This window comes from Seriola aureovittata, chromosome 21, assembly GCF_021018895.1.
Source record: "Seriola aureovittata isolate HTS-2021-v1 ecotype China chromosome 21, ASM2101889v1, whole genome shotgun sequence".
NCBI lineage: Eukaryota > Metazoa > Chordata > Actinopteri > Carangiformes > Carangidae > Seriola > Seriola aureovittata.
Genome location: NC_079384.1, coordinates 10153520 through 10429911, shown reverse-complemented (window position 1 = coordinate 10429911; position 276392 = coordinate 10153520). Strand labels below are relative to the sequence as shown.

Here is a 276392-nt window from a genome sequence, read left to right as displayed (position 1 = left end):
CTGCTTTTGAGTTCTCTCTTTTTTTTTTCTCTTGTTGCTACGGTAAGGTTTAAGTAAGGTGTAAAAGTTCTATAATGTTCAATGTTCTCAAGAAAGTTTTGTTAATATAATTCCTCTGATCATAGATATGCCCTGTTAATATTCATTCTACAAATGCAAACAATACTGCTGAGTGAAAGTTTGCTCATAAAGAGTTTAAAGTCTGAATTGGCAGGCATTGTATAAAGGTAAGTAAGACAAGGTTAAATACATGAAACCATGGGCCAGAATGAGCGCGCAATCGCCTAAAACACACAGACTCCCACAGAATCAATGCAGCTAGCTAAAGATTGACAAGTATGAGGGCTGAGCAGGATATTGAGGAGGTTCGGGATATTAAAGTCAAACCCAGGATCTTCGGTCTTGCAAATTGAGAGAGTTACATTCAGCACCATGTTGGCTGCAGGGGCCCTGCTCATAAGCCTGAGTGTACTTATTGTTCATGGACATGACCCGACTGTAAGTTTCTTCATGTCTTTATGAATAAATCAATCAGGGGGATTTTTTGAATCATACAGATTATTTAACGAATGCTTACTGATTTGTTCTGTGCTGTGATTTTGTCATTTCAGCTGGACTACATGTGTAAGAATCTTTTCAATACTTGATCTATTACTATTGATTTATATTTCCAAAAAAACCTTCTTAAAATCTTGGGACGTGTAATATTTTGTTTACCTCTTTTTTAAAATAAGAAATGAATGGTTTCAATGCTTAAAAGTTGTATTTCTCTTTTTTGCCATATCTATGTTACCTATATCATGTGGTTCGTTTCATCCTGTACTGTATTATCATGCACTACATGCTTGTATAAACTCCTGTGTTTAAACAACTATTTGCATATGGCAGACATAGATTATGCAGACTACACCACAGGTGCCCCGGACATTGTTGTTGATGAAAATGACTGGTTGTTTGACCTCCTGGAGCTATCCAGTAAGTGGCCCTGGAAGACTGTGTGTAATAGTGTTTCCATCTTGTTGTTTAGATCCATCCAGAGTTTCACTTTCACACTTTTTTGCCTTTTCCAGATGTTTGTGACCCAAACCCTTGCTACAATGGTGGCTCATGCTCAACTAAATCAGATACAGAATTTGAATGCTCATGTCCTCCACCTTACAGAGGCAAGAGGTGTCAAAAAGGTAGGTAGGGATTCATGATAAGTTAATTTTGTTATTTTTTCTTTTTTTATGTATAGGTCTGGTTTAATTGGTTACAAAACATGTAATTGGATATAAAATGTTTATGTGCAAGACTAACACATATGGTGCTTATGGTTAACTGATGACTTGTTTTGCTCTTCAGTCAGAAACATTTGTGAAAATGTCAAATGTGGTCAAGGTGACTGTGTCATCAACCTAAATAAATCCCCATATTACGAGTGCAAGTGCAAACCTCCATTCCAAGGCCCAGACTGCAAGTCATGTGAGTAATCTCAAAAATCTCTTAGACTAGACTCTGCACAATAATGTATTCACCCATTATATACAACCGATATAAAACAGGAAAATAACCAATAACCACATCTATAAACAGTAATTTAACCTCAAACGCTGGATCCCACCACTTGAAGTCATCAGTGTCAAACAACTGTGCAACTGTCCAGACTTCCTTGCTACACCCCTACTATTACATATACTAATCAATTGTTTGTCTTGTCTGCATCAGTGCCAGCTTCTCCCTGTGAACCCAATCCTTGCCAGAATGGAGGTTCTTGCGTTAAAGGGAACCGTCGTTTCCGCTGTGTTTGTCCTGATGGATATACCGGGATATTCTGTAAAACTGGTAAAGACTTTATAAAGGACACAGTCAGCCATAAGTCCCACTGATATAACCCCATTCCTTTAAAGGTTCTGTTTGTAGTTACATTTAAGATAATAGAAGAATCACATTTTAACAATCTTTTTCTATAGCTACTAGTGACTGTTATGTAGAAAATGGAGAGACATACAGGGGTGATGTCAGTACAACAGAACAAGGGGTGGAGTGTCTGGACTGGCATTCCAATTTCATCATGTTACATGGGGAGGATCCTTTCAACATGTACTCAGACTTCACTGGACTGGAATATAACAACCACTGCAGGTATTCTACTTTTCACCTTTTTACCCCCCACCCCCCGGCATAAAAATGTCATAGTATAGTAAGGCATAAAAAAGGTAATAAAAATTTAATAGTATAGTAAGGCATAAAAACATCATAGTAAGGCATAAAAGAGGTAATAAAAATTTAATAGTATAGTAAGGCATAAAAACATCATAGTATGGTAAGGCATGAAAACAGCATAGTATAGTAAGGCATGAATACCTCATAGTACAGTGAGGCATCAAAAACATCATAGTATTGTAAGGCATAAAAAATGTCATAGTATAGTAAGGGATAAACACTTCATAGTATAGTAAGGCATGAAGAACGTCATTTAAATGTCATAGTATAGTAAGGCATAAAAAATTCATACTATAGTAAGGCATAAAAACATCATAAAAAGATCAAAGTATAGTAAGGCATAAAAACATCATAAAAAGGTCATAGTATAGTAAGACATAAAAAGTTCATACTATAGTAAGGCATAAAGAATGTAATAAAAATGTCATAGTATAGAAAGGCATAAAAATATCATAAAAACATCATAGTATAGTAAGGCATAAAAACATCATAAAAACGTAATAATATAGTATGGCATAAAAACCTCATAGTACAGTAAGGCATCAAATACATCATAATATTGTAAGGCATAAAAAAATGTCATAAAAACGTCATAGTATAGAAAGGCATAAAAACATCATACTATAGTAAGGAATAAAGAACGTCATAAAAATGTCATAGTATAGTAAGGCATAAAAACTTCATACTATAGTAAGGCATAAAAAAATAATTAAAATGTCATAGTATAGTAAGGCATTAAAACTTCATAGTATAGTGAGGCATAAAAACCTCATAGTACAGTAAGGCATAAAAACATCATACCTATAGTATGATGTTTTATAAATAAAAATGTCATAGTATAGAAAGGCATAAAAATATCATAAAAACATCATAGTATAGTAAGGCATAAAAACATCATAAAAACGTAATAATATAGTATGGCATATAAAACCTCATAGTACAGTAAGGCATCAAATACATCATAATATTGTAAGGCATAAAAAAATGTCATAAAAACGTCATAGTATAGAAAGGCATAAAAACTTCATACTATAGTAAGGAATAAAGAACGTCATAAAAATGTCATAGTATAGTAAGGCATAAAAACTTCATACTATAGTAAGGCATAAAAAAATAATTAAAATGTCATAGTATAGTAAGGCATTAAAACTTCATAGTATAGTGAGGCATAAAAACCTCATAGTACAGTAAGGCTGTCAGTATAGTAAGGCATAAAAACGTCATAGTATGGTAAGGCATTAAAATGTCATACTATAATAAGGGATCAAAAACATCATTAAACGTCATAGTATAGTAAGGCATAAAAACCTCATAGTACAGTAAGGCATCAAAAACATCATCGTATTGTAAGGCATCAAAAACGTATACATCGTATTGTAAGGCATAAAAAAATCATAAAAATGTCATAGTATAGTAAGGCATAAAAACATCATACTATAGTAAGACTTAAAAACATCATAAAAACATCATAGTATAGTAAGGCATAAAAACATCATAAAAACATCATAGTATAGTAAGGCATAAAAACATCATAAAAATGTCATAGTATAGTAAGGCATAAAAAATGTTATAAAAACGTCATAGTATAGTAAGGTATTAAAATGTCGTAGTATAGTAAGGCATTAAAACGTCATAGTATAGTAAGGCATAAAAATCTCATAGTACAGTAAGGCATCAAAAACATCATAATATTGTAAGGCATAAAAAAATGTCATAAAAACGTCATAGTATATAGTAAGGCATAAAAACTTCATACTATAGTAAGGAATAAAGAACGTCATAAAAATGTCATAGTATAGTATGGCATAAAAACGTCATACTATAGTAAGGCATAAAAAAATCATGAAAATGTCATAGTATAGTAAGGCATAAAAAACATCATAAAAACATCATAGAATAGTAGGGCATAAAAACTTCATACTATAGTAAGGCATAAAGAATGTCATAAAAATGCCATCGTATAGTAAGGCATAAAAACATAATAGTACAGTAAGGCATCAAACACATCATAATATTGTAAGGCATCAAAAACGTATACATCATATTGTAAGGCATAAAAAAATCATAAAAATGTCTTAGTATAGTAAGGCATAAAAACATCATAAAAATGTCATAGTATAGTAAGGCATAAAACCATCATAAGAACAGCATAGTATAGTAAGGCATAAAAAAATGTTATAAAAACGTCATAGTATAGTAAGGCATAAAAACATCATACTATAGTAAGGTATTAAAATGTCGTAGTATAGTAAGGCATTAAAACGTCATAGTATAGTAAGGCATAAAAATCTCATAGTACAGTAAGGCATCAAAAACATCATAATATTGTAAGGCATAAAAAAATGTCATAAAAACATCCTAGTATAGTAAAGCATAAAAATGTCATACTATAGTAAGGAATAAAGAACGTTATAAAAATGTCATAGTATAGTAAGACATAAAAACTTCATACTATAGTAGGGCATAAAAAATTCATAAAAATGTCATAGTATAGTAAGGCATAAAAAACATCATAAAAACATCATAGTATAGTAAGGCATAAAAAATCATAAAAATGTCACAGTATTGTAAGGCATAAAAAAATCATAAAAATGTCATAGTATAGTAAGGCATAAAAACATCATACTATAGTAAGGCATAAAAAAATGTTAAAAAAATGTCATAGTATAGTAAGGCATAAAAACATCATAAGAACATCATAGTATAGTAATTGTTATAAAAAACGTCATAGTATAGTAAGGCATAAAAACATCATACTATAGTAAGGCATAAAAACGTCATAATATAGTAAGGCATTAAAATGTCATACTATAATAAGGCATCAAAAACATAATTTAAACGTCATAGTATAGTAAGGCATAAAAATCTCATAGTACAGAAGGCATCAAAAACATCATAGTATTATAAGGCATAAAAAATGTCATAGTATAGTAAGGCATAAAAACATCATAAAAACATCATAGTATAGTAAGGCATAAAAAATCATACTATAGTAAGGTATTAAAATGTCATAATATAGTAAGGCATTAAAACTTCATAGTATAGTAAGGCATAAAAACATCATACTATAGTAAGGTATTAAAACTATCATAAAAACATCATAGTATTGTAAGGCATAATAAAAATCATAAAAATGTCATCGTAAAGTAAGGCATAAAAACGTCATAGTACATTAAGGCATAAAAACATCATACTATAGTAAGGCATAAAAACATCATAAAAACATCATAGTATAGTAAGGCATAAAAACATCATAAAAATGTCATAGTATAGTAAGGCATAAAATCGTCATACTATAGTAAGGCATAAAAAAATCATGAAAATGTCATAGTATAGTAAGGCATAAAAAATATCATAAAAACATCATAGAATAGTAGGGCATAAAAACTTCATACTATAGTAAGGCATAAAGAATGTCATAAAAATGTCATCGTATAGTAAGGCATAAAAAACATCATAGTACAGTAATGCATCAAACACATCATAATATTGTAAGGCATCAAAAACGTATACATCGTATTGTAAGGCATAAAAAAATCATAAAAATGTCATAGTATAGTAAGGCATAAAAAACATCATAAGAATGTCATAGTATAGTAAGGCATAAAACCATCATAAGAACAGCATAGTATAGTAAGGCATAAAAACATCATAGTACAGTAAGGCATAAAAAAATGTTATAAAAACGTCATAGTATAGTAAGGCATAAAAGCATCATACTATAGTAAGGTATTAAAATGTCGTAGTATAGTAAGGCATTAAAACGTCATAGTATAGTAAGGCATACAAATCTCATAGTACAGTAAGGCATCCAAAAACATCATAATATTGTAAGGCATAAAAAAATGTCATAAAAACATCCTAGTATAGTAAAGCATAAAAATGTCATACTATAGTAAGGAATAAAGAACGTTATAAAAATGTCATAGTATAGTAAGACATAAAAACTTCATACTATAGTAGGGCATAAAAAATTCATAAAAATGTCATAGTATAGTAAGGCATAAAAAACATCATAAAAACATCATAGTATAGTAAGGCATAAAAAATCATAAAAATGTCACAGTATTGTAAGGCATAAAAAAATCATAAAAATGTCATAGTATAGTAAGGCATAAAAAACATCATACTATAGTAAGGCATAAAAAAATGTTAAAAAAATGTCATAGTATAGTAAGGCATAAAAAACATCATAAGAACATCATAGTATAGTAATTGTTATAAAAACGTCATAGTATAGTAAGGCATAAAAAACATCATACTATAGTAAGGCATAAAAACGTCATAATATAGTAAGGCATTAAAATGTCATACTATAATAAGGCATCAAAAACATAATTTAAACGTCATAGTATAGTAAGGCATAAAAATCTCATAGTACAGAAGGCATCAAAAACATCATAGTATTATAAGGCATAAAAAATGTCATAGTATAGTAAGGCATAAAAAACATCATAAAAACATCATAGTATAGTAAGGCATAAAAAATCATACTATAGTAAGGTATTAAAATGTCATAATATAGTAAGGCATTAAAACTTCATAGTATAGTAAGGCATAAAAAACATCATACTATAGTAAGGTATTAAAACTATCATAAAAACATCATAGTATTGTAAGGCATAATAAAAATCATAAAAATGTCATCGTAAAGTAAGGCATAAAAACGTCATAGTACATTAAGGCATAAAAACATCATACTATAGTAAGGCATAAAAACATCATAAAAACATCATAGTATAGTAAGGCATAAAAACATCATAAAAATGTCATAGTATAGTAAGGCATAAAAACGTCATACTATAGTAAGGCATAAAAAAATCATGAAAATGTCATAGTATAGTAAGGCATAAAAAATATCATAAAAACATCATAGAATAGTAGGGCATAAAAACTTCATACTATAGTAAGGCATAAAGAATGTCATAAAAATGTCATCGTATAGTAAGGCATAAAAACATCATAGTACAGTAATGCATCAAACACATCATAATATTGTAAGGCATCAAAAACGTATACATCGTATTGTAAGGCATAAAAAAATCATAAAAATGTCATAGTATAGTAAGGCATAAAAACATCATAAGAATGTCATAGTATAGTAAGGCATAAAACCATCATAAGAACAGCATAGTATAGTAAGGCATAAAAAAATGTTATAAAAACGTCATAGTATAGTAAGGCATAAAAGCATCATACTATAGTAAGGTATTAAAATGTCGTAGTATAGTAAGGCATTAAAACGTCATAGTATAGTAAGGCATAAAAATCTCATAGTACAGTAAGGCATCCAAAAACATCATAATATTGTAAGGCATAAAAAAATGTCATAAAAACATCCTAGTATAGTAAAGCATAAAAATGTCATACTATAGTAAGGAATAAAGAACGTTATAAAAATGTCATAGTATAGTAAGGCATAAAAAACATCATAAAAACATCATAGTATAGTAAGGCATAAAAAAATCATAAAAATGTCACAGTATTGTAAGGCATAAAAAAATCATAAAAATGTCATAGGCATAAAAACATCATAATATAGTAAGGCATAAAAACATCATAAAAACATCATAATATAGTAAGGCATAAAAACATCATAAAAATGTCATAGTATAGTAAGGCATAAAAAATGTCATAAAAACGTCATAGTATATAGTAAGGCATAAAAACATCATAAAAACATCATAGTATAGTAAGGCATAAAAAACATCATAAAAATGTCATCGTATAGTAAGGCATAAAAACATCATAAAAACATCATAGTATAGTAAGGCATAAAAACATCATAAAAATGTCATAGTATAGTAAGGCATAAAACCATCATAAGAACATCATAGTATAGTAAGGCATAAAAAAATGTTATAAAAACGTCATAGTACAGTAAGGCATCAAAAACATCATAGTATTGTAAGGTATTAAAATGTCATAGTATAGTAAGGCATAAAAACATCATAAAAATGTCATAGTATAGTAAGGCATAAAAACCTCATAGTACAGTAAGGCATCAAATACATCATAATATTGTAAGACATAAAAAATGTCATAAAAACGTCATCGTCACCTTCCTAAAATAATGGCCTAAGTCATGTTTTGACAAAAATGTTTTTTTTGCCTAAATCACCCCCTCATGATGCTGGCCACCTCTGGTAAAATCGCCTGAATCCTCAGTTGAGGGGAACATGCAATTCTACCCCCGGTTGTATAATGGCCTATGTCAAAAGTGTGACTCTTTTGTTGAGTTTTTTGTGTTTCCTGAAAAACCTGAAAAAATGACTTAGGCCATTATTTTAAGAGGGTGTCGATATAGTAAGGCATAAAAACTTCATACTATAGTAAGGAATAAAGAATGTCATAAAAATGTCATAGTATAGTACGGCATAAAAACATCATAAAAACATCATAGTATAGTAAGGCATAAAAAACATCATAAAAACGTCATCGTATAGTAAGGCATAAAAACATCCTAAAAACATCATAGTATAGTAAGGCATAAAAACATCATAAAAATGTCATAGTATAGTAAGGCATAAAACCATCATAAGAACATCATAGTATAGTAAGGCATAAAAAAATGTTATAAAAATGTCATAGTATAGCAAGGCATAAAAACCTCATAGTACAGTAAGGCATCAAAAACATCATAGTATTGTAAGGTATTAAAATGTCATAGTATAGTAAGGCATAAAAACGTCAAACTATAGTGAGGCATAAAAACGTCATAGTATTGTAAGGCATAAAAAAAACATCATAAAAACATCATAGTATAGTAAAGTATAAAAATGTCATAGTATAGCAAGGCAAAAAAACGTCATAGTTTAGTAAGGCATAATAGACTCATAGTATAGTAAGGCATAGAAACATAAAAACATCATAGTATAGTAAGGCATAAAAACATCAGAAAAACGTCATAGTATAGTAAAGTATAAAAATGTCATAGTATAGTAAGGCAAAAAAAACGTCGTAGTATAGTAAGGCATAATAGAGTCATAGTATAGTAAGGCATTAAAACATCATACTATAGTAAGGCATCAAAAACGTAATTTAGACGTCATAGTATAGTAAGGCATCAAAAACATCATAGTATTGTAAAGCATTAAAAATGTCATACTATAGTAAGGCATCAAAAACGTCATAGTATAGTAAGTCATAAAAAACATCACAGTATAGAAGGGAATTAAAACATCATAGTATAGTAAGGCATAAAAATGTCATAGTATAGTAATGCATGAACACATCATAGTATACTAAGGCATGAAAACGTCATAGTATGCTATCGTAAGGCATAAAAACATCATAGTATAGTAAGGCATAAAAACATCATAGTATAGTAAGGCATAAAAATGACAAAGTATAGAAAGGCATAAAAACTTCATATTATAATAAGGCATAAAAACATAAAAATGTCATAGTATATGACATAAAAAAATGGCATAATATAGTAAGGCATAAAAACATCATAGTATAGTAAGGCATAAAAAAAATCATATATTAAATTCGATTCAAATCAACAAAATTTTTATTAGGGAGAAAGCTCATGGGGGGTCCATAGAAAGAACATAACAGCAAACACAACAAAAGGAACATAAAATCATCTCCAAACATAAGACATTCAAATAATACTCAGACAATTGCATACAGGTTGCAACCAGTGGTTCTAGAATCTAGATGCAAACCAAACAGAGCTCAGTTCAGTGTTGGTTAAGGCTGAAATAATACCATTTTCAGAATCAGATACCCTACAAATGTATCAATACATCAGACTTCTTATTACAGCATAGGTACACGTACATTAGCAAACATTAGGCTAGTATATAGTAGGGTACAGAAAGCTTTAAAAAGATGGATCTTAACAGTTGCTGAACACATGCTATAGTAAGGCATAAAAAATGTCAGAAGGCATAAAAACATCATAGTATAGTCTGGCATAAAAAGATCATAGTATAATAAGGTATAAAAAATATCATAGTATAGTAAGGCACGAAAACGTCACAGTATAGTGAGGCATAAAAAAGCCTTAGTACATTCAGTCATTAAAACAGCATGAAATAGTAAGGCATGAAAATGTCACTGTATAATAAGGTATAATAATGTCACAGTATAGTAAGGTATAAAAAAAATGTCATAGTATAGTAGGGCATAAAAATGGCATAGTATAGTAAGGCATAAAAAGTTAGAGTATAGTAAGGTACAGTATATTAAAATTTATGATATGATGATTTTTTAAAATAGCATACATTTAAAAATTCTATGTTTTTCTTATTAATTTCATGAATGAGTCTATCTTCCCATTCTGGGAAAGTGGTCTCAGACTCATGGACCCTACTGTATATAATATCAACATACATTGATGGGCTTGTATTTCTACAATATACGCATAGATACATAAACATACATATTTGTATGGGCCAAACATTTATGTCAATATATGGAATTGTTACAATTTCGAATAGGTTTTAAATATTATTTTTAACAAAGTACATACGTTTCATATATGTAATATATGTACATATATTACATTTATGTATGAGGGGAAACAATACTTTTAATAATCTAGTTGTTTCATTATTTTCGCTACAATTTAGGAACCCAGACGGAGATGACAAGCCTTGGTGTTTTATTAAAAAGCAAAACCAACTGGAGTGGGGTTACTGCAAAGTGAAGAAATGTTCTGAAGGTGATCACTCTCACACACACAGCACACAGTACTCAGTACACAGTACACACACAGTATATACTATGTTTGTCCAAGCTTTACTATTTTCTGATGTTCCTCAGTTCCAGCAACTCCACCTACACCAGTCAAACCGCAGCCAGAGCCTTCCCAGTTCTCCCAGTGCGGAATATCACAGCCTTCTCGCACTAGCAGGATTTTTGGGGGCAGCAAGTCCTTCCCGGGTGCCCACCCCTGGCAGGTGTCGGTGCAGACCAGACCCATAGGCACATCCTATGAGTTTAGGCACATGTGTGGTGGGATCCTGCTCACATCCTGCTGGGTCCTCACTGCTGCCCACTGTGTGTAGGTTCTGTGTTTTGTGTGTATGCCATTTAAAGTCTGTACAATTTTATAGTATAAGCATTTTACAGTTTTCGTTTTGTTCCAGTGAACCCACTGATGAATTTCAAGTGGTGTTGGGAGGAGTGAATATAGAGAAAGAGGAGGGGATGGACCAGACCATTCCAGTGATACAAACAATTGTTCATGAGAACTACAGGGATACTCCTAGAGCACTTTACAACGACATTGGTTTGTAACATTTTTCAAAAAAAAGTATCATTTTTATCCTAGACAGACCATAAACCATAAGAATATATAGATTGTGTAATTATTGTCTCAGTTGTCTATCATATGATAACTGATAATACAATGTACAGTATACACAATATGTAGTGTAACTTAGATTACTTCAATCCAAACCTTCAAGTCATTCATTGATTAGTTTTTATTGTTTTTATCTTATTTCACCCAGATTGTAACACTATATAATTTTAAAATGTTTTATAAAACATTGGGGTTTTATGCTTTGAGACCTGTTTCATGAAAAGTAATTTGATTACTTTAGAAATCAATGATTCATGCCACTCACTGTTTGTGTCAACTTCCGGTGTAGCTCTGCTTAAACTCAAAGTGACGGACAGTCCTTACTGTGCCAACGAAACTCGCTTTGTGAAGACAGTGTGTCTACCAGACCAACCCTTCCCAGCTGGAAAGCTGTGTGTTATCTCGGGATGGGGGGCAACTGAAAAAAGTAATGAACTATTTATTAAAAATCCTTTTTTTTCTTAATGCATTTCTTCAGAAAAAAAAAAAAATGTATTGATTTAATGCTCCTACTATCTCTGACAAACCTGAATTATTTACATTCCTTAGCCAATTTAATACTTATTCAAATTTGCTTGGACCTCCACTTTTCAGAGCCGTACAGCAGCCAGCTGTTGAATGCTCGTGTGTTGCTGATATCTGAAGAGCGATGCAAAGCTCCTCACGTCTATGGAAACCTACTGGACAACAGCATGCTCTGTGCAGGAACTATGAATGGGGGCATCGACTCCTGTCAGGTATGTATGTAATTGCATTATGTGTGGCATCTTAATGAAAATTGCTCAAATTTTTTTTTTCCCTAACTGTTTTCAAGGCTATTAAAGGTCCCATATTTTACACTTTTTTTATTTGAAGTTTTGATATCCATAAGAAATATATATTTGTGTTTTTAAGCACCAAAAACCATATTAATAATATAGCAGATTTCAGGTAAACTCTCAGAGAAACCACATCCTGCAAGGTTGGATGGTGGGTGGCATTGTTGAGAATGGTGACTGCTTTTTTGTGACATCACAAAGTTACAGAAGTCCTGACGGCTCATTTTATTTCTGAATACAGGCTGTGTGCATTTCTCTGTGGACTTATCGCTTTGATACTTAAACAGTAATAATATAGCACCTAGACCTGCTTTATAATCAAAACAGACACACTATACACATTATATAATATGGGACCTTTAAGTTCAAACCATCAGGCATCAGGCCTGTGCTGATATATTAGTCCTGTAGCAGTGACCTTCCCCACAGGAAATATTATAATCTTAACTCTCCATAATTCTGCAGGGTGACTCAGGTGGCCCGTTGGTGTGTGAGCAAAACGGCACACACTACATCACTGGTGTGGTGAGCTGGGGTCATGGCTGTGGTGTGAAGAACAAGCCTGGTGTCTACGCCAACGTCCAAACATTCCTCAACTGGATCAAGAGCAAGATCAACTGAACATTAGTCGACTGATCTGCATTACTGATACACTGGCCTGAGAAATCCTTCTGACTTTGGAAAGACAAAGAGATGACAGCTTAGTTTGCCTTGAAAAAAAGTCAAACTGTTTATTTTTTTTTATCAGCGATAAAACCAAGCATTTACTCTGAGTCCAGCTTTGAGTTAAAAGAGGCACTGTTACAAACTCACAAAGCTGAACCTGCCAGACAAAATGTAGATCACACATCATTTCAGTGGGCCTGTACTTAATTCTCACTGAGCCTAGCTCAAAGTGAACCACATTATCAGACCTCGTACGAAAATGTTTTTGCATGGCTGCGACAAGGTTTTGTCGGCACCTCCATGTGTTCTTCTCTAAAGATAAAAAAGAAAATTATGAAAAAATATTCTGAAGTGCTGGCCATATATATGCTCCGTATCTTCTGAACAGACCAATATACAAAAGTAATTGCAAACTTTCCTTCCAGCATTTCATCCAGTATCTAAAACAATCTGAATTAATTCTTGATGTTTTTGCTTGAAATTAACATTTTCATGATCTCCTGGGCTGTATAACCCAGCCTGAAGCTTTGATAAACAGTAAAAAACACTTGCATTGAATCTGAAAATAGTTTTTTTTTTCTGAATTCCCTTTTGTTCACCACATACTTCGACAATCCTTTCAACAAACATGACAATTCCTGTTCCAATTCCACATGCTTAACCACCTTCGTAATCGTTAAAACAATTATTTTACAGTTCATTCTTGCACCTACAGTAGCTCTGTTTGACATTGGTGTGGCATCTTATGTAACTAGACTACAACAGTCAATTTCATCAAAACAGATGCCAAAAACACCGCCTGGAAAGTAAACCCCTCAGTAAAAGTTCACCTCACCTTCCGAGAGTGGCCATCTTTAACAATCTCTAAACACTATCATCTATAAAACCTCCTCTGATCTATGCGTCTTCTATCGCAGCAGCTTTACTAGACATAGACGTCCTGACTGTGTTCTGGAGGGCAGCCGACGAGGAGGACGAGCTGGTGCTGGACTTCTTCTCCATGGATCTGAATGAGGTTGTGGTGCTGCTGGTTGACTTTTTCTGTACGGTCTGAATGGTCTTCTTCCTCTTGACGTGAAGGACCTCCATGGCGTCCATGTTGACACCTTGTTGAATTTCCTCGCTCGTCTCCGCCTGCTCTGACATCTGCTGCTGCTGCTGCTCCATCTGCTGCTGGTGATACACCTGAAACAAGGACAAAATGATCATTTAAAATTGATCATTTATTCCATATAGAAAAAGTCGATCTACAGGAAATTACTAGAATTCATCTTCCCAGTTCTCTCACCATCATCATGTGCTGGTACTTTGCGATAGCCTCGTCAGTGCTAACTCCCTCGGCCAGTCCCAGCTCTGCAGCCCGGCGGGCAAGCTCGGCCTTGTGGGAGCCGGGAGGGGTCCAGCCCACTCCCCTGATCCAGTTCAGGTCTGATTTGTAGTTCACCTACAACAAAATGCAGCGGCAATTGGAGTGGGACATCGACATCGTACCAATTAAATCTGTAGAAGTGGGCCTGAAGGACAAATACTAAATATTTAATCTCTCTTTAGCTCTGTTTTTGGCCTCCAACACCTCAGTGAACGCCAGTGTCAGTGTGTAAGTGGAATAATGATGCTAAATGTAGCAAAGACACTTGAAAAAAAAAAAAAAAACCTTTCACCAATATCTGCTACTTGCACCATGACGTACATCACTCTGCAGCTTGTAGGCCTGCTTGGCATGCTTGACATTGAGCTGCTCGGGGTCGCAGGTGTAGTCGTGGAGCTTGTGGCGGTAGGAGAGGTCACTGGCCTGCGCCTGACTCTTCTTGGCCTGCAGAAACTCAGGCTGGTCAGCATGGATCTTGTACTGGCCGCGCTCCTCCTTGGACTGACGTTTATACTCCAGGTTGCTCTGGAGCTTGCTGGCTGCCAGAGAGTGCACCATCTTAGGGTCGTCCTCCACACAGCGCAGCCCCACCTGTTGGCCCTTCTCTTTCAGATGGGACTCCTTGTAACGGAACTGTTGAAGGGAGAAATAGAGGGTTTTTTTTAAGTTGTTGTGATTTAGATTTAGGGGCTTAAACTTAGAACTGCATGTATCTTTTTCAGAATGCCTTTGTAAGATTAGTGAAATACTTTGTTATTTATGCCACTTTCAGAATACATGAGCAAAACTTTCCAATTGTAAATAATAAAAGTAGTAAATAAGTAAGTAAATAATAGTTGTAAATTAAATTTTAGTTGCAATAAAAAGAATGGGCAGTAAACATAAAATCTTAAAGAAGACAAATTTTTTCCGTAAATAAATTAAGCATTAGGTAGGAGTTGTTCAAGATTAACAGGCCAAGTAAAAAACAAAAGGTGCATACAAACTAAACTAAACTAAATCCTAATTTGTGTTTAATTTCTCAGGAAAGGCTGAAGGGACTTAAATCTTGTGACAAACTGAACTCACGTCACTGGCGATTTCTCTGGAGGTCTTGGCAGTTTGGAAAGGAATGGCGTCGAGCCTCAGGTCATAGCCTGATGTCTTTACCTGCTCCCCAGACGCCTTGTAAACTTTCTTCATAGGAAAAGAATGTTGAAGGCAAGAAATGTCACAAAGAGATATTGACATCTTTCCACGGTGATTTTAAGTAGTTTGTGTGTATTTGTGATGGTGAGAAGTATCTGAAGAGCGGCTTACATCACTAATCTGCTGGGCATTCATCTTGGCTCGAACAAAGTCCGGATCATCTGAGTGTAAGGTGTACTTATGCATGTCATCATTCTTTCCAGATTTGTACAGCCTCTGCAGTGGACAGAAGACAAATACATGATATCAAACAGGATATCAACAGGTTCTTACAGATACAATAACAAAAGTTCCTTAAAGTAGCATGAATGATTTCTAAAGCATATTAATTTTGTCACCCTACCTCACTGCACTGTTGATAGCTCGTCTTGGCATGGACAATATCAGGAGAGTCAGCCACTGAGGTGAACTTCAGATGGCCAGGCAGCTGACGGTACTTCTTCTGCACGAAGGAAGACCACATAAACTTTAACAGCGGGAAATAAAAATGGCTGAGACTTGCGGTAAAGTCATATTGAAAGTGGGATGTCCTCCAGGCTTAATTAAATGAACTTCCAGCTGTCAGTCACTGCATTAGAATTTACAGTAAAATTGACTCCCAAAAGTCAAATATCTCACCTGTCATAAAAATGTTTTATTAATGTCACATTGACTTTAAAAAGAGGACAATTTATAATCAACAAAAATAACAACGACTGTGACTTCATATACGATCAGGAATGTAGCTACCGGCATCTATGGTTTTATTTTATTGTATTTAATCATTTTCCAACAGGGAGCTTCATTAAAAACTTACATGTGATGGGTATTTTATGGACTGATTCCAGTATTTACAGATGTAACAACAACATCAACAACTTCCAGGCCAACGCAATAATAAATAAATAAATATTTCAGTAAGAAGGCATTGAAATAGCATTTATACCTTCATGTAAAGGAGTCAAATTTAGCCAAAGTAGAACTGAACACTTGAAGATTGAATAAATCAAATATCAAAAATCCAGATGATTAAAAAAATATATTTTTAGGTATTTTTACTTTTTGGTCCTATTATGACATAGACATGTATTTTAACCACTTAATACCATTTTTTCACATAAACTCACATCACTGATAAGTTCTCCAGCCTTTTTGGCCGACTCCAGCTGAGGTGCACCCACTCCGTCCCAGGCCACTCCCTTCATGAAACTGAGGTCTGACTTGTAGAGTTTCTAGACATAAGGCAATAACATTTGTACACAGAGTTTGCCTTATCAGTACGATCTCTCATCCTTTCTCTGTATCTCGTTCCCTCACCTCACTCTGCAGGTCGTAAGCCTTTTTGGCCCACTTGACTTTCATGTCATCAGGAAGCACTGTGTACTCATGCAGCCTCTTCCTGTAGTCCTGATCGCTGGCCAGGGCCTGGGCGTTCTTAGCCGTCACCAGATTAATCATGTCTGGGGTGAGGTGGTACTGACCGCTGGCTGTCAGTGCGTCCTTGCGGTATTCCTGGTCGCTGGCCAGCCGGCCCGCCTGCAGGCAGTGCAGGAGACGTGGGTCTTCCAAGACGCTCTTGACACCAATGTGTTTCCCCTTTTCCAGCAGGTGGTTGTGTTTGTACTGGTACTGCAGAGAGACGGAGGTTACAGCTGGAGTTAGTTTCAGTTTTAGACCGATAACAAAACACCATACAAGAGGAACACGCAAAAAGTAACATCTATAGGTTCTGATGCAGTCTACTTTGTTGTTGTGTTTTATTATACTCTTGTTCTTATGGTATTCTTATATTAATATATGCATTTGGTATTTTCATGTGGCCTCCCTTCAGGTGGATATTTTCAATGAATATTCATCTATATTTTGTGTTTTTTGTCTCTTACATCACTGGCGATGCCTGTGGAGCTCTTGGCAGCCTGGAAGGGGATGTCCTGCATGGTGAGTTTGTAGCCCTGAGCCCTCAGGGTGTGCCAGGACTCTCTGTACTTGATCTGCAGCAGAGAGACAAAGAGCAAATGGTCATTAACCTTAAAAAAAAAACAAAAAAAAAACGCACACATAGAGACAGTAGAATGAGTCATGGATGTTTACAGATGTTGTGCAGTGCTGAGGTCACAGGAACTAAGAGTACCTCGCTAAAGTTGGCTGCATTGATCTTTGCTTGTGTAATCTCTGGTCTCTCAGTTGTTATAGTGTAGTTGTGTTGGTCATTCACCCCCTTCTCTTTGTACAAACGCTGGGAGTGAGAGAGATAGAGGACATTTCATCATCATCATCATCATCATCATCATCATCATTAACTAAGAAAATCAAAAACAACAAAATAGAAAAACCTGGAGGAGGCTTATGAGAACAGAACTAAGAACAATAAGCTTATTGTCTCACTTCATTTGTGATCTGTCCACTGAGTTTGGCGTGGACGATATCTGGAGAGTCAGCGACAGAGGTGTGCTTGAAGTTGTACGGCTGCTGGCGGTAATTTTTCTGTTACAGAAGAACCATCACAAGTTAGCCCCTGTTATGTTTTTGTAGGTCAAAGTATAAATGAAATCATCGCTTTGTATTCTGAATAATGAAGTCATCATTCAAAGTGAGTATCAACACACAACTATATACTGTAGATTGGACTTTTTAAGATCTGGACCTGCATGTAGGCATGGGAAGCATATAGTGCTGTATGTGCACAAAAAAATGATAAAAGAGGAACAAAAAAACCCCAAAAACAACAAGGACATCTCACATCACTGATGAGGTCTGTGGCCCTCTTGGAGCCTTCAATCTGCAGAGCCCCAGTGGCGATCCAGGCGGCACCACGCAGGTAGTTCAGGTCAGAGCGATACACATTCTGTGACAAACACGTACATCAAAAATACATATTTTTAATGACACAAAACATTATTAAAATCTTACTTTCAAAAATCAAAGTGGCATACTTCCTATGATAAATTACTGATGATGCAACATTTAATTGCTGTAGTGAAAATCACATTTATTTCACGTTGTGATGGCTGAGTAGCCCTTGAGACTTTATATATAATTAAGATGGCACTGCTTTATAAGTGCTGATTAAATCACTTGTGTAGTATTATAAACTAACCGTTGGTTCCCTTAATCAATTTTTTAAAGATATTTTAGCCTAAAAATCCGCAGTGTTTTCTTTTCACATTTCACAATTACAACAGAAGCTGTGCCTGCAGCAGTGCACTGTCCCTCTCACCTCGCTCTGGAGGGCGTACGCTCTCTTGGCCGCCTGCACCTTCATGTCATCGGGCAGGGAGGTGTACTGATGCAGGGTGAGTCTGTAGTCCTGCTCGCTGACCAGCGACTGGGCCTTTTTAGCATGGGCGACCTCCATCATGTCCATGGACAGGTGGACCTTTGAGAGCTCCTTCGCTGAATCCTGCTTGTACTTAATCTGGAGAGAGACAAACGGATAAAAGAAAGTCTTGTATGTTTGTATGTTTTTGAACACGTTTTTTCTGCTAAATTAGAGTGAAAAAACCCCAAAAAACACTCACGTCGCTCTGTAGCTTGCTGGCGTGGACCGAGTGAGCAATGTTCAAATCATCCTGTAGTCCCTTAAGTCCGATCATCTTCCCTTTAGTCTTCTCAAACTCCTCTTTGTACTTTTGCTGAAATTGCAAATCATTGACATCAGCTGAGTAAAAATTAGATGTTTAAAGTTTGTGTAAAATTGTCTGAGATCTTGTCAGTGTGTTGAACAGTCAATTCACCATTAAACAAAACAAGTGATCTGCTACAAATTTTACAAAAATAATCACAGCTGTTGCAGATCAAGATTTTTTAAGCCATGGTGAAAATGACAAACATTAAAAAATATTTATTAATGCAATAAATAAATATTGCATGAATAAATATTTATCCAATATTAATTTGTCGTAATCTCACATCGCTGAGGATCTCTGCAGATGCTTTGGCAGACTGGAAAGGAATGGCATCCAGACGCAGCTTGTAACCACCATCACGTATCTTGGTCCAGGATTCCTTGTAATGGCTCTGAAAATACAACACAGCAGATGCACAAACTCAGTTCCCCCTGGTTACACCTCACAAACGCAGCTTTCATTGTCTGTTTGATAGATGTTTATGTGTGAGTTCTTAAAAACTCAGTTCTTTACCTCACTGATGTTCATAGCATTGAGCTTGGCCTGCACCATCTCCGGCAGCTCTCCACTGAGCGTGTAGTTGTGCTTCAAGTTTTCACCCTTCTCCCTGTACAACCTCTGTGAAGGAGAAAGCGCGCAGCATCACTGACTCAGTTTACCTCAGATATTTGATCACACTCAGGTGCTGCATGACATTATAAGCTTCCTCTTTCTGTTTACACACTTCATATTTACAGTATTTTTAATGGTCAGCTGTGGTTAAGACAAGCTTCGGTTCAACCAAAAAAGTATAAAGAAGTAAAATGGTGAAAACCAGTGAAACAAATGCGTATTTCAAATGCGTCTTCTCCATTAAATAAAGGACAAAGAGCACAAACGGCAACTCAACTTACATCAATGGCCAGTTTGTTGCTGAGTTTGGCTTGGACCATCTCCGGAGTGTTTTCAACACTGGTAAACCTCAGAGCGCTCACATCCTGGCGGTACTTTTTCTACAGATTCAACAACAAAATTCCGCATAAAGTACCAGAGTGACGAGTATCAAGACACAGCCATGAAAAACCAGGTGCACATGCATTTGATGAGCAGTAGAGGGCACAACAGTATGACAAACATTCCTACTAAAAAATATATGCCATGTGTCAAAATAAAAAACTATTTTGCTTTATTTTCTTGATAGATAGATACACACATAACTACATATACATATAGATACAAATATAGATTATAAAAACCTGTTCTGGAGGGACTCAAGGCTCTGTTCTATTTGTGTTCTGTCATTTCATGGTCTAATGTTGGTAACCATGACTGGAATGACTGTTAAAATAAGTGGCTGCTTATATAGAGGTTATGAATAGAGTCTGGTGTTGCCAGTCTGTCACAGATATGTCACAGAAATATCTTTATACACCATTTACAGGCATTTACAAAAAAGTGTTTATAAAACAATCAATGGATAAGAAGGTTGTTTCATTTTAAAATATTTAAACTAAATGATTGCTATGCCAAATGGTATTGTGATAAAGTAGGAGCAGGTTGAAAGGACAGGACAATGTTTCACTAAAGAGGTAAAATTATTTTAACAATCATGATTCATCAGTTATCCCTGATCAGGATATTTCAAACTGTTTGAGTTCTTCAGTTTTCTCTACTAAATCAGTTAAATATGAAGGTAAATCAAATGACCAAAGTTCATAATTAGAAACGATTTCAGAGTCAGGAAGTTTCTGTAACACAGCCCCCTGAGCCCCGTGTGGACATTGCGCACTAAGAAGATCTGGGGGCCGAGAAGCTTTTAGGAAACTGACACTCGACATTAATGGAGAACACGAACAGCTTTCTGTTTGAAGGTCTGGACGGCACAAATCACATACATCGATGCATCATGTATTTCCTCATCTACCTGTCTAAAAAACTATAACGCAATATATCAATGTAAGCAGTGTGGACCCATGAACCAAATCAATTTAGTAAAGATAAAGAAACCAGGAAAAACAAGCGTAAAACTGATTTCGCCTAATTGGCGAAGTGGAATCTTTGTGATACCTAATAGCTTCAGTAACTGTAATCAGCCTGGTCTCTTGTTATAGCTGGGGTGCAGTCCACGTACTTAACCCAGTTTCAAGAGAACAGGAATGATCCTGCGGCCGCAGCTCTTTAAATACAGTCTGACCTAAGCCGTAAACCTAGATATGAGCCTTCCAGTCATATGTTAAACAGTCATGCTTATCACTTTCTCATGCTCTCTGTGCCAATTTACCTACATAGTTCTCATAGCTATTAATAATAATCATACACTGCAGGATAAGTGGTTTAAATTACATTTGACTCTCTCTCTCTGTAATTACCATTAATGAGGGAAATGTTAATGAAGGTCAAGGACTGAAACACTTTTTTTTGGTCTGTTGCTGTGGGATAGTATTTAACCATATACTGTAAGTGGTGACATTTATCTTTTATTTAATATTACCAAGAATCATCACACCCCTTAACTTGCAGCTGATTTCAGCAATGCATTCTGGGTCACAGAATCAGAAGTTACCTCGCTGACGAGTTCTCCGGCTTTCTTGGCCTGCTGGACGTCCAGAGATTTTGAGGCCTCCCAGCCGACGCCCTTCATCCAGTTCAGATCTGACCTGTACTGTTTCTGAAGACACACATTCAGACACACGTTTCAATTTCAAAGGCCAAATTCTACAGTCTTGTAGTTAACAAGGCAGCTTCTCATAAAAAACAAGTTGTTATTTGAACGTCAGACGATGAGACTTACATCGCTCTGTAGTCCATAGGCCTTCTTAGCCCAGGCAACATTCATGTCAGTTGGCAGCGTGGTGTACTCATGGAGGAAAGTCCTGTAGTTGGTCTCGGTTGCCAGGTCTTGAGCCTTCTTGGCATGGCTGATGTTCATCATGTCCAGAGAAACACTGGGGACAAGATTAATTTCATTAAGTAAACGGAGGAGTTTTGTTCCAAAATGACAGAAGATTTAAGGGAAGTTTTGCTGGTAATAAACTGAATCAGAGTTCTTTGATTACTGGGGTAATTCCCCCTCACTACAGCACTTCATCTTGATTTGGACTTTATCAGAGTGATGACATGTGTGATCTTTGTAGCTTCAGCAAAGGATTCGTTTTATTTGTAAAAAGATAGCTATGATTTTCATTCATGTTGAATGTTGAAGTAAAACCATTTGCCTCTTTTAGACAACACACACAGCCTCCCCCCTCTGAGGAAAACATTTCTTTCACCAGAGGTCAGACAATGAAGCCTTAATGATCTCTCTAATTAGCAATCCATTCAACTAAGTGGATTTTATGTAAAAACCTGCTTTAAATCAGAGTTCACTGATCGAGCGCGCTGCTATTTATCTTACAGTCAAGTACCCTTAACTTTATTTACCTGGTGTGTCAGATGTGAAACTATTCCTGATCAGATGCATATGGGTGTGAGAGATGCACATTAGAGTTGTCTGTAAGTCACCTGTATTTGGTCTTTGTGTCCTCGTAGTTCTTCTTGTAGTGGCGGTCACTCTGTAGTTTGGTGGCCAGAGCAGAGTGGGCCATCTGAGAGTCGTCGCTGACTGACTTAATACCGATCACCTTGCCTTTGTTTTTCTCATACTTCTCCTTGTATTTCACCTGCAGGCAGACGAGATATCAAAGTTTCAAAGTGGAATTTAAAATACACGATTGCAATTTTTTCTCCTCAGGCTAATATTAAAGATACAGACTGTTTTTAGAATAACTCACATCACTGGCCAGGTCCCTCTTAGCTTTGGCGGTGAGTATAGCGAGAGAGTCCAAACTCAGCTCAAAGCCCTTCTCCCTCTGCTTCTCCCAGTTGCTCCTGTACACTTTCTAGAAAAAAAAAATGAACATCAGTCACCTAACATGTACAGTATGCAAACAGAAAGGTCGGAAAACATTACAGAAATACTTTTTTATCTGTTGTGTGCTTTTTGCTTCAAAAAATTATGAGGAAAAATGCAAGATGCAGAAATAAAATGAAGACAAAATGGGTAATACACATTAAGCCTGATGTGTGATGATCTGATGAGTTTTTAGTCTTCTTCTTCTCTCATAGTAATCTTTGTTTCCATTCATTTTAAGCTAAAGACTTTTAAGTCATCAGAAACCCAATGAGCACCTCAAATAAATATATCATACAATTTAACTAAAATGGATGTGTTTAAAGTAAAAGGTTTTCCAGATATTTTACCACCAAGTGCACAGATAAACTACATGCAAAGTACTCGTCTGAAAACAGAATGCAAAGATGCACAATAGCTCTTTACTGTACCTGTAAATGAACTGATTTTCTTTATGTTTTGGCCACATGCAAGGCAGATTGGCCATGAAAGACCAAACACTGTGTGTGGATCTAATGCCAGTTAAACATCTCAACAGCTAAACTGCATTATGTCAGTCAGGATTTGATTGATTTTCAGTACTAATGTAATTGTGCTAATGTCCAAATAATGGACTAAGTCCTCGGTTAATCAACTTTATTTTTTGCCTCATGGGAAAAGTAAATAATTAAGAATCCTTAGTTTAAGATTTGAATCAAGTGATTCATCCTTCTGAGGGCAGCAGCCTGATGAACCAGTAGTCAGGTCACAAAATCCGAAATGTATGATACTCTACTGTGTGAGTACATCGCCATGGAAACCTCTCACTCAGTATTAATTGTTGACCTTCTGCAATCGAAGTGAAGGGGCATGACTCCAAGAAACAAGGTTGCTACTGTACTGTGAGTTCATTATATTACCAACGTAGGCTGTAAATGGAAGGGAGCATCGCAGTCATTAAAGTGCAACTGATCAAAAACCCTGACAACATTCTCTTAATAACAAAATCTAATTTTTACAACAGTAACTCAATCTCATAGTTCAACAGATAAGCAACTCACAAATGTATTTACTAAAGTTCATTTTGCTGTAATCACAAAAGATATGATACACGATGAAGCTCTTGTATACGCCAGTGTAACGCACACACAGTAACATTCACTGAACTTACCCCGCTGAGAAGCTCAGCATTAGCCTTGGCTTGTCTGAAGAGAGGCTCGTCCTTTGTCATGGTGTACTGGTGTATGATCTGCTCTGTGTTTGCCTTGTACACCAGCTGAAAGTCAGAAGCAGACAGACATATATTGTGAGAGCGCACCGTAATTAGACGTACAAGATTACAGCTTTGAAGTGAAGACCTTACGTCGCTCTGCAGCTCCTGGCTCTTCTTGGCGTGTTTGATGGAGAGATCATCCGCCACCTGGGTGAACTTGATGCTGTCTGCCTTCTGACGGTATTTGGTCTGAAAGGGGGAGAGAGGGCAGATACAGCAGATAAACAGTGTGCCTAATACAACTAACTAAAATATGCACACACAAATCATAATCATACTGACATCACTAAGCAGATCTCCAGCTTTCTTGGCCTGGGTTATGTTCAGACATCCTTCAGCCTCCCAGCCCACTCCTTTCATCCAGTTCAGGTCTGAACGATACTGGTTCTGTGGAGCAAAGGACAAAAAATTAATCATTAACCTGGTAAAAATTCACTTGTATAGCATTAAACATATAAATGACAGCCTAGGGTTCATTCCTTTCTCCTGTCCCGTACCTCGCTTTGAAGGGAATACGCCTTTTTGGCCTGCTGGACCTTGATGTCATCCGGCATGACGGTGTACTCGTGGAGCTTCGTGCGATATTCCAGGTCACTGGCGAGGGCTTGAGCCTTTTTGGCGTGGCTCAGGTTGACCATGTCCATAGGGAGGGTGAACTGAGCCTGGCTCTCCTTGGAGCCCTTCTTGTATTCAATCTGAAGAGGCGACAATAAATATAAGTACATAGAAAGTGGCATGTGAATGTCTCGTTTGTGTCAGATAATTCTTAATGCCTGTAATCACTGATCAAAACAACTTACATCGCTGTTCATCTTGGCCACTTGAAGAGAGTGCAGAGTCTTGGAGTCGCTCATGTTGACCCCCACTGCCTTTTCCTTGTTCTTCATGTAGATCTCTTTGTATTTAATCTGAAACACATGCCCATCTGACTTAATTTCATTTTGCCACAAATTTCATTTGCCAAGTATTACACCCACTTTTTTTGCTCAGCCATTAGCTCTGTCCCCCTCCGATTATATCTCCTTGCAGTGGAGAAGAATGTGTGTTCACTTACATCACTGGCGAGGTCTCGAGAAGCTTTGGCTGCTTTGATACTCAGGTCGTCCATGCCGATGTCGCAGGCTTTAGACTTGGATTTTTCCCACTCCTCTTTATATTTAATCTGGAAAGATGAATATGGATTGTCAAATCATGACTTGATGAATGAGAAGTGATTTCCTGTGATCATGTGAATTAATTTCGACGTGTGTATGAATCCTAAAAGCGTGAACGCAGCACGCTCGTGCATGCATATATGAGAAAGTGCCTGTGTGTTAACTTACATCGCTGCACAAAGCAGCGTTGGCTTTGGCCTTTTGGATTTGGGGCAGATCCTGGGACAGTGTGTACTGGTGCTTCGTCTTTTCATAGCCTGCTTTGTAATTCAGCTAAAGGACACACGAATTACAAATTCAAATACCAGGGTCAGCTCAGTGCGCGTAAGTACAGTGTGCAGCTGGAAAGTGCTCAGAGAAGTTGGTGTTAGTCAAAGTGCTCAATATCAATCATTGGTAGCTTATGTTGTCATTATGCTGTTTACTTACATTGCTGACAAGCTGAGCGTTTTTCTTTGCTAGAATAATCTCAGGCGTGTCTGTCACTGGACTGTACTTGACCTGGTCAATATGTTGCCTGTAGTTCTTCTGCAATCACATAGGAAATATTTTTGATAAACAAGAAATCAATCATAAAAGACATCCCTCTACTTGAGAAATATATTAATATGTATTTGCATATGGCCTATACATTGATTTCAACTGTTAAAAATTACACTTTGATTTAATTTGAGAGAACTCACGTCTTTGAGTGGGTCCAGTTTCCTTTGGCTTTGGTAACCTGGTGTGAGGGTGGCTGGGTAGTTGTATTCACCCTGCTCCTGCTCACAGCCTTGTTTGTAAGAAATCTGAAATGTACAAGAGGACTATCTCAGCAAAATCATTGGCACAGCAACAAGCTCAACTTATATAGGTTTTACAAATCAGTTCTTATCAACCATATGTACGTATATGTATGTTAAAGTACACATTTATGCATATGATGAATGTAATATTTGTAATTCATCATTTGATTAGTCATTCAATATGACAAGAAAAATTCCCTTTTTTTTGCCAATGACAGAGAATACCAGGTCTAGAATAACTGTTAGGAATTAAACATTCAAAATGTCAAGGCAGCCATTTAATATGAAACCGTATTAAAGCTGAGACAATATGTGGAGTTCACAAATATATTTTTTTATATATTATGGCTAGTGAATAAAAAAACAAGACTTACATCACTCGCCAGCTTCCTGGCTTTCATGGCATGCATGGTCTTCTTATCAATTCCTGAGTCTTCATAGTGGCCCCTCATATTGCTGGTGTACTTCTCTTTGTACTTGTTCTTTTAAAGGTATAGAAAGATGAAGAAAAAATGAGTATACAGAACCCTCCAGTGTAGGTTTTGCCGAAAAGAAACATGGTGTTTTCTCTCTGCAAAAATGTAAAAAAAAAGTGTCATACTTACATCACTGGTGAACTTTGCAACTTTAGCAGCATTTTGAAACTGTGGTGTCTCACAGAAATTGATGCTGTGGCCTTTGGTGTTCTCCAAGTCCTTCTTATACTCCACCTGTTGGAGAATAATTAAATCAAAGCGGCTGTTTTGTAAAATCTTTCAGCCCTTATGTTTTTGTTGAACAGTCACAGCTCTGCGGTGCCAGCCATTCCAGTTCATGTTATGTGCTATATATACAGTAAAGTGCCTGCAACTAATCAGTCACCTCAATGAGTGACACTCCATCATAACTCAAGAGTCACTGAGACAAACAAGAGTTAAACAATGGCAGTGTGACACCATTTAATTTTTTTCCCGGCCAAACATTCAAGAAAAATTAAGATATTTTTCTTATTAAATCAAAAACTGTTGCGGTCGGATAATATCTCAGTATGGTTTTAGACACTGATAACATGTATATGTCATATTCCCTAGGCTCAGAATAGTTGCTCAAGACTGAAGCACTGTGTTCGTATGTGAGGTAACAGTAGTTTGACAGGACGTCCTGTGGCCTTGGAGGTAAGCTGTAACCCCATCGGACAGGCATGTCAGAGATGCCAAAAATGTAGGTTGAGTGGCTTCATGTCGGCTGGACACTGACACAGTATGCCCAGTATTTCCAGCTCTTGAAAACACACACACACACACACACACACACACACACACACTTACACTGAGCAGCAGGATTTCTATTTGGAAAATGCTTTGTCATAAACTTTAGCATAGATTTAATGATACTGATAAAACCAGCATCTTGGAGAAAAGCTAGAAATAAGACTAAAAGGCAGATGTGCTGAATGAAGATCTGGTCTTTGTCTTGAGAGCCCGACAATCACTGACAAACTCACCTCACTGACAAGCTTGTTGATCTTGCGGGCATTCTTCAGAGCCAGGTTGTCCTCGGATGTCAAGCTGTGGAAATGCGAGGTGCCCTTCATCTTGCTTAAGTCCTTTCTGTATTTCAGCTGCAAAAGGGATGAAAGATGACTTACAGTAGAAGGACAACATGTTGTGTTACTGTAGGATCAGGAGATTAGCAGTACACACATATACACACAAACACACAGGGTCTAATTCAGTCAGGGTGAAGAGCTTAAAGAATGACGACATGGGGAGGCCCTCTCATTGTGGTTCCTCATCTATTCTGCCCAGTGATGACAAAGCCATATGATGGATGAAGCTGAAGCTCTTACACTCTACTATTGTTTTCACAGCATTTGCAACCTGTTCACATGGTTGCACCAGTGATCCAGGCTCCATTTTTAACTGCACACACCAACCTTTGAACTTCTGCATGTTTGACTCAACAACTATTTACATCTTGTTAAGGATGTAGTTTATGTTTGCGTTGATACTCACATTACTTGCATTTTCCTGGGCCTTTTTTGCCAGATAATAACCAGGAGTGATCATTGCAGGGAAGCTTCCTTTGCCTCGTTGCTGCTCATACTCCTCAGTATATGCAATCTGCAATCAGAAGAATTGTTCGTCAGACATTGTAAACCATTTTCCTTATAGCACTTAACACTGAGGTGCAAATGCAACATTCTGAGGGTTGAGTCCCAGAAAATCTCAAAAATAAAGATGTGTCCAGGTGATGTATTGTTCTAAAGAGCACACATTAAGTATTTGAATCAGTCTGTCTGTTGCATCCTCTTCTCTCTCTCTCTCTCTCTCTCTCTCTCTCTCTCTCTCTCTCTCTCTCTCTCTCTCTCTCTCTCTCTCTCTCTCTACAGTAGATTCTCTGTAATTCTCTGTCTTCTATTGAATAAAGGCAAAGCAGCATTCCATGATGAAGTGTCCTTTGTAAGAGTAACTTCCTCACCTGGCTGAAGTTCTCTGCATTTTCTCTGGCGTGAACTGCTTCAGCTACTGCAGCCTCGGTGCTGGCTTTACCCTTCATCTCCTGTTCATACATCTGACGATACTTTATCTGGTCGGATATAAAAAACGTTATCCTCTGTAAAACAAGGATCAGGGCTCTATAACAGTGTTTGAATACATACAGTATGCGTTTTTATTTCGCTACTTACATCACTGGCCTGCTCACTGGCTTTCTTTGACATCTTGTATCCAGGTGTAAGATGTGCAGGGAAACTGCCTTTGCCTCTCTGCTGCTCATACTCTTCTGTATATGCATACTGGAGGAAGAAAGCAATGATTCAGGCACACAAGAATGTCTGCTTTTTAAGTTGACTGAGTTAACAGAAAAAGGCAGTGTTTTATCCGATCTAATGTAAAATTAAATAAAGCTTACATCGCTGACAATTTGTCCTTGTTTCTTGGCCAGAATCACCTCTGGGGGGTCAACAAATGTGGTGTACTTGGAAACTCTCTCCTCATGTCCCTTTTTATATTCCAGCTGCAGAGGAAGAAAATGAAGAACTTGATGTGGCTCATTGGTCACAACAACCATCGACAAAACTGTTTATATGAATTACATATGACAACTTTGATAGTTTTTTTTTTTTTTTGATTGCAAAAAAATTCACTTACATTACTGGCCAAGGTGTTGGCGTTCTTAGCAGCCTGGTAACCTGGTGTGATCATGGCAGGGAAGCTGCCTTTTCCTTTGGACTGCTCATACTCCTCTGTGTACTTCACCTGTCACCAAACAAAATCAGTCAAGACATTCGACCTGTACTGAGAGTTTATAGTTTTAGCGTTGACCCAGTCTTCGCCACAAAAAAAGTACATTCGTATTAAATTGTGTTTGTCATACTAATTTAGAGCGTTAAATGTGAATCAAATAAAAACAGAATTGCCTCTTTAATTAGAAAATAGATGACAATAACCGTGTATTATAAAGTTTATACCTGAAAAATTTTGTTGAGGGAACAAAAAGTGTACTCACATCACTGACGGCCCTCTGTGCCTGAGACATTGTTACTATCTCCTGGCTGGTCACCATGCCTGAATACCATGTCTGCTGCTGCTGTGAGAACTCAGACTGAGAATGAAAGGCCTGTTTGGACATTGAAAACAAAGCTGATAATTTTCATACATTCACTGTACCTTTTCATTCCTTAAATGAATTAAATCAGCCACCCAACCCTGTCTACTTCTTCTCTGGTTTACTTAGCCTCTATCAAGTGATGGTAACAACAGCAAATAAACCTTTGTCTGCACAGCAGAGTTGTGGAGTTGTTTACCAAATAGAAGAGAGAGGAGAGGAGGTTTTATGCATTAAAATCTATTGTACAGCCTATTAAAAGGCTTTACTATACCACTGTTCTCCACGATCACTGAAATCATACACTTCCAACATTTCCAAATCAAATTAAATCAAATATTACTTTTGATTATTTGTTGTAATATCTCGGAACACTGCACACATTTATTTCTAAAGATCAAGGGTTGTTTGCTTTATATATTTAAGATATGTAAAACAAACGGATGAACTACTTTTTATTATTTGAGTAAAGATCAAGATTTGGGCTTGAACTCTTTTTGACTGGGGGTAAAGGCCAGCTGCTCTGCCGGGAGCTCACCTGGCTGGCCATCTGTTTGGCTAGGAGAGCCTTCTCCAGCTCCATGGACCTCATGTCATAATGGAAGGTGGACATAAAGCGCTCGCCATCTTCGCGATACTTCAGCTACAAGTGCACATAGACGACAAGCATTAAGCCAAGGCCAGCACACAGTTGCACATGCGCGCACTAGACATGTGTTTGCAGCATCTACGTGCATGTTTTAATGCACAGAATCAACAAAAAGTAATAATCAAAACCTGACAGCCCTGACTGATATTACCCTGACTTCAGAGCCACAGCACTAAACATCACTCTATTCTTATGTAGTCAGGTTGAACCCGGACAACCTGCAACTCCCATGCTTAATAATGAAGGGATAATATTAGCGTGCTGTTATTAATAACTAAGATGTTCCAATCGAGATGAAGCTGGACCTGCCAGGAAGGATCCAGAATGGAGCACTGAGTGATGGATCTCTGAGCTGTTTGCTAATCATCCTTAAGCCGTTGAAGCGTTCGAAACTAATATTAGAACAGCTGTATTGCAGGGGATACGAGACAGCAGTGATGAGTGACTTCTCTGGAGCATCATCGCTAAAGGGCGAACAATAAACTCATTCTTGTATCAGAGCATAAACTATGTTAAATTTTTCCACCAGAGCCAAATTTTAAGAACTCAGCGAAAACAAGTCAATCTCATTAAAAAGAAAAAATAATGAAAATTGAAAATAATAAAAACAAAAGCACTGCCTGTTAACTAGAGCGTTTTTTTCAGCATGGTCTGAGGTCAGCCCTCAGATCAAATATCAACAAGTTAAATCCTATGTCTCTCTAGTGGCATATAACAGTAGCTGATGAGCTCGCTAGCCTACTGCTAATATAAGCCTAGGAGCACTGCATGAACTCGTAGACACAGGCGACAGACTCAGACAGACAGGAACAGGTGGCAGGGCAGAGGAGAGGAAGGGATGTGAGGCTGTTTTTCATGACCTATAATTTTAGCCCCCTGAAGCATAAAGTGGGCTCAGCAGAGGGGTTGTCTCGCCTCTGTCACAGTCACAGAAATAACCCGAGCCGCGCTCTCCATTCCACACCACTGCCGTCACCACGGACCCAGAGCAGCAGTCCACCTCTCTCTCTCTCTCTCTCTCTCGCTCTCTCTCTTTGCCAACTCGTAAAGTGGGAATGAGATCTTTTTGATCTGACAGAACGGGATACATGTGCTTAGGATCGGCTCTTGAGCTTTCTGACTATATGTATGTTTACAAGTCAATAGAGCTGAGTCCTCTGTGATGTCACCAGTGGCTTTGTGTGATACTGAGTGAGACACTGAAAAGAAGAATTGGCTGTTTTTCAACTACATTTTGGGATTTTAAAACAACATATCCATCAAAAAATCTTATTATTCTATTATGAATTTTATTATTATTATTATTATTATTTATTTTTATTTTTTTATTATTAATAACACTGATTTACTATGAACAAATGAGGGTCTATTTAAATGAATTTGTAATGCATGTATCAATCCCTTTTTTTAAAACATCAATGATGATCTAAACCAACACAATGACCACTCTGAATAGCAATCCCCACAGCAAATCCAGTCATGACCAACCACTGATGAATGATCATTTCTCACGTGGCATAGACAGTGACTTATGTCAGCCTGTCAGTAATACACCTTGAGTTAGACCAAGGCCAAAATACTTCATCTCATGTTGCTGCTGCTGTGTTTTTGCGTGTGACATCATCATACCTCACTGCTCGCCTTGGTTTGCTTCTTCGCATTGATGTTGATGGGCGTCTCATAGACACTTGTGAATGTGTTGTTCCTCGGATTGTGTCTGACGGAGTATAGAAATGGTCATCAATAAGTGCCATTGTAAAAAAGGAAGGGATCTATTTTCACACCAAAATGGAACTTAAAGGTTGATGTTTGATCAGATTTTGGGACTATGCTCAAATCAAAACTTAAATCATCAGGTGTTACTGGTGCCTCATACTTACACGGAGCAGTATGGCCTCTTCTTGTGGCTGACAAAGTTGTTGGCGGTGAGAACCATCTTACAGACATCGCAGTGAAAACACGCTTTGTGCCAGTTCTGACAGATGAAAAGACAAATCACATTATTCTAAGCATCCAAGCTCTTATCTCAAACTTAGGAAACGTGACCTCAATGTTGCTTATCATGCTGGGAACATAAAATGAAAAAAAAAACAATTTTTTGCACAGGTTATTTTACACAGATTAATGAGATAGCTTTAATTGAACTAGGCCCAAAATAACGACAGCAGTCACAGTGTGTTCTTCCAACTGGACTCGCTGACTCATTCTCAGATGTAGCTTTTATCTGGCTGTTAAACTGTATACCTCTTCATTTCTGTCTAACAAGTTTTTTTTTGTTTTCTTTAAAAAGACATCGCATCACAGACACCAATCAGTGCAAAAATACAAGGATGCTTTTCATGCTGAAGCAGTTACAATATTGCAAGTGGTAAAACATGTTACATCAATAATCTGTCTGTGAGAAGGAATCGCTTCGTGTTTTGGATCAAACATATGCTCAGACCCATATAGCACATTAAAAACTGTATATTAAGTGGGATGTAATTTTAGCCTTTATAACCTTTTTTGTGTATTTTTCAAGAACAGTTGCTGTATTCCATTATTGACACCTTTTTGCACACTGACACGTGCTGTATTTGACACAGAAATAGATAAATTGCTGTGTTTTTCAGTGGTAAATAATCGGGTTGGATTATTATTACAAAATATCTCCAAATGCCTCCAACCACCTAATTTTATGTGTTTTGTAAGAGGTGTATTTTTTTACATATTACATATAAAAACTAGTGCCACCATTCTCTTGTTTGGTCTCTGTTTGTACCATACTCTTACATGTGTACTGACTTTCCTGTTACTTTTACTTTAAAGTTCCTTTTGCTTTTGCTGAAAGTATTTCAGAATAGATATTTAAGACTAAATTTGTCACTCAAACATCTCTAGAAACTTGTTCTCACGATCTTTCGGTTTTACCTGGTCAATGCAGTTGATCTTCTCAGCGGGGTAGACCACAAACCCACACCTGGCACAGGACTGCATGGTGACTGCTTGTCCTTTTCCCAAAAAACCTTAAGAAAAATGAAACTTGAATGAAATACTGGCCAAGAACCAGCGTCAGGTCAGGCAGGCAGGCAGGCAGGAGTTTAGTGGAGGAACTGGCAGTGACTCCCGGACAGTGGTGATAGTCCTTCTCTGATGGCGGTAAACTTAGCTCTGTGACTGTGAAACTCTGAAACTGTCTCTTACTTGACACCATGTCCGATGCTGGACCAACCCCCTTCCATGTCTCATGCTAGAAGACTGGTCGGGCCCAGCTGTCTGTCTGCAGGAAGAGAGAGAGAGACAGAGAGTTACAGGGAGTTCAGATGTCACTGTATATGTGTAATGATCCTGAGTTGGACAGCTAGTTCAACTTTGGGCATTTTGCCACGACACTGAGAAATGAGAATATAATACATTGTATGGTAGTTAGAATAGAACAAAGAGCAGGAAGAAGTATGGACAAACTGTTACTGTCTTCTGTCTGGTTGTTGTATGGTAATGCTGGAACAAATGTTGTGTGGTTGGGACATTCACATATATGGTTTATATTGGATATTATAGTTTTTAAAATTACTTTCACTGACATGAATGAGGTGTACAAAATAATAGAGATACCTGTCAGCGTTTATGGTACAATTTCAAAACACAGCTCCCTAATGAAAGTGAGTGTACAATAACTATACAATGTTTTGGGGTGTTTCTTTACTCTCTTATGACGTCTCATGGTGTTCACGTTAATATGAACATCAAACTCACATCCATGATCAAACCTGGCAGACCTGAGTGACGCAGAGCTCTGACGTCCTTACGCACCATTGGAATTGTGGCTGAACATACTTTCGTTTTCTTTACTAACTTTTCCAAGGAACAGAAACTTGACGAAAACTGTGAGTAAGGGAAACGACTCACTGCCAACCTTTGCGCAACCTCTGACAGAGCATAATACACGAATAATAGAGTGTAAGTTAATGCTAACGTGGCCGCTGAAAGTAGGTTTGTTTTAAACTAGCGAGTCTTGGCAGTTTGTGTTTATGCTAATCGGACTGCCCAGCTAGCAAGTTGGGTTTCACTAATAACGTTAACTTACTACACTGATGATTGAACTAACGACTTAATGTAGTGGCAATTTAGTTAGAAAATAGTTTATAATGCTTTTAACCTGTTTGAACAGCCGCTTATAACCGTTGTTGACGTTAGCAGTGATTAATGGGAAATAATGCAGGGAAGTTAGCATTAAAATAATGTTAGCCATAGCACAGTTGTTTTTAAAACAATGCAAACCATAATCTAAAGGGCAATACGTGTGGTAACCGCAGATGGCTGGAGAACCTACTGAGAGACCTGAACTGGGAGATGAAGGAGAAGAAGGAGACGAGACAGATGCCAAACCTGACCGCAGGGGGAGATTTCTGCTGTTTGGGAGGTGACTTCCTTTTCAACTCATTTACTGTGTCTGCAGAGGGAAACCTATACATCCATGAGGGAGACTCACATAGTATAGGCCTTAAGGGATTTAATTCACTTAAATTCACTTCAGCAGACCATGTATATGAATATGCGTTTTTCTTTAGCTTTAGCTTTCACTTTCATTATCATTCTCTCCCTAGTTAGTGAGAATAGAACAGTACACGTGGGAAAAGGGGAACAAAAAAGACAAACCACCAATTGCTGAGCAACCCTGTCAGTGAAGAAGACAGTTAATACCGGAGGAAATGTTGAAAAAAAAAAACAGAGTGACGTAATTTAATAGAGAATAACAACCCGAAGAAAGAGGAACAGGATTGCAGCTGCAAAGCAGTCAAGTCATGCATATCTAGTTATGCACAGCCTTCTCAATGTTACACAAATGAAATTACAACAGTTAAAAATAATCACTAGGAAAATATCAACAACCGAAATACACACATATTAAGCAACAGATGATAGTTTGATAAAGCACCCATATCTTGTTGTGCCATTGAAATAACAAGTACAGTTTACTGTTTTATTCTGCAGTTTAGAAGAAACAGAAATGGGCTGTGCTTTGTTTTTGGCATATAAGTTTCATATTATAATTGCACCTCTTCTCAAGTAATGTAAAACTAAATGTGCATAGACACTTATTTGCTGAAACAGTTACCTATTACAATGAGAAAGCATAACAAAATTCACACAAAGATGCACTTTCAGTAAGATTAACAGTTCTGTACATGAAGGTGACATTGGTTCCTCTTTGCCTCAACTAATCAAAACTTTAAAAAACAAGAGATATTCCCTTGATTTGACACAGCAACCTATTTTTGAATAGTCTAATTAGTATAATGGGGCAAGGAACGTGAACACAATCTTAAAACTCAATTTTGGGACTGGGGTCAGTCCTCGAGTGGCTGCTCAGAATTAGACTGTACTACAGCAGGGTCTAAAAAAGTCATTAAATCCTAGAGTGTGGGCCTTGTTATAACGTCTTGTGTCTGACATTGTTCTGTAAAGGTGTAAACAAGGCATCATTAAGGGAGTAGCCTATGTTTATTCCAGTCTGACTCACAAGGTGGCACTGTGAGCCTTTGTATTGGAGGAACATTTGTCATCCATGTTTCTTCCAGACACGTAACCAAACACAAAGTCTGTGTCCTCTGTCAGGTATTTAGATTTTTACCCCAAACTGTCAGGATAACAATGGATGATTTTAATTTTTTTAAATCATAAAACTACAAAAAGAAGATTCTCATATTATATACTATAGAAAGTGTCTTTATTAAATCAAATTGTTTAAATACAAAATATGTCATAGTATATGAAGAAATTAACATTTAACATTTAAAAACTGTATTCCAAATCTGTTGAGTTTGTGTTTTGCATAGCCGCTAGTCATGGCTACTTTATGACAAACATGGGCGCTATATTTACAAGTATGATGTAAGACTAATGTCACCTTATTTACAGTATGAGAGTGTGTTTCAAAAGATCAAATTGTGATACCTCTTAAGTCATGCATGTCATGCTGAGTCATCTCTAAAGAAATTGCGTATAATATAATGAAGACAATGATGATAATCATGTGATAATCAAGACAATTATGATAATCATAATCATTAAGTGGTTGAATTTCAGCCAAGTCTTGTTTTAACCATCACAGAAATGATTCGTCTCAAAGACTCTTTGGTTAGTTGTAGTATGTTGAGGTGTTTAATGAGGGTTCTCAGGAATTTATGTTTTTTTAGTTGTATTCCTTATAGTCAGGCACTCACAGTATGTATGTCGGTACAGGTGGATTCTGTGCCTGTCAGCAGAGGAGCAACTTGTTGCCCTGTCTGACCTCAGCAGGGAGCGAGGTGTAGGGGCCATGTGTGAATAGGCCTTTAGAAAGCGCTGGTGTGGTGGCGAGGGTGCTGACTCAGGGGGCCACAGTGCGCCGCCCCTGTCCTCAGCACCCGCTGGACCAGTCAGGTCTCCATCCAGTACAGAGAGCATGTCAGTATCCTAGCACACAGCCAAAAATTAAGCTGCCAGGTCTGGAGAAACATACTCTTTTGGGGGAAAAAAAAGAAACGAGACAAAACCAACGCATTTCAGATGCAGAGTGGCGTAGCGCTTAATGACGAACCCAGGTAAGACCGACCGAACCGCCTCATATTCCTCTTCACCATCCTCCTACCTGCTGCTCTTTCTGCCATGCCCAGCCCACAGGAAAACAGAGTTGAAGCTCTTTGCCCACCCTCGTGCAATTGTTTGGTACGGTATGTTGGCACAATTTGGAGGCGGGAGGGGGGCTTCAAAAAGTTCTGGATCACATGTTTGTTAGAATATGGCTGTGCTGCCTGTGAGTGTATGTGCATGAGACTGTTGGTTCGCATTGCTGTGTATTGTTCCCATGCTTGAGTAACCTGATGACTAGGCTCTTCTGGAACAAGCCTGGATTTTGTGAGCCCCCAGTGGGCCACTGTTGGCTTAGCTATCTGGATGGATCTTTTAAAGAATGGAAATATGACAGGTCTGTGAGAATTGCCACTCGTGGAAGATTTCCTCTCGCTCAATCTACATTGATGTGGTTATAATTTTTTAAAATCTGCGCAGAGCGAAAATGTTCTAGTTTCTTCTTTAACCCGACGGTGGATTACTGCAACCAAATTTGGCCGTGACATTAATGCCTTATTTGAAAATGTATGTACTCTTTGGTTTCGGAGTAAGTGGTTCAGAGTGTTTTCAGTTTCATGTGAGTTTTACTTGTATTGGATGTACATTTACTTATGCTGAAGTAACTGCTATGTCAGCTTAGAAGACACTGTCATATTCTTTAAGAGCCAAAAATATTTTCTTGAAAACTTTTGATGTACAAGACGCTGTCATGTACAGTAAGAGTCAACATTATGGAAGTTCTATCTGAGCTTATGGACTTAAAGATTAGCATGTTTTTCAAGCTTGTAGCATCTAAGAATTTAGGCTTGACTGGATCATAATTATTTTTTTTTAATTGAAAGGCCAGTGTATTTGTTATTCTTATGAATATTATTGTTTTCATTCCTATTTCTAGTCTTATTTATGTTTGATCTAAAAAAAAAAAAAAAACATAGGAATATTGTTATGGATGTTATCTGTTACATTGTGTACATTTATTTTATATTCTGTCTTTTGAAAATGTAGTTGAACTTAAGAATGTCTGTGTTACTGCTCATAAGTAAATAATATTGCAGTAGTGTTAAATTTTGATAATTTAATGATGCTATTTTGGAAGTGTTAATTTGCCGTAATATATTATTTCTCTCTGATTCCTCTAGTAAGAAGAATAAGGATGGCCAGACGCGGGAGCAGGACTACTCTTCTGAAAGCCATTACAGAATTGTTTCACCAACATTCCAGTATAAGATGAGCCACCAGCGAGTGGGCAAGTGCATCATCATCAACAACAAAAACTTTGATGAAAAGACAGGTACAGCAAACATGTTTCAAAGACATCACACATCTAATTTTGCTCAATATTATTGCATAAAGAGCACGTATTCTGAGCATCTTGTTTCGACAGGGATGAATGTACGCAATGGCACGGACCGAGACGCAGGTGAGCTGTTCAAGTGCTTCAAGAGCCTGGGCTTCGATGTCTGCATTTACAATGATCAGACATGTGAGAAGATGGAGCGTCTTCTCAGAGAAGGTGAGTAGTAAAGCCCTCTGTCGCTCAGTGTTGGCACCTAAGATTTTCACCCTCGCCTCTTTCTCTCAAACTGGACAAAGTATAAAACAACCACGGTTCCCACGGTCACAGATAAGGTAATTTAAACTTTGTCTATATACAACATGGAAAACATGCTCAAGCAAATGTTTGTTTCTGCGTAGTGTCAGTCTCACAGTAGTTGCTGGCAGATCTAGTAATCTTGAAAGGAATGATGGCCCACCATAAAAATGCCTTTATTGATGCACATAAACATAAACATTTTCTCTGGCTCAATATGGGCATGCATCTAGCCTTCATTATGTAGTGATTGCTGATAATTTGAACTTGTTGATAATTTGAAATTTTCAGCTATCCTCTATAGCTCTCACTAGCGGCTGTCTACACACAAGTTCACTTTTAAGACTGTTAATCTTAATGAATGTTGTACTTTTTTTTCCTAAAATCACCATGGCAGACACCAGGTGGTGCCGTTGTGAAACTAATTGCCTAAATGCTAGTGACTAGCATGGCTTTGACCTTGAATTGTGAAGACAGTTGAAAGGTCACCTCTCATGTCATCTGCCTATAGAAACTATAGTGAACCTTTTGTTTTATATGATGTGACATTTTAATGCCTGCCATTCTTTAGAATCTGTACAGTTGCTGGTAGTTTTCCAGTCTGTCTTTATGTCTGTCGGCCAGACAACTACCGCCATTAATCTCAGTACTGATAATGTTGAGCCCTGGAGAATGAAACACAATAATTTTGTCTTGCTTTACAATCAATTCAAACCTTTATCATTATCATCACCTTTAGCAACATTTTCTCTCACAGTCTCTTGTAAAATTAATGGCTGGATTTCCATGACATTATTATTTATACTCATGGTGCCCAATGGACAGATCCTAATGATTTTGGATACGCATAACCTTTTTTCCAGTGTCAACAAAAAGCCAAAAAATTTGAGTTCTACACAAGACATGTCAAAATCTAATAGAAAGATTATAATTAATTTTCATCTACACAATAATGCTCCCCTGAGGACAAACATGGCATTTTGTACACAAGTGGTTTTAAACTCTTTAATATCATTATAAATGTAAAAGGTGAATGGCTAAAGGAATTCTAGATGAGGCCATTAGGTTCCTGAGATTGCACATTAATTTAGAGAAGTTTCACGAGGCCCGAGCTAAGCGTTGAGTATTTGTTTGTGTGTGTATGGGTCAGCCTCGGAGGAAGACCATAGTGACAGCTCGTGTTTCGCCTGTATCCTGCTAAGCCACGGTGAGGAGGGCATGATCTACGGCACAGATGGAGCCATGCCCATCAAGACCATGACCTCGCTGTTCAGGGGGGACATGTGCAAAAGCTTAGTCGGAAAGCCAAAACTCTTCTTCATCCAGGTACGCAGCTCTGAAGACTTTCATTTCTAAATGATGATGTGGTAAAAAAAAAAATCTGGTTATCTAACATTAATGCTACAGTTGTTGACAACTCATAGATTTATGTATCAAATCAACCTTTGGCCCAGATGGTCAGCCTAGAGGTTGAATGACAAAAAATTTAACTTTTGCAGTTGCTGTTTTTGAGAGGACAGATTTGAATGGCTTTCAGTAGCTCCCCATGGACAGATGATGGTTGCTGTGTAAAAAAAAAAAATTTGCCCATCCCGGCTTTTAAAAATAGTTAATGTTTTAATTGCTTCACCAGGTCATCGTTGAGAAAGCTACTCAGGATCACAATGAAATGTCATTTCATTTACTTCACCAGGCTTGTCGGGGTTCCGAATTTGATGATGGTATACAGACAGATTCGGGTCCGCCGAACGACACCCTGGAGACCGATGCTAATCCGAGACATAAGATCCCTGTAGAGGCAGATTTCCTCTTTGCCTACTCCACTGTGCCAGGTAAAGCGCTGATTTGAAGTGAAGTCTCATTTTAAAGTATATGTTTTTATTGCCCAAAGTGTTTTGGGTATGTATGGTGTTCTTGCGCTGAACGCTGGACGTATCAGCATTGCTTCAGTGGTGACTCGTGTTGATTTTTCCAGGGTATTACTCATGGAGGAACCCTGGACGCGGCTCCTGGTTTGTCCAGGCGCTCTGCAACGTCCTCAACGAGTTTGGCAAGCAGCTGGAGATAATGCAGATCCTGACACGGGTCAACTACATGGTGGCCACCAGCTTTGAGTCCTGGTCTGAAGACCCACGCTTCAGTGAGAAGAAGCAGATTCCCTGCGTGGTCTCTATGCTGACGAAAGAACTGTATTTCAACTGACCGCCAACCTAACTGACCGGACTGTATGCTATCAAAGACTGACTGACTGACTGACTGACTAGACTGACTGTTTCAGGTACTGGCTAAGCGGTCAAAGCATTCAGGGATGATTCAGGCCCAGCAGGACACTGCACATTCGGAGCACATAACATTTTGCATGTGTAGTTGGGCCCGAAAACCAGCACTTGTAAGAAAAAAAAAAAATTTACAGTGGCACTCCGCGTTCATGTGTTGATGGTGAAATTTATTCCACTTCTTCAGGTTGTTCTTCAGAAAAATGGCGTCACATTTGATCTGATCTTTGTCGACAGGCATTGTGAAATATCCATGTTATTCTACCGGCCCGGAAAATTTGCTGCCAGTTTTTGTGGGTTTGGGGAATCATATCTGAATATGTGTCTCTCTATTTTCCAGCATTTGCAGTAGATGAGTAACTGAAATAATTGTTGTTCTGAGAGTAGTCTCTCCAGAACATGATCATAAACCTGTCTAATGCAGTCCAGTGCATCTGTAGAGTGTACAATACTCTATCACTATTACACAGTAAAATAAATTATAAACTAGGTGAGAGTTGAATGTTTTAAAGCATTAATTCATCTTGTCCTTTTATATTTATACAATATGATTTTTCAGAAACATTAAGTGAAGGCTCTTTTTAGATGCACTAATAGTTGTATAGAAATTTCCTCTATGAGAGTGAATAGAGTGATTACAAATTCAAATGGGAGAGATGAGGGACCTGCCTTGATTATAAACACTGAATTGTTATTATCATCTGGAAAATGGATTAGATCATTTTCAGCTATCCGTGTTTTAATGTTTTCAGCTGTCAGTTGTCAAAAACAAAAGAGACAAAAGAAAAAGACAACACTCCTCTGAGCAGAAACATATCACGATGCTCTTGCCAAAGGCTCAGTGTCTCAGCCTTCCTAGCAAGTTTAAGTTGGTAGCAGCATGCTGGCATCCTCAGGTTCTTTAATGTCCCATGAAGTGGGTAAATGTAATGTTAAAGAATTTCATATACGTATGGCTAGGAAGGTGTGATCTTTTGCTGTGTAGTGATTAGTTCTATGAGATTTTGGGTCAAGTGCATAGTTCATAGTCCACCCCCATGAAGGCAATAATCATTTGCAATTTTGCGAGTTTTCACAGCGTGATGTTGAAGACTTCACTTGCTTGTCATTCAAGCCCGAGAAGGTGAAGTTCGTGTATTTGCATCCGATCAAAAATAATGCACTTGTCTTATTTATTGGTCAAATCAGTTTTATGAATTTCCCTTTTTGAAATCTTTGAAAATTAGACATTCCTCTTAAATACCTTTTACGGAATGATAGAATACACGCTGCTGGATTTTTACACCAGATAGAGAATTTAAGAATGTCTAAAACTGTCCTAAACTTGGGAAATATCATATTGTAAAGCTGGACTGGGGCCCAAAGCACAAATGCCACATCATTTCACTGTATATTAGTGTTGTACATTGTCATACTCTACACTGTAGTAACAGGTGCCAAGCAATGTCTTACTATTCTAACTTTAAAAATTGAGATTTGCTTCTGAGTGATTTTAAAAACCCAAACGATTAAAAAGAAAAAAAGAAATTAGATTTATATATTATTTTTAAGCACTTTGTGCACATTGCCAAGTTTTTTTCCAAAAGTTGCATAATTTAGTAAGTGAATTACTATGACAAATTATATGGTAAAATCTGAAAATATGTTGTTTAATATATAAAAGACATTTGCTGCTGGTCCTTACAATTTACACAAAGTTTGTTTATGCAGATACACTCTTATTGTTCCCAAGTCTGTCATTCACAGAGGCAGCTATTACTGGCGGTGACAAGTCTGAACATACACAATCCACATGTCTGCAATACACACACACACGCGCACACACACACACTGTTGCTGCAATGTTTTTAAATTATTCACATGATTGCATGTATCTAATTTAGGGGGAAAGGTCAGCAGTAGCTTTCATTTTCTTATTACACTTTCTCCTTTTCTCGCTTTGTATTTTTTTATCAGTCATTTTTAATTATTTTAATAACACTTACATAATATTTATAGGTGCCAGGAGTGTGATCAATACTGGCATTGCCCATTCTTGTCCAATACAGCCACAACTCTTGAGCCCTCTCGACACATGGATCTCTGATCAGTGATGTGGTGCCCAACCTGTGCTGAAAGGAGTGTTTGCTCCACTTGTTTTGGAATGGAATTGAAGGAGGGAAAAATTTATTTTTAGGGGTAAAATTTTAATGCTTTCCGGTGTTAAATGCTGTTGTCCTCAGGAATATATTTGAAAATATTTGGAAAAATGAATGAATGAATTACATTGAAATTATAATCTGGCCCGATATTTTATTCATTTGGGGCAATACCTTGTTTAAATAACTTCAAAACAGAGGAATGCTTATGTAAACAATTTATTGTATTAAACATAAAGAATTTATTGTGTAATAAGTTGTGTGTCATTTTTTCTTGCACATCTGTAAACACAGACCACATTGAAAGGCTACTATTTTTTGACACCAGGATGATGCTTGATACAATTAACACATTTATTTTAATTTACTTCACCAAATATTAAAGACTCTTAAAAGTAAGAAGTTACTCTCACTGTTAGGTTAAATTTTTTGCAGTCCATAGTTTTAATACTAGACAAACCATGTCAGCCTTCTGTTTACACTTGAAGGATAAAGCTGGAGGTATTTATATTTTCCATATGGTTTACAAATCCCATAATAAACCAAAACCAACAACGAGTTTATAATATTTGTATATTTATGTATAGAAAGACTGGTATAGCTTACTCCTCTGCCACATAGACCCTATTGCTTTTCAAAAACTATTAAAACACATCAGTGAGCCACACTGTTGAGCTGAGTGACATGTTGCTTCATTATGATAAATATGGTGGTGTTAATTTGGAGTTGAACACAGAGCATCTTGCTGTTGTAAATAGTCACTAGAGCACTAAATGTGTATCAATCCACAACTAAAAGTAGTCCCCAACAAATGCACTGTTTACTGCTGCTTGAGTACTATGATAGCCTAATTAACATGATTCACGAAACCCAGCTGTTTTAGGAAATTACGTATGGCTGTTAATATATATCTTAAAAAATATCATTTTAAAAGTTTTAATGGGAACAAATGGGCTTGTGGCTGGGTTTGAAAGTTTAAAAGTATTCAGAGGTGGACTAATGCATTGTTGCTTTTTGTATTTTCATGAGATGAATTGATAAGAAGAAAAATATAGAATAACACCAGCTTTACTCCTAAAGTTAAAGCCATGGTAGACAAGTCCAAAATCTCGATCAAGTGCTAAAAGCAGGTCTGCCTTACTAAATAAAAGGTTATTTATTATTCTTTCTTTCTTTGGCAACTCAACTTCTGTCTTCCTCAATTCTTCATCTATTTATTCTGATTCATCATGGCTTAAAAATAAACTACCCTTTGCCAAAGGTGGAGGTGAGAGGGAGCAGCTCTTACATCACATTAGCTTCGGTATGTCCACTATAAAGAAAGGCATGAATGACTGGAAATGAACCACACCTGATTTAACATTGACATAGACCTGAAAAATTCCCCTCAAAGGTATTTCGACTAACCTGACATGCACCAACTCTGATCAGGCACCTGATGAGCATGCCCCGGGCTGCAGCACATTCTTGACCACCTCTGCCCCCATTCTTCCTGCCCCTGAGGCATTCCTGCCCCAGCTCAGAGAACAGGAGGTGATCGGGAAGCATCACAGATTTTAAGGGACTTCCAGTTTGTGCCCTCATTGTCATGACCAGGACATATCGCTTGATATAAAGTGGCAGTGAAGGTCCCGGCACAGAAGCAGTGGAGGGGGGTCATGGTATCAGCTCCGACGAAGCACACCAACCCCCCGGGGAAGCTGCAGTATACCCCAATGCGTGTGAACTGTCTTCCTGCCAGCAGAGGCATCTCATGCTGCACACCACCATGCCACGCAGTGTAGTCTCCATTGAAGTATTCCACACACCAAGACTCTTTGCCTCGGCCCAGCCAGCATTCCTCCTCGCGGCCTTTGCGTGGGATGCTCGGGTAGGTGAGCCCCAGCTCCCAGTAGGTCTTCCCACTCACCTCCACCTCCCAGTACTGGCGGCCCTCGCTGAAGCCCTCCTGGCTGATTACGTTTAGGGTGTTGTTGAAGCGGGTGGGAGTCTCAGGGACATCTTGCCAGGTGTCGATGTAGGTGGCTGAGTCACCTTTGGGAGAGATAGTCAGCTTGGGGTGTGCGGTGTCAGCGTCGAGGACAACATCTGCAGCATCTGTGTGAGAGACATCAGAAAAATTGAGTGGAGTCGTAACCTTTGACATAGCTGGGAGCAAGACTCCTTCACATGTCAATCTTCCTGTGTTTTTGGGTGAACTCACAGCTCTGAAACAGCTTCTTGGTGACAGGGACCTGGGATCTGATGAACAGCAGCAGGTTGATGGTAAGACTCAGCAGTTGTTCATTCTTAAACTCATCCATCTGGATCAGGTCAGGGTCAGTCAGCTTCAGAGTCTCAGAAATTCTAAACACAAACAAAACTAAACAGTTGCTACCACTCACCGGCTGCAAACATCAATTAAGTCTTCGCTTTTGTCATTTCAATTAAACCAGTAATAACCCATGTGACGAATTTCCCAATTACCGCGCACAAATATGAACATATACTTGATGCAAACATAACTGTGAAAACAAACAATAATGAGACATTTAAAATTGACACTGACTAATACTTCTAATGATAACTTCTATTATTTAACAGTTCTAACAACAAATAATAAATATACATGAGTCATAGAATTTAATAAGCGTAGCATTTTAATTTGAAATTTGCTATATGAGCGTGATCCCGTTTAGTGTTAAATAGGAACCAGTCTGTCCTTCAAATTGACTAGGAAATGTTGTTTATAAAAATAAAGTGTTAATATTGTGTCAGTGGGAAACTTGCTGTGCCCTGTGAGTAACTGTTCTAGATAAATTACGCAACTCCAATTTTGTTTGAATTTTCCACTTTGGTGTTTCCAGTTTGTCAAAAAAAAAGGTGTGTGGTATGTTTGGTAGCTACTGATGCAGGCTGATCTACTGTAGGTGCCTAATCAAACATGAGCATGTTAACCTCACACAAGTGGATTCTGTAGCTGCTTATACTGAAGTGTAAACATACCTTTTTTCTGTTTCAGCAGTCTGTAGAAGATATAAGAGAGAAGACATAATTACTGATCTTTATACCACTGAAAGAGCCTGAGACACGCAGTAAAATGTGTTGCCTGCCCCATAAGTTGCTTGAAATCACAACTTAAATTCGTCCTTGTGTTAACCTGAAAGTCAGTTTCTTGCGTGTCCTTTATCACATGGGCGCTGAGGTTGTCCAGTTCCTGGTTCAGCTCCTGGGTGAGGTGGTAGCAGTCCTCTATCCTCTCCTCCACTAACTTCTCTGTGGCCTCGTGCTCTGTGTCAAGCTGAGTCAGAGTGATACGAAGATCCTCGTCCAAGACCCTCTTCATGTCCTCATACTTCTTCCTGATTTTCTCCTTCACTGCGTTAGTCTTTTTCTAAGATGAGAGAAATACATTTGTAACAGTGAACTATATTGGCACAATTATATCCATTGTGAGATCATGAATATAACCACCGAACACAATAGAGCTATTTTCATTCTCAGTTAATCTGACAATTATTGTCTCAATCAATCCGTTAATTGTTTGGCCTATAGAATGTCAGTCTTTACTATCACATATGATGAAGAAAAACAGCTGATCCTAACAACTGAGGATATACATTGCAGCAACTGTTGGATGTTTTCGCTTGAAAATGACTTAGATGATTGATGATGATTATCAGAATAGTTGCAGATTAATTTTCTGCCAAAAGACTTATCAATTAATTGACTAATCATTTCAGCTCAGAGCACAGTATGTTAATTTGGCACATGAGCAACATGGAAAGTAACTATAAAATGAGCTTCCAGGCAGCACAGATTCTACAGAGTGCAATAAACAGAAACAAGCCAGTCAATGGAAGAGCACAGGAAAATGGCAAAACAAAAAACAAAACAAAAAAAAAAAAAACTGGCAGAATTTATAACTCCACAATCCATAACTCATTTACCCCTGAGGTGAATGTGCTTCAGCAGCACAAAGACATATGCTCCACTGCTGTCAGCTAAAATCAAGAATATGAGGCACTGAACAAACTAAACAAATGAGAGCTTCAGGTTACACAGCATGCATCATGATTTTAGGAATGTGACGATGACTCTTGGGATGTTTTGGAACATAATGTCCACAGCAGACACTGCCTCTGATGGGACGACATTGGCCAACCTCTCCGTTGTTTTTGATTTAATACCCCAAAGAATTCAGACCCTTCTCACCAACGTTTATTACATTTTGATCTTATCTGCGGAGAAGGTACAGACACTACTGATTGCAAAGTCACAGTTTCTCCCCCCATGTGGTGTTTGTTTGATGTTAGCCTGCAATCTAATGGCAAAAAAGGTGAGAAATTACTAACTAATCCCACATGTCAGCAAGCAATTAATGTTGTATTTGCAAGTCAAACAAGATGACAGACTTACAGTTATCTCCTCCTGCTTAGCTGCCAGCTTCTTCATCCTGTAGGCAATGACATCTCTTTGTCGCTGCAGGTGCTGCTGATGTCTCAGAAGGATTTCCTTTAAAAAACACACACACACACACACACACACACACACACACACACAGGCAGGAAAATCATAAGAAAGAGTTCAAGAATTACAGGTAAAAGGAAGTGAAAAGCTAGGCCTTAGGGTGGTGGGTCAACAGTGTCATTGAAATTTCTTCTAAAGAAAAGAAAAAAATAGAAGAAAACAAAAGAAAAGAAAAAAAAAGAGAGGAAGTGCTTACTTCGTATGTGACCTTCCCTCCTACCTTACTATTCATCTTCTGTAGAGTAGTGCAGATTAAACTCCACCAACCAGCGACTACACGACCACGAGGGCTTTTATAGGCCTGCCGCAGATGTGAAGGCTTTGTCACGGGGGAGGCGCATGCTTGCGAGTGAACTGTCCTGGTGCACTTGCAAGCATGCGCCTTGTTTTATTTAGGAGATACCATGAATCTAGACGTGGGAGACGAGAGGAAGGAAACATGGTTTAAGGCGGAGAAGGGCTGCTGGAGCGGGACACGGGCAAACTGTCAGACTTAAAGAGTTATTTCATGTCCTACTGATCGAGATGCCCGTGAGAGCTCATATATATATATATATATATACCAGCCTGACATGACCTTGATGCCATGATGTATGTGTGTGAAAGTGTGTGTGTGTTTATGTGTTGACCCACTTGCTATTTGAAGGAGTTTGTGGAGTGTATAAGACGCTGTTGTTGTTTTTGTTCATACACAGTGCTTTTTTTTCGCAAATATTACATGTATATGGGGGACTTAGGTTTCTTAAGAAATTATATTTGTCTCAGCTGATGCCTGTTTAAATACTCGCCATGACCCATGACCTTTTACATGCATTGCACAAATGGCCAGTGCATATGCACGAGCAGAGAGACGTCAAACGCACCAAAAGCAGCTGACTCCCGTTCATCTAATGACTAACATAACTAATGTCAAATTTTAGGCACGCTCACACAGAGTATCCCTTAAATCTGCTCCTTCAGACTCTAACTGACCTCCTCCACTCTCCTACTCCCCGTTATCCTGACATATTTCTCATCACAGGACATGGGAAAAGTGGGATACCACAGCAGGGCCACATGCTGCACTGACTGTGATCACTCTACGGACTGACATGCCCATTTGCAAGATCATTTCCGAATTGGGGGATGACTAAAGCAGCAGCTTCAGAGACAGATTTACTTGACTTCTTAGAGCATGGGATACATACGACTGTAACTCCTTATCAGTATTCATGAGATGTCAAAAGTTGGCATCAATCTTTTCTTTTGTGTTCAGAGATCTTTAATGTGATGCCTTAAATTCTCAAATGTTTTTCTCACAATAGTCTGTTGGAGCCCAGCCAAATGAACTTTAACACATTTTACTCTTGTAACACTGAAAGACAGACTTGTGTGCATAACTTTTTTTTGTTTTCTGAGGGGGTTTCAAAAGGTTTTTATACATGGATGGTACATGCGTCTCGCTTCAGTGATGAGATTTGTGACATTTTACACAACAGCACGTCTGTAATCTACATGAGCACGCAATCGCTTCCTAAATTTCCCAAAAATATTCACTCAAAAAAAGAATGACTAGTTTTTGTTGTTGTTTCTTGTTTTGTTTTTTGTCAGGGGGAGGGGGAGAGAGGTCCTTAAACCAAACAGCAGGTACAGCATAAAAAGAACCAGAAACTCCAGTTCTAATGACGAATACCTTGTTAATGTTTGCCAAGAACAGGAGAGCATCCAGCTTCCTCGTGCAGCACTTACCTTTGTTAGAGCCAGTGAGGTGAGCAGAGAGAACAGGTGCTCCACAGGTAAGCATCTTATGTTTACATACATATTATATATATATATATTTTTTATGCATACTTAAAGGCAACAGTCATAAAATCTTATTTTCCTCATACATTTACATGTGAACCTTACAAGGCTTCTTTTTGTGCAATGAGCTCTAGTTCCTGCTCTGCTTACACAGAGGCATGAGACTATTTTTAAACCCTACAGTGTTAGTTTAAAAGGTTAACTATTTACCCCTGGATATTTTATGCTGTTTTGAAGAGACAGAGACTGATTGATTCCTGTGTTATTTTTGTTCAGGTCTGGTGTCACAATGCATAAGCAGAAGAGCATAGGTAATGTGTTAAATCTGGAAAGCTGATTTATGGTTATTGTGGTTATTTTCCCGTGTCTTTGGGCATCAGAAAACCTTTTTTACAGCTGATCTGTGGGAATGTGCTAATGTTTTAATCACTTCCTTTTTGTTATATTTATTATCTTTTAGTTATTTTCAGTTACTTGTATTTTCCCCCTTTGTGAATCATTTACTGGTTTTCCCAAACGGAGCTTACAGGAAGGTGAAGTTACAGATTTCTGTAAACAGAGATTTCAACAACTAATTACAAACAACGGGCTTTTCTTTTGCCCTCAGGCGGAAATGCGGTTTTCTACAGACCAGCTGAAGTATCGACTGAAATAAGATCTGGATATTTGTACAAGTCTCCTCCTCCAAAACGATTGAAGGCAGAGGTGACAGTAAGCAGAATTAATGCAATATATTGCAGTTTTTTATGTGTGTGTGTTTATTACATTTCATAATTTATTTCATTATGTTTGTCCTGCAGAAATCATGGAAGAAGAGATATTTTGTCCTGTTCAAAGTCAGTGATCAGGAACATCATCTAAAGTACTTCAGGAGTTCGGAAGAACAGGACAGGCCACTTGGAGGGATCGACTTGGCACAGTATGTCATCAAACAGGCCATTTAATAGCAATTTAGTTTTTATTTTCTATGTAACCTCTAAAGAATAAAACAATAAGAATATAAAACATACTACTTCAACTGTTTTTACCAAAATCTCCTTATAAGCTTGTATGCATGTTGTTTTTTTTTTACATTCCTTTTAGGACTAAATGTTATTTTTTTCATTTCACATCCGTATATTTTGTGTTCTTGTATTAAGAGTCTCACAGTTGCATGGGAGCCCTCAACACCACCAGAGATGGGGATGGATCCAGAAAAGCTTCAAGTGCCCCCCTTCATGTGTGCTCTTCATCAGGGCTGCAGATCGGGACTACTTCTTAGTCGGGGAAAACAGGTCAGTTATCTGATTTTTAAGGGTTATATAAAGCACAAAGATGGAATTTATAGCTCCTTTAACAACTCCAATGCATTTTATGATGCTGTGCTGTAAAAACACCTGACATACCACACATAAACAAAAATGTCTTTTATTATGAACCTTTTATTATGACTCACCCCTTTATTGGTGCTGGTTTTGGGGGAGTGTAGGAAAATGTGGGAGTTTAGTTAATGTCTGGATGAGCACCCAGCAGCCCAAAAACCCCATCTAAAATCTTAATGAATTAAAAACCTGTTATTAATCCACATTAATCACACTTTATCTGTGTATTTTTCAAAATAACGTTCCAGCTCTAACCATTTTTGCTCTCACCACATTTGGAAGAGGTTGGCTTTGGATTTTGCAGTGGCAATGTGCAGAAGAACAGTCCTAAATGCACGAATTGCATTGATTTGAAAGCCAGTGATGGTGTAACCAAGTTTAAGGCCACAGCTGGGTTGGCCAATCCTCCTCTCAAGGCCCCTAATGACACTTTCACAGTGCCTCATAAAACACTTCCCGCTGCCCTTTATACCATCTACTATTTTGGGAGGTCTAACAATCAAAATTAAATTATGATGTTGGCTTCGTGTTTAGTAACAGTCTAGCAGCTGATAATGGCTTTGCCTTCCAATTTGTCCACAACTAAATTGTTGCAAAATGTCACTATTACCACTCTATATTTGACTTTAGAATTGAATTTTAAATTGAATGTAATAGCCATAATTTGTCCCTCTTTCTTCTAGTTATGAAGTGGACGGCTGGTTCTCTGACCTGTTTAACGCCCTCAAAAACCGGCCACATAAATTTATGAGTTCAGAGGTACATTTAGATCTTTTTTATGATATTTCGTAACAGCTTATGGAGTCAAAAGAATCTCTTGCACTGTACTTTTTTGTATCTATCATATTTGCTCACCAGCTACTTTTCTCACTTCTTAAGGAATTGTGTAATGGGCAGCGAACAGTTGAGGTAAATATTCATGTCACCAGGCTCAAATGAAAGCCAACAAGATTTTTTATGCAATAATTTACTTTTTTGTTCTTTCACTCCTTTCCTTTTAATTATTTGTTACAGTCTCTGCCTCCATTCTCACAGCACTACATGTGCTCACTTTAAATTATCCCAGTGTCACTGATGAATTCATGTAAAGTCATCACTGTACAGATTCATCAGTCCTCTACTAAGCGTGCTTATCCATCAGCTCTCTACTTTTAAAAATAGACTTTCTCTCCCTGTTTTACCAGGTTATTTCAAACCCCGTCATGCGGAAAAAGAATTCAGCCATTGAGCCTGAAAAGGTTGGTCCATTGCAACTAAAGCTCAGCATGAATTGGCGAATTCTTTCTGCATGGATCCTGTCAACCTATTACTAACTCAGGCTTACTGAGACTGTCCCAAATCAATCAATCACAACATTCCTTTGGGTGATGCACTTAAGTGTCAATTGTGCATACCCATCTAGAAAGCATAGGGCTGTTTAAAATGGTTTTGCCGACTTAGGGGGACGCTATAGCTTCTGTCTGCATGTTGACGGACTCCTGGAATTTTCATGGCTGCCTGTTTGAGTCCACCTGTTGGACGACTGTATGGCTCTGTGGTGCTGACTGACTTCTTGTTCCAATCCCTTTTTTCATTTCAACACTTCACATTTCGCTGGCATGAATGGTTGCAGTGCATGTTGCATAACTGCCACACCAATGGTTTGATCCCTGCTGGGAATCCATGTTGCATGACAAACACTCCCCTCTCAAAAAGTTAATTAAATATAAACTCTAAATAAATATTAACCTAAATGCATTTATAGCAGTTTGTTGGCAGATTTGTTATTCAATTTTTGTGAAATTCCCCCAGAAGAGTCCAAGCGCTCTTATTCAGTGACTCACTGTTACATGACACCTTTATATATCTCTATATAGCCATACATTCACTATATTAACTTAAATCCACACATATAACCAGTGCATCCAAGCCAGGGACACTAAGATGAGGGGGCTGAAAGCAGCACATACACTGCTTCCAGAATAATGTGGAACTTGCTGTAATCACACTAAAACTGTACACAAAGATGTTTTAATATGCGTTTTTGTTTTCTTTTTCAGCCAGCATTAAAAATACGGTCCATGTCTGATCCAACCCCAAATGTTCTGGGTCTCACTGGAAAATCAAAGGTGCAACATCTTGACCTGACTGTTTGTAATTTGTAAGCGTTATTTTCCTTTTGGTGACATACAGACACGTTGCTTTCTGATTGGCCAACAGGATGAAGATTATTCCAGAAGACATTCATCAGAGTCTCCAATCTATGACTATCCCAGATCCTACTTGAGAAAAGTACAAGTAGGGCTGCAGTTGTTAATCACTTTCAATATACATTAACCTGCAAGTTATTTTAATATATATAATTTGATTGATCAATTAAAAAATATATTAAAAATATATATTTTTTAAAATAGAGGAAGATGTCCCAGTGTCCACACAGAGGTCTTCCAAAGCTCCATAATCCAAACATATTCACTTTTACTATCATATATGAAAAAGTAAAGCATCAAATCCTCTCACTGGACAAGTGGGAAGCAGAGTTGCATTTTTCCTTTAGAAAATGACTAAAATGATTAATCGATTATTGAAATAGTTGCAGATTCATTTTTTCGTCCATCAACTAATTGATTAATCAACTTAACCCTTGAACTTGGCCATGTGTCTCGTACCAGTCAAGCTGAATCTAATATTGTGATTAATTCTATTCAGCTTAGCTCCTTAATCGTGGCACTGTAACTAATGTGTACTGTGAGTAATATTTGTAACTTTTTCCTATTTTTGTGAATGAGGTCTGGGAAAATGGTTCCATCGATGGCAAGAGCATGGAGTCAGTGTGAGTGTTAAGTACCTTTTTCCCTTTGTCAGAGAAAAATGATCACGCGTCACGTTTGTTCGTGTGGAATTCTGACAGTATTTCCTGTTGTTTGATTGTTTGCTAATTAGAATATCCATCTCTTGTAGATATGAAACAATGGAGGAAATTAGACATAATGAGCAAGTAGCTCAGGCAGTGTAAGTTTGATACACAGTGCCAGATCACTGAGAAAAAAAAAAAAAAAATCACATTTCCTAATAATGATAATTGCTAATTATTGTTTAAGTGAAAGCTATTGATTGCTCCAAATGCCTCTAGGGACCGTGAAGTTGAAGAAGTTACCAGTGGCAGTCTGATGAGGTCTGTCACTCAGGCCTTTAAGAAACTGAAGACCCAGATTTCTCCACTGCCCCCGTTCAATGAGGAGACGGACGCTGAAGACAGGTAGATCTCAGATTAACTGCATGGTCTTTTTTTCTTTTCTGTGGGCCTTATGTGTATTTTTGACTTTTCGCTTTGTCTCCGGTGTCAGTGCCCTACGCTCTTTGTGCGACATGTTTTGTCAGTGCCCTAGATACCAAAATAGCTCACTCATCAGAAGTAACCATGACCTCATTGGCTCAGACACCTAAACTGACAATAACAAGGGTGCTTTTATACCACGAAACTGTTGACACTCCAAGACGAGTCAAGAATCTAAGAGAGGCACCTGAGAGCCTGTTTGGCAACTTAGGCTCTCGGCTAGATATAAAGTATCCTTTCATGTTATTAAATGGTTTCAACTGAGCAAAATGGTACTGATAAGCTTCATTGATTTATATACAAATGAGCCATGAAAATATATCATGTGATGCTGATTCTTCAGACCTTGTAGGAGCAGAACTTGGTCTTACAGGTCAGGCGTGACTGATTAACATCCCCGCAGTGTTAGCTGTGTTATTTTGTTATTGTTAGATCCCCAATAAGCTACATGGCTTTCTGCAATCACAGTGGACTGCACTGCAACTCATATGCACTAATGCTAATCAGATGCTAACCAGAAGTTTTCACGCTAATGCAAAGCACTGTATTAAGTATCTAATGTCAAATTTCTGGGACTTTCGCCAAAACTACAGACACTTTGCCCCACAAGTGATAATCATCAAATAATGTAAATATTAGCCACCATACACTACCACTCCACTCCAGGCTAAGTGTAGCTGGAAAACTCCTGTGTGTAGTGAACTGAAAAAAAGTTTGTTCAATTGTTTATGAGTCAGCTTTTAATTTGGAAGAGGAATCTCTTCCTTTAACGTTAATACCAAATAAATTAAAAAAAAACAAATCTTTTAAAGTAGCGAGGCTCTTACAATGTTAACAATGCCGAGGGCGTAGATCCAGCTTTGTGTCTAGGGAGCATGTTAGGGCAGATTTTAGCCAACCACATTTGACCTTCATGTCTATTCAGACAAGTGTGTTATTCACCAGCACAACAGGCGATCACTTCCCCTTGCTCTTCCATGCCATCATCTCCTGTGTAAACATACTCTCCTCTGCTGTTTGCTTTGTTAAATGTGCTGTAATATCAAACTATGCGATAATGTTGTGCTTCACACTGATGTCTGATTTCTTTCTAAGTGGCCAACCACTGTGCCGCCACACTGAAGACCATCTTCTCCACTGCATTTGGCATATGGGTCAAAAGACTTGTTTCTAAAGTGCCTCTTAATTAGAATTCCTCTTGCGCCTCCACAGTGATTAGGGAATTATTTGCTTCTCTCGTGCTGCTTTTATGAACTACTTTTTAAAAACCTCAAGACATCTGCTCCCCTTTTTAATGCAACTGAGAGAAACCCATTCTGGTTTTTGGCATATACAATGCTCTTGCACCTTTTATCAATCATCTCTTCCTTCTTTATTGCTGTTATCTTCCACCACAAGGACAAATGTGGATTTCTCTCCATCTAAAGCATCTAATACAGTGCCAGAATCTGCTGTTATGCTATCCGTCTGTGAGTCCCCCCCCCCCCCCCCATGATAGTGCATGCAGATTCAGATGGTTCTTCCTCTGTGTCATTCTGTGGCTTCAGTGGGAGTCGTCAACATAAAGCATTGGCCTTGGCTCCTGATGCACGACAGCCTCTGTGCGGTTTATTCCCACTGTCTCCCCAAGCGGTCTCATGGTCTTTTGTTTAGGTGCCAGCCAAGAATACATAAGTGGCTACCAGCTGAATGTAACTGAGACATGTACCCTTATAAGATCCCTCATGATATCACTTGCTTTTACAGAGAAGAAACACATCCGTCAGACTTCAGCAGCAGCTCCAGCGACAACGGGGCAATCTCTCCTGTGGAGAGTCCAAATATGCTCACCCTGGAAAATCAAAGCTCCACTGAGAGGTGAGATGCTGAAGCAACTGACCTTGAAACCAAAAAATGTAGCAGCCAAGTGGGAGGCACTGTTTGAATTTTGGGTAATAAGACAAACACTAGAGACATTTATGTGGGATGAGATGATCACCATGTTAAAGTGAGGCATGAGTACGCTCGTTCAACAGTTGCTCTACTTGTAAATAGTACAAGGAGACATTTGAACCCCCCCCCACTGTGGCACCATCTGTGCCAATCAAAAAAATCAGAAACAGCTTTGTAATGGTTCCACAGAACAAATAAAATATAGACATGGCTTTAAGGTGACTCAGAATGCTGGGACCGGCACTGACATGTTGCAGGACGGGTTAGAGTAGTTTCTGGAGGTTTCTGCGAGCAGACGGTGGTATAAGAATAGTCGAATAATAATAAGCAGCACTTGACATTAAACATTAATAACTCGGGTGACTTTGCAGCCAGAATTTAAATGAGTTGTTCAAAGAAAATTAGAGGTGCTTATCTATACAGATACTCATGCCTATATAATGGAGGAAGGAGAAAATAACTACAAATGTCTGCTTTTATGTGTTTGTTCATCACATATAAGCAGACTTTTTTTTTCTTATTAGATGGCATTTTGTGCCTTTGAGTCAAGGAGTAGGTTTGGTAACATATGCCAATTATTTTACCAACCAATACTAAAATTAGTATGCAACACAAACCTAGAGATGTAGGAAAATTTTCTCCTTACAATTCTGACGAACAAATTATTCTTAATGCATTAAGGGTTAAGATTTGGATTCGTTTCTTCGTAGCATGTCAAAATATATAGTGCCATTGAATAAAGCTATTGTTATTTTTCTTTCTAGTCTTAACCCCATCACCCCAGAGGAAAGAGATATTGAGGTCAGGCAGGCAGATTTGAAAAAACACCTGACTCTAACAGAAGTGGATGGGAAACCAAGGTAAGTTGACATCTCACATATTAGATTTCTTTGACTGAAATATGTGGAAAGGCTTAAGCAATGCAACACAAAGAAAAGAAAATACAGATACAAATGTACTGTCCAGTAGTTTTTGTTTCATTTCCGTGTCTATTAAGATCAATGAAAACACAAAAACCCACAGATGTGTGCGCCACATTCACTCCTGACTGTTCTACTGCAGATTTGTCTTCATCCCAGAAATGACAGACTCCGTTTGTTTGAAAGCATAGTTCACATCAGGCAGTGCCGGTGGTGATGCTGCACGTCCTCGAAAAGTCCAGCTTGATGCTGCGGTGCAGGGGCTGTCTTTTCATTTGTGCTGGATGGTTCAGAGCTTTCAGCTGTATTGTACCGTGTGGAAATTTGGGCATGTATCTACACTGAGATTTACAAACTGCTCTTTGGATTAATTCATTTATTTGCACAAAATCTAAATTCTCAATATAATGTAGAGAAAAAAATGTTAGTTCTTAACTGAGCCTGACATGAAAAAAGCAGCTAAGTTGTTGATTCTGCTTTATTATTATTATCTTTGTTGAGTTGTCATGTCAGGCCCTTTATTGGACTTCTATCTATAGTTCTTAGTCTGCAGTCTCAACTTCTTGAAAGGTTAAGGCAGCAGTAACTGGTAGTGAACTGTTGGCAGAGCAGCCTGTCTAGACAGGATGTGTTCATGCACAGGGTTCAGTGTAGGTCACCCAAAATGCAAGCCGTTATGTGGCCTGTGTAGACAAGCTGGATTGATCAAATAAAAGCACATCCGTTCTGTCAGACGTAGGAGACGGACAAGTCAACAACACGGCCGAAACAAGTCGTAAAACACGGGTCGAATCTGCAGTAGAACAGACAGTAGTGATCTTCCGATTGTAATTTCAATCGGCATCAAGTGGCTACAGCCATTACATGAAAATGGTGATGATTAAATAGGCTCATAGCTGGAGAGGGACGATAAAGGAGCACAAAATGCCTAGCTGTGCCTCTGTTCTTACTAGCAACTGCCTTGTCATACTGGATCTAGAAGGGTGAAGTGAAAGGCAACTTTACTCAAATCCACAGTTTGTCATTAAAAAGCAAGAATGTCAAATACTGCGTGTATTGTGCATGTGTCACAGTGTGTCCAGGTGGACAGGCCAGCCACAGACAGTGTGTCTCTTCCACAAAGGAGACCAAATCCTGGCAATCAATGACTTGCACGTCAGCAGTGTGGAGGAGTTCAACACGTACATCAGCAAGTCACTGAAGAACGAGGTACATTCCTTACTCGCAAAATGCAAAGGCGCCAACACATTGTCCGTATTCATTTTGTCTCGCTGTTTTGTATGCATCCACGCAGTCTGCGATCTGAGAGGCAAATTTCTTCTCTTTTCAGGTGAAACTGACCATCCTGCGTCTACCAGGACACCCGCACCTGCATTCCCCAAACTGTCCCTGCAGTGACTGGCCGCAAGCTGACCGTTAGAGATGAGACAGTTACTTCTACTATTGTATCTGGGTGTGTTTAAATCAGTCTTTAGGAGCACTTCCTGCCTACAGTTGGTGAGTTTGTACCAAATTCTGTTCCTGTTGATCTGTCGTTCTACTAGTTTACTCGATTTAAAAAAAAGAAAAAGGGACGGTAAAGGTTAAACAAGACAGATATAACTTACTTTACCAATCTTGTACAACATGTCTCACAATGTATGTACACATATACAGTATGTTCTGTGTAAACGACATGCAGCTTTAACAGAGCATGATTTATGACTTGACTGAAGACTGTTGTATTTGCTATAGATTGCCCCATTATAAGAGCCTATCAGAGAGGGGGATACACAATGCCTTACAAGGCATTTTTAAATGTAAAATGCCCCTAGAAAGTAAGAGCATATATTTTGGGCATATACCTCAAGAGTGGAGATATTAATATTTAATGAATTTTCTGGTGGATGGTAAAAAAGACTTACCAGGAAATTGTTATCACAGGAGCGCCCAGCTTTAAATGCATGAATGGACATTTACATGGAAATTAATGTTATCTGCTTCACACTAGGAAAGCAGTCTTATTTTCACAAATCATTGATTATGTTGTAAAGAAACGACCACTTATACTTGTACAGCATCTCCCTTTGTTTTTTCTTTCTATATGTGTACACCTTTGATAAGTACTAGCCTATTTTGAAACTTGTGGCAAACATGAATTTATTATATATACACACACACAGTATCTGACATATATCTGATGGAAATGTTTGAGTCTGAAAGTCAATTAAAAAAAAAGAAGAAAAAAATAAATAAAAAATTGTATTCAGAGGGAAACGAATAGTTTCACCGAAACATTTCCTCATACCACTACGGTGCCAAGAAGGGGATATTCATGACACAAGCTTCTGTACCCAGGACAAAAGAGTATGCGAGACAAAACTCAAACAGTGCACGGCATGTAGTGGAAAAATGTCAGACAACTTGTAAATCCCCTGACAGCAAAGGTTTCTGATTTTTTTTTTTTACATTATTTTACCTTTATTTACCCAGGCAAGACATTAGCAACAAATTCTTATATACAATGGCAGCCTGGCAAAAGGAAAGAGCCTCTTGAGGAAAAGGGGGTAGGGACCAACTCTCACTCCGATGTGACCTCTACAGGGAAGCTATTTTTAATAATTAACTTTAATCTGAGATGACAGGAAGCAACAGTGATCATAATTGTATTAAAGAACATAAAGATTAAGTTATACATAAGCAAGGATGCGCTCTAACATTTATGATCCCACTATAGTAAACCACTTTTTATTCATATCTATGTGTGTCTTAGCTTGAGGAAGAACATGTGAGCTGCACCCAGCAATGCTGATTCATTTCCAGTTTGCGGCACGCGATTACATTTCTTTGTAGGCCATTTCCAGCTAATGACACCTAATGACATTTTTAGAGCACACATAGACTGGTAAACACTGCATGTTAAAATGTCTCTATGTACATGCTGTTAGTATTTGTTTATATGAAAAAAAGAACTCCATACATCAGGATTTTTAACTTTACTTCTTATTTATCTTATGAATACCTCCCGACAGTAATTAGGGGTGGACAAATTACAAGAGATGTAGAGACCAGTGTTTAGTGTCGCCCACACCTCAGGCAGACTCTTGTGAACTGATGGGTAGACAGAATGGTGTTGCTCCTCAGGCTGTGTTTCACCTATTTCTCTCTGATTTGAATAACAATTGTAATCTTAACATGACTTGGGAAAATGGTTTTCCACTTTAAATTATGTCGATTGATTAATGCCACTCCTGAACTAAGACAATAAGACATCTAGTGACAAGGACAAAGCACGCTTATAAACTAACATCACATAATATTACCAGATACTGTTAATATTGAGAGGAGTCCTTTACTCATGATGTCGCATCAGCCTTTCCACGGTGAATGTTTCAAGTTTTAACATTCAATAGATATGAGAAATTAGTCAGGACCTTTGTTTTTCAAGTCCATTCTTAAACTGTGATATTCGAGCTGTGCTGTATTATAAATACACTCCATTATAAATACATGCATACTTTGCAAGGGTGTTGCAAAGGCAGGTTATACTGGGAAAAAATGTTTTATTTGTAAAATGATTATGTATAAATTTGATTTGTTAAGCACACTGACCTTTTGTATTTCTTTACTAAGTTTAACTGGGTATGAGGAATGTAAAATACACTGTACATAAAACAGGCTGCCGAGTTTATGCAGTAAAATGACATAATTCACTGGAATTGTAACAAATTGATTATTTCCAGTTGCTTGACCTCCAAAAATCAATAAAGTTAAGTTAAATCTGCACTCTAGACTACACATAACAAACTTAAGGTTTATCATCTGTCATTTTTATTTATTTTTTAAATCTTTGTGGTAACTTGTGTTAATAAAAAGACACCTGAACACATTCTTACACACAGCATTTTTGACCAGTTTCATAAAACCCTCTTATATTTCAAAATATCACCAGTTCATTCGTTGTAACCGAAGCATACAGTAAGGGACAAAGGGTATCTACGTATAAAAAGTTGGCATGAATTCAGCATCATGCTCAGCAGGGTGAATGTTCAGAGGTGAAGGAACCTTAACATCCAGCTTCCTTTTTTATGTCATCCTTCTTCATCTCTTAATACAGGATAATACCACTAATAACCTTTTTGTTATTCATATGGCAGACTCATTATTTGTGGACGCAATTCTTTTCTAAAATCAGACATCAATACATGAGACTACTAACTGAAATAGAAAGGCATTTCAACAAGCGCTCCAGTCAATTCAATTTCAGTTTGGCAAGACTTAATACATTTCATTCATGCCTAGAAGAATACTAAATGAAACTATTATTAGACATGGCTTACTGAGAGTCACTTACTGAGAGCACATAGTAATAGAGTGGTTATTATATCAGTCACCTACTAAAGTGGGTGAGACGCATTGTAACAAAAACCAATATCCTGCGCAACTTTTATCATCAACACTGCACGAAAGAAATAACGTGTTGGAAGCTTACAAGAAGCTTTGGTGAACAAAAATATGCCAGGCCTCTCTTCATGATCTCTTTGCCGGTATGACGTGAAAATTAATTTGTTAGTAGGTTAAAATATAGTGGACTATATACATTACAGGAATCTACAGTACAAACATTTTCAACATGTAGAATCTTTTCAATTTTTAGGACCAACAATTTCCTCACTCTGGCCCCTGACGACTGAAAACGCAACTCAGGCAGATGAGAAAAGATTTTCTACATGAAAGGAGAACTCACGCAGGGACTCGGTGAAAAAAAGCCTCATTTACAGAGAGCGACATTCACAAGCGCTCTCTGTGTGTGTGTGTGTGTGTGTGTGTGTGTGTGTGTGTGTGTGTGTGTGTGTGTGTGTGTGACACGTCTCTGGTGTCTGAGATACACTACTGACAGATCTGATACCACCCCCTTAAAACAAGTTTACATTTTTAAAAGCTACTATAAAAAGAGTGGCATTCCTCCTTAGTACTATATTTGCCAGAAGCGGTACTGATGATGCAGCACAAACCCATCCGTTAGCATGATATGAATAGTAGAGATGTCATTTGATGGACAGTGGAAATCCAGATAATGAAGCCTTGAAAACCCCTTGTGCCAAGTTTGCAAATTTTTCAAGAAAAACTTGAATCTCATGTACAATGTTTTCTTGATGTGCAAGTTAATGCTGCTTATAAAAAATAAAAATTAAAAAAAAAATTAAAAAAAGGGGCAAAATTGTTAAGAACATTTAAAACATTTATTTTTTCCAGCATAAAAATTTTAATTACGTACAAAAAAAAAAAAAAAAAAAATACGGACATTAGGAAATAGGAATTTGCACAGTTTCAAAGCAGCACTCACATCTTGGTGACAAACAGTGGTATAATTGGTAGTGGCCACAGCAGGCAGCAGCCGCACACATCCAATTAAATCAGTTCCAATGTAAAATACTTCTGGGTGACAGGGGTCTAACTGTGGCTGATGATACATGTAGGGCCTCAGATCTTGTTCACACAAAACCGCTTCCAAAGTTGTCAGTTAATTTAATTCAGCCCATTGTGGATAAAAGCAAAACCTTTATACCCCTTTTATCAGTGTTGATGTGCTTTTGTTACAAGCTCAGCTGTCAGAGGCAAGCAACTTCAATGCAAATAATAAAAGATAGTGTTAAGATAAATTTGTTCCCCATGCTCATACGGCATTTCAAGTAATGAAAAATAGCTTTCGTTACCAACGAGCAGCAGAGTTCACAGTTCAACAGTGTTCTGGTAAATAAGCTACAGTTTAGCTTTAGTTTCCATGAGCCACTCACTGAAACACTTCTCCATAGCCTTCCTGCTGGCCCAGCTGCCATTGTTGACTGTAGGAATGATCTTGAGAGGTTGGACCCACTGGACGAAACGCTTCAACTCCAGAAAGCTGCTGTGTTCACTGTATGGGATTCCTGTCAAGAAAATAGAGGAGAAACTATCGTCATGTCCCCAAACTTTTGCACTTGAAACAGATCTTTGCTTTAAAAGGTGCATTTGTAAAAAAGATTCAAATGTAGCTTTGATGAAAATGACTTAAGCCTGAAGATAACGCACATTTTGTCTTAACTCACCGGACAATTACAAGTGTAAGTTATTGTTCTTAATTTACTCATTAAGTCCTACAAGGAACAAGGCTAGACGTGCTTTGGAACTGAACCAGGACTTTTCAGACGTGATTTTCATTTTCGGCTCATCTGCTTTGATATTTTTCTCCTTAAATTTCGATTATGAAATGTCCATCTCAGTGAACACAGAAGAGATTTAGTTCGAGGTAAAACACCGTCACTGAGCCAGATGTCTAAAAGTATGAGGAAGCCAGTCAGACAAGCAACAAGGCAAAGTCTCAGAAGAGGAATCAGACACTCAACAGAGCGACCCATGGGCTCAGATTATCTGCGAGGAGACATGGCAGATTTCAGATGCTGAAACACTAAGACCACCAAATGTCATATCATTCTTGTTTGGAAGTGATAATAAGAAAACAGCTTGAAACTACTGCAGAGCTGTTGCCTCTTGTTTGTCCTCCTTCATCCCTCCACAGATTTTAATGTGCTCCACCCCTGCTTTTAACAGATCTAGCTGCAACTAAGCCCACTGAAGTATACAGTCAATCCTCCCACATGCAGAGAACAATATTAGGAGGAGTAGCAGCATATGGCTGGGAAGGGCAAGGAGGAGGAGATAAACACAAGGCAGAGAGAGAGAAAGAGAGCGAGAGGAAGAGAGCACAAATTGGCTTCCGCCTGAGTGACGCACAAACTGCTGAGGAGGAAGAAATTATATGCGAGTGTGTGTCGCAAAAGCCTCTAGCTGGTGATTGTAGGTTACGGGCCAGATGGCTGATGCTGTTGATGGATCTATTCAGAACATGAAACGGCGGACAGGAAGAAAAACAGGCCAAATCTGCAGTGGCAAATCAAGTCATGACCCATTTCAGCACCGGGCTTCAGTGTGAGACTGCTCCCCTGTGGTGCTGTCCATGACTGAGGATACAAGACCCAGCATCACCCTTACTTCTGCCACCCTCTCGTCACCTAGCTGATGTGAACCTGAAACACGCTCTATTGTTAATCCTCATACTCCTTTCCCTGAGTCTCCTCCCCACCTTGCCAGAAGAGGGAGCTGTGGGCCAAACATAATAATGTGAGGGAACCTGTTTTTGGCAAGGAACCTGCTGCCGTTTTGATTAAGCCTTCGCAGCATGTGGGAGGGTGACAATTAAAGACCATCTACCATTGTAAGGGACTGCTTTTGGTCAGTAAAAGAGAGAGGGGCATTCTCTCAGGGCAGACAGCTCTAAAACCTCCAATTTTGTAGAAGACCCTCAAATACCTTGAAAGAGCATCAACAGTCACAGCGCTGACAAATGACTGGACACTATATTAGAAGGAAAATAAATACATACCATAAATGGAGACGTTTCCGCTGATCTCAGGCTGAATGTCTCCCACTGATTCCACCTGCTGGCTGAAGGTCCAACCAGTGGGTTTAAAAGCCACCAGCTGATCATAGCGCTCTGAAAACCGTGCCAGGTGATCCTGCAGTTTCTGGAGACAAAGTAGCCTTTGTGCTCAGTGAGATTCGACAGTTTATTAGCAACACTTGGAAGCTTCATCCTCAGATTCCTAACTAAAGCCAAGTGCAGGTCTCGTTGTGCCTTTGAGATTTGCTAAATCAAAAACACTGACATTGAAATATAGTTATTGATTTTAGTCAAGCACTTGTTTACTGGATGATAAACAAAATAGAGGAAATGTGTCCAATTTACTATAAAAAGGTGCACAAACCTTTAACTTAATGTTTTATCAATTTATTTCAATGTACTTTGTCCAAGTTATCGTGGCTCTTTGTTGAAATTCATCATAAACTCTCTACTCAGAAGGCCTCAGCTCAAACCTAAACTGCATCCATTTCTCTCAAGTCAGCCTCTCTGTGCCTAGCAATGTGTGAATTATACCAAGCCTGGGACTTTTATCTCTGCTTATACAGATGGAAAATTTAAATGCTTTAGAGAGATGATGTGCTAGGGTCATCATAATTAGCAGTTCCTAATTATTTTAACTCATTTTCCCAGATACTTGCATATGAATAGACCATAAGAAGAATAAAAGACATGTTTGCACATCAAAATTAAACGGTCCAGAAATAATAAGACACATCCCTTGGTTAAACACAAGAGAAGTTTACACAAAGAAAGTCTGCAGACCATTTGAGAAATTATTTATTACTATGATCACCAGCTCTATACCCCCTCATTTCTCAAAGTTTATTATTAAATGAAATTGTTAAACTCATCTCTCAGTGTTTATCACTGGTGTACAAGAACTCATATGCCTGAGGGATATACGTCTGATGTGATATATTTGCTAGTTGTTTTACTCTAATTGCTGATGTACTTTGTTTCTTAAACATGCCCATAAAATAACATTTTATACACCTGAGGGTTCTGGGTCCCATTGGAATGACTGCTCTTTTCAAATCAGAAAATTAGATTTCTGCACCTACTTTGAAGGAGAGCTGCATCATGGGCAGCACATGGACTCGGGCTGCCTTCCAGTCGGTGGTTATACGTTGTCTGACTTGCTCCGACTCCAGACAGCACATGGTGTTGTATTTGTCCCTAGAGAGGCACACTTTAGACCCCAGGACTTCTGCCAGTGCTACGAATGAAGCAGAACAAGGTCGGTGTAAGAACCAGGAATGTGGGAAATTCAGCCTTTTCATTTTAAGACCCAGTATGTACTTGCAGTTAAGAAACCCTTGTTACCCCCACTGACAATTTGGACATTTTATTACAGAATAAAGTTTAGCTGTTCTGAAGAACTTTACTGGAACACAGTGAATAAATGTGTGGCTTGTAGAGTTTGTACATATAAAACAAAGACAAAAAATAAAACTTTTGAATGTCTCCTTTTCAAATTATCTGAATATAATGTATTGTGTTCCCTGCATCGTAAAGTAACGCTGTAAGTGTACAAATACTCTTGTGAAATAACAAGTACAAAGTGGATGAGTACAGTCATACAGACAATTGAATCAGCTCTTGTTTTTTCCGCTCCAATGTCATGCAGAGCTTGTTGAAGCAAAGTTGATTACAGAATGAATGCATGCTGTTCACTCTGTGAGGACAACATGAGTTTTTGAAGTACTTCACTACACCAATGAGGAGCAAACCAGTATTCAGTTTGCCGCCACATGAGGACAACGCATATTGAGGGGCTCTTTGCTCAAAATACACTAAGCCACAAATTTTCAATAAAAGACATATTTGATGACCTTTCAATGGGAGGGAAGGTGAGGTAGTGATATAAGGCTACAGACAAAAGAAAAAATTTACTTTGTGTCCATCTGTTTGTGGTTGTGGCAATGCCTTACTTTGTAACACGGCAGTCATATCACCATTCCCAGAATTAAATGAATAAATTACCATGTCATTTTCAGTAACATAATTAGCCATCAAAAATGTCACTTATTACTCTGCCTAATTATCTGACTTATGTTGAATTATGTGCAAGACAGAGAAACCCCCATCCCCAACTCTATTCAGTATAATCCAAGCTGAACTGGGTACTCAATGGAATAGGTTGGATGACTACTTTGATTACTTTATTTGATTTTTAACCAGTAAAACTGATCCCAAAATTATTTTAATTTATGTTATGTGCCGTCTGAGTATTTACAGACCTCAAAATGAGGCAACAGTTTCCCTGATTTTAATAAGTCAAGGAAAAGAACTGCATAACAAACTGCTGCTGCTCTAAAGCTTAAAGTGCTTAAATCATAAATACAAAATGTGGACAAAGGTTGGAGAGCACATGCAACTTTAATTCAAGTTGTTTTTAATGTTATTTTAAGAACAACATGTCCATATTTGTGTTGACAAAATACTGTTTCTCTTTAATGTACGAAAGGCTTTAAAAACCACACTTAATAACCTTAAATATGGTGGTCAAGCTGAGAAAAATTAATCTCTAAAAATCCTGACAATGGTTAAATTTTTGGAGATGCAAGGATTTCACCCCAAAGAATAAAAGTGCTTTCAATGTTCAGTTAGAAAATCAGCTGAGTCCAAAGGGTTACTTTCTTTGAATGACCTTCAGTCTAGACAAAACCCATTATTCTACAATACGTAATAATCTGTAGTTATAAATCATGCCAAGTCTGCATGTTTTGCCTTCTAGTGGCAGACAAGCACTTAAAAAGCTGAGTGAAGACAAATATTAAGTATGTGCATTAAGTCCAAACACTTACCCAGAAAGACTTTCTCTTTCCCCACAGAGTAGGATCCACAGACCACAAGTGTTCGTGGGTTGAGCGTCACCAGTTCAAAGGCTGTGCTGGCTGCAAAGTTGATGACCTCTTGCTGTCTGGGGAAGGTGTACTGAGGGCTGCAGTAGCTACAGGGACAAGAAAGTATACATTGAAAATCTGAGTACCCTCAAGGCTTCTGCATCACTTTTACTGAGTTTAGTGGAATTGAAGACATGAAGTTGTGGTACAGTTTACCCAAACTGGAAGTAAATCTGAACTCAGTACTGAGGAACTCATCCTCAGGGAGTGGTTGTTACTGTATGTTTATGTATTAGCTCATTCACATTACAGCAGTACAGTACAACCACAATCCTGCCTTTGGTACTAGTATATAAGAGGTACTTGCGTGGTGTCCAGGTAGAGCGTCTGCACCCTGCAGCTGAGTAACTCAGGGTAGGTTTCCATTGAGGGATCAGCTCTGAAGTCTCCAGTGTGGAGGACTGTCTGTCCATCAGGCAGAGAGAACAGCAGCATGGCAGCTCCTGGACAACTGAAAGAACCGAGACAGATGGAGGTGAAGCTGGAGGAGAGGAGCATCAAGTGAGAACATAGATGATCTGGGGTAATAAAACAAAAAAACAATCTTCTCTAATTAGGAAAATGGAAGGGAAATCTTAGTGTGGTAAACTATGGGACTGGCCATCACAACTGTTGGTATAATTAGGTCTGAATTCAAAAGTAATGGTACAAACTGACAGAAGAAATTGCAACACAGAGTTAGTTTCCCTAAAAATGTCTTAATATTCTTCAGTGAAAAGATAATAATCTAGGTAGTTAGCTTGGGGTTGTCTGAATTTGAAATGAATGTAAGGCATTTCACTCAAGCCTGTGTATTCTCCTTTAAAACTTTTGACAATTTAATGCTCATGATAATGGCTGCTGTATCAATTTTTTTCCCTTTGCTCATTTATAGAGCTGTAAATTTTTGTGGTTTGCCTCCACACTCTGTGTCATCTTTACCAACAGTTAACAAGCCATAAACAGCTGAATGTGAGATCAGTGGCTGGTCCAGCTTTCTCACCACAAAGCACTCCCTCCACACAAGCTGTGTGGACACTTCTAAGTCGATGATCACTATTCAGTTTCTGAATAGTGTTGATGTCAACTGGGTGACTCACTGGTTGGCGTCCACCAGGATGACCTTGATTCCCTCCACAGTGACCTGGGTGTTCATGGGGAGGATGTGGACATACTGCTCTGCCACCTTCAGTTTGCTTTTCACCAGGTTCCCTGTAATCTGACAAGAGGCAGCCATTAAGTCAGCTCACATGTCTGTGGCTTACTTACGGTGATTTACCAGCCACCACTAGCCAGAAAAACACAAATGCTACAAAAGGATTTTGTTTGTGGGTAAACACAGCATCAGTGCTCATGTTGCTGTTTGTGTACTTCACCCATAACACCCTTATTTCCAAATCTACTTGGGAAAATTTCCTTAAGTGATTCCGATCAAACTTTTCTGGGCTATGACCCACCTAGCACCATTTTCAATTTCTGTGACCTACCAAATAAAGAAAACCCCAAAAGAGTCCGTTTTTAGTTTTAATCCCCACAGAACACACACTCCAGCATGACAAATCGTGTCCCATTTGACAGGAGAACTTACATCTAACACCAATATTTCACCAATATATTTTATTCTCTATAGCAGGTATGTTTTTAAATATCACAGTAAGCTTAACAGAAAATGCACAATACAAAATGTGTCTAAACATGAAAGAGGCAATACAAAATTTGAATATTTTTGGATGAATACCTCAATTCATTCAGTTTATTGCTTCATTCGCACCTTAATTGGTTGCAACATTTGCACAGGGACAACAGAGTGAAGGAGAAGACCAACTGAGACCCAGACAAACTACATTTTGTGGATTTGAAGTGTTTTTTCCTGCACAGCTGACACAAAGGTCTTCAAATTTCAATCATCTCCAATATGGTCAGAGCCACTGGCAAATTAGTATTCATAGCTGCCAACTGCAAGTAAAATTTTCAATACAGTCAGTGCAGTGAGATAACAAATGGATCACGCATTTACTTCATAATTTCCACGGGAAAAGAGCAGACGGGAAGCTTTTTAATAAGCAAATAAATAGTATTTGTAGGATTTGTAGCACCTTCTAAGTAGTGACTATCTTCCAGTGTATTCTAGTAAAGACTAACAGGCCTTTGAAGGGAGACTGCTATTCATTCACAGCATAAAACTAATAACCATCCATGACAATTTCCTAGCCAAAAAAGGCCAAAAAGGACATAGGCTTGTGCAGATCAATTCAGAAAATAGGTTATATAATAGAGATCGACCGATATGGTTTTTTCAGGGCCGATACCGATACCGATTATTAGTAGTCAAGGAGGCCGATAACCGATATTTGGAGCCGATATTTATTTGCAATAAAAGGGAAAATATTGGCGTGAAAATTTTGAATAATGGAAAAATTCCACTTAACTTTGTTCAAATGCCTTTAATCATATGTTTATTTAACAGCTTTTCAGATTTGCAACATGTTAAAGTTTTTTTTTTCTTAGACAATAGATATCTTTGTTTTAAAATTCTAACAAAAAATGCAGGGAGCTCCCAGGCTCAGCAGCATGTCTTATAAAGTTAAATGAAAACTTAAACAAATAAATAGCTCACTAAAGTTTTCTACAGTAAATAAAGTTTTCCAAAATTTCAATATAACTGAAATGTTAATCTTTCACTTATCTTTGTTTTAAGTTCAAACAAAAACAAAAAGTGCAAGGAGTTCCCAGGGTCAGCAGCATCTCTTATAAAGTTAACTGAAAATTTAAATAAATAGTTCCCTGAAGTTTGCAGTTTGAAGAATGCAGTTCATGTAGGCTTTATGATGCAGTTACATTATGTCTTAAGTCTTGAACAGCAATATCCTGCTCCTCTCTACAAGAAACTATCAAAGACAGCTTCAGGACACACTTCATCTAACAATATGTCATTTTCTGCTGCTTGGGATCTCTCAATCAACACAGAAAAAGGTAAAGTACTTGGTAGTTAAACAGCCATTATTGCCCTACAGTTTTCTCTCAGACAGACGGTACTTGCTGTCAGTTTCTGCAGCTTCTCATGTGGCTTACACAAACACACACACACTATTCACTAGCCATCCCCTCAACGTGCTTCCCTGCAATCTCTCTCTCTCTCTCTGTCTCTCTTTCTCACACACACTTCTTACTTTTATAACTATTTCAGTATCAATGTTATCAGTAACCTTGTTTCAAGGGATTAAACACTAAATAGCCTAAAGCATCTTCACTTTAATAATCAGTGTTTATCGTAGGAACAGACAGCTGCCGCCAACGTCTTGGGCCTCACAGTAACGTTAGTAGTCGTGAGTTGTAGAGTTTCTCATGTGACTTCCACACAAACACACACTTTTCTCTACCATAACAGACAGTCTCCCCATTGCTACAGTCTGCTGAGCATCTAGAGCCGCGGACCGATGGGTTAACGTTACGCTAAAAGCTAACCAGCCTTCACCTCGACGGGCTTCCCTGCAATAAAACCGGACATATCGATATTATCAGCAACCTTGTTTCAAGTGATTAACAGGCACGTCTGGAGGGACTGCGAGCAGCAGAGCTGCCGCTTATGTTTATATAACGTTAATGGGCTCACAGTAATCTTACTAGTAGTTGTCAGTTGTAGAGGACTGGGATTTTTATTACAATTTCGGGAAACTCTGCTGCCTTAACTTACCTTCAAAACAAGTATTTGCTCTCCGGACCTTCTCCACCGTGTGTGTAAGGACTGTTCATGCACCGCTTACACTGCTGATTGGCTGTTACCGTGGCTCTGCTTGTAACCAATCAGATGGTGCTGTGGGTGGGACAATGCTGGCGACAGAGTAGTGACAGCAGACAGAGAGGCGCGGCTGCATCATAGCCAAAATAACCCAGTTTTAAATTGATCTCTTATCGGCTGTCGAATTTTAAAAAAGGCCGATGCCGATATGCGTCAAAATGCTGAATATCGGCGGCGATAATCGGCCCGGCCGATAATCGGTCGATCCCTATTATATAATAACTAGCTTAACATATGTCTAAAGCAAACCACCAGTCAGCCACCAGATACAATGCAATGCATCAGCACCAACTAATGCAATGACATGACACATTAGAAGTCATTTATATTTTACAAAAGCCAAAACATGACTTACTTTGTTACAGTATATTGGAACTGTGGAGTTCTTGGTCAATCCTCCGTAGTGATCTGAGTGGAAATGTGTTAGGAAGTAGGCAGTGATGCCCTCGATCTCCCCGTAATGAAAGGCGTCTATGACAAACTTTGTACCTAAACAAAATTTTACAAATATTTACGATTACAAAACAGAAAACTGCTTAACGTTCAGATTCATGCAGCAATATAATATATGGTCCTTCACTGACCTGGAATCTTCTTGTAGAACGGACAACGCGGGAATTGTACTTCTCCATCAGCATTCACTCTGTTCCTTCTTCGTCCCCATCCTCTGGTCCAACCTCTCCTTTCTTCTCCCTGAGCTTTCACTACATCACTGCTATCCGCAGTCTCCGTCCCCCGTGAGGTATCTGTGGCTGTGTCAGCCTTATTTCTCCTCGTCCTGTCTCTCCTTTGTCGTCTCGTTCCTGAGTTCTCACTAATTGTTGGAATAGAGATTTCAGCTGGTCCACTCTCTGCCTCTTTCTCCTTCTCCTTGAGGGGTTTGAGGCCAAAAAACACCCCAATGTCTGTCTGCTTGAGACTGGAGGCCTGACCGTCCTTGCTCTGGCCCTTCTGTGGTGGCATGGTTTGAGATGAAGGCGCTTGATGAGAATTTGCGTGAGGCCTCTCCGACTGAATACTGTCATTCAAATTTTTGAAACGCAGGTTATCTGGGCTTAAAAGTTTTTCTCTCAGGTGCTCTAAAACAATACTCTGTGGAGATTGAATGCTGGTCTTACAGGGATTGATGGCATAAGTAGATTTACCACAAGCTTCTTTTTCACCTGTGGAATCAGCTCTGTTTTCACCAGCTGCAGCAGCTGCCCGCTGATTAGCAGGCAGTAATGAGGCAACTGACTCCAGCTGGGTGTTTGAGGAAGACAGGTCCTTTACTGACACGTTATTGTTTTCCAAATTATCTATAAATTCAGTCAGGAGTTCATCTTCACTTGAGAAGCCGTCACCTAACAGTAGCATTGAATCTTCATCCTCATTTTCAAATGCATCACAATTAAAAAGGGTTTTTCTGCACTCGCTATTATTGACTTCAGTCTCTGCAGGGAACTCAGAAAGAGGAGAGTAGGATATGGCATCATCAACCTTTTCTGGAGGAGGGTCATTTTCGAGAAAATCTTGTCCTCCATTATCTACCTTAATAGGCGTAGATGAAAACTCTGTTTTACCTTCTTGGGAAGCACTGATAGCCTTCTGGCTTTTGGTAGAAGACGACCAGCCTTTCTTTTTCTTAAAATCCTCTGGGCCAGGTGAGCGCAGAAACAGAAGTCCATTTGTAAGTTTAGACGGAGGTGTTCCAGTGATGTTATTTTGAGGGGATAAGATAGAAAAACTGACAACACTGTCCTGTGAAGTTTCTAAAGAAGACTCATCCACGTCATTGTTTGTCAGTCCTTGGAGACAACTGAGGCTGGTCTCCCCGGTGGTTTTGGCCTGCTGTGACAGACTGAGGAGGGCCATGTCACTGTTTGCTCGACTATGGGCCAGGAGTGTGTGGTTGAATTTCTTGTAATGGTTTGGGATGGTGGAGGAGCACTGTAGACCTTTTGGACACTCTATATGAACAGAAAAAAAATTAGAGAGCAAAGTACGAATTTATAATAATTCAAAAGCACCTAAATTCAAAATTTGAATTCTGTATTTTGACAATACAGATATCCAGGGACTGTGAGGTGCTTTTTTTTAGTTTAGTTTGTTCCATTTATTTTTCAGGGATCATGTATAAAAACAGTAGTCCCACACTATTTGTAGTCTCTAGGAAGAAAAACAAACTAGTTATGCAATTAATAGAAGTGAAAAATACAATAAATACTAGATTCAATTGGAGTTCCCAACACTATTTTTAAATAAGCATTCCCGTAACTTTACACATCAGTTTATTTGTCATGGAAAGTACCACTCAGCAAATTGTTTAATATCTGCTATGGCTCTCGAGGGAGCTTTCTAAAGAAAATAACACTGATTATGTTGTCATGGTTTTCTTGAATTGGGCTTAGGACTTTAAAATTTGAACAAAGAGCCTGTGTTACAGACTGGGGGCGTGGACTTTGAAAGACATGGGCATTTACCAGTCAGTGAGGATCTGATGCCATGTTCAAGTCATGTGGGAATTATCATAATTACCAGTTTCTGATTTGTAAATAATATTCTCCCCAACATCCAAGTTGTAATCCTGACTGGGAGAATCTGATTTTTAAAGAAAAAAATCTGATTCAAGTTTTCAAAATTCAAGTTTAATGGATATAGTACTATATTGTCAAAGTAAATTACTTTTAATCCTCACATGACCAATTCTGCAATTATATACAGTTATCAGATGACAACTCAATAAGGTATGTCATAAGCATGGGAATCTATCCAAGTATTATGGAATGACTATGAAGAACATCTTGCAATGTGTGACATTTCAAAGTGAATTATCTATGTTATCAATAACATAAAATAATAAAAATCTTTTATCATATCCTCCACTGATAAAGATATGTGTGCACCTGAATGCAGAATAACAGGTGTATTTAAAAGAAGACCATAAATACAAACATATAAACAATTTGATGAGGGGGTTTCTGAAGTGGTTGTCATATGTTATGCTAATCAGATACTGTGAAAGAGCTTTTATTTAATAGGTATCAAGAGTATTAGTCTACAGTTATATGAAGTATATGAGGATCTCTGTACCTTTGCATTTGTCCCTGGCGGTGTCAAGACACTCAGCAACATGCCATCTCTGAGTCTGTACGACCAAGATGGAAAAGGGCATCTGACACATAGGACAAAAGTCTCCAGAGGACGGTCCCTCTGCAGCACTATCTTTTTGGGTTGTCTCATGAGCAGGAGACAACTTTGAGGGTACAGTATGTGTCTCTGAGCTGCCATGTCCGTCTACATGAACACCAGTACTAAAATCTCCACTTTCAGCTGTCTTGACTTTTTCAGTCCCTTCAGGTGCCTTGTCTGAGAAAACAGTGTCTCTCTTGGAGGTTTTTCTTAAAGTACATCTTCTTTTAGTGACAGTTGTAACTGCAGGCGGTGGTTTCTGTCTCTTTTTCTTTTTCTTCTCAAGAGGTTTATACTCCCAGATGTCATTTTCAGAGTCGTCCTTTTGTGACATTTGGAGGACAAGAAAGCGTAACGTCCCTTATGTTACCCAACGACCTCTTCAAAACCCCAGATATTACACAAGAGTTGCTGTTTAATAACATCCCGCGGTTGCCGATATAATAAACTTTACAGTAGAATAATGACTACTGGTAGATTCCGTGATGTTGCCAGTATAAATGGCGATGCTGAAATAGTTTTTCATAATTAATAATTACAATATGGAGCTATTTTTCTTCTATACACACTGTGTGCTCCGGTAAAAGCATGTTAGCATCAGGTTAGCAGCTCGAGCACTTACCGCCACAGTGCAACAATGAATCTAGTAAAAACAGCTACAGAAACAAAGCAGCACTTTCCACAGATCTTGCAAAATTGACTTTCATATTAGCGTTAATTAAATGCAGGGACAATCAAAAAGGCTTTTAGTCATAGCCTTTTTTATGTCAATGATTTAAAATTCAGAAAAATCTTTCTAGTGAATTATATTTATGAATATTTTTAGTCGCATGAATCTACGTCGTGGATTTACCTAACAGGGTGGGTGTTGTTGGAAACATGGCGTCCCGGTGCAGCCTCTCTACTTTATTTCCTATCCAAAGTCAGCTGGATGTCGCCCTAGATGACGCCACGACGCCGCAGGAGAAAGAAAATTTGGTGCTTCAGTATTTGAAAGTACTAGACGAGAGAGACGACCTGAAGATACCTGATTTCCAGACAGGTTAGGCCATGTTTTAGCTCTATCTCGCTTAGCACTGTGTCTCACTGCATAGCAGCTGTTCGAGTTGAGTTTGCTATCAAGGCATGTCATGATATGACTCTCGGTGCCGGTTCTTTGGTTTCCCAACCCTAACCCTTTCTCTCCCATCAATCACACATGACCCCTCTGACTTATTTTGGGACCCTTTGGGAGGGTCCGACCCCTCAATTGGGAATCGCTGGACTAGTTAAAACTAGCCTGAACTCAACCAGCAACAACTGCAAAACCCTCCTTATACATTGATGCATCAATGTTAACAATCTTTTAAATAATAATTAATCAAAGTACTTTTACTTTTCTACCTTTTGCTGATATCAGTAATGTGCTTTTACTTAAGTAAGATTTTAAATGCAGTGCTTTTAGTTGTAATCGTAGTATTTCTAAACTGTGGTATTGGTACTTTTACTAAAGTTAACCGTCTCGTTACATCTTCCAGCATTGGCAGCAAATACTGATTTCAGACGAAATGAAGAACTACAGTTTTGTGTTACAATCAGTATTATGTTGCATAATCAATAATCTACCAATCTATATAATGCATGAGAACACAGACTTTATATTTATTATATTTTTCTTACTCAGGGCTGTGCGACATACTCCATTGTACAACCATTATGTCTTCATAAATAAGGAGTTAAATGTATAAGAGGTGGTGAAAAATTTAACTTGCAGTACATAAAAATGTTTCAATGTAATACAGCCTTAGATAGCAGTGCCCAGGTGTTCCGGGAAAAACTTTGCCCCAGTTTTTGTCTCTCATTTATTATCATTACAAAATATTTGACTAAATTAAAACCACCGACTATGTAGTGTTTACACTACAGATTATGGTAGCATGTTTGCCATTACATTAAAAAAAAATAGCATCAACAGCATAAGAACTAGATCAATAATATAGCTGCTATAACTACACCAAATTAATGAAAAATTAGAAAAACATTATATTGATGTCAAATTATTCTCAGTAACAGTTAAGTACAAGATTCTGGTGTCAATTAGAGGTTTATTGACCAGATGATTCTGACAGGTTGGATCTATAGTTTGGGATGCAGCATGTTGGCAGTATTACGACACACCAGTAGATGGGGATCTACAGTAGTACACCAAACAGCCTAATAAACAGGGTTTTATTGGACAATAACCTGGTCCTCCTATGAAACTGCAAAGTGAACACTGGTCTAAAACATTTGTTTTTTATATGTAGAGTACTTTAGGGTGACAAATTTCAGGATCTTCCTTGGCTCAACCTGAGGTTACCTGACGGCCAACAGGGCACAGCAGCAAAAAGGTGTTGCTTACCTTGATTACAGTGTGTGTTGAAAATTTTATAATTTCCAGAGCAGCAAAATGGTCAAAAGGCATTCATAGCTGTTACTACAGTTTGCTTTTTGTCACTATAACCGTGTTCTTAACCCATGCATTTCAGGATTTCCTTAAATTGACCTAGTTACTTCTCTTTCGATACCTTTGAAGATATGCAATATATAAATTTTCCTTAGTGCCATAATTTCTTTTTCACATTGGAATCAAACTAATAACAGCCCAGTTGAAGAAGAATAAGAAAGGGGTTGTGAGTAAAACAATTGCACATAGTACATGCACTAGGCACTGTGCACCAGGTGCAATCGCTCTCTTCCAACAGATAAAATCTTGGGACTTTGAAATCAAGAGAGCTACTTCTTTCTCCTACTCAGTCTGTGCTTGCATCATTCTTAAAGATGGAAATAAGAGAGATAACTCTTCAACTCTGTTATTTAACCTTAGTTTATCCAGGTCAAGTGCTACTGAGATTAAGAATCATTTTTCAAAGGAGGCATTGCAAAGCACCAACCGCACAAGTTACACAAAGAGTTTCAAACAGGCAATGTAATATTCAGAGTGCATGTGAGGGAAGAGTGAAAAAACTTATCAGACACGAGCTGTAATTTATTTCTGGTATTTGATAGCTTCATAACACTTCTAAAGCTGTGAGTATTTCAAAGTCAATGCTTTGATCAATCAAGTGGTCCAACTTTTTTTCCCCATGTGACATGAATGCTGTGTAAGGCTTGAGACAGATATAACCCTTAGGTATTTTGTGACTACTACCATTACCCTCCTAGGACCGTGATGGGCACCGTAAAGCGTCTGCCTACACCGTGACTAAACATAATTAATAAGATGACAGCGTCATTTTCCATTCTGTGATTCGCTCCAGGCTTGGAATGGCTGAACACGGAGGGGCCTCTGTCTTTGAACAAGGAGCTGGCTGGCAAAGTGGTGCTGTTGGACTTTTTCACTTACTGCTGCATCAACTGCATGCACATCCTGCCTGATCTGCACCAGCTCGAGAAGAAACACTCTGTTAAAGGTATGGACTTCAGGAGTTTATCTTGTAAATCAGCAGCCACCATGGCTGATCCTGAGGGAGTTGAGAGACTCCATGTAGGAAGGCTAACAATGCCAAGTCTCACCATTTCTAATTTAATTTAATTAACACAGAGAAGTATGTGAGGTGTGAGGAAATATTCAGTTTTACACCATAATAAACCTGTATGATTTGGAACAGTAGAACAATCCTAACTGTCCTTCTCAAAGACTTCACATCACCAAACAGTCAAAATTATGCAGACGCAAATCTTATAATGAATCATGTGTCAATGATTTAATTAGTTAAATTGGCGTACCTCATGTATGTCCTTTTATTTATTTAGTTGGAAACATTTTGCACGAGCTTAATTCATTTAGTGCATACTGTATGTATTGTAATTTCACCAGATAGCTGCGAAATCTGGGTAAAATTAAACTGTCGTGTGAATTTTAATCCTCCCCATTGTGAATTTCAAATACCCCCCCACCCCACTCCCATGTCAGTGGATTGGCTTTGATCTCTGAAAGACTGTGTCAGATTGAAATTAAGTTACAACACATTTTGCGTCTCATAGTAGAGCTTGCAGACTCTGTTTAATTATGAGAAACTGTGCCCGGTGTCTGTAAACGAAGAAATGATTGGTTCCTGTCCAGTAGTTAAATGTGAGCCAATTAAAAAAAAAAGTATCTTCCTCTGGTGAGTTACCATTTCGTTTCCCAGCGTATTGAATGGATGGGAAATCAAAAATAAAGCACATAAAGTAGGTAAAACAAAATAATGACTTGTATAAGGTCTGAATGAAGTGATATTCCTCCCCTGCTAAATTATTAAATGTAGAAAGATGCCTCTGCCACACTGCATTTTTTAAATATATTCATTGAAGTCAGTCTGAAGGTACACTGGGCCTTGCGAGAGGCAGAAGCCTGGCAGGCCTTACTGAGGGAACACAAATCCATTAGTACCTTATTATGTGTAGTGCTGCATCATGGGAAAGTGTAAGTTCACTGGGGCAGAAAAAGTGTCATACATCAACTTGTCCTCTTCTGTTCTATGAGTATGAAGGCTCTTATCTCAGCTGTGAAGAGACAGTGACTAAAAATATTTCCAAGCTGCAGTGTCAGTGAGTACGTTGGCCCCATAATTGTACCCTGCTGCAGCTCACTGTACGCTTCTCTGTATTGCCACTCCATGTAAAAGCACAGTCACATCCGAATGACTCTGGCATCCTGCTGGATCCTTCAAGGGATCATCTGAGGAAGCTTGAAATTCAGTTGTTAGCCAGGCGGGACCCAGAACACACACACTGCAGTGCCACCGCACATTATCATACTTGCCTTATCTTTGGCACTGCTATGGGTACATTCTGTTTGCTGCTCTGGCCAGTGAGGTGTGGGAGCCACCCTGTCCAGTCACTCCCACAGTCCACCCCGCCACCCACCCATCGTCACTACAATCTGTCCTGGTACTATACTGCTTGGCAGAGGCCATGGATGACGAAATTCACTGCAGGCCGTGTTGGGTTTGAAGGTTTGGAATTGTGTGCTTTTACTTCTGTTGAGGAAGTGTCCTGTGGGGTCCATTTATGGAGGACTGAGGGCTTTTATTTGCTTTATAGCCAACTGAAATAGCATGTGATGTTATGAGCCAAAAAAGGCATTATGAAATCTAAATTAAAATATAAGCTTTTCCTGTTTTCTGTGACAAAGTCAAGACAAACTAAATTCGAGTTAATGTATGCATCTTAATTATAGAAAATAAACAGATTTACAACTGTTTCTCTAAATTATGCATTTTTATGAGTTTTTCTCATTTCAAGGTCTTAGTGGTCAGGGGTCCAATTTTAATTTCTATTTTTAATGATTGTAGTTTCTGTACTAGTTTCAGACTGTGCCTCAATCCACTGTTTGGAATATGAACAAATAACATATATATTGGTAGATTTAAAAAAAAAAAAAAGCACATTGTTGTCCTTTTTATAAAGAATACTCTGTCTTGACTCTCAATCGAGTAAAATGCATACAGAGTGTACAACAGAAACCTTATAAATTAAAGTGTGTCTTTACTTTCAAAGCAGTTGTTGTGAGCTTTCATTGTTTACCAATAAAAAGAATAGTGCATTTTTCTATATGGCTCACAGTGAAAGTGTTTGTTAAAAGGTTAACAGCTACAATAAGCAAATTCTAAATGGAAGTGATAAAAATAAAAACATTTATATATTATATAAATTATATTCTCTAGAAATCCCTTTATCAGCCGTCAAGCTTGGTTCCATGTGAATAAAGTATTGTCTGAATGACAAGTTAGCTGTGACATTTCTGTAGCTCCACCTGGGCTTCTTTTTTTTTTTTTTTTTTTAAGTATTGTCAAGTTTTTTTTAATGAAGGAATGACATGGGTGCAAACGTGACTGTTTCAACAGAGAGTCCCACACTGATGGGGAAACAGGAAGGAAACTTATCAAGGTATCTGCTCTGTAAGGCCAGTACTGTCAGAGTGTTAGCACCACAAAAGGGTCTGTTCCAAAAAGGCATCAGAAACATGTATTTTCCACAGATTTAGGCCAGTCAGTTACATAACACTAATGAAATGAGAACCAGTCGCTCTCATTGTCTGTACAATAAGCATAGTGTTAGTGGACTTTGATGACTACTGAGAAATAACCGAGATAATCATTTAAAGCTTCGAGGCACTGAAATATTTCCAGGAACCTCACTGAGAGCTATGTGATATTATGTTTGAAGGGCATTTATCTAAGGAAGATATTTAAAAGGTTTTCAGTTGCAAATCACATGTTTCCCTCACTTCACCCAAGCATCTTAAACAGCTGCTGCATCCGTGTGTGTGTGTGTGTGTGTGTGTGTGTGTGTGTGTGTGTGTGTGTGTGTGTGTGTGTGTGTGTGTGCGTGCGTGCTTGCGTGTGGTGCTTGTGTCTTGTGTTAACTTGTTATTGATCAGGCTTATGCAAGTTGTTGACAACGTGATTTAGAGAGAAGATTTTACAGAGATATTCGTGGGGACAACTAGATGTTTGAACCATTTCTGTCTTTCATTACCGCCACTGAAACTGGGTGTTTTTGTGAAGGAATAAAGCTCAATAAGCAAAATCATGTCCTGAAAATTATTTAAAAAAAAAAAAAAAAAAAGGCATTTTTCATTCTGAGCAATGTTAATTCAAACCACTTACTGTTTTGTTATGTTTGGCTGTTCTGATTTTTTTTTTTCTGTCTCTCTATCTATTCAATCTGTTTCTCAGACGGACTGGTTATTGTTGGTGTGCACTCTGCCAAATTCCCAAATGAAAAGGTAAGTGGTTTTTATTGCTCATCATTATTTTACCTTTGAGGACGCTTTTCTGGTCATTCTGGGAACACTGGTAAATTTGAATCTGATGCAAGACAATCAACCCGAACCACTTTCTCCCCACGCAGTATTAATCTGTAATGTTACACTGGTATACCAGCATGAGAATCTGATTTTGGCAGCTCAGATAGTAGTTGTCAATTTTTTTGTTTAAGACCAGAAAACATGTTTAAGATCTTCAGAAAGCACTGTCAGCCTGCTCTTTTTTTTTTTTTTTTGCACACAGTAACACATGACGTCAGAAAAAACCTGACACACACACTACTTCCCCTGCTTGTACTTCAAAACTGGAAAAAAGATGGACAAAAAGACTTTAAGGGAACATTTCCATCTAAGATCTGATTCTATTTATTTAAGATAAACATCATTTGAGTATTTTATTTTATTTTTGTGCTCCAGAATAACTGTAGGTATTCTCTGTCATGATGAAATGGTAACAGATTATATCCTTGCTTCTGTGCAGTTCTCAGAGTTCCCATTCCCACAGACTAGCTCTGAAGACAGAGGAACATGCATTCCTTCGTCTTATAAAAGAAATTCCACATTCTTACACAGAATATGAGTGTGTTGATTGGCTTCATTTTAAGGCTCAGACGTTCATTCAAAACATGATGATTTAGGCTAAACTGTAAGTTGTTGAAATGATGTGTTTAATAATTGATAAGTAGATGAACAGAAAAAGGAAACTCCAACTAATATGGTCATCGATTAATCATTTATTACAATTATCAAGCAAAAATGTCAATATTATGATTTTAGAATTACTGTTTTCTCACATTTTATGGATTTAATAATGGAGAACCTCTTTGTCACATTGATTGATTGATTGATTGATTGATTAATTATAAACACAATTTATTAATGAATACTTCACTGGTCCTCTTTGTTTTTCCCCCAACCCTTCAAAGGTCCTCGCCAATGTTCGCAGCGCTGTTCTCCGCTACGACATCTGCCACCCAGTGGTCAACGACGGCGAGGCGCGCCTCTGGCATGAACTGGAGGTGTCCTGCTGGCCCACGCTGGTCCTGCTCGGACCACGTGGCAACCTTCTCTTCTCCCTGGTGGGCGAAGGCCACCGTGACAGGATGATGCTTTTTACTGACAGCGCCCTCCGTCACTACAGGGAGCAGGGCCTGCTGAAGCCTCACTCGGTGGGGATCAAGCTGTACAGAGACTCCCTGCCACCCAGCATCCTGTCTTTTCCTGGGAAGGTGGCCATAGACAACAGCAAGAAAACACTGGCCATAGCAGATACTGGGCACCACCGGATTCTGGTGGTGTCCTCTACCGGTCAGCTGTCGCATGTCATAGGAGGTAAGAAGTGGGATACAGGATAGAGATACAGTCTCTTGAGGTTGGCATTAAATCCTCACACCTCCGCCCTATGCTATTTTGAAAGAAGGGACATTAATCTTTGTGATAATGTTCTAATTTAAATGAGTTGTGGATAAAAATGAAATGTTGTTCTTGCTTTGTAAATAATAAGAATTCGTACAACTTACACAACACAAATTTCAGCAATATTGATATATTTAGATTACTCACATGCCTCAACAACCCTCAGAGGAGCCACATGGTTGTCTGTGTTGTCCCCAGACCAGCAGAGAGGTTGGCAGCAGCAGGGACTGGTACACTCTGGGAACTTGGCACTGACCTAAGTGTGGACAAAATGAGGGAGAAAAAAAAGGATTTGTTATATTTTTGTGGGCTGATCTCATCCTTATACATACATATTATTTATATGGGCATAAGAAATTTGGATCAGAAGGTTATGTCTTCCATTTAACAAATTTGTTACACACAGTATAAGCACATTATATTAGATGAACCACAGTCATAAATTTAAGTAATTGATCATTGATCCATTTATAGAAATGAAAGATCACCTGTGCTCCAGTTGTAAATGGGCAAGTACGCCTGTACATATCCTTTGTATAAGTAAAAGTCATCCATCAACTCTTTTTTTTTTTTTTTTTTCTAGTAAAAGTTTAAGCAGGGAAGATAAAATTCAACTCTTGTGTCAACTGAAAGATAAAGTAATTTCTCAAATAGAATGTGAGAACAATTAAAGCACCTGTTTCTTCCTTTCACTATTAAAGACTTAGTTCATTCGCTGGGTACCACAGATGTTTAGTTGCATAGAAAACAAATGTTAAATAACTCAACATGTCAAGTCTGAAGACTAATTTCCCCCCAAAACTCATTTATGGCAGCCCAGCAGAGATGATGACAGAGAAAATTTAGAGAGAGACATAAACACTGTCAATTTGTCATTGGAGATACAAGGTATCCATCGTGTGCAGGCATTATGCTTTTCTTGGCAAAAGTTTTCAAAAGGTGGAAATTCTATAAGGAAGGTAGTGTAATCCAAATGGCACCATCTTAATGTCCATGGTTTCGTCACATCTGTCGCAGGACCTGAAAGTGGGAGGCACGACGGCGACCTGTCTGAGGCTTCCTTTAACTCCCCTCAGGGTGTGGCCATAAAAGGAGACACGGTATACGTGGCTGACACAGAAAACCACCTGGTCCGAAAGGTAGGATCCACCACTGTCTCTTTAAAATATCTGCATATCTGTTTCTCTCAGTGAATGTCTTTACATTTATGACTGTCTGTTTGTGTTTGCGTGTCTTGGTGTTAGATTGACCTTTTAGAGGGAAGAGTCAGCACTCTAGCTGGCATAGGAGTTCAAGGCACAGACAAAGAGGGTGGGGCCATGGGACCTCAGCAGCCAATCAGCTCTCCTTGGGATGTGACTCTCGGCACCGCCGGTGAGTTTCGTGGCCCAAACCCGGAACTCGAAGGGCAACATTTAACAACATTTTATTGTCTTTCCCCCTCTGCGCCTCACCGCCTAACCCCAAACCTAACCCCTCCCCTCTGTCAGATTGCCTGGCTGTTGTTGGGTCTCGCTGAGTTCAGGCAGATTGAGGTGACAGTGGTGGAAAGAAAACAGGAAGAGGCACATTTCACCCCCCTTGAAGAGATTGTGGTGTGAGTTCTGGTGGGATCACAACTTCAGAGACATTGTTTCCACCTTGCACATTTAGTGCAATTAGAGAAAAATATACACACACACAGATACTACACATCAAAATGTTCTTGAACAAAACAAAATGGCATCACATACACAAATTATGTAGCTTCTAACCTTTAAATGATTCACCTTCAAAACACTTCTGCTTAAAGTGGACGTCCTGAGCTGCAATAGAAAACAAGCTACTTTTAAAAAGCAGCCCTTCATAAGCGATTTTACAGGACAGATTGGAAGCAAGTAGCCATTAACGTCTGAGTTGTTCACTTTTCAGACAGTCTTCCTGAACATGATCGTGAATAGAATAGATATCAGGGATCCACAGAGGTGGATAGACAATTGAAGGGGTAATTATGATATTGGAAGATACTTTCTAAAACTGGGATCTAATTTATGGGGGGTACTCAATAAGCCTCTTTAGCGAATTCCTCATCTACCTCAACTTTCTGATGAGGTCTTTCATATTCTCACAAAGTAATCTAAGACCTCTGCTTCAAGCTCACCTCAGTCCCCCTTAACACCTTGCTTTTATTATTTTGCCTTGGGCATTCAGAGTTCCTTTATTATTGATCTTTTTTTAATATTTGTCACACAGTGATTTTTTTTTATTTTTTAATCTAAGTCGAAAGCTTTTTTAAACCGTATCTTTTAAATCTCTCAGACCTTTTATCTCCAAATGATACAAATGTCTTGTGTTGCCATCAAGCCTCGTTATCAGTGAGCATTCAGACTGCAGACTTAAAATCAGTCAACAAAGAATTGTAGTCATGTACAGAGATGCCATACCGGCAGATCCCTCAGACACACTCATATATACACCTTTCAATCGGTTCTGTCTATTGTTGCTTCATTTGGCAGAATTGTTTTGCTCTCCAGGTAGGCCTGGTATCATTTGTAAATATTGAATTGTATTAATTTCTCTGCGTTCCCCTTAAAACAAGCCATTTTAAGTGAGTTAGTTATTTGTTCAAAATGTATTATGTCAATATATATTACTTACAGTGATAAAGGATTTCAGAAAACATTATTATATATATATATATTATATAGATTATTGTCATCTGTTTTTCTTACAGCTATGATGCATCAGGTTAACATTGTTTACTTTTAGGTGGTTAAGTGCCTCTTCAAGCCGGAGATGTTGCAAGAGCTGGCGGTTGTATGTGAAGTAAACTTTAAGCATGTGTCGTACTGTCTTTGTGACATTCTGTACCAACTTAGAGCAAACAAAAGATGGCGGTTGGACTGGGTTGTTTATCTGCCTGTAGCGAGCACTGTACTCATCAGCAGGTCCTGTTTACATTTTGGAGTTTGATTGATCACAGTCATGTGGTCATTTTTTTTTTTTTTTTTTTTTTGCCATTAGCACCATTATTTAGTAGTTGTACCCAGCCTGGAAGCAAGAGGTAATCAGTCTTAGGTTACATTTCCTGCACAGGCTGACGGATGACACAACCTGCTGCTTTGGAACGTCACCACATGGTCTGAGGATGTGGCATCAGACCTTTAACTCCACTAACATTGTCCTTTGAGAGTACATGCAAACATTCATTGCATATTCATGATTTATTCAACATGGGTATGAATAATTAAATTGACCAAATCACAAGGAGGCTGCACCTTTTGAACTCTAAAGTGCTACAGTGTCATCGCTGCTGTTGGTGAGTCCGGTGCCGCAGATGTCAAATGTTCCTGACAGTCGCCCAGATGTGATCAAGAAGGGCAGAGCTATGCGCTGCATTAAAAATACAACTGAGAAGCTGCGTGTCTGTGAGGGTTGTGTGTCCATTATGATGGCAGTGTTGTCTCGAGCTGCGTGCGTCTGAGGTGGCATGTGTGCTTTGTCAGACAGGGTGCTGTCATTTAAACCTGTATAGCTGCATCTGTGAATTATGAATGAATTAATGAATTTTTTATTTCGGTTATAAGAAAATCATATTAGTAACTCCTGGATGATTGAGGCCGACGCACACTTCCTGGTTCTAAACTCACAGTGTGGTTTTTCTTGTGTGTGTGTGTGCGCTTACATATGTGCATTTCATTTGCATGTGTAGGTGGCGTTGAAGATAACGTGCTGTGGATAGCCATGGCAGGGACCCACCAGATCTGGGCTTTGTTCCTAGAAGATGGGACTCTGCCCAAAGGGAGGTGAGAGACTGATACATGACCACCATGGCCACCTGGCAAGAAAAGCCAAGCATAAAAAGAATGAAGAGCAAATGAAGAAATCTTCCCACTCACCCACATAACTTGTTTTATATATGTGTGGCTGGCCCTATCACAGGAAATCAATGAAATGATGTAATAATATGTCCAGGTTAACCACAAACATAAATTTCCAGCCGAGGGGATCTCCAACTTGAGAAATAATCTAAGTTTTGCATCATCAAAGAAGCCATGTCTATGAAGAATGAAAAGATTCCCCACCAATTTGAACTCTACATGTGCAGCAATGCATTTGCAGTGTTTTGTCTTTTATCTTCTATTCAACAACATAAACAGTGAGTCCAAGGCGGGGACATGCGTGCGATGGGCAGGCAGCGGCAACGAGGAGAACCGAAACAACGCCTACCCACACAAGGCCGGCTTTGCTCAGCCTTCAGGTCTGGCTTTAGCCCCGGAGGAGCCGTGGAGATGCCTGTACGTGGCCGATAGTGAGAGCAGCACCATCCGCACGCTCGCACTGAAGGATGGAGGCGTCAAGCTGCTGGTCGGCGGAGAGAGAGATCCAATGGTGGGTGTACAACAGTTGATGGATAGGTGTCTAGGTGATGGATGAATTTATTACTCTATGGATGGATTTTTTTTTTTTTTTTTTTTTTTTACTACATACCTTTTAGTTCATTTCTTTACATTAGGATGGTCAAGTGGTTTATAAAAATTACTTTTGAAAAAACCAGCCACAGAGCAAAGGGGGATCCCATGTGGCTTTAAGTGAGCTTCCATCTTTGTTTAATTTAAGTGGGTTCATAAATTCTCTCATACTTAGTAAATGTGGGGTTATTTTTTTGTCCATTTTAGTGTTGTTTTTATTAATAGTAAAGGCAATACAATGAACAGTAGTTTGAACAGAAGTTGGAGGAAATTAAAAGTCCGTTCCCAAAGCAGATTTGAAAAACCTTCAATTTCCAGACACAGAAAACAATCGCACACTACTTCAGACTCTTGGACATGACAAGTTTTGGAGGCCATTTCTCTATAGATAGAAAATATTGATTTAAAAAGAAATATGCCATAAATAAACACAGCCTCCCTTGTTTGTTGCTGATGCAAAGTCTGAAAAACAATTTTTGGTAGTACTTTCATGTCCGCACAGCCGCTATGCTGGGGTTTTATTCCTGCTACTTTGGTGTATTTTTGGAAAGTCCCGAGAGCTCTAAAGCTTGTAGTCACCCATGAGAATAGAGAGTAATTAACTGGCGAGTCATATACAGTTTATTCAACATGGCGGTGAGCCAGCAAAAAACATTAATATGCTCTATGGTCTACTGCCTGTAGACATTTTAGCCATTTAATTGAGACAATGAAACATTAAACCTTAAACGGGATTAAAGCTTTTACGAGTTAATGCGCATCTGATGTCTGAACTTTTAACGGCACTACATTCGCACACTCGACAAATTTTTGTAGTTGCACCTCGGTTGTAGGACGGACTCAACAAACAAGATGTAACGTGTTGATTAGTGAGCTTTAGAGGTTCTGGTAGGCGGATGTTGCTACCCTTTGACAGCGGCAGGCTAGCTGTTTCCCCCTGCTTCCAGTCTTTTTTGCCGAGTTAAGCTACCTGGCCGCTGGCTACAGCTTCATATTCCACCAACACTCATGAGAGTTGTTTTGATCTCTTCATCTAACATTTGACAAGAAAGCAAATGAGCCTATTTCCCAAAATGTCAAGCTATTCCTGTAAGCCCTTTGATTTATTTTTTCTCATCACAGTTTTTTTGTTTAAAGCCTATATGCATTTTAAAATGCCTGTATTTTTCAAAGTAAAATCTCAAAGTGAGAAAATCAGGAACAGAAGGCATCTGTGTTTCCCATAGTTCCACCAAAAGCATTTTTTTCCTTTCCCTTCTTCAGCTTTAGTTTGAGCGCTTCCATTGAACTATAGAGATTTTACATTTCTGCTGCGTCACAGTCAGAAACAGAGGGCACACTCCTGCAGTGAAGGTGAACACCTGAGCGCATGTAAAACCCACTGGTGTTTGGAACAAACTCCACTGATGCAGAAACAGATTTTTTCCCAAAGATTAGTTTCTATTGTAGCCGCCATTGTCGAGTGAATGCAGCAACTGTGGAGAGGGAGTGGGCCGCAGAGAATCATGAGACTTTTGTTTATTGATTTTAGTGATACAGCGTGAAAAGCTATTTATTTCAATTCAGCCCAAGTTCTCACCAACTGGTTGTTGATTGGCTGTAATTGTAATTTGTCTGTTTGGGATCAGGTTAGCCTGAAACAATCTGTTGCACTAAAAATCTGTTTTCACTCGCTTATTATCATTTGCAGAAAAAAAAAATTTCTATGAGGAATCACCTTTTAAAAACAATTTCTTTCACATAATTTGAAAATGTTCCCCTTTGTGATATTTTAATGACATTTATCATTATTTTACTTTTCTGCAAAAGAATGACTCATCCAACTATTTTTGTCACAGTAGCTATGGCAATTTAAAGATATTGTCTTCTTCCTGGTGTTTCTTACAAATGTGGCCTAATATTTCTTGTAACTGTTCTTGTATGAATTATTCAGAAACCCCCAAGATAATGAAGCCAACTTTGCTTTCATGTTTTCATTCCAAGTATTCCTCTCATAGAAACTCATCGTTTATAGTGTATAGAAAAGGCTTCATCATGTATTTTAAGATGAAAGTCCTTTATCTTGGTAAAATTACTCCCTTTCTTTTCAAATATGAACATGTCTTAAGTTTGGTTATAGGCGGTTCACAAGTTTAGATTGGTTGTCCTGTACTTTGACCCACGTTGAGCTTAAACATGGGTCACAAGTTGCAGCTCTGGCTTTTGTATGTTTTTATATCTTTCATTTGATCTCATCTGAACGTTTTATCCTCTTTGAACCAGAACCTCTTTGCTTTCGGGGATTTAGACGGGAAAGGGGTGGACGCCAAGCTGCAGCATCCTCTCGGTGTTTCCTGGGCTCCTGAACAAAGCCTGCTCTATGTGGCTGACTCCTACAACCACAAGGTAAGTGTTGCATGTCACAAGGCTGTTGTTCAAAGCTGTATTGTGCTCACAATTGATACTTCTGTCGTCATAACAGGTTCCTTTAAGTCGATGAGTGGCTACACAAAGCTTGTCTCTCCTTTTGATCTTATACCATACAGGGAACATAAAGGGCTTGACCTTTTTCTTTTTTATTTAATAACCTTGGTTTTGTTTTTTTGTTTGATGGTGTCTATTTGCCTGTGTGATTCAGATCAAGGTGGTGGATCCAAAGACAAAGCAGTGTAGCACATTAGCAGGGACAGGAGAGGCTGGAGATAGTCTGGGTCCTGAATTTAACAAATCCTGCTTCAACGAACCTGGAGGGATCTGTGTCGGCGACAACGGGAAGCTTCTTTATGTGGCAGATACCAACAACCACCAAGTGAAAATGCTGGACCTCGACTCCAAGACTGTCTCACTGGTTAGACCTGTGTGTGTGTGTGTGTGTGTGTGTGTGTGTGTGTGTGTGTGTGTGTGTGTGTGTGTGTGTGTGAGAAAATCTTGCTTCCAACCTTGAGAAAGTAGGCCACTTAACATTTTGTCCACGTGTGTGTAATTAATCTGCCCTGAAACTCTTCTTGTACTAGAAGAGTTTGAATAAAAGGTTACAAAGAAAGGACACTGTAAGTCTCAACAGCTTTCTCCTTGCTCCTCTCTAATGTAAACACCCACATTTCTCTCCTCTCCAGTTCCCTATATCCATGGACTGCACAGACTCAGTACCCACAAAGCCTTCGGCTCCTGCCAAAGCCCCCACGCTGCCTAAATCAGCTGTCAGGAAAGCAATGCCACCAGTAGCAGCGTCTGCGGGCCAGACTCTCATCCTGTCACTCACACTGTCCCTTCCAGAAGGAAGCAAACTCACTGAAGAAGCTCCCAGCTGCTGGGCTCTGTCAGCTGAGGGTGAGACAAAGTTCAGTCATTGTTGCAAATGTTACGTTTGAAAACGTTTTTGTTCAGGTTCATCCTAGAGGTACATTTGACTTCATACACGTGAAAGGCATCGCGAGTGTCAGCTACGCCTCACGCTGTTACTGCTACATTTTCCGTTGTCGTTTTCCGTTTAAACTGATCTCATTGGCAATTGGTAATCATTGGTAATTGTTTTTTTTAAATAACATGTCTTTGATTTCATACGAGGGAAATCAAGCCGCTGACTGCTAATTTTACTGGCTAAAATAAGCGTCTCGGCATATTCTATTGTAGCTAGCTAAGTTAGCTAGTTATAAATCATTAGCTCCACGAGTTGGTTGAAAACTAACAGCTAACTCATTTTGAGACAAGAACTCTGCGTTATGGCTACGTACATGACATCATGCTAAAACATTGAGGCTATCCGTGCAGAAGGCATGGAAATAAAGGAGACCATTGTTTTTGTGTTGCAATGCAAAGCTTAGCTCTAGTATTACCGACAGAACAGTATGACAACGGAAAATGTATAAGATAGGCAGACATGCTAATTTTTGTAGCTTATGTTAGACCAGACAACACAATTCCTTACATTTTTGCTCTTGTGTTTTTGTAAAGGTTAAAAAAAAGGAAAAAAAGAATCACTTTTGCTACAGCCCCCATGCACATCACTTCAACATGTGGACAAACCCAGAGCTAGACAGAGCTGCTGTGCTTCTCTGGGTTGCTAGGCAATGATTGGACAGTCACTGTTCCCGAGGACGGCTTTGTTAACAGTTCATTCTGAAAAGACAGCAGTATTTGACAAATACCTGCTGGAAAAAGTTTATTGAAGAAAAGTGGAGGGGATTTAAGTAAGAGGACAGTCGAGGAAGTAACAGACAAATCCCGTTTCCACACTTCAGAAGTTGGCCACTCTTGTGGAAATGCATTTGTCTCTGCAGTTGCCAAAACTCATGCTAAGCAAGGCATGTTTAAACCATATCGCTATTATTTTCACTAATTTTCCCTCCATAAAAGAAAAAAAGGTTTCAATTGTCTGCTTTGTTGAAATTATTTCTCCCTGTGAACCTGTGAGGGAGTCAGAGTTGCGACCCAAGCTTGTTCTCTATGTTTATAATGACCCTATTCTGGATGTGAGCCACTCAACCTCTCCTACTATGCTTTATTTAGGTCTGTGATCCATGATTCTGTCAAAAAAAATGGAAGTGAATGATGCTTAACCTTCATGTCCTTCTCACTGTACAACAAGCAGATCCTCACTCTGCCGGCCCACACCTGAGATTTTTAGTTCTCTGTTGAGGGATGGAAAAACACATATTCAGCGTCTCTTTTAAAGCACCAGTGACCTTATACATGGCATGCAAGATTTTAATATATGATTTTTACTGCTACATACTATAGGAAGGCTTTCTCCAGTGTTCTCAGTTTGTAATCAGCAGTAGTCTGACCCTAGGATCAAGTGTGAAGTGATTTGAGATATCATGTTAGTGATGGTTGATGGTCTGTTCATTAGGTTTGGAACAAAAGTGTTTCCATCATTCTGAGCGATGCAGCATGCAGTCAGCGATACCAGCAGGCTATTTTTAGAACGTTCGATAAGACGACATGCCTTGGTTCACATAATTAGCTACCAGGCTATGTTACGTGATCCTCCGCTGTCCGATTATACCCAGTCTAGACTTATGCCGATCAGATCAGTGCAGAGGCAGGAATTTTAATGGATCAAGTTAGAAGTGCACGCCAGATCTAAATTGTTTTTTAGTGGCTTTTTTAGAAATGGCTTCCCTGGGATTTCACGTTAGGCACCAGCTTCATTAATCACCACTGGCATGGATTTGACGGTCTCCCTGGCATAATAATATTTTCTCACAGTTGAAGCTCGAGCCATTTCTTTTCCACTTTGATTTATCTTTCAGTGCTCACGTCTCTTTAGATGAGTATTTGTTTCTAAAAATATCTCCTTTGTTTCAGAAAATTCATGTCCTCGCTCTTACTTCATCTGATTCAGTGAGGTTACGTGGTTTTGGGGTAATATATTAGCGGACTCCATTTAGCAGTTCTGTGCATTGCTCAGGCTCGAGCCAGTCAAGTTCACAGGGTGCACATTGTTGCGCTCAACAATAAATTTAGATGTCAGCCAGACATTTTCATACAAACAGTCTTTTGGAAGGCTGTGAATGAACTGGTTCTTGCTTTTTGTGAATCACCTCCTTGCAAGAATATTAGTATTATTTACCGTTGGTGTCCAGGCAAGGCATTTACTTGTTTCTGTATTAACCAGAGTAATTCAGACTATTGATTTTTTTTTTCTATTTCCTGTTTTTCACAGGTAACGAGTGGCTGCTTGACAATAAGGTGGTTACCGGTGACATTTTGGATCTGTCGAAGCCCCTCTCCATCTCAACCAAACTTCCAGCTGTTGTGAAGGAACCAAACAGCAATCCGAGCCTCACTTTGGGGGTATGGGTGTACTACTGTACGAAAGCAGGTAACACCTGTACAATGAGAGCAGCTGCCTTCACTCAGCCTCTTCAAATAAGTGCCAATCAAGGTGGGAAAGAGATCACTGTGGCGCTGACTCATGCCTTCTGAAACCGCTTACTCGTCTTTGTCAAAACAGCCTAAGAATTCACACTTTGTGCTGTTGCGACGTCAGTTTAACTTCGGGTCTCTTGTTCATAGTTCTGGAAGAAGGAAAGAAAACAGATTGTTTCTGAAGGGGCTGTCAACTTTTGACAAAAATGCATTTCACACAAACCTGATTTTCAGTAGAATTTCATTTCAAACTACTCAGAAGCCGTCTCTACAGAACATAATGCATCAGTGCTGTAATGTCCTTGACCATGCGTGACATTTATTGATAGGAATGCAAACAGATACATCCACAGGCATCTTATAAAGGTGGTACAGCAACCACAGCAGCAGCCTAAAGATCTATATAGTAATATATATATATATACAAAGTCCCAAGGACAGGTTGTACCAGCTAAATGTAAGAAAACTGTCTCCTTTAGAAATTGCTGTTTTATAGATGAAAAAGTTCACCTCAAAGACACTTTCTTGTACTAAATGTACACTGAAAATAAAAGCAACTCTGCAGATTTAATGAGAAACTAAGAAATTATGATGATCTAACTGGCAGCTGGTGATGATGGTGTCAGTGATGGACAGACCAATACCCAGGGTTTCTGTCTTTTAACACTCTGGAGGATTTAAAGCTCTTTCAGATATTAAAAGTAAAAGCCGAAGCCTCCGATTAGCCTCACGTTTTCACCTGAACCGGCAGATGTGAATTTCAAAGACACAAAAAAAATTATTGGAAGCTTTCTGTTTGTGTTTGAAACCATTTCTCTCAAGAATTGTTAAAGACCTTTTTTTCTTTCAGTCCCAGGAGTAATTATATAGTAGGAATAAAAAAAAAGAAAAAAAAAGAGAGAGAGACATTTTATTGGAGCTGATATTTGATTCAGAGTTGGAGAAAGACGTTTTGTTCTGCCTTTGCTCGCCCAAGCATTTCTTTTGAATGCTAATAACGAGTTACGGCCATTTATCTATGCAGAGACTCGCATTTTTTATTATCATTAATATATTAAAGATGTCCAGCAATAGAGTATTAATTCACATCTTTACTTCATGCTTTTTTTTTTTAATAATATATTTCAGTGTTTATGTGTGCGGTTTCTTTAGTTTACAGCCACCCATCTTTAACGGTGGCTTCAGGCGCCTCAATCAATCTTTCATAAATATTTGTCTACATATGAGTATGAGTACCCTTATGTTGTTTACAGAGTTCATAGTCTCTTAAAGGTTGCACTCATAGCTTAAAGCTTTGTTCTCTGTATGGCTGAACATTCATTCACTCAACATTCATTATGTTTATTCAGGACACAAGGAGCCCTTTTGATTCAGATCATAAAATGTAGCTGTTGTGTAAGTGATGAATAAAGTGCCTGTGCCTTTTGATAACCGACCTCTTGAACTGATAACGGCGAATGACTACTGCTTGCTATGCGCACGGAGGGATATTGTATTAAGAAAGTCTTATTAAAATCTCTCTATCAAGCATCATCACTCCTCTACAAAGGGAACATAATATGAAATAGATTCTCTAATGATGAGACACTGTAATACGTTGTGTATTTTGTTGTGTAATATTATATGATAATATGGAAGTTGTTATTGTCATTTTCCCTTATTGGTTTTCAAAGTTATGAGCTGTCGTCAGAACTGGGCCGGAGAGTGTTTTGATTATCATCGCTGTCATCATGTCTTATAACGTAATTGTGCTTGTCAGACTGTTTTTATTTGGTTTGGATCGCTTGGCCCAAGTGCCTTGGAAACGCGGCGTTACTGTATGAATGGTGTGGACCGATGACACTTTGACTGTATCAGAAGCAATATCAACATATTTGTGTTTTATTCCCACATTTTTTTTTCTTTTTCTTTTTCCAATGAACAGCAAATGTCTTGCCAGTGTGTCTTCTCTGCTCTGTGCTCCCTCTGGCATCTTTTTTAATGAGCAGTAATGAGCTTGAGTGGCGGCCGGTGGGCATTAAGTTCCTGATTGTGTTTTCTAGCTCTCACTTGTTTTCTTCTTACTGTAACGCCTTTTCAGGCACATATTGGCATGCTTTTGTCTTCAAGGGTACCTAGTTAATACATCTTCTTTTAAATGCTGCACTTTAAAGATTCAGCAAAGCAAGAAAAAAAACTAATAAAACATTTTATATATTCTGGTTTGTATGTCTGCAGTGAGAAGAAGGTGGGGTTTCACACAAAGAGCTTTTCTTTAAAATTCTTCTCATCAATCTCATATTCCTCTTTACATATTTCCAGCCTTTATGATTCAGGTCACTTCGCAGAACTACAATTAATGCATTAATAAATTGAAAGACTAAAGCTCCGCTATGTGAGATATTATCAAAAGCTTCACTAATGAGCTTGCTCCCTCATAAATCTGTTACAGAGCCAGGTTATGTGTGAGCTGACCTCAGATGACAGACTTCCTGTTCACAACATGCAGTAAATCCCTCCCATTTGTCTCACTCTCGGGCCAAGAAATAGTGTAAATGTCTCAATTGCAAACAATAGTTTAAGATTTTGGCCCAAGCAGCATGTAAAATATCACAGTAAAACACAAAAACACACAAATAGTCACACACTAGGAGGTGGCATCACGGATCTGTCAACGCACCTTTGATGATAAAGGACAATACACTTATTTTATGGTACAATACACCTAAAAGATAAAGCTGGTGCTGCCCTATATTTTTCCCTTGAAAAGACCAAAACCAGCATTGTGTTATAGTCCATCTCTCAATGCTGCCTTACTTCACTTCACCCTGTCTGTGACACTCGGCCCCAAATCCAGTCCTGTCTACTGAAGACACGCATCTTTAAAAACATGTAACAAATATACAGTTTTATTTATATAAAAAAGCTGTTATATGTGATTATTTTCCAAAGCAGTTGGTTTTAAGCGGATGTTACTTAAACAGGAGTTAAACTGTGCATTTGTTGGAGCTAACAGGATGGTTATATGTGATTGCCTTAAAGATAAACTACAATCCCCATGTTGTGTATATATATATATATATATATATATATACCGCAAATATGGAAGTCAAAAAAAGATAACACAAATATATTTTTAGTGTCCAAATATAACTATAAAGAATAACAGATGAGGTTATGTAAATGCCATTAGACACAGCAGAATGACCCGGAGAAACACAGAGGCTACACTATCATGTAGAACAGGATCAGCCATTGACAATCAAGGAAGTCACTATAAAGATTTACATCCCATATCAGTGCGGTCATAAATTATAGCACAACATATTTCAAACTCATCATTAAAGCCCTTCGACTGTGAGGAGTCCAGGTTAAGTTATCATGTGGATAAATTTTGAAACATTATTAAACACATGAAAAATGTTTATCATTATGTATGAGAGGATGAATGTGGCAACGAATGAGATACTTACTTTAAAAAAAAAAAAAAAAAAAAATCATAATGAAGAGGAAGGACAGAGCAGAAGAGGAGATATGACTCGCTCTCCCTTCTCCTCCACCACCTCTCTCCCTCCACTTTTGTACCGCTGCCTTCTGCCTTATCCGTTCATCCCCCCCTCGGCCACTTCCCTCGCCGTCGCCCTGACAGCATCATTAACCCCCATGTGATTCTGGCTGCTGGGGGCTACGCATACACACACACACACATGTACGCACATACATCAACACAGGAAGTATACCAACACATTTACAGTCATAAAATACTGAAAGTTTTTTCACAATCACAAGTCAGGTGGTGTCACCGGGAGCTGGGCAGTGGCACAACTTCCTTTGGCTGCTATGTGACGGCCTATATGGTGATATAACATGTTCAACCAAATATTAATTTAAAAGTAGGCAAATCCCTCAAGTAAGCCAAGAGGATTTTTGAATCTGATTGATTAGATAAGAGTCTCCACAAGCACACAGCTCCTTTCAGCAGCACAAAAAAAGGCTTTTAAAAGCTTTCTCGAGGGCTTGTAAATCCTGCGCCTCTTATGACACTCATATGATGCATGAAGCTGACACTGGTTAATTGTTAGCGACCTCTCTAAATTAATTGCTCATTCAAGATGACTGGTTTAATTGTGACTGAAGTTATGAAATGATTTTGGCGGGGTTGTTTGGCTGAAAGATGAAAACCATAAGAAGGTTTAGTGAGGGAGAAAGTCACAGTTTTGTTTTTTTTTTTGCACGCTTTTAGTTGCAAAAACATTTATTGTCTCGTCACTCTGGCTGAGTGGGCTCCATTAAGATCATGTCACTGTTAAGTTAAATATATTATTTCCATATTTTTAGTCCGTGTGACAGCGCAAGGAGGAATGCTAACTGAAAATTAGTTATGTGTCACCTGAACACATCATACCAGTTTGTCTCCTTTTGCTGCTCACCGTCATTCCCTCCTCCGCTGAGAGGCTCAAGCCCAAGACACCGCTTCAGAATCAACTTTGACCTTTGACCCGTGTCGATGTTGGCACTTTAAGGTCAAGCTGCTAGGTCAAGTTGAACCTGCTATACTTCCCTTTATTCCAGCATAGAAATCCTGCATGATGGATATGTGGGAGGTAGCTGCTGCTCAGTGGTCAAGAGCACTTTGGTCAGCTTATTCATGTGAAAGTGAGGGATCAACTGCACCAAAAAATATGGAAAGTTGAATTACCACAAAAAAGTGTAAACGCTATAAATGTAGCCTTTAAAGAGACACCAGCAAAGTTCAAAAGCTTTCTGAAGAGTTTGAGGACATTGTTTCTTTTTTAAAAATGAAATTTGGTCAACATCCTAAAGGGTCACTTCACCCAAATCATGTCTAAATTTATTTTTAAGACATCTTTCTCTGAGATTTCTGCAGCAGAGTGAAGGTGAATAGGAATTTAATTTGAGATGCTCACAGCACTTAGACAGACACTTTAAATATTCAGCAGCAGCAGCAGCACCACATCTGTCCATGTTACTCTGGATGATTATTCCACACTCGGTGAGTAGAAAAGGCAGGTGTCTCAAAAACCTGCACGGGCACATTAATACCAGAACTCGCAATCAACGTGTCTAGGTAGCACTAGATGTAACAATGGCCAGGATTTTTGGAAATACTGTGAGTGCAAATCCTCCCACAGCAGAGAAAGCTTTCTAGATTGATTTCCTGCAGACTCTCACACCTAATCGTTTTAGATGAGAGTTTTTCCTTGACCTGTTCACAGGGAAACTCTGCATTGGGTGTTTGTTTCCTGGTGCTGCTAGTGTGAATTTTTAAGTGCTCTTCCGGCTGCCATTGGTTGTTATGACAGGTGTCTCTTGTTGACTAATCAGTCTAATTCCTATGTTTTACCACCACCTCCTTGTGGCCTGATGTCCGTCTGACAAGCAGCGTGCTAAGAAAGGACCCAGCCTGAAACATCCCGTGCATTGAATAATGTTTTCTGCGTAAATCACAGTGCCCAGTCTTTTCACTTTATCTTCTAAATGCCTTGAACTTCCAGCTATTTGAATGTTTGGTTGCAAAACAAACAAACAAACAAACAAACAAATTTTGTTGTTATTATTGTTATTATTATTATTATTATATTATTATTATCTGTTTGGTTCACAAGGGTTGATTTCAACTTTTTTTTCTAAGGGGGAATGGTAACCTAAAGCATAGTAAAGTGGGGTTGTGTTTAAAGTCACGCATACGTGGGAAAACCAGGGAAAACTATAACCACTCAGGTGTCATTGACCAAGGCACTGGCGAAGTGAAGCAGGATGAAAGTGTTTTAACAGGAGGCATTTCCTATGTGCATAAAGTAAACTCTATTAATGGCATGCGTTGAACTGACCTCCTGGGCCACGTGTTTGAACATCTGCATTTCTCAGATACCCCTAGACATTTAGTGAAGAGGCATTGGGCTATTTCAGCCCGCTCATATCTCCTCCAGCCCCTCCCTCCCCGACATGCAGCTGGCTGTGAGTTGCCTGAGGTATAGACCAGTGCGGCAGCGGCGTCGACACCATCAGATGAGCTTTGTTGCTTCGGGGGTCAGGCCGTGTCACAGCTTCCGGCACTGGGTCGTCAAGTTCACGAGCATGCATGCAGACGAGCCGCAGAAAAACAAGGCGAGCCGCGTCATCATCCGTCCATGTGTGTAAGCCTGTGTGTGTCACGAGGCAAATGCCTTCACTTAACCGCTCGTGAAGATGTCTGTCACTGTCTTCATCTTTCAAAGTCTTACTCTGAAGTGTTTAAATGAATGAAACCGAATATGTTATTGGTGAACTCAATTCTTTGTCATCTTGTCAATTATTGCATACTACTTTAATGTAACCAGATTTGTCCCCACTGTTATTTATTTGTCTTTTGTCTCTTCCTCTCTTGTGTAATCTTGTTTTTGTTTGAACTGGGCTGTTTACAAGATCTGTCTGTCAGCCAGTCCCTCAGCCTCGGTGTCTGCGCTCCTCAGTTTGTTGACATCCTGATGTTGGCCAGTGCAAAGCACAGACACTGCAAATCCCGTCTCGTCCCGTAGATAACAAATCATCACAGTTCCGTGTTTTACACGATGAGCTGACCTGAGTGATTTGTGTCTGTTTGGCTGTGAGTCAAACCCTGCTTTGTAGTTCACATGATTTAAGAAGTCTCCTGTAATACAGCTGCTGTGAAGCGAAAGGCAGATCTGCGGTTGGGCCTGACCCCAGTGGCCGTGGAATGTATTCTTACTGATAAAAATATAAAAATGGACAAGTGGAAAAACAAATATTGTTTGTGATGGCAAGTGATGAAAACAGGGAAATCCCTGTAGTTCACAATGTCATGGTGGATTCTGGAGGTCCATATTTGGCTTCTCATGTTCCCAAAGACTCGCAGATTTTTCATAGATAACAAACACACACAGTTTTGCATCAGTTTTGCAGCCAGAAATTTCCACCTCAGTGGAAGTGCTGTGTGTTTCATTTCATTCATGTGCATTTACTTGTAAATCATATGAAACTGAGATTGGATATATCTCCTCTTTGAGGTACAGGTGTTGTTTGTGTCCTCAACTTCACTCTCAGGACAATTTATCTACTGAGCTGTCTGATTGGTCCTGGGGAGCAGTGATGTCACAGCCTGATTTGACGATCCCGGCCGGTGCAGCAGCTCGCGCAGGCTTGAGGGCGAGAGAAGAGCCCCAGATGGAGGTGGCGCGCGACGGGGGTAGAGCTGTGGGCTCGTGAGACAGCGACACACTGGAAAGGCTTGCTTGCACTGCGTTGATGAACTCGACCTGGTCCCGCACACAGCGCAGCAGCCCGTCATGGGGGACGGTGGCGCGTCCTCGCCGGTGAACTTCCAGAATGGCACGGGGAGCGAGGCGTCGGACGCCCCGGGGTCCTCCGCGGACGCGTCCGAGCAGTGGATGGCGGGGATGAGCCTGGTGATGGGTTTGATCGTCCTGTGCATTGTGTTCGGGAATATCCTGGTCATCGTGGCTATAGCCAGGACGCAGAGGCTGCAGACGCTCACCAATGTGTTCATCGTGTCACTGGCGAGCGCGGACCTCATCATGGGGTTGCTGGTGGTGCCGTTTGGCGCCGCGCTCGAGGTGCGCGGTTCGTGGCTGTACGGCTCCTTTTTCTGCGAGTTTTGGATCTCCGTGGATGTCCTCTGCGTCACCGCCAGCATCGAGACCCTGTGCGTTATCGCCATTGACAGGTACGTGGCCATCACCTCGCCTTTCCGCTACCAAAGCTTGCTGACCAAAGCTCGGGCCAAAGCTGTGGTGTGCATAGTCTGGGCAATCTCTGCGCTCGTCTCCTTCCTGCCCATCCTGATGCACTGGTCCCGGGACAGCGTGGACACAGCCTGCTACGAGGACCCCGAGTGTTGCGACTTTGTCACCAACAGGGCATATGCCATCTCCTCATCCATCATATCTTTTTACATTCCTCTACTGGTCATGATATTTGTTTACGCCCGCGTGTATAGAGAGGCGAAAAAACAGCTGAGGAAAATCGACAAGTGCGAGGGCAGGTTTCACAACACCTTAACCGGACTGACCTCCAAGTGCAAGAAGAGGCCGTCTAAAATCCTGGCGCTCAGGGAACAGAAAGCACTCAAAACACTCGGCATCATCATGGGGACGTTCACCCTGTGCTGGCTGCCCTTCTTTATAGTCAACGTCGTGCGGGTCTTTTGCGCCGAGGTGGTGGACAAGGACCTTTTCGTGTTCCTAAACTGGCTGGGGTACGTGAACTCGGCGTTTAACCCCATCATTTACTGTCGGAGCCCGGACTTTAGGAAGGCTTTCAAGAGGCTGCTGTGCTGCCCGAGGCAAGCCGACCGCAGGCTGCACATCAGCTCCTGCGACCTGACTCGGTGCTCCGGCGGGTTCGTGTCCTCTCTGGAGCCCGGCACTCTGGGGATATGGTCGGATTGCGCCGGCTTGGACAACAGTGACAGCAGCCTGGTGGGGACCGCAAAGCTGTCTCACTCTGAATCACAGCTATGAGGGAAAACATTCAACTTTTGTTGAGGTGGATTACAACAGCCTGGAGGAAAGATGCGTACAGCAGCGGGCGTTGACTCCTTTTAGCTTGTGCGTCTTTTGGGGGAAGAGCTGTACCTTACATTAGAGCCTAAGTGGGTCGATTTTTTTGATTTGCATCAGAGAAAGCAAACATCAAATCATTAGACGTATCTGGAAGCCATATTTCCCTTTTTCATAAAAAAAAAAGAAGAAAAAAAAAAAAGGCATCGGGGCCAATGATGTTTCCAAGATGCACCAAATAAGTTAAAGATACAGATAATACCGACTTTAAAATCCAGTTCGCTAAATCTGAATGAACCATAACGGTTGTATGCACTTTGCCATAAAACAGGTGTCAGTGAATTGACACTTCTGCCAAAGAGCGCTCAGACGCTCCAGTGGTTTGTTCCTGATGTTTTTTTTGTTTGTTTGTTTTTTTGGGTTATTTCTTATTCTGTTGGGTCAGCTGTTCATTATATATTCAGGAAGTTAATGTATTAAGGGGAGGTGGATGTCTTGTAAGTTAACCCAGGTTCGTGATGGGTCACAGTTTAATCTTGAAACGAGGCGCAGTGTAATAAAAAGTGGTTGTTATTTAAAAGCATTGGACAGGAGCGAGGCATTTGTCGAAGTGACTGTACTGTAGTCATGTAGTGCTCACAATGTGTTTTTACCTCACAGCCATCGGCAAGTGCAATTTGTACGACAGGTATTTGTTTATATTAAACATTGATGTAAAATAGACGTGTATTTATTCCGCGCTGTCTTTTACAACTACGCAAGTAACCGTGGGGCTGAATCCCACGAACCTTTGTATATATGTATCGTAGTAGGCCTATGTGGTGTTTAGTACTGAAGTGAGGAATTTGAGCCTCATCCTTTGTCTTTCTCATTTAAGCTTTTACATGCTGTTGTGAGGTGGTGTGTCGACTCCTGTGAAATAAAAGGAAGTGTCATTGTTAATTACTGTTTGAGCTTTATTCGGAATTTTATTATTTTTAATTATTTCATTTTTACAAATAATTTACAAGGAATAAAATCAAATCTCGTGGTAAAAACAGCAGGACATGTAGAAGTAAACGGTTGGACAGGATTTGTGCAGACATGATGGGATGTTAAAGTCTCCTATGTGCTGGACTTGCTGAGAGCAACTGGAATTTGATTGGCTTTCTGTGGAGAGATGAGCCATGTAATGTGATTTCTTTTTCTTTTTTTCTTTTTTTTTAGACAATGGATTTCTACACATTCATGCACAGTGGGTTAATAACGTTTTTGTATTAAGTGTTTACATGTTTGCCATGCATTTTTTTTCAAGGTAAACATCTGGGTTATTTTAAGCAATGTGCACATGCATTATAGACACATGAGGAACTGAACTGCATTGTGGTTGGGTTGATACCATTTTCTTAAAAAATAGTAATTCTCTTAATTAAAAAAAAGAAAAAGCATTGTAAGTGCTTCTCATTCATATTAAATTGCACTACTTGATGAATGTATTTGTTGTATCTCACTATCTTAAATGCATATTACCCCAGATAAAATGTGTCGACAGGTTTTTTTTTTTTAAAGTTATTGCACAAAAACACAAGTTGCATGTCATAGTGGTTTTCACACTGTATGCCAATGTTTTAAAACTAAAGGGACACTCCAGCTTTACAGGGGGAACTTGCACAGGAGAGATGTTTATAAAGACAAAATCGAAACAGCAGATATCTTGACTTTTAGTCCCAGGTGTGGGTCAAGTTCCAAAAACACTGGATCCTACACTTCCCACAATGCAACCGGATAGCATCTTTCATTACCTCCATGTGTTTCAAAGCCCACATGAAGCGTAAGTCAGGCTTTCTGTTGTAGACTGGAAGACTCGAGTCCAAGCTTAGCTGAGACAACCCGAGTGATGTCACTGTGATGTCATCAGGGTTGTATCGACTTGGACTTGAGGTGATTTCCTCAGGCTTTACAAAGCTGCGCAGGAAATATTGCACGGCTGTTTTCACAAGCTTATCGGGGATGAGAAAACTGAACATGCGTAAAATTGGTGGAGTGTCCCTTTAAGTTAAATGGTACTGCAGGTTTCACTGGAACATTTCTCAAAAGTCTTCACACTTAAAACACATGATATATGTGTCATCTTGTTTATAATTAGCAATGTTTGCCTTTGCTATGTCAAACCTATTGAAATGATCTACAATCCAATTAATCCCATTGTTTCTGAACCTCTGGAGTTTGATCGCTGCATTTTCACGAGCCTCGGTTTGAAATCCTATAGAAAATGTTTTAGTAAACATTATGAAAGCTGGTGTTATGAAGTGGCTCTTACAGGAGAGATTTGCAGTTCTTTCTGGGGAATATTAATTAGCCCTTGAGCTGGATGTCTTTAAAATGCATTAGCATGATGTGTCCTGCTAATGATGCTCTCCCAGAAGGGCCGAGCCCTACATTTCAATTAGACTGGAAAAACTGAATGGAACTGAGCTCAGCTGTTTTGGCTAATGAGCATTGTTTAGATCTGATTGGCTGAATTAATGTGTGTGAATGAGACCCAGCTTTTAGGGGGTGGTGGGGTGTGGAGGGGTGGAGTAAAAATAATAACAGCAGTGCAGCCAGTACCACTGATGGCCTCCTGGCAAAGACCCACTTCATTATAAAGCATTGTTTGTTTGGCAGGAAGTTTGTGTTTGGGCAGATTAGCAGTGGGCTCACAGATGGAGAAGCTAATCAGCGGCTTTAAGAATAATTGTTTCAAATTGCTTGTGTATCAGGAGATTTTTAAACTGCTCCAAGTCAAAGTAAATACATTGATATCAACATGACCTCTGCAGCAACATACAGTTTACACTCAGAAATACGACCAGTCACTGATTCAGGCCTGTTGAATTACTGCTAAAGTTTCACAGGGGTATTTAACAATCCAGTACAGGAAATATTCCTTTGAATGTTATAGGCCAATATACAGTACATGTTAAACACTGAATGATATCACTATACCTTATTTATTTCATTTATTTATACTTGAACTGTATTGTATTTGATGCTAACTTGGAAGGTGCAACCATTTCCCCCATGAAATCTTTTTAATCCCAACTGCTAAAGGAGTCTCTTAAGATTTTTTGAAATTCTGTTATTTGCTTCTTTTTTTTTTCTGCTGATAGACGAAAAGATTTCACATCTGTCACTTTCACATCTGCACAGTATCTAGAGCCATCAGCTGGTTAGCTGAGCTTAGCACAAAGACTTGAAACAAGGTGATGTCAGTTAGCCTGGCTCTGTCTAAAGGTAACAAAAGTGTAAAACCATCAAGTTGTAGTTTTGTGGGCGTCAAGAATCCGAATTTTTCTTGGCAGTTTTTCAAGTAGCAGTTGCAAGCCAACCAGTGGAAACTCCATGAGAAACATTGTTCAGCCAAGAAATAGTAGGTGGATGTTGTTACCTTTAGATGAGCGCACAAGCTGTTTCCCCCTGTTTCCTTGTAGCCTCTATGCTAAACTAAGCTAACCAACTGCTTGGGTTGCTTCATATTTATCAAACAGGTATTAGAGTGGTATAAATCCTCTCATCTAACTATTGGTAAGGAATGGAAGCATTTTTCCTAAAATGGCAAACTATTCCTTTAACTGTGTTGTATTTGATCCTGTTCAATATAAGTATTTATTTATTGCCCCCCCCCCCCCCCCCATAAAATTTCAATATTCCCAGATGTTAATGTACCACTACAGTAATTCAAAAATGGTTTCACAGCAGAATGAAATCATTTTTCCATCATTTACACTGAGTTCTCTCAGATCCTCTCAGGCAACAGGTGTGAGATTTCATTCAGTTATTAAATGGACTGCGTCTCCTCCCGTCCAGATCATGAATACTGTCTCTGCCAACCACCTCCTACTGCCATCTGCACATGATTAAAGACCAAGACAAACATCATCAACAGAGAAAATTAAACACATTCAAAACACGGGATGTCGCACTTCATTAATAATCTTCTCTTCTTCCCAAATGCTCCTGTGAAGCTGATGCTACGACACCTTTGCTCTGCAAAATGCGAGCCACTGAATAACAAGTCGTCCAAATGCTGATTCAAAAACAAAGAAAACAACACTGTAAATCAAAGGCAGTTGAAGGGGAATCACACAATGCATGACACTTGCTGAGCTCCTTTGGTGGGCTTCGGACTTAGAGGGGGCAAAACAATAGGAGTTTGACAACGGAGGTGCAGAGATCCAAAAGAAACATGTTGAGGAAACACGATACTGTAAAATGCTATGCAAATACTGTCATTTTCTTCAGGAGGTGGTTGGAGGGGAGGCGGTTACAATCTGTGAGGAAGAAAAACAAAACAGTAATCTCTGAAGGCAAGAAATGTCAGCACCTGGAGGTAATTATTGCTGATTGCTAATGATTACAACCTTATCAGACCCCAGCGGATGTGCTAAAATTATGCTGTGAGAGCAGAGACGCGTGCATTTTGCAACCCTTAAGAAAACCCTTAAAAAAATGTATTCCCTGAGCACCTTCAGCCCATCTATTCAAAACAATGTGATGGATTCAGTGGACATTTAGAGAGAAATTTGCCTAATGGGGAAACAAAACTGTAAATTAACAAACAGAAACACCTTTGGTGAGCAGAGCTGAAGAGTTGAGTTACACTTTGCAGAGACCTCTGTCTCATTGATAAAACTCAACCTCCGGTGGCTAATAAATGCCTTGTAACCATGTAAGATATAAATCCCTCAGTGATTTTTTTTTTTCCATTCTAAATCACACTGCGAGTGTTGAGGTGTGGCGCCAAAAAGCAGGTGATACGCTTCATGTGTCCATCTGTTTGGATTCCCGTGTGAACTTGGCGCGTAGAGGATGTCCATCTGCTGTGCCTGGGCTTGCTTTGCTCTACAGTGAATGTGGTCAGTCACGTTCAGCGTTCCAAAATATAAACCGACGTTGTACTTACAGAAATATCAACTAAGGAACTGAATTTACATAAATTAATTTAGAAACATCTGCAGTAGGAACAGAAAAAAACATGATTATGGTACATTCTCTGTATCAAACATATACACAAATACAGTAAAAAAAAAAAAACAACTTCAGATCCGATTGCCAGGTTATGATAGCTGAGTAATGAAAGAGACTGGTCACAGACCTTGGCAAGTCCAAAGAAAACACTTCTTTTAAATCTAAGAATTTGGCATAAATGGAGCTGGAACAGTAACAAAGTCCAATCAGCCTTGGAGCGCTGTCGTTTGACACATGATGGTGCGAGGTGCTTATAGATGAACCACTTTGGCAGGAAGTGTTGATTAGCACCCCGATAAAACTGCAGAACTGAAGATGAACAAACTGTTTCTTCTCCCTAAATGAGAAACTTTTGGCACAGACTGAACATTGACGCACTACAGGTTCAAAAGCCTACTGCGATTTTCTCTCCAAGTGGATGCTGACCTTCTGAATCTTGACTTTTTACTAACTCCCAAACTTGAATCCCAATAAGTTGATGATTCGGTGTCTGATGGTCCGTGGGAAATTTTTGATCCTTTTAGATTTAGTGTTTAGAGTGTGTGCCAACAGAGATGCATGTTAATGGAATATTTTTGACATTTCTTGCCTAGATTTAGATTAGAATATACTACTCTCATATCTGTCCATTGAATATGAAGGTACAGCCATGAGGTGGTTAGCGTATCTTAGCATAAATACGGCAAGCAAGCGGAAACAACTAGCCTGGCACAAACAAGGTAGCTTTTTCCCTCTGTTTCCAGTCTTTATGCTAAGCTAAGCTAATGGAGCTGCTGGCTACAGCCTCATATTGAACAGACTGATATGAGAGCGGTATCAATCTCCTCATCTAACTCTTGGCAAGCAAACAAAAAATCATATTTTACAAAATGTCTTATTTGTTTGAGTCACCGCAGGCAGATCGACTGTGGCGGATGATTTGATTGTTTTAAGAAGCGATTGTACTGATGCAAGCAGGAATTGTTGAGTCCACTTCTAAACACTGGGTTGGCCAGAACAGTGAGATACCATCCTCAGGTCACAGTTTTTCTTCAAGAGTTATTTTGTTTTCACCAAGGTTGCAGAGATCTGACCACCATCAGCGTCACACATGCAAGCATTTTCAGATACAGCTGCTGTTTAGCCTTTTTGCAGCCGCCTAATCCTTTGTAAGCCCCTTTCTTGAAAACAGTCCTGAACAGTCTTTCACAATAATGCTGCGACTCTACAGGTGGACTTACACATCCGTGGTAAGTGGCCTCACATAGCGTTCAAAGCCCAAAGTCTAAAAGGGGGAAAGTGTCCTTTTGCAAGCCCGCCAACTGACTTCAGGGGTTTTTATCCCTCACAGTAAAAGGCCACTGTGTTACACCGGTAAAACATCACAGTTGTGCCTCAGATTCCTGAGTCCCCCTCAGATCCTCAAAGCTTCATCTGAACTTCAGCTGACCACCTCAGGCTCAGGCACCGTTAGACTGGCTTATCAAGAAGACAAAGCAAAAGTGGTCATAGACAGCCTTGACTGGAGTGGAGCAGAAGTGCCAGTACAACAATATGAAAATACTCCACTATCAGGAAAAGTCCTTTATGCAAAATCCTACTTAAAAGAACAGAAGTATTATCAGCAAAAAATACTTAAAAGTGTGAAAAATAAAAGTGCTCATTATGCACTACACAGGCCCTTGTGATTGATATATTATTATATATTACATTATTACATTGTCACTGGTAGTTTAGTCCAGTGGTTCCCAAACTAGTGAATCCTCCAAAGGGCTGCAAGATAAATCTGGGGGGCTTTGCTTTCTTATAGAAATATTGGGTCATTTTACTTGTTTAGGCCTCAAACAGTTATTTACATGAAACCATCTGAGACGTTTAGTATGGAAATGTCTCTGTGCTGGAACCGCTAACAGCTCAGACATCTCACGCATGACAAAAGGCTCTGAAAAATCACAAGTCAAAAAGGTTTTGAACCATTGGCGTAATCATTAGCAGCGCAATGTATTTTGTTTGTTTATTAAATGCTTTTTTATGTAACACCTTAACTGGAATAGTAACTAGTGGTTACATTCGTTAAATACATGTAGTGAAGCAAAGAAGAAATATTTTTCTCTGAAATGTTATGAAATAATAATAATAAAAAAAGTACCCTTGCAAAATGTACTAATGCACAGCACTTACTTTCCACAACTGCAGGGAACAGTGGAAGCAGGAAGCAGTGGAACAGTTTAAAAGCCTTCATCGCATCCAAGGCCATCTCCACATGCTACCTTTCTTGCTGACTCTTTGCATTTAATCAGCACTGACCTCGAGGTTTTGGCCTCTACTCTTGTCTTCCTCCAGCATAAAGATACAGAAGACAGTTTCCAGACGGGAGGTTGTGAGTGCACGTTATGTAAGTGAAGAGAGCTCCGGTTTAAGCATGAAACAAACAATTTCATTCACAAAATGTACTCTGCTGATACTTGCAGCGCTGCACTTTGGTTTTTATTAATCTCAAAAACAGTGAATGAACATGACAAAAGTACTGCAGCACTACTGGAGAAAATGATCCCGCTTCATTTCCATCTTCGAGCATCTGACTGGGCGGAGCAGGAGCGTGCCATACAATAGCATTACTGAGTGATTCCACTTTATCTGATGGGATAGACCAGATGGATACATGAATATTCCCAATTAAAAGGTCTATTTTTGTACGCAGAATTACATAATGCTGAAAGTGACAGACAGTAAGTGGAATGTAATAACACTCATTACAGAGACCAATTCATATTCAAATGTTTTTATCTTAATGTTGCAGCTGTAGCTGTGCCTGTGTCGGGAGGAGATATAGTAAACAAAAAACAGACTGACAAGGACAGGACAGGCTTGTTATCATTACACCTTGAGAGCTGCTGTCACGGTTGCTGCAGCATCTAAAGGACACAGTCGATGCTTTATGAATTCAAGGGTGGTCATCTAAGCTGATAGCAGAATCCGTTATCAGAGAACTAAAAATAGCCTGTCGGTAACCGTTGGCCTGAAATGGATATTTGAACCTGCCGTGTGCTGCTGCGCCTGCAGAGAAAATGGGAAATTTCACCCATACGTGACGAGAATGCACAAGTGAGGGAATGTGTTGTTGTCACGCTACATGATGTACTATTTTTGATGACAGGTGGTATCAGTTGGTCTGGGGGTGTTTTTCCAATGTTTGCACATGTTGCATGCGTGTGACGTAGAAGAGAGAGAGCTCATGCATGTGTGCAGATTGATAGGGTGACTAAGGACATTGTTCAACAACACTGGTTTGATTCCTCTGAATTTGATCTTTTGGAGCTGAAACAATTAGGTCGATTTTAATCAATTAATAGCAGTTATTTTGATAACCGATCAATCGTTTGAGACTTTTTCAAGAAACAAAAAATTCCAAATGTGAAGATTTGCTGAGTCTATTGAGTCTATTTTTGACTGTTGACCAATCCAAACAAGCAATTTCAAGACCTCAACATGGGTTTTTAGGAAACCGTGCTGGGCATTTTTCAAATTGACCAAACAAGTAACTGATTAATTGACAATGAAAATAAAGGTTAGTCGCAGCCCTAATCTGAACCTTTCACATTTATGTTTATGTTTAATGCGACTCCACAGTGCCCTCTATGAAGTAGGTTATTTACACAAGAATGATGCCTTCTGTAATGCTACAAATGATGGGTTGTGGAGGAAAGTTCTCCCTTGACTGATTGTTTTCTTTTGGATGTGGGGAGTATTCCCATCACACTGGCTTTCATATCATCGGAAAGGCTGCCAGGTTTGAGTGACAGTGGCGCAGTGATGTACATGACCTCCTGCACTGCTGACACAGCTGCTTTTTTAAGTGGGACCTAAAGCTGCATCTTACAAAGAGTCACTGAGTCACTGTGCGAGAGGTCAACTGGTCAAACAAAATAGACCTGTTAACTGAATTACACTTCATTCCACTGTAACTGAAAAACAGAAACAAGAGAAACAGATGTTAGTGTGAAGCTTGTCCTCTTGGGGGGGAAAAAAAACTATCAAAAAAACCCAAACAAAAACAACATAAGACAGGATGACTGTGGAACATTAAAGAGAAAGTTAAGACTCGTCTCCTTTTATTTCCTGGGAACACCATATATATACAAACATTACCCAGAATCAGTGTTTTTAAAAACATCTCATCATAATTTTACAGAATGACGTATCTACAAATGTATAATCACAGTTTGAATATTCCACAAAACAGAGCGAGAGGGGGGTGGGGGGTGTCATTGCACAGCAAGAAGAAAACAGAAATATGACAAACTTCTCACTTCATGTCACATTTCGACACACACACACACACACACACACACACACACATAATTGAACACCATTTCTTCATATCCATATAGTGAAGCATGAGGTTCTGTTCGTTTCATCCAAACGATGCTGCAGCATGGCTTCGTTTCAAGGCTGTGGAAACGTTTCAAATCTCGGATCAGCGTGATTCTAACAGGTGACCGCCGAATCAGACGAGGCGTATTAGCGTGCCTCAGAGAATTAGGAGGCGTTCATTAGGGAAATCCCATGCGGCTGTTTTGCATAGGTTGTATTTTACTTCTGCACCAGAAAGAAACAAAAGAAAAAAAAAAGAAAAACTGCTATGATTTTCACCTACTCAGCAGCAAGCAGCTTGTTGTACAGGAACATCCAGATGAATTTATTATGAAAGAATCAAATGGCTTGATTGACAAAGAGAACTAATTGTAATGCAATCTAATTGGACCAATGATGGATTTGTTTTGTTTTTTTTAAAGACATTAAAAGGTTACCAAGGTTCAATATCAAGGGGAATCAAGTTGTTATCTCAAGGTTTACCACCTGTACATTTAAATTGACGAATCAGTTTGGATTAGAGAAAAGTAGAAGTACATCAATCACTGAGCACCCACTGCAGCACCAGGGAGGATTTAAGGACTCTGTGACCTCTATCCTGGAAACTTGCATCTCTATTCATATAGTGGGGCCAGTCCAGTCCTCAGGGTGTACAGGAAAGGGATTGGCCTGTTAAAAGCCTGTTTCTGATTGGGGTAAAAAAAGAAAAGAAAAGAAAAGAAAAGAAAGATGAAGGCTCATCTTTAGTGAGAGCGTCTGCAATATAAGATCAAATGAAGACCAAGGAAACTTTAATATTGTTGAATGGTGCTTGGTGTATACCCTTCATCCTGTGTGTGTGTGTGTGTGTGTGTGTGTGTGTGTGTGTGTGTGTGTGTGTGTGTAGACTAGAACAGCTGTGAATGAGAGACAGAAGCATTATTGTGTATAGCTGAGAGGTACTAAGCTGCAGGACTGTGTCCGTGTGGCTGATAGACACCAGTTCTAAATGCAAATGGTGTTTCTTGCTTCTGCAAGGAACAAACTTCATGGACAATCTGGTAAAAGCCTATAAGCCCTGATAGCTAAAGCATGTACACAAGGTGTAAACACAAAAGCTTGAGAGGTTTAAAAGGCACACATGCAGCTCACGCACGCACACACACACACACACACACACACACACACACACACACACACACACACACACACACACACACACACACACACACACACACACACACACACACAGTTTGGAAACTTAAATATTCATGTTGCGCATACACAAGCATAAAAACATACAAACAGTATACTGGCGCACAACACATTCAGAACAAAAAAAAACAAACAAACAAGAAAAATCATAGAAAGGAACAGCATTGCACTTTGTCCCTGGTTATAATTCTGTAGGTTCCATAATCTTTCCTGAGCTACAGCTACAGATCTCCTGTGCTCCCTCTGATTCCTCTACATTTAGATTTACTTCAACAAACTCAGCGACACTACAAAGAAGAATAAAGAGGAGCACCTTAACATTTTAGTCCCCACCCACACCCCCCACCCTCACCAGATCATATCATGCACATGTTGCGAAGAAAAGTTTCTACCAGCCACATCTCTGTGGCCGCTGTTTGAAATGAGGAATGCTAATGATGCTAACAAACCACTTGGGAAGCTGAAACAAAAACATCTTAAGATGCTCGTGTCTGATTAAGAGAAGTTGTTGCCAGTTGGTACTAATGACGCCTGCAGATTACAGTGAGGCAAGGGACAAAACAAAAAAAAAATGTTCAGGGTATCCATTACTTTAAATTAAGAGCAAAGAGCAGACATTCTAAAATAAAGCTATCTGAGGTTATAATAAAAAACATAAGCTGATAACCAGACATATGGAATAAAAATTCAATTTTAAGCCAACAAAAATGAAAATAAATTAAAAAAAAAGAAAAAAAAGAAAAAAATCACATTCAAAACGGCCAAACTCAAGACCAGCTCTACATTTAAACCTTAGCATGATATTATATTTGTCATAGATTTTTTTTTTTTTTTCAAATTTTACACATCTGAAGGGGAGGATTCTTCCACACTGATGGCATAGTGCTGTTGGCTGCATGAAACATTGCGAGGACACAGTCTGCGTCCTTAGGTCTAGCACCGGTGTCACACAGATGAGTGTGTCTGCTGACGTGAGGCACCTTGCCTCACCAGCTTGGTCGGAAAGTGCTGCGCAGAGCAAAAAAAAAAAAAAAAAAAAATCATGAAAAATGGTGGCACACAAGGTCCCCCCCACCCACCCACCCACCCACCAGCCGGGGGTGATCTGTTTTCCACTTTCTGCTTCACATACAGAGAGCTGTGTACTATAGCTGAAGAAGCAGCCTCTGAGAAATACATTTGGCTTATTGGCAGACGGACATCAGGAGACAAGTAGAGAGCGCATGCTGGGCGATGATAATCTCATCTCAGTTCATTTTACTGTGTGATAGACAGAGCTGTGATTCACTGTGAGGAGGGAAAATGTACCAGGGGACTCCATTTTTTTTTTCCAGGATAAATTCATCCGTGTGTGATTTGCAACTATTTCCCAGCTAGATTCAGCTATACATTCATGATTATGGCATCTTCAGTCAATTAGTTTACAAGGCAGTCAAAAGCTTCAAGCTTGAAGAAACTGGCCCCGACGAATTTTATCTTGGCAAAAGGCTCAGGGGACACGGACGTTAGCCGAAAGGAAGATTTGTTGTGTTGAAGTAGGCAATGGAGGTGGAACACTGCAGACGGGATAGTGACAGTTCAAGTAAGTTCAGACATGTTCCACAAGATGGACAGAAACTGAGGTCCTTCAAAACGCAACCTGAGGTGCTACTGGCACGTACAACATTCAATTTACTCCTTCATATGTTGGGAGAACGAGAGAGTGTGTGTGTGTGTGTGTGTGTGTGTGTGTGTGTGTGTGTATGTGTCTCAAATTTTCTTGACGTGGCCGTATCACTTCCTCCTCACTCCGTCCTCGGGATCTCTCTGCTGTTTTATGAGCCTCTCGATCTCGGCCCCAAGTGTCTGCAGGTTCTCCTGTCGAAGAGAGTAAAAGACTTTTAGACTCAAATTCAACACGTGGCTGATTTTTTTGCGATTTATTTCTACAGGGAAATATTCTAGGAAGAGTACTGTATTATCTTTATGTTGTTACACTCTTTAACTTTACCGTTTGGATTCACTCTCTTCAGCATTGTTTTTAGCCACAGCTGCAGACGTTTTTTTTTTCGCTTTTTCAACGACAACACTGATAAACTCACTGCAGCCAGAACAAACTGGCAGAGGGACAAAATTTAGCAACTAGACGGTGAAAATCATGGAGCTGGTAATGAGCCAGATATTTCCTTCAGGAATGGATGATAATGCTGCTCTGTGTTGATAATCTTTAATACAGCTGGTTACATCGATCAAACTGACACAGCAGAATCCCGTGCAGTGACAAAAATCAAATCCAAAAATACCTATATAAAAACTAAGGACAATGTGGGACAAATGGAATATTGTAATCAATACAGACATACCACAGCTGAGGTTAGACCTTTAACAAGATAAATCTGAGAAATGTGCGTATTTCACTGAGTGGAAATAAGCTGCGCTTCATTTTCTGTGTACGCAGTGTTCCCTTTGGACAAATCACCTCTTGAGAAATGCACCTGCTGTAAACTGTGAGCTGAGAAGTGGAACAGATTCATTCATTTAATACCAACACATCTGAAAAAAAAAAAAAAAATGGCTGAGCTGAAATCCTAATTCAATTAAATTATCTCAAGACCCTCAGGTGCAGAAGTGAGACAAAGCTCACGCACATGTGCACACACAAACACACACACACACACACCCACGGGATGAATGTGGATAGGCACTGTGAATATAGGCTTGAATTCACTATTTCAGATCTAGTAAGGAGGACAAACATGTCTCCATTACAGTGGGGGCGCCGTTTCCTTACTTAGCGGCAGCATCAATAATTCAGGTTCCGATTTAGACCATGAATTCCAAATATGTCATCTCTCTAAAAACGGAGACAGTTGATCGACAACCTGACGAGTCTGTCAGATGAAACAAAAAAGTGATACGCAGACAATGTGATGCATGATGAGGCTGACTTTAAAAGTTTGGGAGATACAACCCGAATGTCAGACAACCTCACTCAGCAAAAAGGTACGAGTGTGGTCTGATATTCCCTGTATTCAGTCTTTCATCCCACCTACACTGTCATATTGTTGGTGTACTATTGCTCTACTGTTGCTGTTTATGTAAAACTGTTAAAATGACAATATTAATCTCACTTCCTGTTGTCAGACGCCTGGGCAAAAGCAGGTGAAAGTCAAACAGTGGATACCCCAGCATGGCAATCTGCGCCGAGCATGAAGATTTGCTTTCTAATCTGAATGGCTTTGAGAGAATGATAAGCGCTTCTGCATGAAGGTACAGTATGTTGGTCTTTGATTCGCTGAGCATCATTACCATGAAGGGCGTAAGAACTAAAAAGAAGCTCTTCATCAGTATTCTGCACCAACAGTTCACAGTCTGTACAAAAGTGCTACAGTAGAGGCACCCGGGGATCCTGCCGCCTCCTCCCGGGCTGCTGCAGGTGTGAGGACTTAGAAGGAAATGAGCTTTAAGTTTTCAGTATGAAAAAACCTAATTGCTAAGTGTCCTTGGCTAATGTGTGCATGATCTCAGGACACTAACATGTCATTAAATACCTAAGTTACAGTAAGATTTAGATGCATGCGTGAACATCTCCAACTGACTTGGATAATATTGTTATAAAGGCCACTGATGGGAGAAAAAGGGAGTTCCTGAACAAAATATGTGAAATTAAACTTAAATAAATTGAACCGCTAACACAGAAAAATGAGCTTGCTGTAATGACAGCCACATAAATTATGTATTAAGTACTGCCGTGCACAGTGTTCTTAATTTATGTGTATAATAACATATCAGACTGCGACCTTAGAAGAACACACACCGGCAGATTTGACTGAACATGTTTTTTTTTTTTGCGGTGATGGCTGCGCCCGCATACTTTGATCGTAGAGCCGCATCAGGCTGTGTGCCCCCCCCCCAAGGTGGTGCATGACACTGGCAACGGCAATTAATTATCCACTCAGGTCATCAAAGCTTTAACAATTATGCGCTCACTGCAAATTACGATGCGTTGCAGGGAACTGCACACATCATCAGTGTTACCGGTGCATGAGAGCCAGTTTTTCTGCATTTAATACTTAAGGGGAATGATGCCTTCAGGGGGAGAACTTACCTTCAGAGTAATGTTCTTCAGCAGTGTGTCCTCCAACACAGCCTGCAGCTTCCTGTTGATCTCCAGCGACAGATCCAGGGTCAGCCCGCTGTCCGCCGGGTGGGAGGTGTAAAGCGAAGCCATAATGCCTCCCCGCCGGCTCAGGTGGGCCTTGTTAATGTCGGACGCCTCTGACGAGAGGGCCCCCGTCTCCTCCCTTAGCACGTAGCTCTGGATAATTCTGCGGGGAGGAAGGGGGAAGAGAACGAGTCAAACCGCGTTCTTCAAAAAGGAGGGGGGGAAATGGAGTGAGAAAGAGGAATTTACAGGTGGGAGCATGGAGAGCTCCCACAGAGCAATAAAAGTGTTCCCAGCAGCAAAAGCAGCGGACGTTACTGGAATAGTAATTCCAGTGGGATGGCTTATTGAACTCATACATCCAGTCATAGCTAGAAAGATTATTACTGTGCCAGTCAGAGAGGGAAATGAAAACAGTGGCATTAGAATGGGCTGCCAGGATTCAGTTGGGTCATTCCATTCCAACTAACCCCTGAATTCAGAAACTTTTCCCAGTTCATGTCATGGATTTTCTTGGCGAAATCCACAGAAAAACATCTATTAAATTCATGGGACCTTGCAAAATCCTATAGCTCCACTCCAAATCCTTTTTTTAAGTTATGAATTTTTGAAAGCTTGGCCACACATCTAGAGGTTATTTGGTCCTGCAGAAAAGAATGAGTGCCACTGATGTTGCCAATTATAGCTTTGAAGCTTTTGACCACATCAACCATGAATATTAACGCATTAAAAAAAAGTTTCAAGGACATAAAAATAAAGTCAAATAACTTCTAGATGTGATAGAACTATATGAATGCGACAAAGAATCAAAAAATCCCCATGACTTTAATAGAAGTTTGTTTTCACATTAATGTTTTAAGGAAAATTCATGACATGAACTGGGAGGTCCAAGGTGAATGACCCAATTAATGTCTGTATGTGTGCGATAGCGAGATAAATATTCATGTTTATAACACATTTCCATTTCAATAACAGTACGGCGTCGAGGTTAAGCTATGTTTGCGTCAGAGAAAGGGAGAGAAGATTATTCAATAGCTTAATCGTTCTAAACTTCTTGTTGTCCAATTTCCCCCAGCACAGCCCAGAGAATGCTGACGAGAGGAAAACGGAGAGATGTCATTGTGATTCAAATCCATTACCTCCTCCTACATCATTATATTTTCCATAATATGCAAGAGAAAGGAAAACAATACAAAGTACTATTAAATGCAAAAGGAGATGGTTAGGGACATTAGTGTTCGAAACTCATTCATAAACATTTCTTCTGCCTCAATCAAAGAGAAAAAAAAAAACATGTAGAGGGTCGGACTTAGAAAGGTTTTTTTTTGCAAATGCATCTGTATTCTTTATCTTCTCTTAAAGACTTGGAGCGTGTGGGCAGGTGAAGAGGGTTGTGATCTGCCATACAGAGAAGGTCAACAGTGTCTCAGGATGGGTGAGTAATCAATATTTTAACCCTGCTCTCCGCCCAGCCATATACACCTAACGCACTAACCTCAAACAGCAACAACAGTCAGCCCCCAATTGGCACTGTTCAGTTGAGATTCAGGGTGTTGTCTGACGCTGAGTAACTGTAGGATGAGCTCTGAGCACAGGGACGTTCCTGACCTTTAAGTGAGATTCTACAACACGCTTTCCATGCAGTACAAAAAAAAAAAAAAACCTGTATTTCTAAAGAGAGGTAGACGACTTGTAAAGCTAAAAGATTCTTATTAAAGGATTCTCAAGAAGACTGGAGTGTAGATTCATTGGAGGCGAGTACCTAAATTTGCAAATTCTGATACGTAAACTATTACTGCTACTGCTATGGATCATTATCTAGCTATCAATAATGAAAAACCGGACTTAAAACCAGACCATGAATACCACAAATGAAAATGAATGGAAACATAGTTTGCGTGCTACAGCCTTAAGCATGTCCCCTTTTCTGTGCTGTGATGGCAGTGATGACTCTCCATAGAGCTGCTCTGTGCACATATACGACATTTTGAGCTTCAGCAAGTCAATACATTTATGGATTCAATCTAGAAAAAGGACGCTGACTTCAAGTGGTCTCTTTAAATGCTAAGCGCAAAGATTTTTATGTGGGACAGTCATTCATTGGGGACAAAGTGACTGTAAAAGAGGCTGTTGTTTAAATATTCCTGTTTATTCAAATGAGCATGTTGTGAAAAACATCTCGGAAGAGTTGAAAACATGCCAGTGACTTCTGTTAAAGACATTTCAGAACATATCATATTTTGGCCAATGCGAAGATCAATAGATAAATTATGTTGCGGTTGCTACTGAGCTTGGGACACATGGGTCTCAAACCTCTTTAAAAAAGGCAAAAGTTATTATGATAATTTTACCTGGAATGAAGAATTTGACGACCTCTCTGAAGAAGGGAGGATTTAATCAGAAATTATTTCTGACATGCATTTTAATCACTTACACTGGTACTCAGAATTGGCTTTTACATGCACTCTGTATGAGGGGGGAAAAAAGAAGTGTACTCTTTTCTGTCTTTCACAGAAGCCAAAACAATGTCTATGCACTACATGAACCTAAAACTATAGGGTGCAATGAATGTATTCTAAAGTAACAACGCAAATAAGTCTATGGTGCAAAAAAAAAAATTGAAGCTATGTAAGCACTACAGAGAAGCAGCCATCATAAATCATCCCCATCCACACACACACACACACACACACACACACACACACACACACACACACACACAAACACCTGGGCTTGCACAGACATAAAATGAGACTTACCTCTGACTAGACTTGCAAGGGTCCATATTTGGACCCCAGTTCCATCACGACAGTGTTTAGTAAAAACAAAAAAGTGACAGAAATTAAAGATGTGGCCACATGGTGTGCTGAATGGCATGCACAGGCCGGCGGAGGGGCAGGGAAGTAAGCAAGACTGACTGACTTCGATTTTGAATTTGTGAGTAATATGTCCTTTCTTTCCGGCTGACGGAGTGCGAGCAGTGAGGGCAGCAAGTCAAGCATGCATGAAGTGATGGTGGCAATCGTGGGTACAACACAGCCGTCAATACAAAGCCTAGTTCTTAAACCTTGTGCCAGACAGAAAGAGAAGATGCAGAGAAAAAGGAAGATGTGCCTGTAGCGTGAAAACCTTTCAGTTATTAAAGTCATGTTTTCTCTTCATTGTATTCAGAACTACACAGGCCAAAACCATGAAAAGGCAACTATCCATTTCATATTGGAGGCATTTTCTCGCAACGCGTACAACTGTACATGCTCCATGAATGTAGATACCTACGATCAGATCTGAGTAAATCTAAATATATCCTCTGTACTATTTACAAAACATCACAGGCACTGGCTTTACATACCAACTAAAACCAAAAGAAAAAAGGAACAACACTGAGAGGCAGTGGGGCAAAAAGCCCACATGACCTTAAAAGGATCCATTATAATATATTTTAACACATTCAGCAGGTGTGGACCCTCCGTAGCCTGCGACAGATTTTATATCGCTTTGATTTGCAGTTACCATTGATTACAACCTTAACAGAGTGAAAAGGATGCTCTCCACTCCTGCACAGAAGCACTCCTCCCGCTTTGTTCTCATCTGCTTTTGCATCAGCATCATTTTAATTCAAGTCACATGAATGGACCATTTAGACTTAATAGTCATAATAACCAGGTGTGAGGGGTTGAAGGACAGACATCATTGCCCTTGAAGGATGATGCTGCAATTTCTGCATTTTTTAGCTCATTTACTACAGATCACATATACTGTATGAACGCTGCAGCCAATGACCCATCTCTGAATTTGTGATAGCACATGAAAATGTCACTCTGAAAACACGATTTAAGATATAAAAAAGGCGATATGATGTTCACTGTGATGGATAACTGGCAAATGTAGTGAATTTTCACAGACTAAAGTGAATGGAAATGAACAGCCGCATGAAAGGTGATAAAACAAAAACAAACTAAAGCTAATTATGTAGCAATAAAATTGCGATCTGGGAGGAGCTGCTGGCACTGGAAATATTTTTCCCCATTGCAAATATACATTAAAAATGTTTTCTTTTATCCTAAATGTCACTCAACACAGAAATAAGACTCTCCTGAATAATGTGACAACCCTATAGGCTTATAATGTGTCTAGAAACCATGCTGTCTCCATTAGTTTGGCATGGCAGACAGCTCTGTATCCTGCGATACCCTTGAGTCTCAGCTGCCGTTGCAATGGAGAATGCAAAGTCAGAGGCGCTGATGAGAACTGCAGCGAATTCGAAAACAGTTTGATATTTTGTTCCGAACAAAACACGGTGTTGAAGTTAATTCATCTAAAATTGACCTAGGATCAATTCAATTAAGCAGCAGTTTTAAGCTCTGAGGCTTGATGTTTCTTACAAAAAAAAACACCTTGGGAATCAAAGCAAGTTTCTCAACTCACGGTTTTATGTACACAAGCTTGTCCCTTCAATTATTTATAAGACATTTTCTAACACAATTGTTCATCTGTTGTTGTATTAATTCAACTGGGAGAGTTCCAGAACCAGCAGTGCACATAACAGCTCCTCCCAATTTTCAATTCTATATACTTATACTACACAATATCTTAAAATAGAGTGTATACATGAATACTAAGTGGATACAATCGTGAGTGGTCAATGAGCTAAAAGATGCAAAACACTGTGAGTGGTGTGAATGTGCGAACATAAATCAAAAATTAGCCTATTGAACTTCCTCCGCTAACTGTCCTTTGTCAGAGACCCACTAAGCTTCTTCTTCCATTTCTCTGCCTCTTTATTCATCACCTGCTTCAGGCTTACAGTTATCTCGACAGTGTTCACCAGGCTGTCCTGGAGGGATAGGGACACAAAGGAAGAAAGGACGAATTCACATCTCACATCCACATTCTAGTGTAACACCCCCCCGCTTAGCTGAGATTTTACAGAGCTAAATTTAGCCTGGCAACCGTGGGATTCGTCCTCAATTTTAACTCTTGAATTTAGGTTGAGGCTAATGGATTCAATCCAAGTGTACAGCTGGGAAACAAATGAGAAGAAGGAAAAAGAGATGATCCAAGTAGAATCAACTCAGATGGTTGGATATCTCTGTGCACTGTTAATATCCGCTGGCAAACAAGAGCCGATGTGGTGTGAAAACTTTAATGAGCTGAATGAAGCGGTCTTTACTGATCAATGAACAAGATTTCATTCATTTTACTCATGTGAGAGAAATTTCTCCACCTCTTAAGTCCCTTTGGCTCTTTGAGATTATGTTATGTTGAAAACTCATATTCACATCCCCATTTTATCCTGACATAGGTCCGGATTTCACTTCCAAGGCCTGAACTACACATGGAGCGATGCTGTGATTAAGATAACGCAAAACGTCCTTCACACTGTCTCTTTAGTTTAGGTGATGACCATGAATATGGATGGATCATCATTAAGGATCCATATGGAGGCGTTGCCCCTCCCCCCAGTGACTCGACTATGAATAGCTCTGCGTGAAGTTTGTCACGAATCAGAAGTGCAACGCTTGCATGTGTTGGAGTATAAAGATGAGAGAGAGAGAGAGAGAGAGAAAGAGCGAGAGAAGGAGGTAGGGGGCCATAAAACTGGGTGTTTAAGCATATACTGTCTGTCAAGGTCAGCTGACGTCCCGTGTACAACAAGGACTGAGGTATAGTGTGCCTCAGGGTGTGCTGAAATATAAAGAAATATTACACTATATCTGCGATAAACAGCTCTCGCAGGGGCAAAAGGCTGTTTAACATGTGCAGCTAAGAAAATACACACTTTAGCATTAAGTTGTCATGCGTTTTTTTTCCCCCCCTTTAACACTTTCACACGACTGCAAGAAACTGCGCTCTCTCCTATGCTACACTGTGACTGCTGATGACTCATGAGCTGTTTCCGTTTGACTTTAAAAGCTAGCTCACACAAATTGTGGCAGCACAAGAACCCACGGGATGTTTGAGGGTACCTGTATATGAGGCATTTAGTACTTGAACTTCGTAAGCGTGATGAATGAGTGGTGGTGGTGGTGCAGCATCCCGAGTCTGCCTCAGAGGATTCTCTCATTAGTGAATAGCTTTTTATATTTTCCTGACTCCTCTTTTATTCCTTAGTGACTGCTGGTTGTGGCTTGTTCTCGCGTATGTATCACACAGGTGCTGGGATTCTTACTGCCCAACTGTTGCTTTAAAACTGCTGGAGGGTTAGGATCAGGAAACACTGCGTCAGATGTGTCAGGTTTGTGAGGCACTCTTTTACTGAAACTGCTCCTGTATATTGCCTCAATAAAAACAATTATAAAACAGGCTCCCGCCATCTCTCTTTCTCTGCTCCCTGTACTTTGGCCCATGCCACTCACTTGGTCTTTTTGCGGATCTCTTCCACCAGTTGCTTGATGTGATCCTCCATGAACTCAATTTTTTCCTGCTTGCGAGCCAGAGCCTTTTGCAGACGGACAATGCGCTCCACCAGCACAGCCTTGTCGACCTCTGGGAAGCTGTCCACGACCACCACTGAAGGACCTGACTGACTCTCGGGCGACCGCTCTTCGACACCACTGCTCCCACCGTGACGTGCATTCAAGGAGCCTGGGAAATGAAGGGGACAGGGACAGAGATTAACTTACAAAACTGTTTATTTTTGGTCATGTAACAACTAGCTGTGAACTATGTGTGAATTTTCCATAAACAAAAGAAGAAATATTCTTTATGTTGCCTGTTCCCTTCGTCATGAATTAGGTAAATAAACACTACCTTGTTTAGAGATTTAAATGTCTCCCATCAGAGCAAGAAAACTAAAATACTATATACACCAACTACACCCTTTTATGATATCACTACTGTATGTGTCAAATACTAACCAAATCCAGGAGTAGTACCTGAGGAACTAGAGCGACTGCCCATGCTGCTGGCATCCCGGTCGCAGCCTCCATTCTCAACCTGCTCCAGTCTCTTACGGGCTGTAGAAGAAGAAAAAGTAAAGACCTATCAACTGGCACAGAAATACACTAATACCAATAAGACTATGTGATAGATACAATTAGAAATTGGAATTGCTAAGCACTGAATATCACAAAATTATTTATTAAGTTGTTCACAAAAAAAGTAGTTTTCTTAAGTACTGTCTCCTTATAGGAAGTTTTTTTTAAGACATACCAAAGAAATGACTTCAAATTGCTTACACCATACAGTCAAAATCCCCAAATACTTCGTTTAATTGTATGAAATAGAGACAAGCAAGTAAATCTTTTCATTTGAGAGAGTGAAATGAGGAAATATCTTTAACTGATAAATGACTTGGAAAAATAGACTGATTATTGAAGTGTCAGAGGATTCATTTTCTGTTGAGTAACTTACTAATTTGTCAACATTTCAACACCAGCCTTGATTGAGAAAAAATAACACACAAAAATGACTGGGATTATGACTTTGAAAAAGTTCTATAGTCAAGCAAAAATTAACTGAGCATGAATTTTTTAAAACAAACTATTAAAGGCAGAGGCCCACAAAAAGACACAGTGAAAGTCAAAGCTAAGCATCACTGCTCAACTGCTCAACTCAGTGAGTTTCCCTCTGCGAAGGTGTCTACCTGAATAAATGCGATGTGCAGGTTGCTTTTGAAGAAGAGTGTTTGCTCAGCAAACCTTCCATGCATAAACAAAAGGCCTGAAAATGACTTTACTCGTCATAAAGTGTAAGTACAACACTGATGAATGATCACAAGCTCTCTTCTGCATACAGGATAATAGCACTGAACTTCATGCCTTGCGGTTACTGCATGTGTCCACAGAACAAAGCAGGGGAAGGTGGTTCACTCTACTTAGTATAATCCAAGCATGAGGGGAACATTGGCACCTATCTGAACACACCCATCTTCTTTGTTTCTTATCACCCTGCACTTTCCCCTTTAAATCTGCAAGTGTAGCCTGACATTAAATCCTGAGTACAGTCAATCACTCAACCAATCCATTCTATATTAAAAGATAATTATCACAGTAAAGTGAAAGTAGATGATGGGAACATAACTAACAACATAAATCTTATGTTATTATGTTTCATTTCAAGACCAATATTTGTGAACTTTATATAAAGCAGCATTACTTTGATGATGACGTGCTGACCCTGGATAAGGGCTTTGATGTCTCCAAATAGCACACATTTTAACTTTGCATCTATTTGTAAAGTATTTCTCAGTTATTGTACCCATGGATGATTGCATCGTACATGTGTCCTCAATTTACAATGAATTTCTACCTGTATTGTTGTTAAATGCTGGTGCTAAATGGTGGAACAAGCGAGATTGGCCTGAGGGCATTGGCTTCAAATAATTGGATGTGACATCACACTGTAATAGTTTTAGACTGAAATGGTTTTTCCCTCGACCTGTGATGTTATATTGGATTAAATCCCCAAGATATTTCAGTGCACATAGAAAATAATTAGTTGTTTAATGAAAGATATCTTTAATAGAGGCTAGAGGCGTTGCTACCTTCCATAGCCACCTCTTGCCTCGGCTACATGGTTCTGAGCCATGATGGAGCAGAGGTATCTGATGGTTTTCCTGACCTTGCGTAAGTTGTTTCGTCAGGTCCTTGATGTTGGCGGCTTGTTTCCTTTTCTGAGTCACCAGCTCATCTCGTAGCTCTTCAACTCTGGTTTTCAGCTGGACCACGTCTGTCTGCAGTGCTGTCCGCTCCTCCTGCAAGCCCTGCACCTCCTGCTGCCTCAGCACCTCTTCCTGTTTCAGGTGCCGTGACTGCGCGATTAATGGAGATGAGAAAGAAAATGAGATTAATAATGAAATAACAGCCATGACAGAGTGCTAAGATATTGTGACAATGGCTGCTTGTTCAAAAAAAAAAAAAAAAAAAAAAAAAAAAAAAAAAACAAACATAAAAAACAAAATTCGCAATCATTCCCCGACCTTGTCATCCAGAAGCCGGTTGGTCTCCTCCAGCTTTGCCTGGAGCTCCGTAAAGCTGCTGGTGAGCTGATCCAGCTGAGACTGTAATGCGTTGCTCTCTGACTGGAGCTGGGCGTTCTTGCTGCTCAGCTTCTCAGTGAAGCCCAGTAACTCAGCCTCACGCTCCCTGCTGCCTTGAACATCACGCTGGAGGTCAGCCATCTGGTTGGTCTGACCGTCCACTTCCTCACGCAGAGATGTGATCTCCTGTTGGTCACTGTGTGTGTGTGTGTGTGTGTGTGTGTGTGTGTGTGTGTGTGTGAAGAAAAAAAAGATTAATATGTTAATAAAGACAGCAACTCACAGTTGTTCACTTATGAACTTATTTGTGTGTGAAATGCATACAGTTATATATGAGAATTGTAGGACAAACAGAAAATCTTAAGGAATGTGTCACATCATATGACACAAAGATCCAACATGAAAATGAATCATTTATAAAAAACTAAGTTACGAACTATTGATTTCAAGGACAGAGATTCTTGAAACATGAGAACATCTTCACTATCCCTTCGATCACAATCATTGACAAATTCAAATAAGCCAGCTCTTTTGCATCTGCATTCAGAAGGACCACTGCAGTTACAGGAAAACTAAAATGAGCAATAACAGTTTGATTCTGATTCACAGAAAAACTACCACACATAATGCGTTAGGATGAAGGTCACAATCTTTACTGGTAGTGAAGTTGTCTATGGACCAAAGAAAGGGTGGCACAATTTTTTTTTCCTTCTTGCCAACAACTTAAAATGTTGCTGCGAGTGAATGGGAAAACTTTCTGCTGCACAAAATGACAGCCAGAAAAAAAATAGAGAAGCTTTTGCCTAAATCAATTTGGGTTGGTGCCACCTACTTATGGCACTCTGGCAGACACAGAAAGCAGCATTTCAAAAAGTGGGAAAAGTTTCTCTGTCAAGTCATCTGCACATGGCCAGCAGAGCTGCAAACCCACAGAGGGACCTGAATCCCTTTCTGCCCTGTGTGCTATATCTATCCCTGGCCTATCTTTAAACGCTCTGATAAGGTACTTGGAAAAAAAATTATAAAAAAGGGCCAAGAACTATATTACAACCTTGCACAGTTCTATTAAAAACAGTTATGTCTGAATGGTGATGCACAGGTCAAGAACTGAAACTGGCCTGAAAGTTAACCTACACCATGCATGGATGGATTTGTATAAGCATCTGACACATCTTAAACTGTTAGAAGGAATTATCTTGTCAAGACTAAGCCAAGTCACTAAATCATATTCCCACATCATATTCCCTGCTTAAGTGATGGTAATGGCTTTATTTATAGTTTCTCAGTTAAGTCTAAATCCCATTATGTATCACTATCTTGCAGTTCAGTCACAGGATCCAAGTGTGCGCGTCTTCAAACACATGCGTACGTCTTTGCTGATCTGAGCAGCTACCTGACATTTGAAAGGAATACCTCCGATTCCTTTTGTCTTTCCCAAAATGGACTGGGTCAACTGGGACTTTCCATCATATTTCAGTTAAAGTTATTAGTATTTTTCTTTTGCATGAAGTCCTCCGTTATCCGCACAACACCAAGCAGCAACAATAAAAAAAGTCTTAGCAAGTGTTATAGCTTGTTAGCGGGACTAGCTTGCCTGCCATATTTCTGTATTGGCACTGTCTAGAGCGAGTCCTGGAGCGCGCTCAACATTTCTGGACTATGATTTCATAGCTGTGGAAACCATGAGATGCTGAAATTTATAACTGGAGGATAATAAATGATAAAAATGTTAAACAAATGTCTCAAGGGCATCTGGTTATCGCATTATAGTTTCTGAGTTTTATTCATAGTTCATCCCGATGAATGCTTACATTTACAGCAACATGTGTCACTTATTGCTGCAGAAAATATGGCACAAAAATCAGTGTCAGAAAGTTTGTTGTACATTTAAAACCATCTCATCTCAGAACCACGAAATGATGATGGGATTGTGATGACACCTTATAAAACATTACATGGCCTCTGTTGATATGTGTATGCTACTGTGCAAATATAGATTTTGCACATGCAGTACTGTCCTATGGGGTGTTATTGATTTTACCTATCACTGTGTGTTTTACTTTAAAGCACTTTTCCTATATGATCAGTGCGAGGGTGTGTGTGTGTGTGTGTGTGTGTGCATGTGTACCATTGATGCTGCTCCTGGAGTGCCGTGATCTCGTCCAGCTTTTCTCTCTGCCGACCGATCTCAGCCTTCTGCCGGTTGATGATCTCCCTGTACTTGCTCAGCTCGTCCTCCCAGCGTGGACGCTCGTCCTCTAAACACTTCAACTACATAACAACAGCCACTTATTGATCTGATGACCCGCTGATATCATGCGCACACACACATGTTCAAGCACTTATCCGTACGACAAACCTTGGTGCGTAGGGTATTGAGCTCATCCATGCCCTCTTTGTAACTCCTCTTCAGGTCTTCCAGCTCCTTGGCCTTCACTCGGTGTACCTGCCGTACGCATTGAGGTCTACATTAGATATTTACCCGTTACTATGCATTTTACTTTGGGCCTGCTCATAGAGGCTGTATCTCTCTCTAAACCTCTGAATCCTAATTGTACAAGGAGACGTAATACTAAAAAGGTTTGCTCTCTGCCAGTTCAAAGTGTGATAACAAAGATTTAATACACATTGGCGATTCAGTTCAGTTTCCCACATCAACTTAATCCACAGTCACACTTAATGGAACATATTTCTTCTTAATGAAAAATCTTACAGTAGCATCATTTCACTGCAGATGCATTTCCTGGCAATCCAAGTGTTGCATTCATTAAAGTTATTTTGCTTATGCACTCATTAAGCGTGTGAAAGCAAATCTTAATAATGTTTCGTCTCATGTTTTTAAACAGAACCATTAATGGCACTAGAGCTCGTCAACCTTTCCTAGAAGCTATTAGTAGCCTGTGGTATCCAAGACAACATGTGAGTAAAAGGACATGCAGACAAATTTTACCATGTATGTCCTCAAATCGTCCCTTCCTATCGTATTTTAATGTTAGCTCTAATGGAAACTCAATGTTTCATTTGCATTATTTATGACTATGCTGCATCATCACTTGAGCATAACACACAAAAGGCATGGACCAATTTAACCATTAGCAGGGTAGCAACATGTGCCAAAATTGAGGGTCTTTATGATACAACCTGTCCTAAAAACAATCTGCACAGCGTATCAGGGATGTGGCAGCGACATTAAGTATGTCACCATTGGGAAAGCTTCAACTTTTCAGCTAAAATAAATTAATCAAAATTCAAATTTAAAGACAGTTAATTACTTTTACCTGGTATTTGTAAAATCTAATTCAGATATCAAAATATTTGAATGGCTTGTAAAACACCCTGGAGAAACAAAGCAGACATGCCACGTGGAACCATGGCAAAAAAAAAAAAAAAAAAAAAATGGGTGATGTCTTCTGGGTTGTTGTTAAAATGCAAAGCTTCATATTGATTATTTCTAGGTCGCTTATTTTTAAAGTGAGATTCCCCTCAGAATGGGGCAGAGAGAAAAACAGGCCACTGTGTTTGGAGAGAGTCCATGTCTGTGCCTGTGTGAATGCGCGTCTGCCTGCAGAGTCTATGTGCCAGTTCGTTACTCATCACTAGTTAAGGTAATTACACCTCTCAAACTGATGAAAACAGCTGAATATAAACATTTTTACTAGAAGAGCTGGCATTAAGGCCATCAATAAAAGGCTGAATAATGGCCTGGCAGAGCAGAATGTATATGCAATTTTTGAATTAAGAGCAAACCTGTATTACTGTTGATTTTCTATTTCTGGTGGATTGTCACTTAGAAACAAAATTAACAGAGAAGTATCTCTGCAGACACACAGTGAGCATATAAACTACTCATGTTTATGGTATCGCTGCTTCTATATGTGGATATGATGAAGGGGGGGGGGGGCCTTAAGCTCTCATGACAACGTGTACACATGTATGAGAAAATGTTTGTATGTGCACCGTGGTTGTCACCTCCAATTGGTCGGTTTGTTCCTGCTTGTGTTTCTCCAGCTCTCCTTTGGTCTCTCTCAGTTTAGCATCCAGCTCATTGGATTTGAGCTCCTCTGATTCCTGGAGGAGATGGGGGGGGGTTATAAGATTACAAAAAGGGTGATGGGGAGAATGCAATGGCTGAAACAACAGCAGAGCACAGGCTGATATAGAGAAGACTAGCTTGGAAGAAAGAGAGATTTCTTGGGGATAAGACAGTTGAAAGGAAGCAACTGATAATAACAATGACACAATGAGAAAAATATATATTGGCAAAGATTTGTTATATGTCTTTTTTTCTTGGGAGTGTCATGTTACTTAATTTTGATGTCTTGTTCAGTTATATACTAAAAATGTTGTTTGTATATGAGTGATGAAAGAACAGTAGCTCACACTTAACTCCACCACAGAGAGAAAACCTAGGCAGCTCTTTACTACCATCATAAGGTGCAAATGGAAACTGCCATTCTCCTGAAGCAGAATCAACCGTGTTCTAACTTTAGCTTTAGCACACTGGATAGCATCTTCAGATTTCAGATTTGATTAATTCATTTCTCTGACCAAATGATTGGGAGTAGGCTAAGTGTTTGCAGCCATTAATAAACATTTTAATTGGCACACAAATGCATCCATACTGCCATCCCTTCCACAGACACAAACCCAGACATGTGCCAGAACATGAATCCAGACAGATATTCTGTTTGCATCCTTGGTCACGAGCAAACGAATACTTCTATGTTACAAATATCACAGACCTGGTATGTTCGGATCATGTCCTGGCAGTTCTTGCGGATCTGTTCGGTCTCTTCTTTGGCCTGGGCCAGTTTGGATGTGGTTTCTCTCAGTTTGTCTTTAGTTTCCTGCACACAGAGAAACACAAGCATGCTTTTGTAAATAAAAAAACTGAAAGAAAGGGCATTTCACTTCAAAACAAAGCTCATACTGTCTTCTTTTACTTACAGATGCATATACACATGTAAAGACCGAGTGATTTATACACACATCAACCACATGAACGACCACAAGGACAAACTCAGCTCCAGTGGCTTTGAGCGACTACTGTTTTTTTTTTTCTTCTTTTTTCATCTGTTTATAGATGTGCATTTGCTTGGGGGAAGTTGAAAATAAAACCATTATTTTGTAATAGAGATTTTCAAAAAATAGCTGCGGTGTTAATGATGATTTCCTTGCAGGATCATTACTGTACCATTTTCACCCCATTTCATTTCACCCGACCCCCCGCCCCCACCTAATCGAAAGACTCATCTAATCATGTTTTTTTTTTTTTTTTTTATGGAGTGGCTGCAGATGAAATGACTGAAGGGGATGTTATTTGTGTCCTGGAAATATAACAGGCACACATGTTTGATAAACAACACAGGTGGTAAATGAAGAAAATCGACATTAACCATAAAATTAAGTATGTTGTTACAAATTGATATGTTGTATGTATACACTGTAAACTGGAGCTGCAACGACAACGTATTTGCCATGTCATTGTGTAAATCAGTTGTCGGCATTCGGTGTATCATTTGATTAAAATTTGAATACTGCATGTTCAGGTTCAATTGAATCCAAAGTGAATACAGAGCTCCCTTCACTGTGCTTTTGATAAGGTTAAAACCAAAAATGAGAAAAAGGTCAAAAGTTTTTAAAGATTTTTTCCACCATATTTATCCACAAAATATCTCTATACATTTGTACATTTGGGTTGTTAGATTGATACATGTTGCTTTGACTACAGTTCTGATGCCAGGGCTGGAGACATAATTAACACAGTAACATTACCTTGTGTGCATCCGCCTCACTCTTTAGTTTGTTCTGGGCCCATTTGACCTTGATAAGATGCGAGTTGATCTCCTCCTTCAACTTTTCCACCTCTCGGGTCAACCTGCTAACCTCGCCCTCCTGAGAAGACAGAGAGATTGGTGAAGCAGGAAATAATACAGGACAGGAAATTGATTTTTGGCTGAGATACTTAAACAATAACTTGTCTCAATGTTATTCCCCCGCTAATTCCGTAATATTTATACAACACATCCGTGCCCCAAGTGGGACATCCAACCAGCACGAAAAATTACGGCAAAATCTGTATACACCACACAATGTTCATTACATCTTTGAGAAACTGATATGAAGACAATTATAAACAAAGTACAAACGTATGTTTACGTTTCTACCTTAGCATCATACAGCTGCTGCAGCCGGCCTTTCTCCTGAGCCAGCTGGTTTCCTCGGAGCGCCTGGCGGTCTACCTCCTTGGTGGCCTCCCTCAGCCTCTTCTCCAAACCCTCCTTGTCCCGTCTGAGGTCGAGGGCCTCTTTCTCCCCCCGCACATACTTCATCACCATGGCCTCCTTCTCTTGCCGTGCCTCGTCACACTTCTTGTTTGCCTGAGATGGTTGGTTATATGATGAGACGGGTTTATAACATATCCTACACTTCAGTCACTGAGCTGCTTATACTGCTGGACCCCCAAAAAAAGAGGATCAGAAGAAAGTGATATTTCCCAAAGGAATCCTTAAAAGGAAATGGCTGGAGAGGAGATGTATAGTCTAGTCTACTTAGCCTGCTTACAACTTCAATCTGGACTGGCACTAGTGAAGTGATGAAACATGGACAGCTGGATGGAAGTTAAAACTGCTGACTCAATCTATTGTCAGTTCAGCGATCTTAACAAACAGCGCTGACATGCTTTCACTTTGCAGCAATATTACAAATCCCATTGCCATATTTCACGGTCAGTGCAATAATATAGTCAGTTATTTAATAAATTTAGTACAACTGCAGCAATACACCCAGACTCTCTCAATTCCATATTTTCCATTTGTATACTAACTACTGCTGCAACAATTACTTTTATTATTGAATAATCTGCAGGCTATTTTCTTGATCAATTAATTCATTGTTATATCAACAAAATGTCAGAAAACAGTGAAAAAAACTCTTTTTCCTCAAGCCTAAGGTGACATGTTTCTCAAATTGCTCTTTTTATCCAACTAGATCTACAAATTAAATGATATTCAAGCAGCACCTAATATTTGAGAAGCTGGAAACAGCCATGATGATTAATAGATTATCAGAATGTCTCTTTTTTTAATTGATCAACTAATCATTTAATTGAATAACTGGTTCAACTGTCAACAAGTTTTAAACAACACATACCAAATGCCAATTCATCTATACCTGAAGCTATACCTGATCACCCTGGTACACCTGCTGTACAGAAACTTCACTCTAAATTTGATAGTTCTTTCATTGCTTTCCCCACCAGTCTCACACCTGTGTGTTCATTCCTCATCCCAACGAGAAGCTCATGCGCCATTTCTCCGTTGGTCAGATAGCAGTTTAATGTTCCTGTGCCCAACCTGCCCAGAAGTTCACTCTCACAAGTTAGTGTTTGAAAGCACAGGAGGGAAAACTGTTAACAGATGCTTTGTGTGCTTTTGTGTGTTTAAGAATATAGATATAGCACATTTTGTGCATCAGGCATGCCATTGTGTATTTTAAATAAATGACAATAAGTTGAAAAAAAAGGACAGAATGTATCAATGAGCAAAGGTTTCAAACCTCTGGGGCAGCTGATGAGACCTGGGTCACCATCTTTAATACAAGAGAGAACTGATACATGTGACAGTGTAGAAAGGGACGATTGAGTTCAAGATCCACCTCACGCAGTTCACTGAACGGTGAAATTAAAAATTGTGAAGTGTGACAAAACTGTCAAGTGGAAAGAACTCTACCAGGTGTCTGAACTATTGGATGAAAAATGTGCTTTCCTGCAGTATTCGCTTATCAAGTGATTAAATCTGCAATAACACGAGTTTGGTGTGCCAAGACCTTGACCATTCAGGTGCTAACTTTATGCAAACGTATTCAAAGATTTGGGATACAGTGTGTGGCAAAAACAATGTATTTTTGACCCGCTGTGAGTACCAGTTATTTTAGCCATTTCAGCTTTAGCAATAATTTTTAATCCTAACATGAATACAACATTTCTTTTTCTATGAGGTGGTACAAGTTACTCGCTGGTAGTGGCACATTGATGCATAGGTATATAGTAGTTTAAAGATAGAGATACTACAGATGCTGTGGACAGAGATACTCAGCCGGCAGTTTGTCAGATATTGATTCAGCAAATTGGGCCAATTAATAAAAACATTAAGCACAACACAGCACACAAAAAAATGACATATTCTTGTCTCCAACTCTAGTATTGAAAATCTACTTTCTTGTACACGCACAGTATGTGCACATGTATTGATGTTTGTATGCATTGTGGATGATGAAGCTGCATTGTGGTTTGAAGTGTCTTTATTAACTGTCTGAGTTTGCTGCTGCTCATTTCTCTCTGACAAGCTGTTGGCTCAGTCAGACATCTGCGACCACAGGAGCTGTAGCCCGAGCTCATAACTGCATAAATACATCAATACAATAACATTAACCGTGAGAAACCCATTCCATCTTATGTCATGGGCATATCCCTAAACTGCTCAGGGAATCTTTTTCTTCTTTACTTCAGCTTCGGCAAAATGTCCCCCGTCTTTTTTTTCAACTAGTCTGGACAGGGTTAATGGCAGACTGCACTGCTACAATTTCTATTTATTGAATCAGATTACTGTAAGGAAGTGTAATTTTCTACCATAGGCCATAAAGCTAGAAAAAACTGCCTTTGGGATGAGTATTTTGATCGTTTTTTAAGTAATAACATTGTGAGTTAGAGTGACTAATGACAAACTTGGCCTTAATTCAGCAAAATAAAAGGTACTGTTGCAACCTAAAATGAAACAAGACCAGACATGTAAATAAGGGTCAGACTGTGGCAAAACTATGTTGTGTGACCAGCTTATCAAGGAGTCTCAGAGTATTTAGGTCCCAGTTATACCTGTTCTAGCCGGAAGGCCATCTCCTTCTGCATCTGCTGGAGGGCGGCCTTAGCTGCCTGGTCCTGGTGGATTAGTTTATCCCGCGACTCCTTCAGTTCTTTCAGGAGCTCCTCCACCCTGCCTTCCAACTGCAGAAACAGGGAATACAAAGGGTAAACAACTAGCAGGGCGACATGGAACCTCGGGCCACACCCAGGTCAACCTGCTACACAGGAAGACAGCAAGAAAATGCTGGAGGCAAAATCTAATTGGACAACGCAGGAAGGGGAAGGAAGTTTGTTCTATTCCTCAAAATCAAATACTTTTACGAAAAAGAAGAAATGTGTTTAGTGAGATAAGCCTAAAATAATTACATATGACAGAAAAGCTCTTTTACCTGCCTGTCTGAAATATCAGTGTCAATCTGACTGTTACTTTCACAATTTTTCGGAAAAATTCACTGGTAATAGACATTTAATATAATCAAGCCAAAACGTAAGATTGGAAAAAATAAATAAAAAGGATCCAAGCATACACTGAGTGTATGTAATATAAATTCTTCCTACACCTTTTTGCTTGCACAATGCTTAAACAAATGCTGTCATGAAGAAAGCATGAATTGATTATTGTTCCCTCTATGGCAACAGCGTTGCTAGACCAGACCCAATGAATAGAAAACCACTTGTGTTTTGGAGTGCCAGCTAGATGGTATGCTTTTTTTTAAATCAAAGGGTAAGAAACACACACACACAAAAAAAAAGACACATGACAATGAGAAACACATGATTCATACAAATGAATATGGCCTTTGATGCGCATGTGGCCTGTTGAATGCCAGTAAGAACTCAGTGTCCTTTTCCTCTCCCCACCAGGTTGCTTTGTTTGACTTCCTTAATTGCCAGCTATACAGGGCTAGACTCTGCATTTAATTGAATTGGAGTGTCACTGTGACCAGTGCTGCTACACATTATTTGTCCTCTGGTTTGCCCTCCAATTGTTCAACAAACAGCATTGGCAAATCTCCAGCATCTTTGAAGGTAAATTAATATAAAAAGGGATATTTCAGGTATTAGACATATGTAACTGTTTATTTGGCAAATAAAAAAATGTATGTTGTATGAGCAATTTCTGTATCTTGGATGAGGAAATATTGTATTAATGCACATTTTTGAATGTCAATACTCAGGCAATAAAAGAAAAGTCGCTTATTTGGTGCTAAGCCAATAATCTAATAAGCAATCAGTGTTCCCATCAGTTTTAAGGCCGCTGTAGTCTGCTGTTATAAGTCTTTTCCTTCATCCCGTTATAACAACTCCTAACAATACTGTGTGCACTGAAAAAATGTAAGTATTTGCAAAATGGCAGGTGCAACTGTGATTACAATTAGCAGAGGTCAATGTCCAGCACAGACAGGAAGTCAGACAAAACATTGCAGTGGAGCACTTCCTCGTTGGCTTCCATTGTTTTCAAAAATCTATTAACAATAGCTTGAAGAGACGTGCAGCTGCAATGATGAACAAAGTCCGTCATTTTCGAATATGCTTGTTTTGGACCAAGGGACAGATACAGAGCACATCGCTTGTGCACACAGTCGCTGCCATATGACCATGTTCAACATGAACAGACTAAAGAAGATGAAACCAACCTTTTTAATGGTGGCCATGTGCTGCTTTTCCGTCTCTGTCCTCTTTTTCAGCTCTTCCTTCATGTTGTCCTTCTCTGAACAGATACCCAGGATCAGCTCCTGGTGTCTCTTGTTCTCCTCAAGCAACCTATATACATAAATGCACGCACGCATGCACGCACGCACGCACGCACGCACGCACACACACACACACACACACACACACACACACACACACACACACACACACACACACACACACACACACACACACACACACACACACACACACACCAATTCAGGTCAAGTTCACACAAACCACTGAAGAATTTAGACTGCTGTTATTAAGGCCAGAAGAGAGAGCAGGATAGGAACATATGTGGGTTATTCTGTGGTTTATTACTAAAAAAAACAAGAAGCTAAGGCTTTAAATTACAATTATTCTTGTGTATCAGCTTCATAAAAAGCAGATTTAATACAAGTAAGGTGAATGAAAAAGAAAAGCAATAGCAATTAGGTTAATCTCTTGCTAAACTGACCCGTTTCAAAGATAAGCACTTTACAAATGGCACATTAAACTGAAGCTAAAACCAGAGTGTATCAATTTAAACTCACAAAATAGAAGTTTACCTCTGAATAGCTTTCTCCTGCTGTGCATACTTGTACTGCACACACTTCTCAAAGACCAACATACAGTCCTCCTGGTCTGTGGGGAGTCCATTGACAGGTGGGCTGCCCTTTCTCTCGCTTCCACCTTCACCCTCAGGCAGCTGACAGGCCAAAAGCTCTGACTCTAGCTCATCCAGCAGTGACTCCTGTGACAGCGAGCGCTGGATCTGGGAAATAAGCTTGCGGCTGCAATCAGTGTCATATGGGCTCGACGAGGAATGTGACGGGGCTGAGATGTTGGCACCGGTTTGCGGACTGGAAGCAAGAGAAGAGCTGACAGTGTCAGAGCTAGGGGTCGAGGGGCCGTTAGAAATCCCAGAGGTGGTCGTGGTCTCGGTAGGGGAGTTTTTGGAAGTGCTCTGGACGGAAGAGGATGATGGACTCTCAGCTGAACCACTATCATCAGCTGGCAATGGCTCTGTGGAACAATTTGTAACCAAGAGTGATGGTTGCTCATTGTGGTTCGGAGTTGTGGCATGAGGAGCCTTCACTTCATCAAAAGTCAATAAGGTTTCGATTGTGCCTTCAAGAACAGAAGGAGAGCTTTCTACCACATCATCTAAAGAGGTGTCTGGGGCTACCAAAGCTCCACCAGCCTCATTTGAAAATGAAGGAATCCCACCTTCCGTGGAAAGTGTATTGTTATGACAGCTGGTATCAGCATCCATCTCACTCCCAATACATGTTTGAGCTTCTGGCTCTGTCTTTGTGTCCATCTCAACATCTGTTGTACTCTTGATTAATTCACTTTCAGGCAGTGCTTCATCTTTTGCCTGACTGCACTTTTCTGCCTCATCAGCACCATTGTGGGATATTTGCTCCTCATTTTCTACATTGGCTGTGTTGTTGTGGGGCTGACTTGCAGGGGGAGATCCCTCAGACACAGATTCAACCTCTGATCCTTCCATCATGTGTGTATCTGAAGCAGGACCAGGCTGTTCCATGGCCCCTCCCTCAATTAAATCTGTCAGAAATAGACAAAGAAGACACAGAGGGGAGAGAGGAAGACAAGTGGGAGAAAAGACTGATAAACTGCTTGGGTTTTCAAACATGACATTGTGTGACAACAGTTTTCCTATGAGCAACCCACAAGTCTGGGATGTCACCAATACAGCAGCACTGTGTCATGTGCATAGTGTGTTTTTCTGGTCATTAAGTACAATCTTGGCCTTGCGTCGAGCCAGGAAAACCATAACAATAAACTTCATATTTCCTCATGTCATGTCTCTAGTGATTTGCAAGTTTATCTGTCACTAAAAGGAACACGTAACTCAAAGGCATGCGCGCACACACACACACACACACACACACACACACACACACACACACACACACACACACACACAGGGAGGTGTGGTTCTGCCAACACCTGCGAAGTAGTTGCACTTTTAGGCATGTGGTACAGAACGTCATACAACTAAGATAGGTAAGATTATTACACAGTCTGCGTTTCCTGTATCCTCAAAATGTAGTACAAAATATCCACATGTCCCGGAAAAGTATATTATTATTTGGCATTAGAAAAATCTGAAGCCTAATGAAAAACCATTTTAAAAAAAAACCTGGTACATGGCAGAACACATGACCAACCTCATTTTTACTTATAATAACTAACTAAACTAATAATTACAACCTACATGGATTCTCTTGATAGCACCTACATTATATACACTTATTTTAGGCATTTGAAATCAAACATTCAAAAGTAACGCAATATTCCCCTGGCTTTGTCAGCATTTACTCTGGTATTAATTGCTGAGATGACTAAAAATAGCTGGAAGTCATGTAATCTTTGATACAGGTCTGAGTTTTTGTCCTGACAGACGATATCCAGCGACTGAGGCTCCTTACTCTGTTACAATTTGTTTCCTGATCCAAACCCCCCGCAGCACCATTTGTCCTACCTCTTTCTCTTCCAATACCATCTTCTCCATATTCACTACAGCACCCTACCCACAAACGGGGAATTTTGCAGGTCTTACAATAACACCTGAAAGCCTTGTGCTTGGTATCACCCTATTATGATACCGGGGAATTCAGTAGCTACATCCAGCGACATAATCCAGCTTTTCCTGTTAAGCAGTTAAAGCATAACAGCTACAACATATGCAATAGTGATGATGCTCTTGTGACAGGTGTCATGCTATCACGCTATTAAAAGTAGTAAACGCAATAGCAGTAGCCAGCCTTATTAAAACACAGGCTTAATGTGTTCGGGCATCGGGTTAGTGACAGTTCCATTTGTATTTGGTGCTGTTTTATTAACACTTCGGTTCATTTAAGCCCTAATGCTGACTTTAGCTCGCTAGCCATTTGGTTAACCACGACAATGCATGAGAAAACCCCATTCTCTAACGTAAAACAGCACAATCTGAGGGTAAAACACAGCATACCAACAATGGGTGGTTCAAATGTCTTCGAAGCTAAACAGCAGAGTGACATATTGTATGGTGCCGCTGCTTACTTTCGTTAGCCTAGCTACCGTTGATAAGAGAGGCGTTAGCTAGCTAGCGGTGCTAACGCTAGCATCTAATATACACGATAAGCAAAGCTTAATAAAAAATGATTGTATTTTCACCCACCGAATGCGAAAAACTCATACTGTAGTTCAAGGCGATTGGAGTAAGGACGAACTTTGGGCTTGCTGTCTAACCAGCTGATAGCCCCAACAAGTCACTTTGATATGACACATCAACAAATATGGCCACTGCAGGAGAAATGATGAGGTGATATAAACCAATGAGAGGCCAGAGAGAAATTACGTTAGTGTGACGTCAACAGGTACACCCCCCCTCCACCTTACGTTTTGTGACTATTTTATGACTTGCAGCCTATAATTAATGCACTGGATGATACAACATAAATGAGCTGGTATACCAGTTTAATACCGATACCAAAACCAAACTTTTCACAAAATTATTATTTTGTTCAGTTTAAACCTTCAGTGTTTGAATTTGTTTTTAAACATATGATTTGAGTGTTAGGACGTTTGCCTTGATAAAATTCAGTACGGAATCAACAAATATATAAATGAAATGAGCCAGTGCGCCAGCTTTTAGTACTTTACTTTTTTTCGTGGTGCTCAATGTTATGGTTAATACTCCACAAGTATGGCTTTGACACCCAGCCCTTTTTTTGGTGCTTTGATAACATATTTTACATATTACGTTTGTACTGGTATCGTGCCTTGAGATTATTATATAATAATACATATTATCTCATATAAGAAAGTAGGCATAGAAATCATTTTAACTATTCGAGGATTGAGGATGTGGCCAAACACTCACTGAGAGACATGGGTCACGACCAAAGGAAGAGGGTCAAATACATGAGCAAAGAGGGTAGATGCCTTAAGCAGGAGTGTGCCATATGTTTGCACTGCAGATGGTTAAAAGGCTCAACCATCCAAAGAGCCTTCTGTGTAAAAATAATTAAATTAACAACGTTTATATTTAGCTCACTTAATACCACAAAGCTTTCTTCCCTGTATTACAGAGGTGTGTTCAACAGATTTAAGACAAATAGTGTTATGGTTGGAAAACAACTACATTATTTCAAGGCAAGAGAACCTTAAAATCTTGAATCTAAATAAGAAAAATTTTTATATTATACACATATTATATATATCTGTTATTATGATACAACATGTATTGCAACATGCTTGTTATTGACAGCAATTGCTGAATTCTGCCTTTTGATATCTAAAGGCCTTTTTTTTACGTGACTCACTCAGTGTGACCAAAACAGTCCAAAGAACATGTTACAAACATGAGCCCATATAATACTTTTAAGACACAAGTTCACAAAATTCTTGAAGATAAATGTTCTTTTATTTCCTTCATTACCTTCACTTCAGTGCATTGCTTGTGGTTTTCTTTGGCCTTTATAAGTGTAACAGACAAAAACATTTTCAGCAATTCCTTTATTAATGAAAAATAATTAGCAGTAGAGACAAATAAAACTGAATTCTCTTTCTCTTTGAGACAGTAGTATTTGCGAATTTCATCCTGACCTTGTGACCTGTCTGCAATTGAGGCTATTGCGCATGTGCAACACTTTTACCTGCTCAACCTACACGTGCGCTCAGGTAAAATTTAGACTGCGCAACATAAAACTGTAATATACATATTTATTTGTTTGGGTTCGCATATGTGTGTATGTATATATGTAGTTGCGTGTTGTAGTATAACACTGTGTTTTTGTTGTTGTAAGCTCAAATACCGTCGCTTGTATTAGCTTGCTGAGAGCTAGTTAGCGAGCTAACTTGTCAATTCACCGGAAAGTGTACATAAGGTTAGCTAGCCGTTTGAGCGTTGGTTGACACTTTTTGTGCACCTCTCATGCTCAAGCTGACTCAAGCTGACAAGCGTCATTCTTATTATGTTGACAGCTGTCGCCATGAACCACTCCTTTTCTCCAAACCTGGTTCGACCTAACCTGCCTTTGAGGAAACCTTCAACGAGCCCTATGGCTGTTGCCACCGCTTCGTCTCCTTCGAGACATCTCATCATGCCCTTTTCAACACCTGTGCTCCCCGCGTCTGGTGCCACTGGAGACGGTAAATCAATGCCATCCTTATCAGAAAAAACAGACACCAACAATTGTTGGACACATAACCTGCCTGTCGTTTTCTCATTTGGAAAATTTTACACTGATGCAAAACACAACTAAGATTTGAACTTGACAGTATTATCTTCTACATAGTTCATAGACTTTATATTTCAATAGATTCATTTTTCTTTTTTCTGCAGGTCTTGTCCAACCACCAATAACCAGGGATAAAGCAACAGTATGTGTCAAGTTCATCATCAGTTCTGCATCATAAATTGGTGTGACCTGTTGAAATTAAAAGTTTTTTCTCCATGCCATTTTTTTCCTCTGCCCACAGATGTTAGGAACCACACCACCAGCACTGACTGTATACTTCTGCAACTTCTGTGGTCAACAAGGTAATATTACAATTTAGAGGGGTATGTTAGGGTCCTGCAGCAGTGTACCATGGAGTGCCAGCGATATAAGTTTGCATTTTCAACCAAAGGATATTCCCCAGGTGAATTCATGGATGAAAAGACTATGTTGACTATGTGTCTCTTTTTTCGGGTACCTCAGTATTGTCTTGGCTCTGTGTGTTCAGTGGTTGTGTATCTAAGGGATGTGCTGTAGGATGACGCGTATCAATGATATTTATGGCTTATGGCCCTGAAGTCATCAACCTACCTGTAAGCCATAGATGAAATTCAAACTAGCAAGCAAGCATGAGTTAGGTTTTTTTAAGTGCTGTTTCTGATTCACTTAAAATGATCCCACATTATTTTAACATTATGGCATTGTCAAGATAATACCTAATTAATTTTTGTATAAATATATATATCATGACATGTTTGGACATAAAAATACTTGAAAAACAACTTAAAATGAATACATTCTAAGCTCATGGAAGGCATGTGAACAACATAATCCTTTCTAACTATTGTTATTGCTAGCTATTTTCCTTTAGGTCATGTGTTCTTATCTCAGCAATGGCAAGACGTTTTCTCATGCTTTGTATGTATTGATGGGAAAGGGCTAATGGATGATGATAAAACAGAAGTGGGTCAGAAGTTTGTCAATGATTGAGAAAAATGTATAACTATCACACTTGTACAACAGTTATGTGCATTTAGGAAAAGTGACTGTATAAAATGTTATCACGTCTTGGAGTGTGCTATATTTTGATTTTAACTACTGTATGTCCTGATGACTGATTGATAGATAGATCAGAGACTGGTTAAAAATTAAAACTACGACTGCAGCACGGCAGGTGTGTAGAGCTAGATGCAATAATATGCAATATATTTCATGAGTTGTTTTTGTGTCAGCATGTCAGTGAAGTCTAATTTTTTCAGTGTTCACCAACAGGAAATCTTCGGTGCAAGCGCTGCAAGAAGACGCCTTACTGCTCCGTGTTGTGCCAGACCGAAGACTGGATAGCACACAGACATATGTGCAAATCTCCTGATCCAGAACCTGCAAAGTAAGTTGGTTCAACTCTTGGTGCAATACTAACCACAACCGGTCAATTTGTACTTAATTAGCAGAGTTGTATCAATAAATGATGTACAATAATTAATGCAGTCACCTGTTTCTCTTAATTTAAAGAGAGAAACCAAAGGAAACCACAGTTTTGCCAATGACAGGAGACAGAGCTGGCCAATTGGAGATAAAGGTAATCACACTGCTTTGATGTCATGCAAGTAACGTTTTCAAGCTCTGCAGTTGCATGATTTGAAATTATCTAAAAGTACAGTGCTCTTTATCTTTGTTTTACCTCTGTTTGTTGAAGCCTGCAGCAGATACATCCAGCCTCCAAAGGGTCTATTTGAAAGACTTGCAAATGACTAAAATGATTCAGGGAACAGACATCCAGGTACACCCCACCCAGTTCGTCTCAACTGTAAAGACTGAGCTTGTTTCTGTTATTAAGTATTAAAATGCAGAATTTGTTTTTATAATTGTGTTTGGTTTCTAGGCATCCATTGTAGAGTTATACAGCCCTGGCAGGTTTTTCCTCATAGCCCAAAGCCCTGAGATGCTAGAAGCTCTGCATGGCATCAGCACAGAGCTTCAGAAAACTTACAGCTGCTCTTCAGCAACAACATACGTACCCTGTGTCGGGGAGGTTTGTGGAGTACAGTTTTCCTGTGATCTGGTGAGCAGAAGCCTTCTCAAGCAATTTAACAAGAGTCACAAGATTTAGTATTCACATTGGCTGAGTCCTTGACTGTGTCACTTGTGTTTGCCTCAATTTTTATGTGTAGAACTGGTACAGAGGCCTGGTCCAAACCTTTTCTGCTGACCAGAAGACTGCTAATATCCTTTATATTGACTTTGGCAATGAAGAGGATGTCCCTGTGGATAGGATTAGACCCCTGGCTGCTAATATCCAGCGATCTTGTCCATGTGTGAGTGCATATTCACACCACTTAAAGTAGTTGTAGCAACATTTTTAGTAGCATTTTCCTAAGCATTTAATGTGGTAATGGTGAGTATCAAAATATTTTTGTCATATGAAAATTAATTATGTACAGTTGGCATGATGACAGTTGCACTTGAATCTGTTATGTTCAGGCAATGGAGTGCAGAATCGCTGGGGTGGTGCCACTGGATGGCAACTGGACAGGCGAATGCTGTATTGCAGTCAGACAGCTGGTGGCTGGCAAGACTGTGACTGTTAAGCTGATAGAAACACTGGAGAATGGTCGCATCCATGTTGTGGATATCCTGCTTTCCATGGGTAGGTTATATAATATGATCCGTTTGTGATAAGTGTAATTACTGACGGGGATGCACAGGTGAAGGATTAAATTCAGAGTCAATAAGTCTCCCTGTTTCTTTTAGGAAAGCAATTGAGCACATTCCTCCTTGAGCATGGTTATGCCACAAAGGAAATAGTCAATGCAACACCGACTAAACAAGAAATACGTAAGTTAAAAAAGCTGGTTTCATATTTACTAGCCCATGCCGTCTCAAATCAGTCAATAGACCAGGGCTCAGACACAAGGAACAGGTAAGAAGTTGTGAGAAGAATCTTCTTGTAACTTGTAAGAAGATTTTCAGTGTCTATTTGATCTGCATCAGGCGCCATGATGAGTGTATCATTGGAAAATTTTAAGCGTCACTCCAGTGGGAAAGATGACAACACCTGGGCTCAGCCTCCAGAGCCTCTGACACAGGCAGTGGGGGACTCCTTCTCTGTTGTGGTCACCCACTTCCAATCACCCAGTGAAATTATCGTACAGAAGGTGGAAAATGCTGGTAAGTAGCATTTTTTTCTGGTGCATTCAACTTAAACCTTTGCAACATGTGTCTCAAACTTGAGAGCTATTGCTTTACAGGAGTGATTCAGGAGTTGCAGTTGAACCTGAGGGAACACTGCTGTCGTGTCCCAGCCCCCCAGAACTTCAGACCAGCACCTGGTACTGTTTGCTGTTCTAAGTTCTCAGGTACAAAACATATGTACATATTTAAAATAAATCAACCTTGAACATATTGCAGTATGAGAGAGTTGGTGTAATAAGAAAATGCTGAATTGGTTAAGCCATTTACCAAAGACGCACTGTATGAGTACTGTAACTAAACAAGTTAATGCATGACAAAACTGTTGACATTTCAACCAGGTTTCAGTTGAGTTAAGATTTATATCTGTATTCCTAGTGTATTCCTTTATAAATCTGTTTTAATGATTTCAAAATGCCTTGAGCCTGCAATGTTCTCTATCTCACCAATTCACTGATTAAATATGAGTGCATTGCCTCTGATTTTAAAACATGTCTACATTCAGCCCTTAAAACATGGTGTCATGCAGTATTGTATCAAAATAGTAGTTTCCATTGGTACTACTATACTTTGACCTCTGTTTGTTTCTTCCAGAGGACAAGCAGTGGTACAGGGCCAAAGTTCTGGCTTATTCATCAGAGGAACGCGTCTGTGTTGGCTACCTTGATTTTGGCAACTCTGAGGAGGTGGATTTGGGTCACCTGCGGCCTATCACCACTTCATTACTGGCCCTGCCAATGCAGGCTATGCCTTGTGGTCTAGCAGGTAGTGTCTTAACAGTGCAGAAAATTTCTAGCGGTTCAAAAGTTACTAAACTGTTTTTCACTATGTATTTGATGGCTCTATATTGAGTAACACGCCTGCAGGTTAAAGTTTTGGAAACCATCTTTACCCATACTTTGACATGCCCTTTTTGTAGGGTAAATCTATCTTTAATGCCCCTGAAATTGTTCAAATTTTCAAAAAGGGATATATTTGACTATATTCTACGATAACTGGTTTTGCATATTGCTAGAGATATTGGTGTAAACTTTGTTTGGTAAATTGAAATGCCATATTAGATACAACATACACTTTAAGTCCATTGTCTCTCACCCCCACTCAGATGTTTATTTGGTCTTTTCCAGGGGTGCAGCCTGTTGGGGAGAGGTGGTCAGAAGACTGCCTGTTGGCCCTGCAGCGAAGAGTATCCAACAGAATACTGCGCATTGAGATCCAGGGAGCTCATGAGGGCAAGGTTTTGGTGGCCATGATTGATGAGGGCAGCGACCCTCAGGCCAATGTAGCCGAGCTGCTGATTTCTGCTGATTACGCTAGACCCGCTGCTGTTCCTACCAGTAGTGACCAGCAGGTTGACCAGACAGTAACTCCTGCTGCTGAACCACAAGGTGAGAAGTGTCTGAAGTTAATCTCACAAAGTTTATATTTTGAGGATTTTCTAACTTTGTTTGAAAGCACAATGTATATTTTATGGTTTCGAACTAATTGGGCCTGTATATGATGCATCTTTATTGTGATGACGTGCTCTTCAGTGCCTACCCCAGCTGGTGAGCCTCTGGTGTGGTCTTTTGCTGAGATTCCCTGTGATGGCCAGACAGTGGCACTGCTAGCCAGTGTGGTGGAGAACCCTGGAGAGTTCTACTGCCGCATTGACAATCCTACAGGTACTGTTGCTTCTGCAGCTTAGAACATTATTGGTTTTTGACAGCTTATTAAGCTCAGTATAGGGTATTGAGTGCCGATACAAATACTTATTTTTTCAATATCACCATCACATTTTAGAGGATGTTAATCTAGTTTAATCATCTATATTACAGTTAATCATCAGTGGCGTACAGTACGGCTCCTTTTGTCTTTTGTCATATATTTTATGTACACAATCATTCAGATTGTTTGGCCACTAGTGCTGTAGATTGTTACAAGTATTTAATTTGTTGTTGCCCCTCCAGAATGATGCATTAACTTGAAAAGGTATTGGAAATGCTGCAGTGTCTATGATATTACACCATTTCAGATGTCCACATAGGACTTAATAGTTTTATTTATGTTCTTATTACTTAGATGTGACCTTTTCCTCATGCAACTTGAACAGTTTATTTAATGTGTCTGACTCTGTGTTTATCAGACCATCAGCGGCTGATAGAGCTTGGGGCTGAGTTGAAGCAGCATTGTGAGGCAGATAACTCACCTTTTGAGCCCAAAGTGGAAGAGCCCTGTTGTGCCATGTATCCTGGTGAGTTTGTCTACTGTGCTACTAGTTGTGATAAACACTGTCGGCAAGCATGACTTATTGGCATATGCAACTGCATCAATTATGTTTTTATTAAAAGTTGTGAAAATAAAGTAGAATTGCTAAAAGATATCATGTATCAAGTGTTTCATCTAGTATGTCAATTGGCTTCTGTTTTGATTGACATAAGATTATTTTCTTGGACCAGATTGTGTTTTTTTTTTTTTTTTTTTGGAAGATTTGAGGTATATAATGGGCTTTTTGGTCCCCAGGTGATGGAGCGTGGTATCGGGCTTTGGTGAAGGAACTGTGTGAGAACCGGGTGGCTGTAAACATTGTGGACTATGGTTTCAACATGAAAGTAGAAAAGCACCATCTTAGATCCATTACACCCCGACTCCTGACTCTACCCTTTCAGGCAGTTTGCTGCTGGCTCTCAGGTAGTGTGTGTGTGTATGAGAGAGAGAGAGAGAGAGATAGAAGAATGGAGAATTCAAAAGTTTTATTCCGGTAAATATGAAATTGTAAAAATAAGTTATTGTTTTCTTATTTAGTAGCCAAAACACTCTCACAGTTTTCTTCATTTCTCACATGACATCAAAATGTAGCATTTTTCATATATTCATGTTTTTTTTTTTTTCGTTTGAGAATATTTCTTCTGTGTTGGATTCAGGTGTGGAGCCCCTGGGTTCAGAGTGGAGCAGTGAAGCCCTGCTTTGGTTCCAGGCTCTGGTGGATGGCGAGCAGCTCTCTGCATGTGTCCTTTCTGTCACTAAACAGGGCTATTGTGTGGAGCTGGAGAGCAGAGGGCAGAATGTGGCTGCTGCCCTAATTTCTGAGCAACTAGCCAAAGTTCCTGGGGAGATTCATAAAGAGACGCGTGCAACCACAGGCTCTGCAGCCAAATCCCAAGAGAGCACAAAGGAAAATGAGAACAATCAAATACATGCACAAGACTCCAACCAGACCGGAGCCACTTCCAAAGAGACACCAACTGAATGCCGGACCGCATTGCCATCAGAAGGTCAGCTAGAGCGTCTATCTTCAAGATGAGATGCACGTGGTTGATTTTAGGATCCTGATCGAAATGATGATGTAATCTTTTTTCAGTCCCATCTTTCCCAGTAGACTGGAAGGCAGTGGAGTTGCCTCCCAGTGAGACCTTTAAGCCGTACGTTGCAGCCGTCACTAGTCCTTCCCTCTTCTACGTGCTTGGTCCCAGCCAGGGTAAGAACACCCACTTAGGTCCCTATCTGTCATGAATACATGCACAAATGGTGAAAATTTGATACTCCTTTCTGATGTAGTTGCTGTGTGTTTGTATTCAGTAGATCAGCAGAAGCTTCAGGAGTTGATGATGCAGGTGGCTGCCTACTGCAGCAACAACCAGGCCTCTTTATCCTCTGCTGTCCTGAGTAGACCAGTTCCTGGGGCTGCCTGCTGTGCCCAGTTCTCTGGTGACAAACACTTATATTATTCATTAAATATATACATCATAAAAGAATAAGTCCAGAGTTAAATTTTAATCTGTTTGCGCTTTCTATCACATCTTGAGATAAAAATAAGGTGCCTTCCCAAACTGTAATATGAGCCCAATGGTTTTAAATCATTGCCATGACTCCTTAATACAGGTAAATTACAAATGGATGACTATGTGAGCAAGTTTCATCCTTACATGATCTTAAGCAGTGGTTTTACAAGAGATCATCAATAGGAAGTAAAAAATGCAACTTAAAATCCAGCAAGCACAAAAGCTGACAATATTGATGTTTGAACATCATACTGAGATACCTAGACTCCAAGGTGGATTAGTTTTCACAGCGCACGGTGGTTTATGAGGAAATTGCATCCAGAGTTTGATAAATACTGTCGGCAGGGGAAAACCCCGTCACCCAGGCAGTGTGATTCCCACACATGAAGAGACCCCATGAGGACAGACCACCTGAACCATCATTGAGCTGTTTCCACTCAGAGGCCCTCAACTTAATCAGTCGCTATCAAATCTCATCTCTTATTCTTCCATCCACTTTTTATGTTTGCTCTCTGGCGATTCTTGAGACCCCACCTGTGGTTGTTGCCCCTGCAGACCTAAACAGGTAATTTGGTGTCTGCTAGTAGATATAATTACACAGCGTGTGCTCAGTCGAGCACAGGAGCGGCTTTTCTTTAAACACAGTATACAAGTAAGAGACTATGCCTTGGCATACATTCCACAGCTCGACTAACAACAGGGTTCGATTTAATGGACTTTTCAGTGCTCTTCTGTACAGTCTTAGCTGGTAAGAGCTCAGCCGTTTTTAAGGGCAGCTGTGTCTCTTAAAGGATGCATTTAGGACTTTTTTGGCTCTGTCCTAATGAGCAGCAAATACTGATTATTGACAACTTAACAAATTTCCATACAATTTTCCATACAGTTTTTAAGATGTACCCATTTGTAATAAAAAGTTGAATTAACATATTACAGTGATCACACAGGCACCTTCTGGAGGCTGTGACTTTGTAAACCAATATATTAATTCTAAGCCTCTGTTTGTGCTCAAAAAGAGACCAAAATATTAAACACTTTTTTTTTCTTCAGCCGACAATAACTGGTACCGTGCAGTGGTCCTGGAAGTCGGTGAGAATGAGATGAGTGTAGTCTATGCAGATTACTGCAACACTGAAAAGGTGCCATTCTCTCGAATCTTGCCCATCCCCAAACAACTGCTGGAGCTCCCCTTTCAGATCACTCGCTGCACCCTCACTGGTAAGGCAATAGGGCTATTTTTCCGTCTTTCTGAAATGAATTTCAAACTGGGCCACAAGTGCTCTTTGTGATTGCTCTGGGCTGTGGCAATTTACTCCCTGATATACCCCTCTGCTCCTTCTCCATTCCTAGGTAAGGAGCACTTTCCCGCTGAATGGCCAGAGGAAGTGCAGCAGATGTTTCAAACTATCCTGTTGAATGGTGTCCTGGCCACTGTCCAGGCCTTCGATGGCTCTGCTAACATGCTCTCACTCACTCTGCCCACTGAGAAGGGAGGGGGGGACCTCACTGCCATGATAGTGGATTCACTACAGGTCCGGACCAAGAGTAATTCTTGCCCAGCCACCTGCCAGAGGGCTGACCAAACTGATAGCAGCACACCTACTGCCAGCACAACAGCTGCACCTGACTGCCCACAGCCCAAGTCGATACCTGAAACCCAAAAGGAGCTGGAACATGAAACAGCTACCACAGACCTAACCATAACTGAGCCAACACCCTGGACTCCCCAGCAGAATAAAAACATTTCTGCAGAGTCTGTCATTGGTTAGTGAAGTCACAATTTCAAAGTGTGATTTTTTTTTTTTTTTTTTTTTTTTTTTTTTAATTTATCTATTTTTTTTTTTAATTTACTTTTATTTGGTTGCAAATTCTTACTGTTTAATACATTCAAGAAAATATCCTGGAAAACCAGGCATTTTTTGATATTGTTACAATCTATGCATCATATTGCTTTGCTTAAAGAACTGAATTCCCAAAGCAAACAAGTAATTATTTTTTATCATTGATTAATCTAGTAAATGTAAAAAAAAAAAACTATATTACTGTAAATGCTGAAATCAAGCAGCAGCAATATTTTGTCTTTCAGTCGATCCAGTGCAGAAGATTATTGCACAAATGGAGCCACCATGCACAGTTAATGCAGAAACTAAAGGTATGTAAGCTGTAAATGTAAGAACATGATCTGTAACTGCCCATTTTTAAATGTTATTTAATTATTAATGATCAACCCTCAGGCTTTGTCCTGCTACAATTGTTTGACTGTTTCAAGACGGTAGGGTATTTACCTGCCTTTCTATTTGAATCCCAGCTCCTCAGACTTCGCACTGCTGCTGTCTGAGCCTGAAGACTAAGGTCAGAGCTTGTTTTACAGTTTTTGGAAAGCATCTTTGAACTTGTGTTATTTTATTTGATAGGGCATTTTTTGGTGTGTGTATATCTAGGTGTTAATTGCCAACTTGCACATCAATTCTTATGTGAAAGAAGAAATTAAGAAGTGCAAATGGAAAACATCTATAATAGTGTATTCTCTTGCCTTTCACAGATTGATCAACTGGAAAAGCTGATGCAGCTGCAGCTCACTCTCATCAAGCTGTTAGTTGGAGAGTCTAAATAAGATTCATCACATGCCTAACTTTACAATCCTGTTTGCCAACTTGTTGAAATCAAGGTTGCGTTTTTGTTGAAGACACTGTAAAAAATTACCCTCTTGCTTTTAATTTTAATTTTGCGTCTTTATCATTGATACCATGCATTCTTTTCAGGACATTTCTGTTTTTAATCTGTAGTTATATTCCAGTTACCTTTTTTTAGGCTTTAATATTTTTGGAGGTTTTCTGAAACCTCATGCATAAAAGTTGGCAGAAATATCAGCAACACAAGATGTTCAACTTCAATTATCCAAGTGTGTATTTGTCTCCTGTAAGAGTGCTGTAGCGCATGCTGTGCTGCCATCTGTTCCTTTGTTCAGTCCTAATCACCTGCTCAGGTGGGATGTTCAGCCTGATTGATTTATGTTTGACATGTGTTTCAGTCTTGACATAAAAGTTCTTTGATGAAAAAGACCAAATGAATGGATGAATGGAAGTGATTTTATTTTGACTACACAATTCCTGTGGCTTTCGACAGTAAAGCAGAAGCATCCAATGTGAGAACTTAACTTTATGCCTGCAGTTACACAGTGGAGGTGTGAGGAGTATTTTTTCTTCATGGAGAAGAGGAACAGCTTATGTGAGTACAAAGGTAAGAGGAAACATTTATAGTGCGTCTCGGCCCCTCCCCTGTCTCCATACTTGCCCTGTGTGGAATAATGAAACGAGGACAAATTAGACGCCACCGGTGCAGGAACATCAGAGGTGGGCATGGCGAGTAGGTGGGGTCGCTGCACTCCTGTGCGGAGAAGAAAGCCAGCAGATCAGACTGGTGCGGAAACAAAGCGGTGTGGAGAAGCGGGGAGGACTGGCCACTGAAAGACGCGCCTTAAACTCAAGGACAATAAACAGCGTATGGTAAGACGATTTATTTTTTGTTAACATGGAGGAGTGTTTGTTTGGCACGCCTGATAGTGGAGGGCGAAACCTGATGTAATGCAACATGTTTGTGAATGTAAAAAAAATATATTTTAGTGTTGACCAATGATTGCTACAAAAAAAAAAGCTAACAACGCGGAGACAGGTGGACGTTTTGGAAATTTGCAAAGCAACCTCGCAGTGATGGACTCAGATTCCTGTGTTGAAGTAAATGAGACTGTCCCCTGCTCTGATTTATATTACAAGAAAATGTCACATTTTAACCTAAACCCTTTTGGTAAATACTACTACTAAGTTCCAGTATATGAATAAAGTTAGTACATCAATTTCGTTGTAATACAAACCACAGGTAACGAGACGACTGCAGTGAACTTAAAAGTAATTAAATGCATTTCTTGAATTCCATCTACCTACTTACTACCTAAGTGGGTTGACTCCATCAATTTGTTTGACTTCTTGAGTAAACCCTGGCTCCTGTTGCATGTCAGGGTCATCACCTCTGGCTTCATCTGAAACCTGCCTTGCCCCTTGACACATTTAAGAGTGACCAGATGCTGACAGGGTTGACTAGAAGTTAAGCTGCAAGGAAACTTAAATAGATTTTTCTGGTAATTTCATCCTGAAATTATAGCTCATGTTTACCTGTTGTAAGAGCATGACTGTATGTGTCTTTGTCTTCAGTACCTGAACGCAAGTCAAAATTTGTGGTGTTAAAAATCAATCATGAAGACAGGGAGCTTTTAATAGGTTATTGATCAACTAAGAATGAACCACCACCTTAAGTTGTTGTGAAGTTTAAGGATTTGGTTTTTAATTCAGTTTCCTTTTGGTTTGTGATGTGTAATAACCCACTGGAGAATAGGGCTTTACATCCTCTGTGTGTGTGGTTGCCAGCTCGTTCGTGCAACACATTCCCATGCTTAAATGCATACCAACGCTTTGTGAATTATAGTCAGTTGTGGCTTTTAATCAGAGCGTTGTCTCCTTTTGTGGGGGGGAAAAAAAGTTTCCACATTTGTTCTTCTGTTGTTTTAAAAGTGGCAATTTGAGGTGACTCATTCTGAAATAATTTAAACTGTAAGGATGTTTCTCAAAGTGACACACCTCCAAGTACAGGTTTGGAGATTTGGTATGAAGTTAGTCCAAAGGCTAGCACTCTTTTCTAATTACAGACTACACAGTGGAGACACTTTCCAACCTGCCAACCAATTCAAAACAGGCGGCAAATTCATGGTTGAGGCCTTTTTTTTTTTTTTTTTTTTTTTTTAATGGTTACATTTTCAGGCATGCCCCCAATTTAGTCTCATTTTTAGTTTAAAGTCAGAATACATTTTACCTAATAAAAATGCCCTTACCCTGTTACAATTGTCATTTACAATTATGATTTTCAGTGACCATGTTTGGGATACCGATGGCAAGATAAGAACATGAAGTGCTTTTGATATAAACACCATGTGCAGATAGATGACCCGAAAGTTTGTCTGTAGAAGTCATTCAGCGTGGCTGGAATGAAGCTTCCAGTGTAGCCAGAGCAGAAAGATGTTCACTGACAGCAGGGAAGTGGGGAAGACAGAAAGATGAGGGGTGGAGGGATCCAGAAGAATGCTTGTGAAGAAGCAGCCAACTTCGAGACAGGTGTGTGATGTGCACGTGTGTGTGTATGTATATATTTATATGTGTGTGTGTGTGTTTTATTTGGAGGCATGCATGACTGCTTTCTCCTCCCAAGCGCGTGTGGGTGTGCAGTGCAGACATTCAAAGCTACCCCCCACCCCCAGCAGTAATGAAATCTCTTGTCCTCAAGGCGTACCAGCGAGTGTGCAAATACAGCATCAATAGCCCCTGGTGATGTGTATCAGCCCGGGGCTTCTCAGACAGTCGCTGCATGTCAGCTCTGCAGATCTGTATCACAGACACACAGACTCCTCTTAAAGCGAGGTTCCCTCCTGCACACAATTCTATCTCTGTCTCAGAAATACACATGGCCTCACCTATAGGGAGGCTTTATCTGGCAAATCCGTCCTCATTGACCACCCCAATGCGCACACAAACACACACACAGGCAGGATATTATGGCAGGGCTTATCAGCAGCCAGAGTTAATCAAACTTTATCTGCAGCCCCTCAACTTCTTATGTTCACCCAACAATGAACATACAGAACAAGGCAGGTGGGATTTTTAATCCTTGACTTAGATGCATGCCAGGCAAGTGGAGTACATTATAATGTGAAGTTATCATATGCACTCGACAGTTTATTTGGTTTACTGGTATAATCAAATGCAATCAATTCTAACAGTCCTGCTTTGTGAAGCCAGTCATTTTTTTTTTTTTTTTTTTTTTAAGCTTTTGACACTGTCACAACAAAACCTCTGTGACCTTAACAACATGAAGTGACACCTAGAAAGTGTGCTGTGTACTCATGGTGACATCTTCATAATTTGTCCACATGCCTTTGCAATATTAAGCCTCGTCCTGGCAACCCGCCCCCCGGGGCAACACGCTGATGATTACACAGATAGATATTGGGGACATACTCTCAAACACACACTCACATACACAGCCCTCAATGCATACTCGCGGTTTAACACACTCCTGTTAGAAACAACCTTTCTTAGGCTTCCTCACTGCACACGCATCAAATGCACATAATGTCTTTGTGTTGCTTTGAGAAATTCAGTCAGAGTTTATTGTAAACTTAACATTGATCCACGTGCTGGTGTCAAGTCAGTGACGTGTTGGAGCGTCTGTGGACACCTTTTGTGTAGTGAAGAGTGTTTTGGTACACACCAAATTCCTGGAGGCTGTCATTTGACCCTGTTGAAAGGTCGCCCTACACTTAGCTGAGAAAACATGGCAAGTTACGATTTTGCCACTTAACTTACCTGTTCAGGAGATAAATGTGGCCTGTGGCTAGCATATGTCTTCACTGATTGTCTGGTAGGACGACACTAAACACACTTCACCTCTCCCCTGTCCTCTTAGCCTCATTCAATTCAATGTGATTGCTAGGCTCTCTGTAGAAATAATGTAAAAACAAGCATGCAAAATGTATGTACAGTACTTCAAACTTGTTGGCTTCTGAACGCTCCTATCTCACTTCTTTTTTTTTTTTTCTCCCTATAACACTTAAATCTCCCACAATCTCTCCTCTGCTGGTTGTTGTGTTTTGTTCTGTATTCTCTTTAAGTTTATGCCTTTGTTTATCATTCCAGGTGTCCCAACATGCACCCTTATATCCATCTCTCGCTCCTCTTAACACTGCTGCTTCTTCAAGGTTGGTTGATTGATTTTTATTACTGTTTTTTCATTCAGTTGAAGTGGAGGAGTGTCTTCTGTGCTTCTCTGGTATTTGGAGCCTTTTAGATTAAGGGCACTTTAAAGTACTAGGTTGGAATGTTTTTAATCCCTCTTCATTACTAACGTTTGGCCACTCGAAATCATTTGGAAAGTACAGCAAATATAGAAAATGTGACAATACACACAACCTGTTCAAGCCTGGCTGAGAAAACCCTGTTATGCAGTTACACCTTTTTTACATCCACATTTGTACATTAATTTTTTTTTGCACACATTATCTATAGAAAATAGTTCCACATTCTGTTTTTTAAGAATTTGATGAGAAGATAGATGCTCATTTTTCTTCACGGTAAATATGATACTACAGCCAGAAGCCAGTTAGCTTATCTTACCATAAAGACTGAAAACGGTGGGAAACAGCCTGTATGTGTTTATGAACCTCAGCACTTAAAATGGGCCATTTCACAGTTAGTGTTTGACTAAAGTTGAGATAAATGTTAACATTAGGCATGTAGTGACAGGTGTAAGTGTTTGCGGGAGAAAGAATGAAGTCAGTGTAATAAAAATCACAGCTACAGTGAGCATATTCGTGCACAGCATGGTGGGAAATGTAAGATCCTTCATTGATGCTCAGCCTGAGATCCTTTTTTACAAGATATTTTACGGTGAAAACCTGTCAAGTCCCCAGTGCTGAAGAATCCCCATTATCTTCTCTTCAAAGTGATTTCCTGCCTCCTGTGCTCAAAATGCTGTTTCATTTCCAGGCAAGTCAAATTTTGCATAGCTTTTATAGCGCATCGTCAGTTGTTCTCCTGGACCCCAGAGCGCCATCGGTATTTGCCTGAGGGGAGAGGCGGGAGCGTGGGGCAATATAATCTCTGAGTTGTTTTCAAAAATGACAGCTTTAGCACCATCTGAAGTATTTATTACTGGCCATTTTAAGACTTTGAACTTGAGCAAACCAGACTGTTTCACCTTGTCAAGACGCCCCCCTTTTCCTCCTGTGCTGACAACACAGATAACATGTTGCAGTGCTTCATGTAATCCAGCCTGTCAAATTAAATTTCACAGATGGGTAGAAGCTGGTCCAAGTTTCTATCTCTGATTTGAAGAGGATTTTACTCCCCACACTGTGGTGGGATTAATGTCAATTAGACACCAACTCCTCAGCCTGAGGATTCTTGCTCATTACCTTGCTCCTGACTTTCCTGCTACATTTTCATTCACAGACATTAAAGATACACAGTCATTTTTGCTCGAGGCACTTGGCTGAACAGACAGACCTTTTGTTCAGCGCACTGGGGCCCCACTGACCATGAGACAGCAGCTTGCCAAGACCCTAAACTTTCACTGTCAGGAGGACTATAGGCTGGGAATGACATTGGAATTAGGGGGAGATGAAAGGGTCAGGATAGTGAAGAGCGTGTAGACCCCTGGGTTGCAGGTGGTACTTTTCTTTGACCATTATTATTCTCTTGGTGTTTAAACTGATGATTCCTGACCTCGTGAATTTTGCTTTCTTTCTTTCTATGGACTGATGGAAGATTTTCTGTAAAGACCAGGATGTCATGGGCATTTAAAGAGGGATGTGAAGTCAGAGAGCACTGAGATTACCACCAGTACTTATCAATAAACTCTACCAAAAATGGTTGTTTCCAGCCTCTATGCCGGTAGAGCAGGACCATGTTTGGTATAAATAATTGTCCGTTGCAGTCCTCTTTCAGGTGGTGTAGTCATATGTGATTTGAAGCTAATTTCAGTTGAATAAAATAATGTTTTTGTTGATATTTTTACACTGAAAAATCCTTATGACACATAAACCACTAGTTTCCAAAATATGACCATTTATCATAGTATCTGTTAAGTAGCAAGTAATTACTGATTGTCATATCTTTTCTCCCCAATCCTGAAAGCACCAAGTGTTGGCACCAAACTCTCTGAAGCAGATATGTTCTTATTTCTATTGAACTCTTGCACATGGAACGTTCCCATGAGCTTTCTGTCCTCCTTTGTCATTTTGCTCTTTTATCAGTAAACACAAGGCATATCACCTATTTCAGCTAATTAGCAGGTACTAAATCAGCACAAGGCGGACAGCCCAAAGCGTTACAATGCACCTACAAATTTTCTCCCTTCTCTCCGACTGAGGAGAAGGGCTGTGCTATTCAAAGAGTAGAATCTGTTCAACGTGGAGATGCATGTTTGCAAAAATCACTCAAGTGCTCCGTCTCCGTGCCGGACAAATACCTCTGTTACCCGTTGGGGTTACCAGGGACAACAAGGCATGTTCACATGCTGTACAGGAAATCATAATGTCCCTCTCCCTCTCCTCTCTGGGCTGAACGTGTGCCTGAATAGAGCGACGTCCTTTCAGTGAATAGAGTGAAAGAATGGTTTTCTTCACTTGTCCATTCACATTAGCTTTAAATAGTCAATTATCCATCACAGAAGGGGTCAAGTGGGAGTCAGAGAACTGCACTGGCTTCAGGGACAGTATCCCATTTATTGTTTTATATCTTATTTATTTGAAGCCTCTAATGATGGTTTTTGAATGACACTGGACAGAGACAGACATACTTCTGTATACATACAGAAGTATTTAGGTCCTCAGAGCATTTGCTTCTAAATGCATCTACTTTATCCTTCTATCTTGATCCAACTGCAGAGGTATATACAGTATAATGTAAATCACACTGTCAATTTTGAGTCAAAGTGCTAGCGCTTGTTTTCATCAACAACAGCAAGATCACTAACCCTGTCACTGTTTATCTGTGTGTGAGTGGTTTATTTTGGGGGTGGAGACACAGACACTTTAATTTTTAAGTCTTGGATTGTGACCGCTTGTCACTGCATTATTTTGTATACATACTGTATGTGTGGACGGTGGACCAACCTCCCTGTTGTTTGTCCCTTCTAGTCCAGCAGGGCACCACGGTGCAGGAGATCCAGACCAGCCATGAGAACATTGTAAAAATCAACTCGGCAGGAGAAAGTGAGTATGTTACCAAATCCACATTTAATATGAAAAAATGGTTAAGAAATTATGACACTGATCTAGTGTTCCGCAATAAATAATATGCAGCTCAGTCAGAAACACCTAATCAAGGAATTTACCATCATTATAGCAAGGTGTGTAAAGTGACAGAATGCACAGGGTCTGACAAACGTTATAAACGTTATACAAACGTTATAAAGGACGATGCAGTTGTAGCACATGGATAAATGACGAGGTAGGGTGACTGAACGAATCCTCTGGTGGGTGGTGGTCTTATTAGCCTGATGTCTCTGTTTGGAGATGACTTTCACACAAACAGAGCCAGTGGCTGACAGACAGACAGACGGCACACTCTCTCTGTCTCTAATGGCCCTCTTCATGATCAGCTGCACATTCTAACATGACAGCAACACCGCACATTATTTATGCAGCCAGCGAGTGCAGACACGCTCGGGAGAGAGAGGAAGAGTTTTTGCTTGGTAATGGTTTTATGAGTGTGTTCCCCAGGTAAAGAAAATTGAGCTCTGGCATGCTAAGCTGTTTTTCTCTTATTATGGCAAGGTATTATTTTCATCTGCAAAAGCAGTTTGATAACTAACCAGCATAATCCCATAATCCCCTGTTTACATTGATAGAATAGGAGCTCTTTGCCAGGAATGCATTGGTTTAGACATTGAATGAGTTTGGACCTACTTCTTTATCCAGACATCCAGTGGGTTTCACTTTTTCTTCTGTGTTTCCATGGGAAGCGATGCAGTGCTCAGCAGCTATAGATATCCTCTTTCTCATGGACGGCTCCTACAGCGTGGGGAAGGGCAGTTTTGAGAGGTCCAAACACTATGCAATCAAACTCTGTCAAGCGTTAGACATTGGACCAAACAAGGTTTGTTTTCTTTCTATTCTCTCATGTCTCTCTCTCTCCCTCTCTCTCTCCCCCTTTATCTCCTGTCAATCAGTACTCATGCAATCCCTCCCTTGTCCAGGTGCGAGTCGGTTTGATTCAGTTCGGCTCGACTCCCCGGCTGGAGATTTCCCTTGACTCATACACCACCAAACAAGAGCTGAAGAAGCACATGAAAAAGATTTCTTACAGGTGTGTGTCTCCTCTCATCTCACCTGAAGTGAGAACACATTTCAGGATGGAAGATATTTTGTTATTCAAAGTGTGATTTTCAGTTAATTTGTCTGATGAAACAACACGACTGAAAGAATTGGCATCCTAAATGTCTAAGACAATGTAAAAGCACAAATGCTTTTCTGTAAGGTGATCTACATGATCTGAACTGGATTTAGTTCAAATTCACGTTGAGGCAAAACACACACAGACACACATGTTCAGAGGATAAATGACACCAAACTCCACCAACTCCCTGGGAAGAAAAACAAATTAATTTCAGATTAGAGGCTCACCACAGGTGGTCACTGGATACTGGATCAGGGCATAAGCCGAGGAAGAGGAGGGTAATTTGGCCAAGTGTGTGCGAGTTCGTGTGCGAGATGTTGACAGTTTATTAGTATCATTTTGGCTTGCCATCTGGTTTGAAATGGCTGCTAACTGTCCCATTGCCTGAAATCTAACTAGCACCTTAGACAGTTTAAATGTATAAATGTTTATTTTCGCTGATGCTCAGTTTATAATACATTTAGCGTTTTCTCCATTCAAACCAATTCCATATCCTACATCTCTTCTTCTGACTAATCTTATGCCAGAGAATGTGAATAAAAACAGAAAGAAAATATGAATAAAACAAATACATATACTGAACTAACAGCACTGCAGAAAACATTGACATAAAAAAGAGACTCTAACCAAAGCTGATTTGCAGTTCAGTGGCTAAATCCACTCAAAAGATGTCTGTGCTAAAGCTGCTTTTTGATGGATTTAATGACACATTTTTAAAAAAGGTACAAGACATAAGATGCACAAACACAGTGTTGTCAAAGCAAGTCTTAAATGGGATAAAAACTGTAAACAACGGCTGTAAAAGCTTATCTAAAGTGACAGTAATTATCATTATTCGATGATGAGTCTTTATCCAAAATCTTTATGTTTAGTTTGCCTGCTGCACTGAAAACAAGAATTCACCAGTGTCTAAGACACAACTTGTCTACATTGTGTGCACAGTGTGTGTTATGTAATATGTATTGTGGTGCATGAAGGAAAAAAAAAAAGAAATCTGCTTTTCAGTTTGCGCTTGTGTTGTTGACATAAATCTCTGCAAGGAAGCTAAGATGATTAAATGAAGCCTGGAGGCCTTTGTGGTTTTTGCTGTATTGTTTTGTAGTTTCAGCCTCCAAGCAGACATGTTTGTTGTTTCCGCAACTGCAACGAGACAAAAAGAAAAAAAGGAAAAAAGAAAGAATAAGATGGCACTGAAACCCATCACTATCTGCACATCACAGCTTTGTGTTCATGTGAAACGTGTGTCTGGTGGGAAGACTGAATGAGGCTCCTGCTCTGAATGACATTTATGAGTTTTTGAAAAAACGTATAATAGGTTTTAAACTGGTTTTCTCGAGTCCTGAGGTGATGAAACTTCGCCAACACTCACACGATCTCTTCATACATTTTCGGAGCGAGAGCTAAAAGGGGAATCCAAATAAAATTGTTCTGCGGTTTATTTTGGCAGTAACGGGCAGTAGATTTTTGACTCTGGCTGGCTTCTGGAGGACTGTACATATTCTCCGTCAGTATTGTTCTAACAATAACATTAAAAAATCCCATTCTTCAATACTCTGGACTCTCAGGGGAGGCAGCACCCAGACAGGCCTGGCTCTCAAGTACATCCTGAGGAAGGGTTTCCCAGGCGGTCGTAACTCGTCCTCTGTGGCCCGGATCGCCATCCTCCTATCAGATGGGAGGTCACAGGGCAACGTGGTGCAGGCGGCTACACAGCTCAAAGAGACAGGCGTGGTCTTGTTTGCCATCGGCCTGCGCTATCCCAGGTATGTCTGACGGCTGGGAAATAATGATCAGGGATAAAATTATTAATTGTTAATGATTCTGTTATTTCTGTGTGCAATGCAATTTAAAGGAAAAGGAGAACCGTTATGAGATGGAATAGAAAGACTAAACTACAATAAATCTTCATTTTTCTTATAAGCTTTCATAACTGTTTTGAACGTTTTACAGGTGGGAGGAGCTTCACGCTCTAGCCAGTGAGCCAATGGAGAGCCATGTCTTCTTTGCAGAGCATTTCCACGATGCTGTCAATGGCCTGTACACCACGCTGGCCACCTTCTCTGTCTGCAACTCCACACAAGCAGGTGGGGCTCCTCCTCGACACTAATTATCCACTTGTATAGACATCATGAGGTTGGTGTCACTGGACATAAATGATTTGGAAATAGTTAAATGTCCACTAGAGAAATCGTAATATAACTTTTATGTGTGGAAAGAAGGAAATGAGTCTTAAAATGATCTAAATTGTCTCTCTCACCTCCTCCCTGTTACTATTCTCCATTCACGTCCACTCCCAACATCCCTCTGTCTATCCTCTCGATCTAATACCAATCCCAAACTTCCTGCTCTGCTCTCCAGGCTGTCAGATGGAGTCGTTTCCCTGTGAGAGGAAGACACTGGAGACAGTGAAAGCGCTGCAGGGGAATTTCATGTGTTGGAAAGGCTCTAAGGGATATTCCCCATACACATCTCTCTGTCCCTACTACAGGTAAGTTTTGTGCACTTTTACAAAAGAAAAAACATTCACCAGTGACGCCACTTTAATAGCTACAGCTTCACATCAAAATCTAAATTACAGACAGTTTCTCCATAGTTGTTCCGTACATACGTCCCTGTAAATCAGCACCAGATACTTGCTGACCAGAAATTAAAATCTAGTTGGTTCGGTTTTTGGTTTCGTTCTACTTGGGTTTGGTTTCTCTACTGAGCAGCATACCCCAGGACAGAGTATCTGGCAGGTATTAAAGAGGCCACAGAAACTGGATTATGATAAAGAAGAAGACTGTACAAAAATCTGTGTGCTGTAGCTGAACATGTAACGCTGTTCTCTCACTGCTCGGTGAGCAACAAGACAAGTGGTGGAATGTGTCAGTGTGAGGGTCGAGCGAATGTAAATCTGTCGGATCCTCCCATGGAAAATCAGAATGGCCTTTGACAAACTTAATTTCACAGAACATTACAGCTTTACCACGGTGAAATGGCCTGAGGCGGGCAGAGCTCAGTCAGAGCCATTAGAGAACCATCACAGCTTTTCATTTGATCATACAAATGCCCCGTTTCTCCTGAATATACTCATAAAGGGTGACAGTAAAATGAGTGTTTTATATTTGTATATAATCATGTAAATAAAGATTCATATAAATGGCAGTTAACTAATTACAATCAAAGTGAAAAACTTTTTCATAGTCTGTTACCTGATAAGGCTCAAAGATTATTTTTCCATTACAGAACTGGCAAAAGAGAACCAATTTGAAAATGGAAATTTAATTTTTTAGAGAGAAAAAAAGAAAACAAAGAAAATGATCCTTTTCAAAAATATACATCTTTCATTTATTTCAGACTTACAGAATGTTTGAATCTTTGTTTGGGCCAAATCTGTGTGTTGCAGGTACAACAAGGCTTACAAGAGACACCAGACAGTCTGCCATCGGACTATCTGTCCAGGTGACAGCCTCCCTTTGATTCCAGCTGCCCTCTTACTCTTCTGTAGACAGTGTGTGTTTGTTGAGATATGTCTGTGCAGCTAATTTCCTGCCACTCTCTCTGTAGATCCCTGTGACTCTCAGCCGTGTCTGAACGGTGGAACATGTGTATCAGAAGGTCCAGAGGGCTACCACTGCGTGTGTCCGCCTGGCTACGGAGGAGACCCACACTGTGGTTTGTTCGCTGCTCTGTACGCTTGCTGTGATTTTCGCAACACTTCAGTGCAGAGATGAAACGAACTAAACCCTCCCTCCCTCCTCAGCTCCTGCGTTATCACTGGACTGCTCTGTGGACCTGCTCTTCCTGCTGGAGGGCTCTGCCACTCTCACCCTGGAGGGCTTCCTCCGCCTCAAGTCCTTCTTAAAGCGCTTCCTGCAGACAGTGATCGGGTCTGACAGCCCCAGTAAAGTCGGCCTGGCGGTGTTTGGCGCAGAGGCTCGAGTAGAAGCCCAGGTGGGCAAGTTTAAAGGGGACCTGAGGGGTCTGCTTAAGGCAGTGAACGCGCTTCAACCAATCGGCGGCGAGACCAAGACAGGCCAGGCACTCCGTTACGTCACACGCCACGGCTTCATGAGTGCGCCGGTCTTTGCCGATGTCGCAGACGACCTTCCTCGCGTGGTGGTGCTGCTCACTGCCACGCCTTCTGTCGACAACGTGGTAGAGCCTTCAAAATATGCACGGGACAGAGAGATCTTCCTCATAGGGGTGGGACCAGACTACTTAAAGGAACAGCTGAATAATATCACAGGGAATCCCCAGAGGACTCTCACCTACACATCACCTGACAGGTTCACTGCCAAGATCCCTGAGCTCAAGGCCAAGATCTGCAGTGTGGACACACAAGGTACCTGATGGGCAACAGAGCACTGTTTCACACATTCATTTCATACAATATTCTGGTTCATCCTCACCATTTGTAAAGTAATACTTACTGTATATGTAATACCTTTATAAAACATCCAAATTCCATCATTCCAAATGTAGTGGTGTTATTTTATAGTCATTCATTTAGAGAGGGAGAAAAGCATTCATATCCAACAAAGGCACAAAATATAATGTAAAAAATATTTAAAAAAATGTACATACTTACTTACATTGTTTTTTTTTGTTTTTTTTTAAGATGTAAAACATAAAGTTTAATCTTTAAATTCTCCTATTTGTGGCTGATATTAACAACCCCCTACTTCTAACTCATACATTTTGTATGGTTCAAGTTGTACTAATGAATAATAATTCTTTGCCCTTTTTGTCTTCCAGGTTGCCTGGGCCAAGCAGTGGACCTGGTGTTTGCTCTGGATGCCTCAGCCGGTGTCGGCCGCGATAACTTTGCCACGCTGCGCGACTTTGTGCGCAGCCTCACCGTGCAGTTCGACGTCAACCGTGACGTGGCCCAAATGTCACTTGTCACTTACGGACGGAGACCCAACACCGTCTTCAACCTGGACACCCACGAGACAGGCTCTGCCATCCTCAAGGCAGTGGGCGACGCCAACTACATGGGTGGAGTGGCTTCCACTGGCACCGCTTTACTCCACATCCACTCCAACGTCCTGACTGTGGCCAAAGGTGCGCGGCCCGGAGTCAACAAGGCTGTGGTGGTGGTGACTGACGGGTCGGGCGGGGACGATGCTGCCGTGCCAGCGCAAAAGATGAGAGACAATGGCGTTTCACTGTTTGTGATCGGTATCGGAGATGTACAGAGACAGAGGCTGCTGCAGATCGCTGGCTCAGAGGAGCACATGATCTCGGTGCCGTCGTATGAGGATCTCAAGTACTTTGAGGATGTTCTGGTGCAGATGTTGTGTTCAGGTGAGCGTTCAGGGAAATACCTCTGTTATCAAACCTTTGCTGCTCTATGGATAGGAGTAAGGGGTAGATAAGGAAACATGTAATCTGCAATGTATCGTTTGTTTTTCTGATTTCCTTTCACTAAGAGTTCTTTCTATAAACAGAAAACAGATGCTGAGGGGCCTGTAAAATATGAATTTGTGTAGTTTACAGAATGGTAATTTGCTGTTTTTATGATTATATTCTTTCAATCAGAGGTAAAGAAGCCGGTGAACCTGTGCAGTCCGAACCCGTGTATGAATGATGGGACCTGCATCCTGGCAGGAGGGAGCTTCCGCTGTCAGTGCCAAGGCTTCGAGGGACCACACTGTGAAACAAGTCAGTGGCATTAATGAGAAGTCTTCTTTCCTTAATTTTCCCTTTTTAATGCAAAGGTAACCATGGCATACTTCAGCCTGGAGAAATGGTATGGTGGCCAAAAAACACTGCATTGTTTGCATAATTATGCAGAAGTGATAACTTTCTCTGTGGTTGTATCCGTTAGGAAGCAGCAGGCCTTCATCCAGAGGAGATCTTCCGAGGCCCGTTGGCCTGAGGAAGAAGAGCAGGCAGAAGAAGAGCCACCAGGAGCTCCTGCATCACTACAAACTACACCGCCGGAGACATGCCGCCTGATACACCATACACACATAAACACATATACTACACACAGAAACAAATCACCTATGGACTCTAAGGATGTTTGCGAGTACACACTGGAGTAAAGGGAAAACTAATGTTACTGTTAACCTTGTTACTGTTTCAATATTTGAACTTGCACATGAACTTCAACAAGTGCCTTCAACACTGTATGTATCTCTACTGTGGTGTCCATTAGTTTGTTTTTGTTGAATTTTGTGCTCACTGTTGTGCAATTGTCTCAACATGCTTCTCTTGTCTTTTCAAAGATGTAAACTTTTATATTATAGTGTATATCTGTGTCATGATTTTATTTTTTAATTTGCTTAACTGACAGAGGTTTTTAGATATTTAAAAAAAAAAAAAGATTGTTAGTTTACTCTAATGAACCAAATTCTATGCATGTTATATTAGTGATATATTACATTGCTTAAACTTCCCCTTTACTAAAATACTTCTTGGGGAAAAGAGAAAAAACTTCTAATGGGAAAAAATTTCATAATACGTGATTTGCAGTCCAGCTTTAGTAAAAAGTGTCTATTTAAACAGTAGAATTATTCTACTGTTGCAAAAGCTAACGAGCTGAAACGACCACTCATTTAAATTACTAACCAAAAGAAGATGTAAACACATCGTCGTGTCAAATGAGTCCCACTCATAAATGTTTTAAATTCATTAGTGAGGAGTGAAAGCGTTTACTCTAATTACCCTTTAAATGTTTAATGCTGCAGTTTCCCTGTGCAAATGTAACCTTGAGTTTGTTTTCAACAGACGAGCTGGACACACAGATGCAAGGTCAAACATGAAAAGGAGACATTTTAATGAGCAGTTCTCAAGCTGGTATTGTTGTCAGTACATTTTTATTTGAATAAAAAGTGCATTTCTAGCTAGCAATACAAGCCAAAAGGCTGAATAATGGTGTAAATATATTTACATCTTGGCTACCAGCATATATGAACCAAGCTACAAAAAGTGTACAAAGTGGCCAATTTAGTAGAGGGGCATCTTTCTTTCTCAGATTTCAGTGGTTTCAAATATTTGGCTGTTTGCAGTGTTGAAACATCCCATTTTATCATTATCAAGAACAATTGTTAGACTGGCCAAAATGCTACTACATCAAATTCCTCCCACGAGGAAATGGGGAAACAAACAACTTGAGTCATTAAAACCAAGATTATCCAGTGGTATTTAAGAGGACAGCTTGTGCCTCCCTCTGATTGGCTCTTTATAGTCTTGGCAAGAAAGTGATGAGGATGAAGGATCAAGAGAAGGGAGGATGTTGATTTAACTGTCTGGTTTGTTAACTTGGCTTGAGTAGGAAGAGTCGTGGACGGCCGACCGAACCCAGTGAAACTTGATCATGAGATTTCCTCCTAGGTGGTGGATTTCTTCTCCCACTCCTGCAAATACAAAAACGGTAATCCATAATACATGTTTTAATCATTCCTCCAAATGGTGTCCACGCCCTCAGTGTGCTCTCACCTTAGCTTTCTGCAGGACTTTGCCTTTCGTGGCCATGATGGAGACGGGTCTGCTCTTTAGTGCAGAGGCAGAGTTGACTGGAGAGGCTGTGTCCGCGCTGATGTTGCTGTTGGAGGGTTGGGATGATGATGATGAGGAGGAGGATGATGATGATGTCTGGGGAGCAGGCAGGGTTGCTGCTTTAGGCTGCGGGTAAAATGATAGAGATGGTTCAGGGCCCTTTTAAATCAAATTCATAGCATTTAAAACATCTAAACGAAATGCTTGGGCTCTGAAGTTCTGCAGTTATACCAACAGGACCAGTACACTAACCGTGGGCGTGTCCTGGAGGCTGCTGTCCAGTGTGGTTCCCAGTGTGAAAGGCCCCGACTCCACCTTCTTCAGACTTTCCTTCACTTCTACCAACCGAAGTTCCACCTCAACCCTGCGGTGCTCCGCCTCTCGGCACGCCTCCTCCTTCTGCTTCAAACGGGCTTCTAGTGAGGCCTGCTGCTTGGGATCTGAGGAGAACAGACAGACAGCCGGCAGTCAGTCAGTCAGTCAGTCAGTCAGTCAGTCAGTCATACAGATCAGAGTCTACGTCTTTGTTGTCACAAGTGCTACAGGAAGCGCATATTCACCTTGGCAGGCACTGAGCTCCTCTTTGGTCTCCCTTCTCTCCTTCTTCAGGTTTGCCAGACTGCTCCTCACCTCCTCCCTTTCTTTCTCCAGGCGGTCGCGCTCATCCGTGTAGCGCCGCATGTCTGCCTCTGTGCGGTTTTTACCCAGTTTCCCTTCAACCGCACCAGGACACCCTGGGAATTGAATGTTGACATTTCTTTAAAATTCTTGCACAAGCAAATAAAAAAAAGACAAAGAAAAAATGAAATAAATTCGTCTTTACATTTACCTGAGGGCGCAAAGAAAAAACAAAAAAAGGGTGCAATGATTATGAAAAGCAAATATTTATTTTTAACATATAAAACTATAATCTACTGTGAAGCTGTGCCTTTGACTGCAGAGGATGCAGCCTTTCACTAGAGGGAGCCATGGTGATTTAAGATTACAGAGAGAGGGAAGCAGTTACTCAATGCAGAGGGAAACAGCAGCAGCACCATTGTCTGCTTCATGTTGAAAAGGGTGTGTTTGCGTGTTGGGAGTAACACTGATGAGTGACTAGGTGACATGCTCCCGACATTGCAGGTGTAAGTGTTATTCTTTGTTCTACTCCTCCCTTGTGTCCGGCAAGCCCAGTGTCCTCGTGCTTTACTCTCACCTACGGTGTGTGCCTTGGGCCGCAGGGGTTGAGGACTGTGGGGGAACCCGGCAGCAGTGTGAACCGCCGGGCCTTTATGGGCCTGTCCCCCAGGGGAGTTGAAGGCCTGTGGGATCCCCAGGTTCATCCTCTTGGGCGTCTCCTGGCTTTGGGACGTGGTTTTGAGTTGGTTGGGTTGCGACTGCTGTGGCTGTGGCGTGGTAGTCGGGGGGCACGCTTGTTCTGGTTTGCATGTAGCAGGAGTCAGACTTGTTCCGTTTAACACAGGTGTCGGCTCCGGCTCGGAGGAGTTAGTTGGACTGACCTGAAATCAGTAGACAAAATGTAAAATATGAAGGAAGTGCAAGCAAATAGAATTATTAAGAACAATGGTTCGCTTGCTGAGTCGCCTTTTAGTGTTTTCCACATAAAGATGAGGAAATAAATTTAGTACAAAGTTACATCTGTTTCCTTAAATTGAATAAGTTTAGGAATGAGACAGTAAATCCCTATTACGCGCCTCTTTAACTTGACATGAGGAGTCCTTCTGCTCCTCTAGTGGGACCGGGGAATATCTAGAAGTCTCTTTGGCGGGTGGGGTTTTAGCACCACAGGATGTATGGAGGAAGGAGCGCACAGGAACAAGATCCAGGTAAACCCTGTTGTCAGGGTCCTGCTCGGCTCCCTCTGAGTTCTTGGCATCCTGTGTGGATGGTTCATTATGTTCCTGAAGGTTGTTGTCCTCACTGTCTGGCAGGCCGCTCTCTTCAGCATCCTGTATGACACGGTGACAGGAAATTAGGAGATGGCAAGCGGCCAGATGAAGTGAGTCCGTGTAAAAATGAAAGTGAAACTTGAAAACTGATTAAAAAAACAACAACAACAGTGTTTTCTTGGAAAAAACACCCCACCAGATGATGCACCAGAGTGCACTTCGTCTATTTAAAGTTTACAGTAATCTTTGACTAAAATGAAAACTGGAACTGTCTAAACATGTTTTTCATTCTTTCCTATCAAACATTCTTTTTCTTAACCAGTTGTTCAAAACACATGCTACTTTTTTAAATGAGGAAATTTGAGGAAATTTAATGGTAACTATTTTTATTATCAATTAATCAACTGTATTTTTTTTTAATTAAAAATTCCCTGGTACGAGCTTCTTTACTGGGAATATTTTATGGTTTTCTGTGAGAGTGAACTGAATAGCTTTGGGTTTTGAACTGTTGGTCAGACAAACAGAAAATAATGGGTAGTTAGTAATTAGTCAATAATGAAAATAAATAATTGCAACCTCATTGGATGTTTTATCATATATTACTAAAATAATCCTCTCCATTTTGAACGTGTCTTTATATTATCTCCACAAAGTAAAATAGTAAGGCTCTTGTCTTCCAGAATGATTCCTGAAATACTTACAAATGCTGAAAATTAGTTTAATGATTGAGTTCAAGTGTGTTCACTGTGATGCACAAAATTTTACTAATGATTTTCCAAAAATAACCAAATGTAAAAAATACTGTCAAGCGTCTCATTTTTTTTTTTAACTCTAGATAACTTGATGGTAAACGTACCTCTGGATCAGCTATAGACGCCACGTCATCATACAGCTCATCAGAGTTGTGAGAGATGGAGGGCGGGTTGTCTATGTAGGTGTTCGGCTCTGAATACCTCCTCTGCATCAAGCTGCAGAGACACACAGACGCACAGAGGTTTCGCTTGAATATCGTCCCAACACATACATCAAGAACACATTCCCACCTCAGAAGACTGAAAGTGAAGACGTTACTATAAGGAAGTCTTGGCAGCATTGACGATGCTGGAGATCCTCTCAGAGTTGACGTAGTCGTACGTCAGCTCCTCCGGGTCTGTCTTGCTCCCCATCTGTGACAGCAAGAGGCCCAGCCAGTGACCCATGTCTGCTGATGTCTTAGCCTGGGAGGGGTTTGCAGAAGAGAGGAAGGGAAAAGAAAGAGTATCGGTTTGTTTGCTGCAGCGTAATTCACCATGGTTGATGGCTAGAAGGTATTTCTAGGGATGTGCTGTTTTGACACATGAAGAATATGTTTTGTCACTCGTGTGTCCGCCATCTCTCTGCGAGTCAGTTAAAGAAGGGGTTTTTGTGCAGCTGTTAACGTCGCACTATGTTGTGTTAACACGTAAACAATTACACACACAAAGAGTTTAATATGAGAAGCTGCCAGCCTATTATAATTTTGGGCCATTTGAACAGCTCATCTGATGGAGCTGTGCGGCGTCTTACAAACACATAATGGTTTGACACATATTAAGAAAACATTAGCTGATAGCTGTTGTTTTCTTTTGTTTTGTTTTTTGTTTCTTTTAGTAAACACTGGACCACGGAAGTTTCAATGTCTGAAATCAAGAATAAAAAATCCATAAAGAAGAAGAAAAACAAACCATAAATGTGTCAGAAACAGCCCTCGAGACTAAACATTAAATTCCATTGCCTATGACCAAATATGCGCCGCAGCAGGGTGGTACTGAAAACCTAATGAAAAAGGGCGTCGCTTTAGTTCCCAAAATCCCACAGTTTTGTAATACACCCCCACCCTTCACACACACATGTGCACACAAACACACTTGTGCGCGCACAGATATTACATAGGTTAAGTTTGATGTCAGCAGAAAGAGGTTTCCCAACGAGGACACTGTCTGTTTCCTGTAAGCAGCTGCACCTCCAGACAGGTTAAACTTCTGCTTATTTTTTCAGAACAACAGAGTGAGGCTCTCATCCGAGGCAAACATGAAATGAGGACAGGAAGCACACATCACGTACACCAGACATCTCGGCCTATTTTAAATGATCTCGGTTAATCAGCCCATGTAGATTGTAACCCACAAGTATTGACACAACCTCACTTTTTATTTTTAGGTTTGAGGGTTAGTGTCACCTCTCACTTTCACGAGGTGACGCATTGTTAAACAGTCTCGTGATCCTAGAGCGAGATGTTGCAAAGTACCAGAACAGACACCGGTCGTCTACCTCTAACGTTGCCACCTGTGTGCCATCCATGTCGATCCTAAAGGAGTACAGGTGCTCAGGGCTGGGGTCGGGCAGAACGCTGCAGCCCTCCAGGGTTACAGCCGGCTGGCTCACTTTTTTGCCCTTGTCCTGGTAAAACCATAGCTGACCGTTCTTGATAAGACACCAGCAGGTCCGCCACTGGCTGTTCACCAGCACGTTGAGGTAGCCTGACAGAGGAAGGGAGAAGGTGACTTCATCGTGAGGTTGCTGTTTCACTTCCTAGTGACTTATAATGTACATGAGTTCTTTAAAGAGTATTTACATGCCAACATCTCACAGCATTTTATTCAAAACCAAGTTCACTCGGCCTTTAGACATGACCAGCGGTTAACTGTGTTTGTTTAATGTCATAAACCAATTGATTCCTATTGGTTATTGTCTAAATCAGTGCTAACATATTGTTGTGGTACTAACTACACAGCACAGAGGACCCCGGAGTGTCTAATTATGACCATGTGTTTTAATCAGATGGCTGCGTAAGAGAAAATATTGTCATGTTTACTCTGGCTTAAAAAAAACCCACAGATATACCTTCTGCTGCTAATACTCATACCATCTGCAGAACACAAAGAGTACTATGTTCCAGGATAGCACCTGCACCTGAGTGACATTCAGCACATGCTTTGGGACTTCACAATATAGCCTGACATAAAACAACAGACCTCCGCTCACCTGAGGTGTCCACACTTTTCTCTGGGCTCTCTAATGAGGAAGGTTTTTTCTTGCCAATGTTCATGAGGTTGCTGAACTTCAAACCTGCCCCGTATTTTTTCTTCACTGTGGAGAAAGGGGGGAAGTAGAACGGTGCTTGGCATGATTATTTACATTATTTCTGCTTTCAAATACCAGAACCATGTCCCTAAACCAGTCTCTGTTGACACTAAATAAGGAAGAACTCACCATCTTTGTTTTCAGGGGTTTCAGCATGACTGTCAGTGCTGCTGCCGCTCTCTGAAGCCACTGAGTATCTCTCACTCAGCTCTCCCTGTGTGTCCACATCTACATTTTAGTCATTTATGACAACAATAGAGGGCAGGCAATCCAACTATAAAATATTTGGATTAAGTGTACCTTAGTGCAGATGAGCCTCGGGGAGTCGGACACAGAGTGCTGGAGGTCACAGCTTTCAGCTGGCTTGGGGCTGATCTCCTGAATCACCTAATGAACGGGAAGGGATTGCTGATGAATGCTGACACATTCACACTGTTAAACGCAGCAAACAGCTGGGTAATAACGCTGCTCCAGGTGGGTTTTTAAGAGCTCGTACAGTAAGAGCGAGGTGATTTTGGCATAGCTTACCTTCAGCCACTGCTCCGTCTGCTCCTTGCTCTGCAGGCCCAGCACGATGGCCTCCCCTCCCACTGGAGTGATCTTCAGCTTGTGCTCTTTTCTCTTCAGCTGCTTCTCTTTGTAGACGACGCTGCAGCCCAACAGACTCACGTCCAGCAGGGGCGTCTGCTCCTTGGAGCTCTTGTAGCACTGAGGGAAGCAGAGATTACACTGACTTACAGTAAGCAGGCAACAGCTAAATTGTTTAACATGAACAGTATTGCCGCACAACATACTTGTGGTATCGTACAGCACTTTAGAATGAATTATGTTTGACACTTAACAAATACCAGCATAGAAACATGTGTCACACCTGAGTGTGCCACCCAGTGCGTCACCATCTACTGGGAGGCTTTTGATGATGGGGAAAGTAAATAAAGCCAATCCCAGTCAAACAGAAATAGGTTTAAAGTAGTCATACTTTTCCTATTTTGATCTTTTTCACTAGTGAAGTCCAGCGTAATCTTTTAGTACAACATGTAAGAAGAGCACCACAGCTGTAATTACGACCATTTAAGGAAAAGTTCACCATTTTGGGAAAATATGTTTGTTTGCTTTCTTTTTAGTTAGATGAGAAGATCGATACTACCCTCATGTCCGTGCACTGGAGCGGGAAGGTGATTAGCTCAAGTTTTTCCAAGAAATAGCAGGTAACTCCTCTCAAAACCACAACATGTAATTTCTTTTTTAATATAGATAAATCCAGGGATTTGGCTTCATCATATTTGCTGACTTTAACATTATTTTTTTGTCCATGTTGAGTGACATTGAAATGTTATAATTACAGGGAGAATATAAACAAACCCTAACCCTTCATGAAACCATCTGTGCTCATGACCATAATTTTATTTTAATTCTGATTTCCTCACAGTCTTATACCCACCAGCAGGCGATGGTCTTTGATGACACACAGCTGTTTGGCCCACTGGCCGAGCCACTTCTTCCTCCACAGGAAGGCGCAGATTCGAGCGTCCTTCATCAGCTCAATGGACGCCTCTGCTGATGGCCACTGGTGCTGCGCCGACGGCGACTTTCCTCTGGTCACTTCCTCCTCATCGTAGGACTCGTATGAGCTACTAACTACCTCCCCATCATCTGAACACAAAAAGCAACGATGCCACGACTGAAGAAATGAGAACCAAAGGCCGGGGGGGTGGGGTGGGGTGGGGGTGGGGGTGGGGGGTTATGAGGGGAGCAAAATGATAACACATAAGAAGCAAAGGTTCATGATGATGGATGGCCGAGTTCACGTTGCAGCATGGGGTGAGTTTGAAGGGAGCAAATGAGGTTAACGCCTGATTTATTGACCTTGATGACTGTCTTCAATGGAGGAGGATTTCCTCACAACACTCAATCAAAAGCAAAATAACATTTTTAATATTGATGGGTATTGGCGGGATAAAGATGCCAAGTTATGATGAAAGGGAAAATCATAACTTAAGAAAAACTGAGGTTAAGATGGAACTGATTAATGAAGCCTGTCACAGCTCTTGACTGAAAATTATTACTTGACATGCAGGACTCCGTTCAAGCTCGACAATGAGGGCCAGAGGACATGCCGGCTTTGCTCGTGCACAATACGCCTCACACAACGAACAAGACATGGCACAAACACACAAGTCTTGTGAGAGAGAGCTAGCTACCCCTGGTGATAACGGCATACACCACACTGTCAGAGCTCTGCACTCGCATCCAGGGCCTTGAGAGGAGGCCAAAACAGTCCAGATCTACACAACAGCATGAGGATGAGGAGGAGGAGGAGGAAGAAGAAGAAGAAGAAGAAGAAGATCGGGGGGAAAAAAAGGGTTGAAAAAATCTAATTAGAAACCTTTTTGTTTTTAGCATTACAGCATCGACGGACAGAGGTAACATTCTCAACAGTCGCAAAGCAAAATAAAACTTTGCAGTAGTTCACTGCTCCAGATTACATGAGGGAAGATCAGTCCGAGTTTAGGCCTCACTGATCTCTGTGAACATATCATAAAATATCATAACTTACCAAATTGCTTATGCCAGAGACGGTCAGATGAGGTTGTGTGAAAAATAACATGCAACCTCTAGCTCAGAAGTGAAGATGGCTGTGGTGTAACGATATTTAATCAATGTACAGAAGCAATTCTGGAAATATTAGAAAAATGGTGTGTGGTGAACACTCTTTCACAGCCACATATGAGGAATTGCTCTCAAAAAACCCCCAAAAAACAACCTCTTTTACAACAAAGCTGCTGATATCCTTTACAGTAGTGATGCAGCAGGAACAGTTCTGCAAGTGGGCCTTGCAGTGTTCCTACGAATCAGGTAGGAGGAAGAAGAAATATGAGATTGAACCAGAGTTCTTACCATTGACAGTTTCCTCGTAGGGCTGCGCCTCCTCGTAATAACTCTCTGAAGTGTCTACGCAGACTGTAGCTGGAAGTGCAGGTAAGGGGAACGGCTCCCGACCCACCACACCCTGACAGATGAGAGAAGGATGGGGAAAAGGGGGAGGGAGGAAAAAAAAAAGAGAAAGGTACAAAAAGAGACAGGGGTGAGGGATCAGATTAATCCATACTCTATTAATTGCCAGATAACAATACAGCCTCCGTATATGTAAGTATTTTCAACAAATGGCTTGAAGAGGAGCATGTACAGGTTGACAACAACAGCAACACACGCTCAGGCACATACACACACATACATTATTAACATGTGTTGTTCCCCCAGGCTGAACATGTGGCTAATCCAGCTGTCACTTCAGGAGTAAAGTAGGGAATTCCTCATGTAACCAATCCCTGTCTGACCCAGTGCACTAGAGAGTTACATGTTTGCCTTCAGGGATGAGTGTGTGTGTGTGTGGGTGTGAGTGTGGGTGTGCGTGAGTTTGTGTGTGGGCCCAGTGGCTTTCCTGAAATCAATCAGCAGTCTGGCTTCACTTCTGTCTGTCTCCTCGTCTCCTGCATGGTAAAGACGCTCTGTCTGTTCCTTCCCATAAGTGCTGGAAACCACCAGACTCTCTGCTGCTTGGCTGCATGAATGAGCGTCAGTTCATTTAGAATTTCTTCATTACTTCTATATCCAGCTAAAGTCAGTAAATCAGCTACACACAGTAATTCAAAATACATTTTGGCGACCTCTGCCATCACTGGAGTTCATTATATTGACAGTGTGTGTTTCTCAATGATGCTGAGTTGTAAATCTGGAAGAATTTCTCTGGATACACCCAAACTTTAAACTGGTGAAATGCATCTTTAACATGTGTCTGTTAAATTTAAATGTTAAGGATGTAAAAATTCAAATGACGTGTTGGCAGTTCTCAGCATAGACAAAAACGAATGAACATATGTGGTAGCTGTGTGCATTAAAAGGGCATCTACACTGTTTAGTAGAACATTCAGGCAGAATAAATGGGATCATTATGACTCATCAGAATATATTGGTGGGGGTGTGTGCTGTTCTACAAGATTGCCCTGTTCAACTTCTCCACGCTTTCTGTGTACCACTTCTTCCACTGAATGTGAAGTCACGTCAGCTGGACAGTTGGAATACTACTGAGTCTCTCGCCAGCCAGTAACTGCTGCGAAATTCTTGTGAAGATCAGAGCAGGTGAAAACATCAATTATTTGGTAGAGAAACGCTGATGTTTTTCTTTGGAAATGTGAACTCATGCACAATGGCTATTTTGCAATTACAAAATTATGCATGTCCGTTATTTAAACTCACTTTCATCGCCCCGCTCTGTGAGACAACTTGTAAGTTTATGTCAGTGGTTTGCAGTTTATTTACAGGTTACACTGGAGTTACATCACCAGGCACTGAAGGATGACTTTCTGACTCAAACACTGCGCTGAAACAAAAAGTTCCCAAATTAGTTCACAGGGAAAAAAAAAAAAAAAAAAAAAAAACTCTTTATCTCCTCAGCCTGTGGCCACAAGTCTCCAGCTATCACACATCTATGTTGGCGTGCTTGAAGATGGGGGAGATATGCAAGTTTTGTCTTGCCTGAAATAAGATGACATACAAGCTCAAAATATTCACTAGCTACCAGTGGAGATGAAATCAATGTATTCTTTCCAGAATAAAATAAATAAAGTGAGATGGATGATGGAGACAGGCTTTAAATGGAAGGAAGATTCATCTGAGGCCAAAGAAAGAAGTAAAAGAAAAATGACATGTGAAAGGAAAGTAAGAAAAAAAAGTAATATTCTGTTATTGTGGCACACAACTATAACATACAGTGAAAGATAAGTCACTTGAGGGTACAGCTCATATGCTGAATATGAATGTATCTATTTGCACAGGTAAATATGGCAAATATTAATGTGCAGGAAGAGGAAAAAAGCCCTGATGTGGTTATTCATTCCCCACACCTACATATACACACGTACATGTAAAAGAAAAAGAAGTTACACTGTTAAAAAACAAAAACGAAAGCTCCTTTTAACTTGATTAGAATAGTAGTTCCATGTTAAATTCATCTTGCATAAGTCTGATATCGTCGGATATTTAAAAAAAGTTTTTTTCTCAAGCGAACTCTGTGAAACCCTCTGAGTCGAATGACAAAAAGCGATTATCTTAACTATGTCTAATGTTTCCTCCCACCACTGATCTGAAGACGCTGTCTGTGCTCCTTCATTTTCACTTTATTCCCCCTAAGGCTCTGTCACATTCTCAGCGAGATCACAGAAATATGAAATATAACTCTTTAGCAGAGGAGCTTCATGTATCATGCAAACCATGCCTGAGGGAGGTCGGCTCCGCGGAAAGAAAAAGTCTATGAGCTTTCACAAAGTCGGACATCTCAAAGTATCTCATAAGATCAGAGTTTGTTTAATTGAGATTGGAGATCAATCGGTCAAAAGCCTGCTTGGTTATCTCTTCACTGTAGCCACGTAGTCAGAAAAAGCTATTCCCTTCCTGCAATTTAACTCTGCAATCAACTTTGGGAGTTTGATAATGTCTAATGTGTAGCAATTCTTATTCTCCATACAAGAAAAAAATGAATAAATGAGAAAAGATGCAGTAATATATATTGTGTTTGGTGGTTTCCAGCCTGTGGTGGGTCTTCACTAACAGATTAACTAGATCAGCTCACGCCAACAAAATACGGAAAAATAAAATCTGATGTGTATGTTTGTATAGAAATCTCAAAATCAAGACTTCTGACGTGGATTCTCAGACACAGCCCCTGTAAACAGGGAATCCCCAGCTTGTAAGCTCTTTCCCAACTATATCACATCAGCAAACTAACACATTTCCAGTAATACATTGCAGATGCAGTAAGCTGTCATAATAACTGGCGTCATGTTTTGCGGCCTGCATACTGTCATAGTAACGAACACTTGTTTGTGTGATTAGCCCGATTGCCAGAAAGTGGAGGAAAAGGATCCACGAAGACATGTGTGGCACAGAGATGTTATCCATGCGGTTCAAAGAGGATAACATCGGTTATACATTATGGAGCATGTTGAGGAATTTTCATAATGCAAGTATCAGCAAATACATACACGTCTTCGAAATGATGCAACCATGAGAAAATGTAGAAACGAGTGAAAGTGTGTGTCAGTGATAATGTCTTCGTTTTGTGCATATTGGCTCACTGGTACGACAACAGCTGTGTCACATCTGTGCTTTTCTTGTCTGTCATGAAACAGCACTTTCACCATTAGACTGTGTTTTTGCTCAACTTATTTATATCCAAGCATTTTGGAATGGTAATAGATTCATCTCTTCAGCACCACAAAAGAAGAAAACAACACTGTTGAGTCCCATAAATACTTCAAATAACAACTCAGAGGTAAACTTAAATGTCTCTGTCAAAGGCAGACCTGCTCTGTGTTCCAAATAATTCCCTACTTACTGGTGCACTAGTGCAACAACAAAAAAAAAAAACACACTAATGCAACTTTACTTCTCACTGTAGAGTTAACTTTTGGATATCTGATATAGAGATGACTGAATATTTGGGGCTCGGCTCTGGTTTAAGCCTTGATACAGAACAAGATGGAGGATGCCATAAATCACAAGAACAGAATGGAATTAGGCCAGTTTCTCAATGATGGACATAAACAAGTGTTTGGATCCAGAGATCCAGCAGAATTTCCTGATGCTAACTTGTTGCAATAACACTTTATTGCGTTTTTTTTTTTTTTTTTGAAATGATAAAAATCTGGAAGTAATCCATTAAATGGAGATTATTTGAAATGATGTGACCCCAGAAGTAAAGAGAGACAGCTACAAAAGCTCAAGTTGACAGGGTCTTCATAAGAAAAAGTGATTCTTCTGAGAAAATCATTCTGTAAAGAATGGAGCATGCACATACACACGACAGTACTAACAGTTTAAACTGTTCCACAGTGAAAAAAAAGCAGCAGTCTAGGCATCTGTTATTAATTAAAACAAAGAGCCAGGCATTCCAGAGCAGCAGCAGCAGCACCCCCCACCCCAAGCGCCCACCCACCCTTATCTCTATCTTCTTTCTTATTCTCTCTCCATTTCACTCATCTCTAAAAACCAGAGCAGCCTGTTGTCTGAGCCAAGGCTAAAGAGGAGCCATTCCAAAGACCAGCTGGACTGATATGAAAAAGAGGAGGGAAAGGGGAACATGCCAGGTGTGTGTCTGTGAGTGTATTTTTTTCTCCCAGAAGACTTTGCAAACTCTCCAGCTCTGTAACAGTTACTGTAGCCCTCAACCTTTCACTTCTCACACACACACACACACACACACACACATGCTCACCACAGAAACATCGGGCAGAAGGAGTGGATTGAGGAGTTGGAGCATAAATAACAAAGCAAGGAGAGGGGGGCAGCGGAGGAAGAACAGGGGTGTGGTGGAGGGGCTTTGGGTAAAGAGTGGGAAAAAGAGCCCGAAAAACGAAGTCAGAGGAACATGGAAAATCCCTGGTTCCCATGCCAAGAATCCGGCACAGCGAAAACACACGCACACACATGCACACACTCACACACAGTGTATCTGAAAGCCTGCTGGGAGCTCAGAGGAGAAAGGGAGAAGGTAGTGATAAAAATAATCAGTGCAGCTCAGCTTCGGAAAGCCAGATTCAGGAGAACTCTCTGGGCCTTTCCTATCTCTGCACTGGTTGCAACGTAGTAACTGGTTGGAATTTCTAAATCTAAAAGTGGCATGAATGAAGATGGGGGGAGGAAAAAAAAAAAAAGGCAGTAAATGTCAGCTGCGTGGTGGGAGGCAGAAAAACAGAAAACAAAAAATTCACATGACACAGATTTTCAACACACTGTATTTATTTTTCCCTGCTTGGGAACACTTCGACCTCTGCTAAACCTGTCATAGTTTCAGGTCCAGATTTTTTCCCCCCTCCCATAGGCATTTGTTTACAAGTAGCCAACTTAAAATGTTTAACTATAAATAAAGAAGAACTTTGTGTATAAAACTAAAATAGTCATGTAAAACAAAACTGGATTTAAAGGGGTAACGCTGGCGAGTGACATCATCATGAATAATTCAGCAAATACTTAGGCTAGCCAATCGTATTGTGGTTATGATAATCACCAGTTGCCGGCAGCCACACTACCGCTTACTGTGCATGTCAACAGTTTTCCTTTCCCTGCCTGACGCTTGCAAGTGGCACAGCTGCTATCTATAGTCCAACTCTATTTTCAGACCATGCAGACAGGACGCAATGGAACTCACACAAATCTTTATTTACCGTCCAGTCCTGGGGAAAAAAAGGCTAATCTACATCCAGGTCACACGCTCTATTGTCACTTGAGAGACTGTTTTAGGAAGAATAAAGACCCCGTTTTCGGAGATCATGGAAGTAGTTGAACGCCTGAGAGATATTCATGCCGAGAATGCGACCCTTGATCCGGAGGACGGGGAGCACCAAGCGGGCTGGGTGAGAGTGAGGGTGGAGGAGAGCTGGTTCACTGTGGAGCGGGCCTTGCTGGCGAGGCACAGTGACTACTTCTGTGCTCTCTTTCAGTCTGGGATGAAAGAAAGTCGCCAGGACAGAGTCCACCTGATGGGAGGAGTGCATGCAAGGGGTTTCCTCATTGCCCTGTCTGTCTGCAGGGGAGATATTCCCACCATCAGCGACCCGGATGAGCTTACAGAAGCTGTTGAGTGTGCTGCTTTCCTGCAGGTTGCATGCTTGGTGCAACATCTTTGTGACATAATTGATTCAGACAATTGCCTCTTGCTTTACTATACGGCCTCCATCTTTGGGGTACATGCACTGTTTCACAATGCAGCTCTTTTCCTTTGTGATGCTTTTGATGATTTGAAGGAAGGAGCAGAGAGTACAATTCCTGAAGACCTTCTTCAATATTCTAAGTCGTTGTCTCCCACTACTTATATTGCTATAGGCACCCACTCTCCTTCCATGGAGCTGCTACATGACTCCTTTAGGGTTGTTTGCTACCTTGATGAAAGAGAGGGGGAGTGGAAGCATTTAACTAACCTCCCAACCCTCTGTAGCACCTCCATGGCCGGTGTGGCAGTGCTTGACAATAGATTGTACATTGTAGGGGGAGTTTACGGTTATGGTAAGGACACGGTGGACAGCAGCTTTTGTTACAACCCGGACACAGGGGTCTGGACTGCTCTTCCTGGACCCCAGCAACCAAGATACGACTTCACCCTGCTGGGTCATGAGGGCCGGCTCTATGCCATTGGCGGCGAGGTCCAAAAACAGATCATCTCTACAGCAGAGAGTTTTGACACTGAGAAGGGAGAGTGGACATTTATACAACACGCACCAAGACCTGTAGCGTCAGCAGCGTGCGCTGTTGCAAGACGGAGAATGTTTGTTTGCTTCTGGAAACCACCAGATACCACAGATATCTACGAATATGTGCCGGCGAAAAATGAATGGAAACTTGCCACCACAATGATCAGACCTCAAAGCTATGGCCATTGTATGGTAGCCCACAGGGACAATTTGTATGTGATGCGCAATGGGCCTTGCGACGATTTTCTGCGCTGCCTAATGGACTGCTACAATATCACGACAGGCCAGTGGACAGCCATGACCGGACACTACATAAACAGCAAGGGGGCGCTGTTCACTGCAATGATAAGGGGGAACTCAGTGTTCACAGTCAAACACATGCTAACCCTTGAATACACCATCATTGGAGATGGATGGAAGCCCCGCAGGCAGATGAAGGGATTTCCAAAGAGTGGTTCACTGTGGACGTGTTTACTCAGGCTTCCCAAGACGGGACCAGTTATACCACAGCTGGATTCAAAAGGGAAGGAAGACGAAATGTCTTTGCCAGACACATCTGAGGGATTTGTGGAAGCTGTACCACAACTGTGAAATTACAGCAAAACTGAAAAACAATGTGATGTTTTAGTGTCGCTACACACTGAAGTACAAGAATAATAAAAAAAATCCCTGATTCTAAATGTTTCTGGAGAATGCATCATGACACAAATGTTCTTCATTTCAATGCACTCACTTTCACATGTAGTCACACACTGCACACACACATGCACACATGCTGACACCAAACATTTGTTCTGATTAGCAACAGCTGCTACTGTAGTTTATATTAGGGGAGGCCACAGTGCATGTTTGTGTGTGTATGTGTGTGTGTGTGCAAAGTTCAAAGGCACTGATGGGATGTCCTAAACCTCCCATTCTCCACGTTTTTCCTGAAGTCACACTGGGCCAATTCAGGAGCCACCGGCCTCCCAGTCAACATAAAACTCAGCTTTCTCACACATTCTTGAACGCTCCCTTGCCCAGGTTTGTTACCCCATGAGCGATTAAATACCTGTTTCTATGGGAGAATACATTTCACATAGCCTCAGGCTTGTAACTCTGAGGGTTGTGGGAAATGTTTTTTGTCTTGTATGGTCACAGAATGCATTTTTTTAGTACATTAAAAACCAGTGGAATTCTCTGGCATCATGTGATATCAATCCGTGGACCTTTATTTTGAATACTTAAGGTGCTTAGTGATGGTAATGGTCTTACTGTAACAAAAGACCTTAATACTGTCAGTAACAGTTAAAGCTGGAATTTGTCTTTGGGCTCCTTTTGCATAATGTTTAATATCGTGATTTCCACTGAACTTTCCCATGTACCCATGTACTACTGGGGTCGATTATGCCATTACCATTCCCACCACAGTGACTCAAAAAGCTATGTGTGTATGTTAAGCCAGATCATTTCACATGTTAATCCGCTCTGATGGAATCGAGCTGGTAATCACTTACTGTTCTGGGGGGAGGAAGGTCAGGAAGGCTCTTCTGTGGGACGGGGACACATTTCGCTGCTTTTCCATTCAGCAGGCCATCTGACCTGTCATCTAGGTCATAGAAGCAAAGAGTCGGGGATTCAATGATTAACAGAAATCCTACCTCTTACATTATATTAGCTAAACATACATAAATGCGAGATAAATGAAAGAAATGGTTCACAATGCGAGTTTGAATTTAGTCTGTTTTTAGAACAACACAATCTCCAGATGTCCAGACATCTCCTACACATATCAGTGCTTCCTAGTATCCCTATAACACTCGCTGTGAGCACAAGACCCTTCACTGTTGTATTACAGTGACCAAATAACCCAAATCAAGGAGAAGCATTTGTATGGTAGGAACAACCCTATTACACAAAACACACACCACAGTACAGGAAAAGAATTAAAACAAGGAAATGAAAGAACTACTCTACGCTAACTCTACATTGGTTCTAGCAATGCCCAATGCTTATGTACAGCAGTGGTTCAACATTTACATTTTTGGCTTTTGACTCCCTTAAGAAAGTTGTTTGATATTTTGGGAAAATAAAAATAAATGAAATGATCTGTAAAGCTATAGCTAGGAGACGCTTAGCTTAGCTTACTGCAGCATAAAGACTGGACAGGGGGAAATAACTAACTTTTCTCAAACCTTGCAGGTATAATATGTTAATCATTGAGCGTTACTATGAGCGTTGTTACCTTTGGACACAGTCATACTAGTTGCTTTCCTCTGCTTCAAGTCTTTCTTTCTGCAGCTTCATAATGAATGGACCTAATATTTAGTGTACAGATATGGGAGTGGCATCAATCTTTTCATTCAAGTTTCGGCAGGAAGGCAATTAAGTGTATATCCCCAAAATGTCAAACTGTTACCTCTACCTGTTCAGGGAGCTTCAACCCCCAACTTGAAATGATAAGTATATGTCTGCCAATGTTATTGCCTCCCATTGTGTTCTACTTCTGCTATCCTCGAATCTTTCACTTAGTTTCTAAACAACTTTTCTTTGAAAACAAACAAAAAAGAATCTCTTGGCCCATTGGAGCTCATGACTGCGTTGCACAGGACATTAACAAAAATTTCCAGTTATGCAACTTCACTGTAGGTCAAAGTCTTGTTGTATCATCATGAGGATGGGAAACAGGCTGAGCTGATTTAGCCTACAGCAAACTGTGTCAATATTCCTACAGATTGCATGTGTAATAGTAGTGACATATCAATAGCTAATATAACTTAACAATGTTTTGTTAAATCCCCTCATTTGCATGTGGTACTGAAAGATACAGTTCAGGTTTACCATATTGTTACTTATTAAGAAACCTCAACATCTCTCATGTCTAGTCCTCAACTTTCCATCAGTCTGTGTGAAAGAAAACCTGTGGCTTTTGCTAGAGTTGCTGCTGAAAATATGTGTTAAGTCTAGAGCTCATTGAAACCACATTCTTCATAACTGTCCAAACAAAACAGGTCAGTCTCAGATGGTGCAGAGCAATGTAGAAACTGACAGGAAATGGTGGGTGAAAGGAGGGGAGTTGAGGGGGTTGCTTCTTGTTGCAGCTTATTCTCATGTCTGCTAGTCACCTCAATCATGTGAAATTGAATATGAGCTGCAACAACTTAACAAATAGGCACTGGTATTTGATCACCTTGGACAAAGTGGCATAGGCCTATCATTCCACAACCAACGATCCTTTACAGAGATAATGCATTCCAAAGATCAAGCCAAATAAATCTGAAATGCAAGATTATAGGTATTATTAATTGCATTTATGTTGTAGAAATTTAACGTGTACTTAGATACTTAGTCCCAGTATCATATACTTAGATAGAATGTGTACAGAACTTTGCATAGCTACTTTAGCTTAATATTTGTATTGAGTACATAATAACATAAGACCCAAATCTAAATTTAAAAATCATTTTATGAAAATGTGTTGCTTACTTAATGGTTTAATTACTTCTAATAAGAGTCTACTGCCTTGCTAGTGGCTCTGGGAGGCCATAGTTACTATGGCACAGTGGTGTTTGAACTGAATGCTAACATCAGCATGCTAACATGGCCACAAGGACAATGTCAATATGGTGATGTTTAGCAGGTAGGCCTATAATGGTTGATGGTAAGTTTAGTGGGTTAGCATTTGCTAATTAGCCTTGATGGGAATGCCATTTGTTTTGTAGGTACTTTGTCATAAACCTGTAGAAAAATTTGAATTTTGACCTACTGGTGGCACAAGATGAAGTTAAGTCTACCTGAAGTCACCACACTCAATAGAATTCAGTGTATCTGCACTAAAGTTCATTGACTGAAAAACAAAAATGTCACTACACTACAGGAAAAGTCAGGAGTCACCAAAATAGTTAGGATTCATCCTCTGAAGAACATGACTGCCTCTACAAACTTTCATGGCAATCTATTTCACTAATGCTGAGATATTTGAGTGTATCAAAGTGGTGAACCAATCAACTGACATTATACAGATTAAAACCATGCCACTATTGAGGCTAAAAATGTTATATTACACCGGTTTCAATAAGAAAAATAAAATCTTTTCTGTATAGATCATATATCAGCTACCTTTCGGAAAAAAAACACCAACCATAACCAAATATCAGTACCACACTTCAGAGAGGAACTTTTTGAAACTCACACCTTTGTCGCCTTTGTCCTTCCCAGTAACAATCACTTTGTTCATGTAGATGTACTCCTCATCAGTGCCTGCAATGAGTGAACAAAATATGGTTAACACTTCACATCAGTGCACTGCAGAAATGTGTGGGTACTTACGACAAATGCTAAAATCTTGGTAAATTAAGGGAACTACAAATTGACTCTTAAATGCAACCAAACACTAGACACTTACAGTATTCTTAAAACAATCTACCACAGTTTCTTTATTTCATAATATGAATGAAAGGAAGGTCACTGGGTGAAAAATTAATGGAACTGTCCAAAGTTGTAAAAAAAAAGACAAACAAAACTGCTTCACCTCTCTGGCTCATGCACAGTTCTCTAAAGGACTGAGCTCCCATACAACGGTCTCAAGCCTAGGAATCATTGTTGCTTTTATCAGACCGAACATACATTATTTTATTGCTGATTGTCAGGAATACCCTTGTAGGGACAGGTGAGTACCCAGCTGACTCCCAGAGACCTCTGGATTTTATTGTGAAAAGTTGCCCACTTTAAATATACTGTACTTTGGCTAGTGCATTGTTGCATACACTCGGGTTTGTTCATTTGTTGCCAAATCTGGGAGATTTAGGATATAACCATGTGCAATAAAAGCTCATTGTCATGTAAATTCTACTAAATTGAATCTCCAATTGAATGTAACTGGAGCAGCTCAAAAACCTGACACTTGGCTTGACTTTCTTAAAGTTGTGTTGCACTGTAGTGAATAGCACTGAAATAGACCGCCGCATATGTTGTACACAAAGTCACAGCTACAGTCACAAGAATAGCATGCATATTTTGCTTTTGAAGGAATTTACTTGTAGCATTGATGGAAAAATCTGACTCCAGCTTATGGTGCCAAACAAACTTTCATCATGTTTGTCAAAGGACCAGGATTAAAGGAGAATTTCAACCAAACAAGTGGCCCATTGTGCAGACAGATGGGCCCATTATTGACACCCACTCTTACCGTGGCAGGCATTCATCGGACATTAGTCAGAAAACTCCTTGCCTGTACAGATAGAGCACTGTATAACGTCTATCTTTGAAGTTTTTGAAAATCCTACAATGACACATGCAATTCAGCTCCTGAACATGATCCATCTGCTTGGACCAGTCTAGTCTTCCAAAGAGTTTACATTATATGCACTTAATGCCTGCATGGAATTTACAGTATATTCACAAACAGTAATTGGGATTGGTCCAAAAGTAATCAGCTTTGTTTTATAGGCATAAAAAAATGACAGTACCATTTAATTAAAGTGAAAATAAGAAAATATTATAATATAGACAGAGTAGTGGTTTCCTGGGAAATTAGGTGCTTTACATTTTGAAAGGAGCTGAATGTCACTGGACCGCCATTAGAGGCTGAACTTGACTTCTCTTTGCCCTCAAATACAAATATTTACAGGTCAGCGTGAACAATCGTATCATTTAGGAAATAAGCGGAGCTGATAAAACCTAATGTCATGCGCTAACGCTGAAGTCAGCTCACTGAGAAATGGACTGTGTTTGGTTTAATGTCGGTCTTAACATGGTGGAGTAATTACAAGCTGGCAAAGACATTGCCATAACATTGCCACATAAACAGTTTGGATGAATGTCTTTTCTCAAACAATAAACCCTGCGGTTTTGCCGTAGAAGACTCCAGCTGGTTACTGGAACCTGTTTTGGGAATTTGTTCTGGAGCTGCAGTGCACTTTTGAGGAAGGTCGTTTGATTCAATTAAATATTTTAGCTGACTACGTTTATATCCTGAGAGCAAATCAAACAAATCTCTAACCTTGGGTGATACTCCGGAGAAAGTTTCTCCTTTGAAATAGATATCGTTAGGTGAAATCAAACAGCAGCAGAATGAAACGATGTTTTGCCTGTACAGTGAAACCAGATTTTAGGGGAACAGAGTTGAGATGCTATTTATAAACTGCTTCTCAAAGGAAGTGAGCATCCCCAGAGGATAAATGCAGCTTCGGAAAAATGATACAGCTTGGAGCCAGGAGAGGAAGTATGGAGAGACGAGTCCAGGACCTGAACATGGAAAAGCGTGACTGCTTGTGTGTGCTGGTAAGTGTGTGTGTGTGTGTGTGTGTGTGTGTGTGTGAGAGAGCGACAGAGAAAGACAGAGGGCGAGTAGCAAAACTCTTTTTTTTGCCTCTTTCAGTCTAAAAGTGACAGTGAATGGAAATTGGGTCTCTAAAAGCAAAATGTCCTGGATATTGTTATCAAAGTTTTCATAAAGCAAAAATCTTGCATCAGTGTGGATTGTATGCAACTTTTCTCTACCATTACATGAAGCTAAGGTTTCTGAGGGATCAGCAGTGTCATTCATTATAACCAATTAATCACACATCCGGGGGCTGAGGTTTGGATGAGGCTCAGTGTCGGATTGGTTCACATTGTAACTAACTGACTTCCAGGCAACATAAATCACATCAGCCCACCAGCAGTTGCACCATTTTCATGTTGCGTGTCAGTGCCAGTGAGTTTTAAAAATAAACATGTCATTAGCTGTTTGACAGGATATTTTAACAGACCATGCATCATTTTATGATGGAGCAAGAGGTACTTTGTTTGATTTTATCTGGCCTGTAAGCGTAAACTAATAACCGCAATCATTCACAGAATAGAAATATCAATCTGATAATCTTGCAGGGTAGGTAAAAACGCAGGCAATAATATTTGATTCAGTCACCGCAAAGTGGTATTAAGCAACCAAAATGGGATGAAAGACCCCAAGTGTATTTGTTAATAGAAGCCTACAAGAGTATAATTATTACATGATGGTTACTGAAAGTTTAAAATAGCAAAGTAATACCAGAGTGGGTTGCTTGATAGATTCTCTTGGACCAAATTGCCGACAATGTAAACTTATTGAATTGTGGGAAACGAAAGGCACGACCGCATGTTACATAAGGTGCTTTGCATAAAGAAAGACAAACTGCCAGTAAGTCTATAAAGCTTTTGAATGACTGGCAGTTAAACATTTGTGGTTAAACCTCAACCAATGTAACTGTCATGTAATCACAAATACCGCAACATTAGGAAACACAAGAAAGGAAGAATTATAGTGCGGCAAAGCTTGTGACTGCTTATGTTGTTGAAGAGCCTTGCCCTTGATACCTCTAATAATAGCAGAATACATACCTATTTTTCTTACGTTTGCAACACACTATGATTTACATGTTTATAGCCTAATGGACTTTGTGCTTGACCTTTTCAATGTACCTGCTTCAACTTATTAAAAGTACCAGCTAAGATATTCTGCAGCCTTGATAGGACGATGTCAATGTCAACTCATAACATAGAGCAGGTAAGACTTTATCACTGCAAGGAATGATAGATTATCTGAGTAAAAAAAAAAAAATCTAGTGTTGTTTACACGGTTACACGAAAGCCTGGAATATCAGAAAGGTTCTCTCCTCAGTACAGAGATCAACAGCCTTTAATCAGTTTATTTATAGTTTCTAATTTCTGACTTTTTTCAATATAGTTTCACAGCTAGAAATGTAACAAAAAATGCTAAAATAAAAGGCATTCAAAGGTGTTTTTGTTTGGTTGACTCAAACATTATTTCAGTCTCTTTTAAACTCTCTCTTCCTCCAGTGTAATTTTCCTTATATGTTGTAATTTTATTATAACTTCTAAGAGTTTCCAACCTTTCACTTCACCGCCTTTTTTGTTTTGTCACATGTGTCAAAAAATATGTAAAATCTCCCTCAAAATATCCACCAAGTTCAGTTCCTGAATAAAACTGTAGTGAGGACAGGGTCATGCACTTTCAGAATTTTATTTCCTTTTATTTCTACATTGCCATGTTATAGTTGCAATTTAAGTTAAGGTAAGTTCAAGGTTTTTTTTAAAGGCAGTGAGTCATGGTAAGCACTCCCCATAGTTTAATGACTGCTCTGGCACATATCAGTGGAGCTCAACTGATACAGTGGATGTTTTCCAGACTGTGCTTCATCTACAGGATACTAAGCTGGAGAGTGTAGTCTAATCCACATTTTTTATAAAAAATCTAATTTGTTGCAGTGCTCTACTGTAGCCTATATATACATAAGTCTGTAGTCAGGTCTGTAGTGCCTCGCACTCTGTTTAACAACCCACAGCTCTACTCTTGACTGTTTTTTTCCACATACCATTGGAGTCTCTGTAGGACTGGAGGAGATCGGACAACAAGCCCTTCTGGATGGTAGCATTCCCACTCAGGGTCTCCTTGTCCAGGATGAGCAGGAAGCGGTGGAGCTCCATCAGGAGCTGGTCCAGCACTGGAAGCACAGACATACAAGAGAGTCTCAGAGGTATAACGAAAAAAAAAAAAACTCCTTTATGTCAAATGAGTTTCTTGGTGTGGAAATATTCATTACTGTCAAAAATAATGGCTTTAGACAAGGACTTCCCATCAGCAAGACAAAGAAGAACCATGAGAAATATAAAACCTCTGAAGTTTCCAGGCAAAAATATTCAGAATATCATACTTTAATTTATGGCTGAGAACTGGGAGTTCAACTCAAGGACATGTCTTTTACCATTGATTTCAGCTGCATGTTTGTTAGCTGTTTTATTCTCACTGTTTGGCTTTTGTGCTTTAAGCCCCACGCTATATGCCAATATTTTACATGGGAGAAACTGTTCAGAGGTTTTCAGCTGGCAACAGTCAATAACAATCCAGACTTTATGTCATTCACTTATTTCTCTCTTGCATTTGTTACTGACAGTTGTAAGTGTTTTTGAGGTTGTTCTGGGAGTTGTACGGGTTTAGTGAAAGGTCAAGTCCAGAGGTAGGAGGAGCCTGGGCCCAAGTCGGCGGGGCCACTGTGTCTGGGTGCATCCCACACACACATCCTTCAGGGGTCAGAGCTGAGCTCACATCCCTCTTCACTGTGTGCGGAGGCCTTTGTATTTCCCTTCACTCTCTTTAGGCCTCATGAATAGGCCCCTTGCTACAGTGGGCCTCAGTATGTGAGCACTTCACCAGAAGATGAGACAGAAGGGGAATAAAGAAGAAAGACTTTATTAAAGGAAAAGGTGGGGCAAACATCAGTGGTGGTGAGTAAAGTCCCCCCAGAATGTATGCCATCGCCTTTCTCACATGTTTCTTTAATGTCTCTGTATTGTAATGGGCTACAGCTATGTACAGCCAATGTTAAAAATAGACATAAAATTCAACACCAGGAGACAGTCATTAGTACATACAAGGTAAAATGTAATTCCCAACAAAATGTAATTTTCTTCAATCAGCTGTGTATGAATAGCAACAGTAGGCTTTACAGAGTAATCTGGCTATTATGATTAACTTGTCTAATTTAGGCTACATTTCTAACAGCAAGGTTATTACTGTAAACTTAACCTAAAACCAAGCCAACACTATAAAGCATTTTACTCAGAATAGTCTGACTTTTGTAAGTACTGAGCTAGAGACAGGAGGCTATTATCTTAACTTAGCATAAAGACTGGAAATAGGCTCTGTCCAATGGTAACAATCTGTCCACCAGCACCTCTAAAGCTCCTCATAAATTAGTTTGTTTAATCCACACAAAAACTAAAGTGTAAAATCAATGCCACACTCATCTGTGCAATGTATTGACCTAGCATCAGAAGGCGACTAGCTTTGCTATATATATATAACATATAGACTGGGAATGTGAGGAAATCACTAGCCTGGCTTTTTCCAAATTTTCAAATCAAATCTATTGTCAAATCACAAATACACCAATAAAAATTTGTGAAATTCTTGGGTGGGATAAAAGCAATTAAAAATAATAATAAAGTGCAATTTTAAAATAAAGTATGAAATATATTTTAAAAAACCCATAAAGAACACATATAGATGTAGCAGCATTATGGTAAGAATGATCCCAACAATACAACAATAAAGTGCAACTACGAGCCATGAACAAACTGGTTGACTGGTGGGACAGGTGTTAAATGCTGGTGACACACACCAGCACCAGTCAACCAGTTTGTGGACGGCTCGTAGTTGCACTTGTGGGTTGTTGTAGGAAGTGTAAAAAATTCTCTGTCATTTCCGCATCAAACAAACAATATACAACATGTTAATTACCAAGCGTTAGAGGCGCTGCTAGCATTAGTTGTATTTTTTAGCTTTGAAGAGAGCTAGACTAGCTGTCTCCCTTTGTTTCCAGTTTTTATGCTAAGCTAATTGCCTCCTGGCACTAGCGCAATACTTACAGGCACAAGAGGATCATACTATTCTTTTTAAGTTGACAACTGGGAACTGAAACTGCACTAAAACTAACCTGTCTCCACAAATAGACACTCACATCACTTTATAGTTTTAAGCACTTCCAGTCTAGATCTCTAAATAACAAATCATTAATAGAATTAGATACAGTAGTAGGTACATATTTTGACATAACAATAACATATACTAATGCATTCTTGAAGTAACCACCTTCCTAACAAAATACAGGACACATCAATAGTCAGGACACAGCCGTCTTATCCTTGACACCCAAACTGCTGTGACTAAAAGTAAAATTGAGTTTAAAGCCAAAACAGAAACAAAAACTACCATTTAAATGTGAAAATCATCTGACTGTTCTCAAGAACTGAACTTCACTCCACATAAAATAACAATGAATTTCTAAACTATTACAAGAATAATAAATTGCTCCTCTCTGTTTGAACTCTATTAAAAAAACTGCCAGCTCATCTGTTTTAGTGGCTCCTTCCGGCTCAAACTGATCACTAACCAGGACTTGCGGTGGAATATGTTCATGCCCTCTCCTCCCCCTTCCTACACTCCCACACATCAAAAGACCTCAGCAAAGCAGGAAATTTCTGCAACATAAGGTGTCAGACCATGGTAATCTTTGCCTTTCGGAGATGACGAGAGGCTTTCCCAAAGCTAAAGCAAACTGGGTTCTTTTTAATGACTCCTACTCAAGCTGAGTCAACTTCTGCTGAGAGGCCCCATGTGAGGAGAACCTGCACCATGGAAAACATCACTGAACTGAACACATACTGTATAGACACACACACACACACACACACATACACATATATACATTGGGGATGTAAAGTAATTAAAACCAGCTTAAACAATGATAAAGACTCTCAAAAACATTAACTGACCCCACTTTGTGTTGAAATGTAACTGTAATGATTAAAACCACACACATTTACTTTCATTACATTTCTAATAGTTGTTTAGCTGCTGATGTTTGGCCACTCAGTATGAATCTAAACATTTTTCCAGCTTCTCCTCCTTGTGTGTTTGCAGAGATTGACTCAGATGGCCTTTTGGATTGGGGGACCCTGGGAAACGAAGTCAGCTGACAGGACAGGGAGGTCTGTAGCAGGCTCTCTGTGGGCTATGGCTTGGCCAGACGCCCACTGCACATCCAGTGAGTGACCGCAGCCTCCGCAGCATAAACAATTCACTTCTGTACAACGGGCTAGAGGGAATCTGAGAGACCAGCCAGACAGAGTACTACGGTGTTTTCTAACTAACTGTTGCAATTAAAACACAGTAAAAAAAACAAAGGCAGGTAAGAATAAAGCAAAGACTACAACTAAAAACATAAAGTTTGTTTGAATAATATTTTTTCATATGCCTACATTATGTACCTGGGAATTACTCTTCCTCATGCCTGAGGTTGTACTTCCTGATTTGTTCCATTACCAAGAAAAACAATTAGCTTTTGTGTTTTGAGATATCTACGTCTATTCTGTTTGATTTAGCGCTCTGATAAGTCGGCAGATAAGTACGATGTATTTGCAGTGCCTGACTAGGTTGACAAACAGAAATGAATTTAAAAAGGTAGACCTTTAAACTGGGGATTTGTTTCGAACCTGTCTGCCTGTCCAACCACTCACATTGGACTGTTGCTGTTATCTTTGATGTAACACGGTGACACAGTGGTTGAGATTTTAGTGGAACAACACAGCAGAGATTATGCATAACAAATGTTTCCTGCAATGTCAGTTGCAACAAACACACTGAAGTCTTTTATTGGCACTTGCCTCCATCTGTTCACCTTGTCTGACCCTGGCTGTGCTCAGTGTGGAAAGGCTTGTTCTTTCAATTTGAGTGAAATTGTTTTTATTAGCTCTCCAAAAATAACCAACAAAATCTATGAATGTCTTAGCATGCAAGTCTATCTCTACATCCATCTGTGCATCTGGACTACAAATGGTAGTCTCTTTTCAATCTTTCACAGCCACCAAGCACTGCTGCTAACTTCCTGTTTGCCCTTTGAGGAGCCAGATGAAGACAAGGTCTTTTTAAAAGAAAAAAAGTTTTAATGTTAACTATGCACGAACGATAATGTGTAAAAATGACTGAAACAAGTCCTACAATTGGTTAGCCAAGGAATGAAATAGACAAAAATAGGACTTTCAGTACACATCAACTTCATTTGTGAATAAGGGAGGCCTTTTCATTCAGAGAAGAGAAGGGATTGGACTTGAGTCTGTCCCACCATTCTTCTTGTTAAATTTGAACAAATCTGCTGAACAAGGGGGTCTTGTCAGGAATCCTGGCAGCATTTCCTGTTCTGAGAGGCTTGAGTTTCTGCATCAACACTGACAGGCCACGTCTCAGCAGAGACCAGAGCAAGCATTTCATCTTATCAAATTAACTAGGCAGACATGGCCTCTCATTTCAGTCTCACTGCTTCCAGGTTAAACGCGGTTGCTGGTTCACTTGGTGGGATCAGTCTCGAAACTATGCTGCGCGAATATCATCTGACATAAAGCTAATTAGCTCTCGCACTACTCTCTCCCACAACTGCTAGAAAAATAGTGGGTGTACCACACTTCAGCCCCCAAAAGAGAAAAAATAAGATAGGAAGCAAAATAAAAGAGGAAATAAAAGACTTAAAAGCATTAAAAGGCCAGTGGGACGACACAAGCACCATAGCAGCTTCAGTATGCCTTGTAAGAGAGACATGACAACTTTCCTTTTTTTTTTTGGTTTTTGACACAAAATCCAGCATTTCTTTTGTGCTCAGCTGAGTTTTGAACTGGTGAGAAATATTTTGAATGTTCACGAAACCACTGAGTTATCACCCATGTCGTCTAAATAGCAGACACAACCCTAAATCTTAATTATCTTAATTATCTCTTTCTATTTTACCTGCGCCTGGTGTGTACTTCTACCCCTCTTTTTCTCATATATCTGAGTTTAACTTACATGTTTCCTCTTGTCTATACATCATCATCCCTCTTATCTGCCCTACTTTGAAAAACAACTCAAATCCCAGCATATCAATTCATGCTCCAGGAAATGGCCAGCTTTTCACTGACGCAATATTTGCGCTTTTTAAAACTTTGATCACTGTTGGGGGAAAAAAAAATCAAACGGATGGAAAGTTAAAGAAAACAAAAACAAGAAGAAATGTGGAATTATAGTATTGCTTCAATCTAATGATGCAATAAAGGCTGCTGAAATGCAAGCTGGCCTTCTTGCTTGTTCAGCTTGGAGCTGCTGGTTGAGGTCTGTTTGGGACACTTCCTTTACTCTCTGAATCACAGTCATATTTTGGGATGTGGTGCAGATGTCGAAAATAGCTGCAGATGTGCTCACGAGGTTTTCTTCACCTCCAGTAAAAAGTGAATGCTACCATTACTGAGCTTTTATAGAACTGGTTCTGTCTGTCTGCCTATATGTCTTCCCATATTTCCTTTTCTTCCACGCACCTGTGCACCCACCTACGTCCATGCATCAATGACTTCATGAAGTCTTGTCTATCTCTATGGCACATTTGTTCTCCAGACAGTGATCGCTGTGGACTACAGTTCCAGCAGGGAAAGAGGCAGGAGGTTTCTCCTGACTAATTCTGTGACTCAGAGTCACTCCCAGCTGTCTACCAATGACATGTCCAGCAGCACACCACGCTGGGCTTTGTACAACACCAACAATAGGTCACTCCTAACCAGCTCTCTTCTCATTAAAGAGCTCACACACAAACATCTGTACATTTAAAAATGCATTAAAAAAACAGCTACTTCTTAGTGAATTGGAACACAGTGAAAACTTAAAACTCAAAAAACACTGATTTCACACTGGCAACCAGCAAATCCCCACACTGTTTACTTGCTTTACATGATTAAGTAATGACGGGACATTAAATCAGTCTTAACTGGTTTGGCTTAATGAAAAACCATCTTTTCTCATGGTTGCAGCAAGCTTTTTGTAAACTCATAAAACTTGTTTACAACATAGTTATCACCATAACTCTGGATGGACATTAATTGGCAGTTTATTTGAATGGGATTCCAGCTTTGTCCCCCTAGCTAAGCAGCTGCCTCGGTCTCCTCTATAGAGGAGACAGCACCCTTAGGCTACTTTGATTGTTATTTAGGTTTGCAAACTTACTTGACATCTAAAAGCAGGTTAAGTAAAGCTAAAGATATGTAAAAATATAAATAAATAATAATAAATATTGTTATACATAAGAAAAGAAACTTACATAATTCCATTTTGAAAGAAACCAATGATTGCTAGATCTAGTGAACCCAAGTCGAATGATTTAAAGCACTGAGTGTTATTCTCAGTTGTCATCCTGTGAATGACAATGACAGAACCACAACTACACATAAAGGGAAGTGATGGCAATAAGGAGAATAAGAACCAGTGACCAAACATGAGAGTAAAATGTTTGGACAACAGCATGGTTTTGACACTGTTACAGACTCAACGTCTTTCTGCTTCAGGAGACAGGAAACCATTTGACTTTTACACAGCAAACTTCCAGCGGCAGGGGCAGGGGCAGGGGCAGGGGCAAGGCCTGAGTAAAGGACCAGGCATCAGTTTGATTGGTGTTTCAGTGCTATTGGCAGTCACTGCTCCGTCTCCCTGCAGCATGCATGGGTTCAGCTGTGGGGCAGGGGCTGCGTGGACATGGCTGGATTAATCCAAGCTGTGTTTTGGTGTTATTGCCATAGAAACCTGAATGAAAAAAAAAGCGAGCGTCAACTTGATGACTTCAGAATAGGGGTCCGCCTGTGTCTGATAGCAGCACTGAAAGAACTTTGGAAAGAAGTGACAAAAGTGTGGAGGGGGAAAAGTAAAAGAGTATATTAAGGTTAGAGGCAAGATCAGAGTTTAAACATTAGAGGTAAACACATGTAGTTCACTGAGTTGTAAAATTTTTTAGGTTAGAGAATTCTGAATATACATCTCTAGTTTGATTTGACTTGAGTGTCACATTTTATCACACAACATTATCAGTTTAAATTCCGGCTGCAGGTCCGACATCACTTAACACTGCTCTAACAAACCGTCTGCCCAATCTGTGTGAGTCTCAGTTCCCACTGGGCTTTTAGGTTGATTTCTGAGTCTTCATCGGATGAGCTGGCCCTCCCCCATCAGCACTTGTTTCATTTCTCTAAAATACAGGTCTGTGCATTCCTAATTGCAATGGACTGTTGGGATCTGCATCACACTGCTCTACTTCGTTAAGGTGCACAGTCATAAGTGTTTACAAGTTCCTGTCTTAGTGTGGTGCTGTGAAAACCACTAGGATGTGTTTTTGTTTTTATAATGTCTCTAACAGCTGTATTGCTGCATGCAACACAAGTTGCTGAACACAGTCTGTGGAGTAAGTGACAACCTGAGTGAAATATAACATGGTTTAACTTTATGATTGACAGAGCTGGTGCTCAGAGACCTGTGGGTTTTGGTTCTGTATAGTGAGAAACTAAGTAGCTGGACGGATACAAAACCTGCAGCACTCTAAGTCCTAGGACTCATTCATTCATAGACAATATAGAAGCAAAACAGGGTCAAACTGCAGAATGAAAAGGGGGTTATCTCACCGCATTATACAAATCATGGAAACAAGCTTTGGCAAGGTTTAATGGTGGAGTGGTTTCAAAATAAAATCTTTGTCAGTCTTGTGGTAAGTTGAGGTCAAGAAGGAGGTCATGGCTGAGCTCTCACAGTGATAGTGAGGTGTTTTTCACACTGTGGGAAAGTCTTGACCTAGGATGAGCTTGTCCAGTGGTTTGATCAGGATTCAAGTGTCAGCAGCGCGATCTTCTGGTTTTATCACTACCGCAGCTTGTTGTAATACTTTTGGCACGTCCTCGACCAGAGCAGAGGAACCAATAGTGAAATCAGTTGCTATATGTTTGGTTGAAAGTCATAATGAACTGTAGTTTAGAGTATATTCACTGTTTTTTTTTTTTGTTTTTTTTTATGTACTTCTTTTTGGGTTGGTTTCCTTTTTCTTTCTTTGCTGGCAGATAACATTTCCCTGTAAAATATTCTTGAGGCATGCTGCTGTAGCACAATTAAATATTAACCAAGTTTGAGCAATTATTAGTTATTAGAAGGGAGACAACATGAAAAGAAACAGTAGAATCTATGTCATACGAGGGAAAGATGAAAGAAGCGCAGGCTAAAATGCTAAAACACTAGCACTAGGCTTACTGGAGTGATTCATCCTAAGTTATTGAGCCACAGACTGAGGTAGTAACTTTTACAAAGGTGCAAATAGTAACGGAAGAAACTGTAGAGAAAGAGTCACTTATAAAGTGTAGTTCCACTCCACTCGTTTTCAAGTTTCTCCTCTTTCATCATCCCTCTGCCAAGACAATTGAATCTTGCCTTTATTCATCTCACACTTTATCTTTCCCAACACTTTTTTCTTTTCCCCCAGTATTTCTTTAGATCTGTGCTGTCTCAGTTATATTGAGTCTTACAGCTTGGCCCTTGGAGAAATCAGGCAGTTTTTATAGCTGAAACATGCTAATGGGCTTCAAAATCCAAGTAAGTGCAACTTTGTCTTGATTAGGATGCAATGCATGTTACTGTACTCCCCGCAGGAAAAAAAAAAAGCTGAAGGTTTAACACTGGCTTAGAGACATGATGACATGAAGTTTGTATGTGTGTAAGAGAGAGTGTGTATGCAGCAGAGTCAGAGATGAGGGAAGTGAGAAAAGTGCAGAATGAAAATGAAGTTTGGAGGGTAATGCAGGACTGTTTGTCCACAGAAACAAAACGCTATAGACATTTACATGTATGAGCTCATGTCTAAATGTGGTGCACTGATATTTTATACTTTAGCTATTAACATTTTATCAACATGTTTTCAGATACTGAGGCCAAGTGCTGGCTCAATTTGAATGACCGTTTTAAATGCATTTTAATGTTTACTGTGATGAGAAAAACATTAAATAGGACAGAAGGCAGCTGTGGGACAACAGTCAACGACTTTCCTTCAATATGTAAAATGGTGAATCAAATTGAAAGCAAAAGTTCAAAATATCACCTTTTAAAGCTCCGCTTGTCAGCATTTTTATTCTTACAATCAATCAAATGACTATTTGCAAAATAAAGAGTGTCACATTTAGTGATAAAGCCACAAAAATTATTGCCAAACTAGGCAGTTTCCCTCAGCTCTATATAGGGTTTAAGGCTTTTATTGTTTTGGGTTTACAGCCAGCAACTTTATTGTTTTGCTTGAGTCTCACAGTTTTCAATAGCGGGCTGTTGTTTAGAGCAAAAAAGCTTGGACAAACCCGCTGTACGATACTTGCTCAGCACCATACAGCAGACAGACGAAGTTAGCAAATAGCTAATGAAAATAGCTGTGCAGTTAGCAACTAAAGAGAATTGGGTGGAAACCAAAACACAGCTAAATGGAGACTGACTATTGGAATTTCAGTTGCCAGGCGGGCGGAAACATGACTCCAAACGAATGCTAATATTGTCTGTTGGATGTGTAAACGTTGCTAACACATATAAACTTAATTAGGAGAATGATATGTCAGTGTTGTGTTTACAGTTTTTTTTGTGCTGCCCCCAAGTGGCCAAGAAATCAGCTAATACTGGATTAAAGATATTTTGAGAACCAAAACAAGTCAATATCCAAACATGAACTGTGCAGAGCAGTACTACATGAAGAAAACTTAGTTAGCTACCAATTATGCTAGATATCTGCTTTGCCAGGAAATGATAGCAACATTGTGACTCCAGACAAGTCGTTCCAAAACACACAACTCTGTAACTCTCTCCCTGCCATTGGTTTTTCTCACAAACACACACACACACATTAAAATTCTGTCAGCCTGGGGCCATGAGGCAGAGGAGGCTCAGTGTGATTCCACCTCCTCTTCTTAATGCAGCACCCTGCCTTCATCCCTCCTTCAATCGTCCTTTCCTTGCTTCCCCAAAAGCATTTCCCGACTCCACAGGACCCCACTCACAGTCAGAGGCATCATCCTCTTGATATTCTGAGGTGTGTGAGGTGTATGCGCAAGTATACATCACTCCGTGTGGGCATTTACCATCCGAATTTTCCAATAAAGATACACGGTACACTATAGTGATGAACAGATTCATGTCTCAGTAAAAGTGAAGCTTTACAAGGCTCCACAGTGTTGGCTTGATGAGAAAGAAAGCAACAGACTAGAAGCAGCTGCTGACAAATGAAAACTAACTAGCGATGCCGCCTGGGAGTCACCCACATAAAAGCTTCTCTGCTTAGTTATTATCCCACTGATAAGTGGCTGCAGGGAGAGTAAGAACTAGAGTGTGCATATGTGTGCGATTACAAGTACCTATTCCCTCATAAGGATACCTGGTGGGAAAAAAAAACACAATACAGGTCTGATCCAGAGCTTCTGTATCCAATAAACAAAGTAACGTTTGATGTGTTGAAAATGAACAAGAGCAAGACCCAGAGGGCGAAAAGGGCCAAACTCACACTGAGCACCCCACTGCCACAGAGCAGGAAGACCGTCTTTCTTTTCATCATTTTTATAGCCCAGTCCAGCTTCCTGAATTTCCCGCACTCCGCTCGCTCCCTCTTGGCAAGTACAGCCCATGACACACATACAAGTGAACCGGTAGACCCCATGCCAGCCCTGATGGCCTACATCTAAGCCTGCCTCTGCTGAGCTTATGGGAGGTGAAACTGACTAAACCCACTTTACTGTCACATTGTCATGCTACACTGAAAAGTGCCTCTGAAACTTTAATTTTCAGCTGGTACTGGGATACACCGATTAATAGAAATACACACATTAACATTTTACAGGGGATGAAAAAAATGACAGTATCTTCCGCCATTCCATAGAGTCAATCAGTTTTTAAACTGTAGTTGTTTGTCTCTCAGCTGAATACTCCACTGATTCAAAAATGTCCATCACTGCGCCTGTCAGTCTGCCTCCATTTGTCTCACATTTTACTTTGGCAGCAATCATAGAATCAGATCATTGTTGGAGAAGACGGCTGATACTGGAGGCAAGAAAGGGAGCCATCATCATAGATCTCATTTCTTGAAACCCAGCTGCAAAGAGCGTGAAGCCAGCGCAGTGAATTCAACATGGACACGCTTCACCCAGAAACCGGTGGGATCCATAATAACATGGAAAACAAAATAAGCAAGACTATGTAGCTAGAGGCACTGATTGATGAGGAAAGGAAGATAATGCTGCAAAAAGATAGACAAACATATGCTTATTGTATATAATATACAATACTAGGTGATGTTTCTTTTATAGGCTATTATTCTGAAAAATGCATGTAATACAAGATACATTCAAATTACAACAATGTAAAGAAAGAAATCAACACATGATTATTTTACATTTAGTAGGCTGAAACATTAGCATGCTAATTGTGATTGGAAGCTTGACAAAGTGACCAATGGGTCAATAATTGCATCCAAAGTGCTCCAGTCATCACTTGGCTGAGCTGCTGAGTTACGTCCTCTGCTGTGTAACAATGATTCTCAAACATGTCCCATCAACGGCCCAGAGGTCATTCAAACTAAACACAGCTCCAGGTGGTTTCACTAATTTGATCCTCGTCCTCTGGCAGAAGGTGTGAGAATCAGTGACATGAGACCCTGATGTGCTTCTCTGGAATGAAACCTGCATGAGTCAGGTTTGAAAAACACGAAGCATATCCAGAATACTAAACAATGCCTTTCCTTGTTATTGGCCTCCCTGAATTTTTCCCAGGTTTCCCTTTACTGTACCCCCTCCACTGACTGCCTGTGGCTGTTAGTATCTAATTCAGTGTCCTGGTGCTGCTGCATACAGATGCCAAAAGAGTACACAGAGTACACTCTGCAACTAACAGTTGCAGGTTTCTTGCCCTGCATCTCACTATCTGCCCCCAGCTCTCCCCTTCTCTAGAGACCTCCTCATTGCTCTCGTCTTCCCCCTGTCTGCCCTGAAAATATTTCTCTCTTAAACTGTTCCCTTAGGTGTCAAAGCCTGATCAGTTGACAGGAAACTAATTCATGCTGTATTGCTCAGTTTTGCAAACCACTTACTACTTAAAATACTGAATCATACTTTATAATGAATCCCACCCCCTCAGTTTCAGCTGTGCCTGTCGGATGTGTCTGAGACACTTTCAGCTGAACAGTATAGCTCCCCTTGTGGACAATCAGTGTCAGCTCGTAAATGCTGAAACGTAAGTGAGATACCTCTCTCCTCTACATTTTGTCAAAATCAAATCCATGTGTACTGAGATATTGCACATGGTTAGAGCTGTGATTGATAATTATGACTGATAATAATATCTCTTAATCTGATGATTATTTATATATCATAAAATAATGGAAATAATCCCATCAATATTTCTCAAATCACTTGTTTTGTTCAACCAACACAACAGATGCAAAGATATTAAACTATTTGTGCTCAAAAACCAACTCAAACTATTAATAAATAACCCAAGTGTTTGTCCCATTAATTAATCTCTGCATTTGGCTGCTTGCAACAGTGACTGTTTACTCCAAAAGAGTGTGGGAGTAAACAGACTGGGCTGTCTAGTCAGCTGGAGAACAGGAATGTTGCAGCAAGATTGCTGTCTTTCAAATTGTGGTGATTCCAGTGCAGTTTGACTGTCACCATTGTTTTCAGTTCATGAAGCCGCTTCACCCAGTTGCCTCACCTAGAGGCAGTGAAGCTGAGGGGGTTCACAGAGTGGAGAGCTGAGATGTTACGGTCCGCAGTCGTGTTTCTCCTGTCAGTACTGAGGTTCAAAGATAACTAACCTCATTCAGGCAGTAAGGTGAGGTGGAAGTCATGGCCAATCAATCTGCTGGCTAATTTCAACATTTGGGCTCAAACTCTTTGTTTATGCCAATCAGGAAGTATTAAACGTCCTTGCTCATCCCTCATGGACAAATAACCACAGGAATTTGAGGAATGCTCTGAGAACATTGTTGCTGCTATTAGAAATCATCAGTGTAAACTACTTTTATAGAGGAGAGGCAGTTAAAGTCACACACCCTCATATCCTTAATGAAACATGGTGCATTCAACTCACTCAAGTAGTTTCACTCTGAACAATCTGAGAACTCACTGGCCACAGGCAGCTTACTAGTTTGACAAGACTGTTTCAGTGTTCTACCCAACCCACCCCTGGGGGCATTTTTAATAATGATTATTAGATGCAGGTGAGCAGAATCTTAAGACAATATGTGAAACAATGTGTCCTAACAGAAGAATCTACACCAGAACATGTAGATGCCTTTTATTTCTGTGGTGGTAGGCTTTCCCAAAACATCAGATTTTGGCTTCTGGCAACATGCAAATAACTCGAATGCATCCCCATTCAAAAAGACAATAGATGTCATGTTAACTGGATGTACGGAAATGTAGTTTCTATTACTATTGTAAAGTAGTAGTAGTAAAGCAGTCCGACTTCATACGGATGCATTGTCAGCAGTGACACTGGAGCAGCCGTGTCTCATGTTATTGACACAAAGTTCAAAAATCCTCCTCTTACCTTTGTGCTTCTCCATTCGCTCGCTCGGACACTCGCGGTTTCACCTTCTTGTCCTTCGTTTTCCTTCGCGCATAAAATCAAACAATCTACCCCCAATCTAAAAAAAAAAAAAAAAAAAAAAAAAAAAAAAAAAAAAAAAGTTTTCTGACAAGTTTCTTAGTGATGGGGCAGCAACTTCAGCGGAATGCAGCCCCGACGCTCCCGTTCTCAACAATACACTGAGCGACTGGGGCCGGACAGCCCACGGTTTTGACGGAACAACAGCGCTCTCCTCTTCTTCCTCATCTGCTTTGCCGCACCTCCTCCTCCCTGGTATGCAGCATCCAGACTTCCAGATCGGTTGCTCTTTTCCGAGAGCGGAGACCTCCAGAGACAAACTGAGGAGGGGTTTTGACTCTTTATAACTAGAGAAGAAGTTGTCACTGGGAGGATGGTCGCATGCATGGGCTTCTGTTGGAAACTGTGTTTATTACCATAAGACTACAGGAGTTAGTCTCGGAGACATAATGCACATTTCTGAGGCTCAGAATTGGTTTGTTTCCTTCTATAAATTCAAAGTTTTAAAATAAATGCACAAGAGCCTTGAATGATAAGACAAAAAATTCAGAGGGAGAACAGAAGAGATGGTGTCTTAGGACAAAAGACTATGAATATTATTATCCATAAACGAACAGTGGTTGTCTGTACTGCACTTAAACAGCCATTGCTTTCTCTCTGGCAACAGAAAAGTGAAGTTCCCTGCCTAAACAACCGCGCACCCCCTTGGGAGCACCGTGACCGGGTGGAGGTATGAGAGGAATGTCAAACGAAGTTAACACAACACACTCCCGAATATGATTAAAAAACATTAAGTGTTTCGTATTTAACCTTTTCTTTATCTTGTCATCAAACGAGCAGTCGTTTCTTTTCATGCCGCAGCTCAGACAAGAAGGACGATGATGAGGTTGAGTGGAAGAAGTAGTAAAAGAGCCACAGACCAGATCTACCACTTGATCGCTGTTTTGCACCAAGTCACGCCCAAAGATAAACAGAGCAAAGTTAGGCAATATGGCAGGTGGTGGTCCTGTGATGTCATCTGGTGCTGTGGCAGAGGGGAGGCTGAGTGGGGTTCGCACAGAGGTGGACACAAACACCTTCTGATGGGATTTTCTATCTGGGGCAGGGTCCTCCTGATGACACTGTTGGGACACAGCTGACCAAGTTACAGATAAGACTTACATTACTTAATAATTAGATTTAATGATTATTATTAAAGTTATTAGCTTTCATTATTACTTTTATCAGTAGGAGTATTACAGTTGCCATGACATTACTATTGCTGTTACTTCCGCTACTATCACTTCTATTAATATTGCTATCATTGCATGTTGTTGTTCTTGGTCGAGGCAGGTGGCCGCCCACCCTGAGGCCGGTTCTGCTCGAGGTTTCTGTCTCTTAAGAGGAAGTTTTTTTCCTTGCTATCGTCACCTAGTACTTGCTCTTGGTGGGAATTGTTGGTTCTGTGTAAATATTATAAAGAGAAGGTCTAGAGATGCTGTATTTGTAAAGTGCATTGAGATAACTTCTGTTGTGATTTGGCGCTATACAAATAATATAGACGACTTCCTCCATTGGAAAGTACTATTGGCTGCCAGCAATGGCATCAGTACTACTTCATACAGTCTTATCTGATCTTGCTTGAACATTGTTTCAAATATGACATATGACATATGACTTGGACCAAAGATCACACAAATCATACAGGGGAAATTACATGGCAGCATGCCAGTTGTATCTCAGGTGTCCCTTACGTTTCTTAAGCTTCTTTGATTCCTTGTGAATGTGTTTGATTGATTACAACATACCTGGCTGTCAGCGATTGTTACAGTAAGGAAACCGTTTCTAGCCATGAAAAATGATTAGGGTTCAGCTTTTCAACTCAGCCTTTTATGTATTCTTCCATGCCATGTTTATTATAGTCAGGGTCACAGCTCACTCATCGCAGGCAAACACAGAGAAGACGGGCAGTTACACCCAGAGAGTAGGTATGTTTCTGGACTGTGGGAGGGAGTGGAAGTTGTGGAGGAGGCGCACAAACAAGGGAAGAACATCCAAACCTTTGAACACGTTTGAGATATTCAAAATTCAAATGTGCTCACTGAATATTGTTTGTAGCCTCATGTTTGATTACAGATTATCATAAATCAGACATCATGTCTTGTTGCCCTCCCCTTTGAGCCAAGAGTGAAAAGTCTCAAAACTTGTCAAGCACACTTTGTTGTGGTCTCTTTGTTAGATAGAAGTCTCTTTACCCTGTCTTATATATGCGATGCGACACACAAATAGCCTATAGGTGAACGTATACCTGTAAGGTAGGAACCTACAATGTTGTGGGTCAACTAGAACTCACAGTGATTTGTGTGTTGTGCTGATTTTTCTCATTGTCGTGACTCAAGAAAAAGTGTTTGTAATGGGAAGTTTTATTAGTGTACACCTTAGTATAAGTCTAGGTTTATGTCCATTTATTTTCCAATAATAACATTATAAAGTGTCTACTGTAAAACTTGCCAAAACAATGTAATGCAATAATACAAGACTTTCTCTACTCAATATGTCCAACAAGCCATACCATGCACCTTTGTGCATGATGATATAAATCACTTCCAAATGAAAGAAAAACCTACAATGTCAGAAACCTGACAAGATCAGAAAAGACAGTTTATGCAAAGGAGAAATACCAACAAGGCAGGTGAATATTGTAATTCAGAACCAAGATGAAAGGAGAGGAGACAAGAGAGGTAGAAGAATCACTAAAATGTTGGCACACCAAAGTGGAGCTTTGAGATGCTACTGACAAGAATCAGCTGAGTTTGCACATCTCTCACTCGGGCTATTTCAAATCCTGGGAGCGACCACAGCAAACACTCGACCCCTATTTGATAAATGTTGAGACCTTTAATCTGAAGTCTGAATGCAGCCCCGCAGCTTTATGGGGCTCAACACTTCAGCAATATTCAAGGGACCTGACCAAAAGCACCAGCAGGCTTCTTAAGATCCATTTGGGATTTTAATTTTTTTCGCCAGTGAAGCCAATAATGTGAGTTTGCTTTGGTTTCTTCGTAAGAGGTCTCAAAGGTGCATTTTGAATTATCCATAAAGTCCTTGGAGCTGCATTTGTGATTTTGTAGACTGACATAGCATGAAGTTTCAGCTTACAGAATCAAAGTCAATGCACTTGTCAGTTAGGATTAATTTACAGTCAAAATACTGCGGGATAAGCTGGTAAGAGCAACAATAGAGCACCGGTCAGCGAGGAGTTTGTTGAATGTACTCATGGTTTCAAAGTATGTGTGTTTGTGAGAGGAATAGTAATTTACTGCTTGGACTGTGAGGGATTTTGTGTGAGTTGAGTGAGCAAAAGAAAGCAATCACTTGTAAATGGTTCTACCAACAGTGGACAACTGGCTAGAAATATTATTAAAGCGATTCATGAGATGGAAAGACTAACTTTTTTTTTTTTGCTAAAATGGAGAAATTATTTATATATTGCAAAGTGTTCAAAATGGAACATGTATGTGCTGGGATGGATGTGTTTGCTGGTGGTTGGCATCTGCACATTTGCAGCTTCAAATCCCATTTGACCTCCTTCTGCTGTTTTTTTTCTTTTTACAACTTAAAGTGATGGATTATCCAAGACCACTACGACCCATATTTATATAACATTTGTAATATGGATACTGTAATTTATCATGTAATATAATATTTATGTATAATATCTATGTTAATATGCTGGCAATTTTCTTTTTACATTTTATTATTGTAATAATTTTGCTGTTTTGTACCACTGTTCTACGAGAAAAAAAGAAAAAAAGGAAATGTGCTTCAGTTACTCTCAGAGATAGTGTATTATTTCATTACTGTTCATATTTCTGCAAACAATTCAAATAGGTGGTGAACATAAGTGTTTCCAAAACAAATACTGATACAACATTTATTTAATACGGTCGGACAGGTGTTTGTCTGCCCTGTGGTTTTAGGAAAGAAGGGTAATTGTGGGATTATGATGGCATTTGTATTTCCTGACTAAATACATAAAACCTTTTATTTCCTCGCAGAGGCTTCTGGTGTCTTATAGTAACTGTTGAGTGAAAGTCAATGGGAATGTGTTTTTGTTTTTTGACAATGAAAAATAATTACTTCATTTAAAGCTAATTTAAAGTGTCTTTTTACTGTCTTCATCAGTGGATGGATTTGTCCTCACATGACCTAACTGTGCTCCAGAAAAAGCTAATAAGTGAACCTTGAATCAAGTTTTTCCAAGGCCTTGTTTCTAAGGCCAAGAATGCACTTCCTTTTCTCAATATTTTATTATTGTTGTTATGCATGAATTCAAAAGAAAATTTGCACTTGAGCAAATCTTTTCACCTCCTTTCAGAGCAAATACAATGTATTGTGCTTATTCAGTTCTTGGCCTTGAACCTGTGTCTATTAGTCTGAATGTGTGCGCAGACTTGGCCTCACCTCAAACAGGTCAGTTAAAAGTCAACAGATGATGTCATTTTTTTTTTTCTACACTCATCATCATATAGCCTTGAGGGAATGGTGGAAGTGTGAATGTGAGTCAGGCATGATGGCTCAGCATGAATTGAAAACAAGGGTGGTCTCGCCTCCACTCTGCCCACAGCAAAAAGAACTGTCTTGTTAATCCAGCAGAGGAATTCCTATTGTGCAGCAGACCTTTGGAAGCCCCTGGCAGTACGGGAGGTTTTCAGGTCTTGAAAATTCTGATTTGGATAATTTAGGGTCCCCATGCTTGTCCATGTGTGTGAGGTATTTGTATGTAGGTGTGGAACAAAGCTACTAAAAGTTTACAATGGGGTCAGGCAGACACTTGAACTTTAATAGAGTGCATTTTTGAGTCAAAAGTGAAAATGTAGACTGGGCTTTGCTCCTCTTTTCTGCTGCTGATTGGAGCACAAAGACCATTCCTCAGCTGTGACTCAGAGGACAAAGGTCACTGACTCAACTCCAAATTAGCACTGGACCCTCTTTGATTCAGGGGCCTCTCCAATGTTTGCAGACATATATACAGACACATAATGCACCACCAATCCCCTGAATAGAGACCCCCCATTTATTTAGGTATTTTCAACTAATCTAGTCTAAACCATGCGCCTCCTCTTACTGTTGCGTCTGGGAATTTCCAAAGAAAGTTGAATCCACTGACTCTGCTGTACCTCCCTGTTGTTTTAAGAACATTTAGACCAAGAATGCAGAGGGCACTGCCTTCAGACACTCTACACCTTGTAAAGATGGTGCTTATTTCCCTGCACCACCGAGGTGCGTGCACCTGACTAAACGCCAACAGGCTCTCCCGTGGCTTAAGTAGAGGAGTGTTAAGTCATGGTGCAATAATATTGTTTTTGGTTGGTGTGTGATCAGGTTCACAGTAACTTCTATGAGAAATAAACAGCGGCTCTTTAGATTTCAAAATGTGTGACTCATGAAGACTGAGAAAATGTGGAGGTGATACTTTTTGCGACAGCTTTAAATCTTGCCTGACGGGTAGATTTTGTTCAGGGAACACAGAGAGGGATTTTTGGTAGTCTAACCTCCCACAGTGATGACTTAAAGAACCCAGCAGAGGACAGGTATTTAAATGAGTCACATAATGTACTATATTTTTTGTTTTATGCTTTCAAAATCATTATTTAACCCACCAAAAATCAGAATATACATACAACTCCATCATCTACCATCAAAAGACAATTGTCTCTCTGCTATATAAAATCATCATGACTTGGATTTATAATATCTTCAGATGACAGTTTCTGAAGCTGATCCATTGCCTGACTCAGTTCTAGTAGAGGTTTTAGCCACACAGAACAGTATTTATAGTCCGACTTCCATTTAGCTGCTTCAGTTTCAGGATGCTGGTATTGTGCATGCTGGTTCACTGTCACCCTGTCATGTCTTACTGGGAGACTTGAATAGAAGAGAGCCATTGTTAATGTTATTAGTAACACATGTCGAATAATGACAAGTCAAAATCTCTGCTGTGCCTAGTATCTACTGTGTTGTTGTTAGCATTTGTCATCTGACAATCACTTTTGAGTTCATTCTGCTACTAACATCATAACAAATTGATTTTACTGAGTTAGTAGGTTCATATCGTTACAGAGTATGAAACCTCCACGGTCAGAACAGAAACTCATGCTCTTCACTTCCAGCCCTAAGTCTGTATCCTATTGTCTTACATTTGTTCACCCATGCCTTAATGTGGCTGTGCAACATTGCCACCTGCAGGTGTAGATGTAAAAGTGTGGACAGCTTCAGATAAATGAATCTGTTAAACAGACACCAACCAAAAAATGATACATAAAGAATTATAAAGTTAAATTCTTGCACAATGGAAAGTTTGTCATTTTGTACCCACTGTCCTCCTGAGCTTCTTCAGTTTTCAGGAAAAGCGTCCTCAAAAATGTAGACTCTCACTGAATTTGCCACCATGGCAACCTGCACACTGCTGTTGCTTTTTGGGGGTGATTTCAGCAACATGTTCTACACAGTGAGCATGGAATTGTTTCAGAGCTTCAGAACAAATCAGCTCAGCTTTGGATGCTGGGCTCCATCTACCATTGAACCCCTTTATGTCACATTCAATGGCAGATGTATCATCACCATATGTATTATAGACACAAACAGAAACACATCTCAGAGACATTCTCTTAGCCCTGCTGTATCATACAGCTGCATACTCCACCAAAGCCCCAATTGATTCCTCTGCTTGGGAGCTGGCACCATCTCAAACAAAGGTAAGTGCTCTCCCAGAGAGATGTACTGCATCTGATGTTAGAGCACAGTCACAATTGAGCCTCCTCAAACACATGAATGATGAGAGACTTTATTAAAAAGCGCCTGTCACCTCTTGACCTTGCCACTGAATTTTTTACCCCAATAATTAGTGTAAGTTATTTAAATTTCCTGATATGAACCAGGACCTCAAGTATGATGAGAGCATCCTCGACCTAGCAGCATATGCACTTCAATTGCAGATGCAAAAGTTCAGCCTCTCTGCATTGGTGAAGTTCAGCAGGGCAATTGTAGCTCTGAAATCGCATCCTTCAACCCAAGCTGAATTAATCATAGAGCATCATTGACTATTTTGTGATAGTGTTGTTGACAGCTTTTTACCACCCTCACTGCCACATCGGCCTTTAAGTGTTCAATTATGTGCCATCAAGGGTAAAAGTACAAAATGTATGAATGTAACATAGATTTAAATTTTGAGTTCAGCTAACCCATCATCTTACTTCACTTGCTTGTTTTTGACCCTTGACTGCACGCAGAGAACAAGAGTCTCAGTGTTTTAAACCACAGAGCCCATGTGCAGCAGAAATACCGGAGATTTGTAATATAGGAGATCTAATATTTACAAAAATATATATCACATTATCATCATTAAAATCATCATCATGTTGTAAAATATTATATATATATATATATATATATATATATATATATATATATGCTTGTGTGTGTGTGTGTGTAAATATATACACATGTGTAAATATATACACACGCACACACACACACACACACACACACACATATATATATATATATATATATAAACTAGGATAACAATGTTGTTTTGAGTAAGTGTTGGTAATCCTTGACCTGAAAGTTTTTAAATGCCGCATAGATAGCACCGTAGCTTTTTATACACTGTACCTTTAAACAGAACCAGTTATCAGCGTTCCAGTGCGCGTGCGCAGGCTGTGTTTAGTTTTCTCCAACCTGAGGAGCTGTCTAGTGTCGCTGCGCTAGGAAATCCATCGCTTCCAGTTCTTGTCATGTTTTGAGAGCAACACCACGGCTTGTTTTTTTCACTGGAACACACGGAGACACTATCACACACTTCTGTCAACGAAGACTACGTTTGAAGGTGCTTCATTCGCTGTGGGAAAAGACCAGTAGATTCAACAAGAGTTCAAAGTGGTTGCTCAGTGCCCCCCTAGTCGGCAGGAATAGCCTTCAAGCTCCCACATCTCACCACATCCATGTTGACTGCGGCAGCCTTCGCACTGGGACCAGGGCTACAAACACCACAACCCCTTTGTTCTTCCGTGGACAAGATCCGGCTAAATTGTAGTGGTTTGTGGACGGACCATCAGTATGTTACAGTGTACATCTCTGTTTCAGTCTGAGGGATTGTTTACGCGTTAAAATGGCTGCTGAAATGGCATTTGGAAGAGAATGGTCTTGAATCAATGCAGTAACGTTACATTACCTACCAGATGCCAAACTACAGATAAGCCAACGCTACATAGACAAACAAATGATGAATTGGGTAAGTCCCAGTGTTCACAGTTAGCTTCTTTATTAGCTTTAATAGATGGTTCGCCGCTTTTTTGGTAGGTTCTTCCAACAAGAGGTAGGGTGAAGGGAATTCCTCCCACTCCAAATCTATGCATGCGGTTAACCAAGCAGCGTTTGAAGACACTTAGCTAACATTGCATTTTCTTAGCCATTCTCTCCAAAGATTTGTAAGCAGGCTAAGCTGAGCCTTCATTTGAGTATGCATAACACTCAACGAATATGCAGGACTTCTTTGTAATAATTGAAACAGCCTGAGTAGCCGAGGCTTTCTCCCAAAGCAGACCTAAAGGCCCCGGTCTTTTACTCGGCTCGGTCGACCTGGGGGGAAAAATGGATCCTGGGGGGAAATGTAAGACTAAACTCTTTCTTTTTGGACCCAAAGTAGCCACCCACTGCGACCTGCGGGGTATCAACAGATACTTGGTGGTCTATGTTTTGTTTTACTTTGTACTGTTCACTCACGCCTCACCGGCGAAACCGTGTGACAAGAATTGCCTCTCTGGAAAATGTGTAAACGGATCCTGCATCTGTGACCGAGGATGGGTTGGAGACCAGTGCCAGCACTGCCAAGGGAGGTTCAAGTAAGTGGCCGTGCACTTAATCTTTAGCTCCACTTTTTAATCTGCTGCCAATAGCGGAGTAGGCTACTTACAGTGTCATTGTTTGCAGACTTCTCATGATATTCAAAATAGAATTGGCCTGAGCCGCCCAAAGTAGGTTAGGATCAAATCTTATCCAGTAGTTGCTGTTTCACATCAATGGCACTCATCACATAGACCTGTGTGCACCCATCTTTATAGGAGGTGGGTTGCACTTTTAATGAAGAAAATGGCTTGTATGACAATAACAAAACATATTGATTTTAATGAAACTAAATTATATTTTTGGATCAGTTAGCAGCCTCAGCAGATCTGTTGAGCCCAGTACTCAGAAGATACAGGACTCATTTCCATGGATTTGTTATATGTGACCAAATTTTCCATGGATTGAAAACCAGCATAAGAAAAGGCTTTTGGAAGTGGGAACACAAATTTGATATTTTCAGTAGCATGTTAATCTTAGGGCTCCAAATAGGGATTATTTTCTTTATTGATAAACCTGCGCAATTAATAGATTAACTGTGTGCTCAATAAAATGTGAGAAAAAGAGCATCACTGTTTCTCAAAACTTCATGTAGCTATTCAAAATATTTATTTTGTCTGACGAAAAAGTGCAAGTCCAAAACTCAAAAGAGATTCAATTTAGGATTGCTGAGGGAAAAGACCAGCGGAAAAAACTTACAATTAAGAAGCTGGTACAAGGTAATGTTTTACATTTTTACTTGTAAATTGACTTAAACAATTAATCCATTATCAGAATAGTTGTGGATAAAGTTTCAGTCACTCGTGTAATTGATCATTCAACTAATTGTTTGGTGAAAATTTCTCACTTTGCCTGTAGCCTCCCTCAGTGCTTCTGTTACTTAATGTATGTTCACTGCAGATACAGTATAAGCAAGTGTTAACCACACGCCTGATGCTTATTTTCTCTGATATCATGTTTAACTTAATTTAATTTCACACAAGAAGGGAAAGTGATTTACACTATATGTCAGTGAGATCAGTAAATGAATGAGAGCCACTACCTTGTGCAGTCCATGTGTGCATTGTCCAGAGAACCAATACCCTATGTACTTTCATATTGACTTAGAGCCTGATGCGTTTACATTGATTCCAAATAAATAAATTCCTTTTGCTTCTGCGAGACAAAGGAGCCCTCACTGGCACCGAGCAAACATCTGCAATCAAATGATTTTGCATGTGATCGGAGGCCTATGTGGAGATAGAGTTAAAGGGTGTTGTTTCCAAGTTGGTAGAATATGTCTGTTGATCAGCACAGGTGGATGGATATGGACAACCCCCAAAAGATGCAGGAAACTAAAGGCTGAATGCAAATCACGTAGTCTGTACTAGGCAGGGGAAAAAACGGCAAGTGACCAAAGAATAAATGTTCAAACTTCTACGTAATAATAATAATAATAATAATATTCACCTTGATTGTAACTCTTGACAGGAGCATCTAATGGCCTTTCAGTACACCTGAGGTGCACTTTGTGGTGCAGAAGTGCCTTGATCACAGTAATTACTTTGCTCCTCATGTGTCTGAGGTTTTGTATAGGTTGTCATCAGACATGTTGTCAGGGAATAACCTCCTATCACCTAGAGACAAACTGCTGAAATGTGAGACTTTAACTCTTAGTGTCTCTGTAGTCAGTGGAATAGAAACATGCACCCAGGTTAATACATGATCAATTACACTTTGCTGCCCCCACCATAACAAGTTGTGGCTTCCCTCATAACATCATCACAGATTAATTTTGTGTCTGATTTTAAATATAGGAAGAAAGGGAACATAAAAGTGACATAGGTGGCAGGGAAATGCACATGCACACTCTTGACACGTCTTGCGCAGGATATTATTTCCCTCCGAAGTCCAAAGTGCAGCATGAAAAATTCATCATTTGACCTCACCACTGGTTGCATTTGCTGGGTGTTTATATCATAAGTGTTCACGTCGAATAAGCAGTAAAACACAAATCAAACTGTAGTAACTGTAACTAGACATTACATAAAGAATATCAATCTGTACATACACTATATCCAATATAACACATGCTTTTGTAGTCATCACAATGCATACCATTGAATCTTTATGAGATGAGATAACCCATCTGTAGTCCATTATCATGTCAAAACCTCTGAATTGAAAGTAAACTTATATCATGTTATTCATCTCAAACAACTGTCGAGGACATAAAAAGGAATACCACTCAGCTCCTGTGTTACTCAGACCACCCATTAGAGCCCAGTACGTGCGAAAGCTTCCAAAATTAAAAAAACACAAAACAAAAGTGTGCTGTCTGTCTGATGTCATAAAAAGTAAGGCCTGAACGTTATCAGCTGTCAGATACTCACTGTGTGGATTCATGGCTTATTTCTCTCAACTTTGACATCCAAATGAGTTTTTAATCAAAGTACAATCTGTTGCAAACTAGAAAAATGCATCACTGTGTCAAGAAAGTGTCTTTAAGTAATCTGTCTCCTCATCATTTCCAATTGATTCGAGCGTGATCACACAGTTCCGTGGGTGGGATGCGTACAACTCAAAATTTCCTGTGATATGGGACAGTGATGAATCTCAATTTAAAAGTCATCTATCTTTGTTACACACACTGCTGTGGTCTTTCGTGTGGAGAATGCTTTACTGAAAATAGTTTCCGGTGTCACAATGAGGACATGGGCAGAAAAGAGGCAGGGGGAAACCTTTTCAGGAGACAGCTGATTGAATCTTTTGGTTGGCTTGGACTGACCTTGGGCTGGCTGCCAGCTTGTTGTCTTCTTATCTTAAATTCTGGTAATTGAATTTAGTAAGTGACACTATAGTTGGACACCTGAGTCGTAAGAGATTTTGTACTAGGACAAGAGATCAGCCTTTATGCTGCCATTAAAGTAAGAGATTTTTATCAGTTATTGTCAGAGTGGGTAGATCTTTGTTTAAGCATCAAAAAATGTTATTACTCAAAATTTTATGATACTTCTCAGTCTGGAAATTTGCAGGTTAGGTTGATCTACAACTATAAAGTTTTTCATAGTTTGCCGTTTATCATGTGTGTCAGCCCTGTGATAGACTGGTGACCTGTTGAGGCCTCTACCTCACCTCTCGACCAATGTGAGCTGTGATAGGGATATGCAGCCCTCCCAAACCCTGTGCTGGATTTAAATAATAGATGGATAGATATTTCTCCCAAGAGCAGTTTTCAAGCAGTAATATACTATTATCTGCGTTAGGTAGGGTGTCTGCTCTACCAGAGAGGATTCACTGTCTCTCAGGCTCTAGAAAGCAATGCAACAAATGGGATAATTACCCGTGGTTATGGATCTTTTCCAGTGTTATGGTTTTATCTTGGAATGCTTCTTTCCTAGCTGCAAACAAATTTCATCCGCAAGTTGACCTTGTGTTGAAAGCAGTCTGACCACACTGTGATAAATAAGTTGGTGAAACACTGGACGAAGATAAAATTCAACATTTTTGCCATTAATTATTAATCTTACATGCACACGTACCAGTTCATGAATGTCCAGACGAAGGATTGTTGGATTTAATTGTTTGTTTTGTTTAATACGTATTTTAGTTTCTTGACTTAAAATTGTCCACCTGAGGTAATAATGTGTTGCTGTGCTGACTGTTTTTTTTTTTTTTTTTCAGGCTGATGGAGCCCTCAGGATACCTCACTGATGGTCCAATCAACTACAAGTACAAAACAAAGTGCACCTGGCTCATTGAGGGCTAGTAAGTACTTTTTGTATATTAGTGTGATCGACTGAAGCTGAGCATGCAGAGCCAAATTTAATTATGCAACGTAAACACATTGATGTCATTAAATTAAGCAGATCAGCATCTCTTTTCCCTTTATCTTCAACAACATTTTAAGTTTAATATACAAACATATGCGGCATGGAACATGAGGTCTCGCTTGGTATCATCAAACTTCAGAGAGGGAGACAGGGTCAGTTCAATGTGCAGGGATTTCAGCATTAATGCCCAATTTAAGAGACTGAGAGAGGGGAGAGAGAGAGAGAGAGAGAGAGAAAAAAAAAAACTCAGTATCCGTTTCCTGTGAATAACACTCCTTTTTCCTCCAGTATTTTCCCTCTTGTCTGTCTTTAGACAAAGGATAAAGTCATCTTTTCCATGGAGCAATTATAATTGACAATTCCTGTAAAAAATATACAGTAGAGAGATTTCTGCTGACAGCTTTTTTTTTTAACATGAAACTAAGAAAATCAACTTTACATAAGCCTTCAGAAGTAACTCCAAGATAAAGGGAGATACATGACACATCAATGTTAAAAGCCCAGGATCCCAAACATTAAACATTCCACATTTTACCAAAAAGGTTTAATATGTGGCCACAACCAAAGTATCTGGGCATGGTCCACATTGATCCACACTTACTCCAGCAAGGGTGCAGGGTCCCAGTTAACTTGGATTTCAGCTTTCGTGTTATAAAGAACCGAATCAAGCTCTTCCAACAAAAATCTCTCCAGGTCAGTGAAGTAGTTGTGGAACATGGATGTAAACACACCTCCTCAGGTATTTCCACCCTGGCGTCTTTTTCTCAACTGCTGTCTTAACATAGTCAATTGAGTTTTTGTTTTTTTAGGTGAAAGCATTGGAATGTTTGCCTATAATCTCTTTGATACTCTCACCCTTATTATCATCTATGAAAATCTAAATTATTTTTGAGAACATTTCAGGGTTGGTGCCTCTGATCTCCTTCAGAAAAAATAGCAGACCTTTAAAGATCCTGTCTACTTGGCATCGGTTCCGGAAGCTATCAAGTTCTCTGTTTGATATGATTCTACAGGGGGTACAGTAATGTCATGCTGCCAGTCTCTGTGATCTTACAGCTCTGATAGGAAGTGTGGATTGTAGGCTGGCCAGCATAGATCAGCATCTCGGCTGAAGGAAGTACACTTTTGTTACTTGCACAATGTGATGTAGAGCGGCGTCTGACATTTTGAAGGTTCAGAAGGTTCATCTGATGAGCTGGAGTTACATTTTAATTAGCAATCTTTCAGAGAGAGGAAGAATCCCTGGACCCATTGATGCGTTTAATTGTCAATTCATTGAAAAATAAAAGTTGCCTGTGGTCACGCAGAGCTATTAATGATACTTGAGTATGTTAATGAATATAAATAAGGTGATTTATTAGGTTTTTGTTCAGTGCAATGGCACTGAAACAAAATCACTCCATCAGTACTGCTGTCTTTTGAATCTAAAGTTAACGTTTAGCCTGCAGTGATCTAAAGAATGTGAGTAGGCTTATAGGTTGTTCAAATGTTCATCCATGGAACTTAAACCATATTTTCTTGTTTTCTTTTTTTCCTCCTGCAGTCCAAATGCGGTTCTTCGGTTAAGATTTAACCACTTTGCCACAGAATGTAGTTGGGACCATATGTACGTTTATGATGGAGACTCGATATATGCACCTCTGGTTGCTGTTTTCAGGTGAGAGAGTGAATTTTATCTGAGCTAAGTCCAGAAAGTGGACAGATGACGTACTGTATTCATGCTATATGATGCAGTACATTGTACATATGTACAGGATATGTATGAATATAAACCAGGGAATAGGTAGTCTTTGTTCAAAACGTTAATAAATAAATGTTTTTTAAGACATAGGTCTGACATGCTTTTTCATTTCCTGTAATGTGGCAGGTCGCACTGATTTAGCAGAGTTGTGAGAATGTGATGTCAATAATGCTGTTTTCTGCGTAGTGGGCTCATTGTGCCAGAGATACGTGGAAATGAGACAGTTCCTGAGGTTGAGACGACTTCAGGCTACGCGCTACTACACTTTTTCAGTGATGCTGCCTACAATCTGACTGGATTTGAAATATTTTACTCGTAAGTACCAAGGCTCTGCTTTTGAAATTAAACTAGAGGCAAAGCATAATACGAAACCTTGCATTATTTATATTTTTAGTGTTGAGCTTGTGTTTTAGGCCATCACCTGTGTGAAAGATTTATCAGGTTTTCATTAAGGTGTATAATTTATTCTCAACTACAATGGACTGGTTACCAGGACCATTTATTTCTCCTAGCTGTTGATGGATTGTAACATGTCCCACATTTCAATAACAAAAAGACTGGTACAAGAGCTTTTCTGCAGGACTTAAAACCTACAGCAACAATCAGTGAGTTGCTCAATAGTTATTCCTCTGTTACAAATCTTTTTATCCCCCCCCACCTTTGCCAAGACCTAGAAGATACTCATTAATCTCACTCAGTTCCCAAGTAAAGGTCTGTGTGGCCTAAATAATGCATATAGTAATTGAGTGAATGAAAACATCTTTCTGTCCAGGATCAACTCTTGTCCCAATAACTGCTCTGGCCATGGGAAGTGCACCCCCGGGAACTCGGTCGCCAGCAGAGTGTACTGCGAATGTGACAAGTACTGGAAAGGCGAGGCCTGTGACATCCCCTACTGCAGGAACAACTGTGGCAGCCCCGACCACGGCTACTGCGACCTCACCGGGGAGAAGCTGTGTGTGTGCAATGACAGCTGGCAAGGTAATAGTTAATAGCTTTGTCCAACCCCGACAGTTGTTCAGAAACATTAGAATCAGAAGTTAACCGAAGTTATGTCATGACCGTTGGCGAAAGTTTTTTTTTTTTTTTTTTTTACAAGTTAGTGATGAAATTATCCAGCATATAATAATAGTAATCAGTGCAGTAGGCCGGCATGTAGCCATTAGCAAGATTTTAAACCCATTAATTGCATTACAGAGCATGACCAGATGTTATCTGACTCTGGAACCCATTGGCAAATATGGTTGGGGTTTGATAGCACTCTATTTCATGTAAATCCAGCTTTATATCACATTATTAAACTTGAAATAATCAATCAAATTAATAAGGTAATATAGGATAAGATATAGTTCTTTTGTTAGTCCTGCAGTGGGGAAATTTGCAGTGTTACAACAGCAAAGTACAAAAGAAATGCAAAATGAAAATATCTAATACTAAATATTTGTTAAAATAGTAGATAAATAATATAATATGTTATTAAATATATTATGGTTTCAGCGTTCAGCTATTTTGAATTATAACTTTTATATAATAATATTTAACAACTGATTGACAGTCAGAGAACCAGTAGAAAATACAGACAAAATGATTCCAGTGCATATGAAGCTGGGACAACAGATACTGAGAATGTAGAGAAGTATCCCTCAGATAACAACTCACCTTCTCTGTGTTTCCTACATTCAAAACACTGACTCATTAAATCATTCGTTGTTTGCAATCACAAGCTGCAAAAATGTCGTTGCTCCTCCCATGAGCGCTGCGGTGATTATGAAGCAAGACGTAATGAAGAATGTGTCAGCGGACGAGTGTAAGCAGCTGTGTTGTGTTACTGTGTCTTAATGCCGGTCGGCAGCACGTCGACAAGCCCCGCGACAGTGCGTTATTATTATGTGCCTCCAGCTGGAGGGAACCAAATGCTTTTGCGTGATGAAACTTGACAGTATCATTAGCAGAGACATGCGCTTTTTCAGCACGGCCTTCAGTCGCGCAGTTTTAACACATTCACACCTCCCCTGCCTGTCGTACTTGTTTAAGGAGCGGCCATGCTTTAGTTTCGGTCTGAGAGTGGCATGTTCGCCACGTCATTGTTTCATTGACCAGGTATGAAAATATGCGTCAGACACTCTTGACAAATTCCATCCTGAAAGAGATTGAACATTAGGTACATTTATGTGAAACCAGGTCTTTATTTTGGAGGTGTGGAGCTGAAATATTTAGATCGCATTGTTTTTTTTCTGTGTCCTTAGCTGTAATTTCTTTCTCTGTCTCATAGGTCCAGACTGCTCTCTAACTGTACCTTCAACTGAGTCCTTCTGGGTCCTACCAAGCGTCAAGCCCTTTGGCACATCACTCGCCAGAGCGTCCCATAAGGCCGTGGTGCAGGAAAAGGTCATGTGGGTGGTGGGCGGATACACCTTCAACTACAGCTCCTTCCAAATGATTCTCAAGTAAGCAGCATAGCATAGCATGCCATTATTATGCTGTTTGTTTTTACATTCACACAATAAGAGTTTTGTTAGTTTGTTCGGTCGGCTGCACAACAGATCATCAGATCATATCAACTTAATTTCCATTTGCACGTACGTGGACTTTATTGACCTTTCTTTACACCAATAGAAGCAGCAGATGAAATCCTGACCCTGTCCTAATTTTCAATTCTCATATAAATATGTCGAAGTAATGACTATCAAGAGGAAGTGCTGAAAAGCTGGTGGCTTATCAGAAGAGCTCTTACACAAGTTCCTTCAGAAAACCCCAACCCCATGTTAGTGCTAACTGTCTCTCTTTGAATGGTGTGCTTTGTGAATGTATACATTTTCAACATTCACTCAGCTAAACCGAGAATTTAGTATTTAGTGTAGCTGGATGGTTCTGCGGGTAAACTGCAGACCTGATGTCTGTCCTCACTCATGTCCGTCATTGCTTGAACAAGCTTCCTCCATCTGCTCAATGTTTGCTCACCACCAGGTGCTATCGGTCCTGGGCTCCAAAAGCATCTTGTGTAAATCACCAGTGTGTGATGACCTGACGAGGGGCCCTGTTTCATTGTGAATGCCTACAAACATGAATTTATCTGTGTTAATCAGTGTGCAAAACCTCTGGCTTATCAAAGGCACTTTGAAGACTAAATTGGTACCTTTGGCAAGACGGATACTTCTACATTGTGTGTGCCTTGGTATAATCAGCTGATCATATGGTAAAAATGAATTTAAAGTCACAGAGGGGCAAGCGAAATGTGTTCTGTACGCGTTTTCATATGCATTCAACTGTGTAATGATCCGTTGCTTTGCTCTGCAGCTACAACCTGGAGAGTGGCACCTGGAACACAGTTCCCATCAACAGTGGACCCGTGCCAAGATACGGCCACTCACTCGCTGCCTATCAGGTAAACACACACAGATATGCCCGCAAACTCTCTTGGTACAGAAGGTATTTAGAAAACCACAAGTGTTAGAACTGGACAATTAAATGGGGTGAAAAAGAAATAAAAGTTCGCTCACACAGAAGGAAACCACAACAGTTGCTTTCAAAGGAAAGTTGCTTATTTTAACACGCCAAATACCTAAATGAGCCGATGGACACTTACTTTCTCATGACTATATCGCCATAATTATTTGGAAAAAAGACAGCTCTGATATTGGAAGTCTGATATATTCCAATTTCTAAGATGAGCAAGTTTTGTATGGGTTGTGGCTCTATAAATAAACAGAGGAGTTTCAACTAAACACGCTCTTGCTCAATCTCTCCTCCTCTTGTCAGGATGACATCTACATGTTTGGTGGGAAGCTGGAGGCCGGCTGGGGGAATGTGACAGACGAGCTGTGGGTGTTCAACGTACCCAGTCGGACGTGGCAGCGGCGAACCCCCGTGGTCGGTCCACCGGCCCAGGCTCAGATTTACGCTGTGGAGGGACACTCGGCCCACTGCGTCCTGCTGGAGGGTGGCGAGGCCATCATGCTGGTCATCTTTGGCTACTCCCCCATCTACAGCTACATCAGCAACGTTCAGGAGTACAACTTGAGTGAGTCACAGCTGTACCTTTTAGAGACGGTTTAGATTTTAGACAGTTTGTCTCTCGCTCTGTGTCTTTCTCCCCATTTATCACATTGTTGGAAAAGGTTTCCACTTGGAACTTAAACACGGCTTATTGACTTCCATCATAAAGAGAAGTTTGAGTTAAATATATTTAAAAAAAAAAAAAAAAAAATTATTTCAGATCTGAAGAGAATCCGACTTGAATTGCAAATGATTCTACAAAGAAATAATCTCACGCATAGCAAATGTTTGAGGAGTAGCACTGCCTCTTAAGTGTATTAAAGTACCAAAAGACATCCCCAGTGTCTTCAGTTCACAGTAATATTCAGTGCATATCACCAAACAAAGGTTGACATGAGTGTTTCTTTGTATAATGTTTCTATTTAACACTGAGCTCAATTTCAAGTGCTTTCGTTTTTTATTGAAAACCTGCCAGCACAACGGCAAATACAACAACTTACTGTGATACTAGAAGCTAAGAAGCACTGTGGCCTATTTATCTGTTGTCAATGGGATGTACAAGTTTGAAAAACGGAAAATCAAGACCCAAAAATCATATTAAGTGCCCATAATAAAATAATGCTAACCATTCATGCCAATCTGTTACTACTGAGATTTTAAGCTTGGAGAGCCCAGCTATCGCCAAACATTAGGATATACAATCATTTGATTCTTATCTTTTGGGATACAAAAGTGTTTTTTATTTGATTTGAAGGCCATTTTTTTCTTCTGTTTTAAAAGCTGCCCATATATGCTTTTCTTGTCAGGATCCAACACATGGCTGGTGCCTGAGACCAAAGGTGCTATTCCGCAGGGAGGTTACGGCCACACTAGCACATACGATAGTTCCAGCGGCAGTGTGTATGTTCACGGAGGCTATAAGGCTCTGCCAGCCAACAAATACGGCCTCGTCGACGACCTCTACAGATACGAAGTTAACACCCGGACATGGTAAGTCGACATTTACACACGCATGCATATTCTGCTGTCTTTATTCATCATATATCCCAGTCTGTGTATATGACACTGTGTAACATTTTGTCCTTGACACACTTTTCATGCATATCTTCCAGGTTCATCCTGAGAGAGAGCGGCTTTCCACGGTATTTGCACTCAGCTGTGCTTCTCAGCGGCACCCTGCTCATCTTTGGAGGCAACACACACAACGACACGTCACTCAGCAACGGGGCCAAGTGTTTCTCTGCTGACTTCCTTTCTTATGACATCGGTAGGACTCGTATTATTCTTGACTTCACACCCCTGTTTGAATAGTGACCTCTCTAGTGGTGTTATTATCCAACTCGTCACTTCATCATCCCATTTACGTTTGTGAAAACTACTATCTTATACATGAAACTACTTCAATTAGTTGATTTAAGAAAAAAATTGTTTTAAATAGCACCTAATGAGGTTTTAAGGTCTCTAATTAATTAAAGTCATTTTCAGAGATTTTCCCTCCCTTCTTTCATCATCATTACCTGTATCTTCATGATTATCGACTTTATTCTTAACAGAACCAATGATAATTAGAATAAACGGCACTACACATTTAAAAAAATCTAATGCACAATGTAATCACACAGACAATCCAAATAACTCCAAATATATACCATATCTTTTACATATGGTCTCCTGTTTTCTTCAGCCTGTGATGAGTGGAGGCTCCTGCCTAAACCAGACCTGCACAGGGACGTCAACCGATTTGGTCACTCTGCTGTGGTCAGCAATGGGTGAGTCTTTCTAATGGAATCCTCTCTCGGACTAAAACACAAAGTTAAAAAAAACACAAGTTTTACTGAATAATTTTTTCACGACTATAGAAAATGTTTGCGCTTAAATCCCCTACAAAATCAGAGTAATTGTGCATTGATTACTTTAAACAATATTCATAATGCATTTTATTTTTATACTAAAATTTGAGTGCTTGCTTGCAGAGTTTTAATCCAGTCACCGTTAGTAATTTGGCAGGATTTATTGTAACTTCTATAGTACCACACATTTAAAAATTTGTAACTTTGGTGTGCCTCTGTGGCTCACCTGGTGGAGCGTGTACCACATGGGCTTAGACCGCAGCGGCCATGGGTTCGAATCCGACTCGTGGCCCTTTGCTGCATGTCATCCCCTCCCTCTCTCTCTCTCCTTGACTTTCCTGTCTGTCTCTCACTTCTCTATCTGAATAAAGGCAAAAATGCAAAGGATACCATAATACAGCTGTCGGCTTCATCTTTATGTTGAACCTTATTGTTTACCTTCTGTTCTCACTTTTTTTTTCTTCACTAGGTCCATGTATGTGTTTGGGGGCTTCTCTGGAGTGCTGCTCAACGATGTGCTTGTTTACCGACCCCCCAGCTGCCAGGCCTTCTTGGCAGAGGAAGGGTGTGTGAAGGCTGGGCCAGGGGTCCGCTGCATCTGGAGCAGAGGCCGCTGTCTCCCCTGGGAGCCCAGCATGGCTAATGGCAGCCTCACTCCTGCCCCATTATGCCCCCCTAAACCTGGTGAGAATTGCATCCAAACCCTTTTCTTTGTTGCCCTTCTTTTAGGTTAAAGCTAAATGCATAGATTGCTACACCTAAAGAACTCCTTCAAAAGAAATACAAAACCACTTTGGACCAAATACAAACAGAAAACACTTGTACTTGCTCTCTGTTGCCCCCCTCACCATCTTTTTATTTTTTATTTATTTTTTAGTCACAGTGGACGAGCGGTGCTACCGGTTCTCAGACTGTGCCAGCTGTACGGCCAACACCAATGGCTGCCAGTGGTGTGATGACAAGAAGTGCATCTCTGCCTCTAGCAACTGTACATCTGTGAGTGGTCCAACAGGGGGCGTCATAGCGCTTCTGGTCTTATGCTTTACTCCCTGAAACACACACTCAGACTGAAACACACATGCACTCACAAACATTTACACTTTTTGTCTCAATCTCAATTGTCTCATTGAAATGATAATGTATTATTAGTATTTACAAAGCTGGTGCTCCATACTGTTCTTGGAGCATGTGGCTCATTGTAGTGAAACGCATTGCATCATAGGACATTGTATATTGACAGAACAAATGAACATTTCCTGACCTCTCCTAAATGTAAAGCTTCTGTCAACCTTCCTCCCGTATTTCCTATTCTCTCCACTCTTATTGTAGAACGTGAAGAACTTCACTGAGTGTCCGGTGCGGAACGAGCAGGTGTGCAGCAAGCTTGCCAACTGCAAGAGCTGCTCGCTGAATCTCAACTGTCAGTGGGACCAGAATCAGCCGGAGTGCCACGCTTTACCCGGTAAGAAAGCAAATAACCCCGGAGCCACAATCCCATTTCCAAACACACGAACAACACACACCGTCTTGTTGAAGGCTATGGATTCAGGTCTCGCACGTACGAGAGAGGAGTGTCGGGTTTTCAGTGTGTACGTTAGAAATGGATGAGAGTGAGCGCTTCATAACACACGACAGTTTTTTTTCTTTTGCCACTGTACATCTTATTTACACATAACATCTTGTATTTGCAGAGATGTACTTTCCAGATGTCATCCTAATGTTGTTTATAAAGTCTGACGGTGTATTTAGTTTACCTCTCATCCCCCTCCCACCACCCCCACCCAAATGTTGACTCTGGCTGAATCTGAAGAAATGGTGCTGTCAGTTTATCCATAATTTGCAGTTCATGAAGCCTTGTCGCCGAAGGGCTTGTTGCAGCAGTGGGAGCTGCAAATCAGATCTGTGCGTGTGTGTCCCTGTTGCCTGAAAGGGAGTCGCTGCACGATTCACACACATACAATGCATACATCTAAATGAGCATCCACCATATTTTTATGACAACTAAGTAACAGGAAATTTGGCTCAAAAATCCATCGCTTCATCTCTCTAAGGCAAATAAGGGCAGATTACACTCCTGCTAAGTCTTTGACATCCATCCACACACACACACACACACACACACACACACACACACACACACACACACATATATATATACATACAGAGGAACCCACTAAATCTTTCATCCCCTGTGGTTTGCAATCTGATCTAATTTTTTCCAGCAAGTCCCTTCAAAGTAGTCAAAGTAGACCTGTGTTTTTCAATAACATTTCATCTCGGCCCAGTGGCGTCACCTTGTCGTCATTCTGCGTCTTTCCTCCAGCCCAACAGTGCAGTGAGGGTTGGAGCCAGGTGGGGGAGGCCTGCCTGAGGATCAACTCCAGTCGTGAGAGTTATGACAATGCCCAACACTACTGCAAGAACCTCAATGGAAACATAGCCTCGCTCACCACCTCCAAACAAGTGGACTTTGTGCTCGAGGAGCTCAAGAAGCTCCAGCAACAAGAAAAGGTAAACAAATAAATAAATACATGTAACAAAACTGCTGGAATCTGATTTATCCTCAGAAGTGTTATGATTGAGGTTTCTGCCGCTCACAACTTGTTGTGTGTCCGACAGCAGAGGACAGAGAAGGGTTGTCTGCCAGTCGAGTCTGTCAGTAACTCAGACTTATGAATTTTGAGGTGATTTTCTCCTGATAGGTTTTGTTCTTGTGTTGTGCTCTGTTTTGTCTGATTGCAGCCCTCCTTTTACCTCATGTAATTTTTCCCTTTCAACAGTTTTTCATCAACTTGTTGTCAACTGGCAGTGCCACAAACTATGTGGTTTGTTTTTAACTATGACGCAATTACAAGTAGACGGCAAACGCCAGACTTTCATGCATTCTTGTTTCTGAGATTCTGCACCTGATGAATCAGACTGTGATAATTGCGCCTCACTTAGTTTTGTTTTGCTTGGAATTGTTTTACCCACAGTAACATTGTGTTCGTCACAGTTTCTTCTGTCTGCTTTATATAACAAACCGCAGCCAAACAATTTACTGTGTGTTTAAATAATCATAAGCACTTCGAGTATCTAAGACACTCACTGCTGACTCTGGTTTGCTTGTGGAATCTAACTTCCAATTTCCCGTCCATATTTTAACTTTTCTATTCCACAATTAAAAAGCGCAAATACATCAGCACATAAATCTGTGATACAAATTCAACATGCGCGTGTCAGTTTGTGGCATTCGACCAGCTCAAGAGTGTCTGAGCTCCAAATTTTTTAGACCCAGGCTGTGATACGCTTCACCAAGAGATGTCCAGATGCCCAGTAGTATAATTGAGAACAGTTTATAAATAGAACCCATAAATTATGATTTTGTTTATAGAAAAAATATAAATAGTCCTAATGGCATCGTAACACAAGCCTCTTCATCTTTAATGGAAATGATTAAATGCACTTTTGGCTACACAGTCACCCTCTCATCTCGCCACAACTACTTATCCACCTTGTAGTGACAGGAAATTATTGAGTCGACTGATGATTTTCGTTTGGTCATGCCTGCTGTTATTCATAAGGATATCATTTGTTGTCAGTCTGCTAGGTTGAAACCAGCTTGTTTGCTCCAAAAAGAACCTTGACGTGCCATTTCCCATCATTTTCCCATTACATTAAAAGTTGAATCCTGAAGGCAAATAAGTAATCATATCTGTGAAATTATTTTCAGTAGACTTTTAATGGCATCCTTGGTTCCCAGGTATAAATGCAGTGACTATTCATTTCTTAAATAGCATGATGGAGCAAAAAGGGAGGCATAATTTTTATCTTCCATTTGAATACCCAGTGGCTTTTTCAGGCCTTTGTGTGTTTAGCCTTTGGCCGTGTCTCCACAGCGTCTGTCTCCCTGGGTGGGCCTGAGGAAAATCAACGTGTCATACTGGGGATGGGAGGACATGTCCCCCTTTACCAACAGCAGCCTGCGCTGGCTGCCCGGCGAGCCCAGTGACTCTGGTTTCTGTGCCTACCTGGAGGAGCCCCAGGTGTCAGGCCTGAGAGCCAATCCATGCACTGCCACTGCCCACGGCCTCATCTGCGAAAAAGCTACCGGTGAGAGACACCGTCCTGCATATGCTACATCAGTGTCATCTGTTTGGGAAGATTTTAAAATCATACCAAAAAAAAAAAAAATCATAATATTTTCCTATCATTTCCTCCTGCTCTGTCATTTCCTGTACAGGAAACCCCAATCAGAGTACTCGTCCATCCTGTAAGAAGCCTTGCTCGCTGCACACCAACTGTGCTAACTGTACCAGCCAGGCCATGGAGTGTATGTGGTGCGGCAGTGCACAGCGCTGTGTTGACTCCACTGCCTATGTCATCTCTTTTCCCTATGGCCAGTGTTTGGAGTGGCAGACTGGAGATTGTGTGGGTAAGTGTCTTTTACTGAGCTTAATCTAGATGAGGCTTCTTTTGAAGTCTATAGCCTGACATTAAGGTGGCTGGCACTAAGCTTTCCCAAATTGGCTTCTGTAAGCAGTCAATATTCATCAAAGGGAGAAAGAAGGTTAAGGGAGAAAAACGGCTTAAAGTGGAAGGTGTTTGTGTCGGAGGGAAAATGGTATTAGTTTCCTGTGATTGGCTTTGGAAGCTGCTTTTGGTTTGTAATGGCCAATTACTCTCGCATATAGTCGACCCAACTGTTAAATTTCCCTGCTGACCGGGATGCAGCTGGACTCTTTACCATTAGCTGGCTTTAAGTCATTCAAAAACAGTCATGCATCAAGACACAGTTTCAGAGATGGCCACAAACACTCTGTGTCTGAGAGCAGAGTGTAATGGGAGTGGCTGCACATACAGTAATGTAAAAATGAATGTTTGAACAGAACCTCCTGTTTGTTTAAAGTCCACTTGAACCCTGAAGGTGCTGTGGCAGTGCAACTCCTTGACGGGGCCTTTTGTGCTGCATAATTTATTACCCATAGTGCAGTTCTATTGTGAATACCAATGTATACGATGACTGTTTTTCTTCCATCGTGCACATTTAGTTTATAAGTTATTAATGGTATAGACCAAAGCCTTCCTTAAATGAATCTCAGAAATAAACTCAGAGCAGGAAGCAATCTTAAATGTGAAATGTACTACCTTTAGAATAAATTTGACTTCTATTAGATGAACAGATTCTTCATAACATAACAAAGTTCATAACATTAGTATTTATAAAGATAGATAGATTTAAATATACTATAAATGAAATACTCACTATTATGCAATCCCACTTAAAATTCTTTTTGCTGCCCTCTGCCCTTATTACAGTTTGCACAAAAAGGTTTCGTTTAGTCAAAAAGTAATGCACATGATAGCTGGTTACATTAGCTGTTCTCAGTCATGACAATCTCGTAAGCTGTGACTTGCTGCAGTTTATGGCATTGTTGTGACTCTAGATGTCCTCTTGCTCCAGGTGGCTAGCTGCCCTCGGCTGTCTCATTAAAGAGGAGGACGGGGCTGTATTTAGTTGAAGCAGTCCCATAGCTGTATGGCGTAACTTTTTTTTTTTTTTTTTGGGGGGGGGGGGGGGGGAAGTTGCACAATGGTGACAGCTTTGCAAGGTCTTTATTACTATTGTTGGTCAACTGTAATGCACGTTAATTGCTAAAAAAAAAAAATGGTACGTTTCAAACATGTTTTAGTCTGAAATATCTGATAAAGAACTCAGAACCATCAATGTGGAAGAAATTATCTATCCTACCTCAATTGCTAATGCCTTTGTTATTGCTAAACACGAACAAAACACAACTGCTTCCGTTGTTTTTCTGTTGATGATCACGTCCGAAAGTGAACACGGGCACGCACAGAGGTGAAACCGTTAACAGTATTTTTCTTTGCACATTGGTAAGTTGATCAGAGAGCTCCTTTATCTGAAGGTCAGTGCAGCTGTTCAGGTCGATGCTGTTGTTGCTGCGTGATGTATGAATTATACCCGCAGTTGTGTCAGATCGTAAAAACATCTCTGATCAGTTTAGTGAGTAACAAATTTAGGGAGCCCAAGGGTACACTTGGAAATTCTTTTGTGTTGGCCGGTGCGAGGTAACACAGAAGCTTTTCAGTACTGTGTGGATATTTGTCTCGAGGAATTTTGTCCCTTTTGCGGCATGAAGGACACAGAAGGTTGTCCTATAAATTCTGTCTGTCTTCCCTTTCTGTTTGTTCTGTTTGACTTTGCTCCTTCACGTTCACTCTTAAAGTTTCAATCACCACTTTTGTCTTGAATTATCTCACCTACTTCAGTCCATCCCTCCTCATCAGCGCATAGTGTTGTGTGCTTTAAGCTGAGTGCACTGCATAAATGCACTTAAAACCACAGACTTTGGATAAAATACTCTTTAGCATCACTGTCTGCAGGGACACCTTGAAAGGGCAGACTATGTTCTATTTGTTGCTCTCAGTAGTCTGATTTTGCAGATCTGAGGTTGTAACTTGAGAGTTGCTAATAGTTGGTAGTAGTTTGCTGATTTCCGGTGGGAAATAACTCTTTATTTATTACTTTCATCTAATAATTTCTATCTCTCATGTAATTAATAATCCAAAAGACCTCTTCAGCGTCTGTGTAGCCATATCTTACCAGATCAAACACCCAAACCAGACCAAGCTGCATTTAGTTCAGACAGAATTTTAAACATGCATGTTCAAGTTGACTTTACCCTTTTTTCTCAGAGCATTTTCTTTGGTCCTTGATTTAATCTTTTATATTAAAACTGGCCTGTGTTCCCTGCATGCCAAACATATGCAGTTTCCAGTTTTTCAAATGTTTGGATTTACTTCCTTTCGTGCCATACACTACACAACGGTAAATTTATCTCTGGCTTTTTGGACTCTTGGTGGAGAAAAATTAGCAATTTGAATATGTTGCCTTCGGCTGTGGGAATTTAGTTTGGCCATTTTTCAAAATTTTCTGACAATTTATACAAAAAAGTGATTAATTGATACATTGAGAAAAATAATCATCAGTTTAACTGATTTTGAAAACTAATCATTAGTTCACAGCCCTAGCCTACAGACAGCTGTTAAAATTAGGGCAGCCCCTTGTTAATGGTTGATTAGTTGCTTTTATGGTGTTTTTTTATTGCAAATGAAGCCATTAGTATGTACTGCAAAGTAATCATACCGCCTCTCCATCACAATATTCACAAGCTGTGTGTTTGGTCTTAAAAAATTAGATTTCATCATATTTTAAGAGGCTGGCCTGGCTTGACAAAAACAGTAATACTCAAGAAACAATATGAGGATTTAAAAAAAAAAAAAAAGAAAAAAAAAAAAGTTGAGATCAGTTCGGATAGAGTTACTATTGAAGCTGCGTTTGAAGATTATATTCTTTGCATATGTGTCTGCCAGTCCACATGGTGGCAGGGATACCTGTTGATCTGTTGGTTGCTGGGTGCATTGAGACATGACGAGACACAGAAAAAACGGATTTTCTTTAAACTCATTTAGATGTTAAAATGGCCTTGGAAGCTTCCTTAAATAAATTCAGACTTGTCAGTACTGTCATGGGCAACCTGTGCTCAGGAATACAGGTTCTATTTGCTCGGCTGGTGAAAGCTGTTAACACCGGACGAAAGCAGACTTATTCAGCTGTACAGACCCAGTCATAATCACAGTCCAATTCGTGTTACAGCATCAGATTGAGATGTCCGTGTTCACACTTATCAATTAATCTGTCAAAATCCAATGTGGAAGATGTGGGTTTTTGTTTCTGTGGCAGATTTTGTGTTTCAACATGCTTTTGTGTTGTGGCAAGACAAAAGTCTTGATCCAGCGAGCTCCTTTCTCAGAGTGGTATGTTCCCGAGAAATGTGCCACTTACGTCCTGTCGTCAAAACAAACTTAAATGGCCTTACTTTGTACTGATTGCTCTTGCGTTGTCATGGTTTCGCATCCATTAGCAGAATAGCTGGAGATTTTTTTTGACATAAACTGAGGTAAAAGCACTCAATGTTTGTCTCCTTAAAATAGTAGTGACATTTTCTCCCCTAAAGTGTCTGTCTGGCAGCCAAGTGGCAATGCTGAAACTTGTCAAGCAATTTAGTGGCCTAAAAGTTCATCCCCAAGCTGACAAAACACTATCACTCCCTTGGGTTTGAGTTTAGATCAAGGTGCCACTTCGCACATCACATTTAAGCCTTTCATCGAACTTTGCCCAAATCACAAACTTTTCACTGGCTCCGGTTTGCTGACACATTTTCTGTCTAATTCCATGGCTTCTTCCATTCTCCATCAAGTGTTTAATGCTCTACACTTGTTTCTTATCCGCTCTAAAATCTCAAATCTGTGGTCCTGGCAGCTCACTGGATAACTAGTTTGTGTCTCAATACAAGGAGCATTAATTCTTCTTAATCTGCAGGTCCTGTAGAGGCTAAGAAACGGCTCAAATCGTGTGTTAAAAAGGCTGAAATCATACAAAATAAAATCCTGAAAGCATGATTGTGAAAGTTTTTATTTATTTATTTATTTATTTATTTGCTGCAACATTGCACCTTTGCTGTTATAGCTGCTTAATTTTGTCCGCTGCTGTCGGTTTCAAGGTGACTTGTAAGTAAATGCTGAAATTAAAATAAAATAGCAAGCACAGAGTTTGACTCTTAGGATGTTACATCATTTTGGAACGGAGCCAACAAGGGCAGCAGCAATTGCTTAAAACACAAAACTTCTCTCTCTCTTCTGTCCCTTTAGCCCAGAACTGTTCCGGCATGCAGACATGTTCCCAGTGCTTGGAGCAACCAGAGTGTGGCTGGTGTGGGGATCCCAGCAGCACGGGGAAGGGACTGTGCATGGAGGGTTCGTACCGGGGGCCCATGAAGAGAGCGGCGAAGCAGGGCCAGCAGGGCCAGTCCCAGGACATGAGCCTGGAGCCCGGCAGCTGTCCCAAAGACAAGGGCTATGAGTGGGCCTTCATTCACTGCCCTGGTAAGGGATCCACTTCCTGTCCCTCTTACTGAAATGACAGCTCGTGTGTCATAAGTGTATCTATGTGAGAAGTTGTTATTGTCCATTGACTGTAATGTCTTAAGTTTAAAAAGATGTTCTTATCAAGGATTCCTGTTACAGTTTCCCAATGCAACCAATCCCTCCCTGCTGACTCTATGCAACCATATGCTAGTATGCCATTTAATACTTTCATCAAGCACCCATCCATGCAACCACATCATGCAAGATGATGATATACCCACAGCTAGTTGTAATTTGAGAATGTGCTCAGTGCTCTCAGTGGTATCAATAATGTGTAAAAACCTAGAGCAATATTTCATTTTGGAAGATTCATGTAATTCAGTCTAGAAGTCATATTTAAAGGGTTTGCTGATATTTTACCTCATGTTGGTTTAAGTCTTTAGGCATGAAGCTCAGTGTCATTGATTTAGTTTCTATTTGTTGTTTCTTTTTCTTCTTTACAAAACATTATTTTCTATTTCCTAAGAAATGTGTTTACAAGAGGACATTTCCCATCCTAAGATCTGGGATGTCATGTTGATGCATAGCTTCACAGACAATAAATTGTTCAAGGCGCAAAAGGCAGTAAACGAGGCAGGAGGGCATTTTCACAGCACAAAGTTATAGTCATTGCCCTGCTGTTGTGCAGATTTCAGTGGTAGAGATGGAGCATTGTATCTAACGTCAACGCTGGAATTAACTATAGCAATGTCTGAAGGCTCAATGATAAAATGGACATAAACAAGGCTAACTCATGATTCAGTCTTATATAAAGTTAACACTTCTTATTTTTATATCCTTTTCCAATTTGTAATTTCAAGAGGACACGTAGATGTAGGTTCATTAAAAGTTGAAGCCATTAAAATATTTTGAAAGGCCAGTCTGATTAGATAATAATTAATTACAATATGACGTCGCAGACACAAGCTATGGACAGCTCTAATGGATCTGTTGGTTTCCTGGAGAGCAATAACAACAACCCTAGCTGTAAGTTGGGTTGGGCTGTTGTCAAATCTTTTTCTGTTTATTAGCTACAGGGAGGATGATCAAAATGATTGTGCGACTTAGACACAAAATATTCAGAAATCACTCTGTGAAACGGGTGTCGACGTGACTGGAAGACAAATGAAGATTGTGACTGATGTTAGCAGAAATTCACCCATCTGGTCCCAAATCATCAAAAAAAAACAAAAAACAAAACCCATGTTAGGTCTACCTTGTGTTGCCCCCCAGTATAACCCACAATAAGGATATAGCACCTATAGTAGCCCTGATTTGCTCAGTGTGTCAAGATCTGAAATCTAATATTCATTTATTTGCTAAATATCTATTCTATCTAGAGGCAGTTGCAGAAAGTTAAAGCAGGAAAACTGACTCTGACCCTGCAGTTGAACCCCTCTCTGTTTCTCCCACAGCGTGCCAGTGTAATGGCCACAGCACGTGTGTGAACGGCAGTGTGTGCGAGCAGTGCCGTAACCTCACCACTGGCCCTCACTGCCAGACCTGCATGCCTGGTTACCATGGGGACCCGACCAATGGCGGCAAATGCCAGGGTGAGTGCCGCATCGCGACAGAAATTACTCATTCCAAACGCATTAGACTTAATGGGTTTACTTGCTGTTGTTTTTGGTGAAGCAGTCAAAGGATGTATTTCAACCCCAAACCTCTTTAACCCATTTCCCCAATCATCTGTATACATTTCATTCAAATTAACAAGAGGATTAACAAGTTTAAACAAATACCAACTCAAATTACCCCCTTTATTTTCCTTTATTTTGCACTAGACCTGCTGAGAGTAAATGATAATTAAGCTTTTTAGAAGAAAATCCTCTACTTATTGAATTGTAATTAGTGTGTTGCATGATAAACCTACACCAATACAGCATCATAACCAACAGAGGGCGCTATTGTGTATTGATTAAAACCAGTCTTGTTTGATTAATGAAAATATGACTCAATAACCAAAGGTAAAATAGATGTCTCATCTCCGCTGGTTCTTTTTTTTTTTTTGGTTGCACGAGTCAATGGCAGTGAAATATCAAGGTTAACTGTGTTTTCCTGACACTGGAGTGAGTGTAGCGGCGGATGTGGCACACTGTGGGAACTGCAGGTGAAGCTCAAGGTCAAATACTCACCTCTCGTGTTACTGTGTTTTTCACCCATAAGGCACAGCTTTGTCAATAAAAGAAACATGTACACGTCATGCATCTTGATTTTTGGAGTAAGTGATATACACACGAGCAGGAATGTACACACAGCTGGGTGAGGAAACATCGACAGATTTTCAGGGTGTGGTATTCAGGTTTTTCATCTTTGAATATAAAAATAATTTGACTGAGTTTTTGAATGGCAGATGAAGTAGATTTTTTTTTTTTTTATCCACATCTCCAGCTCAATGCAGTGTAAATTTTTCTCGAGTGACTGCAACCCATAATTTATACAGCATCCCTGTTTTCAAAGCAAAAAAGCACATAATACTCCCTGAATATAATGTGGAGAAGGGGAGTCAGTTCAGCATAAGGATGGACATTAAGACCAATATAAAATGACTGTGTATTTGATAACTGTCTTTCTATGAAATTAATCGCAGATTGACTGGAGAATGGTAATCCAGCTTTGTTGTCAAGAGATTTACCCACACTCCTGCCTTATTAGACATGAATAGCATTCCTGGGAAGTTACACGTAGGGTATTGAATTGTCAGACATGCGAGACACACACACACACACACACACACACACACACACACACACACACACTCAACCCTCAAACACACACGTTAAGCTATAGCCATAACGTGTAAAGTGAAACTACACAGGTGAGGGGAATGTTCTTCTCAGCGCAGGGATGAAATGACTCAAACTCATTTTCTTCCTTAAGAACACGCAAATATTTCCGAGGGGATTCGTATCATAATCCCGGTTAGTTTGGGCGTTTTAACAAAATCTATCTGGTGTAACTTACATGTAGTAAATTGAATCCCTGTAGCACCGGCTGTCAATAACAAGACGTGCAGGAGAGAGTGCTAAGATGCACATTTAAAAGCAGTCCTGTTACCTGAAATATTCATATATACCATTTTGGGAAATGTTCTAAGAACGGGGAAGGAGAAGGAACTGTAATAAAGCTTGTCAGTGCTTTAAAGTGCAGCAAACTGAGTAGGCTGGCTTGGGGAGAAAGTGAGGGAGAAACAACTGTTGTGGCAAAGATGGTGAGGTGTGTTTTTGCCCTCCGGACACCCTTAATGCACAGTTTTAGACTGATCATGTGCTTGTACCCAAACCTAACGAAATTTAGCTATGTGTAATGCTAATCAGTGATGTCTCTGTCCCTCTGTTCTCTCTCTCTCACATGCTCTGCATCCCTCCCCCATCTTCTACTCCATCTGTGTTTCTCTACATCGTCCAGCCTGTAAGTGTAATGGTCATGCAAGTGTGTGCCAGGTGTTAACTGGCAAATGCTTCTGCACAACCAAGGGAATCAAAGGAGACCAGTGCCAGCTGTGAGTACTCGACCATATGCTCTCTCACACACACATACACACACACACACACACAACCACACCTACAAACACGAGAAAACAGAAGTAGCTTGTCGTGTTTCGATGTTGTTTCACATACAGAAAACAAAACAGTTGAAGTACATTTTCAAATCAATTAAAATGACACCAAGTGATTTATGATTTCCACAATGTGGTTATGAACATAGATTTCTTACCAGCGATAGCCACTCTGTTCCTTCTCCTGTGGAGACTTGGATGTTGTAATGATGAAAAAGAGAAACTATCAGTTGACATTACAGGCCAGAAACTCCACCTCCAGGATGATTTCCTGCTGACTCTGTGGATTCTCTCCGTGTAGGAGGACCAATCTCCACTTAGCTCCCTGCTTTCCCAGTTGTAAGCAGAATGGACACTGGTGTTTTTAATACCCCTAATGCAGGAAGAGGTGTGGAGGGGTCACTGGCAACCATGAGTGCAAATACAGTACACCCCCACACACCACGACATGGTTTTGCCTCCTTCTCTTTGTCTCTAAAATCACATATCCTCAGAATATCTCGAACACTGTGTGCTCAGGTTTTGTCATCTCTTGCTCAGGTTCACATTTCACAGTCACACATTTGCAGCCTTTTAACAAAATATAATTTAAAATTTTATTGTCCGATTTTAATCAAATCATACCGATTCAGTCGAAATATCATTGCAAAAATATCTCTGCAATAGCAAAAATAACTTACAATGGTCAGGATAACCTCAAAGCTATTTAAAAGATTTTAAATTGTGGATTGTTTGCATCAATGTTTAGTAGCTAACAGTGTTTTTCTTCCTTGTCTTTGTTTCTACGTTATCCCCACCAACTGTCAATGAGTGGAAAAGCGTTAAACTGTCAGGAGTCTAAATCGCCTACATACGCGCTTGCACGTATGTGCGCTTTCATGCCCATGCAAAACGAAACAGGGACACTCATAAAAACATTACTCTATAGCGCTACTAGTCGTCAAAAACCTACATTTGATTTTCCGGTTTTAATCTCAAACATAGTTGTGGTTCTCTACTTCCTGTTTTTTTATAATCACTTTTTAAATAGTGTTTTTGTAAAAACCCAACTTCACAGCTTTTGAAAATTGATTTTAATAAGGGACAGAGCAAGTCATGAAGGGCAGGTAATAGAATAAAGTAACAAGTAAATGTGAAAAATAACAGTATGATTTGCCAACACTGTTCAGATTGTTAAGTTGGCAAGATAAATGGTTTTTATTGTCCCAGGGGGAAATGTGTTCTCAAAGCCATCACAGGTCTCACATGGAAAACACAGAGATACAATATACACATATTACATGTGCTCGCATGTGGATAATCATGTTAGAGGCATCATGCTCTGTATGTAAACCATGCGTTTACATTTGCTGGTGTGCAGAAGTAAATCATTAGTGAAAAAAAAATATAAAAAAAATATATTGACATTAAATTACAAACTGACAAAATCTGTGACATTTTTCTGTAATTACATATAATGTTGCCCAGTATCTGTTTTTTTTTTTTTTACTTTAATCAGAGAAAGAATAAATTCTTGTTACACACTGTGTTAGCAGCAGTTTTTTTTATTGGAGGGAGCAGAACAAAAACTTGGTACTTCTGCACAACCACCATTTTGGAACAGACAAAGACAGTGCATCACCTGCCGGGACTTAGCATTCACAATATGCAATGAAACTCATTGAGTGAAACTGCTCAGAATAAGACCTCCTCAAAAAAAAAAAAAAAAAAACCTCTACTTCCCGTTGACTTTGACAATAAGTAAACAACACTTGAGACGGATGACAAAACGTCACATTAATTTCTGCTGCCAGATGGAAAGCAGAAAGCAGAGCAACACCCAGATAGCAGGTGGCTAACAGTTGATTCAAACGACTCATTTTCCACCCTACAAAACCAGAGCGGGGGCACCAGCAGGGCCAATCATCATCAGCCATTTAAAGGGAGGGGGCTGTTGCCGATACAGCTCTGGAGCCAGCTTTGGGAAGTTTCCGGCAACGCATTACTGATTATCATCTTAAGATTTAGCCAGCAACATAAACCATCAGAATATGTTGTTAATTTACACACTCTAATTAGATTAGTGTTGTCTTCATCAGCAACCATTATTTTAGTGGTATCTTTAAACTCAAAATCAAGATACTTTTCACATTCAAACATGTTGGAGTAATCAAGTAATCACTTTTTTCCAAGTGTAATCTAATTTGTGTGTATGTACTGACTAACAGTTTAGGGTGGGGTGTTTGCTGTTCTCTTTTTGTAATGTAATTTCTGGTATCTCATTACATGTAATCAGTGTCTCCCCCAGCCCCTGTCAGCCACTCATTTGCACCATCCCCAGCAATAACCCCTAAACAAAGACCTCTGCACAAGGGCGCTCTGTCTGCTTCACGCACTGTACACAAAAGTACACACATGTTGGCTTTCACACACACATGCACCACTGCCATTAGGACCTCTGAATAATAGCCGTGGTAATGAAGTGAAGGGTGCATCAGTGCAGAATAGAATTGTTTTTCAAAACAATTGATGAGGTCCACGCTGCGTTACAGTGATGAGTCAAACAAGAGCAGTGAGGGAAATATTTCTTATTATAGTGCTCATTTGTATACATACATTATTCAGAATTCTTTCTTGTGCTCGGGGTAACGGGGGTTAGCTCTGAGAGCATGTGCGAGCGCGCCTGCTCCAGCCTTCATATGTGTGAAGGACATTGTATAGTTTCATAGCAAATTTCTCCTCCTCGTGTGTGTGTGTGTTTGTGTGCGTTTGTGTGTGTGTGTTTTGCCTGTTAAATCACGGTGTGTGCACAAGCGGAGACAAAGGCTCAAGTTGAGTGTTGATCAAATTAAGATACAGCGCAGGGGTATTGCCTGGAGTTCAGATGAGTGCACACATGCATGTAGGTGTAGATTAAATTAAGATACAGGCTAAAGGAGTTGCATTATACACTTCATGATGAGCGTGTGGGTACGTGTGTGTTTTTAACTTCTGTAAATGCCAGGCGGCTGAAACACCCCAGGAGTGATGTTCTATAAGGTTCAAAAGCCCGTGGCGGCGTTTGTCCTCCGTTCCTTTGTACTGTGGTAAAAGAGCCTGTCCTCCCCCCTGTTTAACCTTAACAGTGAGAGCAGTGGAGCTGGCTCTTCCCCAGCTCATTGTCCTCCACCCGTTAGATTGATGCTTGTCCTTCAGGATTTGCTTAGATGTAGCATCAAAATCCTTTTTGATCAGGTTAGTTAATATTGTCAAAGCATGCATTTACTGTGTATGTATTTGGAAGTAGTGAGCAGCTCCAGTAAAACAGCTATTGTTGACACGGCAATATAAACAATATATAACCATTAGAACTGCAGTATTAAACATTTGTAATCCACTCATTGTAACATATTAACTATAAACTCAAGTTACGGTTTTACACCTCTGGTGATATTTAAAGTGTTGAAACACATCAGATGTGTTACCGCCACCCTCATCTGACGGACATGTTTTTCTATAGTACCTTCACTGGTGAGCCCGTCTGTCTCATGAATCCAGGCTACTGCAAAAACAACCAATGATGCATTATTTTTAGAAGCACAGTCACCCCCCCCCCCCCCCCCATCCCCCAGTGTAACATCACTAGCTGCCACCTCCTCCTCAGTGGCGTCCGTGTCTCCTCCGTTTCCTTCCTTCGCCCAGTGTCCTCTCTGACTCCTCGACAAGTTTCTAACAAGTTCAGTTGTTTGTCTTTGAGATAAAATGGCAGTGAAACATAATCTAATGTTCAGATTTTTTGTTTGGTTTTGCACTTGTAGTGCACATGTGTGATTTTACTGGTTCACCTGTTTATCAGGTGAAGTACAGCAGAATGATGATCAACCAGTTCAAAGTGAATTGTAGACAGTTAAAATGCATAAAAGGCAGAGAGACAGAGCTGAGAGATGCATTAAAAAGGAGATGAAGAGCACCGCTCTCCAATGAATGCTGCCATATGTTCCTCCTCATTACAGGCCTTTGGAAAGCCATGAGCCTGATAAAACACACTCATGCGTGCACACACAGTCAATGTTAACAAATTATTTTGTTTGGCAGCACTTCATTTAAAAGTCAGACCATTTTGGCTGTTATGCCACAGTATCACTGATGTGTGAAAATTGTGTGTGCTGTTGAACTGCGGTGGTTTGAGCAGACTGCATGACCTGACAGTACCTAAGAAACCCATTGATATCTCTCTGTTTAACAGGTGCACATGAAAAACAAATCGCAGGGAGTTACTTTAGAGATGTATTAATCCAACTATTAAAATAACTTTTTTAAATACAAAACCTTTTTTTTGAGCATGGATGGAAATCTGAGTCTGTTTTTTGTATTTGCCATTTGGCTTTAAAATTTGTAAACAACAATGGAACCTTGTAATTGTCAAGTTTTCATTCAGTGCTTTTTGTAGTTGAAGTAGTTTTTATTTTTGTTTAACTTTAGTTGTTTTGGAACATTCATTTTTTTATTTATTTTTTTTTTATTTCAGTTTTCCTAGGTTTATGTTTAGTTGTCAGTGTAATTTTTGTTAATGATTTTAAGATATTCCTTATTTACTTGAACTCCGCTCCAGGACAGAGTTGTCCTTAATCTGGCACAATCGCTTTTCCAGTCAGAGGTAAACAAGTCATGTTCTCTGATTATCAAGCCTGAATCCTGAAAACATTTTTTTTTACAGTCTAAGGATTCAACTTGATTGGTGATTATTCTTGATTTGGCTGTCACATCTCAATTTAGGATTATATTTCTTTATAAATTGTTTAGTTTGCTCTAAGGACTTTAAGGGATTAAATTTAGTACATTACTTTTAGTTGCCTGTGCTCTGCCATCAGGTGGTACGTAAAGTTTTTTGCACATCACTGTGTTTCTTCGATAAACAAAACTTGAAAAAAAAAAAGAAAAAAAAGAAATCTAATTAACTTTTACAAACTATCAGATTATTTCCTCTTTGTCAGGAGTAAGAGACTTGATGAGGCGCCAACAGCAGGAGCTAATGCGCTGGCACTTGGCATCCTCTGCTCCTGATAAGAGGCATTCTTGCTCTCAATCTGTTAGCACTCGTCTTCATCTTGTTCTCTCCTCTCTGTTTTCCTCACTGCAGATGTGACTCAGAAAACCGTTACCTTGGCAATCCACTCAGAGGAACCTGTTACTGTGAGTAATTCTCCACTGGACAGCTCATATTCGCGTGTGCGCACACACATGCACACACACACACACACACACACACACACACACACACGCACGCACTGCCTTGATTATTCTTGGCTATTCTCTCTCTGCTTTTCTTTCTCTCCTTCTCCGCTTCTCCGCTTCCACTCTTCCGCTCAGGGCAGATGGAGCATTTTAGCACTTTGGCACCAGGGGCGCTTGTTCGGTGACAGAATGACTTGTCGTGAAAATGTCAAGTGCATCAGAAGGAGTGAGTGATTGAGCTAATCAAGGAGACGGAGGAGTAAAAAACTCTCCACTTGTCTGCTCACTCACTCAATCACCCACCTACTCATTCATTCAATTGGAAAGTTGACTAAATGGTAGTTTAAGTAAAAGGAAAAACCTAGCAAGTTGAATGATGCAAAAAGCTGCATTATGAAACGTGGGGGAAAAAAAGGGGGAAAAAAAAATTACATGAAGTTGACAGCCAGTGCCGAGTGGTCGCACATTTGTGCCTGTACTCCTGTCTCCGCCGTACATGCTGGTGTTTGTGCTTGGAGTGTTTATTTGCATGATCTGGTGTCCTTCACGGTGCTGCAGTACTTAGTGATTTGTTATCTGCCTTTCAACACTCTGCTACTGACAACAGAGCCTCTGCCAAGGTTTTGTCCCTTTTTTTTTGAAATGCCATAGCCTGACACCAGGCTCAATGAGAGAAAAAAGACAGGAAACTAAAAGCCTGGAGCTCGTTTTAACCTCTGCACACTGCTGGGACTTTCTCTTGAGCTCTGTCACGCACTTTTGTGAACATGACAGTCGTCACACTACCTAAAAGGCCACTGACCATGGATTAACATGCTGCACTCATTGTGACGTTATCCACTACTGTTTGATCTCACTTCTATTGTCTTCCAAGAGTTTTGTACACTTAAAACAAAATGACTTGAAGAAACAATCCCAAATATATATTTCAATCTTAATATATTTGTATATAGATACTTACTAACTTTTGCATATCATTTGGGGAAAAAAGTGAATTCACTTGTGACAGTCTACTTTTTAATTAATAATGAAATACTTAATTAATGGCTGCAGGGGAATCTTTTCAGCAGGCTGAATCGATTTCACTGGTCTCCATCGGTCTGATTACTGCTTTGGAGTTTCTTCTGATCACATAGCATACATCTCTTTGTTTTTATACTGCCACAGTTGTCTCTAGCAGTGCGAGCCACAGCTGGCAGCTCAGATTGTGTGTATTCCTCAGAAAGCTGTTGCCCTTTGTGATGTAAGATACATTGTCGAATGTAGAGACTTTTCTTTCTCGTCTGATTTTTTTTTTTTTAAATAGATAATCTCCTGATCGACTACCAGTTCACCTTCAGTCTCATCCAGGAAGATGACAATCACTACACTGCCATCAACTTTATGGCCTCACCTGAGCAGGTAAATATTTCAGAAATCAAAGCTCTCAGTTTGGTAATGGAGGCAGCGACACTATAAATTCCCCCACCCCACCCCCTTTTCTTTTAGATTTAAAGTCAATGATCACTGACTGGTCAATTTTCTGTCAAGATGCTACAAAGTTAGACTATTAACTTATTTTTAACTACATTAATGTTGTGGTGTTTTTTGTTTTTTTTCCCATCTAAAGGCAAACAAGAACTTGGACATGTCCATTAATGCATCCAACAATTTCAACCTCAACATCACCTGGTCGGTGGGATCAACAGGTACTTTTAGTTGATTTTACAGTTGTAATAGATGTAATGTAGAAATGTCAGAGTCAAGTCAGAAGGTTTCAGATTTGTAAAATTGTGGATCTCGTTCAGGGTGAAATCATGTGTGGAACAATTACACAAAAAATACCCACAGTACTTCTTGGCATTGGACAGTCAGCGAAGCAGATATTCAAAATCTCAGAGGATGTTCAGACCCGCCATCCCACGGCACAATTTGCCACTCCCACACAAAATGACATGCACCCCATTTAGCCCAAGCATCATTAAGAAGTCATTTTCATCCACACAGGGCGATTTCTGCAGGCAGGTCAAACACAGACTCAAGATAATTAGATATATTTATTGTCATCTCAATGGCAAAATGGCAAATTTAATCACATACTTCCTACTTTCGTCCAAGTTTTAGAAATTTTGTTTGTAATTTAAAATCTTTTTTGTTTGTTATTAAAGTAATCATTTACTCAGTAGGTATAACAGATATAACTGGAACAATAATGCACCCACTCTGGGAAGTGAGTACTGTGTCACTGTTGAGTGGATATTATAGGTCCCCTGAGGAAAGACACCCAAGGACACTGCAGTTGTCCGGTGCCACTGTTTATCTCATGCCCTCCCTTCCTCTCAAGTCATCTGCCACTTTCTCCATCCCCACAACACTGACATTTTCCAACCACTAAAGCATGTTAACCTCCTCTGCTCCTCGTCGCCACCTTAACCTTTTCGGTGCACCGTCATTAATATTTGAAGCCGGGTCCCCTGTGCCCGCAAAAGATATTGTGTCTCAGAAGGAGCGGGAGCCTCTGCACAATCGACAAGAGCGTGAAACGCCTTTGGGTGGGGGGAAGGGGGTGAGGGTGTGGGGCGGGGGGTGATTTCAATTAAGATAAACGTGCTCACGTAGCCACACTCAAGCTGTCATTTTCAGTTCTTTTGTTTCAGAGTTGTGGGTTGGAATGTCAATGTTGAGGACCCACTGACATGAGGAAGAAAAAGAAATGACTTGAAACATTAAGAGAGATGGAAAATAGACTTTTCTTCTTTAATGGGCTTTGCTTGGAATTGCACTCGTTTTTATTTCAGGATGGGTTATTATGAATTGTATATTAACAACGACGCTCTCTAAAGTTTGCTCTTAAATTTGACTGTATTGAATTTTATTGAGAGAAAATTCCATCATCCTCTCTTGAAATCTTGTCATCACATATAACGGGTATTGCACTTTTTAACTAACTGTCAGTTCTGGGCCGTCGCAGTATTCACCAAGAAATTAAATAAATACTGAACATAAATGGACCCAAACAAGCACTATAATAAACAGTTGATCTTTGCAGAGATTTGTTGCCCTTATGCAGTCTGCATCTGCCCCGAGGTCATAAAATGCTAAATTCTAGGTGTCAAATATACTAAATGCATTAGCTGATAGTGGTCATATGAATTCAAATGATGAATATGTGCTAGAATGACTTAGCCATGACCTTTGAAAAGCAGCATTTCAGTTCCTCTTTTAAGCTGTGATTTTCTCCCACGTCTGTGTCCATTTAACAATAAAATATGGACGCCATGTATAATTACACAATAAAGCTCCACTCTGGTTTAGGTCAACCAAAAAGATATAATGCACTTCAGACATAATAATAATTGGTCATGAGAGCTTTTCTGTTGTCCTAAATGGCTTGATAAACCCATTAATGGATTCATAATAATGTGTTGCAGCCGCTCCTGCGTCATCTCTGTATGTAGGTGAGCTCAGTGAGCAGCAAATAGCAGTGTGCTGAACATGAACTCTGTGCCCCAACAGCTGGAACCATCTCGGGAGAGGAGGTGCCCATCGTGTCCAAAACTAACATCAAGGAATACAGAGACAGTTTCTCCTGCGAGAAGTTCACCTTCAGAAGCAACCCTAACATTACCTTTTATGTCTACGTCAGTAACTTCTCATGGCCCATCAAGATCCAGGTAAGGACTGTGCTTGTGACTGTGTTATCCGACTCACATGAAGCAGATAACACAGCGATCTAATCCTTTCCCTCTCAAGTGTAATGTTTTTCCAGATTTCTCCCTACATGTACAGTATGTGTGCAGTCATCTAAAAAGATCCCATTTATGAACAATAGGTCCCAGTCCTACATTCATAGAGAGCAGCAGCAGCCTTCTTTGCGGATGCAGAGCTCCGCTGTTGCTCAGGGTGATTTCAAGTGCACTTTATTCTAATTACAGGTTTAATGGCTCATGGTTAGCGTGCATAGGTGCACACCTGTTTTTAAGTGGGCACTCTTTAACCTTTTCTAGACCTTCCTCTGAATAGAGGAGGTGGAAGCTTTGATGTGGTGGACAGGGCGGTAATATAATACTATGAAAAATAAATGACTGGTAAAATGGTTAGTTTTTTAGGTTTGCCGGAAAACAACAATTAAGCTGATGTCAAAAAATCCCACGGTTTAGTCTTGCAGGAAGTGAAATCAAATGGGACTAGAGGCCACATAGCACTAATTTGACAGACTGGTACAAAATGACAGACTAGGAGTTATGTGCAGTGATTTAATAGTAATGGAAACATAGAGGTTAAGGGAGAACAGCAGGCCGCGACTCTTTCAGATGTAGGCAGGTCTATTTGACCTGTGAGTTTCACAAAGCAAATTTGATCTGTACTCATTCTCTCTCCAATGTTGACTGATAACTATAACTGGCTGCAACTACGTAAACTTCACTTTAGTTTTTTTTTCTATTCATTCAAAAGTTAAATGATGATGAATGTCTGGAACATTTAGGATGTGAATTTTAGCTCTTTAACTTTGACAAATTCTTTTGGATATGCTCCAGACTACATTTGAATCCAATCAGTCTCTCTGTCTGGTAATGTAAGGTAGATTAAATCTGAAATAATGGTTACACTAAGTGTTCTAGATATTTGATATTTCATGAAACATTTGTCCAAAGTAATGCACTTACTCACTTTAATTCACACCATATTCCTGCAGTTTTAGTTCTTAAAAACAAACGGCGTTGATTTGTATTATTGACATATGCATGTTCCGCCGGTGCTCCCTGTGCATTCAGTCTGCAACAGTCCTATTTGTAAAACTGTACGTTTAAGCGGGAAGCAAAAGCTTTGACTAAGAAATGTGATAGATACATTTGTCATTTCTAACAATAGCACACAATCCCCTTTTTGCTAATTGGCCCACTCCCATATATTGATCTTCATATTTGTTCTGTTCCTCCCTTTCACATGGTAGATGAGTCGACCACTGTGGGGTAATAATGTCTTAGGGGTCAGTCCATCTGTGGAGGTGGCCCGGTAATAGTTTTCTATTAAGTTTGCTGGCCAGCAGTCACTTATTTATTATGGACTGCCCTGAGCCGTTAAAGCAAACAGCCTCTGTAACAGGATCAGCTCTCTGTTTCCTTGCTTGCCTGCATGATGCAGGGGAGAGAGCATAGACATGGATGAGATAAAGCAGAATTTGAGAATGCACGAGCCTCTTTGTTTAATGTACAAACACAAAGCCTGTAAATGTGGATAAAGATAGTAAGGAGCAGTGTGACATCATCATCGTTATCCAAGAAACTCAATGTAATAAAAGTCGTAATAGAGGAACATTCTCAAATGAAGCCATTGATCGGATGATATCGACAAATTGAAATTAAATTGACCTCAAACGTATTTCTTTGACCCCATCCTATGTGAACAGCAGGAGTGTCAGCACTAAATAGAACGGTTCCACATATTTAAAAGGCAGCAAAACATCTGTGCACTATGTGCTTTTGAGTCATGTTAGCCATGTCAGCGAGCATTTCATTTCAGATCAGTGATTCTCAGTCTCTGCTCAAGAAAGTCAATGGTGGCAGAAGTTTGTGAAGGCGATGGAGTTATCAATAAAGATCAGTCCAATGGAGACTGCATAACCTTAAACATGCACTGTCATGTCATGTTAAATCAATATTCTGTGTAGCTTGTCAATGACACATCATTCAGGAATACATAAGCAGGAAGGTATTCCTCTTATGTATTCCTGAATGATGTGTGATGAATGATTCTGCCCTGTGATAGGCTGAATCTCCACCATTTAAATCTGCGCCTCATCAGCATTCAAAGCAACAAAGAATGATGCAAATAATCCACCTCCAGAAGCACAGTTTGTGCCCTATTATCCAACCCTACGTGATATCAACCAGAGGAGACTCGATACCGCCGCGGATGACGTCGTGTTTGTGTGTCTAAATGCTTTCAGGGCTGAATTGCCTTCAAAGCATCTACAGTAGATAATGACGTGTCACTATGATGTGGCCTATCGGATATGATTTAGCTACGGGGAGTGTGTGTAATCCCTCGTTTAATGAAGGTAAAACATGCCCTGTTGCATTTTAGACATATAGTCTGACACATACAGACTCACACACTGTACATCAGCTGTACACGTAAGAGATACTCTGTATGTTGCTCACCTCAACAACAAGTTCACCTGTGGTCCCTTCCCATTGAAGCTCAATGGAAGTGTGTAGTTTGATTTAAAAAAAAAAACTTTGATAAATGAATTTTTGATTTTAGCTATTGTTTTTATATTTGCAACAGGGGCTATAGAAAATAATTTATTCAAAATCTAAAGGAATCAGTTTTTTTTTTTTTTTTTTTTTATCTCTGGCTTCAGGTTTATATAGAAAATACTGTCTCAGCTTTAGAATAAGAAAGATACCCTTGGGTCAACTCATAATTCCAGATCATATTGTTTTCCAAAGGTTTTCAAAAGCCATTCTGTGTTGGTTTTCTATTGTTTACGAACAGAAAGCTTTCTGCCACGGTTTTCCCTTTCCTGTTTCACTGCCTTCAAACCGTTTTTCTTTTTTTCACCGGCAGAAGCTCTAATGGAAGATCCTCCGGAGAATCTTGTCGGTGACCTTTTAGCAGGTCCACTTTGCTCTTAATGTAGACTTGACCCGTCGACAGCGTATCATGTTAACCCTGTCACAGTGTCACAGAGCTCAGTCAGAACGAAGTGAAAGTTCACCCAGCTGAGCGTTTTCCTCCTTGAAATTAAATGATTGTTAATACCGGATTTATTATTTTATGCTGTAAAAGCCTCACTTGTTCATATCATGCTGTGTTTTGTTACATTTAAATCTGACTGTAAGTCATTCTCCTCTTTCTCTCAAACAGATTGCCTTCTCCCAACACAACAGCATCATGGACCTTGTCCAATTCTTTGTGACATTTTTCAGGTAAGTCAGTGAAAAATATTTATACAACTGAGATATACACACTTAGGACAGCTCAAACAAACGAATAAGTGTTCAGCAGTCAAGAAGTATTATCCCGACTTTGAGCCAGCACCTCTTCAGTCTCCACTCGGGTCTCTCGGGGCTTATTGAGTTACTTACTTGAGCCTGTTGGACCAGTTCTGCTAACCAGAGTACATGTAAATGCTTCTTGTGTCTTACAGGCAGTGATTTCCTTTTCTTTTTTTTTTATTTTCAAGTGGCAAATGAACTGCCAGTAACCGTTTAAATAGGTGCACATTGCTTTGCAAATACCATCTAAAGAGAAGGCGTGGGCGATCAAGATATGAGGGCTCTTAATGATTTTTTTTTCATCCTGAGAGCAGTGATGGAAATCTTTTCTCATTGAAATGTTTAAAATGAGTCACTTGAGTTGTCTCAGTCTGAGGAAATTAAGAGGATGTGAGTATAATTGCAAAATTTCTGCCTTAAGTTGGATATTGGCTATACTTGAAAACCTTCAAAAGGTCGCCAACCCTCTGAAAGGAGCTGTCTCACAAAGCTGTAGGTTGTGTAGTCATGCCTGCTGCGCTGTTGTAAGCATCTCTGGTCCATAGCACAGTGTCTTGGGCTGCAGGTTGGGACTTATTTCTAAATATTATACAATATGAAAACATACATAAAGTATTATATTTAAATAAGTCCTTACTCTCACATTAAAAAGAAATAACAAAATAAATGAGAAATTAACAATTTAGCATCATAATAATCGCTACAGTGCCATAACCCAAAGTGCTATTCATGCAACCAGCTGTAAAGTGAATAATGAATAAGGCTTTTTGCATTAATAGCACCGTTTGAAGCAGCAGTGTTTATATACAATTCTAAAAGAGTTAACGTTTAAGGAAAACCAAACTGAACAAACCAGCAGTGAGCCATTTTTTTTTTCTTGTTTCCCTCTCTGTGAGTTGTTTTTAATCAGTCTGTGGCAGAGACAATAATTTTCATACCTAACTCTGACATAAGCCATGGTGCTGTGTGTATCTGTGTATCTGTGTGGGTTCATCTCATTTCAAGGTGTGCTGCCCAGAGTAGCTGATGGACTAACATATTATCTGTGTAGGTGTCAGGGAGGGAATTGAAGATAGTCTTTGCCCAAGGCACCTGCCCATCATTGCCCAGTCCACAATAACTCTCCCGAGAAGCTGTCACACAATTGGTTATCGTTTACCTCCATCTGATCAAATTACAGTTGAATAGCCAAATTCAGGAATTCTTGGAAGGATTGGGGAGAAGGATGGAGCTTATTTTATCTAAAATGTGTGAGACAGCTGCTTGTATCTGTTGCACAGGAAACCATTTTGTACAGGGTCACAACACGGGCACAGGACAGAACACAAGACAAAGTTTTTGTTTTTCTCTCAAATTGTTTGAATGATATTCGCAAGACACTGCTCCCTTTAGTATATTTGATTTAATACTTGCTAAATCCAAAGGAAATGAATCCTATCTTTCCGTAACACACCTCATATCTTTTTCTTTTTGCCTGCCTAATTTTGTCCATCTGTTACCATTAGTATGCGTTGTATTTTTTTGCTTGGTTCTTTTGTTTTTTTCCATTGTCATGCAGGTTATACAAATGTTATGTCTTTTGTCTGCATCCTTGTTGTCCAGTTCCCACCGACCCATAAACCCTGGCCCTGTGTGCAGTGTGTGTGTGTGCGCACGCGTGCACATCTGCGTGTTTGTGGGAGGTTTGAGGAGGGATGAACCTGCAGGAAACATAATCAGCCTGATGACAAAATGTCAAATCACCCCACAGGGTCTCTAGACCTCCTTGTATGAGAGAAAGAGAGAGGGAGAGAGGGAGGGTGAATGAAGAAATGACGGCATGACTGGAAACAGGCTCTGTTTTCTCTTTTGAGCTTGTTAGAATATCAGTTCACCTTTTTTCCCCACAAGCTTTTCAGACACCAAGTGTTTCTCCTCATCTCCATGTTGCTTCTTCATCTTAGTGACTTCAAAAACAATATTTAATTGCAATCTAGTTAGATTATGATTGTTTCATGCGTTCTGATTAGATGCTGTAGAAACTCTCTAATTGGAAACTATGCTATACTTGCACACCCTAACCCCAGGGTCTCATTTATACTAATGAACAAAATCAGCTTCATTCTAGTCACATATTCAGTCACATTCCAGTCATATATATATATATGTGTGTGTATACATATATATATGTATATATATATATGTGTGTATATATATATATATATATATATATATATATGTATATGTGTATATATATATGTGTATATATATATATGTATATGTGTATATATATATAGCCTTCTGATCACAAAAATAAGCATGTAATTAAAAAGAAAAAAAAGCTGTGTTGAGTTCAGTTTCCTTTCTGATGATTTTCTCATGTGCTACACATTATCACAGAAGGACACATTCGGCTGTCTGTTATTGAAAATGCACAATAATAATAATGTAGGAGCTTGGAAAGAACAGTGGGACTTGTCTGAGATCAGTAAACTCAGGAAATTAATTAAAAATATGTGGTAGCTTCATCTGTCATGTTTTCCTCATGACTTTCTTCTTAAAGTGACAGTGCCCTGTTTGGTTGTCGTAAAGTTTACACCCTTTCTACAAATCTCATATCTGTAAACTTGAGAGTATCTTTTTGTACATTTTTTATTTTGTCCTTCGCTACATGCAGAACTTCTTTTATTAACAGAGGGATTTAAGCCCTTTTACTGTCCAAAATACACACAATGAAAGCCAAACATCTTCCATGAAAAATCACATTCAGGAAAAAAAAAGGGTTTCCCTGCTTCTGCACCACTGAGGTAAATTGTTGTTTGAAGCACAGGAAGGTCCCAGCCCTCAATGTTTTAATCCCACTTTCCTTCTTATGTTTTTTTTTTTGTTTGTTTGTTTTTTTTTCCCCCCTTGTCACTTCCATTTCGCTTCAATCACATACGAGAAGCTTTATCTTCTAAGTGTTATCACATTCCTCAGAGGCATTATCACGTTCTTCAAAGATCCTGGCCAATGGATCTACCAGGTGTGGCAGGCAAACTGAGAGCCTGCTCAAGTTTAAAAGATCAAACAAATGGGCCCATGAAATCAGAGCTAGTCATGTGTCTCTGGTGAAATGCACTTATTGGACCGGACTGCCCATTTTAGAACGTGGCATGTCCCAAAAGACAAGAGCTCATTGGTCATATTACAGTTTGTGTTTCAGATCCAAGACAGATCCAAGACTCTGTTCCTGCACATCCGGAACAGAGTCATGTTCCCTTCTAATACAGGGAGGAGAGGATAATTAGATTATTTATAGTTTCCTTCTTTAAATTGAGTTTTTCTATTTAAAATTATAATAATTATTAATCTTTTATTTTGTCTTACTAACAATGCATACAAAGCAAAACTAGCAAAAACTAGCTCAACATATGATGGATATCCTAAACATAGATACCATCCAGCAGACAGACGGAACATCGGCCATTTTCAAGTTCCACGTGTTGCTCTGACAAGCTCTTAAAAATTACAGAATGTCTCTGAATGTCGCACATAATAATCCTTACATTCTCATCCATCACCAGGATAATGAAGTGGGAGCTCTCAATCAGTCATATTTTTCTATCCCAGTAGCGCTCGGGCCTTGCTGAATTTCCCTTGACTAACGATTTTACTGTTGGGTTATTAATTGAAGTAATCGGCCAAAATATTCAGTCTGCTGAGAAATGAATGTGCTACCTCTTCTTCATCATCGTCATCATCATCAACATCATCTCCCCTGTTTTGTCTTTTTTTTTTTTTTAAGTTAGAAAGGAAACTTTGAATATTTAGGTCGACTATTATTTTAATATATCAAGAAAATACAGTAAAAAATAAAAAAGATATGTGTGTGCACTGCTGTTGCTGACTGTTACTAGTTAAAGTCGCCGTGCTTGATGTTGTTTCCTCTCTTTCATTCCAGTTGCTTTCTGTCGCTGCTCCTGGTGGCTGCAGTGGTGTGGAAGATCAAACAGACCTGCTGGGCCTCGCGACGGAGAGAAGTAAGTCCCTGAAATATGTTGTATTTACACATAAGATTCAGAACATCTGACATGTTGCAAGATTTCATTTGCTTCAAACGACATCTTTAAAGAAAGTTTCTCTCTTTCCTCAACATGATGGTTCTTTCTAAAACACCTGAACCGTCGTGTGATCTTCCTCTAAACTTGTCATTTCGTGTTGTGCTGGTGATTGGTTGGTTTGTAGATGCGACTCATAAATTGGGCCCTGAAATATTCTGACATTGCCAGAATATTGCCGCAGGCTGTCTTTGGTCGCCAAGGCTCTAAATCATCAGACGGTGGACACATCTCAGAGCTCTAGGAGCTCTGTCTTTACTACATTTCTCTTCGTGCTCGCCACGCTTGTCAACTCACATCTCCGACCCACACTGCACAGTGTAAACAGAGCCTCAAAGCAAATGGCATTTGAATATTTGAATCCTCATCTCATCCTCATTATGGGCACAACAAGCTCAACCCTTTTTTTAATAACCGCAGGAGGAGAACCAAAACTTGATAAATTGGTCTAAAATAGATCAAATGTAGCATTGCACAAAAAAAAGGACAGAGTTATCCTCGATGTTTCAGTATTTGAGTTTAACTTTAGGTTGTTGGCAAACATCAGCTAATGAATACCAGGTATGCCAGCTGATTACGCAGATGCATCAATTAAGTTGTTGATGTCACTATGCTGGCTTCCTAAAATAGAAGCTAGGACATAAATACACATCAGCCAATGTTATCAGCCCTATGTAAACAACCTGAGTTTCTTGGAAGCTTTTAGACCACTCTTCAGAAAAGAGGTTTGTATCTGCGCCTCTTAAGAAGTACGACGTCTTAAGGTCTGATCACTTATTTCATCGGAAAGACACTGAATATGGCTAAAAGTAATGATGGTAATTCATATAAATTGTGGATTTAAGTTAAGTGGACAGGTGGAAAAAGGTTTGATGGAAGCAAGTAGAGGTACTGTGAATGGCTTAAGGAAAAGGGGATGGAATGAAACATTAATATTCAGCATTGGTATGAAAGATGAGGTTGAGAAAAGATGGGGATGAAAAGGGGTGAAAGATGAGATGATTGGCAGTAGAAATTAAAGAAGAGGGTGAGAGAGATGCTGCGCAGGAAATTGAGGAGGGGAGGAAAATGTATGCAAATTCAGCTCACTGCCCTTAACCCAAACTGTTCAGGGCGGTGACTGGTTTCATGTGAGACCCGCCATCATTTCCATCTCTTCAGAGTGAATCCTATATTCCTGTAGATGCTGTGTGATACTCAATAGCAGGAAGTTTCATCTGGGGCACATCCAGCCTTATGACCTGCAGTTTACTATTAAAGCACCCAGAATTGATTTCCCCCTTTGGGAATGACATTGATAATCATCGGATCTGAATTTTATATCCTCTAATTGATATATGAAAATAAAAAAGAGTGATAGCAACCGTGACTTCGAATCATGCCTATCCAAAGAATTAAAGTCAATAAAAATTAATGCAGACAGATGGGCTCACGTCATTAAAATTCTGCTCACTTTCCCCGTCTGCTCTTGTCGTTCCTGTCATCTGTTTGTCGCTGCCCTTCAGCCGCCAGATGAAAAATAAATAAATAGTTAAATGAAAACCTCCGTTTCTTAATTTCAGGTGACTGAAAAGTTTTGTCATCGCAAGAAAAAAAAAAAATGACTGGGTGTTTTTTAAGTCTGTGAAAAGGCATGAAAGTTCTGCTTGCAGATCAATTCCCATATACAGTGTATGAGTCATTTATTCGCTCAGTTAATATACGCGCCGATCAGCCACAAAAGCAGTGACCTGTTTTATTGTTGTGGCTGATCGGTGTGTTCGTCTGCTGTATATTTTTATTGCTGTGTGTGTTCTTTCCAGTGTAAAGTTGAGTGAAAGTGCAGGCTGTGTTTTTTTTGTTTTGTTTTGTTTTGTTTTTTAACATGATATTATCAGTTTTTTGGAAACGAAGTGAATTTTTTTATTCCACACTGCGTTCATATTTCTGAATTTGAATCCAACTCAAACCCCAAATCCACTGGGATTTTATTTTGTAACCACCTTTAGCGGTTTGTATGGTTTTATTTTTAATTATTAATCAGTAATTAATGATCAAAACTTGCATGTATACTGATATCTGGGAAGCCAAATATATGAAATATGATCAAATGTTTCTCCCATACGCGGTGGAACCCTGTTGATAGAGATGATTTTTGCACACCCTGCTCATCATTTATTTTAATATTGTCAATTTTTTTGTGGACATTAAGCTTCCCGGTGCATGGTCTTTTATTAACCCTACCCATTTCCCGAGGTAAAATCATACCTTTAGGGGTCCCGTTGTGGCATTTTCAGGTGCCCTACTTTTGAAGAAACATTGTAAAGAGAAGCTGTGTGTTGGTAACCTTTTCCTGAAAGCTGTAACTGCCTGGAGGGTGCAAGTAGTCTTTCAGTGGAATTATTTGTAAAGATTATTACTGAGGTAGTTAAGGTCCGTTTTATATCCTGTCAGAGTAAAAGGGTTTTATGTATACTAGTGGGAATCCAGTGCACCACTTAGGGAAGCAGTGTAGTGATGTCTGAGAATGTTTTTCTAGCTTTAAGGGCGAACGACTGTGAACTAAGTCAGCACTCAGAGCTTATTGTGCTGACCCAGACCTGTTTGCTCCTATTACCACTATATGTAATGATAAAACACTTACGCATTCAGGATAAGTCCTATTTCTTATTACACATAGCTAACAATATAGCAACATAGCGACTTGCATCCTGTTTCTGACTTTTGTTTAATAAGCTTATTCAATTATCAAAGTCATAGATACTGAATATTAATAATATTAGTCTTAATTTTAAAGTAGGTACTCATCTTTAGATACATAATGCTGCTGTAAAAATAGCACTTAATCAGACTTAGCTCTAGCCTTATGCCATTTTACCTGCTTAGATGAATGGAGCACAATAGTTTTATGTTGTATAAAGAATTCTGTCACATAGTAACTAATGTGGAGTTACAATCACAAGAGTTTCATTGGAGTTTGTGATGGCTCTATTGTGTTGGGACAGCACCACGTCTTGTATGATGTTAGTTAAACTGATTCGGTTCTTGTGTCATTGGTGAACTGATTGGCTCTTCACTGAACTCCATGTCCATTTAATTTGAAAGGGCTTGTCAATAGCCCTGCACTTATGAGACTTGTCCAAATAAGCGAGGGAAGGATTTGGGCCGGGGTCCATCTAATGCTCACAAGCCCCCATCTGACATAAGGACACGGACTGAATGAGTCTTAATGAGGCTTACAATAATGACTCACTGATCCAGCCAAGTGGCATATGGATGGCTCATACTGATTGAACTTTTGAATATTTATATTTATTCGCTTTTTTAGTGTGAAATCTGTGGCAGCACTTCTGGATGGTTTATGATTTAAAAAGCAGAGTTTTTATTATAAGCTGGTCTTTATACATGATGTCGGTTTTTTTTTTACCAGAAACAAAATGTATTTTTGAAAAGTAGCTGTGAATTGAAACGAACAATTATCACCAACACTTTCTCAAAAACAACAAAGTGGAGAATTCCTTTTAAGTCCTGGTATTGACTTAATCTTACAAAGCTGATCTTTTACCACACTAATCCACTAATTGGAAAAGTGCTTTCTTTTTTGTCAGGAGTTGAAAGGACATGGTTCCAAAGGTGCAGCTGTTGTATGTGAATCATTTTAGTTGAGGATAGGTGACGAGACTTGGATTCTGAGTGGGGGACAAAGCAGCGAAAAGACAACGGCTGTAAATGCCACGGAGGACGACGAGGGCTGACCTCTTTGAAGCTACCTGTGGGGGGAACAGGAGGGAGGGGGCGCTGACATTTCACACGACTGCAGCACGGAGATGTTCTACACACAAACATGTGGATGTGCCTAATTCTCTCTCCCTTTATCTCTCTCGCACACTCGAACAAACACACCCGGAGACACACCTCGTACACACTTGCAAAGTGTACACTGACCATTGTGTAGGGCAGTAATGTTTTACTGGCACTCTTTAAGCACTTAAAACTGTTATTGAGCAGCGGTTACCATAAAAGGCACCATTATTTTTTTCAGCATGTTTAAGTGTGCCATTTATGAAGTCCACCAGTAACTAATTAGCATCTGTTTATTAAAAGCTATCATCAACTTGGTAGAGGTTGTCCTGGCCATGACGCTGCTAATAGCTGTGACCCGTTTGTAAGTGATGACTTAAACCTGGCTGCTGTGTCAGCTGAGGACGAGATGGTGATGGATGTAAATGCGAAGAGCAAGGGCTCCTAGTAGCATCAGTCAGTCGATTGGTCCACCACTTTGGTCCAGACTGAAATATCTCAACAACTATTGGATGGATTGCCATGACATTTTGTATAGACAATTCATGGTTCCCAGAGGATGAGTCCTACTGACTTCAGTGATCCTCTGAATTTTCCTCCTTACCACTAACAGATCAGAAGTCACTGGCAAAATATTGCAACATAATTAGCTACTTAATTTATTGCCATTCAATTTTGTATAATTTATTAACGACGTTCATGGTTCTCAGATGATGTATCCTAATAAGTAACACACTAAACTTAGATGGTTAACATGGTTAACACTTGACCTGCTTAACATCAGTATGCATTTTAATTTTGATCATGGTAGGATATTGCTGCTAGCATTTAGCTCAAAGCGCCACTGTGTTCTGAGTACAGACTCACAGAGCTGCTAGCATGCATGCATGGCCGATAACAGCGCTGCATTAAAACAGAGCAGGGGCCTGCGTTGCTGGGGGGGGTATGTTGCTTGATGGCATGAAATATGATCAAGTAAATGCAGTCTGGGTAATAGATCAATGAGTTTGAAAGCTTATCAAGACAATACGAGACTGCATAGCTTCTGCATAGATTGGATTTTTACAACTCTGGGAAATGATCACAGTAGCTGTCATTTTAACTTTTGTTGTGACAATCTTGAGTTAAACAGCAGAAATACACTGTTCACGTTACAGTGTAGTTCTGCTTTTTTTTTAGTGGGATTGTGTGTTTTCAGGTGTCTGATTGAGCAGTGCAGCAGATGCTTGCCGGAGCACATCACGTTGCATTGCTGTCTTGCACAAGTTGCACACAAGCTTTTTTTTTTTCCTGGAAGACCTGTGTTTGTTTTTTTGCCCTCTGTATTTGTTTCCCTCCTGCATTTCCAGATTGAACACTTTCAAATGAATTATTTTCAGTCTGAGCACAGCCTTAACTATTGTTCACTGTCAAAGATGCTATTTGTATATGCCAGCAGCATGAGCCTTTGCGGGAAAACTGGGCTATCAACCACTGTAAACACACCCATTCTGATTAGGACAGCTGTTGTTTGCACTGACAGAACTTGAAGGGAGCACATTACTAGCCACATAATTCTCACATGTCCTCTGCAGACTGGGCGCAGGCTCACACTCTGCTCTTCCCTTGAAGAGCTCAATCAGCAGTCATCGATTGCTATAATAAGATTATCTTACTCTAAAGCCCCTGGTCACCTTGATTGTCCTGCGCTCAGTTTAAAGTTTTAGTGGACTCTAATAATTTCCTCTAAAGCTACAGACGAGGGAGCGTAACTGTGATTAGGGGTTCAAATCAGGTTATAGCTTACCCTTGGAAGCTGTCCCGCTAATGAATAAAGGAGAATTGTAGAAATCCGGCAAGGTGATATTTAATGAATATTTTATGTTGGAATATAACCTTATTACTTTCTACAATCAAAATAATAGCTATTGTTCAAATTCTGTAATGAGATCTGGGTACTTCAGCCTACACACAAGCACTCAGCCACACCGACATCATATCACAGTGGTACTGTATGTATGCAGTGGCAGTCTGCCAGACTGTTTATCTTCATTTAGTGATCTTCAGTCCATTAATCACAGTATGATTGTGAAAGGATGCATCAACAAGCAGAATGTAAAATTAAATTGTTAAAAAAAAAAAAGAAAAAAAAAAAGAGAGAAACTGCTACTAAAAACATTTTTCACTTTTGCCTGTTTGAATCCGCAATTCAGTATTTTATTGTTCATTTTATTTTGTTTTTCTTTATTTATTTAGAATCTGCAGGACGGAGCCTTTAGGTACAGCCAGTGATCTTTGAAAAGGACAAAGTGACATGCTTAGGTGTAGAGTATGCTCAGAGGCGGGATGACACCTACCCTTTTCATAGAATCTGATGAAGGGAACAAAATGCTGTATTCACAAGACGGATAATTCATGCACTCACTTGCCAAATTAATCAAGTTGCAAAGCAATGCTCTGCATGCCCACCCTTATCGTAACCGTGAATGGCTCCAGCTTGTATTCTTGACAAAATCAGTCTGTCATTGCATAAACGTTAATTGGTTTTACAGAGTTCACTCTTGCCTTTTGTCATTAACTTGGTATTCATTTCTAGAATCTCTCTGGTATTGTGCCGGCCCTTTGATGATTGTGTTCCCGGCACATTTTAGATGCCGGACACAGAGCAAAGCACGAGCATTCCCAGGCTTTGTTTCTGCTCTCTTCCTATGCTTTTGTTGCTTTAAATGAATTCTGCAACATGATAAATAACATTACTGCTATCTGACATTTAGGATGTATGGTGTTGGATTTGAAGCTGTGGTGTTGGAAACCGTAATAAGCCGTGAGCTGTTTTCTTGTTTTGCAACAACCCCGCCGGGCCCTCCATTCTGCTTTTATCTTTTCGAAAAGGGCAAAACTTCTCATTTTGACCTGTGGTGGCCCAGCAGCTCAAATATATAGGTTTGGTGCTGGTTTGATGTTTAATAGAAGAGATGTACAACAATCTGACATGGTCCCTCAGATTTAAAGTTTAAAAATCTGAGCTACGAAAAGAAAAATCAATCCGTTGATCAATCTCAATTTTGTGTGGCCGTTGTTTGTATGTTTTTTTTCCTCCCCTAGGGAATGTTTTCAGAGTGATTCAACAAAGCGGTGCTTACACAGAACTGATGTGAACTTTCCTCTCATTCACTCTCCATCAGTGCGTCTGTACAACAGTGAAGGCTTGTCAGTAAAGTAATGGTTGAGCGTTGGAAATGCTTCAGAGTGGGCTGCATCGACACAAATAACACATTATTTATAATTCAGAGAGCCTAGAAAATGCACTGACGTGATTTTTGTAATGTGTTATATTTTTAACCTTTTTTGTTTTTTTTGCTTTTATCTGATTCTGACGCATTAGAGAAGGGGAAGACTGGGCATTTGACATATTGACTATTTTATGCAGTCCAGGCAGACACAGTATGCTATGCATATGTCCCAACCAGAAACAGAATCAATTAGGAATTGTCCAAAGTAAATGTAATTTAAAATCAATAAAATAAATATCACTCCTCTTTATTAATTGACTTAATTTGGACACCTCAGATGTTTTCAAACAGTTTTGAAAGCATCAGTATAAAAAGTTTATTACACATTGACAGTCTTTGAGAACAGATGTTTTGTGTTTTTGTTTTGTGAGCCTGTGTGTGTGTGTGTGTGTGTGTGTGTGTGTGTGTGTGTGTGTGTGTGTGTGTGTGTGTGGTCTGACTTAAATTGAATCTCCACGAAAAGTCTCAGATGATTAAGGCTCTGGTTGAAGAACTGCCTGTTCCAGTCTCAGTAATGAGTCACTGTCGGCTCCCAAATATCTAATGAAGGTTTTTTGACACATTAATTGAATACCACCATTTCCATTACTTTTAATATTTTCCTGTGTACACACTCAACAATGTACAGTGCTCTGACGTACTATTCTAAACCTGTCACATAGATGAGGTCCTTTATACCCCAAGATGTTGATTAAAAGCGTTTTTATACTGATTTTCTTTCTTCTCACTTGTTCGTTTGTACAATGCTATCAACCTCTCCAGACCTCATCTGAATTTTGCCAATTAATAGCCAGACTAATGAATACTAATTATATTCAGCGGGAGTTGGGGTGGAGGTCTGGACGCAAGCATCTCAAGGTTCATTGCTACACCAAGGACAAATTCCTATTCAGGAAGAGACCACCAGAAAATTCAGTGATGTCATACAGTTGACCCAAACAGGCACAGAGTTTTATTAAATGGATAATGTGAGATAATTGGAAGTCAAGTGTAACAGTCAAGTGGACTTCAAAAAAAAAAAAGAAATGTTCTACTTCTTTTGCAGGGTGAGCTAAAGAGTTATATCATTAGGCAGCAAAACGATTCTTAGATTTTTTTTTTTTTTTACCTTATTCCACCAAGTGAACTTTACTATTCTACTATTGTAGCGTTTAATTGAACTTTTATTTGAGCTTCTTTGTTTTATGCACAACTGGCCATTCGCAAAGCCGCAACCTCCTTAGTTACCGTTGCCAGGAGGAGTAAATGAGGAAATTTTTTTAACATTATTTCATTAAGATATTTAATTCATAAGTCTGTCTCCCTGTTTTGCTTACATTCTTGGATAGATGATGTGTGATGATGTGCTCTACTCATTCTTGCTGTGGCCCCATGCACAATCCTTCAGCATGTGGGGGAATCCGTATATTGACATGCCTGCCATGTCTAGTCATGGATATTAAGTTAGGGTAGTGCAGTTGCTGTCTGGAGGATGGATTTCATAAATTGTCTATTTATTTAAAGTATTATTATTTCATATATTTCTGTTTACCATATCTGTTTACAATTGTTCTAAAAACTCTTACTTTCGTATGAAACTCTTTGTATGTTTGTGCACATGTGGAGTAATATTTATTGAGTTTCAGAGAGGTGCAGAGGAAGGGCAGGTTATGAGGCCGATCATCACGACCGCATGATGTGCTTAGCGATCTAAAGTACAATTAGATCTTAATGCAGCACACTTAAGCTCATCACAAATCCAATACCAATCAGTGATGTCCTTGGCGCTAAAATGGAGGCCTGTTTAAGATATTGATCAGACACTGCGTTGCTGATGAAAGTGTGGCGCAAGTTGTTTTACAATATTGATTAGTGGAGAACAAGGGAAGCTATTTTCTGCAGAAATGGTGTCACTCCGAACCTAACCACAGCAATTCTGCACGCAGTCTTTGAGGGGCTGCAAATGAGTGTTTGTAGTGGTTTCATATTACTGTAGTTTGCATCATATTAAAAACATTTTTGGAATCTTTTGGTACCACATGTAAATGAATGGGATGGGCATGGTATTTTATATTGCAAAAATATATATTAAAGATGTTTGAATTCCATTCAAATCTATTTCATTATAATCTAAAAGTCTCAAAGTGAAATCTCAACTGAAAATCCTCAAATAATGCTGGGTTGCTGTGAGTAATGTGGGGCACAGAACACTTCCTCAGGGCATGGATGTTTATGGATAGTCTTTCACTGTTTCCTCTTTGATATCTGCTATTGATTTTGAGCTTCATACTGTAATAGCCCTGGGGGTGTGGATCACTGTGCATGAACACTGTTTTTTATATTATTCGTTCTTCCTCATTCTTAAACCCCTTGAAGAAAATAATAGAATCTTTCATGGCATCTTATAACACACAAGATCCCACTACAGTTTTAGTATTATGTAACAAATTCTACAAAGATTATAGCCATATACCGTACATCATCCTTTATAATCATTAGAATACTGATTACTGAGGGATCAATGGCTATGTAATTGTTTTTAATCTACATAATAGTGGGAGTTTTTTTTTTTAAAGTTTTTTTTTATGCATCTTGATTTTTAATAATAATAATACATACCCAGAACTCATACTACACTGTAACCTCAGTTGATTTAGTTAGATTAAAACTATTTTTCCAAAGAGTGGAGAGAATCTACATATTTCTAGCCAGCATGAGTCTATTTTAAAGATTTGGACTCCATCTAATAACTGACTGTGAGTCAGTGTTGCGTTGTATTTGTATGCTTTGAATGAGAGTGACTTCCTTCAATTTCTTCATTATTAAGTGCTGAAATCCACAATGTGTTTTCCCTCTTTTCAGCAGTATCAGAAATCCAATGTGTTTTGAGGGTTTTTACACATATGATGTATTATTGCAGTAGAGCAGATTTCCCAAATTCCTTTCTATTTTTATTTATTATTTGATTCGATTATATCCGACGTGTTGCTCATCTGTCATTTGTGTTTGATTTTACAGCAACTGATGAGAGAGCGTCAGCAGATGGCCAGTCGTCCATTTGCCTCAGTTGCTGTTGCACTGGATGCCAGGGGAGAGGAAACAGAACTGTTGCAGCCTGTGGTTGATGTGAGTCCTGCTTGCTTGCTTACGTACACACACACACAAAGATTATTTATTATCAAATTCATGTCAATAGCAGCTGTAACTTCTTGCAAGAGGAGTCCATGCCGATGGCCTGGCACAAGACCTTGAATATATACATTCTTGTCATTTTGATTACTGTCATGTCATGTTCCCAAATTCTACCAGTGAAGCACCAAAACGTTTGACCATACGACGCCCATTATGTCAACTTTGCAGTGGCATCTCTTACTAGCTTCTGACGCACAGAATATCAGATAGTTTTGTAGTGCTACATAATTAGACCGTATTGTACTGTATTCAATCACTTCATGCCCTCTACTCACAGTATGTCAGCCTTTTATCCACTCCCCACATCAATCAGGGCTGAAGACTTGAGACATTTTTCAATTGCTGTTGAGAAAAATATCTTTTATGTGAAATGATGTCATTATGCCAAGATTTTTTTAAAGATTTATATGGATTTTTCAAAGGTTTTTTTTTTTTTTCATTCTTGTAGCGAAGGAAAGATGGTCACTACTTTGAAAAGCATCACTGAAATCAAGAGGGATTGCTCTGCTACTAAACTAATCACATCAGGGTGTTTTCTACATGTGTATTTTAATACATGTTTTCATTTTGCTTAATTTATCCTCTTGGGTCATTTACTGGGAATATGCTGAGTAGTGTTTTTTCACTCAAAATTTAATTAATTTGTTATTTATACATAGGATGCTTAAAGACTTTTGCACCTATGAGTTATTTTGTTCTGTCCAGGTGCTCCTACTCCTCTTTATTTCTAAGAAGTGAAAGCCTCCCACGTAAATAGAAAGTAGAGAAGAAGGCTGGCAATAATTACAGTCTGGGGGCTCAGTGCCACATGGGATAAAAGCTTAGTTTAAACCAATATGGAGAGCTACATCCTCAAATTGACATCGGACTACCAACAGTGTTTTCTCAGCCGGGGCCATATCTGGTTCACCTACCGCTGAGAGACATAAAATCACTGTAGCAACCAGCAAAGAGGCACTACATTAGCTATTAGTGTAGCTCTGAGTGGTACTCACCATGCATTATGGTATTGTGAAGGGCAATGTAAAGAGCAATGTAAAGAGAGGAAAAACAATGTTTCTTAGCTGTCTGAGTGCACTTTATTGGTGTACTTCTAAAGCACTGAGGTGTAGTCTGAACCTGAATGATGCTGGAAACCACTGATTTGCCTTGATTTAAGGAAAACTGTTAATTACATACTTGTCAGTGGGACACGTCTTATTTAATCATTTATTCCAGTCCTACCTTTCCCGCAGAAAAAACAAAGAAGGTGTTCTTGTTATAAAGTGTATTAAGAAAGTGAAGTGACTTTGCATCCACTAGAGATTATTGCTTTGAAAAATGTCCCAAGCTGTTTTGGAAATGATAACTGGAAGAAAAAAAAAAAACATCATCAGCCTCCTGTTTTTCGACCCTTTCAAGATGCAGAGTGAACCTGTGGATGCTTGACTTTCAGTTTCACTTAGATGTCCATGCAGGCTTTTAAAGAAGTTACTATATAAGTATAGTTGAGTTTATAGTGAAAGCACCTGAGAACTTTGGAAAAGATTTACATACCATACCCAAAATTATTTTCAAACAAATTAGTATGCAGAATGCTTTACATTAGCACCTACTGGAGCAAAACATAAACTACAGTGTAAATGCAGCATACAATGGTACAAGCAACTTTACTGCCTAATACATCGCCTAAATGTATTTCAACAACATTTATTAGTCACAGTAAATGTATCATGCATCTAACCCTAACCCTGATCAAGCAACTCAACTAAATGTTGCTTGGTTAATCATTTACATACCAAATTTTCCAAGTAGTTCTATAAATCATTTTATTCTCCTTTAAGCTTCCGGCTGTTAAAACAATTTGCATTAAGGAGGGATGCCTATAGCTGATATATTTGTATATATTTTTAAGATATGGAAGGACATTATCATATTCTGCCAGTGTATTTTGGACTCATTCCTTGAGGAAAAAGCAAAATCTACATGGTTTTCGAATGTGCAAATGCATATGTAGGACCAAATACAGCTCCATCACATGCCCTGCTACCAGCTGAAGGTGAACCATATCATATGAGCGTAATTCTCTTTTATAGAGGTTAATTGGTCAGCATCTGGCACCACTTAGCTGTTGGAAGTATTTGTTGGTGTCAAAGAGGACACTGATGCCATGCAAGCATCACTGGTTTCCTATTTGTTTCACCAGCTCTGTTTTTACTCTGAAGTCAGTCCCACTCGTTCACTGCTTTAATGCTTGCAGTACAGGTCAGTTTGGAAATCTGATACTTGCTTCAAGAGTTTGATGCAGCCTGTACAGGAAACCAGACGCAGAAGGGCTGCAGTGGCAGAATTACCCCTCACGCCCTCTTTGACACATGAAAACATCTAAGACCTAATTCTCTGACTGTACTGTCAGCACTGATCTCACTGCATTAGTTAGTACCAGCTTGCTGTCACTAAATCTTTGCAGAAACTCCAGCTGGTCTGAGAGAAAATTATAACTGCCTTTGTGCCCATTTCCTACATTTTTTGGTTGGTTTAAGCCCCCAAGAGATGGACATTGCTTTTAGTGACCAAGATGTCAGCAGCTGTTGGACAGAGAGCCAATCGGGCCCCAACGCTGTGAGCCTAGGCCTCGATGTCACAGATGTCTCTATTCACTGTGGCCGGCATTCAACATATGGAACCACTAACAGACAGCGAGTATGATGGATGACACCTGTCAGCAGGGGGAAAGGAAAGGAGATGTATGTGTGTGTGTGTGTGTGTGTGTGTGTGTGTGTGTGTGTGTGTGTGTGTGTGTGTGTGCGTGTGTGTGTGTGTGTGTGTGTGTGTGTGTGTGTGTGTATCCATGTTTATGCGCTTGGATGGTTATGAATGACCATAATACAGTCCTCGCGCTTGATTAATGCACAGTAGAAATGCAGGCTGAATAAACTCCCTTTGGAAGATATGAAAATGGACACGCTGGTTCTAAAAAACCTTGACGTTATGATTGAAATGAAATGGAATGAGTTATTAATGTTTTTACTTTCCTCCGCATTGTCGGAATAGCTCTGTGATGCCAGACTAATAAAAGCATTTCACAGAGAAAATGAGAGGGAGCAAGAAGAAAGGAGGTGGTTTATCCTTGCTATTATTACTGCCATTCACACAAACAAATACGTGTTATTTATGCTATTAATGCAAAAATCATAGCAGTGGTGTGACAGTGCTTACGTAGTTCTGCGTAGTTCCCAAAAACTGCACAACAAACAATATAATGTGACGTAATGGTATGCTCTAAGGTCATGTCATTTGGACATGTAATTGAAAGTCCCAATGGCCAGCAAGTTACTTGTAAAAAATGCCACAATTTATATTGATATTAATACTAGAGATATTATGAACTTTATGTATAATATGTAAATTAACAAATATTTCCAGATTTGCAGTAAGGCAGTGTAAACAGAACCGAACAGTCACACTTAGGCTGATGATAATATGGACAATGTAATTGAAGGAGCTATTTGCAAGTATTGCAATTAACAGCTGTTAAATGACCTGTCTTTGCCGAGAGCTTTAGCAATCGTTGCTACACTGACTCGGTATCGGAAAGTGATGAGATAGGCATGCCATTCATGATGACCTTGCGATGATTAATATAAAGACTGAATCAGTATTTCCACATTATGCCATACAGCAGTGCAACAGCTTCTGTTACAACGTCTTACAAACCACAGTTTTGACTCAGTGTCACTAATTTGTTTGGAACAGCATGTTTAACCCAGTGATCCATGTAAGTATGGCGTACAGTGGAATCTACTTTAGTCAAAGTTCAGCTTGGGTTAAATTAGCTCCCTTGCACGAATGTAGCTCATATAAGCTATTCATTAGGAGAATCACTTGAATGGTCATGAAATGGCTGGCAATTTAATTGCCCTCGTATGTCGGCTGTAGATCTTGTATGCGCCTCTAGATCATGAGTGTACCTGGGCAGATGCATGAGAATGTGTTCTGATGTGGAATAAGTAAATGCCTGTGGCACAGAAACATGTCTTTCATTTACAGTGCGAGTCATACATTTGAAACTGAATTTTAGCCTCCCTACATTTGCTTTAACATTGTGCTGATGAAGGTTTTGATTCACTCAGAGAATTCGATATTGTATCTAGTAGATGTAGATCAGAGGTAACTAGACTTGATGTACAGTCTTGAAGATACTTGAAGCCCCCCAGTTGATCCAGGGATGCATGTAAATTGTTTTTTTTTTTTTTAAGTACACACTATATTTTAATGAGACACAGAGAAAGGATGGGTGAAATCAGTCACAACTAATTAACAATTACAGTTTGTGTTGGTCCCGTTTAGTTGACTTTCTGCTAGTACTTTGGTCTACCCCCTCCATTTTCTTTTCTAATTCTTCACCTTTGTCCTCCTCTCCAGTCTCCTCATCTTTCTGTCCCTCTGTATTAGTTCCAGCTGATTAATACTACAGACAAATGGAAAAAAGGCTGGGCCAATGTTGACAGCATTCATAACCCCAGGAAATTATTTGAATTCTGCAAATAGGGCTCTCTTTTGATGAAGGACAAATCCAGTACCACTCAGAATTAATCTTTCAATAGCATGTGTATGAAGCTTTGCCACATTTGTGCATTAAAAACGTGTCAAACAGTGAGTTGAAATATTTACTCTTTTGGCTTGGCTTGTATGATAAGGATTGTGATACATTGTACAAGACATTTGACATTTCTTGTTTGGTCTTCTTATCCATTGTGGGCTGTGAAATGTTCATTCATACTGTCTGCCTGTATGATGAGGTTCATCGTGTTAAACAGCTTTGTGCTTTTTGGTTATAACTACATAGCTAAAGCCTGGTGCAAATGACAACACTCTCAATCTCACCGAGTAACTAAGAAACAATCTGCAGTTGTTAACTATGGCATTTGAAATGGCAAACTTAATGAGCAGTCGCTCGGGAAATGACACTGCATGCTGCACAGGTAACAGGATTGCTCTTACGTTTGATCAAAGGACTCCGCGCAAAAAAGTGCCAAACAGTACTTTGACAGTTATTTACATAAGAGTTTTATATCGTTTTTCATTTGACGACTAAAACAAATCTACATCGAACATGCTCACTCTATCTTTTGTACTTACCATGCTGTATATATTCAGCACATCAAGGCTTTTAGAGTTAATGCCTGTTCAAAATACACAAGTGAGCATCGGTGTTTTGTTTTTGCTGTTTTCACAGGGTGAAATATACAACAAATTCCAATGGAACTTGTTAATACAAATTACTACATCCCGCTCCTGATTCTCTCATGTTTTAATGCATGTGCTTGTGCATCCCCATTTCTCTCCCATTTCACTGCCTCTTTCATCTCCATTTTAGATTCAGGCAGACACAAAGGGGGAAAAAAAAGTCACTTCTATTCAGACATTTTATTATTCCCAATTTCTATCCCCTCATCCAAGCCATGCTGTGAAACCCTTGACATTCATTATCAGGATGACATGTTTTTCACGCTTGAGATGAGCAGTTTTGGCCATTAACTCCGAGGGTAGGTCATTGCGTAAACACGTGGACTGTCTGACAGGGACACACTCAAGTGTTTTTGTTGTGTGACCGATCAAACCATTTGTCTCAGGAGGAGGGAGTCGCGTGTTAAATGCAGCAACTCCAGCAGCTAATAACGGCCACCACTGGTCTGCTGATCCCAGGTTAAAAAAAAAAAAACAAAGGAAAGCAAATTCAACATCACATGTGCCATTACAGAAAACAACTATCAGGGAATTTGCAAGTGTGACTGTCACATCACTTGGATTAAAGCTTGAATGTCAAAGCAAAGTTATGAATACTAAGAGGTCATGGGTCAGTTAAGTAGTTTTCAATGTTGTCTGTCATTTCCTCACAAACGACTATTTTGGGTTATTCTTTCATAGTAGTGGTAAAAAAAAATGTTTTTCCCTCTCGTCTTAGGGTGTCCCTAAACCTGTTGCGATGGAGCCATGTTCAGGAGGGAAAGCTGCTGTGTTGACAGTCCTCATGTGTCTGCCCTCTGGGCCCTTAGGCTTACCTCCACCAGGACAGTCAGGTACAGTAACGACACCGACTCTAACCATTTCTCTTGTTATGGTAAAAAAAAAATTTGCAGTATAAATGTGAAGTAAGTCAATCCAACAAAAATTCAATTTTCTACTAAAATCTACTAAAAGCTGACATCTGTAATCTTCTCTTTTAGTTATTATATATTGCCTCTGTATCTAAATGGTGATGCATGTTACCAGCCATTTGTGTTTTTGTGGATAAAGCAATTACTGGAAATTGCCTGTTTTTCACCACTTTCATGTTTATCTTGCTTTTTTTCTCTTCCCTTCTTCAGGACTCATCGTTGCCAGTGCACTGATAGACATTTCACAGCAGAAACCAACAGATTATAAGGACAAGTCCCAGGCTTTAAAGAATCGAAAAGCCCTTCCCCCTGCACACCAAGGCACGTGCGTCTGAGTCTCGACCTGTCAATCCATTTGGTCCTTTTTTCTTTTTTTTTTTTTTTTTTTTTAATATATATATACCATCTGAGGTCATATGAAGGTCCCAGTTGGAAACCTTTCCAGAGACGAGAGACGGCTACATGTAGGAGATTTCATTCGGCTGCTACCACTGAAGTTTTAACGTCCCAAGAGCACAACCCTCGTTACCTTTCTGTCCCCCTCTTGCTCTGTTCTGCATACGTCAACCTCAGAATTACTCCTCCAACCTCTGCAACAGCATCCTCCACTTACTGGGCTCTAACCTCCTCCCTTTAGCTTGGACAGTCATCATAGCAAAAACATAGTTTCTGCAAAACTGCCTGATCAGCGACATTAGAGACTGATGAATTAGGAGGATCTGCACCTATTGAAGCTTCAGTCGTGAATATTTTTTGACACCTCATCGTCACTTGCCCAGCATGAGGAATAATCAGAGGTGTCTGTATATTAGGTTATATCAGAGTTGAACTGATTTCCCTCACACCGTGTTGGAAAATAAAAACAGACTGAATTGAGAATGGCTGGTAGATATCCAGCACATGCTGCCTATGGGGTTTTTCTTTTTCTTTTTGCTTGCCAACAAGTGGTATTCTATGGTGCTAAAGCATTTCATCTTTATGACAAGCCTGACTCTGAACTCAGTCTTTGCTGTATGAACTGAATTCATTCTGCCTTGTTTTTTTGGGTTTTTTTTTAAATTATTTTGTTTGTTTGTTTGGAAAAAGCTATGCGCTAGCTAGGCCAGGACTCTTTTTTTAACACCTCGCGACCACATGATAGTGTTTTGACAGAGTATTTTGTCACACCACTTACACCGATTCCCATTAATAATCTCTTTTAGCATTTCCTGTACATAATGTATGATCCACCCAGCTGAAGCTAAAGTCTGTATTTTCTGTGGAATACATGTACAAATGCTGCAGAGACATGAGTCTGCATTCACTACCGGCGGCATGTGGGTGAAGACTGCAAAACCAGAGGAGGCCCGAACAAATCATCAGCCGTCGAAAGTAAAGCATGGAAAACTTAAGAAAAGGTAGATGGGTTTCATTAAAAAACTGGGAAGTTTCATTCAGTACTGAAGAAGTCACAGAAACGCACAGAAACATGGGAGTTCTGGTAAATCCTTTACTGTAGTTTCTAATTGTATAATTTTGCTGTGCAACTTGGTCATGAGGCTTTTGAACTTGCCCTTGGATTGATGTGGTGCATTTAGGAGAATGACTCCGCTTAACAAAATTAGACCAGGGACATCATGCTCCTCTGGCTGTTTACTAGTTTGTTTTTTAAGTTTTTTTAAGAGTCCTCTAAAGCTATGACTTTATTTCCATCTTTAAGTACGAGGAGTTACGTTACCTTTTATAATGCCTTGGCTTTCCATGAACTACGACGGGGGGGGGGCTTGTTGATCTGCAGAATTTTCAAAGCTGTCGAACATTTTTAGCCCCTGACTCCATCTCAAGCTGTACAGTGTCTTGTTGGAACAAATGTGAGTCTTTGTCACTCTTATCTCTTGAGATTTCATGTGTGTGTCAGGTTTTTATGACAGAATGGCAGGAGATTATCATTTATTTTAGGCCTTGTCACCTGTTACTATTATATCTATGATAAATTGTAAGTCTTTTGCTACACTTGTGAAAAGAGCATTTCTGTTAATATTTTTTGTTTTGATATTTAACAGATTCCTGTGTAATAGCGCATTTAACTTGATTTTATTCTCGACTTAAATCAGTTGTTTTAATGTCAACTCTTTTTGAATTGTGCATCTTCAAGGACTATATGGGCATTGTCTTGCTTTTTGTTGCAAAGTGGTCATTATGATGCATTTCATAAGGATAGTATGCCAGCTAATGTGTTTTTACTTTGTGTTTGTAGAGTAATCCTATAACAGTGTCATTACACAGGAATCAGGGTCTCACTGTACCGTGAAAAAAAAGATGAGAAACTGCATATCAGTAATCTTTCAGTGTATTTTAAAGATGGACAACATGCCAGAAAATAAAATAAAAAAAAAAAACAGACCTGAAATCATTTGTGCACTTGTGTCTTTTCACATACATTAATTATTGTACAGACATTGAATTTTACAGCACATTTCTTGTCTTTCCTCTGCTTCTTTGTCTCCGTCTGGTGCTTAATGCCTCTGAAGCTTAAACATCCAATTTACAATTGTGGTCCGGTGCCCACTGTTCAGCAGTGGTTGATTGCCTCAGCTAAAGATAATTATTCCCTCTGAAAGTGACTGAGAGAGAAACCAAAAACCAGACTTGAATTTTGGTGTATTTTGTGTCCGTGCAAGTTTCTTTTTTTGAACACATACAGTAAACACAAGCAATTGATAGTGAAAAAGGAAGCAAAAGTCAAACAAATTAACTTTTAGATTACATATTTTAATATTTTATATAAATACATATTTTACATTTGCCTTTATTTTCTCAAAAATGACATTATACTGACTTATAATAACAGTGGGCCAATATTAAAATTTAAATAACAACAGTAAAACAAACGAAAAGATAACTATCATTTTACTTATTTCAATTTCACTGTTAAGGTTAATCTCAAGCTAACCATGTGACAAATAAGAATTAGCATTAGCTTTAGCATCAGCCTGATATTAAAATGGTTTCATTGTATTGAGACCTGTCAGGACGCTGTTGAAGTGCGCCCTCTTTCACATTAATGGTTTGCATTTGAACAAAGATGTAAAGAAAAGGGATGCAGCCTGCCAAAGGGCTACTCTGGATAATCCTCACTTATACTCAACAATATATTTATTAGCTGCAAGCACCTGTGGAGAAAAGCCATTAATAGTCTGAAGGGGTACTCACCATGTAGGTTATTATAATACCGCTGATGGCAAGAAAACCTGTCAAGATAAACCCATTTCGTACCCCTAAATGTGAAGGGCACATGTACTTGTTCTTTATGACTTTCTCTTCATATTTCAGATTTTACACTATGTCCCAGATAGACAAGCATTTTCTCTCGGATTTCATGCTCCATAGTCAATAAAACATGCTGCTTTTAACTCTCTTCAATACCAAGCATGCACTTTGAACACAGCGCTTTTTGACCTGTACTCAACCCATGTCTGTTAAAAGAGAATCTACGTGCCCCATGTGCACCTCCAGCACACGTTAACAGTGAGGTGACAGCTCTGGAGGTGACGGGTGGTCTTAAACCATCATTGTGCTTTGCAATTTTGTGGTGTTTGTGACAGTCAGTTGAACATGTGAAGATTTCTGTATGACTCCCATAAATCCTCTCCCGCTGTTTCAGTGATACTGACAACAAACACTATGAAATGTTTTCAAAATAGGTCCTCTACTGCAATTTTTTGCCTTTTGTGCCGCAGCCAGTATAGTCACATAATAACTAATGGATGTTAAATAAGTGAAACATTGTACAAATGAAATCACTAGAAGCATTGAGAATGGTTTAGAGAAAATCACACTGAAATATTCAGGATAGAGAAGAAGAATCCTCGATTATAATTGTATGTAGATGGATGCAAAATCTTCACAACATGAGTGAGGCTTTTTGCCAGGCTGACATGTAGCTCATACACTTTTTAAATACATGAGGGAAACTGGCTGCCAAACTGTCAGTAAATATTAACACTAACATTGGTTTTAAGTGGTAGTGTCTCTGACTCCTTCTCATCAAATTCGCATGATGTTTTTTCTGAGGTTTGTCTATGTATATAATCTATTTTCTGTTACTATTTCTTCATGTTTTTCTTTCCCATGTTGTCCTCTGTCCATTTGATGACCTCCAGCATCATAAGATGTCCAACATATCATGCATTACTAGTCCATCCATTCTCCTTCCAGCAAAAAAATAAATAATTTTGGAAAAGGCGGAATACGTTATTCCGATGGTGGCCCCACAGTGTGACTCAGCAGGGTTTCATTGATCTCCTCTCAGAGTGAGGAGTGAGTTTCCCAGCAGTTGTGAGAGTGCTTAGCTCCACTTTGTTGGCTGAAGATCTTACAGATATCCAATGCAACACACACAGTGTAAAGCTTTAAAGTTGTTTGCTTTTAAATGCATGTGCATGTCATTTTCTGAACGCGTCCTTTTTTAGAGAGTGTGAATAGCATTCGAGTTTTATACACTGTAAACCACTAATAGCTACATGTGAACCCAGTGTCTGAGAAATTGTCCAGGGAGCCACTAGAATCTGAGGCCCTTTGCATCAAACAGGTTGTTGGCTTTTCCAAGGTGTGACTGGCTGTTATTTTTCAAAATGACAGTTTGCCGAACAGAGGTCACTGCTAAGCACTTGAGAGGCATGTGCTAAAAATATTCAGAGTGACGGCTGTGCTGAACCGGAGTCACTGCTGGTGAACTGATGTCCAGTCTGGTCCAACCCTGATGGTCAAACTGTCTGGCAATTATTGAATGCTATTTTAATTCCACTTATTGATTATGTAACACTGTATTGGGTTTTCTTATTATGCTTTTGGCAGTTTACAATTTAATCATAATCATAATCAGGATATTCATCAATGGAACATGCCTTTTTCATTTTAGCTGCTTGGTCAGTTACAGTAGGATGCTATGACTTCCACCACATTGTACATGCAGAAACCACAGTCTTTGTCACAATAACACTTGAGGCTTTAGTACCAGTGTTTTTAGGACATAAACCTTAAAGTCAGTGTTACATAACAAACTTAATCAAACAGTTACAGCAATTTTGCAATGCTCCCTTCATTTAGGTTGGAATAGTCAGTTGTGCAACCACTTTTCTCAATCACTTGTTTGTTAAATTGTTGTGCATCCATGTCAGTCTGTGTTCTGTCCTTCTTAAAAATATGAGTTTCCTTTCTTAATGCCCTGAAAACATTTTAAAATGTTCCTGAAAGTAATTCAATAAAGAAAGAGGGGACTTGACCTTGTTTTTTTTCACAGGTTGTCACAATGCACCTAATTTAACTGCTAGATAGATGGCACTACATAAATAGATCTGGATTACCAGTTTGATTGTCATTCATGATACAACATGATAGGTTGCATTGACTGCATCATGGTTCACAAACACATGCAGAAATTAAGGCTCTCAAGTCTCCTGATTCACTTATGATGTGAGGGTATGGATTTTTTATTCCCGTTGTCTTGGTTCATCTCCAATCATACCAGAAGATGGTGATTAATCTGTCGCTTTCAGTCATAAATTATGAGGGTGTGTCAGAAGGCAAATCTGCCAAACCATCCAATATAATCCTATTGGATTTTTTCCCTGCTGGAAGGATTTGGATTCCAGTGCACATTGTAAATCAAACTGTCCAGGCCTTAAACTTCAGGAGCTATTAATGTCAGTGCACTTTACATGGTAACAGTGAGTGTAAAAGAAATGAACTGAAGGAATCTGTCAGGTCCTTTGCTGTATATCATTTATTGTGGATCATGCCTGCCACTGCCATCTCATCAACTACTGAACTTCACATTTTGAAGGATCAACATATTTTTGCTCAAAAGTTTTAGAAGCAAATATTATGTTTCTTTAGAAGCTGCCTATTTGTTTATGTCACTGCAATAATGTTGCCTCAATAATAAAGCAGAATCCTTCAGGCATCTTCTTCATTGTCACACATATGATACAGTCTATTGTAGTCTAATATGTGCAATACACTGTACTGTTGCAAAGCCATTATTATATCAGGTGTGTTTGCCTGGTTTGGCGTTAAGGACCAATACAGGCCTACTTTGGCCACATGCTGATACAAAGCTATTCAAAAAGTTAAGTGACACATTAACAACTGGTCTGTTCTTGCTACTCTACTTCCTTCCTTTACTTTCATGGAGACAAGTTTAGAGACCCAGTTTTTATGTTAACAGTCAGTTTAGATGTGTAGTTTGAAAGAAACTGACGGTCGATTCAGTAAAAGGTGTGGTTCATAAGAATTAAATTTAAGATGTAATAAGTTACAAAAGTTAAGTTTACAAAATGTGTTCCTATATTTGTTTTTACATTTAGGCGACTGTTAAATTCTTTTTGTCTTAATAGCACCCTGTATACCCTGCAGAAAATATCACTTGTTTACGCTACGTAGTGAAGCTAAAATTTCCCACATTTTTGAGAAGTTCCTTAACACATAGTAATTGAGCAGTACTGTGTGCTGCATTCAAGACATGTTGTCAATTTATGAAGAATGTAGTCATGAGTCACACGAGACAAATAAAAATATAGGCTAACATTTGTGATTTTTCATCATGGTACATATTTATAGCAGTTCGTTAGCAAAGTAAAGATGATATAACGAACTATGCTGGCCACATAGCTTATGTTTAAATGTCTGCGTTCATTGCGATTACCTAACTTGCATTGAACTATCCTCATAACTAGCCCTGCGCCACACCTGTGTGAGCCACTTGTCGCCAGCTTGAAGATAACTTAACAGTCAGAAATTCTTCATATATTCTCGGTTGAGGAGGATATTTTTACCAACCGGTCGGTAGTTAATCTTAAAACTTTAATGTACGTGCGGTATTACGTTAATAACACACATGCAACAAGGCGGGCTATTTAAACGGCCCGCTCTTTTGTTTTGTTAGCAATTTGCAGTTACCATTGCTACCGCTGGACATGTAGCATGATTGCATGTTAACTTTCCCTGCCAGTAATACAGTTACGTCGCTTCTGGATGGCGTTGTGGATCAATAATGCAGTTTTAGTTGCACTCCGTGTTAGCTCTTAGCCACAAACTTGCTTTTGAAATTGAAGGCGGTGGGCTCTCCTGGGACTGCGGAAGTCCGGTGGGCTTCCCTGGGACTGCGGAAGTCAGGACCACCCGGCTGAGATGTCAAAGGTCGTTGCTTCTCTTCAGCAAGGTAAGACATTGCTGGGTGCGTGTACAATGAGTTTGATGTCTTGCTCTTTCCACTTTGTGTTTGTGTACCTGGGGTTATCCGTTTATGCCATGAGGCAGCTCTTCAAGTTACAGATGTGTTGGCAATTGCTGTTTGCAAAATTCTTCTTTCATGTTGGCACCTACATGGTAATGTACTGTTATGTGCAGTATTTGCTTGGTATTCTTTGTGACTGAGCTATTCTTCTTTGGTTGTTTGGCTTGTGCATTTTGTTATTTTGATTTACATGATGGTGAAAGATTGTATGGCATTGCATTGCATGAGTGTTGTGGCCTGGCCACCCTGGTTTGTCTGTTGGCCTGCTGGCTTCATGGCAAACAGTCACACAAGGTAGTCATCTTCTCAATTTCTCCACATGCTTTATCTGCTAAGCATGGACTTAAATCAATGTCCTTATATGACAGGCTGCTTTACTGTTTCTGATATCATAATTACATCTAACGTGCTGAGCTCCTGTTCTATGGATTATGTTGCCGCTGCACTCATTTGCACTCACTGCCATTCTTAAGCTTTATCGGTATACTGATGGTCATCTGCTGCTTATCACTGCTGCATAACATTTCAGAAGAGACTGCTCCAAACAATGTCTTTTCTTTTCTTTAGCTGAATATGTTTGAGTTAAGAATAATCACCTGCTCCATATCTGACATTTTTAAGCCTCTAGCAGCACAGCTGGATTGCTGGATTTAGATTTATCCATCTCAGTTAACTAAACAGTAGCCTATATTTTGCTTGTTGCCTGATTTGCGTAGCCAGGAGATGAGCCATGTGGCTGGTGTCTGGCTCTGTATCTAATTTGGCTTTGAGAAGGGCACTTATTATAAACACAAAGTTTGCTCAACTGGAGTAATTTAAAGTATCATGTTTCTGTAACAATTAGCCACCAGCTGGTTGAACACCCATTTCCATGAAGGGCAGAGTCACTATGTCAAGGTCTCAGAGGTAACTCCTTTATATATGAAATATATTTCACTCTTCAAAAATATAAATAAAATATTGTTATTTTTATGACAGAACCCTTTTGCAGTAGGAGAAGACGAAAGCTAAAATGCCATTATGCAGTTAAAAAACTGAGTATTTTTTTGACAAAGTGGATGTTGGTGACTAGACCAAGAAGACACCATCTTAGGAAACATGTGAATAGGAGGTCAGCTACACTGACCAGAAGGAGAGCCTGCAGAGTTTGAAAATGAATGGACTTAAGTAATTTAAAAGGAAGCAGGAGCAAATTCTCATGGGGAGAGTCATTACTTTGATTGAGAACAGCTGGTGTCGTACTCTGTCTCACCCCAGGCTGCCCTTTGTGGAAATGGCGCTCTCTGTGGTGCTGAAATACTGGCTAAGTGGCACGACAGTCCACAGTTTTGTGCTTTGTATCACTCAGACAAAGACCTAGGTTCCTCAGCGAGGGCTTTAATTTTGAAAAGTTTAGAAGCCCCTTTTC

The 276392-nt window shown here is 39.8% G+C and overlaps 14 protein-coding genes across 28 annotated transcripts; 9 read left to right on the top strand and 5 right to left on the bottom strand.

Moving 5' to 3' along the window:
• The first annotated feature begins 417 nt into the window (after window positions 1-417).
• LOC130162720 (hyaluronan-binding protein 2-like) lies at window positions 418-13566 on the top strand. Its single transcript, XM_056366507.1, has 13 exons — window positions 418-498; window positions 612-624; window positions 889-975; window positions 1071-1181; window positions 1345-1464; window positions 1708-1824; window positions 1953-2124; window positions 10788-10879; window positions 10981-11221; window positions 11307-11449; window positions 11814-11951; window positions 12119-12261; window positions 12808-13566. Exons 1-13 carry the CDS (start codon window positions 433-435, stop codon window positions 12961-12963), a joined length of 1599 nt encoding a protein of 532 aa, XP_056222482.1. The 5' UTR covers window positions 418-432; the 3' UTR covers window positions 12964-13566.
• On the bottom strand, window positions 13048-33582 carry nrap (nebulin-related anchoring protein). Of its 3 annotated transcripts, XM_056366506.1 has the most exons (43): window positions 33377-33582; window positions 32347-32441; window positions 32096-32183; window positions 30356-30460; window positions 29719-29829; window positions 29361-29468; window positions 29122-29226; window positions 28898-29005; window positions 28690-28797; window positions 28224-28331; window positions 27713-27829; window positions 26835-26939; window positions 26604-26711; window positions 26128-26232; window positions 25874-25972; window positions 25613-25717; window positions 25345-25452; window positions 25091-25198; window positions 24788-24985; window positions 24573-24677; window positions 24381-24479; window positions 24189-24293; window positions 22920-23027; window positions 22651-22808; window positions 21941-22094; window positions 21713-21817; window positions 20064-20162; window positions 19684-19788; window positions 19454-19561; window positions 19063-19176; window positions 18762-18959; window positions 18285-18389; window positions 17930-18028; window positions 17676-17780; window positions 17428-17535; window positions 16862-17173; window positions 16672-16776; window positions 15909-16007; window positions 15677-15781; window positions 15446-15553; window positions 14699-15010; window positions 14297-14452; window positions 13048-14193 (listed from the first exon to the last, which is right to left on the bottom strand). In XM_056366506.1, the coding sequence occupies exons 1-43, from the start codon at window positions 33440-33442 to the stop codon at window positions 13906-13908; spliced, it is 5415 nt and encodes a 1804-aa protein (XP_056222481.1). In that variant the 5' UTR covers window positions 33443-33582; the 3' UTR covers window positions 13048-13905. The 3 variants fall into 3 exon arrangements, with proteins under 3 accessions (XP_056222481.1, XP_056222479.1, XP_056222480.1); XM_056366504.1 differs by lacking the exon at window positions 30356-30460; XM_056366505.1 differs by lacking the exon at window positions 30356-30460 and having other exon boundaries at window positions 29719-29814.
• A 648-nt stretch (window positions 33583-34230) lies between these two features.
• On the top strand, window positions 34231-40865 carry casp7 (caspase 7, apoptosis-related cysteine peptidase). 3 transcript variants are annotated; one of them, XM_056366500.1, is made up of 7 exons: window positions 34231-34332; window positions 34762-34868; window positions 38200-38351; window positions 38445-38573; window positions 39802-39977; window positions 40285-40483; window positions 40627-40865. In XM_056366500.1, the coding sequence occupies exons 2-7, from the start codon at window positions 34762-34764 to the stop codon at window positions 40851-40853; spliced, it is 990 nt and encodes a 329-aa protein (XP_056222475.1). In that variant the 5' UTR covers window positions 34231-34332; the 3' UTR covers window positions 40854-40865. The 3 variants fall into 3 exon arrangements, with proteins under 3 accessions (XP_056222475.1, XP_056222476.1, XP_056222474.1); XM_056366501.1 differs by having other exon boundaries at window positions 34275-34405; window positions 40345-40483; XM_056366499.1 differs by having other exon boundaries at window positions 34275-34405.
• Window positions 40866-44583: 3718 nt separating this feature from the next.
• On the bottom strand, window positions 44584-47577 carry si:ch211-28p3.4 (E3 ubiquitin-protein ligase TRIM39; the record flags this gene model as incomplete). Its single annotated transcript, XM_056366654.1, has 5 exons — window positions 44584-45162; window positions 45269-45411; window positions 46051-46070; window positions 46205-46438; window positions 47464-47577. Coding segments are annotated over 5 exons (1089 nt in total), but the record flags the coding sequence as incomplete, so codon positions are not given.
• Window positions 47578-49253: 1676 nt separating this feature from the next.
• LOC130162694 (pleckstrin homology domain-containing family S member 1-like) lies at window positions 49254-61651 on the top strand. Of its 5 annotated transcripts, XR_008826299.1 has the most exons (18): window positions 49256-49349; window positions 49633-49667; window positions 49964-50067; window positions 50157-50275; window positions 50496-50630; window positions 51401-51476; window positions 51597-51626; window positions 51902-51955; window positions 52757-52825; window positions 52917-52994; window positions 53486-53529; window positions 53658-53708; window positions 53830-53955; window positions 55780-55890; window positions 56730-56825; window positions 57959-58094; window positions 58216-58382; window positions 61522-61651. XR_008826299.1 is itself a non-coding variant. In XM_056366479.1 (17 exons), the coding sequence occupies exons 2-17, from the start codon at window positions 49646-49648 to the stop codon at window positions 58303-58305; spliced, it is 1335 nt and encodes a 444-aa protein (XP_056222454.1). In that variant the 5' UTR covers window positions 49254-49349; window positions 49633-49645; the 3' UTR covers window positions 58306-58655. The 5 variants fall into 5 exon arrangements, 4 of the variants coding, with proteins under 4 accessions (XP_056222454.1, XP_056222452.1, XP_056222453.1 ...); XM_056366479.1 differs by lacking the exon at window positions 61522-61651 and having other exon boundaries at window positions 49254-49349; window positions 52917-52988; window positions 58216-58655; XM_056366477.1 differs by lacking the exon at window positions 61522-61651 and having other exon boundaries at window positions 58216-58655.
• Window positions 58797-74798, bottom strand: dclre1a (DNA cross-link repair 1A (PSO2 homolog, S. cerevisiae)). Its single transcript, XM_056366476.1, has 9 exons — window positions 74083-74798; window positions 71595-72959; window positions 71366-71499; window positions 68312-68430; window positions 67540-67683; window positions 67134-67279; window positions 65388-65542; window positions 64288-64429; window positions 58797-62794 (listed from the first exon to the last, which is right to left on the bottom strand). The coding sequence occupies exons 1-9, from the start codon at window positions 74513-74515 to the stop codon at window positions 62628-62630; spliced, it is 2805 nt and encodes a 934-aa protein (XP_056222451.1). The 5' UTR covers window positions 74516-74798; the 3' UTR covers window positions 58797-62627.
• A 253-nt stretch (window positions 74799-75051) lies between these two features.
• On the top strand, window positions 75052-94871 carry nhlrc2 (NHL repeat containing 2). Its single transcript, XM_056365891.1, has 12 exons — window positions 75052-75223; window positions 77460-77612; window positions 80865-80914; window positions 81880-82285; window positions 83387-83508; window positions 83614-83743; window positions 86061-86154; window positions 86509-86740; window positions 89083-89205; window positions 89438-89647; window positions 89916-90129; window positions 92468-94871. Exons 1-12 carry the CDS (start codon window positions 75061-75063, stop codon window positions 92728-92730), a joined length of 2160 nt encoding a protein of 719 aa, XP_056221866.1. The 5' UTR covers window positions 75052-75060; the 3' UTR covers window positions 92731-94871.
• Window positions 94872-94990: 119 nt separating this feature from the next.
• Window positions 94991-102712, top strand: adrb1 (adrenoceptor beta 1). The gene has a single exon (XM_056365892.1). It carries the CDS (start codon window positions 99960-99962, stop codon window positions 101151-101153), a length of 1194 nt encoding a protein of 397 aa, XP_056221867.1. The 5' UTR covers window positions 94991-99959; the 3' UTR covers window positions 101154-102712.
• A 7526-nt stretch (window positions 102713-110238) lies between these two features.
• On the bottom strand, window positions 110239-138695 carry ccdc186 (coiled-coil domain-containing protein 186). 2 transcript variants are annotated; one of them, XM_056366274.1, is made up of 16 exons: window positions 138580-138695; window positions 135959-136961; window positions 135350-135476; window positions 133725-133853; window positions 131020-131232; window positions 130628-130747; window positions 129595-129699; window positions 128822-128920; window positions 127212-127298; window positions 126981-127123; window positions 124793-125048; window positions 124435-124624; window positions 122730-122828; window positions 122229-122457; window positions 115816-116035; window positions 110239-113585 (listed from the first exon to the last, which is right to left on the bottom strand). In XM_056366274.1, exons 2-16 carry the CDS (start codon window positions 136939-136941, stop codon window positions 113502-113504), a joined length of 3084 nt encoding a protein of 1027 aa, XP_056222249.1. In that variant the 5' UTR covers window positions 136942-136961; window positions 138580-138695; the 3' UTR covers window positions 110239-113501. The 2 variants fall into 2 exon arrangements, with proteins under 2 accessions (XP_056222249.1, XP_056222250.1); XM_056366275.1 differs by having other exon boundaries at window positions 122748-122828.
• A 1281-nt stretch (window positions 138696-139976) lies between these two features.
• Window positions 139977-150641, top strand: tdrd1 (tudor domain containing 1). Of its 3 annotated transcripts, none has more exons than XM_056365455.1 (26): window positions 139977-140084; window positions 140388-140555; window positions 140749-140786; window positions 140886-140946; window positions 141896-142010; window positions 142136-142202; window positions 142320-142403; window positions 142506-142685; window positions 142795-142938; window positions 143105-143270; window positions 143375-143458; window positions 143615-143791; window positions 143872-143979; window positions 144407-144577; window positions 144940-145200; window positions 145345-145476; window positions 145938-146045; window positions 146315-146482; window positions 146716-147066; window positions 147153-147269; window positions 147374-147499; window positions 148621-148788; window positions 148921-149334; window positions 149657-149722; window positions 149879-149922; window positions 150113-150641. In XM_056365455.1, exons 2-26 carry the CDS (start codon window positions 140396-140398, stop codon window positions 150182-150184), a joined length of 3582 nt encoding a protein of 1193 aa, XP_056221430.1. In that variant the 5' UTR covers window positions 139977-140084; window positions 140388-140395; the 3' UTR covers window positions 150185-150641. The 3 variants fall into 3 exon arrangements, with proteins under 3 accessions (XP_056221430.1, XP_056221428.1, XP_056221429.1); XM_056365453.1 differs by having other exon boundaries at window positions 147371-147499; XM_056365454.1 differs by lacking the exon at window positions 139977-140084 and adding an exon at window positions 140186-140290 and having other exon boundaries at window positions 147371-147499.
• Window positions 150642-150921: 280 nt separating this feature from the next.
• vwa2 (von Willebrand factor A domain containing 2) lies at window positions 150922-164816 on the top strand. The gene is made up of 14 exons (XM_056365914.1): window positions 150922-151076; window positions 154311-154372; window positions 157313-157387; window positions 158140-158273; window positions 158374-158483; window positions 160139-160336; window positions 160524-160657; window positions 160932-161061; window positions 161962-162017; window positions 162123-162230; window positions 162319-162900; window positions 163314-163865; window positions 164100-164222; window positions 164389-164816. Exons 2-14 carry the CDS (start codon window positions 154321-154323, stop codon window positions 164517-164519), a joined length of 2385 nt encoding a protein of 794 aa, XP_056221889.1. The 5' UTR covers window positions 150922-151076; window positions 154311-154320; the 3' UTR covers window positions 164520-164816.
• Window positions 164817-165363: 547 nt separating this feature from the next.
• On the bottom strand, window positions 165364-203219 carry afap1l2 (actin filament associated protein 1-like 2). 4 transcript variants are annotated; one of them, XM_056365912.1, is made up of 20 exons: window positions 203090-203219; window positions 188637-188765; window positions 184474-184539; window positions 181797-181888; window positions 173954-174065; window positions 173257-173340; window positions 172497-172708; window positions 171584-171763; window positions 171356-171442; window positions 171185-171269; window positions 170957-171061; window positions 170243-170451; window positions 169025-169170; window positions 168810-168921; window positions 167759-168013; window positions 167260-167563; window positions 166625-166798; window positions 166317-166504; window positions 166005-166190; window positions 165364-165922 (listed from the first exon to the last, which is right to left on the bottom strand). In XM_056365912.1, the coding sequence occupies exons 2-20, from the start codon at window positions 188746-188748 to the stop codon at window positions 165896-165898; spliced, it is 2736 nt and encodes a 911-aa protein (XP_056221887.1). In that variant the 5' UTR covers window positions 188749-188765; window positions 203090-203219; the 3' UTR covers window positions 165364-165895. The 4 variants fall into 4 exon arrangements, with proteins under 4 accessions (XP_056221887.1, XP_056221885.1, XP_056221886.1 ...); XM_056365910.1 differs by lacking the exon at window positions 203090-203219 and adding an exon at window positions 202223-203014; XM_056365911.1 differs by lacking the exon at window positions 203090-203219 and adding an exon at window positions 194937-194961.
• On the top strand, window positions 178614-180997 carry LOC130162254 (kelch repeat and BTB domain-containing protein 13). Its single transcript, XM_056365915.1, has one exon. The coding sequence runs from the start codon at window positions 179383-179385 to the stop codon at window positions 180889-180891; it is 1509 nt and encodes a 502-aa protein (XP_056221890.1). The 5' UTR covers window positions 178614-179382; the 3' UTR covers window positions 180892-180997.
• A 6776-nt stretch (window positions 203220-209995) lies between the features above and the next one.
• Window positions 209996-270056, top strand: atrnl1b (attractin-like 1b). Its single transcript, XM_056366143.1, has 29 exons — window positions 209996-211164; window positions 214829-214912; window positions 216521-216634; window positions 216905-217033; window positions 217491-217699; window positions 218991-219165; window positions 220016-220103; window positions 220478-220739; window positions 221521-221704; window positions 221827-221981; window positions 222399-222483; window positions 223034-223248; window positions 223442-223560; window positions 223894-224026; window positions 224888-225075; window positions 226443-226656; window positions 226787-226978; window positions 231277-231510; window positions 232947-233084; window positions 234940-235033; window positions 240189-240241; window positions 241590-241684; window positions 241893-241971; window positions 243779-243936; window positions 247136-247197; window positions 251189-251267; window positions 261395-261502; window positions 267516-267630; window positions 267919-270056. The coding sequence occupies exons 1-29, from the start codon at window positions 210914-210916 to the stop codon at window positions 268041-268043; spliced, it is 4137 nt and encodes a 1378-aa protein (XP_056222118.1). The 5' UTR covers window positions 209996-210913; the 3' UTR covers window positions 268044-270056.
• Window positions 270057-276392: the final 6336 nt, after the last annotated feature.

Coding starts and splice junctions, on each gene's coding strand:
- LOC130162720 (XM_056366507.1), top strand. CDS start 433: ATGTTGGCTGCAGGGGCCCTGCTCATAAGCCTGAGTGTACTTATTGTT. Junction 1,182..1,344: donor AGGCAAGAGGTGTCAAAAAG/GTAGGTAGGGAT, acceptor TTTGCTCTTCAG/TCAGAAACATTTGTGAAAAT. Junction 11,222..11,306: donor CTCACTGCTGCCCACTGTGT/GTAGGTTCTGTG, acceptor GTTTTGTTCCAG/TGAACCCACTGATGAATTTC.
- nrap (XM_056366506.1), bottom strand. CDS start 33,442: ATGCAGTCCTGTGCCAGGTGTGGGTTTGTGGTCTACCCCGCTGAGAAG. Junction 28,332..28,689: donor ATGCAGAGAACTTCAGCCAG/GTGAGGAAGTTA, acceptor TTCTGATTGCAG/ATTGCATATACTGAGGAGTA. Junction 15,554..15,676: donor ATGCCCAGCAGATTAGTGAT/GTAAGCCGCTCT, acceptor TTTCCTATGAAG/AAAGTTTACAAGGCGTCTGG.
- casp7 (XM_056366500.1), top strand. CDS start 34,762: ATGGCTGGAGAACCTACTGAGAGACCTGAACTGGGAGATGAAGGAGAA. Junction 38,574..39,801: donor GGAGCGTCTTCTCAGAGAAG/GTGAGTAGTAAA, acceptor TGTATGGGTCAG/CCTCGGAGGAAGACCATAGT. Junction 40,484..40,626: donor TGCCTACTCCACTGTGCCAG/GTAAAGCGCTGA, acceptor TGATTTTTCCAG/GGTATTACTCATGGAGGAAC.
- LOC130162694 (XM_056366477.1), top strand. CDS start 49,646: ATGCATAAGCAGAAGAGCATAG. Junction 51,627..51,901: donor ATGGGCAGCGAACAGTTGAG/GTAAATATTCAT, acceptor CTGTTTTACCAG/GTTATTTCAAACCCCGTCAT. Junction 51,956..52,756: donor CAGCCATTGAGCCTGAAAAG/GTTGGTCCATTG, acceptor TTTCTTTTTCAG/CCAGCATTAAAAATACGGTC.
- dclre1a (XM_056366476.1), bottom strand. CDS start 74,515: ATGTCACAAAAGGACGACTCTGAAAATGACATCTGGGAGTATAAACCT. Junction 72,960..74,082: donor CGCCAGGGACAAATGCAAAG/GTACAGAGATCC, acceptor CTGTTCATATAG/AGTGTCCAAAAGGTCTACAG. Junction 62,795..64,287: donor CGGAAACGTCTCCATTTATG/GTATGTATTTAT, acceptor TTTTCTTGACAG/GAATCCCATACAGTGAACAC.
- nhlrc2 (XM_056365891.1), top strand. CDS start 75,061: ATGGCGTCCCGGTGCAGCCTCTCTACTTTATTTCCTATCCAAAGTCAG. Junction 86,741..89,082: donor GCGGAGAGAGAGATCCAATG/GTGGGTGTACAA, acceptor TCTTTGAACCAG/AACCTCTTTGCTTTCGGGGA. Junction 89,648..89,915: donor ACTCCAAGACTGTCTCACTG/GTTAGACCTGTG, acceptor TCTCCTCTCCAG/TTCCCTATATCCATGGACTG.
- adrb1 (XM_056365892.1), top strand. CDS start 99,960: ATGGGGGACGGTGGCGCGTCCTCGCCGGTGAACTTCCAGAATGGCACG.
- ccdc186 (XM_056366274.1), bottom strand. CDS start 136,941: ATGGAACAGCCTGGTCCTGCTTCAGATACACACATGATGGAAGGATCA. Junction 129,700..130,627: donor GTGAGGCGGATGCACACAAG/GTAATGTTACTG, acceptor CTCTGTGTGCAG/GAAACTAAAGACAAACTGAG. Junction 124,625..124,792: donor ACCGGCTTCTGGATGACAAG/GTCGGGGAATGA, acceptor TTAATCGCGCAG/TCACGGCACCTGAAACAGGA.
- tdrd1 (XM_056365453.1), top strand. CDS start 140,396: ATGAACCACTCCTTTTCTCCAAACCTGGTTCGACCTAACCTGCCTTTG. Junction 143,459..143,614: donor ACCGACTAAACAAGAAATAC/GTAAGTTAAAAA, acceptor GATCTGCATCAG/GCGCCATGATGAGTGTATCA. Junction 147,500..148,620: donor CTGCTGTGCCCAGTTCTCTG/GTGACAAACACT, acceptor TTTTTTCTTCAG/CCGACAATAACTGGTACCGT.
- vwa2 (XM_056365914.1), top strand. CDS start 154,321: ATGCACCCTTATATCCATCTCTCGCTCCTCTTAACACTGCTGCTTCTT. Junction 162,018..162,122: donor CCATCGGACTATCTGTCCAG/GTGACAGCCTCC, acceptor CTCTCTCTGTAG/ATCCCTGTGACTCTCAGCCG. Junction 164,223..164,388: donor GGGACCACACTGTGAAACAA/GTCAGTGGCATT, acceptor TGTATCCGTTAG/GAAGCAGCAGGCCTTCATCC.
- LOC130162254 (XM_056365915.1), top strand. CDS start 179,383: ATGGAAGTAGTTGAACGCCTGAGAGATATTCATGCCGAGAATGCGACC.
- afap1l2 (XM_056365910.1), bottom strand. Junction 171,062..171,184: donor AACCCCTGAAAACAAAGATG/GTGAGTTCTTCC, acceptor CTTTCTCCACAG/TGAAGAAAAAATACGGGGCA. Junction 168,014..168,809: donor CGTCTATAGCTGATCCAGAG/GTACGTTTACCA, acceptor CGTGTCATACAG/GATGCTGAAGAGAGCGGCCT.
- atrnl1b (XM_056366143.1), top strand. CDS start 210,914: ATGGATCCTGGGGGGAAATGTAAGACTAAACTCTTTCTTTTTGGACCC. Junction 217,034..217,490: donor GGATTTGAAATATTTTACTC/GTAAGTACCAAG, acceptor CTTTCTGTCCAG/GATCAACTCTTGTCCCAATA. Junction 226,657..226,786: donor CATCTGCGAAAAAGCTACCG/GTGAGAGACACC, acceptor TTTCCTGTACAG/GAAACCCCAATCAGAGTACT.